At 46.7% G+C, this 288,358-nt stretch overlaps 3 protein-coding genes and 1 long non-coding RNA gene across 7 annotated transcripts; 1 reads left to right on the top strand and 3 right to left on the bottom strand.

Moving 5' to 3' along the window:
• Nucleotides 1–28,712: 28,712 nt before the first annotated feature.
• LOC135369308 (uncharacterized) lies at nucleotides 28,713–29,982 on the bottom strand. Of its 2 annotated transcripts, none has more exons than XR_010415065.1 (3): nucleotides 29,908–29,982; nucleotides 29,517–29,616; nucleotides 28,713–29,006 (listed from the first exon to the last, which is right to left on the bottom strand). It is a non-coding gene; the product is annotated as an uncharacterized LOC135369308 (long non-coding RNA). The 2 variants fall into 2 exon arrangements; XR_010415066.1 differs by lacking the exon at nucleotides 29,908–29,982 and adding an exon at nucleotides 29,711–29,740.
• Nucleotides 29,983–48,616: 18,634 nt separating this feature from the next.
• LOC135369307 (uncharacterized) lies at nucleotides 48,617–209,725 on the bottom strand. Its single transcript, XM_064602904.1, has 13 exons — nucleotides 209,426–209,725; nucleotides 202,768–202,934; nucleotides 191,540–191,608; nucleotides 191,301–191,446; nucleotides 159,118–159,158; nucleotides 151,844–151,955; nucleotides 151,367–151,429; nucleotides 129,666–129,810; nucleotides 120,494–120,622; nucleotides 105,648–105,752; nucleotides 82,461–82,598; nucleotides 56,316–56,351; nucleotides 48,617–48,855 (listed from the first exon to the last, which is right to left on the bottom strand). Exons 1-13 carry the CDS (start codon nucleotides 209,508–209,510, stop codon nucleotides 48,730–48,732), a joined length of 1,362 nt encoding a protein of 453 aa, XP_064458974.1. The 5' UTR covers nucleotides 209,511–209,725; the 3' UTR covers nucleotides 48,617–48,729.
• On the top strand, nucleotides 147,928–150,406 carry LOC135369090 (BEN domain-containing protein 5-like). Its single transcript, XM_064602752.1, has 8 exons — nucleotides 147,928–148,120; nucleotides 148,187–148,302; nucleotides 148,374–148,484; nucleotides 148,544–148,751; nucleotides 149,542–149,640; nucleotides 149,722–149,759; nucleotides 149,983–150,202; nucleotides 150,285–150,406. The coding sequence occupies exons 1-8, from the start codon at nucleotides 147,928–147,930 to the stop codon at nucleotides 150,404–150,406; spliced, it is 1,107 nt and encodes a 368-aa protein (XP_064458822.1).
• A 15,092-nt stretch (nucleotides 209,726–224,817) lies between the features above and the next one.
• LOC135368103 (nuclear factor NF-kappa-B p110 subunit-like) lies at nucleotides 224,818–276,200 on the bottom strand. 3 transcript variants are annotated; one of them, XM_064601181.1, is made up of 19 exons: nucleotides 276,068–276,200; nucleotides 260,424–260,613; nucleotides 258,719–258,843; nucleotides 254,798–254,949; nucleotides 253,828–253,925; nucleotides 252,520–252,672; nucleotides 252,293–252,388; nucleotides 247,924–248,006; nucleotides 247,703–247,844; nucleotides 243,628–243,795; nucleotides 235,753–235,872; nucleotides 233,727–233,925; nucleotides 231,924–232,047; nucleotides 231,623–231,830; nucleotides 230,706–230,875; nucleotides 229,821–230,000; nucleotides 229,669–229,738; nucleotides 225,017–225,189; nucleotides 224,818–224,934 (listed from the first exon to the last, which is right to left on the bottom strand). In XM_064601181.1, the coding sequence occupies exons 1-19, from the start codon at nucleotides 276,101–276,103 to the stop codon at nucleotides 224,881–224,883; spliced, it is 2,541 nt and encodes an 846-aa protein (XP_064457251.1). In that variant the 5' UTR covers nucleotides 276,104–276,200; the 3' UTR covers nucleotides 224,818–224,880. The 3 variants fall into 3 exon arrangements, with proteins under 3 accessions (XP_064457251.1, XP_064457249.1, XP_064457252.1); XM_064601179.1 differs by lacking the exon at nucleotides 276,068–276,200 and adding an exon at nucleotides 275,897–276,030; XM_064601182.1 differs by lacking the exon at nucleotides 276,068–276,200 and adding an exon at nucleotides 260,829–261,108.
• Nucleotides 276,201–288,358: the final 12,158 nt, after the last annotated feature.

The following is a 288,358-nucleotide window of genomic DNA, read 5'->3' as shown; positions in this document are numbered from 1 at the left end:
CCAGTACTCCGACGGAGAGAGCGCAAATGAGCCGCGCGGTTGAGGAGCCACTCTCCTGTAGTTTCTTTTCCACTAGATGAAGCTTCAACTTGCTTCAGCATGCAGAAGAAGCGAGCTGCGATATAAAGCGGATGGCTCCCATGGTGGGGCAGTCTAGATGAAGTAGCTTTCACAACGCTTCGAAAGTATTTTATTCCGTACTTTTTATCGCGGGCATTCTTGGAGTCTCTTCATTTTACCTGCATATTCTGCTGTTTCCCAGGAAGTACATGTGACAAGCCCGCGCATGCCTTGAATTTGTGTGTCATTGTCATCCTTACCTTTGTTTTAAGCTCGGTACTTTTTTCTAGATAGATATGTCCAAAACGCGACAAGTATAGTGCATGTTGAATCAATATTTCTGTGTGTGTGTTCCTCAGAAGCGTGAGTATATTGTTTACAGGGAAGCTATTGGAAAAAAATCGCCCTTATGCTTCAGTGCATAGCAAGTTTTCTCGATCATAGGTATTGAAATCATTTTTCCCATTCTGGTGTAGAGAAAAACGCTTCTAAGCTACACTGCGTAGCATCGCATCCTCGCATAGTAAAATCTCCAGAGATGGACTTCATCTAATGCTTATGCGCGATGGGGTGAAGACAACTTTACTCATGTTCTGTGGATAGTGTGAGTGTGTGTACATCGTCCTCATTAGCACTGCAAGCAGGAAGGAGCTATAGTATGCGCCCTAGGCTGACGCCCAGGGACCATGTTGATGTAAGATGTCCAGCAGCGGATTGTCTCAGGCAAAAATACGTGTGGATCACGTGAAATGAATGCACTCGGTAGACATGTTTTGTGGCGTAGTGGTGTCTAGCTAGAGTTCGCCTTTTCCAAAAACGTCTGCGCACCACGCGGCAGAAATGTCGAAACGATCTCGTAGGCATGGAGCAGCTGTTTTGCCGGTGTGCCGAGGCCGGCAGGCACGTGAAGCAGAAGCTAGCATTCGAAGTAAGGCCAGTAGGGCGCTGCAGCGGACAGCACTGGCCCGCAAAATAAGAGTCATGCACTGTTTCCTTTTTTTAAAGTCTCGGAACGTGCCCCATTTTTGATCCGCAGTCTGGTACACAAGTTGTACGAGTGATGCAGCTTTATCAAAAGATCTTGTTGAAGTTCTGCGGTACCTTACACACCTGCGTTAATTCAGCAACACAAAGGCGGTACATATTTTTTCATCTTATTTCCTGACGGTACACGCACATTATGATACCTCGGACAATATCATATTAAAATAGATCAAATAACATTTTCTCGCCTGCTGACATGGAATATACGCACCTTTGCTTACCTGCTGCTCCGTCCCTTTTTTTTCCCGCGATTGAAAACTGCCGGGCACGACTACATTAATACAAAACTGCAGAAGGTGAAGAAACATTTCTTGTCCCCCTGTAGCTGATAAACCATGTAGTTAGCTATGTACCCTAGCAGCACCGTAAAAGTCGTTTTTCACCGTCTACACTCTAAATCGTTTTACACCTTAAAGGGTGTAAATCAAAATGTTCATGGCGCACACCTTTTAAGGTGTATTTTAACACCCTCAAGGCAATTGGGGTGTAAAGGGTGTAACGCCGAATGAAACTGCTCGGTTCGTGGCAATATGCTGGTAACTGTGTATTCACAATTACCAGCATATTGCATATAATCACATTGAGGTCCATATATGTATGTACATCAAGGTGATTAAATATGTGTGTAAACATGCACAGCTGAAATACAGAAAATGAGGTATGGCGTGGCAGCTGTGCATGGCAATGAAGCATTGGCAGCTGTATATAGCTTTTCGTGAAATTGTATTCCTTCTCATGAGCAGGCATCTCCCTCATATGCATCTTCATTACTTAGAACGTTGCATTTATTCGTTTCTTCAAGGCCTTGCAGTGTTGTACCCACAAATATCTAACCCCTGTAAAATGCATTACATTGTTCGTTATGCGCGTCTCATCAGGATGTTTCGTCCTCTCCTACCGGTATGGTGTACGCGTTTCGAAGGGAAACACCAGCATTTTAAAGATGTTGCTATAAAAACTCGGCATTTTAAGAACATAACCCTTTCATTAGCAAGAAGACATCAATTTTAGCAAATGTGTGTGTGGTCGCAGCCCTTCATCAGAAATGCCACATCTACTGATGGTTCAAAGGAGATACTGCTTCAGCATGCCCCAGAAGCAATTCAGAGAGACATTCATGACGCGATATTCACGCAGAATCTATAGTCTATGTGAAAAGTGCAGTTGATAATGATAACACATTTGCTCTTGGCTGTGTTGTTGGCAAAGAATCTTCCGAGGAGGACTTACCCGTGTTCGTTTACATTACAGGCATATATGTTATTAACTCTGACACCATTTTTCTCATACAAACATTAACTACAGTTGAGTATGATGAGCACTGTCATGTATTTGTTCTGTCTTGCAATGAGGAGCAACGTGGTTTAAGAAATTTAAGCACTATCTCAACATATCTTCTAAATCTGCATACATTACTAGATGGTAGACGTGTTTTAAATCCACGCCATGCACTTTTGTTCACGTGAAGGAAAATAAACATACTCCCGTCCTACACCCAGGCGACACACTTATCACCATATTTCACCTGAGGGTGTAGTACACCATTGTTACACCCCCAGGAACTTCGAAAACAAAGTTGTAGGGTGTGAAAGGGGTGTGATCTTTGTTAATACACCTATTTTACACCTTTAAAGGTGTGAAACGATTTAGAGTGTACGTCGTTGCTTCATGTCTGAATGAAACGTACGGTTTACGCAGTTTCTCATCAGTAGCAGGCATAAAAAGTGGCGTGGTTTAAAATGTCGCACAAAACTGTTATTTGGCACCTCGCTGACATTAATGTCGCAACTGTATTCCTCCCTTCGGAAGTGGAAACTGCTGCTGCTTCGCTTCAGGTGAACGTAGCTGATTCGGCGCATGCAAGAAGTCCTGTATTTGCTCGATGCTGCGGCACAGAGAACTGCTTCCTCGAGCATGTCATGAAAGAATGAGTGACCTAAGTAAACGACGTCGCTTCCTGGGGCTCCGCGGTCTTCATATTAGAACCAAAATAGCGTTCCATTTCTATTGCGGATAGAAAGAGAACATGCTCACGTGCTATGCCAATGCCTCCTAGATCTGTAATGCCTGGCCAGACTTGTGCCCGTTACCGAAAAAAAGGAACTAAATACCGTTACCCGTTACTTCAGGTAAAAGTAACTAAATACGTTACTCGTTACCAACATACAAAAGTAACGAGTTCTCGTTACTCACAGGTAACGAGTTACTTTTACGTTACCGCAGCATAGTTAAGGGAGCCAACGAGCATGCCGTCACCTGCCTTCAACTCTTTATTACTGAGGAATTGCACTTCAGAAGAAGCTGATACTCGAAATTTGTCGCCCGTCCTTCGTGTTCCGTGTCTCTCGGCCCATTACCATGAGTCTATATCAGTTTGCCTGGACCTTCTCCCTTGTTTCCGAAGTGGGGGTGATCGGAGATTACGAAAACACAAGAAAAAACACTGGTTTTCGTGCCACCGATCGCCAACGGTTCCCAAAAACAGACGAGGGGCTGCGTCATAATTTAGAGCGCTCAGAAGCTTAGCAGACAAGAAAAGGCTAGAAGTCGAAACGCGTTTTTTGTAGCCATTGCACAATTGGTGGCCATTCTTGGGAAGGAGTGATGGTCGGAGATTACGGAAACAAGAGAAATGACGACAACACATCCAGCGAGGGACTGTAATAATACTTTGAGTCACACGTCACGCATTTCAAATCTGCATGCATTGCGCCACACGGAGTGCCGAAATGTGTTCCCCCGCGCTGAAGAAAAGGAACGAGTAACGTCAGTAACGAGTTACCAGTTTTTGTAACTGATTCCGTTACTATTACATTTTTTTAAAAAGTAACTGAATCGTTACTTCGTTACCAAAAAAAAGTAACCGTTACCAAGTAACGAGTTACTTGTAACGAGTTAGGCACAACTCTGTGCCTGGCAAGACGGTCGCTCCGTACTCCAGCGCCCGTTTCCTGTTCCTCCTCTCCCGCGACCCCCTTTATGCAGCGGTGGCGCTAGTTCCCGAGGGTCGCGAGAACTGTCGTTTCGAATGTTTTCGAAATTCTTCCAATTGAAGGGCTTCTTCTCGCAACGCGAGGATAAATTCTGCTTGCGGACGGCTGCTGCAGCTACCGCTGCTGCGTTTTTATCACTCGGTGCGTATGCGTATCCTAGGGATTTGGCGCCACCAGACGGAGGCCCCGCATACTAAGGCGGACATACGCAGAGAACGGGGAGCCCGCTGACTTGGCAGGCATAGAGATACAGGAGGCATCGGCTATGCTCATGCCTACCACTTTATTTTGAGGGTTAGCCGCGCCAGCTTTTTTTTTTTTTTGAAGGGTAGATCATCAACCAACAAGCAGGTGGTGGTGAAAGGGTTCGCCGTTGTCGGCCTCACAGAGGTGGGTTACGACTAACGCTCTGGGGGGAATGTGCGTCCTGGGCCGACTTCTAAGGGGAACTGCGCCGACATATATCTGAAAGCGTCTGAGGAAAACACAGGAAAAACCCCAGGCAGCAACAGCCGGCACCGGGATTCGAACTCGGGTGCCTCTCAGTCTCGACGTGACATGGCCAGCACGCTAACAACTGATCCACGGGAGCTATACAAGTGGATGGGCAGAGATGCGTGGAAGTGGCCAGTGACTGACTCTCAGTTTGATGAACCAATAACAGTTGAGTGACCAAAAAGTGGTTTGCAGTTAGATCAATAGCGGTTGGGGTCTACGAGCCTATGAGGGTCTTAGAAATCTGGATGGCGAGGCTAAAAAAACTCACCGTGGTTGGCCACAGTAGTATGGGATCAGCTCAAGAAGCCGGCAAGTCACATCTTCGTCTGGACGCCATTAATTAGCAATTAGAGCTAATTGGGACCCCCCACATTAATCAGGACCCACCAGGGAGTCATTACACTAATTGGGGACCATCTAAGACACGTCCAGACGAAGATGTGAGTTGCCGGCTACTTGAGCTGATAAAAAATAAAAAAATAGGTAGAAAATAAAATAAAAAGATAGAGATAGAGTGGAGAGAAGGAGTTTAGTTGAAGATCAACGACATCGTCTTGAAGAAAGCGGCCCGGAAAGGCCGCTGGGCGACGGAGCACAGAGGCAGGTTGCAAAGCATCGCAGCACCAGTTCCGCACATCCTGTGACGTCAGCTGCGACGTCATCATGGCATGTCTGGGCAAGTTAGGACAGCTCTGGACATGCAAGGAGAAAAACACTCGTAATACAGAGGCTGGGAAAGCAAGAGTATGCAAACCATCAATAGCTAACAAGAAAATAGAACTAGTTACACAACAAATGATCCCACCACAACAGGAGCGCAGAACCATGCGACTGCTCCATCCGAGAGGCAGGCAGAAACTGACTCGTAATGCTTTTTTGTCCTGTATAAAGCCCCGCAGCTGCATCCCCTAGCGGTTACCTTCTCAACTAATCTCACAACAAAATTATTAAGAATCACGCCAGCGCTACTCCCATTCCCAAGGCAGAAGATGATAGAAAATGCCGGGGATGCCCGGACAACAGCAACCAGCACTGGCACGAAAATCGCAAACAAAGCGGGAACAAAGTTGACGAAAGCATTAGTTACACAACAAATCACCTCACCACAGCAGGAGCGCAGACCGATGCGACTGCTCTCCGTGACAACCAGCCAGAAACTGAGCGAGCGCGGGGAGCACACGTCTGCTTTCTTCGGCAGCCGGAGAGAAACTGACTGGGGCGCCGCTCCGCGGCCGCTACGCATACGCGCTCCTAGCGCCCTCTGGGGCGACCACCTCCGAGAGGCTAAGAGTGAAGAGCATTCCTGCGCCCCCTGCTGGCCGTTCTCATTGGTCGTGACGTCATCCTATTGTCTCAGGGCTACCCTGTTTTTTTTCCACTAATGCTCCTTTGGTCAATCTACAATGAAGCCACAGTATGACGTCATCATGCACCTGCGTGGCTCAAGGACGCGTATGCTCTAGACAGGGGACCTATTATTTATTGAATCACTATCCCATGATTATTTCCTTTATTCTTCTATAACGATTGCATAGGAAACTATTGCAGAAGAGCACCATGCATGAAAGCTGATCGTAGGAATTCCAAAGTCTTACTAAATGAGACTTGCAAAAGAACAAAATATCCTAACACGTAACTCCATCAACGACAAATAAGAGGACTAGGCACTCAACAAATCAGCACAGAGTACGGGTAACCAGGAGCGCAGAACTCAGGGCAGCACTATCGTCAAGACAACAATGCTCCTTGTCAAAAGAAAAAAAAATACTAAGCGTCAACAAAGGAAAGCATGCATATCGGGGCATGTCAGGACACGTCAGGACAAATCGTACGACTGCTGGGCAACAGAGGAAAACAAACACTTGAACAGAGTGAAAAAGGCACTCACCATCATTTTTCCTGTTCACAGCATTCCCTCATTGTAAATCCGCTCGTCACAAAATCCACCTGCATCGTCCAACACCATTCACCAGTGACGAACCACACATCCGCACCCCATCAGAGGCAGACAGAACCCCACCGAAGCTACGCTCTTCCACTGACGGCCAACGCCAGGAGCAGAATTTGCGTGTCGAGACCCGTCAGTGTCCAAGAGAGAAGTGAATCCTTGCGCCCCCTGCTGGCCGTTCTCATTGGTCGTGACGTCATCCTATTGTCTCAGGGCTACCCTGTTTTTTTCCACTAATGCTCCTTTGGTCAATCTGCAGTGAAGCCACGGTATGACGTCATCATGCACCTGCGTGGCTCAAGGACGCGTGCGCTCTAGACAGGGGTCCTATTATTTATTGAATCACTATCCCAAGATTATTTCCTTTATTCTTCTATAACGATTGCATAGGAAACTATTGCAGAAGAGCACCATAGACAAGAGGAGATTGTAGCATTTCATTCCCAAAGTCTTACTGTACAGGAAAAAAAAAATGGTTCAGCAAGACATAAAGTCACACACCTGTCCCCCTCGCGGTTACTCTCTGAACTAAATGAATCGCAAAATTATTAAGAATAGCTCTACTCCCATTCAAGGCAGCACTATCGTCAATAATATGCCTTGTACAAAAAGAAAAAAACTACATGTAGAAGGAAAGCATGTCAGAACAAGCCCAGGCATGTCAGCACATGTTTCTCAGACAAGGGGGGAAAAAGCGAAAAGAAACAAAGAAGAAAACCAATATCAAACTATTTCTAAGCACACACACTCCTCTTATTCAAAAACAGTGCTGATCATAAATCTGCCCAGGACAATACACACTATTTTTCTATTGCCACACTTTTTTCCAGTAACGGTCAATGCATTGCTACAGACTGCGTGACGTCATCACATCCTGTCTGAAGAAGAAGACAGCGGCAAAGACTCCTATTACTTATTGAATCGCAAGATTATTTCCTTTGTCCTACTCTTAATGACATTGATTCTCTCATTAAAATTCAACAAAAAAGCACCCCGCATATTAACGATTTTCACCCCAAAGGCTCATCATGATCATTAGAATTACACTAAACTGCCACTGCTCTTTTAAAATAATAAGTGAGACCACTCAACATCACCTCCAGGCTTATGTAATACATGACCCTTTCTATGCTCATACATTCGTTGTCTGAGGCTACACCTGCGAGTAAAAAAGGCGCGGAAGCCGGGTGGGCAAAGTTCCATTCGCGCATTGCGAGCATAAAGGCGGGGAAGCCTGGGAGCAAAGTTCTATTCGCGCATTCCAAAGCACAAGACAGAACGCCTTTACGGGAACACGATGGCATTCGTATACTATATTAATGATTATTGCATTGCAGTTTAGAAATACTACTACAAAACTATAATTTTAGGAGTCCATTAAAATTCTACTTTCTATGGAAACTATAATTGCCCTATTACTTGGATCGCTATTAATGAAGCGCTCCAATTTTTTTCTCTCTTCCCATTTCAGCCTTGTCATGCAGGGAAGCAGACTCACATCCAAAATAATTAATTTACACTGAGGATGCCGTGCTTCAGGAATTCCTATCCTGCGCTCAGATGCAAGCATTTCTTTACGGAAACCTTTAACAGCTGACTTCCTCAACATGTCGAACACCCAACAAAATCAAACAAACAATCAGAGAAACCCTCTTCTCAGCTGTACCATGCGACTGTCTTCTTCGTAAAATCGGTGATCTGAGGAAGAGAGCAGCGAAAAATTGCGCGCACTTGTGCTTGACTTAAAAAACCTGAAGCATATGCCAATAAACCAAGAAAAAGACACTCATGTCTGGTATCTGATAGTGCCACATACACAGACGCATTGTCGCAAAGAAAGCACAGGACAGGGATACACAAATTTCCTTAGGTGAGCAGGGAAAAGGCTTAAGACATCAGGAATAATAGCAGAGTCACTGGACATCGCTACGCGGCTAACACAAGATAACAACAACAAGATAATAGCGGCGGGTAAAATTGCAACACTGCTAAACAAGCCCCAACATGCCATCATGACGTCGCAAACCAGGAAAAAGAAGCACGCGCGCGCACACAGCAGCTCAGGAATGCACAAGGAGAGGTGCTTTATAGGAATTTCTACTCCACACACTCAGATACCAGCATTTCTGCACAAATACCTATAACGGCTGACTTCCTCAACATATCGAGGAAAGCGAATACTGACACTCAACATATAACAAAAAACAAACAAATTCCATTCTCATGAACTCTCCTCTGCCGAGCGGCTTTCTCCTGCTCTACCTGGATGCTGACTGTTTCCCCTCATCTACATTCTGAGTAAAAGCCGTGAAAGGAGAAAAGAACCGCGAAAAATTACACGCATTTGTGCTCCAATAGCTGCAACTGCAAGAAACCGTAGCGCACGCCAATACACTGAGAAAAAGACACCCATTTCTGCCACCAGATAACTCTTGCATAATGCCACATACACAGTCGCATTACCCTTGCGTAAAGAAAGCACAGGACAGGGATACACAAATATCCTTAGGTGAGCAGGGAAAAGGCGTAAGACCTCAGGTCACCACACATCGCCACGCGGCTAGCACAACATGACACCAACAACATACTAGCGGCGGGAAGAACTGCAACACTGCTAAACAAGTCCAGACATGCCACGATGACGTCACAAATCAGGGGAAAAAGCACACGCATGCACGCACAGAGGACAACGCATTAAACACACGGAGCGCTCAGGAATAATCGTAGCGTTACCGCACATCGCTACGAAGCTCAACGTCTAACCCAAGACGACAGCAACAAGATATTAGCGAAGAGTAAAAATTGCAACACTACTGAACAAGTCTAGACATGCGACATCGCATACAAAACACTGGTGATCGGGGAAAAGGCCTAAGCCTGCGGCGGATCATCATAGAGCATACACAACTTCATTTTTCTATTTTGCGTAAACTAAACGCGGTCTGCTTGGAAAACGACGTACAAATTTTCTTAGGGAGCAGTGAAATATAGAAATTTGTACTCCGTGCTCAGATACCAGCATTTCTGCTCAAAAACCTGCAAAATTAAGCACTGCTTACTTCGTCAAGATATCGAACACCCAACAAAATCAAACAAACAACCCCACTTCCACTGGTAGAACACTATTCAGCTTTTACGCAGGAGGCTTTCTTCTACATAAAAAGTAGAGAAAATAAGAAAAGAGCAGCGAAATATTACACGCACTTTTGCTCACATAGCTATAAGAGAAAAAAATAAATAAAATAACGACGCACACGCTAATAAACTGTGACAAAAACACCCATTTCTGCTATCAGATAATTATTGCATAATGCTAAATACTCATTTGCATTGGCCCTGCGTGAAGAAAGCACAGGACAGGGATACACAATCTATCTTAAGCGAGCACGGAAAGTCACTTCTACTCGAACAGCTTAATACCATAAAGTCTGAATTTTTGCAAAGAAAATAAAGCTTGAACAACGCTACGAAGGTGACAGACACATACTAACAAACAAACAAACACTTCTTCGAGTCTGTATTATGTTTTAAAAAATAACGAAAGCACACACAAAAAATCAAATCGGCTAGGTAGCCTACCAGACGTTGTGCCTTGTTGTGCGTTGGCTGCACGCAATGCGCGGAAGCATGCTGTGAAGCCAACTTGCGGTTTTGCTGGATGCACATGAAGTCCGATTCCAATTGGAAATCGCGCTAAGGACGTGCCAAACGTGGAATTTTCGCAAAATTAATCCCAATACCTGGAATTCTGTTCATTTTAGCGGGAATGCTGGCGCTTGTGCTCCATTATTCGAAATTTTCGAATATTCGAATTTCTCGATTATTAAATTTTCGAATACGAATAGGGTTCGAATATCAACAATATTCGAAGAATATTCGAAATTTCGAATATTCGCACACCTCTAGTGAATACTGACACTCAACGATATATAACAAAAAACAAACAAATTCCATTCTCATGAACTCTCCTCTGCCGAGCGGCTTTCTCCTGCTCTACCTGGATGCTGACTTTTTCCCCCCTCACCTACATTCTGGGTAAAAGCAGTGACAGAAGAAAAGAACCGCGAAAAATTACACGCATTTGTGTCACAGGACAGGGATACACAAATTTCCTTAAGTGAGCAGGGAAAAGGCTTAAGTCGTACCGCTCAGGAATAATCGGAGAATCACCGCTTATCGCTACGCGGCTAGCACTTGAACAGCGCTACGAACGTGACAGATACATACTAACAAACAAACAAACAACAGCAGGACCGGCGTCGGACACTCATAAAATACCCTGCCCAAAACAAAGACTTCGCCAGGTTCGCGAGGCAATTCCATCAAAAACGCTCGTCCTATCCTACAGATAGCAATGCAAACGCGACTGCCCTTATTTTTTAAACCACTATTTCACGCAATAGTACATAAATGTATCACTCGTGTCACACGAAAAGGCAAACACTTACTTGTCAAGTGGGGTCCCAGCGCGTGCGGGCGCGCACACACACACACTAACATTTTCACACTCACAAACACAAAGTCTATTTTCACAACCACATAAATCCATATTATTCCTCAGGTCAATAATTATCCTACCATCGCCAAAAGACGGTACAGACATGTATGCTTACGCAAGACAATCGGTCCTCGTTCCGGATGTAATAGGATATCGCCACTCGGCCGGCGCGAACCAATAAAGAAAGAAAGGAATGCATGTTCGCTACGAAGAAAACGGTGCCGTGCTTCTACGCAGCGATCATTATACAGACGCGTAAATGTGAACATCATTCGCTACACACTGTAGCTCTCATCATTTTTAAACCAAACCGTGTTCATAGGTCTTCACTAAATAGGTGAGCCGATAATGACTCCAAATAAAATCAAATAAAATAATCATTCCAGCATCGCTGGCTGCAAGCTTAGGTACCCAACAGAGCAGCGCGCTCCCATCAACACGCCTTGGGCTGACCTTACACACCCGAAGCCTTTTCTGAATACATTCTGCCGGCGCTGGAATAAAAGATTTATCGCGAGGGTACTACGATGTCAGCTCTGTTGCTGTTTAAGTGATAAAACAGTGCGCCCGAACCGCGAAGCGCGCGTCCAAACCGCGAGAACGGGTCCGCGTTGCGCTCGCGCCGCGGGGAATCGCGCGCGTCGCGAGTCCAAACCGCGAGACCGGGCCCGGGCGCGCTTCGCGGTTCGGGCGCACTGTTTTATCACTTAAACAGCAACAGAGCTGACATCGTAGTACCCTCGCGATAAATCTTTTATTCCAGCGCCGGCAGAATGTATTCAGAAAAGGCTTCGGGTGTGTAAGGTCAGCCCAAGGCGTGTTGATGGGAGCGCGCTGCTCTGTTGGGTACCTAAGCTTGCAGCCAGCGATGCTGGAATGATTATTTTATTTGATTTTATTTGGAGTCATTATCGGCTCACCTATTTAGTGAAGACCTATGAACACGGTTTGGTTTAAAAATGATGAGAGCTACAGTGTGTAGCGAATGATGTTCACATTTACGCGTCTGTATAATGATCGCTGCGTAGAAGCACGGCACCGTTTTCTTCGTAGCGAACATGCATTCCTTTCTTTCTTTATTGGTTCGCGCCGGCCGAGTGGCGATATCCTATTACATCCGGAACGAGGACCGATTGTCTTGCGTAAGCATACATGTCTGTACCGTCTTTTGGCGATGGTAGGATAATTATTGACCTGAGGAATAATATGGATTTATGTGGTTGTGAAAATAGACTTTGTGTTTGTGAGTGTGAAAATGTTAGTGTGTGTGTGTGCGCGCCCGCACGCGCTGGGACCCCACTTGACAAGTAAGTGTTTGCCTTTTCGTGTGACACGAGTGATACATTTATGTACTATTGCGTGAAATAGTGGTTTAAAAAATAAGGGCAGTCGCGTTTGCATTGCTATCTGTAGGATAGGACGAGCGTTTTTGATGGAATTGCCTCGCGAACCTGGCGAAGTCTTTGTTTTGGGCAGGGTATTTTATGAGTGTCCGACGCCGGTCCTGCTGTTGTTTGTTTGTTTGTTAGTATGTATCTGTCACGTTCGTAGCGCTGTTCAAGTGCTAGCCGCGTAGCGATAAGCGGTGATTCTCCGATTATTCCTGAGCGGTACGACTTAAGCCTTTTCCCTGCTCACTTAAGGAAATTTGTGTATCCCTGTCCTGTGACACAAATGCGTGTAATTTTTCGCGGTTCTTTTCTTCTGTCACTGCTTTTACCCAGAATGTAGGTGAGGGGGGAAAAAGTCAGCATCCAGGTAGAGCAGGAGAAAGCCGCTCGGCAGAGGAGAGTTCATGAGAATGGAATTTGTTTGTTTTTTGTTATATATCGTTGAGTGTCAGTATTCACTAGAGGTGTGCGAATATTCGAAATTTCGAATATTCTTCGAATATTGTTGATATTCGAACCCTATTCGTATTCGAAAATTTAATAATCGAGAAATTCGAATATTCGAAAATTTCGAATAATGGAGCACAAGCGCCAGCATTCCCGCTAAAATGAACAGAATTCCAGGTATTGGGATTAATTTTGCGAAAATTCCACGTTTGGCACGTCCTTAGCGCGATTTCCAATTGGAATCGGACTTCATGTGCATCCAGCAAAACCGCAAGTTGGCTTCACAGCATGCTTCCGCGCATTGCGTGCAGCCAACGCACAACAAGGCACAACGTCTGGTAGGCTACCTAGCCGATTTGATTTTTTGTGTGTGCTTTCGTTATTTTTTAAAACATAATACAGACTCGAAGAAGTGTTTGTTTGTTTGTTAGTATGTGTCTGTCACCTTCGTAGCGTTGTTCAAGCTTTATTTTCTTTGCAAAAATTCAGACTTTATGGTATTAAGCTGTTCGAGTAGAAGTGACTTTCCGTGCTCGCTTAAGATAGATTGTGTATCCCTGTCCTGTGCTTTCTTCACGCAGGGCCAATGCAAATGAGTATTTAGCATTATGCAATAATTATCTGATAGCAGAAATGGGTGTTTTTGTCACAGTTTATTAGCGTGTGCGTCGTTATTTTATTTATTTTTTTCTCTTATAGCTATGTGAGCAAAAGTGCGTGTAATATTTCGCTGCTCTTTTCTTATTTTCTCTACTTTTTATGTAGAAGAAAGCCTCCTGCGTAAAAGCTGAATAGTGTTCTACCAGTGGAAGTGGGGTTGTTTGTTTGATTTTGTTGGGTGTTCGATATCTTGACGAAGTAAGCAGTGCTTAATTTTGCAGGTTTTTGAGCAGAAATGCTGGTATCTGAGCACGGAGTACAAATTTCTATATTTCACTGCTCCCTAAGAAAATTTGTACGTCGTTTTCCAAGCAGACCGCGTTTAGTTTACGCAAAATAGAAAAATGAAGTTGTGTATGCTCTATGATGATCCGCCGCAGGCTTAGGCCTTTTCCCCGATCACCAGTGTTTTGTATGCGATGTCGCATGTCTAGACTTGTTCAGTAGTGTTGCAATTTTTACTCTTCGCTAATATCTTGTTGCTGTCGTCTTGGGTTAGACGTTGAGCTTCGTAGCGATGTGCGGTAACGCTACGATTATTCCTGAGCGCTCCGTGTGTTTAATGCGTTGTCCTCTGTGCGTGCATGCGTGTGCTTTTTCCCCTGATTTGTGACGTCATCGTGGCATGTCTGGACTTGTTTAGCAGTGTTGCAGTTCTTCCCGCCGCTAGTATGTTGTTGGTGTCATGTTGTGCTAGCCGCGTGGCGATGTGTGGTGACCTGAGGTCTTACGCCTTTTCCCTGCTCACCTAAGGATATTTGTGTATCCCTGTCCTGTGCTTTCTTTACGCAAGGGTAATGCGACTGTGTATGTGGCATTATGCAAGAGTTATCTGGTGGCAGAAATGGGTGTCTTTTTCTCAGTGTATTGGCGTGCGCTACGGTTTCTTGCAGTTGCAGCTATTGGAGCACAAATGCGTGTAATTTTTCGCGGTTCTTTTCTCCTTTCACGGCTTTTACTCAGAATGTAGATGAGGGGAAACAGCCAGCATCCAGGTAGAGCAGGAGAAAGCCGCTCGGCAGAGGAGAGTTCATGAGAATGGAATTTGTTTGTTTTTTGTTACATGTTGAGTGTCAGTATTCGCTTTCCTCGATATGTTGAGGAAGTCAGCCGTTATAGGTATTTGTGCAGAAATGCTGGTATCTGAGTGTGTGGAGTAGAAATTCCTATAAAGCACCTCTCCTTGTGCATTCCTGAGCTGCTGTGTGCGCGCGCGTGCTTCTTTTTCCTGGTTTGCGACGTCATGATGGCATGTTGGGGCTTGTTTAGCAGTGTTGCAATTTTACCCGCCGCTATTATCTTGTTGTTGTTATCTTGTGTTAGCCGCGTAGCGATGTCCAGTGACTCTGCTATTATTCCTGATGTCTTAAGCCTTTTCCCTGCTCACCTAAGGAAATTTGTGTATCCCTGTCCTGTGCTTTCTTTGCGACAATGCGTCTGTGTATGTGGCACTATCAGATACCAGACATGAGTGTCTTTTTCTTGGTTTATTGGCATATGCTTCAGGTTTTTTAAGTCAAGCACAAGTGCGCGCAATTTTTCGCTGCTCTCTTCCTCAGATCACCGATTTTACGAAGAAGACAGTCGCATGGTACAGCTGAGAAGAGGGTTTCTCTGATTGTTTGTTTGATTTTGTTGGGTGTTCGACATGTTGAGGAAGTCAGCTGTTAAAGGTTTCCGTAAAGAAATGCTTGCATCTGAGCGCAGGATAGGAATTCCTGAAGCACGGCATCCTCAGTGTAAATTAATTATTTTGGATGTGAGTCTGCTTCCCTGCATGACAAGGCTGAAATGGGAAGAGAGAAAAAAATTGGAGCGCTTCATTAATAGCGATCCAAGTAATAGGGCAATTATAGTTTCCATAGAAAGTAGAATTTTAATGGACTCCTAAAATTATAGTTTTGTAGTAGTATTTCTAAACTGCAATGCAATAATCATTAATATAGTATACGAATGCCATCGTGTTCCCGTAAAGGCGTTCTGTCTTGTGCTTTGGAATGCGCGAATAGAACTTTGCTCCCAGGCTTCCCCGCCTTTATGCTCGCAATGCGCGAATGGAACTTTGCCCACCCGGCTTCCGCGCCTTTTTTACTCGCAGGTGTAGCCTCAGACAACGAATGTATGAGCATAGAAAGGGTCATGTATTACATAAGCCTGGAGGTGATGTTGAGTGGTCTCACTTATTATTTTAAAAGAGCAGTGGCAGTTTAGTGTAATTCTAATGATCATGATGAGCCTTTGGGGTGAAAATCGTTAATATGCGGGGTGCTTTTTTGTTGAATTTTAATGAGAGAATCAATGTCATTAAGAGTAGGACAAAGGAAATAATCTTGCGATTCAATAAGTAATAGGAGTCTTTGCCGCTGTCTTCTTCTTCAGACAGGATGTGATGACGTCACGCAGTCTGTAGCAATGCATTGACCGTTACTGGAAAAAAGTGTGGCAATAGAAAAATAGTGTGTATTGTCCTGGGCAGATTTATGATCAGCACTGTTTTTGAATAAGAGGAGTGTGTGTGCTTAGAAATAGTTTGATATTGGTTTTCTTCTTTGTTTCTTTTCGCTTTTTCCCCCCTTGTCTGAGAAACATGTGCTGACATGCCTGGGCTTGTTCTGACATGCTTTCCTTCTACATGTAGTTTTTTTCTTTTTGTACAAGGCATATTATTGACGATAGTGCTGCCTTGAATGGGAGTAGAGCTATTCTTAATAATTTTGCGATTCATTTAGTTCAGAGAGTAACCGCGAGGGCGACAGGTGTGTGACTTTATGTCTTGCTGAACCATTTTTTTTTTCCTGTACAGTAAGACTTTGGGAATGAAATGCTACAATCTCCTCTTGTCTATGGTGCTCTTCTGCAATAGTTTCCTATGCAATCGTTATAGAAGAATAAAGGAAATAATCTTGGGATAGTGATTCAATAAATAATAGGTCCCCTGTCTAGAGCGCACGCGTCCTTGAGCCACGCAGGTGCATGATGACGTCATACCGTGGCTTCACTGCAGATTGACCAAAGGAGCATTAGTGGAAAAAAACAGGGTAGCCCTGAGACAATAGGATGACGTCACGACCAATGAGAACGGCCAGCAGGGGGCGCAAGGATTCACTTCTCTCTTGGACACTGACGGGTCTCGACACGCAAATTCTGCTCCTGGCGTTGGCCGTCAGTGGAAGAGCGTAGCTTCGGTGGGGTTCTGTGTGCCTCTGATGGGGTGCGGATGTGTGGTTCGTCACTGGTGAATGGTGTTGGACGATGCAGGTGGATTTTGTGACGAGCGGATTTACAATGAGGGAATGCTGTGAATAGGAAAAATGATGGTGAGTGCCTTTTTCACTCTGTTCAAGTGTTTGTTTTCCTCTGTTGCCCAGCAGTCGTACGATTTGTCCTGACGTGTCCTGACATGCCCCGATATGCATGCTTTCCTTTGTTGACGCTTAGTATTTTTTTTTCTTTTGACAAGGAGCATTGTTGTCTTGACGATAGTGCTGCCCTGAGTTCTGCGCTCCTGGTTACCCGTACTCTGTGCTGATTTGTTGAGTGCCTAGTCCTCTTATTTGTCGTTGATGGAGTTACGTGTTAGGATATTTTGTTCTTTTGCAAGTCTCATTTAGTAAGACTTTGGAATTCCTACGATCAGCTTTCATGCATGGTGCTCTTCTGCAATAGTTTCCTATGCAATCGTTATAGAAGAATAAAGGAAATAATCATGGGATAGTGATTCAATAAATAATAGGTCCCCTGTCTAGAGCGTACGCGTCCTTGAGCCACGCAGGTGCATGATGACGTCATACTGTGGCTTCATTGTAGATTGACCAAAGGAGCATTAGTGGAAAAAAAACAGGGTAGCCCTGAGACAATAGGATGACGTCACGACCAATGAGAACGGCCAGCAGGGGGCGCAGGAATGCTCTTCTCTCTTAGCCTCACGACCAATGAGAACGGCCAGCAGGGGGGCGCAGGAATGCTCTTCACTCTTAGCCTCTCGGAGGTGGTCGCCCCAGAGGGCGCTAGGAGCGCGTATGCGTAGCGGCCGCGGAGCGGCGCCCCAGTCAGTTTCTCTCCGGCTGCCGAAGAAAGCAGACGTGTGCTCCCCGCGCTCGCTCAGTTTCTGGCTGGTTGTCACGGAGAGCAGTCGCATCGGTCTGCGCTCCTGCTGTGGTGAGGTGATTTGTTGTGTAACTAATGCTTTCGTCAACTTTGTTCCCGCTTTGTTTGCGATTTTCGTCCCAGTGCTGGTTGCTGTTGTCCGGGCATCCCCGGCATTTTCTATCATCTTCTGCCTTGGGAATGGGAGTAGCGCTGGCGTGATTCTTAATAATTTTGTTGTGAGATTAGTTGAGAAGGTAACCGCTAGGGGATGCAGCTGCGGGGCTTTATACAGGACAAAAAAGCATTACGAGTCAGTTTCTGCCTGCCTCTCGGATGGAGCAGTCGCATGGTTCTGCGCTCCTGTTGTGGTGGGATCATTTGTTGTGTAACTACTTCTATTTTCTTGTTAGCTATTGATGGTTTGCATACTCTTGCTTTCCCAGCCTCTGTATTACGAGTGTTTTTCTCCTTGCATGTCCAGAGCTGTCCTAACTTGCCCAGACATGCCATGATGACGTCACAGCTGACGTCACAGGATGTGCGGAACTGGTGCTGCGATGCTTTGCAACCTGCCTCTGTGCTCCGTCGCCCAGCGGCCTTTCCGGGCCGCTTTCTTCAAGACGATGTCGTTGATCTTCAACTAAACTCCTTCTCTCCACTCTATCTCTATCTTTTTATTTTATTTTCTACCTATTTTTTTATTTTTTATCAGCTAAAGTAGCCGGCAACTCACATCTTCGTCTGGACGTGTCTTAGATGGTCCCCAATTAGTGTAATGACTCCCTGGTGGGTCCTGATTAATGTGGGGGGTCCCAATTAGCTCTAATTGCTAATTAATGGCGTCCAGACGAAGATGTGACTTGCCGGCTTCTTGAGCTGATCCCATACTACTGGCCACGCCAGGTTAGAAGTACGAACCAATGAGCAGTTGGGTAGATGTGAGTGTCTCGCAGTTAGATGGACCAATGAGTGGTTGGGAGTGACCAATGAGTGGCTTGCAGTTAGGTAGACAGCAGTTGGAGTCCACCAACCTATATGAGGTAGCGGAGTAACCGACAAATTAAGTTTGAAATAAATTTTGTTGTGTCTTTTGTCTTACGAGGTAAGTTTGGACATCTAAGATAGAGCCGCAGCCGGGCCGCTGTCCAGCGCCATCTGGCTGTGTCGGAATGTGGCGACGTGAAGGAACCAGCCAATCGAGGTGAAATTGGCGGAGTCAAGTGATCGGAGTGGCTTAGCACGGGGCTAACCAACGTGAAGGTGGTGAGGAGTTATGGTCGCCCAATCATACATATTAGAACTCTAGTTAAGTGGGACACACCAATAAATGATCAGTAGGCTTGGAGTGGACAAAAACTGGGCGGAGCCAAGCTAGCTAATTGGCATAATGGTGTAGAGCCACAAACAGTGGGCTTAGCAAGGACGAACAGAGGTGTAGAGCCAGCTAATTATCATGAAGGGATGGAACCCCTCAGTAATGAGTTGGCTTAGCATGGACCAATCAGCATGAAGTGGGTGGAGCCAAGTCAGCTGATTAGCATGAACGGGTGGAGCCAAGCTAGTAAATTATTGATCAGTAGGTCTGGAATAGGCCAGTCATCGTTAGGGGGCGAAGCCATGTTAGCTGATTAGCATGAAGGGCCAGAGCAACGACCGAGCAACCACATGGTTTAGAACTGGATTTTGGCTTAGAAGTGGCTTTTGTTGGGCTGGAATGGGATTATAATTGGCTTCTGTTGGATTAGAAAAAGTCTTGATTGCCTGCCACTATTCCCTACTGCCGATATGCCTTTTATGCTCTCTGTGCTTCTGTCCTTCTGTGCTATGCTCTCTGTTTCATTTATGTGCATGGTAAGTGCTATTTCTCTTCCCCACATGATTTTTAGATTTATTGCATTGAATATCTACCATTTTGGACTGCTCAGCAGGGATTCCACACGGAACAAGTGCAGAAAGTTGGACTAGTTGGTGGGATAGCACAGTGCAATATTTGGGTTAGTTGGTGCGACAACAATCTGTTTAACTGTCTGATAAAGAAGTGGCCTTCCTGAAGAACTAATTACACACCTTGCTGTCTACTGAGGGTGATGTGTCGCTCCGCATGTGTGAAGTCTTGTGTGTCGTCACGTGTCTCCTGATACCGGCTTGTGCATTTATGTCTCCCTTATTTTTTTCGCAATACACTACAGTTGTGAGCGACGCTTGTGTTTTACCTTTTGTCCTCGTCTGTCACGTCCCTAAATATCACGTCCCTAATTACACACCTTGCTGTCTACTGAGGGTGATGTGTCGCTCCACATGTGTGAAGTCTTGTGTGTCGTCACGTGTCCCCTGATACCGGCTTGTGCATTTATGTCTCCCTTTTTTTTCGCAATACACTACAGTTGTGAGCGACGCTTGTGTTTTACCTTTTGTCCTCGTCTGTCACGTCCCTAAATATCACGTCCCTAATTACACACCTTGCTGTCTACTGAGGGTGATGTGTCGCTCCGCATGTGTGAAGTCTTGTGTGTCGTCACGTGTCTCCTGATACCGGCTTGTGCATTTATGTCTCCCTTTTTTTTTCGCAATACACTACAGTTGTGAGCGACGCTTGTGTTTTACCTTTTGTCCTCGTCTGTCACGTCCCTAAATATCACGTCCCTAATTACACACCTTGCTGTCTACTGAGGGTGATGTGTCGCTCCACATGTGTGAAGTCTTGTGTGTCGTCACGTGTCCCCTGATACCGGCTTGTGCATTTATGTCTCCCTTTTTTTTCGCAATACACTACAGTTGTGAGCGACGCTTGTGTTTTACCTTTTGTCCTCGTCTGTCACGTCCCTAAATATCACGTCCCTAATTACACACCTTGCTGTCTACTGAGGGTGATGTGTCGCTCCACATGTGTGAAGTCTTGTGTGTCGTCACGTGTCCCCTGATACCGGCTTGTGCATTTATGTCTCCCTTTTTTTTCGCAATACACTACAGTTGTGAGCGACGCTTGTGTTTTACCTTTTGTCCTCGTCTGTCACGTCCCTAAATATCACGTCCCTAATTACACACCTTGTTGTCTACTGAGGGTGATGTGTCGCTCCGCATGTGTGAAGTCTTGTGTGTCGTCACGTGTCTCCTGATACCGGCTTGTGCATTTATGTCTCCCTTTTTTTTTCGCAATACACTACAGTTGTGAGCGACGCTTGTGTTTTACCTTTTGTCCTCGTCTGTCACGTCCCTAAATATCACGTCCCTAATTACACACCTTGCTGTCTACTGAGGGTGATGTGTCGCTCCACATGTGTGAAGTCTTGTGTGTCGTCACGTGTCCCCTGATACCGGCTTGTGCATTTATGTCTCCCTTTTTTTTCGCAATACACTACAGTTGTGAGCGACGCTTGTGTTTTACCTTTTGTCCTCGTCTGTCACGTCCCTAAATATCACGTCCCTAATTACACACCTTGCTGTTTACTGAGGGTGATGTGTCGCTCCACATGTGTGAAGTCTTGTGTGTCGTCACGTGTCCCCTGATACCGGCTTGTGCATTTATGTCTCCCTTTTTTTTCGCAATACACTACAGTTGTGAGCGACGCTTGTGTTTTACCTTTTGTCCTCGTCTGTCACGTCCCTAAATATCACGTCCCTAATTACACACCTTGCTGTCTACTGAGGGTGATGTGTCGCTCCGCATGTGTGAAGTCTTGTGTGTCGTCACGTGTCTCCTGATACCGGCTTGTGCATTTATGTCTCCCTTTTTTTTCGCAATACACTACAGTTGTGAGCGACGCTTGTGTTTTACCTTTTGTCCTCGTCTGTCACGTCCCTAAATATCACGTCCCTAATTACACACCTTGCTGTCTACTGAGGGTGATGTGTCGCTCCACATGTGTGAAGTCTTGTGTGTCGTCACGTGTCCCCTGATACCGGCTTGTGCATTTATGTCTCCCTTTTTTTCGCAATACACTACAGTTGTGAGCGATGCTTGTGTTTTACCTTTTGTCCTCGTCTGTCACGTCCCTAAATATCACGTCCCTAATTACACACCTTGCTGTCTACTGAGGGTGATGTGTCGCTCCGCATGTGTGAAGTCTTGTGTGTCGTCACGTGTCTCCTGATACCGGCTTGTGCATTTATGTCTCCCTTTTTTTTTCGCAATACACTACAGTTGTGAGCGACGCTTGTGTTTTACCTTTTGTCCTCGTCTGTCACGTCCCTAAATATCACGTCCCTAATTACGCACCTTGCTGTCTACTGAGGGTGATGTGTCGCTCCACATGTGTGAAGTCTTGTGTGTCGTCACGTGTCCCCTGATACCGGCTTGTGCATTTATGTCTCCCTTTTTTTTCGCAATACACTACAGTTGTGAGCGACGCTTGTGTTTTACCTTTTGTCCTCGTCTGTCACGTCCCTAAATATCACGTCCCTAATTACACACCTTGCTGTCTACTGAGGGTGATGTGTCGCTCCACATGTGTGAAGTCTTGTGTGTCGTCACGTGTCCCCTGATACCGGCTTGTGCATTTATGTCTCCCTTTTTTTCGCAATACACTACAGTTGTGAGCGACGCTTGTGTTTTACCTTTTGTCCTCGTCTGTCACGTCCCTAAATATCACGTCCCTAATTACACACCTTGCTGTCTACTGAGGGTGATGTGTCGCTCCACATGTGTGAAGTCTTGTGTGTCGTCACGTGTCCCCTGATACCGGCTTGTGCATTTATGTCTCCCTTTTTTTTCGCAATACACTACAGTTGTGAGCGACGCTTGTGTTTTACCTTTTGTCCTCGTCTGTCACGTCCCTAAATATTGCAGCACGCCATTCCTCACAGGCCTGTTATTAATGTGGCCTTGAAATATCATGGAGAGCAAAAACTCTAGCACTTAAAAGTGCAGAATAATGCAATTGGCACTTTCACGACATGTTCAAGGCTATCCTCATGGCTGCGCCGGTAGAACTGAGAAGGGGGTGCTCCAGGCGCGTGTCCATCCTCGTCGTTGTCCACCGGCCGCCATATCATTCCCCCCTCAGGCGATAAAGCAGATGATGTCCATGACTTCACTAGAGGAGGCCAGCGAGGGCGACTGTGGTTGACATGAGCGGTTGAACAGGTTGACGGCACGGCACACGTAGGCGAAGCATCACAGCTGATGAGTCATCATGACCCGGTAGTCCGAGAAGCAGTGGTTTATCCAGAATCCCAAGCATGGCCGTAGGAAAAAATTGTGGGGTCATAATTATGGTTACATCATTATAGCTTACCATGTCCTCACCGACATGTGTCTAAGACTGAAATCGCAAGGGCACCCCCTGTAGGGGTTACAGAGGCGAAAAAGTTAGGGGGTGCCACTGAACATTTGGGGGTGTTAGGGGGTGTAGGGGGGCCTGGATAAATCACTGCCAAGAAGAGTAGGGAAGAGAGAGGCGCTGCCATTAAAAATAACCTTTCACAAATAAACGCGTAAGCAGCCCCACTGTTAGAAATAAATCTCGCACAATATACGCTTAAAAATCAACCCACAAAAATAATCGCTGAAATATCCCAGTGTAAATAAAAATGCTAAGGTTAAGAATATATCGTTACAAATAAATCGTTTCAGAATCCACCCACGGGGTGCATCCCGTTTGAAACCATTAACAATAATCTTTCAAAAATAAACGCGTAAGTACCCACTGTTAAAAATATATCTCCCAGAATATACGCTGAAAAATCAACGCAGAAAAATAATCGCCGAAATATCCCTGTTTAAATATAAACGCTAAGGAATCCGTTAAGAATATATCGTTAAAAATAAGTCGTTTCAGAATCCCCCCAAATCCACCCAACAGTTGCTAGAGTCATATGGTATGGCCCAAATCAAGGTGAACTGCAAGCAAAGGGGTTAACCTAACCTCACAGGACCAAACTAGCCTAAACTATCCCAAACTAACCGAAACCAAACTAACCTAACCTAACATAACATGATAAAACCCGGCGTAAATTGCAATCAGTCCGCCTCCGTGCTAGGTCGTGGGGGAATTTTGAAACAGTTCATTTTTAAATGTGGATTATTAAACGGTGATCTCTAAACTGGGATAGTAAGCGGTGTATTTTAGGAGATATATTTTTAACCGTGTATTTTTTTAGCTTATTATTCTTGAATGTTTTATTCTTAAACGTTTATTCTTAATGGTGGATTTCGGGGACCCCCCCCCCCTCACGTCTGCCCTACGGTTACTACAATCACGTGATATGGCCGCGTGTGAAATGGACAACCCGCCTAGAGAAATAGTCCCGCTTAGTATTTAGTCTTAAAGATTTATTAGCGTAACCCCCTTTATGCCTGCCCTGCCCAAAGCAAGGTGAACTGCAACAAATGAACTTAACTAACCTCACACGGCCAAGCTAGCCTAAGCTGTCCCAAACTAACCCCAACTTAAAAACTTACCTAACATAACCTGATCTAACCCGAAGCAGAATGCAATCAATCCGCCTCGGTGCTGGATGATTAGGGGATTTTGAAACAGTTTATTTTTAATGGTGGATTCTTAAGCGGTGATCCCTAAACGGAGACATTCTGTTTATTTTAGGAGATTTATTTTCGACCATATATTTTTTAAGTGGTTTATTCTTGAATGTTTTATTCTTAAGCGGTTTATTCTTAATGGGGGATTTCGGGTACCCCCGGCGCGAAGCTTGAGTGTCGCAGACAGCGGTGAAGGAGGGGTGTATCCCGTTTGAAACCATTAAAAATAATCTTTCAAAAATAAACGCGTAAGTATCCACTGTTAAAATATATCTCCCAGAATATACGCTAAAAAATCAACGCACAAAAATAATCGCCGAAATATTCCCGTTTAAGTAAAAACGCTAAGGAATCCACGGTTAAGAATATATCGTTAAAAATAAATCGTTTCAGAATCCCCCAAATCCACCCTACAGTTGCTAGATTCATGTGGTATGGCCCCAATCAAGGCGAACTGCAAGCAAGGGGCTTAAACTAACCTCACAGTACCAAACTAGCCTAAACTATCCCAAACTAACCGAAACCAAACTAAACTAACCTAACATAACCTGATCTAACCCGCCGCAAATTTCAATCAATCCGTCTCCGTGCTAGATGGTGAGGGGATTTTGAAATAGTTTATATTTAATGGTGGATTATTAAACGATAATCTCTAAGCGGGGATAGTAAGCGGTTAATTTTAAGAGATATATTTTTAACCCTGTATTTTTTAAGCGGTTTATTCTTGAATTTTTTATTCTTAAGCGGTTTATTCTTAGTGGTGGATTTCGGGAACCCCCCATTACGCCGAACATGATGTTCTCTGTTCGGGTCACCGAATGTAGAGGAGATTGTGTCCTTCTAGATGAGTCCCGACCGGCGATGATGGGATGCCACGTTGAGGCGATGTTGGCGGCCTATCCCCATGGTCGCGCCGTTGCAACTGAGGAGCGTGTGCTTCAGGCGTGTGTCCATCCTCCATATCGTCCATCCATGCATATCGTCACATATTTTGCACCGACAATCTCATGTCAGACATGATTGGCAAGCGTTGTTTGACTAGAAAAAAATATGTGGGATAGTTGGACATGACATGTTGGTGTTCCATTTCAGAGAATTTGTTCTACTATTAAAGGTCTAAAAGCATTGCACAGGGGAAACACAATTCTACAAACGTGAACATATATGTGACACCCTATCAGGAAGAATGTTATAAGTATTTTAATGAGGTAGAAGTTGTTAGCAATCTGTTTAATGCTTGCTTCAACAGTTAAGTACTCTAGCAAAATATATTTTTCTAGTACGCTGCAACAAGCGACCGCAGTAAAGTGCAGAAGCAGCCACCCCTTCATGACCCCTAAATGAAATACAATGGCCTAGTACATTACTGTTCTGCCTCCATCTTTTTAGAGTGTCATTATTTTGATGAGTGAGAGCATTAAGATGAGCCCATCTTACCTTTCACATTAGTTCGTTTACCAAAGTGCATGCGAAGACAAGGTAGCTGTGTCCGTACTGTGTTGAGGTTCATGAGCCACAGGAAGCCGTCGTATGCATACATTCTGCCTAACATGGGCACGGGCAGCAATACGGCGGGTAAGGGCAAAACAATTACTTGAATGACGTCATCAAGGTCGTGTGACGTCACTCAACGTCGTAGCCGCTCCGCCCTCATGTCAGTGAGGTCACCATGAGGTCACTGGATAAGAAACTTAATCTGCGATACGATATCATAGATAATCACTGATATCATATCATAGCTAATCCAGTGATATCATATTGTAATTGGTATCAGTAGGAGTCTTTTAATCAATCAACCGACCGAGTCCGTCTTCAATCTCGACCTCCCGTGCTCGTGCTCTACGTCACGAGATGTGCCCTAACGGTCTCTTCGTCGTCTGCTACACTATACCCCCTTTTGACAAAAGGAATAGTTCTTTGACAAAAATCATCCAGGTAACGCGCAGGTTTGCGAAGCAACGATCGGGGCCGGAGGTTATAGCGTCAAGGTACATCCGGAGAAGGTGGAGGCGAAGGGGGTGACGGGACGCTGGAGGGTGTGTTAGTTGGAGAGTCATCAGTTGAACTTGTTGTGTTGGACGGGGAGTCATCGGTGTCACCAGTGTTAGTTGGAGAGTCATCAGTTGAACTTGTTGTGTTGGACGGGGAGTCATCGACGTCACCACTCGGGGAATCACTACTAGCAGTTTCACCGGTGCTAGTGCATTTCCCATCCTCTCCAGACGTCGTAGTCGGCGAAACATCAACGCCCTCCAAAGGCTGCACAGAGTGACCTAGTACGTCCGCTACTTGGACGCTACGTTCGGGGGACGAGCTACGTTCAGGGAACGAGCTTCCGCGGGTGACACTGTCGTCCTCTGTCTCCAAGTGCTCGGGTAAACTTATGACGTGTTCGTACGTGTCGTCCGACGCGGAAGGTGGTGTCCTGTAGTCGCTGTGATGTCCGTGGTTCGCGCTGTGTCCCTCCCACCTGCGGCCGGTGTTTAACGGCTTTAAGCAGTTGTGATGGACAACGATCCACTTCCGCTTGTTTCGCTCGTCTTGGACAAGGAACAGTGCATTGGGTAGCTTCTCGATGATCTTGTACGGCCCCTGTCACGGCAGGTGGAATTTACGGCACGTACCCCGCTTAACAGCCGGCGAGTGAAGGAGCACCAGGTCACCGACGTCGTATAGGTACTCCGAAGCACTGCGGTCGTAGTAGGATTTCTGGGTTTGCTTCGCTCGCTCGTCGTTGGCTAGCACGGTGCGGTGTCTCGAATGACCGCCCTTGTTCGGAATGTAGGGCGGACGGTAAACCATACCGACTGAACACATTTGTGATTAGACAGTCCGCCACTTCACGGGCTTCCTTCGTACGTAGCGGAAATGCTTCGGGCCACCGTGTAAAGTAATCGCGCACGACGAGTATATATTTGCATCCTAGCGAAGTCTCTGGGAGAGGGCCGACGATATCGACAGCGAGTCTCTCAAACGGCTTTGTGGCCGATTCGATGACAAGAGGAGCTCGGGGTGTCGATGGAGGTCCTTTCCTTGCAGCGCACAGGATGCAATTGGAGCACCATCGTTGTATATCACGTTTTATGCCGACCCAGAACCACATCTGGCGGGCCCTCTCCAACGTTTTCCTAACGCCAAAATGCCCGCCGTCGGGGGCGTCGTGAGCCTTACGCAGTGCGTCAGCGACCATTGAAGCGGGCAATACTGGAACTGGCCTTTGGGCTCCACCGCCAAGCGAGGCAACCATGTTTGAGGAGCAGGTTCCTTCGGTGTCTAAGCAGAGAGTGTACTGGTGGTTCAAGTGGGGGTGTCGTGGCAATTTCGTGAGAACAGATTTCCAAGCACGGGATCGCTGCGCTGCTCCGCGCGAAGTTGTTCGTGGGTGAGCTCGTGGGCCAAAGTTGTGTGATTGACTGTGGATGCGTTGCATTTGACCCATGTTGGATACCTCGACAACGCATCAGCGTTCGAGTGCTGCCTGCCCGGACGGTGGACGACCTTGAAGTCGAACTCCTCCAACGATTCTATCCACCGGGCTAACTGGCCTTCCGGTTCGTTGAAGCTGCGAAGCCACTGGAGGGCACTATATGTTCAGTTCTACAAATGAATTCGTGGCCGAGAAGGTAGTGGCGGAAGTACCGTGTAAAATGAACGAGAGCAAGCATTTCCTTTCTAGTCACGCTGTACTTGGGTTCTGCTTTTGTCAACGCTCGGCTGCCGTATGAGATCACTCTCTCAACAACATCCTGAGCTTGAGCAAGAACTGCACCGATGCCGGCGTCACTGGCGTCGGTGTCCAGGATAAAGGGTAGAGTGAAGTCTGGATACGCCAACACAGGAAGCGAGGTCAGGAGGCGCTTGAGCTCACTAAAGGCGTTGTCGCAGCTTTCGTTCCAAGCGAAGGCGGTTCCCTTGGTGAGTAGCCTGTTGAGAGGAGCGGTTATAGCAGCGAATCCCGGAACGAACTTCCCCAAGAACACACTGTCATCCCAGGGCTATCCTACGGTTGTCAGATGGGGACAGGTATGGCATCCCTAGGATGTCATAATCTGATCCTCAAAGTGTCATAATACTGCCACTTTGGCATATGAGATGACATCCCCGAGGCTGTCCCTCGCCCATCCTCAGGGGCCAATTTAGGACAGTTTAAGTACACATGGAGGAAATGCTTTCCCTCAATTCCCTGTTTTGATTTGTGGTCCCATGCAACGCGTTTGCGCTAGTATACGTCTAAAAGATGTCTAAATGTAGACTTTGGGAATGTCTATTAGACGTCTAACAAAGTAGCTCTATTGCTTCGTATCCGTCCCCTAGTCCAGCTAACGTTACGCTAAAATACAGCTAATAGCCGGATAATTGTTGGATCGATTTAGACCATTTTAGACCAAATGTCTAAAATGGGACGGTACTTATCTATCCACTGAGCCGTCATATAGACATGTATTAGCCATGACATCTAAAATTATACATATTTTATACCTAAATTTTGGCACTAGTGGCCCATGTATTGGTTCGTCCAGGTATATGTCACTGACATGCACATGCACTTATATGTGGTTCATGCACAGTATGTCTTACAAAGGCAACATGGATGTTGGTACAAGATTTATTTCTATGAACATACCGGGCAAACACTGACTTCCAAACATGTCGACAAGTCAGCAGACATTGTGAGCACTTCCCCTTATTGCACAGTCACATACCAGCAAATCTTGGTACTCTTCCAAAGCAGATAGTAATGTACATGTACACAAATCGCAGCACTTATATCACTGGTAGCTGCAAGGATTGCCTCTGTCTCTGGGTCCGTGCTTGAGTGCTCCAAATGCAACCAGTACTTTACACACGTGTGGGGTGGTAGACGGCTGTGGGTAGCAGGAAGGAACGTTTCCGAGGTACACTGAAAATAGAAAAGACAATGTGTGATATCACTATAAATGCCTGTATGTAAAAATGTTGCATACAGCTTGTTTACTGCAGAACTGCAATTTATGCATATTTTTTATTCAGGCACTATGCAAGTGTCAAGTATTTCCGTATCCATACATGTCGGATCATAGCTGCTCGTGGAGAACCCATTTGATTCCCGACTGACAATTCGAAGACGAAAGATGAGGTTACTAAAGGGACCGTGAAGTGACACATCCTACTCGGCAAATCACAATGTGCACACGTTAAAAATGAAATTGTGTGACTGAATCTGAAAAATAATCATTCTGACAGGCTGCACTTACATGGCATCAATGACATGAATCAGACGCAGTTCAGACAATCCAACTGTAATGAAGCTCTTTGGCAACAAAGTATTTACAAGAGACTCACACGAGCATCAGATTAGCGAACTCTTAGAAAACCAGCGATATTGAACAACAGCACAGTCAGATTAGAAAAGGTAATAGTTTTTGTTTACCTGAAATAGGATCGTAGCTGCAGCTAAGCCGAAGTGCCAACAAATGACCCACAGGACAGGCGTTGTATTCGTCACCTCCATTCCATGAGCCTGGAAGCACCTATAAAATACATGAAACCATGAGGTACCCGCGCCAGCATAATGTGTGCGGCTTTTGACAGCCGGATATCAAACGAAAGAACTTCTCAACGTACGCACTGTTTTAAAAGATGCAACTATCATAAACATACTGCCCGTGGCAAAATGGTCACTGCACCCATATTTCACTGCAACACAGTCAGCACAGATTAGTGACAACAGCACAGAGTAGTGAGAGCAGACAGCGTCAGATCAGCGAGTACATAGAACACAAGGGGACAACAGATCTGAAAAGGTAACTGTTTTCGTTTACCTAAAATGTGATCGTAGCTCCAGCCCAGCTGAAGTGCCAACAAATGGCTTACAGGCCAGGCGTAGTAATCGTGACCTTCATTCTATTGCTCTGCCAGCACCTATAAAGATAATAAAGACGTAAATCCAAGAGGTACCCGAGCCAAGAACGTATCCAAACGATTGAATCTGTACACACACATACGTCAGTCCCATACCTCCATATTGTTCGTCGCCAGTACACTGAACAGACAGCATCGAACGTAACCAAACGACAATGTTGTTAATACATTTAGGTCAGTCCCACATCTCCATTGTGCTCGTCACTCATTCGCAACATCATTCTGCAGAGAAAGAAAACCATATTCAGCTGCCGTGCTCCAGAGCTCTATCGCATGCATGCGATTGTGAACACAAGCAGGCACAAATCTGAAAGCAGAGGACAAGAAAGAAAGCAAACTCACCCCTGAAACCTGAAGTACAGAGGACAAATAAGGGACGTTGCCTCCCCGCTACAGCAGCGCTTGTTGTTACGCTTAACGATATCGCTCATTGCGTATTGGACAGGATGCCGGAACTGTCCAGTTGACCGACAGATTGCAAGAAAACATGCGCACGACGCTGGACAACAAATAAACTTACTAAACTTCCAAACGCTACACAAGCGAGCGTCATCTCCAGCAACTGAGCGAACAAGTTTGAACGCTGACCGTTGCACTGCGCCGCTGGCGGCGCCAGGCTCCAACAGCTCCCCATAGAGTCCATAGTTTGAGATAATTCACACAACACTGGGCACACGACCAATGAGAGTGCAACGTTGTAGAAATTATGCAATGCCAGTCGGCCAATCAGGAGTCTTAACTTTGGCTGAGCTTTCGCCCGGTTCTGGCTACCATCGACTTCTACCGGATTTCACGCCTACCGCCGTTACCCGATATTCAAAATAACTGAAGCTTCTTTTGGCTAAAAGAAATATTTATTTGACACAAAGCACTGATTCAAAGATCTGATACATGGGTGGACTGTGAATACAAAGTCCACTGCGTTGTTGACGCACTGTAACTAAGTTCGAACTTGAAGCAAAACGAACACAGCCCTCGAAATCCGACACGGCCCGAGCGTGTTCTTCACTCTCCAACCGCTCCAACTCACGAAGCATTCCAGTTCCGGAGTTGATAGACTGTTCGTGGGATAGTAGTCGTGTCCAAGAACAGCACAACACACGTTGAATCACATCGACGCATGAATAAAGCAGCGAACACTTCTACAAACTGTTCTGCCGATTGACATCACTGAAACACGGAACAGAAGAGGACGCCGTGCCGGCCGATTTTATGATGAGCATCTTCTTTCGTTGCTTGCAGAGCGGAAGGCACTTGTGTGGCACGTAATGGTAATCCTGTCTTTGTTGTCAGTCCTCAAGATCCAACGGCGCCCGAACGCGTTCTTCACTCTCCAACCGCTCCAACCCACGAAGCATTCCAGTTCCGTAGTTGATAGACTGTATGTGGGATAATGTCAACCACAGTCGCCCTCGCTGGCCTCCTCTAGTGAAGCCGTGGGCATCATCTGCTTTATCGCCTGAGGGGGGAGTGAGATGGCTGCCGGTGGGCGACGAGGATAGACACGCGCCTGGAGCACCCCCTTCTCAGTTCTACCGGCGCGGCCATGAGGATAGGCTTGAACATGTCGTGAAAGTGCCAATTGTATTATTCTACACTTTTAAGTGCTAGAGTTTTTGGTTTCCATGATATCTCAAGGCCACATTAATAACAGGCCTGAGGAATGGCGTGCTGCAATATTTAGGGACGTGACAGACGAGGACAAAAGGTAAAACACAAGCGTTGCTCACAACTGTAGTGTATTGCGAAAAAAAAAACGGGAGGCGTAAATGCACAAGCCGGTATCAGGCGACACGTGACGACACACAAGACTTCACACATGCGGAGCGACACATCACCCTCAGTAGACAGCAAGGTGTGTAATTAGTTCTTCAAGAAGGCAACTTCTTTATCAGACAGTTAAACAGATTGTTGTCGCACCAACTAACCCAAATATTGCACTGTGCTATCCCACCAACTAGTCCAACTTTCTGCACTTGTTCTGTGTGCAACGCCCTGCTGAGCAGTCCAAAATGGTACATATTCAATACAATAAATCTAGAAAGCATGTGGGGAGGAGAAATAGCACTTACCATGCACATGCATATCAGCACTAGCAAAAGCAGCAACGAGGATAACCGTCGTTGTGAAGTGGAACAACCTTTAGCCTTTAGGCTTTTTCAGAGCCGTTGAAAAAGAAATCGAACCATCACGGACCTCCCGCCGTAATCTGGACGGGAGGTCCAACGTCTCTATGACACTTACCACAGGTCAACAGGTCCCCGTCAGCCCTGCCAAACGCCAACGGGTAGGGAGCCCTTCCTCTGGTGATCCCAACATTCCACAGATCGTGAATGTTCCCGATAACACCATGGACACTTCGGCACCGCCAGCTCCTCAGCAGACAGATGCGATGAACGATAGCAACCTTGCCACTTCACTTCATGACCCGTTCACCACTGTCACCTACAAGAAGAACCGAGCCGGCGGTATTCCCATACTGTTTCGACCAGCAACTACTGACTACTCCTTCTGGAAGGTGAATCCTAATGCGGTCGCTAGTGAGATACGTCTGCTAACCCAACAACAGGTTATGCACCACCGTTTCCACCGAGATGGTTCTCTCTTCGTCTCCGTACGGTCCGAAGCAGCCGCCCGCAACCTTTTGTCTGCCAAGTGCTTAGCTGGCATTCCGGTGATACCATCCATACCCCAATCGTACGTCAGAAATATGGGCAAGATATATGAAGTTCCAAGAGAGTATTCGAGCGACGACCTCGTGCTCTATCTTAAAGACGCAGGGGTTTTATCAGCACGGCGACAGGTTCGGCATTCCCTAGCAGAAGATGGCAGTGATGTGTTCACCACCGTTACGGAGCGTTATCCTGACTTTTGAACCTACAATCCGTCTTCCTCCCCGAATTGCCCTTGGGTTTCAGACCTTCACAGTCCAAGAGTACATAGAAGGCCCCATACAGTGTTATAACTGCCAACGATTTGGCCATATTGCACGAAATTGCCGAGGTTCTACACGGTGTGGCATCTGCGCCGGACCTCACCGGAGATCAGACTGCAACAATAAAAGAGAGCCAAAGTGTGCTAACTGCAAATCCAGTCATCCCGCATCATTTTTCTTTATGTCCTGTCAAGACCGCCGCCACCAAGAGGCACCAAGACCGAACCCTACGACTTCCGTCTGACGCTCCTAGGGATGCTAGTGCCACACTCCCGTCTCGTACAAATGCACAAGAATTTCCTGCACTACCCCCTCGATCTGCACCAGGTAAACGAGGGTCGCTGAACACAGTCGCGGCTACGCCTATCACAAGCGCACCGCCTCCTCGTCCATCAAGACAGATTACAAACACTTACGCCAGTGTGACGGAACCAGCCCCCTCATCAGCCCCCCAATATATGCCTCCTCTGGGACTCTTCTCAGCGGTACTCGCTGCCCTTAAGGCCATTGTCTCTGCTTTTCCTGGTGCGTCGCAACTGCCCGAGGTTCAAGCGCTTCTGGCACTGGAGGCATTATCTTCGCATCAGCATGACGGAATTGTATAAAAAAGCCCTGGCCATGCAGTGGAATCCTCGAAGCCTGCGTAACAAGCTCCCAGATTTTAAATTACATCTCCAACAGTACAAGTTCCCTTTCATAGCTATATGCGAACACGGCATGGATTGTACACATCGTGTTAGTGGATACACAATCTATCGCTCTCATCATTCCCCTGAGAGTAGAGCAGCGCTATACGTTCGCAATGACCTCGTTGCTGCACCCATCGGCTCAGTTTGTCATCGCTCTTATGATTACGTCACATGCAGGATCCGCCTTGGCCCCATGCTGTTAACGGTCGTCAGTATCTATATCCGTCCCGCGGTACAGGTCCCGTGGAGTGACCTCCAACGCATACTTGGTTCTCTGGAAGCCCCGGCGCTTGTGCTAGGGGACTTCAATGCACATCACTCGGCCTGGGGAAGCCGAAGGACGGACAGTAGGGGACGGAGGTTGTTAGAGGCAATGGAGAATAATAACATGTGCCTGCTGAACAACCGCGAGCCCACTTACATGCGATCCCCAATGTCACTTGATGTATTGGACCTCTCGTGGTCCTCAACCGACATAATTCGCCACTTGTCGTGCGCTACGGACGTCGACACTAGAGGTAGCGATTAGAGCACTGCACGGGCCGACTTTTCCGGGCCCGACCCGGCCCGGGCGCATCGAAAAATGGCCCGGCCCGACCCGGGCCTTCATATTTTTATGCGGCCCGGCCCGGCCCGGCCCGGTGACCCAGTGACTAGAGCCCGGCCCGGCCCGGTGACCCGGCGAATAGATCCCGGCCTAGTATTTCCAGCCGCGACGTACGCGTTTCTGGCGATTATCAAACAAATTTATAAGTAAATTTATAAGGAGAGAAGACAAACATACAAGTGATGGTGGTTTAACACCGTAACCGCACGAGACCAAATTAAATCCAGAACGCACGGGGCGTTATCGTTACACTGTCAAGATTTTGCGGAGATAGAGCATGTTGTCGACAAACTGCTTCTCCCAGTCCCTATCCCTCTCACCAAGCTTTGCCAAAGTGATTGTGAAATATGTGAGGAGTGAGGAGCAATGTAAAGTGGCTTGGAGAATGTTCTAGAGGGTCGAATCATATGCATAATGCAGTACCCTTTGCTTGTCTTTGCAAAATATGCACAGGAATGACGCAAGCGCATGATGATATGAACTAATGCATCTCCAATGTGTGGAATTAGCTGCGTGGCCCGGCCGGGCCTGACTCTCGGGAACATATTTGTCGGCCCGGGCCCGGCCCGGCCCGCGGTGCTGGCGTATTTTGTCGGCCCGGGCTCGGCCCGGCCCGGAGCACACAGCCAATAACAAGCCCAGCCCGGCCCGCGGGCCGGGTCGGGCCCGGGCCGGGTCGGAGGCCCGGGCCCGTGCAGTGCTCTAGTAGCGATCATTTTCCTCTATATATTTCGCACGACAGACTGCCCCTCTCAGCCACTGCTGGACTGATTTCTTTCACAAACTGGAGACGTTTTCGTGCGGGCCTCAGAACATCTGTGCACACCGGTATGTCCCCAGAGGCTCTCTCTCAAGCAATTACCCGCGGTATTCAGGACGCGGTGGTCATGTCTAAAAGGGTAACAGGCCATATCGGCCATTCCCCCGCTATTAATCACCTTACAGCATTACGTCGCCGAGCAGAAAGAACGGCTCGTCGGACAGAGCAACTTACGGACATTGTGGAATACCGCCGGATGAAAGCTAAAGTAACACGAGAACTTAAAAACGAGGACAGGAAGCGTTGGCGTAAGTTTTGCCACTACCTTTCACCGTTCGATCCGGCCACGAAGATCTGGCGGACAATCCGATCTCTGAAGGAGGCGTCCCCTCAAAAGAATCCTCTCGCGGCCTTGGCTATCGTTCAGCGTGTATACGAGAACACGCTTGCGACGAACTTCTGTGTGGTACTAACGACTCCGGCGGCTGCCTCGACCACGCCCCTACACCGCAGTTTTGTCCACAGTTTGACGGCTGAACTTCACCACGACTGGCCCCGTCCCCCGGAAGTTATGGACCGCGACTTCACACTAATCGAGCTAAAGGCAGCGTTGAAGCTTGTGAACGCCAGCTCGTCCCCTGGGCCCGATAAAATCACCTATGCCGCCCTACGAAACCTTGACGGGCGGTCACTCCAAGCTCTCCTTCATGTCTATAATACGTCTTGGCAACAAGGATCTTTACCACATACATGCAAGGAGGCCTTGGTTGTTCCCATCCTGAAACCAGGCAAGCCCCCAAATGCCCTATCCTCCTTTCGCCCGGTGAGCCTGACAAGCTGTGTGGGGAAATTGATGGAGAGAATGGTTTTGCATCGCCTCGACTGGTGGCTCGAAAAACGACGTGCGTTCCCTCACGAAATGGCTGGATTTCGTCGCCACCGAAGCTCCATGGATCCAGTTCTCGACCTAGTCTCTACAGTTCAACATGCTCGAGCCCATCGACGGATCGTCCGATCAGTCTTCCTCGACATCAAGCGCGCCTACGATACCGTCTCGCACATTTGTGTGCTGCATGCCTTGCGCTCGTTTGGAGTATCCGGTCGGCTCTTCATCTGGCTCCAAGACTTCCTTACGGACCGAACTGTCGCTGTCCGTACGTCCCACGGCCAAAGCCCTCAGCATCCTGTTCCCCAAGGAGTCCCCCAAGGAAGCATTCTCAGCCCGACACTCTTTAACGTGGTGATGGCCGGCCTACAATCAGTAATTCCTCGCAAAGTGTCGTTCTCCGTCTCTCCGTCTCGAGAGTGTCTCTCTCGTATGCAGATGACGTCGCCCTTTGGACAGTAGGAAAATCACGCCCGGCTCTCCAGCGCCGCCTGCCAGCTCGCTTTAAACAATATCCATACGTACCTGACGCACCTCGGGATGGACCTTTCACCCGAAAAGTGTGTCGAGCTCCCTTTCACGCGTAAAGCTATGGCCAATTTCCCACTTTGGCTTGGTCTAAAGAAGCTAGAACCAGTACGCTTTCATCGCTTCCTTGGCGTGGTAATCGACTCGGACTTGCGCTGGGCTCGGCACATTAAACACCTTGAAACTAAAGTGCAGCGATGGCTCCCCGCAATCCAACATCTTTCTGGCCCAGGATGGGGCTGTGATCAGCGTTCCCTGCTCGCGGTTCACGCGGCATTGGTGAGGGCAACTGTGCTTTACAGCCTTCCTATTCTGCACAGGATATCAACAACTTCATTAAATACGCTTCGGTCCCTGTTTGCTCGAAGCCTTCGTCGATGCCTCGGAGTTCCAAGAATGGCTGAAACACGGCAAGTACTGGCTGAAGCTGGTGAGCACCCGATTGAGATTTTCCGTGAACGTGAAACGTCTCGGCACTTCCTCCGTTTGCGTGCTCACATTCCCCATCACCCACCCGTCAGGAAAATTCGATACCGCCCTGAAAGCGACTTCTATCGAGTAGCGCAGAGGACACGCCAGACTCTCACTGGCTTCATAGCTAAGGACATTATACCGCCGGAAGCCCCCTGGTCTCTGCCGGTACCGCCGACTTTCGTACGCCTCCCAAACCTTCTGGAAAGAAGAGATCAGTTCCACCCTCAAGTCCTCCGAGCCCATTTTCAGGCTCTGGTAGACGAGAAGTTTTCTACTTTTACGGCAGCATATACCGATGGCGCATCCCAAAACAACAAATCCGCCTCAGCATTCGTCATACCATCCGAAGGCGTCGTGCACGGAAGACGCCTTTCACATCCAACCTCCTCCACAGCTGCGGAACTCTATGCCATCCTTTTCTTTCTACAACACATCGCTGATTTTACACCGCGGGCAGTCTTCACAGACAACAAATCTGCACTTCAAGCAATTGAAAATTCCGGCATACGAGGCCCCTTCGCACCCCTAGTCACAGATGTGATAATGGCTTACCACACTATCTACGCAGCAGGCCACAGGCTAGTTCTCCAGTGGGTTCCAGCCTATTGTGGTGTCGTGGGGAACGAGCAGGCCGACAGCGCCGCAGAAGCAGCACTCTCGTATCGGAAACGGACCAGTATTGTTATGCTGAGAGGAGACCGCCGTTGCATTCTGCGACGCCTCGTGACACCCCTGGCTTCCCGCCAATGGACAACCGACATTCTCCCCCCTCTATGTTAAGCAGATTTGATCCAATGCTCGCTTTCCGCATGCCACGAAACACCTCTCGTCAAGATGCTGCATTAACCCACCGAATGCGCCTCGATGTGGCCTTTACAGCTCAGTGGCGTTACCGTTTGAGACAAGTTGACTCTCCCACCTGCTGCCACTGTGGTGCTCTTGAGGATCTGGAGCACATTCTTCTTCATTGCCCTCACTACGAACCTTCCCGAACCACACTCTCCGAGTCTCTTCGTCAGCTGGACTCTCGCCCTTTCTCCCTACCGAAATTGCTTGGTCCCTGGCCCAATCCAGCCCAGCAACGCTCTGCGCTCAAAGCTCTTCTGACATTTCTGGACACCATCGGACTTCGATCGTTATTGTAAAGGGGCTCGTTATTTTATTCCCCCCATTCCACCAAGCACTGGGGTAGAGTATCGCCTGTTGCGATGAAACTCCCCACTCTCCAAGGCCGAAAATAAAGTTGTTGTTGTTATCAGCACTAGGGAATAGTGGCAGACAATGAAGACTTTATCTAATCCAATAGAAGCCAATTCTAATCCCATTCCAGCCCAACAAAATCCACTTCTAAGCCAAAATCCAGTTCTACACCATGTGGTTGGTCCATCGTTGCTCTGGCCCTTCATGCTAATCAGCTAACTTGGCTTCGCCCCTTAACAATGACTGGCAAACTTCAAACCTACTGATCGATAATTGATTAGCTCGGCTCAGCCCCTTAACGCTGATTGGCCTATTCCAAACCTACTGATCAGTGATTGGCTAGCTTGGCTCCACCCCTTCATGCTAATCAGCTGACTTGGCTCCACCCACTTTATGCTGATTGGTCCATGCTAAGCTAACCGATTGCTGATGGGTTCCATCCCTTCATGATAATTAGCTGGCTCTACAGCTCTGTTCGTCTTTGCTAAGCCCACAGTTTGTGGCTGTACACCATTATGCCAATTAGCTAGCTTGGCTCCGCCCAGTTTTTGCCCACTCCAAGCCTACTGATCATCTATTGGTGTGTCCCACTTTCTCGACTTCTAAGATGTACGACTGGGCGACCCTAACTCCTCACCACCTTCACGTTGGTTGGCCCCGTGCTGAGCCACTCCGATCACTTGACTCCGCCAATTTCACCTCGATTGGCTGGTTCCTTCACGTCGCCACATTCCGACACAGCCTGATGGCGCTGGACAGCGGCCCGGCTGCGGCTTTGTATCTTAGATGTCCAAGCTTACCTCGTAAGAGAAAAGGCACAACAAAATGTATTTCAAACTTAATTTGGTACAACTGTGACAATTGATTCGGTCTCCTGCTGTTGGTCCAGCTACATCCTAGAGATCATTGGCCCATATCAAGCCACTCACGCAACTGCTTATTGCTAGTCGGTCACTCCGCTACCTCATCTAGGTTGGTAGACTCCAGCTGCTGTCCACCTAACTGCAAGCCACTCATTGGTCACTTCCAACCACTCATTGGTCCATCTAACTGCGAGACACTCACATCTACCCAGCTGCTCATTGGTTCGTACTTCTAACCTGGCGCGTGGCCAACCACGGTGAGTTTTTTAGCCTCGCCATCCAGATTTCTAAGACCCTCTTAGGCTCGTAGTCCCCAGCTGCTATTGATCTAACTGCAAACCACTTTTTGGTCACTCAACTGCTATTGGTTCATCAAACTGAGAGCCACTCACTGGCCACTTCCACGCATCTCTACCCATCCACTTGTAGCTCCCGTGGCTCAGTGGTTAGCGTGCTGGCCATGTCACGTCGAGATTGAGAGGCACCCGGGTTCGAATCCCGGTGCCGGCTGTTGCTGCCTGGGGTTTTTCCTGTGTTTTCCTCAGACGCTTTCAGCTATATGTCGGCGCAGTTCCCCTTAGAAGTCGGCCCAGGACGCACACTCCCCCAGGGCGTCAGTCGTGACGTTTCCCACCTCTGTGAGGTCGACAACGGCGAGCCCTTTTAACAGCACCCACTTGTTGGTTTATAATTTACCTTTCCAAAAAAAAAAAAAAAGAAAGAGCTGGCGCGACTGCGCGGCTAACCCTCAAAATAAAGTGGTAGGCATGAGCATAGCACGTGAGCATGTTCTCTTTCTATCCACAATAGACATGGAACGCTATTTTGGTTCTAATATCAAGACCGCGGAGCCCCAGGAAGCGACGTCGTTTACTTAGGTCACTCATTCTTTCATGACATGCTCGAGGAAGCAGTTCTCTGTGCCGCAGCATCGAGCAAATACAGGACTTCTTGCATGCGCCGGATCTGCTACGTTCACGGGAAGCGAAGCAGCAGCAGTTTCCACTTCCGAAGGGAGGAATACAGTTGCGACATTAATGTCAGCGAGGTGCCAAATATTTTAAAACATTTTCAAACATTCAAAACAAACATTTTAAACCACGCCACTTTTTAGTGTATTGGCATCAAATGGAAGGCCGGCCACAATGGACGGCTTCCTGTAGCATCTCAAACAGACTCGAACAACATTCTGAATACCAAATCTCGCCCAGCGACTAAGGCTGTTCAGAGATTGCTACAGGAATTGCCTGCTACTGATGAGGAACTGCATAAACCGTACGTTTCATTCAGACATGAAGCGTAGACGGTGAAAAACGACTTTTACGGTGCTGCTAGGGCACATAGCTAACTACATAGTTTATCAGCTACAGGGGGACAAGAAATGTTTCTTCACCTTCTGCAGTTTTGTATTAATGTAGTCGTGCCCGGCAGTTTTCAATCGCGGGAAAAAAAAGGGACGGAGCAGCAGGTAAGCAAAGGTGCGTATATTCCATGTCAGCAGGCGAGAAAATGTTATTTGATCTATTTTAATGTGATATTGTCCGAGGTATCATAATGTGCGTGTACCGTCAGGAAATAAGATGAAAAAATATGTACCGCCTTTGTGTTGCTGAATTAACGCAGGTGTGTAAGGTACCGCAGAACTTCAACAATATCTTTTGATAAAGCTGCATCACTCGTAAAACTTGTGTACCAGACTGCGGATCAAATATGGGGCACGTTCCCAGACTTTAAAAAACGAAAACAGTGCATGACCCTTATTTTGCGGGCCAGTGCTGTCCGCTGCAGCGCCCTACTGGCCTTACTTCGAATGCTAGCTTCTGCTTCACGTGCCTGCCGGCATCGGCACACCCGCAAAACAGCTGCTCCATTCCTACGAGATCGTTTCGACATTTCTGCCGCGTGGTGCGCAGACATTTTTGGAAAAGGCGAACTCTAGCTAGACACCACTCGCGGTGGAGGGAGGCGAAAGGGAGCCGGTCCTTCATATTTCGAGAAGGGCCCCTTGATAACGCGGTCCGCCCCCGGGTGGGCCGTGTCTTGGAATGCGCGGCCTGTAAAACGGTCGTCGGGGCAACATCGCTTGCGGTGTTGTTTCCGGGAAGATTTTTTCTAAAGACCACTGCGCCACAAAACATTTCAACCGTGTGCATTCTATTCACGTGATCCACACGAATTTTTACCTGAGAGAATCGGCTGCTGGACATCTTACATCAACATGGTCCCTGGGCGTCAGCCTAGGGCGCATACTATAGCTCCTTCCTGCTTGCAGTGCTAATGAGGACGATGTACACACACTCGCACTATCCATAGAACATGAGTAAAGTTGTCTTCACCCCGCCGCGCGTAAGCATTAGATGAAGCCCATTTCTGGAGATTTTACTATGCGAGGATGCGATGCTACGCAGTGTAGCTTAGAAGCGTTTTTCTCTACACCAGAATGGGAAAAATGATTTCAATATCTATGATCGAGAAGAGTTGCTATGCACTGAAGGATAAGAGCAATTTTTTTTCCAATAGCTTCCCTCTAAACAATATGCTCACGCGTCTGAGGAACACACACACACAGATACTGATTCAAAATGCACTAAAGTTGTCGCGTTATGGACACATCCATCTTTTAAAAAAAGTACCGAGCTTAAAAGAAAGGTAAGGATGACAATGACACACAAATTCAAGGCATGCGCGAGCTTGTCACATGTACTTCCTCGGAAACAGCAGAATATGCAGGAAAAAAGAAGAGACTCTAAGAATGCCCGCGATAAAAAGTACGGAATAAAATACTTTCGAAGCGTTGTGAAAGCTACTTCATCTAGACTGCCCCACCATGGGAGCCATACGGTTTATATCGCAGCTCGCTTCTTGCATGCTGATGCAAGTTGAAGCTTCATCTAGTGGAAAAGAAACTACAGGAGAGTGGCTCCTCAACCGCGCGGCTCATTTGCGCTCTCTCCGTCGGAACACTAGTATTCTACTTGAATTCCCACAACACACCGCTCTGGGCAGCACACCCTATAGAACTTGACAGCCGAATTACAAAAGGTATTCCGAATTTATCCTCGTCGGGCATGTCTTAACAAAAGCACTATTTTCAGATCGGCGAACGGTCCTCGATATTCTAACCAGGGATCGGAACCGGTATTTTTTTCGGTCCGGTTCGGGTTCGGGTTCAGGCATATTGGTTCGGTTCGGGTTTAGCTCCGCTGAACCGAAATTATCAGCTTGAACCGGTTCAGGTATATCGGTTCGGTTCGGGTTCGGCTCAGGGGGAACCCCCACCCCCGCACATACACAGACAAAAAAAATCTGTCAGCGGTCGGGGCATTTACAGGGATTGGAACAGTTACTTTTTTCGGCCTCGGTTTAACCGGTCCACGGGCAGTAATTTTGCTACATGCAAGCAAGCTTACGCTCACCGTACACGATTGTAAGAGAAAAGTGTGAGATAACCGTTTCAGGTGAGCAAAAAAAAAGGTCGGTCAGTAGCACAATTAATTCACCTCTGAACCGATTTCCGAACCGGTAACCGTATCAATTTTTTTCGGTTCAGTTCCGGTTCGGCTCAGGACAAGCAAAAAAATTGTTCGGGTTCGGTTCGGGTTCGTCAGAAAATAACGGTTTTTTCCGGTTTTCGGTTCGGGTTCAGTTCCGGTTCCGATCCCTGATTCTAACGGCATTTTTCGGTTGGATCCCGGAAGATGCAGTACCGCAGGGCGCTCTGTGAGGATTTCATCGGGGTTAGATTCACCACCATCGATAGGGTATACGATGCTGTGGACGGGGACCTACGAGTATATCACGAAATCGAGCTAGAACAAGGAGATGCGAATCTATTCAGGATATCACGTAATCTCGACGAAGTCCTCTGAAGGTACGGCTACAAAGACATCGTGGGAATAGACATTCTTCAGGCTCTCGGTCTGCTGCACTCTAAAAAATATAACTCCTCTTTGTGTGTTATTTGACGATACCCTAACTGACTCCCTTTTTGGTGTACATATACACCCTCTGGCAAAACTACACCCCTCAGAAAGGGTGTTGTCTGAACACCTCTTTTGGTGTAATCTAGCTGTACCCTAACTGACTCCTTTTTTGGTGTTATGTCTACACCCCCAGGCAAGACAACACCCTTCAGTAAGGGTGTTATGCCGAGGGCAACAGAAACACAACGGTTAAAATAACAGGCATACTATTTATTTGGATTACCTATGATACACTGCATGCACTGCAATAAGAATTACATAGTCACCGCACGATACGAAACATAAAAGTATCCACCAACGTGTCGACCAAGATGAAGGTATTACGGTGAGGCCAAGAGATGTCCTGCCTCCGTAGTGAAAGAAAAAATGAACTGTGAAATTCCTTAATCAAATTAAGGGCGAACCACAAATTACATGACAGTTACGCAGATGGCTGAGGCTAGAGAATTAAGAGTATACACAAACACAGCCCTCGTCAACATGCAAGCAGCTCAAGACAGAAAGTAAAGCAATCGATAAATGATGATTGAATTTTATTGGCGCAAAAGCAACTCAAGCTATAATACGCCAAATCCATGGTAATATTGTGACTAGTTAAAAATCAGACGATTATACTAGAATAACGTAGAAATTAAGAAGCACGCAATCATAGTGTAGTTAAAAGACCAATGTCCCTACAAAGCTGCAATCGGTAAAGGGTCAGCGAAGTGTCGGTAGCGAGACCCGCACCCATACCTCTCTGATTTCTGGTCAAGTGTATTACCGATTACACCATGCTGACATCGCCAAAACACAAACTTGCCAGGGCCTTGTTCAGAAGACGCGCACAGCCATTGACCCAGCACATCTGACCGGAAAGCAGAGGGTTGTGGCCTTGTGGTTTCATTGCCCGCTACCTCTTGCCTCTTGAGTTGTTGACTCTTACCCTAGCTGCTTTACTTGCTACCACAAGTTGCACCAACTTCGTTTGTTACGTATACACCTTGACTTTGCCCAACGGCCACATGTGACCGTTACAACGAGACGCACACTGTTCTCTGATCTAATCTGTGCATTCCACTTAAGGTTCACACACAATCTCAAAATACCCGCTTCAAAGGCACCTTAATCAACCAAACAAGCAGAGAAGACAAAATACACCGACAACACTTACCAAATAGCACGCTGCAGCGAGACGCTCGGACAAGCTACTCGATCCGATGGGCACGGCGCATCTGTTGCTTGCATCCGTTTGAGACGCGGAACCATAATCCTTGCAGTGCATACTAAACTCAGATGGTCAAATGACCTGTAGTTCACCAAACGACCTCCCCAAAGAACACGAAAACTACCACAATCCACAACTCCAACCGCCATAGCAGAAGACAGAGTAAACAGCACATTGTTGCCAGACCTGTCGTAGCGAAGCATTAGAAATTTGATGGCCACTACACCTTTTTCACACCAATTCTCGAAATTACACCGTGCAGAGTGGACATACACGTATTACATCCATTTCAGACCAAAAATAGGGTGTATTCTTTTTCTTAAAGGGACTATGAAACGATTTTTTTCTTCGTTTCGTTCGAAAGAAGACATTTTTCTGAGTCTAGAACCGAAATTTTACTTTCGTCGCGCGAGCGGACTTCTCGGGAGCGAATTTAAACGGAGCGGCGAAGGGAGGACAGCTGGCGCCGCGCCGTGGGGAGCTGCCGAGCGGAGACACAACGGGTAACTTGACGCGACCACGGCCGGCTCAGCAACACGTCATCGTGACGTGTTGCCGAGCTGGCCGAGCCGAGGAATCCCGCCAGGAGCATGCGCCGTAGGATCCCGCGTATGCGTTCATCGGGAGTGGAAATCTCCATGACAGCAGCTTTCGCGCGATCGGCAGATTTCGGCAGTGGCGGCAGCCACAGCGCGAGCTCGCGGCATTACTTGCCATTGTGCAACACCGGTGACGTAACGGGGAGCCGAAGTGCGGTCCGTACAGTTACACCATCGGCAGGGAAATATGCGCGAGAGAGGAGGAACGCGGAAGAGACATTTCCAGCGCGCGCTCCTCGCAGAATGGAGCGATTTCGTCCGGAAAAATTTGTGGCATATTAGTTTCTCTGCGGGAAGAACAGTTTCCATCGAAAAAAAGTATGGGGGTTCGGGAAATTTCATAGTCCCTTTAAGGGTGTAACAAGGGAGTACAGCAATTGATACACCCCAAATATACCCCAATTACACCTAAAAAGGAGTTTTATTTTTTAGAGTGTGCACGTCTTAGTTTACCACTCGAATAAATGCAGTGGTATGCATGAGCAGAGAGCTTCCAACGATCACCTCAATGTGCGCGTGCTTACAACAAGGAATAGTGAAGATTTCGCATACTCTGCATAGGCAAGAGCGCTTACCTTCTGAGCTATCCAAAGCGAGCACCGTGCTTACTGCACGCTCTAATATAGCCACCCCCTCACCACCACGAAAGCGCATGCGCCTGGCTAGCCATCTGTTTTATATCATATAGCCTAAAAAATATAGTCATGGGGTTGCCCTGTCCCATATACATCACTCCCCCGTGGGCCCCTCCAACAGGTCATTCACCCCACATCTCCGGGATCATTGTGTGCTCGGCATAAATGAATGGCAATGTACGCAGCTCTTCGAAAATTTCACCAGTCATCTGCTGACCCGGTCACTTCATCTGAAAAGTTCTACGTTGAAATCCACGAAAAAAAATCAGGTGTTGATCCAAAGCGGGGGTCACGTTTGTTCAGCCTACCTCATTCGATTCATCTTTTCTTTTTTTTCATTTTTGATGCATATTGCCAACCTCAGGCATCTCGTCCTGCAGATGATGTTCTGGTCCTTGTGGTGAAGCTCTCATAGTAGGCTGGAATTTCGTGAAACACACTTGCTCCAATTAGCATTTCTTCTTGCGGAAGTTGGAGGTTGCGTCTTCGAAACGACAGCTCTGGCCTCCTTTACACTGTTCACAGCGAATGGAGGTGTTCCCTGTCCTGTTCGGAAATTGTTATCTGGACATCTCTTGCTTACTTGCTTTAGTTTTCGGATGATTCGAAGTGTAGCTGACACCTCTCACAGATTCTTTGATATCACAGAAACGTTTTTGTTAGCCGCCTTTGCAGCTAGGGCTAACTCCAAAGCAGACTTGAGTGTCAAACGAGGATCCGCGAATAATCGGTACTGGATTGCTTGATTCCTCATGCCGTACACCAGACGACCTCGAAGTATATTATCCAAATCGATGAAATTACAGAATTCACTGAGTCTTCGGATTTCAGAGATGTATTTCGTTATGCTCTCCTCTTCGCGCTGATCTCTCTTGCGAAAATCAAATCGTCGAAGAATATCCGAGGGTTGCCGGGCGAAATGTTCTGTAGGTTACTTATGCACCTCGCTATATGAACATTCGGATAACTTCCGTGCAAGCAGCAGAGATCGACCCAGGGCCAGGCCAACACAAGGCTAAAAAGACTGACGTCCTACGACTTTCCTCACCCGGGTCAGCGGTGTCTTTTGTTGGCAGGAAAGTGCGTTCGCCGTCTTATCCGTGAATTATGGTGTCTTTGGTCGTGTTGTACTGTTTCTGGACGCAAGCATCAGTCTACGAACAGCCATTGGGTTTCAAATTGAAGTGTTGTCGTGAATTCTGGCTGATGAATAGGTCCTGGATTTGTAGACACTAACAGGTGGGCCCTCTTGACCGCATAGCACGCAGTATGTCAATCATCATCGCTGATGATCTCGCTCTGTCTCACGATAAGCTGAGGAATGGGGAGCGCCCCGTTTTCTGTATCATCATTCGTTCCAATTGAGAGATAAAACGATACGATTCTGAAGGTTGGTTGGCCTAGAATTATTTATCCGACGAAGAGCGCTACCTGTTAGCGCCTAAAAATCCGGGCCCTACTGATGAACACGTTCGAGCGCCGTCGGTTGCATAGCGGTGAGAAGAAAACACGAGGAGTGTTCAAGTCATACCAGGACTTTCCTGCTCCTGAGTGTACAAATGGCTCGCGCTACTTCTTTTTCGTCATTTTCACACGCGACAGGCCTCCGCGTTCACCACGTGATAGTCCAATGTTTGTGCACACACAGAAACAGAAGACACGTGTTGGACTAGACGATCGACAACGAGGTGAACGTGCACATCAAACAGGGAATCGTCATGAAGTGTCTCGTGAATTAAGGCGTAAAGTCACCTGAAATTCACGGAAGACTTCAGGCTCAGTATGGCCACGATATACACTTAGCCGCAGCAAGGCATTTGAGTGGTGCAAACGGTTCCGAGATGGCCGTACATCAGTGCAGGACGATCCCGGCCGGGCGGCTCAGATCCCAGTGTCAGAGTTCCTCAGAACATCCAACTTGTGGAGCGCCTGATTCTCAAGGACCGACGGATAACACGTCTCGAACTGGCTCGAAAGACGGACCTTTCTGCGGGAACGTTGAACACTATCATTCATGAACACCTCCGGTTTCGGAAAGTTAGTACCCATTGGGGTGCAGGCAGCCCTCCGTGTTTCACTGGCACAGAAAGCTGGAAATCTCCCCAGAGCTAAGGTAGCGGTTCGACACTGAAGGACAGCCGTACCACGTGCGATGAAATGTGGGTGCACCATTTCACTCCTGAGTCTAAACGCGCATTAAAACAGTGGATGCATCCGGGCTCGCCAGTTCCTAAGAAGCGGTACCCAGTACCCCTTCTGCGGGTAAGGTCATGGCCACGGTTTCCTGTGACAGGGCTGGCGTTGTTCATGTTGATTTTCTGCCCAGTGGTACCACCATCAATATGCATATTACTGCCAGGTTCTCAGGGACGTGCATAAGGCGCTGAAGCAAAAGCGGCCAGGCCCCACCACCAAAGGAGTCCTCCTCCTACAGCACAATGTACGCCCGCATACCGAGCATCTCATGACACGCACCTTATATGAACTTGGCTGGGAATTGCTGCCACATCCCCCTTACAATCCAGACCTCGCCCCCAGGGATATCCATCTCTTTGTTGCCCGTTAATTTTTACCGGTTGCATTTTGTAGCTCACTTTGCGACATCCACGCAGCCTGCAGATATACCATAGAGAAAACCGAAAAAAAGTACCGGTTCAACTGTTTGGTTACTGGCGACCGCAAATATTAAAGCGCTGAATCCCGTAACCGTAACCGAAACTATTTTCAGAATTCTGTCGCTGAACCGTAGCCGTACCCGAACCGATGTTTGTTTTAGTTTCAGTCTCTGCATAGAGCCGTTAGTAAGACAAGGTTCACGAGTAACACCAAATTTAGGGAAGTCTAATGCCACTTCAAGTGTTAATTGTCATTGGTGAAACCGCGTATTAACCTCCAAGTCCGACGAATACAGACGGGCGTATACACAGACGAAACATAGGCAAACGAGCCAAGGCGAACAACGTCTAGAGTCAAATACAACACCTGGAGCCCCCGCGCGTTTAAGGGGCATAGTCAACATGTAACTCACGGAAAACCCAATGAGTGCTCAGCCCCTGGCGCTGGCACTCATTGGCCTTTCCGTATGTCGCGTGTTGACTCTGTTCCGTAGACGTAGCAAAGTGCGCGTCTAGTGGCGCTGCGACAAGGGGCGTTTTGTGGGTTCAGCCCTCGTAGGTTTGGATGTGCATTTTAGAAAGGGCGTATGATCCCCCAGAACCCCTCCCAAAATACTTCTCTCTGCGCGATTGTGCGATTCCTTTTTTCTTTCTTTTATTGAAACATACATCATGCTTCAACAATTTCCGTTATGAACGCACTGTGCAAACCTTTATTCTGACTCCTGAAAACAGTGTTCCCTATTGCATGCAGAATGTCACATCTGTTTCTGGAACTTCGTAGTCGTCCAATTCCCACGCATTGATGATTGCCTTTTTGAAATGCTTGTATGTACGATGATGATGAAACCCATCTGGGTTGCAGATCTGTGGGAAACGTAAGAGCAATATCAATGAGAATGCATCAAAGTGAAATGAGTATGAGAGCACGTAAAACCCTACTCTGGCATATGACAGAAAATCGAAAGAGCGGGCACAACGAACGCTACAGTTCTGGCACCTTTGCTGTTTATACCTCGATGTGCCTTTTCTTTTCCTACAGGGTGTGAGCAGACAAAGTAGTCCCACATTAACGCCGGTAACACATTGCTTGGTTACTGTACGAGCTGGCGTACGGATTTATGCGTTTTTCGTGCTGACTGATCACAATCCTCTGACCTTCGCACTTGCAAGTAACAGCGCCGGGGACATACCTCGCGGACTCCGTCAACTCGCAATCAGGTCAAGATTTCACAACGATCATCCGCCACATCCGCGGCAAAGACAATGTCGTCACGGACACACTGTCGTGAGTTCACATCAGGGTGTTACACGTCCCTGGCCTTCTTATGATCCGATTCGCCGCCATGGCGGAACATCAACAAAACAATGAGCCAGCGGAATCGCGGTCGCCATCTTTCTTGTGCTTGAAAGACCATTCCGTACCCTATACAGAAGTGAAGCTTCTCTGCGATGTCTCCATAGGTTCTGATCGACCGTGCACTCTCATAAAAAAATCGGATAATAAGCAGGGTGTCGAACCGAAACGTTTTTCGTTCCAGTTTTCGTTCCGGTTCTATCGTAAACGGTCCGGTACCGGATCTGCTCCGGAGCAAAAACATACCGGCTCATACCAGTTTTAACCGGTTCCGCTCCTAGTGGGCATATTCATTACCAGAAAAAAAATCAATGTTGCAAAATGTAAACCCGTTTATTCCGCATACATGCTATTTCATATTAATAGGCAGCTGTGAAATTGGTAACTCCTGATACCTGTAGGTGACTGTCTGTTCAAATAGGCTTTCTCCTTTCTTGAAGCGCATGATACAGACAGACTTGGTTGTCGTGATGTGATAAGTGAAGTACTTTCTTGCTGGATTAGTGTGATCGCGTCCCGTCCGAATGTCTGTTGCTGCTTCCTAGCCAGCAAGCACCACCGCACAAGTACGACGCAAATCGAGGAACACCTTCACTTACAAACGCGCTCGACGGCTCCGTTTTCTTTCTTCTTGCCCTGTCCACAAAAGAGGCGCCACTTCGCATGCGCTTGCCCTCATGGTAATGTAAATGTATTCAACTTCGCAATTCTCAAACGAGAGACGCGATGCGCGACATTACCGATAGAGGAGCCGTTACGCAGCACCCTTGGGTCGCTGTTTAGTTGAGAAGAGTTTGGCCTGATGAAATTAAAACGAACACTACGGCACAATGGTCACATGTAGCCCATGTTGTCTATGTGCGCGAACGATAAAACGTTACAAAGCGAGCCTAAGGGTCATAGTATATCGACATACGTTCCACCATAGCCGTAAACCTCGTAAAGTATCCATGACATGACTTCAGAACACACGACGCCAGTTTCATTCGTCTATTCGCAGTTCAAACCGGCTAAGTTTTTTTCTTGCACCGAAAATCGTTCAATAATTTTTCGGTGTCCCTCCTGAGCGAAAAATACATATACGGTATCGATTCCGTCCCGGTTCGCACCAAAACAGCGTTTTCTTTCGGTTTTTATTGGTTCTGGTGTTCGGTTCGCTCCGACACCCTGATAATAACAGTAAAGAAAGATGCATTTTTTTACCCTTAATATAATACGTCAGCACTGTACGGATAGATGCCGTGACGGATATTAAAGGTAAAAAATCGAAAAATTTTTGCACTCTCATTTTAAGAGCTAATGGTTGAGTGTTTTTCCATCCGTCGTAACCTTACCCTTATACTAACGCTTTTTCTACCCTCCATAGGCCTCACAGTAAGAGTAGCGTCTTTTGGATAAGGGACTGCCGGGAATGCTGACATGAGAAGGGGGTGGCAATGGCACAAAACAGTTTTACTTCTGTAGCATAAAACTGTTAAGTCATGGCTTGTTGCTGATCTGAAAGTTGTGGCAGTTGACAGTCAAGTACGCCACAATAGCTAGGAATACTGCACTGCAAAATCGTATGACACAGACAAACACGTCCATAACGTGAATAACAGATGTAAAAGGCAGTCCTTACGCAAAGCAAGTAATGTACAAGAGTTCTTGCGACGGTGAACAGAAAAATAAGAAGCACGAGTGCGTCACTTGAACCGTGTTCACCCTCTCACCATAGCCTGCGTACGCCGCTATCTCATTTAAACCAGAACATCTGGATATATGGAAGTTTTTCTAGCAGCGTTAGTAGCACATATCTAAACCGCAATACAACAAATATTCATGAAATAATCCACCTTACTAGAGGAAAGAGCCCACAATAATAGATACATTTGGTTGTAGGATACTGCGCCTATGGCATGCGAGAATTGAAGCATAGGGTGCAGGAGAAAAAAAAACAAAAAAAAAACAAAGCATACTAGCCATAAACCAACAAATCACAATACCTACAAAACTTTAGACTAATATGAAATTACATTTGTGTATCTTCAGAAAAATTCACACGCAACGAAATATAAATTGTGGACCACCTATATGAGCTAGTAATTGAATTAGTTCACATTCATAGTGTAAAAACATTTAATGAGCGTTGTATCACAGGATCATCAAGGCATCTATAGGGACGCAGAATAGGAGACATATCCACAAAATAAAATCTATACCGGACAGGTAATAAGCTAATTATTTATAACAGCTGAAGTGTTCAGTGTATTCAGACGTAGAATTTATCGAGCAGCGCATCATTATTCATATGTAGTATGTCACAACTTAACAAAACACTTTTACAGGTGAGTTGTGCTGGCTGTACAGTATGCGTGACAGAGTAGTCTTTTGAACTTCTTTCAGCAGGGTGTCGCATAGTAGAAACTTCAGGAGCACGACTTAATGCAGCTGAGCGTGCATGCGGGGTACTGTGCAGTGCAGCATGACTACGAAGAGCTAGTCCTGTTTCTGGGGATGCTGGAAACAGAAGTTTCTTATGAAAGGCGCAAAATAATGTGCTTGCTGGTATTGTCAAATGGCTACGCATGTGTGTTCAACAGTAGATTCCAAAGATACGATACTGCTTGAAGTATTTCAATGAGAAAGCTAATCTCGGAAATATGCTAGGACCGTAAGGGATGCCGATAAGGTGTTCTTCGCCAGTCCTGAGTCATCTCCAGGAAATTTCTACATGAAGTAGTCACAAACGTAACATGGACTGTAAAACCACATACCATTCTGGAATCTTTCTCGTATTGTAGCACTGGATATTGTTAGATGCGTAAATCATTTCATCATGTCATTCATGTGCTCCGTGGTATTGCCAGATGGCTGCAGGTGTCTCTGCAACAGTAAACACCGCGAAACTGCTAGTGTTTCTAGTGCTTAAATGGGAAAGCAGATCTCGAAAATACGGAAACGCCGAAATAAATCATGCTGATAAGGTGCTCTTTGCCAGACCTGAGTCCATCTCCGCAGAGGCCCCTTACACGAAATAGTCATAAGCATAACGCGGACTTAAAAAAACACTTTCTGTACTGGAAACACAATTATCCTTTAACATAACGTTTAGTTGAATATTGTCAAATGCATAAATCATTTAGCTCTCTAAGTGGCATTCCACACGTGTTTTGCATCACAACCACCACCACCTTATACAACATCAGGGCCGCTTTTTACAAGTCAGAAAAGCCATTTGCTTCCTGTCAACACACCGTGCTGCGCTATTATCAGCAATAATCCTACGAACTGCTATTACAAGAACGGATTGCGGAATCATTAACACACATGACTTAACGGCGAGAAACGCACATCGGAGAAACGAAAATGAAAACGAAACCGAAAAGAGTCTCACCTATAACAAACGTATCTAATCATAGATGACCATCACACATAAGGCACCAGCACGGGGGGCGATGGACGTATGCATATGAATTAGCAGCATGGAGATAGCTGGGAGAGTCACAACTGTTTAGGCAGCGTCCTCGTGCTCGGTCAACTACATCGTGCGACGTTGTCTCATTCGCTCCCATTTGTTCCTGCTATACGTTCGACACAAATGAAGTCTGAAATTCAAGGAAACTCAAGACACACAGTCCAAAATATGAAGACTTACATTGCTGGACGGTGCATGATGTGAGACCATGAGACGCCAGAAGCCAGAGCCACCGTTAACCAAGCGGAATAAAAGACGCCTTGCACACGGAACTATATGCATGTGTTCTCAGGAGGCAGGGCCCGTATAACAAGTGAAAAACAACGCGCGTCGAATAGACGTAACGAACTGGTACTCCGACGCAGAGCCTCAGTTTATCACTCAAGACGAAATCTTACGCGGCGGAATGTAAGGCTAAATCATGTTTCCCTTACCATTTGCGTATAAAACTCCACCCTTTACGTTTACAGCGGCAGCGTTTACGTGTAATGGGAATAAAACACAGCTTGACGGATACGGCGTCAGCTATTTTTGTCGAAATTTACGCTTAGTAAGGGTAAGACTGGACGTAAACGTAAATTTGTCCGTTTCTTTCGCGAGAGTGTACGTCCTTTTGAGCTTCCCTCGTCAACTTTGAGACTCTCTCCACGGACTCTCCCACCTTGACGTTCGGGCTAGTCAGCAACTCATCACCACAAGATTTGTCTGGCCCAAGATTAACACCGACATTCGTACCTGGGCTTGGTCGTGCGTACACTGCGAGAGAAGCAAACTTCAGCGCCATACCATCACCCCTGTGTCCGACATTCCGCTTCCGTCCCGTCGTTTTGACCACGTTCACATTGACCTCGTTGGTCTGTTACTGCCATGCAACGAGTCCACCTACCTCCTCACGTGTGTGGACAGGTTTTATACGCAGTCCAGAGGTTTTTTTTCTTCTTTTTACTGCATGTTAGCGCCGCGAAGCAGCTGTGGCTATAAGCGGCGTAGGGTCGTGGACAGATGAAGACAGGACAGCAGGAAGGAAGGGGGACCAATCCAGAAGTGATCCGTATAGCAGACATCATTGCGTTCACCGTTGCCCAAGCTCTCGTCGTCGGATGGATTGCACGTTTCGGCATACCGTTTACCATTACAACGGATCGCGGACGTGAGTTCGAACCTTGACTCTTTTCCGACTTGATGAATCTGCTTGGCACGACACGGATCCGCACGACAGCTGACTATCCTTCACCCATCGCGTTAGTTGAACGGTTGCATCGCAAGCTGAAGACTTCTCTCCGTACGCACGACACCCCTCGTTGGACAAAGGGGCCCTCCTTTGGTCCTCCTTTGCCTCGAATTGCCTGTGGTCCTCGAATGCACCGCCAAGACTTATGTTGTCCTCATCAGCGGTCGTCGTGAAGTCATTTCCATTGACAGGCTGAATCCTGTCTACAATATGCTGACAATCCTGCTTCTGCAGTGCAACCATCAATATCCCCATTGCCCTATGCGCTTCCTGCCCGAACTTCAACTCTCCCCGACCCTGGAAAGCGAACACGCCACACGCGATGTCCTGTGCACTGGCCTCGAACCTATTCTCCTCTGCTCCCGCCTGACTCCCTGACTCATGCTTCGTCTGTCTAGGGGAGGGAGCCATCTGTAGCGATGACGATGACAACTGTCATGCGCTTCACGCGCATTAGCATATCGCGCAATCCATCAGCATTACTGCCAGAATAATCCTAGAGAGTGACTTTTTCGGCTTAAACCAGATTCCGCCCGGTTATTCCCTCCGAACTGACCTCCAACCAATTCGTCTTAAACCCGATTTCTCCCCGAATTCCAGTCACAATAAAATCCTCAAGTGCGTTTCCACTGAAGACGAACATAGGTCGCCACGTGTAACACATGCAAGAATGGGTCACTTGCTTACCAGCAACACACCCATGTGTGTCAACACTGTCTATTCCTTCGGGGATTACCGCTGGAAGGTCACGATCCCCCCCCCCCCAAAAAAAAAGAGAGATTGGGAAAGGACTTAATCGACAAGAGGAGAAACAAAAACACCGGATAACACCTGAAGGCACGATTATAGCCCGATTTCTTCCCGAATTACAGATTTAAAAATAGCCCCCGATTTTTACCCCCGAATATGAGAAAGGCATTTATCCCGAAAAAGGTCACTCCCTAAATAAACCTTATCAACCTACGGACTGGATGTATCTCGATAATGCAATATATAATGAGCGCTTGCACTACCTTCCGTTTACGGGAAATATGGCCGCTGAAACAAAGACTCGTCTTCTTTCATGTATTAGCACATCAATGGATTAGCTTAGCATAATCCATTGATGTAAGGTAATCATAGGGTTACCTTGCAGTCCCTCTAATATTATTACTGCATATATATATATACAGGGTGTCCAACCGAAAGTGAACCAGGGGCTAAAGAAAAAACGGAGTGCTCTACACAAATGGAACCAACTGTACGTGCTTGATAGTTGTGTGGTCTATCCAAAAATATTTTTTCGTCGCCCCTTGTCAATTAATTAGCGGTAATTAATTTTCTAACTTTTTGATTATAAAAGCTACGAAATTGTTCCAGTTGAGAACGTCTGATCTCTTCGGTCACCTGATACCAAAGCCGTTTTCAGAACAAAAATCCGTTCGATAGATTGTTCACACAAAAATCGAACACCTTTCTTCCTTTATTTTTTAATTGCGCATCTTCGGAGGCGCGTATTTCCTTCATCCCTAATCTGAGAGGGGGAAAGAGCACACTATCGCCTCTTGCGTCCTGAAAAAAGATTCAAAGAAAACAGAAAATGCAACCCAAGATAAGGACAGTTGCGATAGAGTCACCCGATACATTTGTTTTCTTTCCGCAGATTAAAGATCATCTACGACGCACGAGGCGGCAATTGCGATCGTTCACTCTCTCAAACTGGGGTGCAGGAAAGTCACGTCTTGGAAGATGCATAATGAACAAAATAAAGAAAAAAATGGTGTTCCTTCACGATTTTTTTCGAGAACGATCTACCGAACGGATTTTTGTTCTGACAACGGCTTTGATATGAGGTGACCGAAGAGATCAGATGTTCTCAAGTGGAACAACTTCGTAGCTTTTACAATTAAAAAGTTAATTAAGACATTGCCTTAGGGGTCTGCTAATGTCCTCCTAGCCAGTGCCCTTCAGCATATGCTATATTGCAATTCATTTCATCTCAGAGAAAGTGATAGATATATTTTTAAAAAATATGATCACGTTTGGCTGTGACGCCCCGTATATACTTACTGTATACTATTACTGTAACGCATACTATACTATACTGTATAAGATTTATATTGTAATATATTTACTTCTTTTGTGCTGAATAAAAAGTTTCAGAAGGGGAAGATCAGTTGGAACTTGGGCGGATAGATTACTACGACTATGGTGGGACTAACATTGGATGTGACACGCGCGTTGTGGCATCTGTTTTATTCTGCCGTCATTAGATAAAAACAGAAATGCATGCACGTTCTTACCTCATCGTCGTCTGAAGGGCAAAGTAGAGATCGGGTCTGCGTGGAAAAGTACGTTCATAAGACTCAAAATGGCGGCTAACTGGTGAAACAAGCATGAAAGCAACCTGGAGACAGAGATGCACACGGAAAAGCACAAAGAATTCCGATCACTTTGTTGTGGATCCCTCTTCTAACTGCCTGTGGTTACCTCAAGGAAAGCACGTTCAGTGTCCACGCCGAACGACTATTTAATGCGAGTGCGCACGGTATTCACTTCAATCTAAATGCGCTTTGATATCACATGCTACCTGTACGCCAGAAAGTTATCTACTCAGCACTAAGAGCAAGCAGCCTAGCGGTCCCTGTCTTTGAAGAATAAGTTACGTATTTTGCATTAATCGCTTAATACACTTACCTGAACAAGTATTAGTCTCGTTGACTAGTAGAGAATATCCATATATATATCGGTAACACATTTGCGGTTCATAATCGTTATTTGCTCCTAAATTTTGCACTCAGTGTATAGTGGGGTCATTCCACGCCAAACATCCTAGATGCAACGCGCTACCCTCGTCGATTTTGTTATAAGGACTCTGAAGAACTTAGTAATTGTAGAAAACCACCGGAACAAAGGTTTTTGCTGCCATCGCAGAATAGTTGTCCGTATAGGTGTCCGTTTAAAGCTATGGTGTTAGCCTCTGACCACCCCTGCAGTCTACGTATGGCGAAGTCAAAATCATAGAGATACCACAACTGTTTTCGTCTCACGGTAATGAAGAAGTGTTCGTCTACCTATCTGAGGGTCACAAAATATTCTAGCTAGTCGCCAGGTGCATCCTACACTCATAAAAACGAACTTTACCGCATAGCACACTCTAAAAACTGAACTTCACCGCATAGCACGCTCCGCGCCAACCATTGCCACGAATAATAGGGTTATCGCTTCTGATTCGAGGGGAGAGGGAGGTGCACGCCTTTTTGTGTCAATTATCATCTATCCAAATTGACACAAAAAGGCGTACGCCCCCCTCTCTCTTCGAATCAGAGGCGATAACCCTGTCATTCCTAGCAACGGTTGGCGCACAGCGTGCTATGCGATGAAGTTCAGTTTTTAGAGTGCACGCTCCAAGTCAGCCATCATCGCGAATGATATCGTTATCTGCCCTGATTTGTTGAAAACGCCTTTTTTGTGGCAATTATGAACCGCATACGTGTCACAAAAAAGGCGTACGCCTCCCGTTTTCAACAAATCAGGGCAGATAACGATATCATTCGAGATGATTGTTGGCTAGGAGCGTGCTATGCGGTGAAGTTCATTTTTAAGAGTGTAAGGGCCATCCGGAAAAAAATCTTCGAGAAGCAAGGTTTCGGATTTTCTCTGCGCTATACACCATTCGAAGTGAAGGGATACAGCTATGTTTAATGTTGAGACGTCAAACAAAATCATAGGAGAAAAAATGAGACTCTGACTAAAATACAGCTACTTTAACCGTAAATAACAAAATGGTGGAGCGCAGAAGACTCAATATTTCTTTTATTTGCGTCAGTGTTTAATAATATGTCTTTTGTTTTCAATAATTGGCCATTGCTAAGAACCTCTTCCATAATGGAGCTTAAATGTAATCCATATCATATATAACCATATCCATATACATCTCATGTACATCTCATATGTATATATAACCATATATTCGCTGTTCCAGACCAGTAAAAGATGGCATTCGCCAAGCAAAACGTCCTACACTCTAAAAACTGAGCTTCACCGCATAGCACGCTCTGCGCCAACCATTGCCAGGAATGATAAGGTTATCGCTTCTCGTGGAAGAAGAGAGGGAGGCGTACGCCTTTTTGTGTTGACTTTGATGTGTTATAATTGACGCGGAAAGGCGTGCGCCTCCCTCTCTTCTCGAATCAGAAGCGATAACCCAATCATTCGTGGCAATAGTTGGGGCAGATCGTGATATGCGGTGAAGTTCAGTCTTTAGAGTGTAGCCATTGAGCCAAGATGTTGGGTCCTCCCCTCGTTTTCCTAAAAAGGTTGAAGCCTCAGGTCACGTCGAGAATAACATCGAAGGAAGAGGACAGGAGTAGTCGCAGTGGATGTCGGACCATTGGGGACGGAATTTGGGACAGCGTGTACATGGTCGACGTCACCAGCCATTCGAGGCTATGGTTCAAGTCCACGCAACTGCCGGCTGAAGTGCAGGGGAGCCATGTACCAACTTGAAAGTGCGCAATGGTGGGAATCAATGTGGCACCTACACCATTTGAAAGGTGTAGGAAACTGGGGGAACCGTCAGTGCCAAAAAGTGCGATCACGCACACGACGCGGCAGTCATCGTTGCCGTTCGCACATGTTACAATATTTCATTTTTGAAAACCCTTTGAAAAATGTTTGAATGAGCAAGTGACAAATCTCTCGTTCACATCAAGTACAAAAGAAAGAGAAAAAAATACATTGAACAAGTCAAATGAAGATATGTACAATCATTAACACTCCTTCAGTGTTAAATATTTGATATAAAAAAACAAGAATAGAAAAGGCAACAGCTATCCTGATGATGCTGTCCATCATCTACAATCGTGATACTCCAATCCTTGACTACAAATGTTCAATTCCGATACATTAAGTGTGAAAATCAAAATGAAACGTTTCATCTGCACAATTGTTTCACTTTGTTTCCAAAGGACTGAGAGCAACCTTTGTTCACATTGTTCTTTGTGTACAATCAGGTTCTGATTTTACCGTGTGTATTCTGTCATACTAAAGACTATTGGTGTGCATGGAATAAGGAAGCTTCTGTGCTTTAGAATGTTTCGTATCTTTTGCATTGTTGTACTTCTTTGCTACTCAGTTCAAGGGCGTACAGTCTTTGTTTTAGACAACAGAATCCGGGGATGTGATCGCGCGGCAGTTCGATTGTAAACTTTTCTAGTAACATCTTATTTTTCGTAGGATATAGTGGACTGTTAGTGTCATAGCTAGAGTTATCCATCAGCTTGTTCAAGAATGAGGAGCACAGATTGCGAGAAGTGGGAGCTCAGAGGTGGGAACACTTTTTTTGGGTTGTGCTTGCGTACGACTTTGAGCATGTGAACGAGAGGATAGAAATGTAGCAAGCGTGCTGGTGGTATAGATTCATAACTTAAAAACCCGAGACTAGGGGACAAGAAAACAACACAGACAAGGTCACAAAAAGGTCTCTCACGTCTTTTGTCCCCTAGTCTCGGGTTTTTAAGTTATGGATTGGAGCATGTGTTTGTCTGTAAGTATGTGGTGATATACAGGTACGTCCGTAAACGCTATTAATTCCAAGTTTTGCTCAGGAGGTTTCGAAGGCATTTGCTGCTTGTTTTCAAAGATGGTGATTGAAAACCGCATCATATCGGAGAAAGGGCTTTTGGTTGAACTTCAGAACCCTGTAAACTTTGATGCGTGATAAGCCCACGTGCAAATACAACTGCAAATTGCGATAGTGCAGAAAACATCTCTGCTTGTGGGATAATGTCAACAGTAATTTTGGGCTGGTACCCATCTGAGGAAGATGAAACTATTCAGTTTCTTTTGGCTGTGTGACAGCAAGAGTGACATCACCAAATGAGGCAATTTGACTTTCAGAAGCTGCCACTGCGGTGGTGTAGGAGGAGTGCCGATGCGGTCCGCGTGGGCCTCGAGCCAGAAATTAAAAAGTATATTAGACCTAAGCTTCATGAACGACCGTGGCGGTATCTGGACTCGTGGCTATGCACTCATAACAATTATCTTGTGTTAATTAGTGATAGACAATAGAGCCCTGCACAGGCCCGGGCCCGACCCGGGCCGGGCTTGTTATTGGCTGTGTGCTGCGGGCCGGCCCTGGGCCAACAAAGTACGGCAAAGCTGCAGGCAAGGCCAACACCGAGCCACCAAAAGACGGCAGCACGGCGGGCCAGGCCGGGCCGACAAACATGTTTCCGGGAGTCCGACTCGAGCAGGTCACGCAGCTAATTCTACGCAATGGAGGGCTATTAGTTCATATCATCACGTGCTTGCGTCATTCCGGTGCATAATATTAGCAAAAAGCAAGGGACACTACATTGTGCCCCTCTGTAACATTCCCAAAGCCACTTTACATTGCTTCTGACTCCTCACGTATTTCACAAACACGTTTGCAAAGGTTGGTGAGAGGGGTAAGGGTTGGTAGGAGTTTGTCGATGGCATCCTTTACATCCAGAAAAGCTTGGTACTGTAATGGTAGTGCGCTTCCCCGCGTGTGTCCTGAATTTAATTTGGTCTCGTGCTGTTGTGGTGTCAAACCGACAGTTCCTGTATGTTTGTGGCCGTGTCTTGTCTTCTTAAAAATCAGCATAGAAATTTGTGTGATAAGTGCTAGAAAAGCGTACGACACGTCTGGAAATACTAGGCCGGGCTCTACGCGCTGAATCGCAGGTCTGGCAGGGCCACTTAAAAACATAAAGGGTCGGGTCGGGCCATTTTTCGTTGCGCCCTGGCCAGGTGGGGCTCGGAAGAGTTGGCCCGTGCAGGTCTCTATTAGAGAACTGTTACGGCTGTCCTGTAATAGCCATTGAATATATACGTAATGGCAAATTTGGGTGATCATTTCATGGCCACAGGCCTGGCATTCGGAAATTGCTAAGGAAATTGCCCTCGCTGGATCATGTGTGGTTGCCACGCGAAAATGAGTGACAGCAATCTAGCGATAATAGCCGTTTGGGTCACGGTAGCGGGCATGCAGTCAGTCCTCTTTGGGTTTGTCTGCTGCTACCACGTGAACTTCGAAGTCCCAGCCAATACCGGCCCTCGCCACCCTTGAAGCACAGATGTGACGACATTGAATATTGTTGGGCAACCTTCTGCTCGATCGTTTCGAGACTGGTCGGAAAATGTGCAGCTGGCAAATTCCGTGCGCTCGGAAAGCACCATGTGAACATGCGAGATTGCTTCGTTTTGACCAAGCGAACATCTGCTCAAGGTCTGGCAAGAAATCTTCCACGAAATAACCCCCCGAATTCGCAAAAGGACACTAGAGAAGCCTGTTGGCACATGACAATGGCGAATACGACAAAAGTAACACAAAGGCGACCAGGGAATGTCGAACTTGCAACCTCTAATCATAAGAAAGGTTTAGTTATATGATTTCGACGTTTGACATCCCGTGTCTGTCTCTGTGCTGCTTTCATCGTCTTCGTTGTTGTGTCTCTAAACATGTGACAACTTCGATTTTTTCCCTTGATTAATGTTACTGATGCACTCCTACCAAAATTTCTGGGCAAACCATACATGGTCGATTTGTAATATTGGTAGAAACGGTAGAAACGGACCGGTTCAGTATAGTGTAGAGGAGGTGGTGTTCCTCTACATGAGTCCTGACCGGCGATGATGGAATGTCCCAGCGGGCAGATGGTCGCGGCCTCACGCTAGGACGGTGCCGATAGAACTGCTGTGCCAGCGCCGTAGCGCGTGGCAGCAGAGGCACGTCGTCATCGGGCCGCCACATCACTCCCCCCCTCAGACGCGGAGCGGTGCATGTGGTTGAGATTCGCGTCGATACCACGAAGAGGAGAATGAATGACGGCTCGTAGATGGTGGACGGCTGGGCATACGGCTTGTGCTTGTGGCTGTTGATGCAGCAGCAGTGGGATGGCGGGAACAAGAGCGCTGCGATCCGGGCGGGTTCCAGTGATGAGATGTGAATGTTGAGTGCTGAGTGATTGCTGATTGCGGGCAGAAGCTGCTGATTCCGTTGAGTGCGTTGAGTTGCTGAGCGGTGATTGCTGCTGAGTGAATGCGTTGAGTTGCGTTGCTGAGAGCTGATTGTTGCTGGGTGAGTGGGTTGCTGAGTGGGCGACAGTACCGCGACCGGTACGACAGCGTGAATGCCGGTTGCCGCCAGAGAAGTGCCGGGGAGGACCATCGTGAAGCAGGTGGAGGCCGGAAAGGCAGCCTACTGTGGTCTCCCTGCGGGTCCCCGGTGGAACAGTGGTCCCGGTGCGCCTTGCCTGCTAGAGGGTCGTTCGCTGCTGGTTTGCCGCCGAAAAATTTAGGATGTTGAATGGCCGAATTACGCCGAACATGATGTTCGTTGTTCGGGTCACCAAATGTAGAGGAGGTGGTGTTCCTCTACATGAGTCCTGACCGGCGATGATGGAATGTCCCAGCGGGCAGATGGTCGCGGCCTCACGCTAGGACGGTGGCGATAGAACTGCTGTGCCAGCGCCGTAGCGCGTGGCAGCAGAGGCACGTCGTCATCGTCGTCACCGGGTCGCCACAATAGCAAGTTCGGTGATCTCCCAAGTGAATTCGACTGATAAAAAGAAGGAAGATCCTTCGTGTGCAGGAGATTTGAAACAGAGCTTTTTGGATTGCAGTTTTCTGTAGTCGTGTCAAGCTTCTCAAGGTCAACAGGTCCCCGTCAGCCCTGCCAAGCAACAACGGGTAGGGAGCCCCTCCTCTGGTGATCCCGACAATCCACGACAATCCACAGACCGTGAATGTTCCCGATAACACCCATGGACACTTCGGTACCGCCAGCTCTTCAGCAGACAGATGAGAGGAACGATGGCAACCTTGCCACTTCCCCCCCCCCTTCATGACCCGTTCACCACTGTCACCTACAGGAAGAACCGAGCCGGCGGTATTCCCATACTGTTTCGAGCAGCAACTAGTGACTACTCCTTCTGGAAGGTGAATCCTAATGCGGTCGCTAGTGAGATGCGCCTGCTAGCCCAACAACAGGTTATGCACCACCGTTTCCACCGAGATGGTTCTCTCTTCGTCTCCGTACGGTCCGAAGCAGCTGCCCGCTACCTTTTGTCAGCTAAGTGCTTAGCTGGGATTCCGGTGATACCATCAATACCCCAATCGCATGCCAGAGATATGGACAAGATATATGATGTTCCAAGAGAGTATTCGAACCACGACCTCGTGCTCTACCTCAAAGACGCCGGGGTTTTATCTGCACGGCGACAAGTTCGGCATTCCATGGCAGAAGACGGCAGTGATGTGTTTACCCCGTTACGGAGCGTTATCCTGACTTTTGAACCTCCAATCCGTCTTCCCCACCGAATTGCCCTTGGGTTTCAGACCTTCATAGTCAAAGAGTACATAGAAGGCCCCATACAGTGTTATAACTGCCAACGATTTGGCCATATTGCGCGAAATTGCCGAGGTTCTACACAGTGCGGTATCTGCGCCGGGCCTCACCAGAGATCAGACTGCAACAATAAAAGAGAGCCAAAGTGTGCTAACTGCAAATCCAGCCATCCCGCATCATTTTCTTTATGTCCTGTCAAGACCGCCGCCACCAACAGGCACCAAGACCGGACACTACGACTTCCGTCTGACGCTCCTAGGGGTGGTAGCGCCACACTCCCATCTCGTACAAATGCACAAGAATTTTCCTGCACTACCCCTCGATCTGCACCAGGTGAAAGAGGGTCGCTGAACACAATCGCGGTCAAGCCTATGACAAGCAGCCACCCACCGCCTCCTCGTCCATCAAGGAACATTGCAAACACGTACGCCAGTGTGACGGAACCAGCAGGCACGAGGAGACAGTTACCCTCATCAGCCTCTGAAGATATGCCTTGTCTGGGACTCTTCTCAGCGGTACTCGCTGCCCCTAAGGCAATTGTCTCTACCTTTCCTGGTGCGTCGCAACTGCCCGAGGTCCAAGCGCTTCTGGCACCGGAGGCATTATCTTCGCATCACCATGACGGCATTGTATAGAAAGGCCATGGCAATGCAGTGGAATCCTCGAAGCCTGCGTAACAAGCTCCCTGATTTTAAATTACATCTACAACAGTACAAGTTCCCTTTCATAGCTGTATGCGAACACGGCTAGGACTCTACACATCGCGTTAATGGATACACAATCTATCGGTCTCATCAATCCCCTGAGAGCAGAACAGCGCTATACGACATTTCTCACATTTCTGGACACCATCGAAATTAGATCATTATTGTGAAGGGGCTCGTTGTTTTATTAGCCACATTCCCACCAGCAATGGGGTAGAGTATCGCCTCTGGCGATGAACCTCCCCACTCTCCAAATTCAAAAATAAAGTTGTTGTTGATGATTAAAAGATGGACCTGCAGTGCGATCCACTGATGAGAATAAGTTCGCCAAAGTTGGTGCGGCTTCGTTTTATTCTGACATTGAACGAAAGTATCTGAAGATACGTCTCTGTGTGAAGGTACGATGTCGCGGACAAACCTGTCCATGTTCGGTATGGTATACGTCTAGTAATGATAATAATAATTTATTGCATTACGTCACGAGACAACTGTGGCAACAGACGTCTGCAAGGCGACGTTTTCTGTGGTGAACCTGAATAAGTCAGTTACGCTCACAACTGAGAAACGGACAGCTCCACGCGGTCCTTAAAGGGGAACTAAACAACTCCACTAATATCCTCCAGTTATTCTGCTCTATGAAAGAACGTGGCTCACGGTATCCAATTATGAAATTCCTTTACTTCTAGCGAGCGCGTTTACCACGAAACACTGCCATTCAAAGGGCATACGCGGGTAACCATGGAGAGGTTTTTCGCAGTAGCTTCCCGAAGGGGACCCCTCTGCGCATGCTCGCTCGGCGCCAAGCAACGGAGACGCATTCTGGCTTCTCTTTGTTGTTTTTGGTCGAAACTTCGCACTCGCTCTCAGCAGCTTGTCGGGGACAAATCAACTTCAACTTTCAATGTTTTGTCGAGGTAAATACCTACCTTGTTTTGTCTGCGATTGCGTAATCGCGGCTGTGCATCTCTCAATGGAGATCACTCGCTCGACGCCCTCTGAAGAAGACGTTGTCAGAAAGTACCTGCGTGGCTTAAAGAAAGACGGCCACAAGTGGACAGGCTACACTGAGTCTAAAGAGGAGTTCGAGGAGTTTCAGCGGGACCTTGCCGCAATCAACGTCTCCTTCCAAACCGAACACTCGATCAAGCTAAAAGGTGCGTTGACGTCAACGTTTAGGCTGATATTTCTCGCGTTGTTTTTCGGCATTTTGTTTCCAAAGCGGGATGTCATCACCGTTGTTAATAACATTCCATTCATGCAGGGAGATTGTTGCTCAGTAGCAGCCATGGTCATGTCGTCGTAAACGAGGATGTGCCACGCAAAGTTGTCCAAAGTGTAGAGAAGGGATGCCTTTTTGGATGGGACATAAAGAAGGTGCAGGATTCAAGGAACAACGAGGTAAGCAAAAATAGCAGAGTGCTCCACATATGACGCAATAGAACGGACATAATTCACGCCTGTGGGCCCCTTAGCTACAATATGGCTTAATAAAGTTTGTGGGACAGTTACAGTTAACTCTATCTCAACATGTCTGTACAGGAGAGAAAAGCAGACTGATCAGCAATCACCTTCCAACGAAGAAAGTTAAAACTCAAAGGGACGAAGGGCTGCGCTGCAATGATGCACATTAAACAACTTGAGATGTACCCAGAATTCAAGGTAAGCAGACCTTTAAAAACACAGCACAAGAAGATGTGTCATTTGAGTTAGTACTATGACAAATCCTGTACTCACCAATGAACACAAAATTGAGTGTCCAATTACTATTTTACATCACCAAAAAACTTGTTGATGAGAAAGACGGATTGTCCCAATTCCAGCAGTATGCAATATTCCAGCAGCAATGTTTGACAGACTACAAATACTGCATTTGGGAATGATGATTCGGATTGATCATAGGTGTGGCATAACTGCCATCATACCAGGCATCATACCAGGCATCATACCAGTGGCATAACTGCCAGGGGGATATCTGGGGGCTCAGATCCCCCCCACCACTGAAACCCTATCTATAGTAATGAACCTGGGACAGAAAGAAGAGGAGGGCAATCCTCCTCGCGCATGCAGATATACGATATCACCCTCCCAAAGATCCTGCGACTAAGGTCCGGGCTAATTTTCACATGACATTTCTTTTCTTTTTCTTTTTTATTCAGGTGAACATTCCACATCACAGTACTAAGCGGGAGCGGGAAATGGCTACAAAGGAGGTGATGACCCGACTCAAGCTGGCACTCCAAGACGAGGCAAGTGGTAATGCTGTGCTTCGCCAACGATTCTATATCAGCATGTCTGACCGGGAGAGCCACTGCAATCACGATTTCAACGCTCAATGTGCAGGCTATATAGAGCCCATGAACCCACAGGTCTCCAAAAAAGATCGTTGAGCTGGTGCAGCAAGGTGTGACATCTGTACGCACAATGGAGAGCTGCCTGAAATTCTACGTTCAGGACATTCTTTTCCCAAACAAGCAGAGCCCTCCTGCAACATGCAGGGATTTCTACCCAACGAAAACAGACATAAAAAACCACATCCAAATAGCACTACGCAAAGACAGGTTTAGTTCTGTCGACCAGGAGCATGCATGTCGCAATGTATGTCCAGAGCTGAAGAAGAAGGCTCCTACAACTAGCGTTTTTTTGTTTTTTTTTTCGTGCTTGTCCAATAAAGACTCGGGAAGATGCCATGCCAGGGAATGAAGAGCGACAAGCTGGGCCACCTGATCGTGGTGTTCGCGAGTGTGTTGCGGAGGAGTGTGAACATACATTACTCTTATGCATCTAGACTCAGTTTACGCAGGACTTGTGCTGAAGTACAGTGACACTGTGGTATCTCTCGACGCCACATATAAAACTACAGATTATGCCCTTCTCCTCTTCCTGATTGTTGTGAAAACTGCGTCCTGCTTGCCGTGGTCGGTGCTTTCAGGGTTCAGTTTGAAACTGTCCAATGTATTCAAGAAGCACTTTGGAACCCAGGTCTGAGCCCCATGTTTTGAATGCTGGATTATAGCCAGCCAGAAATAAATGCACTGTGTTTCTCTTTTCGCTGCACCCGTACAGTCTTGTGCAGCTTCCACAGAGAGAAGGCATGGCACAAGTGGCTCTCGAAGAAAGAACCGGAGCAAATGAAGTTGATATTGTGAAGGTGATGCTGAGACAAGTAGCATGCAGTGCTGGTGAACTGGATTCAGCAAATGCTCTTGACACCTTGATACAGTCTTCCCATTGGCAAACAAACGAGAAGCTGCAGGCCTACGTAACACACAAGTGGCTATCGATCAAGGAGATGCGGGTGAAAATGTACAGAGCAGACCTACCTATTGACACGAACAATTGGACTGAATCGAAAAACAAAGAGCTTAAATCATATTTGGTGGGAACAGTGGTCGTTGTAGTCGTTTCGGGAACTTCTGAGAATCCTAGTTGACAATTTCTTTCCGCAAAAGGAAGCGCAGTTTTTCCACGCAAACTTGAGCTTTTCTCCTAGCTACCGCCTTTACCATAGCAATGTGCGTGACTTCCTGCATGGAAGGCTATCTACCGTGGCGAAATACATCATTATGGAGCGCCTAGCAAGAGCTTCCGATTAGAAGCTACATGACGTTGTCAGCGCCAGCGCAACAGACATCAAAAAGCGACTCGGCCAGCCGCAGTGTCAGAGACAGAGAAGAACTTCCGGCTCTATAAAAAACAATGGGTGTACGCGCTCCGGCAATGAATCTGTTTTGTCATCGTTTGTAATCTCAGTTAAATAAAACCGTCTGTAAAAATGTAACGCTACCAGGGAAACCGCTAACAACGTGAAGGCTGCAAACAAAGGGGCACTTTCACCGCTGTGCAGGCGCGAGCAACGAGCGGGCATGCGCAGAGGTGTCGCCTTCTGGAAGCCACTGCGGAGAAACTTTCCCGCGTAACCAGGGCCGGGTTGTTCACGTTTCTCCCGTGTGGTCTTTAGTAGTCGTTCGTTCTCGCCTCTCCCGTCAGACGAAAGACGAGGGATGACCAACAACGAGTTTTTAAGACATGGTGGTTTTCCTTCTCTCCGCGCCGTGACTCAGAGACGATACTCTCAGCACCGGACGCTTGGTGCACGCGCATATTCTTTATAATGGTGCGATAAAACGTCTTTCATTTGGTGTATTAATTTGTTTCGGAAGTTACATAATGGGAAATAGTGAATAGTATCAATTACAGAGAATGTTGTGAGTTTCATAATTGTTGTTCAAATCGCCTCCCCACTTGTTGTCTGCTCGTCTGTGGAATTTCGCGCGCTTTTCAGTGCCTGGGGGGCTCGGGTGACAGCGGTTTCCTTGTCATTGAGTCGAAAGCAATAGCTTTAGGAACCCGCGTGTTTTCTCGCCGTCCACTACAAACGCAGGTGAATTGAAAACACATGTTTCTCAAATGCGAAGTTGGCCTTTTATTCCACAGCGCCCAGTGTATGCTCGCCCAATTTACTTGTTGGAACTTGTTGTTGACGCACACATGTGTTGTTTACATTTCTGCATTTGCTTCTTCATGCATGCAGAAGCGAACGAAGCATTCACATATAGCACGCACGACAGCGCAAAACATTCTGATGTACCTGTTCACTAAAAAAATTTAACACATTGTAGAAATAAAGCACTGAGAGCTACATCAACATTACAGCGTGGCAAGGACTCAGGGCTACAACTTCCCGTATTTAACTAAGATTTAATGACGCGTTTACAATGCGTCTTACACTCGCATGTGTTCTCACTGATGAGAACACATGAGTCTTGGCACATATGTGGTAACCCCTCGGTTTGTAATAAAAACCATGGCCCCCTTCCCGAACAATACTCCCATCTCCTTAAATAGCGACCGGTCGTGGAATCTCTCATTCAGTTTGGCACTGATGATGTCTGTCGCGTGACGGACGAAACGTCTGAGTAAACCTTGTTATTTTGTTACGTTAAGTCGGAGTTCTCTACTTTTTTGTCCAGTTATGCCGTCTCGCGGCTTCTGGAGTATTTTTGGCAAAAATTATACTACTTCTTCTGAATCAGTTGCAATTATGCTGCACCTACATAGGCAGTAATTAAAATGCCTACAATCGCCCATCACTGGTTACTTAAACTTTATGTTAACACCCAGTTCTTTTTAGAAACTTGGGTTGGTGATTTGATTAATGTTTCAGTGACTTCAGTAAGCCCAGTTACATCAACTCTGGTTAATTGAACCACGGTCAGTCATTGCTAATTCTTGAACTTAACACAAACTTTGTTTTTTACAGCTATTGGTCAGCGATGTGATGAATGTTTCAGTAACAATAACTTCTTTTAGTGAAGCACAGTTCAGCGTTAAATTCAGGTTTAGTGACCGCTCATCTCAGTTCAGGTGTTAACAGGTTGGTGAAGCTGGGTCATAATAGCCGTTGTGCAATGGTTTTTCAAGGGAATCAAAATGCAAAAAAGGTGTATAATACAAAACCCTTGGCATAACTGTTTATAGGTACCAGTGTCCTGGACAGCACGTAGAAAACTCAACACAATATAAAGGTCACTAACGTGACATTTGCACTCAATTGCTGCAGCAGAATACAAAGCCTGTAGATAGTTATGTGCAGTTCTGTCCGTTTTCTGAAGGCCTAAATGCTTCCTGTACTGCTTCTGCGGCCGTCCTGCGGGACTCTCAACCCACAGTTTGGGGAACAGTATCTTATTTCGTGCCCATTCACCATACCCAAACCTGCCTCTTTCTTCAGCCTTCTACAAAATTATTTATACATACTGCAGCCATTATCATGTATATGGCAGGAGCGAGCATACAGTCTCCGAAAATGTGTTTGAACTGTATATATGTAAATATGCACATAATAATTAGTCACCTTGAAGACATTATGATTTCTTTTCAACTCGTTTCATTTTTTTCTCTTTCTTAACATGTGTCTTTTGTTCGCTGTCGTTCTGTCGCAAACAAAGGTCACCTCTCTGCAAACGATGAAAGGCGCACAGCTGGTTCCCTTTCTTCCACAGGAAAGCATATTTCGGAAAGTGGTTCTCGCCCTCCTTTTGAAACCAAGTGTGATTACGTTACCGGAGAGGTTGCTGACAGTGATTAACGAGCGTGATTCTGCAACGATGCAACACGAGCACGTATGCATTAACTGATCGCATGGAACGAAGTGCGTCTGCAAATGATGTACTACGAAGTCATATTCTTTAGGTGATCACACGGAACGTAGAGTCATTACGCTATCCATGAGCTTGAGGATTCGCAACTCAACATTTCAAGAGCAAGGCTTCCGAACTCTGCTTCACGAAGCAGCACTTCCCTCTCACTTGCTGAAAGGTGTCTGAAAAGGTGCACCCTTGATTCCGTTGTGCTTTCTCCTTCGACGTCCATGTTGAAAAAAGCACCCAGCAATACGGAAATTACGGAAACCACCCGAACTTCCGGTGTGAACTTTCCTCCGATGAACGTCGCGGGCGTTTTACGTCATACACTAGGGAGAACCGATGCAAAACCGTATGCAAACCCTAGTGTCGTCTCGTAGCACTCCCGGGAACCTACCGACATTCCGCCAGGCTCCCCCTCTTCACGGCTCTAACAAATGTTTGTACGTCACAAACTAGTGGTACTACTCCGTCAGGCATCATAGTTGATAGCCATTGGCCGAAGGAGATTGCGCGCTCCGCGATTGGTTGGCAAAGTTTCAAAAGAGCATTCTTTCGTGGGCCAGTCTAGCCAAGGGGATGAAACTCGCGAGTTCCTTTGCGGACTAAAGTGAGGCGCTGCGAGCCTTTCGCGTCATCAAACGTCATGAAACGTCAAAATTTTTACGTCGAAGCGCGAGTTCTCTACCGAGAGCATCCCATTGGCTCCTGCGGCCGCTCCCCTGGTATGCGAGCGCTCATTGGTCGGTTTGAAATTTTAACCTTTTCGTGGCGCGCGTAAGCCGGCACCGCCGTGTCTGGGGTGCCGGAGAAGCTCGCCTTAAAGTTTCGAAATATGGTGCAGCGGGGACGCACGCAAAGCATCTTTGCCGGTACCGCTTTGGATGGTTTTTAGTGCCCGTCGATACCGACTCTGCAAAACTCGAATCCTCTTGGGTACTTCTGCAAGTAAATTCAGTGCTAGATAAGTGGAAGGCAGGTCTGCTTCGCTTGCTTGGCGCGACAACGATTCAAGAAGGATCAATACTGTGTTTTTCCACTCGATGGCAGGTAAGTCAGTTCCTATTCCATTCTGCCGCTTAGCGTAGCATAGCATAGCATAGCACCGCACCTGTGGCATATACGCAACATTTCGGCCGATAGAATTTTTGATTGATTGATTGATTGATTTTAAAAGAAAAAATGGAGATGGTAGTCTCGAGCCACTCGGGACTGGCTACTCCAGGACGCGTTATTAATAAAAGAAAGGGAAACTACACTAACCTCGACGCTTTGAAACGCTTTGAAAGAATAAATGAGAACATCATCACCGAGCTTGTCACCAAAAGCGAAGATCAAGGCACTAAAAACAAAGAGTGTCACAATGTGATAGAATTTTTAGTTTTCACGTTTTCTGATACTTGTTCTGGTCTTTCTTGCTCAGGTATCAACTAGATACTGCTCAACTCATATCTTCTTCAGAAAAGCATCTGCATGGACGCAATAGAATGGATATGCCACTCTGAGTGGTTGGAACATCATCTTTCGGCTTAGCAGCTGGACAGGTTCCTTTGTGACGGGTCAGCCTTGACATGTGACACTACACAAGCAGCAAATGGATATGGACATGTTTTCTGTCGTGCTGGATTTGTGAATGCGTGTGCCTGTGCAGTGAATTTACTGATCTACTGTGAAATCTTCCACGTGAGACATATCAGCTAACAGTGAATGTGAAGTTGCTTTGGCATATTACTCGAACTTCAGAAACTATGTTCATGTAAAGTTTGTGTTTGGCACAGATACAGAGGACTGCATATGTGTGATTTGGAAATACCAATCCCCAAAACTAAAGCACCTTGTGCAACAGAAAGAGCCAACGCTTCCGCGTTTTATTTATTTCACTCAATGCGAACGAAAATCCAGAACCGCCAAAGCTGGGGAGAGAACAGAGGGGAAAGGAAAAAAAGAACACCTCGGCAGCGTCGCTTTACGTCGCCCGTCACCCAGGGAGACAAAATAAAACAAAGCAAAAAACTACTCTACCGAGGCGCAACGATTGGCCAGACGTCAGAGGTCACGTGAGTTTTTCCCAACAATAGAAATATACTACACGTTCATTCCCCTGGTCTGGTCATGGGTCTGACGGGCAGTTATGAGCAGAGAAGATAGAGAAGTGGCAGCGGCGTCTTGACGATGTCAGTTGACGGCACCGTATAACCGCATTGTTCAAAGAGAAGTCGCAGATTTGTTCGTGTGTCAAAGTGACTCAGCGCGTGTTGTGATGTTTCCCGACACAAGTATCCTACGTACGAACAGTCTCCCGAGTTCAGAACTGGAATGCGGTAGTGACCTGACGCCTGAGGAACACTTGTGTGCGTGGGGGGGGGGGGGGGGCATGCCCAGTGTTGCCTGAATTATCTCAAACTGTGGGAGCCTGAGTCCGCCATGAGGCGTCCCACCCACCCGGCCCGAACAATGCAAACGACTGTCATACAACACTTCTGTCGCCTGTCATGCTTCTCACATGTGCTGTTTCAATGTCCTATCTATGAGACGCGGGTTTCAAAGGGGAATGTAAACCACGTAAGAAAGCCTCAAATGTCTATATTCCTTATTGCATCGAAAGCTTTGAGCGCGGTGACATAGGTTAGACAATAAAATTACCTTATAGCCTAGTGGAACGACGCTGTTATCTCATCCTAGGAGAAATGTATGCAGTTTAGTACAGCATAATCTGAGAACTTGTTAGTGCACTTTATACAGCAGAAACATTTGGTACGAAATAAAGGCTTAGTGCGATTGCAGTTGTTGCTACGAAACCCGCTGTGATACTCACCGTTACGCACTGGTATAAACTGTGATCTTTCTCAGCTCGGTGAGTCGGTGTTTTCGTTATTCGACCAGCTCCGACATAACTGTCACGTTTGGTTGCACTGTATTTCATGTGACTATCTACCAGACCAGGTCTCTGACTGTTTCAATCATTTACTGCGAGGACACTTCATGCTTGCCTTACAGTCACCTTCAACAGCTTCCCTGAGACAGAAATGACTGCTGGCCATGAAGAGAAAGATGCAGTTCAATGCTGACATAGCAAAGGTTTGTTCACGGCACTTCAAAGAGACTGATTTTGTCACAAACGTACCAAATGGAAAACGGGGTGTCTATGAATTTGTTGTGCCATCAGTCTTCACGTTCAAGAAGAAGCCAGATAGAAAGCTACCAAGGTAACGCGTAGTAGTGATACAAAACTATCGGTAACTATAAGTCATCGATAGTGTCCAGAGCCATAGATAGTTCTAGGATAATTGACCATCCATACTTGCCGCAATCGTACTAAGCTTTTATTTTGTACCAAAAGTTTACGGTGCACTAGATCGTTCTTAAATGGATTGTATTGTACTGTCTAAACATGTCATAGGATGGCATTAAACAGCAGCATTCCACTATGTTAACGTAGTTCTCTCTCCTAAAATCGAAATCATCACGATCCAATGCACCAAGGCATTAAGAAGCACTCTCGCCTTGCTTGCATTCCCTTTTGATCCCTTCGTCTCACCATGTGAATAACATAGTGAAACAGCACAGCTGTGAGGCAAGCCACGCAATAGAACAGCTGGACGTGAGTCGTGTGTATGGGTCCGGTAGGGGAAGGAGCCTCAGACATGTCGGGGGAATTCCGGAGGTTTCCGTGCGCGCTACGAGAGGGCGCTGCGTTTTGCATATCGTCTATAGCTAGACTTTCGCGCTTATCGGACGAGTTGAGGGTTGAAAGTGAAACCGCTTTTCGGCTCCTTGTTTAGAATAGTTCGGAGCTCTGCAGAGACGAAACATTTCAATTGTAACTTGGAGGCACCATGTAGCTTCGATATCCTTACAAACAAAAATATTAACCACGTCCTGGTCAGAAACCCTTTAAAATCTATGAAAGCCCCAGATATGCCGTTTGGACGACTAACAGACGTGGCCCGGCGAACTTACTTCCTAGCCGGTGGCATCAGTGTTCGATGAGAAATTAACTAAAATTCGATAATTAACTTTTTACTTATCAAAAAAAAAAAAAAGATCGAAACAGCTATGGCGCGAGAAAATGGCCCGGAAGTAACGGCAATGCGGTGGTCATTCTTGTTTCGTGGCTTTAGGCGCTCTTTTGCCCTTTTCCCTAAATGTGAGAGAGAAAGCACGCTGTGAACTTTTTCTTCTTCGCATTTAGAGGAAAGAGCAAGATGCGGTTGAAGCTTGGAAACAACAATGACCACAATATTGCCGTTATTTCCGTGCCATATTCCCGTGCTGTAGCTGTTTCGTTTTGTCCTGAAAATGGTAATATTACCAGTGACTCCACAGGATTCGATGCTGTCATTGTGTCAATCTCTTACCTTCGAAAATTAGTAAAGCTAATGAAGTTCGTATACGACTTTAGTTAGCCATTCGACACTGATGCGACCGGCTAGGAAAGATGTCCTAGAGGCCAGCTATGTTAGGCGCCCAAACGGCGCGTCCAGGGCTCTCATAGTTTTTTAATCAAATTTGTGGCACCTAACAAATAACAACCTGTGTACCCTCATGTGTTTCCATACTGACTTCCGGAAGAATTCGAGGCTCGTTCGAGTAGGCTGAATGTACAATCATAGTTATGAAATAGCGCACAAAACAAGGGACACGCTTGCAAAATTAGAGACATACACCAATAAAAGATTCGACTAAAATTGGCGGGCTAAAGTGTGCCTAACGAACTAGCAACCTAGCAACCTTCAGTTTGCTTGTGGAAACAAGGTACTTTGAGGCACAATAGATCTATACGCTGAGTGAATGTTGGCGTGAATATGTCGCGGTGTCGTAGATGGTGTCGTCTAGAGGACAAAAACAAATCTGAAGGCTGAAGGCTCGGCAGTGCAGAGAACCTCCGGATACGCGTGTAAAAGGAGGGAAGTAGTACAACCATGTACGCACGCGCATGGAACTGAACGATAAAACCGACCTAGATATTCTGAAACTCCGAGTTGCTGTTCATTTGTGCCTAGTAGTCTTTTCCAAACACTTTCTATAGACTGCGGTTTCGTTTTTGTTTCTTCTTTTTTGCTCTCTTCTCTTTTGCCTTTTTTGACGGGGAGGGGGGGGCATAATAATACCTGAAGACAATTTATGATGCAGCTATAGGATGTCACATTCCTCTTTAAATCATTCATGTTGGCGTCGGATTGCAAGATGACGTTACGCGAGTTCACCGTTAAGATTCATGTTAAGATTAATTGTCCTGGAGTGATATACTTATATAGTCGATATAGGGCAAGATATAAGTGTTATAGGACAGCTATGGCAGAAACCTTTGTCATCTGACGAGTTACTCAGAATTTTCTTCAACTCATCCTTCCGCTTATCATATTGCATACTTAGAATTCTTGAGTTTTCGTCTGCTCCTTCGAGCTCTGTGAACAACACACTTTACGCAGATACCAAACATTATCAACGACAATTTATCAGTATTCTCTATGACCGACACATTGGTGTCTATAATTATGAACCTATCCTCGATAAAAGTGGTTTATTTGACAACCCTAGCACATCGTAGAACCTCATATCACATTTTCCTGTGCAAAGTAGTACATGCCATTCATTTTAGTTCTTTCTTGTATTTGCATCCTTCCTTCATCTTCACATAATGTTCCACGTGCAGTGGGGTAGGGTACCGCACCACCGCAGTGAAACACCCCATCTCATCGTCATTATTTATTGTTGTTGTGCCGTTCACTCTGATAACACCTTTATGTTATGTTTTGTTTGATTGCTCACAGTTTAGAAGATACCAAAAGACTTCGTCACAGCCATGATGTACACACGTTTGCTCCTTATAACAGCCTCGACGACGTTAGTTCTACAAACAGCTGTCAAGCTTTTAGTTTTTTATATCCTATACCCCTACCACGTGATGTCACACTCAAATCTTTGCTCCCCGTATTGTTAGTTATTGTTTTTCTTTCTTATCTGCCGTAGTCTCTTCTGCGCTGGACCATTTCCCAAACCTCTGGTTGCTCGTGACCTTGAATGTTGGCTTCGCCGCAACGCATTCGGGCGGTGATGGAAGACAGCCTTACAGGTTGAAAATTTGCAACCCAAATGGAACCTTGAATATACCACTATTCATGCCCCAAAAAATGGCTCAAAAGTTTTGTCCTGTCAGAGGCAAGATGCCATTAGAGAACGAGTGCAAAGCGCTGCCAGCAGAATATGTAGCAGGCGCTCTTCGCCCCGGAATACATGGGCCCTATGGGAGCCTCTTTAGGTAAAGCCTGCTTTACGTTTTGTCCCTAATTCTTGGGCATGAAACTATGCATTGCCTCACCGTCGACCTCACAGGGTATTTGGACCGACTTAATTTAAATGTCTATGCGATTCGATATTGTGCTAGGTTGACTGTGTCATGTAACATCGATAGAAGAATATACAGCCATACACCAAGACGTGCGTGTGAAATCTAAATGTCACCGATTGCTGTTCAGTAGAAGCTCAGCTGCTTTTAACTAGAGCAGCACTATGCTTTTCTTACTCTTTGAAGGGGCTATATACTTGAAATACATCTGTGATCGATTGGAAATGTGAAAAAATTGTCATGGAAAAACGATTACATTTGTCCGCTTTTTTAAATACTCGGTCTTTGAAATGCTTCGTTTACAGCTGACGGAAAGGTAAAATAATGCTTACTCCTGCAAGTCGCTCTGTCGTGGTTACGGCATCGAAGAGGCTAGACTGGTCAGAGGCTAACCCTATAACTTTGTAGCAGCACTAGCTGCACCACCATCGCCATTGGCCACATGACCCTTTTCTGGCCTGCCACCTCGCGCTTGCGAGATGCGAGCTAGTTTAGTTCTTATTGCACTCGAGCGACCGGCCAGAGCGGTCATTAATAGTCTGGTCCGACTTGCCGACTCTTGTCTCCTGGCCTCACTCAACTCGCGACAACAGGTGACCCGGACGTGATGGCCACTGGACCCGCTTCCGCTACTGGCCCTCTCCCACGACAAGCAGGCCACTTTCCGCCAGTCAGGACCTCAGCAACAGAACGTTGCGATGCCCCCTATTGCGGCGCCCCTTTTGCCCCCCCCCCCCCTCAAGTTTCCGCCGTCGCTCTCAAGCTGCCGACGTTTTGGGCCGCCAATCCCGTCGTATGGTTCAGGCAAGCTGAGGCGCAATTCGCCCCTCGTCGCATCAGTGACCAACTGACGAAGTTCTACCACGTCGTTGCCGCACTTTCCCCTACTGATGCTTCCGATGTGCGCGACTTGGTTGCCTCCTCACCGACGCAGTCACCTTATGACGTGCTCAAGACTGAATTAGTTCGCCGGACGTCTATGTCGGAGCAAAAGCGATTCCAGCGCCTGCTGACCCAAGAGGAACTCTGAGATCGCGCGCCTTCTCAGCTCTTGCGGCGTATGCGCCAACTGCTCGGCGACCGTCCCGACAGCGCCGTAATCGATTCCTCCAGCGGTTGCCGGCCAATGTCTGCATGGTTTTAGCCGCTGCTGGCACCATGAGCCTGAACGACCTGGCCAACCTTGCCGACAAGGTCATGGAAATGGCACCACCGCAGATCGCAGCTGTTGCCCCGCACCCCCCTTTTCCGCCTACGGCTACTTGTTCCAGCTCGTCGCAAGCAGTGGACCTTTCTCAGCTCGCGGAACAGATATCCAACCTGCAGCTGGAGGTCGCAGCCCTCCGCCGCTGCAGTCCTTCTCCGTCTCCACGCCGATCCCGCTTCGCGCAGAGACGTTCCCCATCTCCAGCTGGGATTTGCTGGTATCATCGCCGTTTCCGCACCAAGGCTCGCAACTGTATACCACCATGCACTTTCCAGGGAAACCCCCGAGCCAGTCACTAGAGATGGCGGCTGGTGACTCTGGCACTCGTCCTTCCCGCCTCTTCTTTGTTCTTGACAACAATTCCGGACTAAAGTTTCTTGTTGATACCGGCGCTGACGTCAGTATGCTTCCGTCCTCTCTTTTTCGTTCACCACGCAAGCCAACGTCCCGCACCCAGCAAGCTGTTAATTCCACACCGATTGCGACGTACGGAGAGCATTCTCTCACTCTCAACTTGAGCCTCCGTCGCTCCTTCGCGTGGGTTTTCCTTGTGGCTGACTTGCAGTACCCTATTCTGGGAGCAGACTTTCTGAGCCAATTCGGTCTCATGGTGAACATGAAAAAACGCTTGCCCTGGGATGCAGAAACCCGGTTTCGCGTCAACGGCATTCCCTGTAGCCATTCAGTGTGCAGCCGCATCGCCCGCTTCAAGGCTGGAAACTGTCCATACTCCGCCATTCTGCAGGAGTTCCCACCCTTCTTGAAGCTATGTAACACCGAGCGGCCTGTCATGCACACATTGACTCACCACGTTGTCACTACAGGTCCACCCGTGCATGCACGTCCTCGTCGCCTGGCCCCCGAGCGTCTCACCATGCGAAAAAGGAATTCGAACACATGCTCCAGCTTGGAATCGTACAGCCTTCTTCCAGCAGTTGGTCATCAGCCTTGCACATGGTGCCGAAGAAGAGCGGAGAATGGAGGCCGTGCGGCGACTACAGAGCCCTTAATAAGGTTACTGTGCCAGATCGCTACCCCATCCCGCATGTTCACGATTTCGCCTCCAATCTCCACGGCATGACCATGTTCTCCAAGGTTGATTTGGTAAAAGCTTACCATCAGATTCCAGTAGAACCCTCCGACGTTTCCAAGACTGCCATCGTCACACCGTTCGGCATGTTCGAATATCTCAGGATGCCCTTTGGTCTGCGAAATGCCGCCCAGACCTTCCAACGTTCTATGGATCAGGTGCTGCGCGGCCTCCCCTTTGCGTTTACCTACATAGATGACATCCTCGTTGCCAGCGGGTCCCCCGAGGAGCACGAAGACCACCTTCGCGCGCTTTTCCAGCAGCTCCAAGAGTTTGGCATTGTTGTGAACGCCGCAAAATGCGAGTTCGGCAAGCCATCGCTGGAGTTCCTCGGGCACCTAATCAGCAGTGACGGCATCCGCCCTCTCGACCACAAAGTTCTTGCCATGCGCAACTTCCCAACGCCAACATCACTGCGTAAGCTGCGAGAGTTTTTGGGAGTGGTGAACTTTTATCGACGATTTATTCCCAGCTGTGCGCGCATTTTGCGACCTCTGACCGACATGCTGCGCGGCACGCCATCCTGAACGCCGTTTTCGTGGACGGAAGAAGCGAACACCGCCTCCTTGCTGCCAGGCAAGCCCTGGCAGACGCTACTGTCCTCGTCTGCCCGAAACACGGCGCGCCAACTAACATCATGGTTGACGCCTCTGACCATGCTGTTGGCGGTGTCTCGCAGCAGTTTATCGACTGGCAGTGGAGACCTTTGTCCTTCTTCTCACAGAAGCTCTCTCCAGCGCAGTCCCGCTACAGCGCGTTTGGCCGTGAGCTGCTCGCTGCCTATTTAGCCATCCGCCACTTCCGGTATTTCGTCGAAGGAAGAACGTTCTACATCCTGTCAGACCACAAGCCTTTGACTTACGCGTTCCTCTCCAAAGCTGCCGACAGTTACACTCCCCGTGAAGCCCGGCAGCTGGCCTTCATAAGTGAGTTCACCGTCGACATTCGCCACGTGAACGGAACCGACAACCCTGTAGCGGATGCTCTGTCCAGGATGCACGTCGATGCTGTCACCTTTCCGAAGTTGACGATGGACTATTCCAAGATCGTCGAGGTGCAGCAGTCAGACGAAGAACTTTGGAAAGTGCGAGATTCTGCCACCACTCTTTCTCTTGAAGAGGTGCCTGTGCCCGGATCGCTCCTCAAGTTAACTTGCGACATCTCCACGGGCAGACCCAGGCCGTTCATTCCGCAGGTTTTCCGTCGCCTTGTCTTTGATAGCGTGCATGCTCTAGCCCACCCTGGTATTCGCGCTGCGCAGAAGCTGCTCACCACCCGCTATCTATGGCCATCGATGAACGCCGACGTTCGGGCATGCACCCGCGCTTGCCTCGTCTGCCAACGTGTGAAAGTCAACCGGCACAACAAGGCACCTTTAGCAGCCTTACCGCTCCCTGACGCCCGCTTTTCGCACGTGCACATCGATCTGATGGGCCCGCTTCCTCCGTCGCATGGTCATTCATACCTGTTAACATGCATTGACAGATTTACGAGGTGGCCAGAAGCAATTCCCATCGCCGATTCCACCGTCGAGACCGTTGCCGAAGCCTTTTTGCACGGCTGGATAGCCAGTTTTGGTGTGCCTGCTACCCTTACCACAGATCGCGGCCGCCAGTTTGAAGCCAGGCTGTTCACCCAGCTCTTCGGGACCCTCGGCACACATCGGATACGAACCACCTCATACCACCCCCAAGCAAACGGGCTCGTTGAGCGTTTTCACCAACACCTTAAGGCCTCCCTCTCCTGCGCGCGTGAGCGTACCCAGTGGTTCGCCGCTCTTCCTACAGTGCTGCTCGGTATTCGGACGGCCCTCAAGCAAGACATCGGCGCCTCCAGCGCAGAACTCGTCTACGGGACGTCACAGCATTTGCCGTCAGAATTCTTCCATCCTGTCCGCCCCGAAGCAGCCGAGCCATCGTCATTCCTTCGCCAACTTCGTTTGACAATGTCCCAGCTCTGCCCTTCCCCAACCCGACGACGCCTTCGTAGCCATCCCTTCATCAGCCCCGAGCTTGAAAGCTGTACACATGTTTTTGTTCGCCAGGATGCCGTTCGTAAGCCTCTTCAGCCTCATTTCGACGGCCCCTTTCAAGTTCTCCACCGATACGCCAAGTTCTACCGTGTACAGCTTAATGGTCGCGAGGACAACATTTCCATCGATAGGCTGCAGCCCGCTCACCTAGACCCCTCATCTCTGGCGCATTTCACCCAGCTGGAAGTTTCTTCCGACTCTTCGAACGAGCCTTCCGCACAGCATGATGATCGAGCCGCCCTCTCAGCCGCATCTCGACCTTTTCCAGTGCGCTCAGCTTCCAGCAAGCACATATCGTGGGATCTGCACCCCACTGTCCAGCCTACAGCTTCAGCATCATCTTTCTCCAGGGGAGGGAGGATGATGTAGCAGCACTAGCTGCACCACCATCGCCATTGGCCACATGACCCTTTTCTGGCCTGCCACCTCGCGCTTGCGAGATGCGAGCTAGTTTAGTTCTTCTTCCACTCGAGCGACCGGCCAGAGCGGTCATTAAAATATAGCGAATTCCACTGGTCGTTCTAGTGCAGAAAAACCTGCACTGGCCAGCGCGCGCGTGTTCCACTGGTCGTTTCAATGCAAAGCGCATCGCATTCCGCTGGTCGTTACGGGGCGACTACACCGGGCGAGTGCAGCACCAGTGCAACTCTGCCTGCACGGAGAAAATCGGCGGTGGAGACCGGAACACGGGAGTGCGCCCGCTTCCGGACGGTCCCTCCTCCTCTTTCGAATGAACATGGCGGACGAAATGGAAGTGGTTTTCGGTCTCGTTGAGGATTCCGAAAGCAGTGACAGCAGCAGAGATAGCTGTAGTAGTAGCGAAGGAGGATCGGCGTATTTGAACAACATATACAACGAACTCTATGTATGACGTATCGTCGTGTTCCTAGTGCTCGAATGAGACAGGACGCAAAACTAGCTACATAACGCTACAGATATCGCTACATAACATACGCTACATAACGCTACAGATATCGAAAAGTAGAGAATGCAGCTATTTCAACTTACCATTTGTGCTGCACATTGAAAAAAGCAAACGCTGCGCTTCGTCATTATCCAAGCACAGTTGATACACACCGTCCATGCTGTTCTCGGTTTCGGTTTTCGCGGTTGACCAATGTTGCCTGCCTGGTCAACGGCACAGCTGCCAACATAGGTGGCGTTGAAGATTGTTTGGGGCAGCGCCGCTGCACTGAAACCACCCTCTCGGATGTTCCGCTGGGCGGATTAGTGTAGTTGCACTGGCGGAGAGCGCCCCTCATTGTGGCGAGGGTGTTGCACTGCTCTACGGTGCACCAGAACGACCAGTGGAATTCGCTAATAGTCTGGTCCGACTTGCCGACTCTTGTCTCCTGGCCTCACTCAACTCGCGACAACTTTAAACACACGCTTCGGGTTAACTAATTCGCGATGGCGGCGAAAAAGTTCGTATTAGTATATTTTCTCCAAGTACTAAATTCGTATAAATTATTGTAACAAAATCGACGAGGGTCGAGCGTCACCGATGGGGCGTTTGGCATAGAATGACCCTGTGTGGAGACGCTTACCCAATACTCGGACGTCGCACTCTTCACCGTTCCCACGGGTGCCGGAGATGGATGCACTAATTTTCCTACTGGGTGCATGCAACTGGTGTGACATCTGTAACTTGCATCCACGTCGGACAGTTCCGTATCTGTGTTAGCCTGTAAAAATACATGCACAAAAGATTTATCATTCAAAAGTGGCTGCCACACATTATCGGTATATCCTTCTACCAGAAAACGAGCAATACTAAACTTCATATTGACTTATTGTTAATACTTTATTACACTACCGCATTTCTGATGATTTGTGACAATGTAATTTCTTCCTGTCGTTCATTCGTTTCTCTGGTGAATCACAACGAAGGTTCCTGCACCAGTTTGCAGGCTGTAGCGTCGAAATGATTTTAAATTCTAAATAAAGTTGCTAAAATGTTTGTCAGCACAAGACTGCAGGCCACAGCCGGAAGGAAGGATCAGAAGTAGACATGTAGTGCAAGACTCGCTAGATAAAGATATAAAGCATATTCTGCATATTCTATCTTCTTGTATGTCCAAAATTTGTAGTCTGAATACATATCTAGACGGGCTATAGCTCCGACTCGTATAGCGCATTGCGTACCAGTGGAGAAGGATTACCAACCAAGGAAGAGTGCAACATGTTACGGCTGATTACCTCGATACTGATATGACGTTAATGGCTTGGGCAAACCCCATGATGCTTTCTAGGCGAAGGCAAAGTGCATGGAGAGGAGGGACAGAGCAGAGCATTCGAGCAATGAACACTTGGCAATCAAATGAAGACAGTCGAAACATGACATTTCTGTTTTACAAGTGTGTATGTGTCCTCATGTTTGTGGGCTAAACTAGAACCACCTGGTCAGCAAAGTAGGTAAAAAAGAATCACTTGGTCACCAAAATGGACTAAAATGAGACCACTTGGTCAGCAACGTGGTTTGAAATTATCCTTGAAAGTGTACCCACTACCAAAATGGACCAAAATGAGACAACTTGGTCAGCAACGTGGTTTGAAATTATCCTTGAAAGTGTATCCACTTGGAAGTCAGAGTAGGTTTGGCCAGAGCCGTTGTGGGCTAAACTGGAACCACTTGGTCACCAAAGTAGGTAAAAAAGAAAAACTTGGTCACTAAAGTTCACCAAATGGGACTACTTGGTCAGCAAAGTGGTTTGACATTATCCTTGAAGGTGTACCTACCACCAAAATGGACCAAAATGAGACCACTTGGTCAGCAAAGTGGTTTGAAATTATCCTTGAAAGCGTACCCACTACCAAAATGGACCAAAATGAGACCACTTGGTCAGCAACGTGGTTTGAAATTATCCTTGAAAGTGTATCCACTTGGAAGTCAGAGTAGGTTTGACCAGAGCCGTTGTGGGCTAAACTGGAACCACTTGGTCACCAAAGTAGGTAAAAAAGAAAAACTTGGTCACTAAAGTTCACCAAATGGGACTACTTGGTCAGCAAAGTGGTTTGACATTATCCTTGAAGGTGTACCTACCACCAAAATGGACCAAAATGAGACCACTTGGTCAGCAAAGTGGTTTGAAATTATCCTTGAAAGCGTACCCACTACCAAAATGGACCAAAATGAGACCACTTGGTCAGCAACGTGGTTTGAAATTATCCTTGAAAGTGTATCCACTTGGAAGTCAGAGTAGGTTTGACCAGAGCCGTTGTGGGCTAAACTGGAACCACCTTGTCACCAAAATGGACCAAAATGAGACAACTTGGTCAGCAAAGTGGTTTGAAATTATCCTTGTAAGTGTACTCACTTGGAAGTCAGAGTAGGTTTGGCCAGAGTCGTTGTGGGCTAAACTGGAACCACTTGGTCACCAAAGTAGGTCAAAAAGAACCACTTGGTCACCAAAGTTCACCAAATGGGACTACTTGGTCAGCAAAGTGGTTCGAAATTATCCTTGAAAGCGTACCCACTACCAAAATGGACCAAAATGAGACCACTTGGTCAGCAACGTGGCTTGAAATTATCCTTGAAAGTGTACCCACTTGGAAGTCAGAGTAGGTTTGACCAAAGCCGTTGTGGGCTAAACTGGAACCACCTTGTCACCAAAATGGACCAAAATGAGACCACTTGGTCAGCAACGTGGTTTGAAATTATCCTTGAAAGTGTACCCACTTGGAAGTCAGAATATGTTTGACCAGAGCCGTTGTGGGCTAAACTGGAACCACCTTGTCACCAAAAATGGACCAAAGTGAGACCACTTGGTCAGCAACGTGGTTTGAAATTATCCTTGAAAGTGTACCCACTTGGAAGTCAGAATATGTTTGACCAGAGCCGTTGTGGGCTAAACTGGAACCACCTTGTCACCAAAAATGGACCAAAGGGAGACCACTTGGTCAGCAACGTGGTTTGAAATTATCCTTGAAAGTGTACCCACTTGGAAGTCAGAATATGTTTGACCAGAGCCGTTGTGGGCTAAACTGGAACCACCTTGTCACCAAAAATGGACCAAAGTGAGACCACTTGGTCAGCAACGTGGTTTGAAATTATCCTTGAAAGTGTACCCACTTGGAAGTCAGAATATGTTTGACCAGAGCCGTTGTGGGCTAAACTGGAACCACCTTGTCACCAAAAATGGACCAAAGTGAGACCACTTGGTCAGCAACGTGGTTTGAAATTATCCTTGAAAGTGTACCCACTTGGAAGTCAGAATATGTTTGACCAGAGCCGTTGTGGGCTAAACTGGAACCACCTTGTCACCAAAAATGGACCAAAGTGAGACCACTTGGTCAGCAACGTGGTTTGAAATTATCCTTGAAAGTGTACCCACTTGGAAGTCAGAATATGTTTGACCAGAGCCGTTGTGGGCTAAACTGGAACCACCTTGTCACCAAAAATGGACCAAAGGGAGACCACTTGGTCAGCAACGTGGTTTGAAATTATCCTTGAAAGTGTACCCACTTGGAAGTCAGAGTATGTTTGACCAGAGCCGTTGTGGGCTAAACTGGAACCACCTTGTCACCAAAAATGGACCAAAGTGAGACCACTTGGTCAGCAACGTGGTTTGAAATTATCCTTGAAAGTGTACCCACTTGGAAGTCAGAATATGTTTGACCAGAGCCGTTGTGGGCTAAACTGGAACCACCTTGTCACCAAAAATGGACCAAAGTGAGACCACTTGGTCAGCAACGTGGTTTGAAATTATCCTTGAAAGTGTACCCACTTGGAAGTCAGAGTATGTTTGACCAGAGCCGTTGTGGGCTAAACTGGAACCACCTTGTCACCAAAAATGGACCAAAGTGAGACCACTTGGTCAGCAACGTGGTTTGAAATTATCCTTGAAAGTGTACCCACTTGGAAGTCAGAATATGTTTGACCAGAGCCGTTGTGGGCTAAACTGGAACCACCTTGTCACCAAAAATGGACCAAAGTGAGACCACTTGGTCAGCAACGTGGTTTGAAATTATCCTTGAAAGTGTACCCACTTGGAAGTCAGAGTATGTTTGACCAGAGCCGTTGTGGGCTAAACTGGAACCACCTTGTCACCAAAAATGGACCAAAGTGAGACCACTTGGTCAGCAACGTGGTTTGAAATTATCCTTGAAAGTGTACCCACTTGGAAGTCAGAGTATGTTTGACCAGAGCCGTTGTGGGCTAAACTGGGACCACCTTGTCACCAAAAATGGACCAAAGTGAGACCACTTGGTCAGCAACGTGGTTTGAAATTATCCTTGAAAGTGTACCCACTTGGAAGTCAGAATATGTTTGACCAGAGCCGTTGTGGGCTAAACTGGAACCACCTTGTCACCAAAAATGGACCAAAGTGAGACCACTTGGTCAGCAACGTGGTTTGAAATTATCCTTGAAAGTGTACCCACTTGGAAGTCAGAATATGTTTGACCAGAGCCGTTGTGGGCTAAACTGGAACCACCTTGTCACCAAAAATGGACCAAAGTGAGACCACTTGGTCAGCAACGTGGTTTGAAATTATCCTTGAAAGTGTACCCACTTGGAAGTCAGAGTATGTTTGACCAGAGCCGTTGTGGGCTAAACTGGAACCACCTTGTCACTAAAAATGGACCAAAGTGAGACCACTTGGTCAGCAACGTGGTTTGAAATTATCCTTGAAAGTGTACCCACTTGGAAGTCAGAATATGTTTGACCAGAGCCGTTGTGGGCTAAACTGGAACCACCTTGTCACCAAAAATGGACCAAAATGAGACCACTTGGTCAGCAACGTGGTTTGAAATTATCCTTGAAAGTGTACCCACTTGGAAGTCAGAGTATGTTTGACCAGAGCCGTTGTGGGCTAAACTGGAACCACCTTGTCACCAAAAATGGACCAAAGTGAGACCACTTGGTCAGCAACGTGGTTTGAAATTATCCTTGAAAGTGTACCCACTTGGAAGTCAGAATATGTTTGACCAGAGCCGTTGTGGGCTAAACTGGAACCACCTTGTCACCAAAAATGGACCAAAATGAGACAACTTGGTCAGCAACGTGGTTTGAAATTATCCTTGAAAGTGTACCCACTTGGAAGTCAGAGTATGTTTGACCAGAGCCGTTGTGGGCTAAACTGGAACCACCTTGTCACCAAAAATGGACCAAAGTGAGACCACTTGGTCAGCAACGTGGTTTGAAATTATCCTTGAAAGTGTACCCACTTGGAAGTCAGAATATGTTTGACCAGAGCCGTTGTGGGCTAAACTGGAACCACCTTGTCACCAAAAATGGACCAAAATGAGACAACTTGGTCAGCAACGTGGTTTGAAATTATCCTTGAAAGTGTACTCACTTGGAACTCAGAGTAGGTTTGGCCAGAGCCGTTGTGGGCTAAACTGGGACCACTTGGTCACCAAAGTAGGTAAAAAAGAACCACTTGGTCACCAAAGTTCACCAAATGGGACTACTTGGTCAGCAAAGTGGTTTGAAATTATCCTTGAAAGTGTACCCACTACCAAAATGGACCAAAATGAGACAACTTGGTCAGCAACGTGGTTTGAAATTATCCTTGAAAGTGTACCCACTACCAAAATGGACCAAAATGAGACCACTTGGTCAGCAACGTGGTTTGAAATTATCCTTGAAAGTGTACCCACTTGGAAGTCAGAGTATGTTTGACCAGAGCCGTTGTGGGCTAAACTGGAACCACCTTGTCACCAAAAATGGACCAAAGTGAGACCACTTGGTCAGCAACGTGGTTTGAAATTATCCTTGAAAGTGTACCCACTTGGAAGTCAGAGTATGTTTGACCAGAGTCGTTGTGGGCTAAACTGGAACCACCTTGTCACCAAAAATGGACCAAAGTGAGACCACTTGGTCAGCAACGTGGTTTGAAATTATGCTTGAAAGTGTACCCACTTGGAAGTCAGAGTATGTTTGACCAGAGCCGTTGTGGGCTAAACTGGAACCACCTTGTCACCAAAAATGGACCAAAATGAGACCACTTGGTCAGCAACGTGGTTTGAAATTATCCTTGAAAGTGTACTCACTTGGAACTCAGAGTAGGTTTGGCCAGAGCCGTTGTGGGCTAAACTGGAACCACTTGGTCACCAAAGTAGGTAAAAAAGAATCACTTGGTCACCAAAATGGACTAAAATGAGACCACTTGGTCAGCAAAGTGGTTTGACATTATCCTTGAAGGTGTACCTACCACCAAAATGGACCAAAATGAGACCACTTGGTCAGCAAAGTGGTTTGAAATTATCCTTGAAAGCGTACCCACTACCAAAATGGACCAAAATGAGACCACTTGGTCAGCAACGTGGTTTGAAATTATCCTTGAAAGTGTACCCACTTGGAAGTCAGAGTAGGTTTGACCAAAGCCGTTGTGGGCTAAACTGGAACCACCTTGTCACCAAAATGGACCAAAATGAGACCACTTGGTCAGCAACGTGGTTTGAAATTATCCTTGAAAGTGTACCCACTTGGAAGTCAGAATATGTTTGACCAGAGCCGTTGTGGGCTAAACTGGAACCACCTTGTCACCAAAAATGGACCAAAGTGAGACCACTTGGTCAGCAACGTGGTTTGAAATTATCCTTGAAAGTGTACTCACTTGGAACTCAGAGTAGGTTTGGCCAGAGCCGTTGTGCGCTAAACTGGGACCACTTGGTCACCAAAGTAGGTAAAAAAGAACCACTTGGTCACCAAAGTTCACCAAATGGGACTACTTGGTCAGCAAAGTGGTTTGAAATTATCCTTGAAAGTGTACCCACTACCAAAATGGACCAAAATGAGACAACTTGGTCAGCAACGTGGTTTGAAATTATCCTTGAAAGTGTACCCACTACCAAAATGGACCAAAATGAGACCACTTGGTCAGCAACGTGGTTTGAAATTATCCTTGAAAGTGTACCCACTTGGAAGTCAGAGTATGTTTGACCAGAGCCGTTGTGGGCTAAACTGGAACCACCTTGTCACCAAAAATGGACCAAAGTGAGACCACTTGGTCAGCAACGTGGTTTGAAATTATCCTTGAAAGTGTACCCACTTGGAAGTCAGAGTATGTTTGACCAGAGTCGTTGTGGGCTAAACTGGAACCACCTTGTCACCAAAAATGGACCAAAGTGAGACCACTTGGTCAGCAACGTGGTTTGAAATTATGCTTGAAAGTGTACCCACTTGGAAGTCAGAGTATGTTTGACCAGAGCCGTTGTGGGCTAAACTGGAACCACCTTGTCACCAAAAATGGACCAAAATGAGACCACTTGGTCAGCAACGTGGTTTGAAATTATCCTTGAAAGTGTACTCACTTGGAACTCAGAGTAGGTTTGGCCAGAGCCGTTGTGGGCTAAACTGGAACCACTTGGTCACCAAAGTAGGTAAAAAAGAATCACTTGGTCACCAAAATGGACTAAAATGAGACCACTTGGTCAGCAAAGTGGTTTGACATTATCCTTGAAGGTGTACCTACCACCAAAATGGACCAAAATGAGACCACTTGGTCAGCAAAGTGGTTTGAAATTATCCTTGAAAGCGTACCCACTACCAAAATGGACCAAAATGAGACCACTTGGTCAGCAACGTGGTTTGAAATTATCCTTGAAAGTGTATCCACTTGGAAGTCAGAGTAGGTTTGACCAGAGCCGTTGTGGGCTAAACTGCAACCACCTTGTCACCAAAATGGGCCAAAATGAGACAACTTGGTCAGCAAAGTGGTTTGAAATTATCCTTGTAAGTGTACTCACTTGGAAGTCAGAGTAGGTTTGACCAGAGTCGTTGTGGGCTAAACTGGAACCACTTGGTCACCAAAGTAGGTCAAAAAGAACCACTTGGTCACCAAAGTAGGTCAAAAAGAACCACTTGGTCACCAAAGTTCACCAAATGGGACTACCTGGTCAGCAAAGTGGTTCGAAATTATCCTTGAAAGCGTACCCACTACCAAAATGGACCAAAATGAGACCACTTGGTCAGCAACGTGGTTTGAAATTATCCTTGAAAGTGTACCCACTTGGAAGTCAGAGTAGGTTTGACCAAAGCCGTTGTGGGCTAAACTGGAACCACCTTGTCACCAAAATGGACCAAAATGAGACCACTTGGTCAGCAACGTGGTTTGAAATTATCCTTGAAAGTGTACCCACTTGGAAGTCAGAATATGTTTGACCAGAGCCGTTGTGGGCTAAACTGGAACCACCTTGTCACCAAAAATGGACCAAAGTGAGACCACTTGGTCAGCAACGTGGTTTGAAATTATCCTTGAAAGTGTACCCACTTGGAAGTCAGAATATGTTTGACCAGAGCCGTTGTGGGCTAAACTGGAACCACCTTGTCACCAAAATGGACCAAAATGAGACCACTTGGTCAGCAACGTGGTTTGAAATTATCCTTGAAAGTGTACCCACTTGGAAGTCAGAATATGTTTGACCAGAGCCGTTGTGGGCTAAACTGGGACCACCTTGTCACCAAAAATGGACCAAAGTGAGACCACTTGGTCAGCAACGTGGTTTGAAATTATCCTTGAAAGTGTACTCACTTGGAACTCAGAGTAGGTTTGGCCAGAGCCGTTGTGGGCTAAACTGGAACCACTTGGTCACCAAAGTAGGTAAAAAAGAACCACTTGGTCACCAAAGTTCACCAAATGGGACTACTTGGTCAGCAAAGTGGTTTGAAATTATCCTTGAAAGCGTACCCACTACCAAAATGGACCAAAGTGAGACCACTTGGTCAGCAACGTGGTTTGAAATTATCCTTGAAAGTGTACCCACTTGGAAGTCAGAGTATGTTTGACCAGAGCCGTTGTGGGCTAAACTGGAACCACCTTGTCACCAAAAATGGACCAAAGTGAGACCACTTGGTCAGCAACGTGGTTTGAAATTATCCTTGAAAGTGTACCCACTTGGAAGTCAGAGTATGTTTGACCAGAGCCGTTGTGGGCTAAACTGGAACCACCTTGTCACCAAAAATGGACCAAAGTGAGACCACTTGGTCAGCAACGTGGTTTGAAATTATCCTTGAAAGTGTACCCACTTGGAAGTCAGAATATGTTTGACCAGAGCCGTTGTGGGCTAAACTGGAACCACCTTGTCACCAAAAATGGACCAAAGTGAGACCACTTGGTCAGCAACGTGGTTTGAAATTATCCTTGAAAGTGTACCCACTTGGAAGTCAGAATATGTTTGACCAGAGCCGTTGTGGGCTAAACTGGAACCACCTTGTCACCAAAAATGGACCAAAGTGAGACCACTTGGTCAGCAACGTGGTTTGAAATTATCCTTGAAAGTGTACCCACTTGGAAGTCAGAGTATGTTTGACCAGAGCCGTTGTGGGCTAAACTGGAACCACCTTGTCACCAAAAATGGACCAAAATGAGACCACTTGGTCAGCAACGTGGTTTGAAATTATCCTTGAAAGTGTACCCACTTGGAAGTCAGAATATGTTTGACCAGAGCCGTTGTGGGCTAAACTGGAACCACCTTGTCACCAAAAATGGACCAAAGTGAGACCACTTGGTCAGCAACGTGGTTTGAAATTATCCTTGAAAGTGTACCCACTTGGAAGTCAGAGTATGTTTGACCAGAGCCGTTGTGGGCTAAACTGGAACCACCTTGTCACCAAAAATGGACCAAAGTGAGACCACTTGGTCAGCAACGTGGTTTGAAATTATCCTTGAAAGTGTACCCACTTGGAAGTCAGAGTATGTTTGACCAGAGCCGTTGTGGGCTAAACTGGAACCACCTTGTCACCAAAAATGGACCAAAATGAGACCACTTGGTCAGCAACGTGGTTTGAAATTATCCTTGAAAGTGTACTCACTTGGAACTCAGAGTAGGTTTGGCCAGAGCCGTTGTGGGCTAAACTGGAAGCACTTGGTCACCAAAGTAGGTAAAAAAGAACCACTTGGTCACCAAAGTTCACCAAATGGGACTACTTGGTCAGCAAAGTGGTTTGAAATTATCCTTGAAAGTGTACCCACTACCAAAATGGACCGAAATGAGACAACTTGGTCAGCAACGTGGTTTGAAATTATCCTTGAAAGTGTACCCACTTGGAAGTCAGAGTATGTTTGACCAGAGCCGTTGTGGGCTAAACTGGAACCACTTGGTCACCAAAGTAGGTAAAAAAGAACCACTTGGTCACCAAAGTTCACCAAATGGGACTACTTGGTCAGCAAAGTGGTTTGAAATTTGTGGGCTGCCGCTTCCGGTTCAGACACGTGTACACCTAGAGATAAGGTTTTTGCGATAGGGGGAGACGCCCCTGTCTCCGAGATGTTACTTAAGCGACGGTGGAAGGCAGCGGGAGGGAGTTTTTGCCTCGACTGGGTCTTGAGGCGACACGACGCTACTCTGCACTAGAACATGTAGGACAATAAACCTTGTTTCTCTTGTTCAATTGCTGTGTTCGTGTTCTTCGGGGTTGCGGCGGGTCGATTACGGAACCACCCCGGGTTTGTGGGCCGCGGTTCCCACAAAATTGGCGCCCAACAGTGGTGTTTTCGACTCGCCGTACCGTTTTCCCCGGAGGGCACAGCATAGTTGCAGGTAGTGCGCATTTTTGTTTTGTTTGTTTTTTCGTTCTGCCGCCGTCTGCGTTGCAGCGCAGGTTCTTCGACCGGAGATGCCTCCCAGGAAGAAGCACGACCCAGACAGTGACGAGGACGAGCCTGCGCCAGTGGCTGAGGACTTGCTTCGACAGATGGCATCCCTCTGTACGTTACTGACGCAGCAGCTTGGTAGCAGTACGCCCGCCACCCAGCCGTCCCCGGACACGCCGCTACGCCTGAACCTGACGGTACCGACATTTTCGGGCTACAGCGACTCCAAGTCGGCTGAAGATTTCCTCGCCGACTTGAGTGCTTACCAAACTGCCGTTGGAGCCACCGACGACGTCATTCTGCGTCGAGTACTTCCCGCAGCGCTTGTAAGCTCAGCTGCTTTGTGGCGTAGGTCCCAGCCCCCATTTCTCTCGATGAGCGTATTCAAGCAGCAGTTTCGGGACGAGTTCCTCCCCCCAGACTATGTGATGCGTATGCGCGAAGAGCTTGCAGCCCGAACGCAGCATAGTGATGAGAGCCTTTTGGAATACATTCGGGCGATTCAGGAACTGTATCGGAGAGCGGACCCTCTCGTGGACGAAAAAGAGAAGGTGGCACGCGTTATCCGACAGTGCCACCCTCGGTTCAAGCCATATTTACGGGGTCGAGGTTTTACTTCCCTGTCGGAGTTAGCTACAGAAGCGCGCAGCATTCAGGCCGACTTGCTAGCTGAACTGCGTTACCGCCCACCCCCTAGACCGGAGGAGACTCTTGAGCCTAGTTGTGCATGGGGCGGACCGGTACAGGCAACGGAGCTGCATTCCCGTTGGCCTGCAGGACCGAATAGCGGAGCGTCGGCAGGTCCTTCACACCGCTCACTCGATCCTTTTGCGCACGAGCAAAGGAACCGAGCGAGGCTTGTTGAGGCGACTTCGAGGAGCGCAGGACAGATCGGTAGCGAACGTCGCCGAACGTCAGAATACCGGCGCAACGACAGGACTGAGGGATCAACCCCACCGCGCTCTAATGGACTAAACGTTGGGAGACCGCGTTGTTACGGTTGCGGGCAACACGGACACATCCGTCGGGACTGCCCACATCGTACTTCGGCCACCCCCGAAATAACCCCCCAGGGAAACTCGGAACGCCGACGGCGGTAACCGCAGATTACGAGTTCCCGTCGTCGGCCGGAGCGAACATTGACAAGAGGCAAGTTACTTCTAACCGTGCTATCTTTTCTGATAATACAGTGGCCTCGGTCCCGCTTGCGTGCCGATTGCAAGATGACATCTGCAACATTGGACCGTTCATCCTGGTGCGCGTTTTGGTCAAAGACGTTGCAGGTTTGGTGGACACCGGAGCAGCTGTTTCCCTGATCGGTGACACCATCCACGACTGGTGCCGGGAGCGGAACATCTCGGTACGGACGACCAGGACTCGCCTAAGGCTCGCCTCTGATGCGGTTGTACCTGCCGGTGGCGCGGTGCGCCTTACCTTGACTGTCGATGGACATCGGGTCAGACAACGCTTTGTTTACCTTCCTGGGATGGCAGGAGCAATGATCCTGGGACGCGACTTCACTATCCGGATGGGACTTGTCCTGGACTTGCGTCGCGGAGGCTACCAGCATGCATGCAGCAGTACCTTCTACCCATTCCTGGAGTGGACAACCCCTGGAGCGGACCAACGCCGGACTGGTGAGGGAACTCAGGACGACTGTTCAAAGTGAAACCGGGAACCGACTGGCAACAGCGATGAACCTAAGCAGCAAGCCGCTCGAGTACTTCGCGGCGCTGGACAATCACTGCCCGTTGGAGAGCATCACGGAACGGGATACCAAACGCCTGTAGTTGCAACTGCTGTCTTGCATGGGGGTCTGCAAGGGTTTTCTGGAACCTCAGAGCAACGAGAAATGCTGGAGCAAGCATTGCTACCCTTTTCCCGGATGTTTACGGAAAAACCAGGTTTGACCGAAGTCTTGGAACACGGCATAGACACCGGCGACGCAAGGCCTTGGAGATGCAACCCGCGGCCGCTTAGCGTCCACAAGCGCAAGTTGCTCGATGCTGCGCTGAACGAAATGATCGAGACGGGTGCTGTGAGACCCTCGCGCAGCCCGTGGGCCTTTCCGGTGGTACTCGCTCCGAAGAAAGATGGAACTGCAAGGTTGTGCGTGGACTACCGCCGGTTGAACGAGGTGACGGTGAGAGATTCGTATCCATTTCCCTCTATAGACTCGATCACGTACACGTTGGGATCAGCCCGTGTGTTTACAATCTTGGACTGCAGTCGAGGATTCCTGCAGATACCGATAGCACCTAATGATGTCGAAAAGACAGCCTTTACCTGTCATAGGGGACTGTTTGAGTTCGTCCGGCTTCCCTTCGGACTGTCCAATTCCCCGGCTAGTTTACAGCGTATGATGGACGAGGTGCTCGGCGATGCGAAGTACAACTTCGCCATGGCTTATATGGATGACGTAGTAATTTTTTCACGTTCATTCCAGGAACACCTTTCACACCTGAAAGTGGTGTTGGGACGTATGCAAGCTGCTGGGTTGACGGTCAATCCTCGAAAGATGCAGTTGGCGACTAACCGCATCGACCTGCTCGGGTTTACAGTGGAGTCCGGCACGGTCAGGCCGAACGAGGACAAGCTGAAGGCTATCCTAGACTACCCTCGCCCGCAGGAGGTAAAGAGCTTGCAGCGCTTCCTTGGTATGATTGGATTTTATAGACAATTCATACCGCGGTGTTCGGACATGACGCAGTCACTAACCTGGCTATTGCGGAAATGTGCGCGCTGGTCATGGGGAGAAGCACAGGAGAATGCATTCTCCGCCCTGACCGAAGCGATAGCGCAGATCACCTGTCTGTATCTCCCAGATCTTAATCGCCCATTTGTAATGCAGACAGACGCGAGCGATTATGGACTGGGCGCAGTGTTGTTACAACAGCACGAAGGTGAACTTCGGCCGGTGGCATTTGCAAGCCGCACGCTGACATCACCTGAACGAAATTACACCGTGACAGAGAAAGAGTGCCTAGCTATCATGTTCGCACTGAATAAGTTCGACATGTATCTGGATGGTGCGAAATTTGCAATCCAGACTGACCATCAGGCACTCACCTGGCTGAGTAGATTGAAAAATCCCGCCGGAAGACTTGCACGTTGGAGTCTGACGTTGCAACGGTACGACTTCTCGATCGAATATCGGAGGGGGATCTCTAACAAAGTGGCAGATGCGCTGTCTCGGGCACCTCTGCCCCTGGAGGACGTCGTTACCACGCCGGAGCTCGTAGCCGCGGTTGGACAAGCCGGAACGGACAGAGCAGGCGTGGGGACACATCGTGAGCCGGAAGGACATCGTGGAAGCCCAGAGGACGGACGGACTCTGTCAGTGTGTAGTAAGGTGGCTGGAGACAACGGGCCCAGCGGACGCCGGAGACGCTGAAGAGAGGTTCGACTCCTATCAGCTGAGCGAGGATGGTCTACTGGTGAGGTACATCCCCCAGGCGGACGACGAGGAGGTCGGCGGCAACCCTTTCAGGATCGTAGTACCACGAAAGCTACGTAAGTTATTCCTCAGATATTTCCATGACTCTGCTTTGGCAGGTCACGGTAGCGGCAGCAAGACTTATTCTAAGTTATGTCGTATCGCGACGTGGCCAGGCATGAGACAGGATGTTTTGCGGTTTACTCGCAGCTGTCCAGTGTGTCAGAAGTCGAAACCTAGGGGCGGACAGCCGCCAGGATTGCTGCAACCGATTGTCAGTCAGGAGCCTTGGCAGATAGTCGCATGTGACGTAATGGGGCCATACCCCAGAAGTCCCCGTGGTAACCAATACCTGTTAGTCATTACAGATCACTTCACGAAGTGGGTTGAGCTCTATCCCTTGCGGAAATTGGTGTCAGCTCGGATCTGGGATCGACTGCTGGATGTCTTTTCGCGGTTTGGATTCCCGGACCAGCTGATCACGGATAACGCCTCGTACTTTACAAGTAAGGTGTTCGTCGACACATGCTCGGCATTGAGTATTCGACATAAGAAGACGTCCACCTATCACCCTCAGGCAAACATAACTGAGCGGGTCAATAGGAATATCAAAATGATGATGGTAACGCTTACCAGCAGGCATAAGGATTGGGACCTGCGTCTAACGGAGATTGGCTTCGCCACTCGTACGACGGAAAATAGGTCTACTGGGTTCACCCCTGCCTATTTGAATTTTGGACGGGAAATGGTATTTCCACTCGAAAACACGCTACGAACACTGAGGGAACAACCCCGTCGCCCGTATGCACGATATGCGGAAGACATTCGCAACAGTCTCTCAACTGCAGTTCGTTGTGCACGTGAGAATCTTGAGGTCGCACGACTGGAGCAAGCATCCCAGTACAACAAGGGTCGACGCCAGGTAACATACCGCGTAGGAGACTTAGTCCTGAGGCGGACGCATCCACTTAGCGACGCGGCGAAGGGCTTCGCAGCTTCTCTCGCGGACCGATGGGACGGGCCTTACCGGGTGAGTGCACAACTTACACACGTTACTTACAGACTTGAACATTGCAGTACAAGCGAAGAGACTGGCCCGGTTCACATCACAGACCTCAAGGGATTCATCGATCGCATCTTGGAGCAAGATGAAGGGCAAGAGGACTCCGGCACAAGTTCGTCGCAATCCCAACCCTTCCACGGCCCCATCGACACGGAGGCACACCCCGCTGATGATGGGACAGTTCAGGGCGGGTTACCGGGGTCCCCTCGTTATAACCTTCGCCCTCGTAAACCTCCAAGGTGATGGTTTTCCTTTATTTTTCGCAGATGCCTGGGGGCCGTTCTGCCCGGAGTCGTCCGCCACCCTCCCGGGGACCCCCCACCTCTCGCCGCCGTGGCGGTGAACGTCGTTGGCTTGCTCAGCGCAACGCCCCCACGCCTACCGACCGGGATTCGTCTGCGACTCCTCGCTCCACTAGCGTTGCGACGTGGACTGTGCTACTGGGAGACGCCAGCGTGGGCTACTGCTCTCGAACCCGTTGGAGGATCCAGGCCCGCCCACTGAAGGGTGACCCACCATCCGCCATCCCTGAACCGTTTCGAGGACTATGCCTGGACGACAGGCATCCTACCGAGCCAGCGCCCACCTACACCAACGAGGAACGCTCCCGTCTATGCCCTACCTGCGGGACACTACTGATCCACCCCGAGACTCATCTGGCCGGCGCTCTTCATGTGTCACGCTCCCCCCAAGTGAACCCTCAGCGCGACACCCTCTTCCCTGTGACCCCTCAGCTTCAGACCACCCCTTCACCCCAGGATATGACCATGGCGATACACCTCGTCACTCGCTTCGCTCCACAGTTGTTGGCTCGGCCTCTGACTTCTCGCAACACGGAAGATATCATTCTGGACTTACCGGACATTTAAAGGGAGGGGAAGTGTGGGCTGCCGCTTCCGGTTCAGACACGTGTACACCTAGAGATAAGGTTTGTGCGATAGGGGGAGACGCCCCTGTCTCCGAGATGTTACTTAAGCGACGGTGGAAGGCAGCGGGAGGGAGTTTTTGCCTCGACTGCGTCTTGAGGCGACACGACGCTACTCTGCACTAGAACATGTAGGACAATAAACCTTGTTTCTCTTGTTCAATTGCTGTGTTCGTGTTCTTCGGGGTTGCGGCGGGTCGATTACGGAACCACCCCGGGTTTGTGGGCCGCGGTTCCCACAAATTATCCTTGAAAGTGTACCCACTACCAAAATGGACCAAAATGAGACCACTTGGTCAGCAACGTGGTTTGAAATTATCCTTGAAAGTGTACCCACTTGGAAGTCAGAGTATGTTTGACCAGAGCCGTTGTGGGCTAAACTGGAACCACCTTGTCACCAAAATGGACCAAAATGAGACCACTTGGTCAGCAACGTGGTTTGAAATTATCCTTGAAAGTGTACTCACTTGGAAGTCAGAGTAGGTTTTGCCAGAGCCGTTGTGGGCTAAACTGGAACCACTTGGTCACCAAAGTAGGTAAAAAAGAACCACTTGGTCACCAAAGTTCACCAAATGGGACTACTTGGGCAGCAAAGTGGTTTGAAATTATCCGTGAAAGTGTACCCACTACCAAAATGGACCAAAATTAGACCACTTGGTCAGCAAAGTGGTTTGAAATTATCCTTGTAAGTGTACCCACTTGGAAGTCAGAGTAGGTTTGGCCAGAGCCGTTGTGGGCTAAACTGGAACCACTTGGTCACCAAAGTAGGTCGCTTTAATCTTCTGACTACTAAAGAGCCCTTCAACGAGGAAGGTTCCAAACTAGTGTAAAGTCACAGACGTGTTGTAGGTGAAATCAAGTCAATATAACGTCAGGTCAGAAGGTGTGTCCCTGGTGCACCTTGGATATGGTGTCGTGGAGAGCGTGAGAGCATTTAATAACGGTTGGCCGCGCCGTCTGCGCAAGACCCCCGAACTTCAAAAATGATTTTATCCAGTATAAAAAATAAACTTTTTTAAAACTTGCTTCGTGTATGTCTTGAGCATAATGCTTTCTTACAGCTTCCCCTATACTTCTTTGTGCGCTCCATCATTTTTGTTGTTTACGGTTAAAGGAACTGTAAAGTGAATTTTAACCCGGGTTATCTTATGATTTTATGAAAGCCCAGGAAGAGTAAATCTCAGTTACGAAATATGTCTTTTTGAATCCCTTTTTTCTTTGAGTAATCGAATTTCAAAGATGGCGTTCGAGCGCAAAGCTCAGTACTCTCTTAGCAACAACACTGGGTTGGCTCGTGTCGGCTATGGCTAGTGTCGCCTTTCTAATCCGCCTCCCGGTCTGTGGCGAAGCCGTAATGTTGTTTTGAGGTCCACGTCGTGTGATGTCGATTATTCCAAACGTGAATGCTCACGAGTTTGCGGTAGTCCAGCAGTCACGCCCGCGAAACTTTTCTTCTGACGAGTGTACGCGGGAGACTCAGCATGACACGACATCATCCGCAGAATCGTCCACGGAGGATGCATTACCGTCATTGCCGTCAACTGGCCGCCGTGGGAAACACTCTTCATGTTAAATGAAAATGTTAAGAACCTCGCAGCGGAAATATGGCATTGGTCTTTCTGTTCAGGTGTCCTTGCGGCAAATGCGTGCCGATGCCGACACAGAGGAATACCTGGAAAAACTTTAGGATCGATACCACGGATTCTAGAGAGAAAAAAATAGCAACAAAACCACAAAAACACTATGCGTGGAGCCTGATGGTAAAATCCTTTTAATTTCAAATGGTAATTTTTCAAGGCAAAATTGCTTTTAAAAAAGTGATGTAAATGTCCGAGCAGCACGAGGCGAGCCGAAAGACGAAGCTCGCACCCTCATTCTTTCGCTGGACGAACCGAAGTACGGATGTCTGCTCTCTGCTCTTAAAGCCCCACGCACCGAAGTAAGAGCCCTACAGAGCTTTGATATGCTCGACATGGCGTCGATGAACCTTTCCATCGCTGGTGCTAACCGCAAAGAGCACCGACCCGTGCGTTGTTGAATGACGGCCGACGTCCACCGACAATCCCCGTCGAATGTACAGATGTATACGGCTTGTCCAACCTTGTAACGAGATTCGGGCGAGGTACTGTGCTGTGAGGTGGCGTACTCCTCTTCTGGATGAAGGAGATCCAGTGGAGTCGTGAGACGACGGCCAAACAGGAGCTCCACCGGTGTCTTGTGTGCCGTCGCCGACACAGGCGTGTGCTGTTTAAAAAGGAAGCGGGCAAGACGGCAGTCTAGGCTGTCTGTCAGCTTCTTCAAAGCTCGTTTTGTTTCGCCAACCATCCGTTCGGCTTGACCGTTGGTAGCTGGATGAAAAGGTGCACTTGTTCGATGCTTGACTCCGTTTCGATGGTAGAACTGGGCCATCTCGGCAGATAAAAAGTTCGGTGCGTTGTCGGAAACAACAACCCGAGGTACGCCAAACGTTGCAAACAATTTGCGCAACTCGCCCACGATGCTGGCGGAAGTCGTGCTTTACATTCTTCTCACCTCCAGCCACTTCGTGAACGCATGTACTACTACCAGGTAGTAGTACCCGTCCAGTAGACCCGCGAAATCTATGTGCAGTGTGTGCCAAGGTAACTGGGCGTGCTTGAATTGGGAATCTATCATAGCAGAAGCAGACCTCGCGTACGTTTAGCATTTGTGACACGTCTTCGCTGTCAGCTCAATGTCGCGATCCAGTCCGGGCCACCAGAAATGGCTTCTAGCCGTACTTTTCATTGCTGAGACTCTCGGATGGTTCGCGTGCAGCATTTTGAGAGCCAACTTGTGGGCCTACATTGGTGTGAGGATCCGAGCGCAACCCCGGCAAATTGACAATTCACTGCTGTGTCGCTTGTATGGCTGGAAAGCGTCGTCTTTCCACTGCGAAAAATCTCCAGTTTGGACTCCCCGCAGTACCAATGATAGCACAGCGTCCTGTTGAGTAAGTCTAGCAATGTGCTCGGCATTGAGAGGGTCACAGTCAATAGCTTCGAGCATCAACACGTCACCTGTGGACGTCTCCTGGTCGTGGACACTGGGAAGCGGAAGACGACTCAGAGCATCCGCATTTTGATGCTGACCACCTGGCCGATATAGTAGTCTATAATCATACGTACTCAATAACAGGCACCAACGTAGCATGTGTGGTGATAGCGTTGCTGGAATCTGTTTGTCTGGGCTCATGATTCCAAGTAGCGGTTTGTGGTCCGTGATAATTGTCATTTGACGGCCAGCGATGAAGTAATGAAAATGCTTCACTCCATATACGATCGCTAAACCCTCTTTATCAAGTTGGGCGTAATTCCTTTCGGCCCCTGTTAGCGTGCGTGAAGCAAACGCTACTAGAACTTCGCTTCAGTCTTTCGTCCTGTGAGCCAATACTGCCCCGGCTCCGTAGGGTGAGGCGTCGCATGACAGGTAAAGCGGTAAAGAAGGATCGAAGTGTGCCAGGGTTGGGGCAGCTACAAGCAGTCGCTTGAGCTCGTCCAAAAACTCTTGTTGCTGATGTTCCCATTTCCACGGCACATCTTTGTCTGGAAGGAGATAGAGTGGTTCAGCCACCGATGCTCGGTCCTTGATGAAACGATCGTAGAAGCTGAGTAATCCCAAGAAAGACTGTAGTTCCTTTTTGTTACGTGGTACGGGGGCATCGGTGATGGCCTTAACCTTCTCTTTGGTTGGGGTAACCCCAGCAGCACTTATGCGGTACCCTAAATACTGCAGTTCAGTAACGCGGAAGATACATTTCTCGAGACGAGCCTTGAGTCCAGCTTTGCTGAGCCGTTGGAGTACTTCGCGAAGACGGCCGTCGTGCTCTTCCGGAGTTGTTGTTGTTGAAGGTCCGATGTCGTCCAAGTAAGCCCCCACCCCGGTCAGCCCAGACAGCAAAGTGTCCATGTATCTCTGAAATATTAGTGGCGCTACGGACACACCAAATGGTAAACGGGTCACTCTGAACAGTCCCTTAGGTGTATTGACCGTGAGCAGTTCCGATGTGGCGCGATCATCCCTTAACTGTTGGTATGCTTGTTGCAGGTCAATCTTTGAGAATATTTTTCCACCTTGGACGAGAGCGAGCATGTCATCGACGGTTGGAAGAGGGTAGGCTGCCCTAGCGACTACAGCGTTTACAGTGCTGCGGTAGTCGCCGCAGAGACGAAGCTTACCATCCCGTTTTCTTACTGTCACCAGTGGTGTAGCCCAAGCTCATGATGACACGGGTTTCAATATTCCTTGCTGCTGGAGTCTATCCAGCTCTTCTTCTACTGATGCTCTCAATGCCAACGTCACTGTGCGACTCTTCAAAAACTTGGGAGTCACTGCTGACTGTACGTCGATGTGTACCGCCTCTCCTACGTGTCCGCTCAGTTCGCCGTCGAAGACTGTGAAAAACTGGTCAAGAAGAGGTTGGCATACGTTTCCTGTGAGAGCGTGAATGCCGTTGAGTGAGATTCCGAGGGGTCCAAACCAGTCTCTCCCGAGGAGGCTCGTTCCTCGACCTGCAATGACGTACAGGTCCAACAGGGCCCGTTTAATTTCTAATTGGACATGGACCTTCACTTTGCCACGAATTTCTAGTGATCCATTCCAAGTTCTGAGACTCAAGGTTGAGTCTTGGCTGGTCACACTTCCAAAGTTTGTTGAACGTGCCCTCGCTCATTATGGAATATGAGGCACCAGAGTCGACTTCAAAGAGACAAGGACGTCCGTCTACTGTTACTTCAATGGTGTAGCTGGAATTCTCCTGCTTCAGCGAATTTACCGAAAAAAGATCCCCCCACGAGTCCATTTCGTCTGCGGCAATGCAGTTGGCCTGTTGTGTTCTCGAGGATGGAGCCCTTGTGGTGCGGGGCCCCTTTCTTGCTGTAGCAGCCTGTTTCTTCTTCGTGATGCAGGCCTTTTTAATGTGACCGACCTTCTTGCAGAAAGAACAAATCGAATTGCGGTGTTCACAGACTTGTGCCGTGTGTTCTCCGTCGCAGCGGTAGCACTTTCTTGCGTGTTGTGGAGCTTGCCATTTACTCTTCCTTTGAGTAGCACCCGTATGGCAAATCTCTTGGCTACTTCGCATCGTTGATTGCTGTACCATAGTGGACTCCATAGCTTTTGCTAAGTCGAAAGCCCTCTGAAACGTGATGTTCCTTTCTGACAGCAGCCTTTGCTGGAGGTGAACGTCCCGCAGTCCACATATGAACCTGTCTCGAAGCATAACTTGTAGAGGAAATGTCGTTAGCTGAGACGATGCAACGAGGGGAACTTGTGCAGTCGTGGCTTCTTCTTGAGCTGCGTCTGGTTGTGTTGACGTGTCTGGCGTCGATCGGGCAGACGTCGCCGTTGTTGCCGGCGATGCCACAGGAATGTTACCGAAGTTGCAGTCCTTTGCAAGCGCTCTTAGCGCGTCAGCGTACTCCGTAATAGTTTCTTGAGCAAGCTGATCTCTTTTATGAAATCGCCAGCGTCCGAGTAGGCCTGAGGTAGGTCCAGTTTCAAAATGGCGGCTGAGATGTTCCATTATCTCGTGGAACGGCACTTGTGATGGCGTCAAAGGATGAAGAAGATCCCTGACCTTATGGTATGTATATGAGGTCTGTTGAGGTGACTTTAATATTAATCAGCTCGAGTAACCATGGTCAACAGCAAATACTACAAGGTGTCATTTGAATCTGCGAAAACATAAGGAGGCGCTATGAATTCAGACCTTGGCTGCACTGGCGCCATTGAAAAGGATTGTGTCAGACAGCAAGATGTTCCCCGCAGCCATCTTGTCCACTTCTGGTTGACGTTTCCAAGGAAAATTGTGTTCACTTGGGCACTCGGCTTTTGTGGTGAGAAGCGTGACGCGAACATCTGTGCCCACTTTGTGAGATGCACCGGAACGTCTGAATTTGATGCACATTTGATGTACTTCTCCTTGTCTTTGTGGAGCAGATGGCACAACACTGCAAAGTAGAAGAGCGCTTAGTATCTGCAAACTTTCAAACTTTAGAACAGGCCATTTGAAACGGTTGTCTTTAGATTTCCAGAATGACTCAACAGCTGGTTCCATCAGTGGTGCAGATATTGTCATATCATGCACCTGCACGGAATGGGGGAGTTAAAATGTTAAACAAAACAGGAGCTTGACCCACCTGTGAGCATGAGGGTGTATGGACAATAGGTTTTGAATTCATCACTGGATACAGGTTGAGAGGTGTTGACGGTAAATCATGCGTTTGAACGCTTTTGCTTCCGAGTTCCACATTCTTGATTCACATTCACGATGGAAGCTTGTGTCGCTGATATAAATGAAGAATACGGTCAGTATCTATAGCGCATAATTTTTTTGGCACTCATATTCTCCAGCGAGAGCTCAGGACTCCCTAGGGGAAGGGGGGTATTGCGTTTGGTACACGCAGCGTAAGCATCACAAAAATCGATTTGAATTTGAAGTGAACCACACATATGTATTATTCCTGTGTATCGGTAAACACATACCTCGTGTGCACTGGTGTTCACATCGTCAGATGTCACAAGGAGAAATACTGGTGTCGGCACTGCAGTCCGTTTGAGAAGGTTTCGACTGTCCGCTGCTGCCATTTCCTACGACTCGTCAGAGAAATTGGTTGAGCAAATACGGCGTGGCTCACGAATGTCTTGACCAAGCGCTTACAACAACTTTCGGTCCGTGCATTTTCCGTTTGAATCTTGTGGTACACAACGTCCCTTGTCGAAAGAGCACACTTGGTGTATCCCCGAACATTACAATAGATACCTGGCATCGCTGTCAGGTGAAGCTCTGTTCAGTTTCGGCAGGAAATGAACTTTTCTGCGTACACAAACCTCGCAAGGCCGTACGATATGGTTGGGAGGAGAGCAAACAGAGAGCGCTGACCGCACTGACAGTATTTTGGGATACTGTTTCTTCGATATTTTGAAGAATTGTCCCAGTAATTCGTGTGATTCTAAAAGTAGTGTTTATTAGTTGCCGGTCATAAGTTCATTGTGTATTACTTAGGTATCACGTGACGGGGGTACTCCCATCATGACTTTTTTAGCTGTTGCGGGGCGCAACCTACCGTCCGATTTAATTTTTCTAATTTATGCTGTGTAATAATTAACGCGCTTTGAGTGCTTAGGCTCTATGTGACACATCACACAGGCAAACACTACCAGGTCGCACATAGAAACAGGGGGGTCAAATTTCACTTTACAGTTCCTTTAAGGTTCCCGTATCTTCGGCAAAGTCGCACCTTTGTGAATTTTTTTCTCCTATCATTTTGTTTAACCTCTCAACGACACTTCTGTGACCTGTGGTACCCATTCGTATCTCAACGCTAAATATAGTTTTGTGTCTTTACTTACAGCGATGTAGTCCAGAAAAAGCGCGAAATTTTCATTCTCGAATAATTTTTCACACTGCGTCCAGAATGCATATTGCGAGTAGCCGGGATATTTGCGACTTTCAGATAGGTAGTCGAACACTTCTTCGATGCCGCGGCACGAACACGATTGCGCCGCTTTCATAATTTCGGCGGCGCCATGCGTAGACAGCAGGGTACGTTGGCCAGAGGAACCTTGTAAATGTAAACTGCACTTAGGAACAACTGTTTTTCGATGGCAGCAAAAAACTTCGTATTGGTGGTTTTCTCCAAGTATAAACTGTTGTAACAAAATCTACGAGGGTCGAGCGTCACCTCCGTTTGGCATCGAATGACCCTCTGTTGAGACACTTGCCGAATACTCGGACGCCACACTACTCACCTGTCCTACGCGTGCTGAACGTCCCGCTCTAGACCGTTGATTTGCGCACATGAACCGGCATATGTACCCTACATCCACATCGGGTACCCCTGCATATGTGTTACCCTGTAAAAATACGTGAACAAAAGATTTATCATCCAAAAGTGGCTGCCACACATTATTGGCGAGTCCTTCAATGGTACACGAAAACGAGCAATTACTAATTTTATTTTATACTAATACTATTTTATTGCTCTACTGCATTTCTGACGTCTAGTGACAATGTAATTTCTTCCTGTCGTCCATTCGTTTCTCTCGTGAATCACAATGAAGGTTCCTGCACCAGTTTGCGGGCTGTAGCCTCGAAATGATTTTACATTCTAAATAAAGCTGTTAAAATATTTGCTATCAACAAGACTGCAGGTCACAGCCGGAAGGAAGGCTCATACGTAGACATGTGCGTAGTGCACGACTCTAGTGCAAGAAGCTAGATAAAGATATAAAGATTCTTCTCCATATTCTATCTTCTTGTATGTCCAAAATTTGTAGTTCTGAATAATCAGAACTACAAATTTTAATAAAAAATTCTATAAACGATCGCCCGTCCAGATAGGTATATATATACCTATCTGGACGGGCGATCGTTCCAACACGTATAGTGTCTTGGGTACCAGTGGAGAAGAATTACCAAGCAAGGAATAACGCAACATGTTACGGCTGATTACCTTCATACTCATATGCCGTTAATGGCTTGGGGAAACCCCATGATGCTTTCTAGGCAGCAAAGTGCATGGAGAGGGGGGACAGGGCAAAGCATTCGAGCAATGAACAATTGGCAATAAAATGCAGACAGTCGAAACATGACATTTGTATTTTACAAATATGTATATACCCTCATGTTTGTGGGCTAAACTGGAACCATCTGGGCACTAAAGTAGGTCAAAAGAACCACTTGGTCACCAAAGTGGACCAAAATGAGACCACTTGATTAGCAATGTGGTATGAAATTACCTTTGAAAGTGTGCACGCTTGGAAGTCAGAGTCAGAGTGCGTTTGGCCAGAGCCATTATGGGCTAAACTGGAACCATATGGTCACCAAAGTAGGTAAAAAAGAACCACTTGATCATCAAAGTGGACCAAATGGGACTACTTGGTCAGCAAAGCGGTTTGAAATTATCTTTGAAAGTGTACCCACTTGTGGGTCAGAGTAGGATTGGCCAGGCCATTGTGGGCTAAACTGTAACCACTTGGTCACCAAAGTGAACCATAATGAGACCACTTGGTCAGCAAAGTGGTTTGAAACGCGACCGTAAGCCATGGGTAACAGCCGCGCATATAACTATCATACGTAAGCGTAATAAGCTCTATGGCCAGTTTCTGACAACTCGCAGCCGTGAGTAGTAATGACTGGACACAGACTGCCTCCAAGGCACATCTTGGTCTAAACACAATTTAATTAGCAATTAGAGTTAATTGGAACCCCCCACATTACTCAGCACCCTCCAGGGTGTCACCACACTAATTGAGGAGCATCTAACTCGTGTCCAGACCAAGCTGTGCGTTTGCGGCAACCTGTGTCCATAAAATAGAAAAAATATATAGAGATAGAGTGGAGAAAAACAATTTATTCGAAAATCAGCAATGCCGTGGCGAAGAAAACTCTCCGGAACGCCCGAGTGAGCAGCGCTTGCTGGCGTCGGGTTGTTGCAGAGACCGACGACAGGTGGCCAACTAGTTGGAGATGGTACCACCATCATAGCTCTATGCAAGAAAGAGAACAACAAGATACTAGTGGCAGGTAAAATTGCAACACTCAACAAGTCTAGGCATGCAAGAGGGCATGGAAAAGGTCTAACCGCTACTGCTAAACAGCACGGAGCAAACAGTACACATCGAGGAAAAGGCTTAGGGGCGACCGGTTAGACCTAACCACAGCGTCACCGCACAACACTACACAGCTAACACAAGGCGGGAACCACGAAACGCTAGGCACACAACGCGAAACATGTGACAACACGAACAAAAGGCCGCTACGGGTCACTGCTAAACAAGTCTAAACATGCACGTTCAGGGAATATCCACTATGGTAAACATGCGAGAAAGGCCTCAACACGAGTACGGTCAAACAACGCGCAAGCATCGAGCACGGCAAATCACTCACCTTTTCCCCCGCGGCGACGGTGCGACCGATCCCCATGACAGCCAGGCACAAATTGACCCGGCACGGGGACTGCGAAGGACCGAGCGCACGTCTGCACTCGAGGAAAGCCAGCAAGGAAGTGACTAAGGGCGCCTCGCTGCGGCCTCTGCACCTGCCACCGGTATCCAGCGGTCATCTCCTCGCGGGCGCTTCCCGTTTCGGTTTCGCTCTCTGCTTCCCCCTCTGCGCGCGCTCCTAGCGGCAATGGGTGGCTTCTCTGTTTCGGTTTCGCTCTCGTTTCTTTTCGCGTGTCTATTTGTATAAAGGCAGCACACACTGCGCTCGCATCATCAATATGTGAAATTGTTCAGCTACCACTCGTTACAAAATTGTTCCCGCACCCACGCTTCTTGGGAAGAAGTGGAGAATGAATGTTTCAACAGCGAAAGTCCCCACAATGAGCTCGTCATCACTGCTTTTCACTACGTGACAGACATGGTAGGCTTTGGTAATATAGGAGAGATTTCGCCGGGGCCGCTGCAGGAGATGGTGCGGCGGATCTACGCCCATTACAAGAACGTCTGTATAACGGTTCCTGACAGACTCCTGGGACTGATGAGGAATTTGCGAGCTTGGCCAATGCAGAATTCAACTACATCGCTGCAGGCAACGTGGACCTTCTTGCTCACGCCATTGCTCATATTAAGTACGCCCTTGCGGAAGCAGCGACATTTGCAAGCAGTCTACATCGCAAACTTTGTCACTGATTTATTGAAATACCGTTTGGTTATCGAAATGCAACGCATTAAACAGTCCCAATAACTTTGTCGAGACTCTGTGTCTTTTCACGAACACATCTTTATTGAATACATACAAAGGACTTTGTCGGTAGATGCCTGCACCTTCCCTGACTTGCCTGAACAGAAATGGCGTGGGAAATCTTCATCGCAGCGTCGTCATTGCGCGGGTCACGGCACCAGCATGAATGTTCATTCTTTTCATACAAACATTCCGCTATCACACTGCCACGATGACCCGTGCTTCTCCAGTCCGAGAGGGGGAGAGAGAGAGCATGTCTTGACTAGAACTTTTATTCTCGATTATATGCGCGTGCAGGAAGGACTTGCTCTTTGTTCCACGGTCACTCGATCCCTGACGACGATGCCTCTCGGGCTCTCTCCTGGGTTTTCCGATGCTGCACAAAGAGGGAGTACTATAGTAATTTCGATATGCGTCAAAACACCACCGAAGCTTACCATATTCGCAGCTTCCATAAGTGAAGGAGTGTATGGCATCCACGAGATAGTGTTTGTCATCATAGGGGACCAAGCTCTTCTTGAGTCTCGAAGTGGTGTACATTGTTTGCTTTATACTTTGGGTGGTGCACTGCTTCTGAGTTACTGTCTTTTCATTGAACAGACTTCGTACACTTTGACTTTGACACTTCAGACTTTGTACAGTTTGTACAAAAAATGTTTCCTCACCACGTCTTTCTTAACTCCTTTCGCTCTCGTGATCTGTTTGTGTGTCCCAGCCAAGAGAATGCTGTACATTTTGGCTCGGATGGCTACGTCTTGGGCTCGGCTACGTCTTGGGCTCGGCTACGTCGGATGGCTTCCCGTCTTGTCTTTGAAGTACACCATCTGATTTGCGTGCTCGTTGTTGAAAAGTGGATCTTCCACTGGACAGGAGGACTGATCTAAGTCGTCATCAATTTTCATCAGCTACTCTTCCAGGCTTTCACACATGAGAGAAAAAATTATGCTGTCCGTATCGCTGTAGATCAGTTGCACTGGACACATCAAGCGAGAAAAGAGCGACTTGTAGATGAAGCTGTACATTCGGACTTTGGATATCTCTAGAATGGCAAAGCCCACGTAAAGGGGGTGCGTGCATTTGATGCGGCGTTGTTTCATCTCGTACAAGATGCACTTGTCACTCAGAATGTGAAAATCCTGGCTGTCAACGGAGCTAGCTTTTTGGAGCGCGCTTTCTTTGTCGTAGGCTATAGCGTACCTTTTCATGTGTCTCACATTTTGTATCGACTTACTGAACGTACTGTTCAATATGGTTTGCACATTAGCCGCTCGAATTCCGTGGTCGCGGCATTCCTCAACACGACGTTTCTCTGCACGAAGGTTAGCAAAAAATTGTCTTGGCAGAACGAGAGGATGCTGTTAACACATTTTATTTTCATCCACAACCTCACTTACAGAGTGAGCAATGCATAATGAACGACCTAGTGTTCCTTGTCGCAGCACGTCAGCAAGAGCTTCTTTGTGAGAGGGGCGTTTAGCGCCAACACGTGTTTCAAGTGCTGTTCGTAGGGGGACAGTTCGTTCTCGTCCACGCACCTGTGTTCGGGTGCTAGGGGAAAGCCCCTGGTGAGTGCGTGCAGTTCTTTGGGGTATGACATGTAGACGTACCACGTAGACGTAACGCACTTCCAAATCGTGAGGAATGTTGAGAAAATTGATCTCGCTCCACCTCGAAGGATCGACTCACTCAAAACCACCGGGAGATGGAAAGTCATTGCGTACGGGTACGAACTATTCACGTCGAGGTACTGGATAAAAGTCTTTTCTTGCTGGGGATCGTAATCATTACACCTCTCGTGATTAGCCCGACAGTATCTGTGGAAGCTGTGACAAATGCCTCCCCTGATTCCCTTTTCGATCATTTCGTACATCTTGCGATCAGTCATGAGGTCGAGTTTGACTTTGGTGAGCTTCAGAGAGCTGCTCCACGCATAACTGGCGAGGGACATGGCACGTAGCATATCCATCCCATCCGTCTCAAGCGCAATATTACTGAAATACAGTACGACGTCGCAGAGCTGACAGGCGTCGAGCGTGACATAGAGACGCGTGAACCGCCGAGGTTCTTACATTCGAACAATTTGAAAATCTCAAGGACGTATCATTCGTGATCTCTTGGTAATTCAGGTCACTTTTGAAAGCTTCCTTTGGCGGTAGTGCGGGCAAATTATATGCTTCGAAACTATCGACATAGGTGTACAGGTAAATGCCCTTCCTGAGGAGACACCGAAAATGTCACCATACATTTGACAGGTACAATGAAACGCGCTCTCACCACCGCTGGCGAGAAGGGAGGTACAACAAGGAAAAACTGTGTGGTATCGCGGAAATGGAGATCGCCAATGTTGAACCCTCTTATCGTTTCCGACCTCAAAGCTAAGATCCACGGTTCACCCAGATTTAGAACATGCATGTGGCGGAGAAGGGAGCTCAAAATCGTACCGAAGGTTGTGCACGCAAAATGACGAGTTCTTTGGTGTTCTGACACGTAAGGTTACATGTATCACGCAGAGTCGCGACAAAATTTGAAGAACCGGGCTCTACGAAGCGGGTGTGGTCGTGATGCGACACCTTCCGCGTATGTCGGTTAAATTCGATTCCACAAAATTCGGAGTGCATTGTGCTCGCGTATCGAAAGTGATCTTCCATCGTCATGACCAACGGCGAGGGACAGTGGTTCAACCTATCGATTTGATCGCTAAATCCCTTGAGCGAGAGCAAGCATTTCTGTGCCATGTTGGGTCCCAAATAGCCATCTAGGCCTAATATTTTTTCGTCCCAACTTCTCACTACAACGATGCAGTACGAGCTCGTCCTGTGCACACTCACGGCGTCCTTAACGAGTGCGTCCTTTTCCAAGACGCTCTCCGTGTCTAATACTGCGAAATAGTGGTAGGGATGCATGTACTGTATCTTGTTAAAGAAGACGCTCTCCCCCGCTTTCGGCATTTCAAGAATCACTCCGTTTACGTCTCGACACAGACGTTCGTGCTGCTGCAATGCCTCTCTCGTCCCGCAACCGGACGTGCATCTCTCGCAATAAAAATAGTCACTTCGTCCCATGAAAGTGCTAAATTTTTCAATGCCATAGAAATGCTGCCTAACCTGGAGCAGATGGACTTTATGGAGCGTCTACGGAACCTGTCTGGTAGATATCGAACTCGTCTGCTTGTCGAACACGTAGATGTACACGGAGATTTTGTTTTTTCTCTCGCACAGGGTAATGTCCTCGTAAGTGACTGGGAAGCAGGGTGGCCAGTAGGTTACGCGCGTCTCCGGATTCGAAGGATTCATGTATTTGCGGTATCTGGCATAATCGTTTGTTTGTTCCTCAATGGATGCAAGAGTGCCAGCACACTATACTTGAAACACTCGTTTTCGTGATTCGGTGGGGGTTTGTGTTTGTGAGAGTTTGTTTTTCTTTTCAACATTTCGGGAAGCTCGATCGTGCACCCAATCCGCTTCAGTTTTAAGCGCGTTAGTTTTAAGTCGACACGTTGGACGTCGTTCGAGGTGAAACCAGACCCTTCTCTCAAATAGTTTTCTACACGTTGCGAGGATTCTGCGATGGCTGCATTTATTGCGCCTTCGATTTCTTGGTGATCATGAACCACTCTCATGTGAAGGTTCACGTGAAGGAGACGAGAAGTCAACCCGTCGGCTCCGTCCTTAACCATGAGCGCCTTCGATAACAGACAAAATTGGAAAGTCATAGGATAAGCTTCGAGGACGCGCGTGATTACTGGAGCTATGATCAGTAGATAGAGTCGCAAATCGTCAACGTTGTCGTCGTGTGGGAAACAGAGAAGCGTGTACCTAGTAGCCATTTCGTCAAATGCCTCACCTGTGACAAAAAAAGGAAGGCATCGCCTCTCCGTGACGGAGGGATGATTCTCTGCGATGTGTTCTCGGAATTCAACGATTCTACGACCCTCGACGGGGTCCTCATTCCTTCGAAATTCTGGGCTTGCATCTGTGATTCAACTGTAGCCCTACCAGACAGAAGAATGAAATCTGCATACGATTGATCCCCTTCCCACATGAGCAGCTCGTCTGCATTGTCGTGTCCATCTAGGGGTTCGTCGTCGTCTGTTTCAGGTATTACAAAAGGTGAACTACTGGCTCTATTGTCGTCGTCGTCTGAAAGGACGACTGGGCTGTTACCAACGTTCTCTATTCTAGCTTCGTGCTGTCTTTCTAGTGTCACGAGCATGGCATCGATGGGGTCGTACTAAAATACGAGACAGCGTGGCACTGTAGTCAGACAAAATCAGTACGAGATTCCCCCTCACGAAACAATGCTCACTTTTCCCTTCAGTTGAGGAACGCTTGAGATTGACGATGAGAGAGGATGGGATAAGTCCCTGTGTGTTTAGTGACATGTGGTGACAGCGGCTATTGGTTCCTGGAAAACAATACCGTATATAGAATACACTCACACAGCAGAGCCGGCCAACTTACATTTTTCTCCACAAAATGGCTCGCGTTGTGGATGGATGCCCCTCGTGGTCCCTCGATCAATCGTCGCAGAACCAGTGCACCTTTTATAGTCGCTACGCCGCTCTCCTCCTCCTCGCATTGCGACGGTGTCATCTGTACTTTGCCCACCCCGCCTTCCGTCTTTCGCGCCCTTTTTCGTTGCGATGTCGCATGTGACAATGATACCATCGACGCTGAATAAAACATTACACAATTATGTCTAGCTAACACTCTGATGCGTTCTGGCCCAACTTCTATATGACGACAAGAAGACCTATAGTAGGATTCGAACCCAGGAACCTCCTACACTGGACGCAGTACACTAACCACTAGTCTAATTCGCACTGCGTGACGCTCTTCTTATCACGAGGCTCGTGTCTAAACACGTCAAAACGTGTTCAAACACGTCCAAACATGTCCAAACACAGATTACTGTATTTTCACGCGTATTAGCCGCACCGCAGATAAGCTGCAGGACTCGTTTCTAGATACATTTTGAAAATGTTTTTGCAGATAAGCCGCGGGTAATACGACGCGACTGCTTTGTGCGCTAAACCAGTGATGCACATACAAAATCAACAGAGACGCTCAACGCTCGTCAGCGCCGTACTCCCTGCCAGCTGCCTGTTCACGTACTTGTCCGCGAAGTCGACGACTTTTAGTTTGAAGCCGCTGTCGTGGCTGTGCCTCAGCGTTGGAGGCATGCCTCACCTCTAACTGCCGTGCCCGTGTCCACGAATGCTGCTGCTCTCGTCAAATGAGAACTGACGCTTAGCTGACCACGTTTTATCTCAATGTCAGTTGTATTGAACCCTTCCTGTGGGTCTGCCGACAAAGGAGACCGTAGGGAAGGCCATAAACCCTGTCCACATTCCGGTGTCGGCATGATGTGTAGCAAAGGAGGTCAGTTCTAGTGTTCTACTAAGATCGGATTGTGCCCTTGTTGCGTGTTTTTCGTGGATTCACAGGTTAGTCCACTCGAATGTGGAGTGGACCCGCCCCTGTTCGGTATTGTTCGTGCACTGGCAGGGCGGTCCTGTTCCGAAAAACATTAGGCACTGTCGGCCCTTTCGTTTAATCCGGGGTATGGGGAAAGTACCAGGGGAAAATAGTCACCGTGTAGACGATTATGTTGTGAAACGGGGGACGATTCGAAGCCCAAAAGCACGGCGAGGTACTCGGAAAGTCTTAAGGAGGTGGTGGCCTCGGAAAGCCGAATTTTACATTTCTATTTGGTTCCGTCGAAGCTGAAGCGCGCACGTTTGCCTAGGTGCTGGTTAATCGCATCCAGAAGTGCTTGCGGCGTTGCATAATAGTCGGGAGGTAGATGTACTTGCAAAGATCGAGGGATTTTTGTCTTGATCGTGAAAGAAAATTGGCGCGCTACGGGAAAAGAGACGCAAAGCTTTTCTCGGTGTCCCTCGACGGGTGTGAGCTGTAGCAGCTTTACAAAGGGTTCCGTTACATGCAACCCTTTTGGCGTTGTCAGAGAGGAGACGTTATCCGCGAGTTCAAGCGAGGTGTCCAGCTTGTGCGTCTGGAAATACTTGTTCAGTGTGTTACATAAGGACGTGGTTTCAGAATTCGAAGTGGCGTCGCCGAAAGCGATGGGTGTGGTGTGCTCCAATAAGATGGAGGTAGCTTCGCGTACGCTCAATTTGGGAGGCTTTACCGCACGACCTGCTACCTGTGATGCTAGCGTGGCGTCGAGCAGCTGTGCGAGCCGAGGGTCCAATTCCACGGCCTTCACATCCACGGGGTAAGACGAAGTCGCATCGCGATTTATTGTACGCGAAAGAAACGTTATTCCGAAAGGGCTTTTCCCAAATCCCTCTTGAGATCCGAGGTGACACGAAAAGTTATCCCGGTTTCGACCGTGTCCTCGAAAGAAACCTTGATTCTCGAATCTTGCCTTTCGTATCCGATATTTCAAAAATCGTTGCTTATGCTGAGATCCATCACACCGACTTCATAGCGATTTGAGAGCTGAAGCGGACTATCGAAAGCTACTGTAAAGGCGTTGAGTTTATTCGAGGGAAACTTATCCATGCTGGCATTTGAGAGGAGATGGACGTAGATGTCAGACGTCATTTCCCAATCTTGACCACGTCGCTACTCGGAACTCAACTGTCGTGTTCTTTGTCGTAACCGAACCAGCGAACCAAGGAGAAGCTCTGACTGTTCACTTTCTTCTTTCTCAGCTCTTTCGTTACTGGCCAAGGCTGATTCGCGTCTCGGGTTACGACGTGTACCTCCTCAGGGTAGCAAGATCCGTCCACTTCCTTACTTCCAATAATCTTCCGGGTGCACGACAGGAGGGGAGGTGCCTCTCAGGCGGGAGACGGTGAAAATCTGAAGCGACCAACTCCCTTCCGAGCTCTCATTAAACCTTTTCTGTGTAGTAGGACCCTCACTTTATCCCCCATTTTGAGCTTCTTTTTCACGGGGGGTACGATGGGCTTCCTATTTATCTTATTGAGCAGCTCCAATTCGTTCTCGGGCGTGACTTCGGACGGGCTGATGCCCCAAGTCCTGTGTTTCGTGTTGTTGTAGTCACGCACGATCTTGGGAAGTGCGGAAACAAAGTGGTATTTTCTGGTTACTCTAAAATAACGAAATATTCTGTCGCGTAAAGTGTGTATGACCCGTTCTGCCTGTGATGCCTTGATTATGGGAGGGAAGGTGGACTACATATGGACCTTCTTTCGTAACAGGTAGAATTCCCCTCCTCTGTCGAAACAGATGCGTGTAGGCGCGTTACCTCCCCGAAAAAGTCTTATCACTGCCTTTTTCATTTTGGCAGGGCATTTCGGCTCTCCCGGGAGGGTGCGCAGAAAACGGGAGAGGGAATCGATCGCCACGAGAATGTAGCAGCAGCCACCATTGAACCTCTTGTATTTTGAAAAGTGGGCGAGATCCATTTGCCACACGTCGTTGATCTTGAGCTCGATGATGTGTCTCCTATTAAATTTTCTTCTCACCGGACGGTGTAGCGTGTAGGCATCCAGCTTTCTGAGAATGGTGAGAGCCTTTTTTGCTCATGTGACGCGCTTTTCTATAGCGGTCCACTCCCCCAAACCATCCTTTAGTTTCTCATATCCCTCCATAAGTCGTTCACACAATGGAGGCTTGCTGCTGCTGCTGTTGAGGCTTGTGAGATTTGGGTAGAGAAATCAGGCACAATAGTTTCGAGACTTGAAACTAGTGTGAGACTGAGGAATGAGACTGAGGAATCACCGACGAAAGAACGCTCTGCCCTCGCTGCTGGGACAGATAGAGCTTCAAACGTTGGAGATTCTTGTGAATCTTTTTGTAGGAGAGCAGACGTAAGAAGCGTTTGCGCTTCTTCAAATGCGCGAACGTGTCTGGAGCTAGAGCCACCTTCCCATTCACTACATTGAGACAAATTTTGGAGAGGTGTTTCATATCGGACGAAGAAGAACGTCTCAAGACGTCGCGATGATGCGGTGGAGGTAGAGTGGAAAGTACTTTGAGTAAAGTGAGGTGAGGGCGGAGATTCATTTCAGAGCCTAGATATATTGACGTTCTCCAGGAAAGATATTGCTATGCAACCTGTGATCCCCGTGCATATAGCTGTGAAGATTCATGAGTAAATATGCGTGGGGTGACGACATTGCATGTTTATATGCGTCCAGAAAATACTCCAATCTTTTTCTGCCAAATAGCTGTTGCCCGAAATGTTCCATCTGGTGGACGCTGCGCACGGTGAGCCACAGGGTGACGTAACTGGCGTTGTAGGATATGGTACTAAAATGGCTACTGTCGAAAAAGAACAAGTAAGAACAAGTTGAATGTCGACGCATTGGCGTGGTGAGAACCCCGAATGAAAAGATCAGTCACCTCCCTCAAGGAACCGGCGTCAGTCATGTGATCGTCGACGACGATGAGCGTAGCGCGCGATGTGTCCCACTCTCGTGGTAGCTCCCTGGTAAATTTTACGGAGTCCCCAAATTCGTCCTGCATGCTCGGCGAATCATATTTCTGTACGTAGAATATTTGTGACGGAGGCTTGTCCACCACGTCGTTCAGTTCCTCAGCACATTCGCAATGAAAGTAGTTTTGCCGCACATGGAGGGGCAACTTAAAATACAACTAAAAGAATGGCGGAAACTAAAAGGTTGGGGGACGACATGTTCCATGTGTACACGTTGCATGAAGAATAAGAAGAGACTGAAACGCGTAGAGAAATGCCTCGCTGTTATTTACACGTCGTCGTCGCCCTCTAGATCGGAACTGCGTTCCCAATACAGATTATCCAGGCTAAAGTTGGACTTCTTTTTCGTCAGTCTGTCTGCCGCTAAGATGCGGTCGAGCATCTTCGTCTTGTCCTGACAGATTTCTTGACGTGCTTTCAACCATTCCAGGTGTCAAATCTTACGGTGGTAAATTTAAAATTTTGTGGAAGTAGCGCCATCTGATGAAGATGACACGAAAATCTACGGCGGGCAATTTAAAATTCGGCGGAAAGTAGCGTGATCTGTTGAACAGGAACTATACCGAGGGAAAAGTTCGGCTGCAAATTAAAAATTTAGCGGAAGTGGCGCCATCACTTCCAGACGTTATTAAACTATGGCAACTCTATGACGCTATCTGTCCTGAACAAATCCAACTATCTCATCCCACCCCCAAACTCTATTTCAGGACTCAAGCTGCCATCCCTTGACAGGCCGAAGCAGGGAGGTACAATATAATAAGAGAAAAATAACAGCACCAGTTATAAGAGCAGAGGGAAAAAAGCTATCAAATTTAATACTCCGATCTAATCACTGCACGAACTACAGCACCCCTGCCGGTACAACCACCCTTCGGAGAAGCACTGACGATAATTCGTTCGTACAAATATACTGGTTACAACAAAATAAGCTATGGGGTAAACAACAACAAACACCAAACTAGGTCACTTCTTCAGTAGAAATCGCGCAGACAGTAGCCCTTCTGTATAATACTCATTGTACAAAAGGTCCCGACAAAAGTTTACGGAACACTGGAATGGTGATATAGTCATCTGCACGGTTGCTGCAAACTAGAGCAGCTAGACTCACAAACAGGTGACCGGATACTCCACCCACCTCTCACTAAATGTGTCCACTCCCGTTCGCCGCTAGGGTGTCGCTGAGATCAAGAAATACATTGCTCTCGTGCTCCGTAAGCTTTTGTTGGGATCTGTACCAGGTGGTCAATCAGAGCCCAAACAAATCATCCTAATAAACTAGAATTGATTGCATGTTCCAGAAGCACATTCCAATCAATTACATACCTCTAGGCAAAAAGGAAAAGTCTGAAAGATGTGTACTTGGAAAAAGACTGGCATTATGTACTCAGAGTGGCTTGCTCGTTGAGGACCCGAGGAAGACCGCATAATAGCTTGAGTAAGGCTCAAGGGTAAATTTGCATTGAAATTGAAAAAAAGCGCTTCAAATAGTTGACAGTAATGTGCTTTTCAAGAGACAGTATGTTTTATTCACCCTCTATGCTGAAAAGGGCCGAATATAACTATAACAATTATAAGCGAACTTGAGAGCCCTATTTTGTATCAGCTCTAGAATTTTAGTATTTTGTTTTGTAAATGGAGCTCAAACGGGGTATGTATAATACAGGATAGGACACACCAGATCTTATAGGCCATCATCGGGGGGTGGTTGCCTTAGGGTTCCTTGGAACTTCCCCAACGGAGGTGAAGCCTTGTTGCAGGTTGTTTCAATGTGCTTGTTCCACAGTTGAGTTCCACAGTAAAGTTGAATTACTGTATACTGCCAGGAACTTATACTCATGAACTGCTTGCAAAGAATAGCAGTTTACATGGTATACACATGGAAGCATCACGTCCTTTTGTCCTTTGTACACAGTGTTGCACGTATTTATTTCCATTTCCCAATCTTCACACCACCTAAACACACTTTCTTCAAATGATTGGTTAATAAGATTTGGTCTTATGTACTATTTATTTCTGAGTAGATCACCGCTTCATCGGCAAAATGTTTTATCTTAACTGGGCTGTCCAAGATACCGTAGATATTGATATCGTCACTCATATTGTTGATAAAAAGAACTAACAACACGGGACGGATAACCTTGCCCTACGGCACCCATGATGAGACGGAAAGTTATTCAGAGCTAACGTAGTCAATCTGCACAAACTTATGTCTGTCGACCGAGTAGGCCTCGATCCACTTTGCTATATTTTGATTTGGTCGAATAGTGCTCAATTTTCGTACGAATTTTCTATACGGAACCCGATGCTCGAGCAAAATATGTGGGCTGAGCGGCTGCCGCCTTAAGGGACTTCATACGGCCTTCATGGCGTTATTTCCATTGTGTGAGCAGAAGCTTAATCTTCTCATTACTACAGGGCCGTACACAGAGGAAAGTTGCAAACTAGTGTAAAGTCACAGAAGCGTTGTAAGTGAAATCACGTCAATAAGGTCAGGTCAGGTCAGAAGGTGCATCTCTGGTGCACCTTGGATATGCTGTCGTGGAGAGCATGAGAGGATTTAATAAGGGTTGGGCACGCTCTTTGCGCAGGAACCCGAACTTCCAAAATTGTCTGCCCTATGAAAAATAAACATTTCTAAAACTTGCTCCATGTGTTCCCTGAACATAATGCTTCCTTCCAGCTTTCACTATACTTCTTTTTGCGCTCCACCATGTTTGTTATTAGGGAGTTTTAGTTCTCACTACGATAACACGCTGATCGATACGATCCCGGAAAAACAGATACTACTCACGAGTCAATGGGAATAATTCGTAAAGCGCTTGTCCACAGTTTTAGTTTGCAGACGAACAGTCACCGAGAACGACCCACCGATGTGCACTTTGTGGAAAGCTGAGTCGGAAAGTTATCGGATGAGCAGAAGTGGCCAACTAAAACTCCCTATTTACGGTTAAAGTTGCCGTATTTTCGGCAGAGTCGCATCTTTGTGTATTTGTTTTCTCCTCTTATTTTGTTCAACCTCTCAATGAGACTTCTGTGACTTCTAGTACTCATCCGTATCTCAACGCTAAAAATAGTTTTGTGTCTTTACTTACAGTGATGTAGTCCAGAAAAAGTGTGAAATTTTCTTTCTCGAATAATTTTTCACACTGCCTTCAGGATGCATATGGCGAATAGACGGAATATTTGTGACCCTTACATAGGTAGTCGACCACTTCTTCGATACCGCGGGACGAACACATTTGCGGCGCTTTCATAATTTCGGCGGCAGCATGCGTAGACTGCAGGGTTGGCCAGAGGCTATCCCTGTAGCTTTAAACACACACTCAGGGACAACTGTTTTGCGATGGCAGCAAAAGACTTTGTATTAGTGGTCTTCTCCATGTAATGAATTTGTATAAATTGTAACAAAATCGACGAGGGTCGAGCGTCACGTCTGGGGTGTTTGGCATCGAATGACCTGTGTTGAGACGCTTACCCAATGCTCGGGCATCGCACTCTTCACCTTTCCTTCGTGTGCTGGAGCTGGCACTATATGTCCTTGTTCATCTTGGCATGTGGTCCAGCACACGGGCTCATCGTCGATCCTATACGTATCTCTGTTAGCCTGTAAAAATACGTGCACAAGAGTGTTATCATTCAAAAGTGGCTGTGGCACATTATTGGTGTGTCGTTCACTGGTACCCGAAGACGAGCAATACCTCTGTTGAGTGCGGCCAACGACCGCAAGCTACTTCGACCCCCCTCCGAGCAACATCAAACTTCATATTGATGTATTGTTATTATTGATGTATGCTATTCTGATGATTGTTGTCACTATTATAAGGCACTAACTGCATTTCTGACGATTTAGTGACAATGTGTTTCTCGCGTCAACCACAATGAATGTTTCTGCATTGGTTTGTGGGCTGTAGCCTGAGATGACTTTAAATTCTAAATAATGTAGCTAAAATATTTGTCAGCACAAGACTGCTGGCCACAGCCGGAAGGAAGGATCATACGTGAACATGTAGTGCAAGACTCGCTAGATAAAGACATAAAGGCTCTTCTCCATATTCTATCTTCCTGTATGTCCAAAATTTGTAGTTCTGAATATATATCTGGACGGGCTATCGCTCCAACTCGTATAGTGCCTTGGGACCAGTGGAGAAGAATTACAAACCAAGGAAGAGTGCAACATGTTACGGCTGATTACCTCGATACTGATATGATGTTAATGGCTTGGGCAAACCCATGATGCTTTCTAGGCGAAGGCAAAGTGCATGGAGACGAGGGAAATCAGAGCATTCGAGCAGTGAACACTTGGCAATAAAATTAGGACAGTCGAAACATGATATATATATATTACAAGTGTGTATCTGTCCTTAATATACAGGGTGTTACCCTATAAAAGTCTACCCGTGCCGCCACGCCGTATTCGCCAATTACTCAATGCAGGTGGCACATTGTGCGATCGTTATACAAAGCTCATCAGGACATTTAATCGTGGTAAATTTCAAAGTGATTGAGTGCCGCAGCACGAAGTTATAACTCAAAACGTGCAATTCCCATAGTCAAAACAAACAAGATGGCGGCGTTGAGAAGAGCACTTGACATGCTGCTCCCCACACGACAACGTGTCGCATATCCTGCCAGCCGGATGGAACTGCAGGTTTCATTTCATTTTCGTGTAACTGTCGTATTTTGCTCAGAAATAAGCAACGTGAGGAACGAAAAATGCTGACGCATACTAAGCAGACGACACCCAAAAGGGATGTCGTCTGCTAACTGAGAGGCGCCATCTTGGCTGTTTTTACTACTGGAACCTCACGTTTTGAGCTGTAACTTTGCGTTACGGTGCTCAATCACTTCAATATTTACCATGATGGAATGTCCTTATGAGTTTTATACGTAGGCAACACATTGTACCGCCTGAATTGAGTAATTGGCGAGCACGGCATGCCGGCGCGGGTAGACTTTTATAGGGTAACACCCTGTATAACAGAGAGAAAGGAAATGTCCCTGGTTCAAAAGGTGGCAATCCCAGTATGAATCGTAAGGCTTTTTTTGTAGTACATATAGACGATATGTAGAGGGGGTTATGTACCTCTACACGAATCTCGACCGGCATGACGGTATGCCACGGGGAGGCGATGACGGTGGACTGTCTCCATGGCCTCACCTGTGGAACTGAGGCCGGTGCTCCACGCAGGTGGCCATCTTCGTCGTTGTCCACGACCGGCTACAGTGCTCCCCCCACAAACGCGAAGCGGTGAGAAAGAAGAAGGAAGGACCACATCTACACTGGAGGGAGAGTGCAAGAGCGACCGTGGATGGCGCGCTCTGCTAGACATGTCCATGACCCGACACAATACATGTTGCGTGAAACATGTGCCGATGAGAGCCAAGAAGCTCGAAACGGCCGTCTCCCTTCAGATCGGCGTTCTAATGATCGCCCTGGAGGGAGACAATGTAGTGCATGTCTTCTCTTCGTTTTTAGGGCGAGGGCAGTACTACTTTCGAACCGTGATGTGGGCAAGCTTACGCTTGTCCCATCCTACAGTTGGCAATACGAAACGGTCGATGAGCGGTGAGGAAGCTGCAGAGATGAGACCTGCCGCAGATGATCGGTGAAGTCGTCGGGCTTTAGAGTCGTGCGTCGTAGTCGTGTGTCCGAGTGTGAGTGTGGTGAAGGCCGCAGTTCGGTCTGTGGTGACTGCCGACGACGAAGTCGGTCAGCTGGCGCCGGCCACGCATCGCGCCTCAGCGCGAGGCCGTGCAGAATAAATCATTCCTTCGTTCTTGGGCTCGCTGCCTCCCCCCCCCCCTAAGGACATGTCTCTTGGATAGTTTCCCACACTGGTGACCCGAACATTGGAACACGCTGCGCCTCCGACCGGGGCCCACAACGATACGGGAGACCGCAACGACCCTGCCTCTCGCCCCAGCGTTGGACACATAGCAGTACGGCTCCTGCCCTTCTAGAACGCCAACCCAAACGTTTGGTTTTCACAAGTAGAGTGCCAATTTCATCTGGCTGGTATCACTTCACAAGCTGCGAGGTACTCTCATGTCGTCTCGGTACTACCCCCAGAAATTGCTACAGAAATCGCTGACATCCTCTGTGGGACAACCCCTCATATGCCGTACGATGTGCTGAAGGCGGCCATCATCGAACGAACTACCGCCTCAGAACGCAAGCGCCTTCAGCAACTCTTGTCCGCAGAGGACCTTGGGGATAAGCGCCCATCCCAATTATTGCATCACACGCAGCGCCTTCTCGGCGAGCGTGCCGCCGGCTTCGATGAACCCTTGCTCAAGGAGCTCCTTTTGCAGCGACTCCCACCAGCTGTCCAGATGCTACTCGCAACAGCCAACACCCTTCCGATCTCCCAACTTGCGGAATATGCCGATAAGATCATGGAGGTGGCAATTCCGGCTATCTCAACGGTCAAGCTTTCCGGAGCTCACACGCCGTCCGCCGGACCTGCCCCATGCCCACTCTTCTCTGCACCAGCGGACGATCACAACAGCGGCCGTCATACCGCCCTTCAAGAGCTGCAGGACGACGTGCGAAACATAACGTCCCTGCTGGCATCCGTTTTGCCACATGTGCAGCCCAACACAGATGGCCGCAGCGTCGCGCGTCGCCGTCGTCAGGCAAGATCCCCCCACGGAGCCCGTCGTTCCTCGCTGGCCGCTGAAGAGAACCCGACGCAGTTCTGTTGGTTCCACTGGCAATTCGGCGCCAGAGCTCGAAAGTGCCAATCACCTTGCGACTGGCCGGGAAACCGCCCTGGGGGTCGCTAACGGCGGCGTGCGCATCCCCATTAACCTGCAGCAGCAGTAGCCGCCTTCTTTACGTCCCCGACAGAACGTCCCGACGCCGTTTCCTGGTCGACACTGGAGCAGAAGTCTAATCCCTGCTACTCGAACGGAACGGTTACGAAAACCAATCTATCATCTCGCAGCTCTGCAAACAGCACCGGCATCTCTGTTTACGGTGAACGTTCGGTAACGTTGTCTCTTGACCTACGGCGCACTTTTCCCTGGGTATTCAAAACTGCTGCAATTGAGCACAACATACTCTGTGCCGATTTTCTCCACCACTTTGGTTTGGTCGTCGATCTCTATCGCAAAGCCATCGTGGACCCAAAGACAACCTTGCGTGCTCCCGGGCATCCCTCTATTGTCTGTCAGCCTCCTCCAGTCGTCACGATCTCCTCGCTCCAGTCGCCTTTTGCCGCTGTTCTCAGCGAATTCCCGTCTTTGACGAGGCCTCCGGATTGAAACCAGCCAGTATGTCACGATGTGGTTCACCACATTCAAACAATCAGTCACCCCCATACACTTTCGACCACGTCGACTTGCGCCTGAAAAATTCAACATCGCCTAAGCTGAGTTCCAACACATGCTTGCTATTGGTATTGCGAGACCTCCTCAAAGTGACTGGGCCTCCCCTTTGCACATAGTCCCTAAGAAAACGGGTGATTGGACACCTTGTGGGGACTACAGGGCACTCAATGTGGTCACCAAGCCGGATCGATATCCCTTACCCAATATTCAGGATTTCACCATGAATTTGGCTGGTGCCCGTCTCTTCAGTAAAATCGACTTGGTAAAAGCGTACCACCAAATTCCGATGGCTGCCGAAGACGTCCCCAAGACTGCCATAACGACGCCTTTCGTGCTGTTCGAATTTCTCAGGATGCCTTTCGGCTTGAAGAATGCTGCGCAGACGTTCCAAAGATTCGTCGACTCCATCTTGCGAGGTTTGCCGTTTGCTTTTGCCTACCTGGACGATATCCTCGTGGCCAGTGAAACCGAGCAGCAGCACGCCCAACACCTCCGCCAGGTTTTCGCACGATTACAACAGCACGGCATCGTCATCAACGCCCAGAAGTGCGAATTCGGCAAGCTTTCGCTGGAGTTCCTCGGGTATCAGATCTTCGCCGACGGAATATTCCCCCTTCCCCAAAACGTGCGAGCGATCAAGGAGTTTCCTCTACCGACCTCTGTCCGTCAGCTACGTCGTTTCCTTGGGCTGGTCAACTTTCACAGACGTTTCGTCCCGTCCTGCGCGGTACTCCTTCGACCCCTCGAAGAATTGCTGAAGACCAAACAAGATTCCTCTCCCGCGGCACCTCTGCCCTGGAACGAAGACCTGCGAGCTGCCTTGAACTCCAACAAAGGCTTCGGCTACAATGCTTAGTCATCCACGGCACGATGCTCCCACGGCCCTCGTTGCTGACGCCTCGGATAACGCCATTGGCGCGGCTCTACAGCAAGAGGTCGACGGTGCCCATGTACCACTCGCGTTCTTCTCACGCAAACTCAGTCCCACGGAGTCAAAATATAGTGCCTTCGGGAAGGAACTCCTCGCGACGTACTCTGCAGTGCATCACTTCCTGCATTTCTTGGAGGGTAGAAGCCATTTTCACCGACCACAAGCCACTCGTCGGCGCTTTCTCATCCGCTAGCACGAAGTATAGCCCTCGCGAGATTAGGAACCTCGTTTATATTTCTGAATTCTCCACTGACATCCGCCATATCCAAGGAGCCCAGCAATGCTGTCCAGTAATTCCCCAGCCCCGTCCAGTAATTCCCGCTGCCTTGCAGAAGGTTGCTTTTGACTCCCGCCATGGCCTCGCGCACCCTGCGGTCCGCGCCTCCACGGCGTTGATTCTTCAACGGTTTGTTTGGCACGGAGCGCGCAAGGACATCTGTCATTGGGTGCGCACTTGCATTCCTTGCCAGCTCAGCAAATGCTATAGGCACACCATGTCTCCTCTCGCCACCTTTGTGCCTCCCAGCGCCAGGTTCAGCACGGTCCATCTTGACATTGTCGTGCCTCTACCCTAATCATAGGGCCACCGTTACCTATTGACCTGCGTCGACAGATACACGCGTTGGCCCGAAGCCTCTCCCATGAAGGACTCGACTGCTGAGACCGCTGCGCACACGTTTCTGTCCACCTGGATTTCGGGCTTCGGCGTCCCAGAGGAAGTCGTCACAGCCAGGGGACCCCAGTTTGAGAGCCACCTCTTCGCAGCCTTCCTGCGCCTCCTCAGGGCCGAGCGCATTCGCACTTCCGCCTACCACCCGGCGTGCGACGGCCTGTGGAGCGTTTCCATCGTCACCTCAAGCAAGCCATTATGGCCCATAGTGACCGTGCGCTCGCATCACCTCCCGTCCATCCTATTGGGCATCCGCGCGGCAGTCGATCTTGGTTGTTCGTCGGCGGAGCTGGTATATGGAACCCCGCTCCGCCTGCCCGCCGACGTCTTTGTACCTTCATCCGTCCCCTGCACGGATCAGCCTGCTTACCTCGCACGCCTCAGACAAGATTTTGCTAGGCTTCAGTTTACTCCGACCTGAGCGGTAGCATCATCACCTCCCTTCATCCCGTCGAAATTGGGCACAACGTCCCACCTTTTCCTCTGGACGGATCGCCTTCGTCGCGCACTCGAGCGCGTATTCGGCGCCTTACAAGGTTCTGCGCCGTTCCCCCAGACTTTTGTCATCAATGTCCACAGCCAGCCTCAATCCGTCTCCATCGACAGGCTAAAGCCTGCCTTCATTGACTACGCTCCTCCCTCTCCGGACAAGCCTTGCCAGCGCCTCCTACACCCGTACAGGTGAAGCACGTCACCTGGAACGACTACGTACCCCATGCGCCCTCTCCTCTGAAACGATGCTAACCTTCCCATACCGTCAGCACACTGGAGGGGGGCAGCTATGGTGACTGCCGACGACGAAGCCGGTCAGCTGGCGCCGCCCACGCATCGCGCCTCAGCGCGAGGCCGTACAGAATAAATCATTCCTTTGTTTTTGGGCTCGCTGGCCGGACGTGTCTCTTTTATCTCTAGCTGGGATAGTTTCCCACAGGTCTCTGGAAGCCGTGAAGCAGTGGGCGGATGCGATGATCAGTGAGTGGTCGGTCGGATCGTTAGTGTGGACGGAAGTGGTGGGTTTGTCTTGCGAGAGACGAGGGGCGGTATGATGCGGTCGGTATGGGCCCGTTTGCACGAAACTTCTACTAGGATCCTAATATTGAGGCATTTCGTTTGGCGTCAGTGCATTTCGCTGATAAAAAGTGTACGTCAGTAGCACGTGACACAAGCACTAGCAAGGGTGCGCTAAAGAACATTCCTTAAGGTTACGATCCTAGCAGAAGTTTCGTGCAAGCGGGCCATGGGTTGACTAATGGCGCTGGCTGCCAGGGATAGCTTGCCTCGGTAGTGCGGGTAAATGGTGTCAGAAATTCGGAACGGTGAACGGCCGAATTGCGCCGAACTTGATGTTTATCGTCCGGGTCATTAAATGTAGAGGAGGCCATGTACCTCTACACGAGACCCGACCGGCGATGATGGTACGCCATGGAGAGGCGATGGCGGTGGCCAGTCTCCATGGCCGCGCCGGTGGAACTGGGGCCGGTGCTCCAGGTGCGTTGCCACCTTCGTCGTTGTCAGCGGCCGACTACAGATGAATATTTGACCTATAAGTAATGTCATATTGTAATCAGCCGTAATCGACGGCTTTACGAACCTCTTCTCACGAGGTCGCTCCCGCAAGTGCGGCTTATTGCTTGTGGTCCCTCAAACCGAGTTCAGCCTTGGCATGCCCTCAAATGAGCATTCCACCAACCTTAACACATGCTGAAGCCCATCACTTTGAAAAATATAGTTCAGGTCCCCCCCCCCCCTCTAGAGAGTTGCCCAAACTGCACGACTGTGTCTGCATTGGATTAACACGAAAGATCACCCTCGTCAGTGGTTTTACCTAATTTGCATTTTGTATCTCAATAACAACGTGAAATCGCGTGTCAATGATCTAGAGCTAAGCTCAAGCGCATTCTCTCGGAGGTGACATTTTAGCAGATTATGTCTTTCCTGTGCTTGTCTTTGTGTGTCTGTCTCATGGATCGTCGTCTAGTGACAGCATATATTGCATCCAGACGTGTATGCGGTCCAGAACAGAAAGCAGCAGTGGTGCCAACTGCAGCTTAATAACAAATAAATGGATGTACACACAGTAATATTGCAACAGAAGTATTTACTGCACGGCAAGAACATAACAAGGTGAAACCTACCAGAATTACCTGCGCTTGTGCACCAATAATTTTCCACAGGGAAGAGGAACGAGACTACATTTTTAGAAAAGGCCTTCGAAAAGTACGTAATGCAGAACACATAACAGTTGAAATTACATTTTTTGTCACATAGTTGGATTAGTGACATCAGTGACATGGTTGGATACTCCGAAGTTGCCTTCACGACATTTTTAGTGGCGCACTGATGTGTGACATTATTTCGTGGTGCTTGAGGCAGCATACATTCTGTTGCATAATGTAAAAACCTCGAGACTAGGAAACACGAAGGTGAAAAAATAAAGTGGAGTTCCAACCTGGATATAGTGGAACCACTTGAACAGCAAAGTGGAATCGAATGGTCAACAAAGCGGCTTGGAATGGAACTATTATTTTTCAAAAGTGTGTCCCACTGAAAGTTTGGGTGGGTTTGGCAAGAGCCGTTGCGGGCAAAACGGAACCACTTGGCCACGAAAGTGGATCAAAACGGGACCATTTGGAAATTATACTTGAAAGTGTGCCCACTTGGAAGTCAGAGTGGGTTTAGCCCCGATCCGTTGTGGGCCAAACTGGAACCACTTGGTCACTAAAAATACTTACTCTAGAGTCAGAAAAATGTTTTCTTTCTGATGAAAACGAGAAAAAACAATTTCATAGTCCCTTTAATGGAAAGAATTTAAGAGGAGAAATTAACTTGCTCTCTCAACTACTATCACTTTTCGTTCCTCTGTTTTGGGATAACGCATACGTTACTTCAGTTGAGGGGGGGGGGGGGTAAGAGGAGACGAGAAACCCGAGGAGAGAAGTGAAATGAGATTAAGAAAGTTCTACGCATGCGCATTTCGCTCACGTTGCTATTGATCGCAATGAGTGGCTTCTGGAGATGATGCAGATGACCATTTTCCCTGAACAATTTCGTCTGTCGGAGATTCCAGCGGCTGCCCGCTCTAGCAGCCATCAGCGAGGGAGATAGGGGAAGTCATCGTCCAAGCTCAGAAAATGAACAAAGAAGCTCTGACTTACGTATTCTCCTTCAGTGGTCTAGTTTTCTGTTCCGGTATTCAAAATGCACTTCCGTATTCTGATACGATGTCGAAAAAATGAGGCTGCACTATACAATACGTTGTCTCCAGTGTGGATCGCTTGCATCTACTTGCGACACGCGTGTTAAATAAAACATTTTTGTTGGAAAATAGCTCTTACGGCTTGCTTCTATAGAAAGTTATTGAATTGGTTTGCACTCAGATTTCACATAAAAATTGTAAGTAAGCAAATAATTGCAAATAAGTTAGAAGGTAGCCGCCAGTACAGTCATGGTCTACTAATTCAAAATGTTGCACCGATACCCGCCAGCAGAGAAGGCGAGTATCACTGTAGATGCAGTAGCCTACCGGACTCCTGGTAGCGTTATACTTAACATCTCACATAGCAACTGCCTGACTGAAAACGACAAATATCATGTGCAAAAGTCCCCGCACAGTCAATCTGTGGAAAGAAATCAGTGTCTCTCACTTTTCTTCTTCACTTTTACTGTTTCGCCTGCTACGATTGATGCATTAATAATATGGGATTGCATACTCACTGTCTCCCAGGAGTTGTAACGCTTGCAAAGAGGTTCTCTGCGTAGGTTGTATATTCCGTAGAAATCGGGAAGACAGCATGTGTTTATTGTGTTGTAACAGAGGACGGGCTCTCCATTTGAAACCGCATTCCCGGTAAGAGATTGTCTGTGGAAATATTGCATTGATATTTGCTGTGTGATTTTTTTCCCTTTGATTGTTTGATAAAACCTATTATGTAGGAGCACGTACACTTCATGTTCAACCTAACAACGACATCTCAGGTGCTGAAGGAGAACTTTAGAATATATCATTATATTTAACACTGAAAATAGCGTTCATTAAACATAAGCATAGCCTGAAATTATACACGGTGTTTCCATGTCAAAGAAAAATTTATTAAACTCAAGCACGGAATAAGAACTGCTACTGCACACCTTAGTTGACCGTACACCTTACATACCTTACCTTATATACTTTAGTTTTCTTATTCGACACTGATCTTTTACACGGCCAGCAGGACATCCTGCAGTACAGTGCATGCATACTACTGGCAACTAATAAATAATTATAGGTTAAGTTATTAATTAGATGTCTTCCAGGAAATATGAGGTAGCGGAATCGGAGTCAGCCCTGTCCATCGTTCCTACTACGTTCTTACTAAACACCTTCATGAGCGAACGCAATTTAGATGTAAATTCCCGAAGTTAGCCGCGCAAATGAGCCAGAGCCAGAACTAGGCACCTCTCTGGAGCAGAAATGACATGACATTGGTGGTGGTGGTGAAATGGCTCGTCTGTGTCGGCCTCACACGGGTGACGAAGGTCACGACTGACGCCCTGGGGGAATATGCGTCCTAGGCTGACTTGTAACGGAAATGTGGCGGCATATGCCCGCCTTTATCTGACCTTTCCCTCCTCTGGCCCGAAAAGAGGACGACAGAATAGCGCCTACTCCAATCAGTGCCATCGCTCCAAAGCACGTGGCCGTCTGACTTGGAATGTCGCTGGAGTTGTGTGTAGTCCTGGTTCCAGCACCTTTGCATATAACAACACGTGGCTACCCTATTCCTTCTTTTTTTTTCTTCTGCACCAGCTGATTTTGGCCAGTGTTTATTGACTCCATATGCACACTGAGCTCTCAAGAACAGACCCATACGAGGCACCTTAAGTGACATATCTGCCAATGTGTCACCAGGATGCGTATAAAGTATGACACATGTTGGATCTCCAGAGAGTTCCAACCCGTTCTGGTGTCGCAGGGAATGCACAGGCGGACAGCACTGCAGGAGCAGACTCTCATCTAGGAGACGGGCGAGTATTGCATCGTTGAGATGAGACCGTTGTTCTATTCTTCGGCAACTCATGGCACCCCTGTGCCATTGACATGTATGCATGTAACAGTTCATCACACGCTTGCTTTTCGGATGCCACGAAACATCCCCTGTCGATACGCTGCATTAATTCAAAAGTCGAGTGCGACTCAGTATCACTCAGTATCCGGCACTAAGTATCACTGCGCAAGCACTTACGCATTTCCCATAGTCCCAAATGTCACAAACCAAGTATATGTGGTCTGATGAGCTGTCGCACTACCGTAATACACGCACGTATCGCTGCATACGTGAATTTTCACCACATGCTTCCACTGCTGGTGCTTGTCCATCTCCTGTGACGCTTGAATGGGTTGAATTATCAATGGTGATGATGATGCCTTGATTTTTCTCGGATGCTGTACAGTGCTGCCCAGAGATCTCTCTTCCTCTGGATGATTGACAGCAGCGATATGAAGCTGTGTGCACACAGGCGAGAGAGGGTGGGGTAGTCGCGGCTATCCCGACTCACGTCAGGCTGGACCAGACATTTGGGCGTCGAGTGATGACCCCTTCGTTCCAGAGCCCTTTACCCAGAGTGCGTCGTATTGTTTCAAATCTGTGAGAAGTATGGTACGGTATCTTCTGTTCTAGTGAAGGCTTTGATATTCCATTTCTGCTGCCCCCATCTTTGAAACATCCTCTTCATCCAACACCTTTCGACAAAACGTTTATGGTAGCACCAGAATATTTCTGCTGGGCTGTACCCGGTGTTCCCAGGCATGTTCCTGGACGCTAAGAATGCCAGGTACAGGTTTTCCTGTTTTACCAGCAGTCGCTTCACCGTTTGCCCAACCGTTTGGCTCAGCCCCTTCATTCACTTCGGGGTAAGACAGACTCCTTGTCACATAGTGGAAACCTTAGGGATTGGCAGTGGCTTTGAACACCCTCGAAGGGAACTGGGGACCGTAATCAAACATGATGATGCTATGTGTTCTGTGTGTTCCAAACATGCACTTGATGTGCTCCATGGTTCACGGCATAGTCGTTGATGAGAAAAGAGCAATTTCTGGGCATTTTGACTTGTAGTCAACCAGTAGAAGGCAACGTCAACAACAATTCGGCACATGCAAAAGTCCTGTACTTGCTCGCTGCTTATGATCTTCCTCAAGCTTGTGATTCAAGGCTGCGTGTCCTAAGTGAATGATGTTGCTTTGTGGAGCTCCATGGTCTTGATATCACAATCAAAATAGCTTTCCATGTCCATGCCCCTAGGCGACAGTCGTGACGATGCCCACATCTGTGAGGCCAACAACAGCGGGCCCTCTCACCATCGCCACCACAAACCATTCATGGCACTACCATTTCCAGGCACAGCCTCTCCTAATTTTTTAGTTTGTCCTCCTATGTTGTTTAGTCTAGTAGAGTACGGGTGAAACTTATTTGTTTGCGGCCTTGCTCTTGCACGTAATGCCCTCCAGAGGACAAGATAACATTATTATAGTACGCGTGGTGCGATAATATATACATGCCTGAGTAGTAGGACGTCATACTGTATAAGAACACATTTTTTTCTAATCCAATAGAAGCCTATTCTAATCCAATTCTAATCTAACACGCTCCAGTTCTAATTCAACACAATCCAATTTTAATCCAACACAAGTCAGTACCAAGCCATCTGATTGGTTACTTTTAGCTCCGCCCACTTAATGTTGATTGGCCCATGTAAGCCTACTGATCGCTGCTTGTACGATCGTAGCTCCGCTCCTTGACGCTAAAGAGCTGGCTTGGCTCCTCCCCTTCATGTTGATTGGTACACGCCAAGCCCCCGGCCGATGATTGGTCGACCGTAGCTCTGCCCCTTTATGCTAATGAGCTGGCTTGGCTCCACTGGTCGTGCCTCTTTATGCTAACGAGTGGGCCCTTCACGCTGATTGACCTATTCGAAACCCACTGATCGATGATTGACTGGCTTAGCTCAGTGCCTTTGTGCCTGGCGTGGCTCCACCCTTGCTGGAGAGCTGGTGGAGAGCTGGCACGGCTCCACCCTCCTCACGATGATTGGTGCATGTTAAGCCTGCGGCACTGCCACCTGATTGGTCAATTCTAAGCCTACTGACCATATATTGGCTCTGCACTTATAAGCCATCTGATTGGTTGAGACCCATCAGATGGTGCTCTCGGCAGCAGCTCCACTACGGCCCTATCTCAGATGTCCAAACTTACCTCGTTAGAGTGCCACCAGATTGCACAACTCAGATGCATCAACTCTACATGGTTCCACTTTGCCACACCACACGAGCAAGAGAACTTCGTCGAGATGTGCTGCCACATATCGCGCTCCTGTTTCACCACAAACAAGTTGCGAGGCATCATACGTGAGAACTTGGACAAGTACGTATCGGCTTAGTGGAAGCAATCACTGCACGAGCTTAAGGAACTCTGTCAGGAAGAAATAAGAGTCCTGGAGAGGATCACCAATCGTGCTAGGGGTTATGGATGAAAATAACGATGCATTACACCTCGCCACACTGTCTCCTGATGTTATTCTATGATGCGCAGGCAGTTCCAGCACCCCGCTCGAATTTTCATCTCTGGCGCGTCCATGTGTGGCAAGACAGTAAGTATGTATGTGGCAAGCATGCAGCTGGATGAGAAAAAGATTTCGACAGCGTGAAGTTTATGGACAGGATACCCACCGACTGGGATGAGCATTATCCCACTCTCATAATTATGGACGATCAAATTATGAAAAAGGAGGTTTTACCGGAGGCAGAGTCGCTGTTTGTGCGTGGTAGCCACCATAAGAATGCGTCCGGGATCCTAATCACACAAGCCTTGTTCTATCACAATGTCTGATCTCGAATGATATCCTTGAACGCCAATTGTATTGTATTGTTCCGGAACGCTCGGTCAGTACAACAGATCGAAACCTTTGGATGTCAAGTATTCGGAAAACAGGGGCTCTCCTATTTCCTCGACGCATACAACCAGGCAACGAAGAAAGCGCACGGTTATTAGTTGTAGATCTTCTCCCGGAAACACCTTCGGCCTGTAGCCTGCGAACGGGTATTTTACAGCACGAGCGGCAGTCCCTGTCTGCGCCCGCGAAATGACCGATCTTAGAAGACGTTTCACGCTCCTGAAAGTATTGGCCACCAGCAAGCCAGCACACCATGCAGAGTTACTTAAAGAGCTCAGCTGCGAAGGCATTCGAATCCTTTCAGAAATCTGTCTGAACATTCTACGCGGGAATATCCCACTTTCGACAAAGCTTCATGAAATACCTGAAAAAACACAAAAAAATCATCTGCTTCCTCGCTTACGAATCATTTCATAAGTGCCCTGAGCAAGAAATATATTAGGGGACAACAAGGTGGTCTCATTCCCATACTTATACTGCTTCTGTCAGTCTCGTGGCGGGAGTCGCCGGCCGAGCGATATTGGTCATGGCTCATAGAATAGAAATAGGTGAAGAAATCCAACGATTTGGACAATATAAAAGTGGGGAAAATACTGGAAGCCCTCAATTACTTGCTCAAGAGCGCTCACTATCATCCTCCTCCTCTGGAACTTGTCTATTCGGAACCCAAACCGAAACCTGAATCCAACCAATTCGATCTTAAAGGGTCTCTGACCTGAACCTGGTCAGTGTCTTTGTTTGTATGGATAACGAACCTACATGATGCCTCCAAGTTACAACTTAAACGTTTCGCCTCCGCGGAGCCGCGAACTATTCCAAACAAGGAGCCGAAAAGCGGTGTCGATTTCTGCCCTCAACTCGTGCGATCAGCGCAAAACTCTAGCTATTACGCAGTCCTTTTCCCATGTGTATGACGTCAAACGCCCGCGACGTTTGTTCCTGGAAGGTCCACACCGGAAGTTCGGGTGGTTTCCGCAACGTCCGTATTGCTGGGCGCTTTCTCAATATGGACGTGGAAGCACAGCAGGGTAGCCAAGTCAGCTTTTCAGCTACCTTTCAGCAGCTGAGAGGAACCTGCTACATGCAGCAGAGTTTGAAGGCCTTTCTTTTGAAATGTTGAGCCGCGAATCGACTTCAGCATGCAAAGTTCCAATGACAGAGAGTTAGATGAGCTTTCAGCATCCATCATGATGAAGCCCACTAACAGTTTGTGTAAATTTCGTGTGTGACGGCGCCGTGTAAAGGGACCAGAGTGGTTCATGCATAATAATGCCGAGAGAAGTCGAGTGCTTATGTTGCAAGGAGCTGCTCTTAGAGTAGCATATTTAGAACTTCAAGGGCAGCACGAGCCTAGCGCTCATGTTCACAAGTAAGAAGCGTGTCTCATGCACAATCATGCTGGTTGATTTCAACACAAAATAGTTATTCTGAACTTTTCGTTATTGTTCGTCACTTATTCAGAAAGAGTGCAGCTGAATTAATACTCGGCATCCTACTAGCTTTAGCTTTGCTCAAAGCTTGTGTGTCATACAGGAAATAGATACACTACATACCAACAGTTCATGAGATGGGTGTTGCACAAACTGGGAAAAAAACAAGAGAATCGTTATACCAGTCTTCGCAGTGAACAGGATACGCAAAGCCTTTCCCATACTAACTACTGCATGCTTTAAGTACCCAAGATACTAGTCGGAAGTACCCCCTACAGGGGGTGCCCTTGAAGTTTCAGCTGTAGACACATGTCGGTAATGATGTAACTATAATAATGACTCCCCTCTCCCCCAACTTTTTTCAACATCCATCCATGCTTGGGATTCTGGATAAACCATTGTGCTCATCACCATCTCATGGTCACCATGATCACCATCTCACCAGCCTGCTCTGCCTGATAAGAATTACATTGGGCTCTCAATTCCACCACAGACACAAATCCAATCCTGTTCTGACGCATCCCTTTGTCCGCCCATTCAGTCAGTATGTCGTAAGTGTTGTTCGAACTCTTACTGTCTGATAGCACCCAAATAGTATTGTTTAAGCACCTCAAGTATTTTGATGGTCGTTATGTGGAAGTAAATCAGACTGTTATGCAGGTTACCCAGTGTGTGACATCCGGTTCCTGCTCTCAGTCCTCCAGAAGTGCTGATTACGTAAGTTACCTATAGAAAACCTCAATCTTCCTTTTGTGTGCAAAGTGCGCACCCAGTTCGAGTAGGATGTAGACCTTGAGGAACCAAGCTTTGTGTCTTAGGCTGCTCAAATAGACATGTTATAGTCAAAGATGATGTAACATGAAATGTGGTTCATATAGTTTATTGTGGCACTCTGATAAGATCTTCATAATATGTCTGCAGAGGTTGTTCCAAAATAGCATATGTGATGCAGCATCATATATTATTGGGCTTCTAGGAAAAATCATGATTCATCTGATACAGATGGCAACCTTTGTAACAGTGTCTGACACATTTTTTGCAGTCACTGTTTTAAAATATGCATAAAAAAGCTCCAACTACGACATTTCATTTGTTTACTTTAAAGACCCTTGTGAAGGGATTTACATAAAGGGTTGGGCCAACTGGTACCAGTTGAGACTGGGACCAGCCAGAAACCAGTAGACCAAACCACGACCAACCAAAGACCACGAAGAAATCGGCTGGAAGACGCAGAGCACAGCCATACACAAGGTTGTTTTGCGACGACAACAACGACACTACAATCCGCCCACGCCACGCGCTCTTGCCTCACGCAGGAATTAAACATTCTTCTTTCGCCCACCGACAACGGCTTTTGTAGTCTTGCCTCACGCAGGAATTAAACATTCTTCTTTCGCCCACCGACAACGGCTGTTGTAGTCTGTCCTCATTCTTCGGCGAGAACCCCACAAGGTCAGCCGCACTGCACCCGATGTCGGTCTTGACGGCCAGAGGAGGAGCGCGGAGCGTCGGAGGAGCGCCAAAGGCAGGTGGCGTACCCAATGTGCCCGATCTTCATGGGCGACGAGAGCGGCCTTCAAGTGGCGATGAAGCCGCTCTACGAGGCCGTTGGATGCAGGGTGATAGGATGTCGTGTGGACGCGAGTTTTCCCGAGGATGTCGGTGAGGCCCTGGAATAACGGCTCTCGAACTGTGGGCCCCGGTCCGTAGTGACCTGGGACGGCACGCCAAACCGAGAGACCCATGAAGCGACGACGGTTTTGGCGACTGTCTCAGCGGTGGCGTCTGCCATCGGCGTGGCCTCGGGCCAACGCGTGAAGCGGTCGACAGCCATCAGATGGTGGGAGAGGGCCGACTATATCAAGATGGACGTTGTCGAAACGCGCGTCAGGAGGCTGGAACTTCCCGAGGGGGGTGGAGGTGTGGCGGTGAACCTTCGCACGCTGGCAGCGGTGACAGGAGCGAACCCAGGCGCGGACGTCTCGGTTGATCGAAGGCCACACGAAGCGGTCCGCAACAAGCTTCTGAGTTGCCCGAATGCCAGGTGCGCCAAGTTGTGGAGAGAAGAGAGGACGGCCCGGCGACACGTGACAGGGACGAAAGGCCTAGGTTGGGGAGACTACTTGTCGCAACATATGGTAACAGAAGTGCTAGGAATGGGGAGGTTTTTCAGCTTGAGGGAGGTGGTGTTAGCGCTGTGCAAGCGCTTCAGCTCTTCATCGTGGAGTTGGGCAGAAGCGAGAGCTTCGTGCGAAAAGCGCTCCGTGGTGGTAGATAGGGCGGCGACTCGACTTACGGCGTTGGCTGGAGCGTTTCCTTCTCCCGGTACGTGCATGATATCTGTGCACATTTCAGCTAGATAGGCGAGCTGTCGAATCTCCCTTGGGGAATACCGGCTGTTGGCAGAGTGGAAAGCGTAGGTCAAGGGCTTGTGGTCAGTTAGGATGGAGAAAGCGCGACCTTCCAGAAAGAAACAGAAATGCCTGACCGCGAGGGATGCGGCCAGCAACTCTCGGCCAAAAGTGCTGTAGCGCTGTTCGGTAGGTTTCAGGGCTTTGGAGAAGCAGGCAATGGGGCACCATGCTGTGCCAATCTGCTGCTGCAGCACCGCGCCGACGGCTATACCAGAGGCGTCAACCATGAGTGTGGCCGGCACGCCATGCCGGGGATGGCAAAGCAGAGAGCAAGCAGCGAGATCGGCCTTGATCTTGAGGAAACTCGATTCGACGTCAGAATTCCACAGCAACTTCTTTGCAGCTCGGCTCGACTGAGTGAGAAGAGCTTCAAGGGGGCGCAGGGTTTCTGCGCAGTGCGGAAGGAAGTGCCGGTAGAAATTGATGAGGCCGAGGAAGCGCCGAAGTTGCCAGATAGATTGGGGCTGGGGAAAGTTGGAGATAGCCACGACCTTGGAGGGAAGCAGTGTTATGCCCTCCGGGGAGACTTTGTGCCCAAGGAACTCTGTGGATGACATGCCGAATTCGCATTTTTGTACATTGACAACAATGCCGTGAGCGGCCAGGCATGAGAAGATCAGGCGGAGATGATGTTCGTGCTCTTCTGGAGACGAGCTGGTCACAAGCAAGTCGTCAATGTATGCGAAGACGAAGGGGAGGCCCCTGATGACGCCGTCTATAAAACGTTGAAACGTTTTTGCCGCATTGCGGAGACCAAATGGCATCCGCGGAAACTCGTACAGCCCAAACGGAGTCGTACTTGCTGTTTTCTTGATGTCTTCAGGGGCGACAGAGATCTAGTGGTATACTTTCATCAGGTCGATTTTACTGTAGAGCGTAGTGCCGTGGAGGATGACTATGAAGTCTTGCAACCGCGGGAGCGGGTAACGGTCAGGCACAGTAACAAGGTTCAGTGCACGGTAACCACCGCAGGTGCGCCAGTCGCCGGTCTTTTTGGGCACCATGTGCAAAGCAGAGGACCAATTGCTGGAGGAAGGTCTGGCTACACCGATGAACAGCATGTGCTCAAATTCCGCTTTTGCAATATTGAGCCTCTCCGGAGCTAGCTGACGTGCCCGGGCGAAAACAGGTGCTCCAGTGGTCTGTATGTGGTGCACGACATCGTGTGCGACTGGGCGCGACCAATCTTGTGGTTGTGTGAGACTTGGGAAGTCCTTGAGGACGGCAGCGTATGGCGAGTGGAGGGCAGAGATGGAGATGCCGCTGAGAGGGCTCGCAGAATGAACGGAGCGAGCCTGAACTGACAGATGGGTGGAGGTATCTACCAGGCGCTTGCGAGCGACGTCCACAGATAAGCCGAAATGGTGTAAGAAGTCGGCGCCCAGGATGGCTTGGCGGACACCGGCCACAAGAAAAAGCCGTGGGAACGGTCTGCGAAGGCCCAGATCGAGGGTGGCCGATAGCTGTCGGAAGACGGGAATGCCGGTGTTGTTGACAGCTGTAAGATGGAACATGGCTGAACGACGCTTGTCACTTCCTGAAGCGGGAAGCACGCTCACTTCGGCGCCGGTGTCAACGAGGAAGCGCGTCTTTGAGGGCCGGTCAACAACGTAGAACAGTCGGCTGCTAGGCGTGGTGGAGACAGTCGCAGCCGCTAACGGTCCCCGGGCAAGTTTTCCGTCCAAGTACAGGGTCGCGTGCACCGACGGGCCTCGGAGCCGTACCGCTGGTGGTACCAGCAAGGGGCGGTGGGCTCGCCTTGCAGAGGCCGACGTGGTGAACGGCGTCGACTGGGGGAGCGAGACGCGGAGCGCGGACGATCGCGTCGGCGACGACTGGGCAACACGGGGTCTGTGTTGGAAGGTGCACACGATGACAGGGCAGACGCTATCGTGGCGGATAGGCGTCCAAAATCTTCGCGCAACTGGGCGATGGAGTCGCCAGGCGGAGAAGTTAGCCGGAATGGGCGGATGGTGAAGACGCCGCGAGGGAAACAGCTGAAGGCAAGGGCGGCGGGGCGAGCATGGCTGAGGTGGATGGATGGGAAACCTCCATGATCTTGTCTGCAAGATCCGCAAGCACTTGCAATGGCAGAGTCGACGCAGACGCTAGGATCATCTGCACGGTTGTTGGTAAGCGCTGCAGGAAGAGTTGTTTGAGGAGACTGGCATCGAAGGACAGGGCTCGCTTGTCAAGCAGCCCCTGCATGTGTCGCAATAGTTCAGATGGACGGCGGTCCTCGGAGGAAAAAGAATACAATGGGTTACACTTTTACGAGGACAGATTCTTGGTTTTTGGTGTCAGTAATTTATCCAGACCCTCCTACATCCCTGTGATACCCCCCACCCCAAAGAAAAAAGTTTGGCGACACCCCCTGCAAAAAAGTGGGCTTGCTGTTTCAGCTGTAATGACATGTCGGTAATCATACGTGCAAAGCTGTTATCACGTAGCTGCAATAATGACTACGCCCCCTGCTTGGGATCCCGGATAGACCACTGGAGTTGTGTATTGCATGAAAGAATTAGAGTAAAAACATATGTCCAGCGAAGATGGTCACACTGAATTCGTTCATGACGGCTATTTCCAGGATCAGTAAGCATCATGTCACAAGAACTCATGTAATAGTGAGTGGCAGGCCACAATGTATTCCAATGCCGAAGCTAATACCCCCGCGCCACGAGTGAAAAAGAAGCCACATGAACGTGCAATGTACGGGCAGACACGGCGGCCGTACGAAGTCAAATGAACGTTCAGTGTGCGGGCAGGCAAGGATGTTGTACGAAGCCGCATGAACCTGCAATGTGTTATGCACTCACTTACCTGTCAACAACGGGCGCAACATTGTGCAACAACCCTACCGCGTAAGCAACATACCTCCCGTCGCTGTTCACATGCGACAGCGGAAGTCAAACGCTGCATCCCTCCCTTTCCTCCTTTCTTGGTGCACCCTGCTTCCAAGCCCAACCCAGAGTACGGCGACCGCACCCTCCAAACAGCATACCCCTCCTCCGCTTACGCTTTCGCCGTCACCACCAGAAAATCCACGCTAACAGGGGCGAGGAAGGCGCCAACTTCGTAATCCTCCAGCAGCAGGCAGCCTGGCACACCAACGTAGGCGTTCGTTGGTATTCAACTTCAAAACCCCGTCAACGGTCACCCGAAGCCATATGAACGCGCAATGTTCTATGTGCTCACTTACCTGTCAACAACGGGCGCAACACTGTGCAACAACCCTACCGCGCAAGCAACACACCTTCCGCCATTCACATGCGACAGCGGAGGTCAAACATGGCATCCCTCCCTTTCCTTTGTCATTGGTAAAACCTGCTTCCAAGTCCAACCGAGTGCAGGCTGACCGCATCCTCCAAACAGCATACCCCTCCATCGCTTACGCTTTTGCCGCCACTACCAGGAAACCCACGCAAACACAGGCGAGCAGGACGCTAGCGTCATAATCCTGCAGCCGCGCACACCCCACGTAGGCCTTTGTTGGAGTTCAACTTCAAAACCCATCACCGACTTCAGCACCCATCATAGGAATTCAACTTCAAAATCCATCACCGACTACAGAACCCATCATAGGAATTCAACTTCAAAACCCCATCAGAAACTTCAACTTCAAAATCCATCACCGACTTCAGAAGCCATCCTAGAATTCAACTTCAAAACCGCGATGAGATCTGAGGTTTAATTCTGAGGATGGGCTCTGAAGTTGGTGCTGGTTTCTTAAGTTGAAGTCGATGATGGGTTCTGAAGTTTAATGATGGATTATGATGTGATGCATTCTGAAGTTGAAGTTGAATGATGTGAGGTGATGGGTTCTGAAGTTGAAGTTGAACGATGGGTTATGATGTGATGAATTCTGAAGTTGAAGTTGAATGATGGGTTATGAAGTGATGAACTCTGAAGTTGAAGTTGAGTTACGGGCTTGTAATGTGATGGTTTATGACGGTGATGTGATGTGAATGTAATTCTTGCAGAAAACTGACCATGATGTGATGTTGAATGAGTTCTTAAAAAAATGCCGACCTATGGCCCAGCATCACAGGAATCTCTCCAAGACCGCCATGCTTTTTCTCAAACATGTACTCAATACACGTCGAAATGTATTTTTTCCTGTCTGTCTGAGATAAAGTCGCAGTAGAGCTGCTACTGAGCGCGTCACCTGGTTGGTCTCGACCAATCAGATAGCTTATAAATGTAGAACATGTGCGGAGCCAATCTGCAATCAGTAGGCTTAGAGATGACCAATCAGGTGGCAGAGCCGCGGGCTTGGCATGCACCAATCATCCTGAGGAGGGTGAAGCCATGCCAGCTTATTCGCATAAAGGCGCACACAGAGCTAAGCCAGCCAATCATCGATCAATGGTTTTGGAATGGGCCAATCAGTATGCAGAAGCCCACTCATTAGCATAAAGAGGCTCGACCCATGGAGCCAAGCCAGCTCATTAGCATAAATGGGTGGAGCTACGGTCGACCAATCATTGATCGACCGTACCGTAGGAGTGGTTTGGCGTGGACCAATCAACGTGAAAGGACAGAGCCAATCCAGCTCATTAGCATAAAGGGGCGAAGCTACGATCGACCAATCAGCGATCAGTAAGCTTAGCATGGGCTAATCAACGTGAAGTGGCCGGAGCTAAAGGCAACCGATCAGATAGCTTTTGATTGGCTTGTAGTGGATTGAAATTGGATTCTATTGGGTTCGAACTGCATTTTATTGGATTAAAACTGGATTTTGGCTTAGAATTGGATTAGAAAAAGAGGCGGGGCTACGGTCGACCAATCAGCGATCAATGGCTTAGCATGGGCCAATTAACGTGAAGTAGCCGGAGCTAAAGGTGACCAATCAAATGGCTTGAAATAAACCTCTACCCGACAAACGTCATCATGACATTGGTAGAAAGACCGAAACCAAGATTTCGGAAGGGGTAAGCTGGGTTCCACGAATGAGCAACTGTTCGCTGAACGAAAGTGGGACTGAAGGTCGCGTCCCTTACAGAGACCATCGCCATCCCCTCAAGATGGTGGCTTTCAGGCGCAACCTTGTTCGCCACTAGCTTTGAACGTAGTTCAACTCTATTAAACTCGTGGCGCTGTCAAACATTATGACGTCATTTGTTTACAAACAGGTACAGGTCTATTGGCTTGTGTTGAATTAGAATTGGATTGTGTTGGATTAGAACGGGATTGTATTGGATTAGAACTGGATTTTGGCTTGGAATTAGATTAGAATAGGCTTCTATTGGATTAGAAAAAGGATGTTCTTGTACAGTCTGACGTTCTACTACTTGCGTGGTCTCTGCACCGTTGCACCTTGCCTTTCAGGAATGTATTATGGCACAGTATTTCGTTATCTTGTTAGAAGTTTTGATTAGTATCACAAGATATGATCGTTGTTGCTTAACTTCAGTATATCTTGTATCTGGGCTTGATGTGTTCGATTGATCGTTTTCATGACGACAGTATTTACTAGCTACTACTGGCATTCATATACCCAGGCAAAAATGCCCTTAATGGAACCAGCAAGATACCAAATGGCTTGTACTGGATCCATTTAGTGCCCAACTGGTTCCCTTTGGGATAGCAAATCCAGTTAGAATGGTTCCAGCTGATAGTAAATCCAGTTAGAATGGTTCCAGCTGGAACCAGCTGATAGTAAATCCAGTTAAAAAGGTACAAGCTGGAACCAACTGATAGCAAACCATTTAAGGCAGGAACCAGCTGGTACCAGCTGGGAGGAGGACCATTTGGGAAGGAATGTACTGGAACCAGCAGAGGGCAAACCATTTGTGAGAGGTCTAAGCTGTACCTAATTAAAAGTTGGGCATACCTGCGGGAGCAAAATCATGCTGAATAATAATATTTTATTTGTTCCCAAGAACAGCACAAGGGCGCATTTGAGTAGATGCTTACATACTATATAGAAATCAGTGATGGGCAGTACTTGAACTACCAAGTACTCAAGTATAGTACTTTAAGCACATTTCTGTATACTTGAACTTCACTTTAAGTATATTTCAAATCGTGTACCTTGTACCGTATTTCAAGTAGTGTTTTCCGAGTACTTTTCCATCAAGTACTCACCCAAACTTGGACTCCAGACAAAAAAAAATCACAAAAGAGTATAAAAAATGCACCCTACTAAGCGCGCTAAAATGAGAACAAGAAAACGAAAACACACAGATAGCGCTATTTGTGTGTTTTCGTCGTCTTGCCGTCATTTGAGCGCTTTTAGTGGGATGCAGTACCAAGAGTCCCAGTCTGACATTTTACCAAAAAGGATTTTTGTGCTGTTAAGGAGCATATTTATTGAAGCAAATTTATTGTTGAGAGACTTGAACTGTTAAAAAGTATCAACGCTTCTACGATTATGTAAAATGAATGGAATGCAAAGACACGCACACATTATGACACCGCAGCCGGCAGCACAATGACTTGGTCAGTTGTCATTTCAGTTCTCCCAAGGCAGGGTTCTATGCTTTTTATATTGTTTCCTTCATTAGCAATTAATAATTAATTTAACGCACTATGTGTGATTGCATGACATGATGAACACTCTGAAAGACACACAAGCTTTCATTTTTACATTTTGCATTTTTTTAATTGGTCACATGGATTACATTGCTGCAGATCACAGTCGTATACAAATGATGGTTACATTGTGCTTCATCCTTATTTACTTTCTTCATAGTCTTTTTTTAAACGTGTTGTATTTCAAAAAGCAGCATGGAATGCCCAGAAATATGTAATCTCCGTTGGCTTGTATTTTTTCCCTTGAAATTTCTTAGCCTGTTATAGCAGAAGATTAGTAGCGGAACACCTCACTAGGCTGGTGATCTTGGATCAGTCACGGTATAATACATAATCACAGCACAGCTGACTGATTACCTCTCTACATGAAACTGCAAATTATGTCAACTGATCAAGTTCATATTCACGGGTTAGCACTTCACCTACACTTTATGGCATTAGAGCATTTGTCAAGAATGCTCGATAAAGTTTTGCTAAAAAAGCAAAACACAGGTACTAAACAGTGAAATGCAAAGTGATACAAATTAAATTTGCAATGTACTTGATGAATACTTGAAGTACTTTGCCTAGTACTTTGTACTTTACTTGAAGTACATTTGGAATTGGGTACTTTGTGCTGTACTTGAAGTACTAATGATGCCACATACCTCATACTTTACTTTAAGTACAATTTTGAGGTACTTTGCCCATCACTGATAGTAATGGATGTTATACACCTGTGACAGAGTGGTCATGATCTCTACAATGAATCAAATTTATTTACAACACTAGCAACATAAAACATGTTCCTCTGTTGGAGCCAGACACACGGTTCCTCATGCCCAGTGACCTGGAGAACCCTTTTTGGAGGCATACCATGAGCTTTCTTTATGTGCTTGGCAACGTACGGCACAGATAACTGAAAGTTCAAGGAAACTATGTACACTTTTCTTTGTCCATTTATAGTTTGAAAAGACACTATGTGCTGGATCTTAGCATAGTCTGTACCCTGCAGCTTTATAAAGGTACCGTCAGATCTTGTCGGTCGCGTGTATTGCTCACTGTGATACATCAGCCCCTTAACTTTCATTCTCCCATATTCAAAGACTGGACCGGTACTGGTCTCCCCACTTTCGTGAAGCACAAATGCAGAAAGTTCTTCGTTTGCCAGCTTTTTAGCCCCGATAAGTGCAACCTCACCTCTAGCACCTACACCATCATCCAGAAAACTAAGCACATAGGCACTTGCCATACTTTTCATGCTGTTAAGGTTGCTGCGCAAGATTATTCTTGAAATAATCTGCAATGGCACCCCGTTCCCACTTGTAACCAGGTCTTTGAGGGTGCCCATGTTGGATTCGAAGGGAAAACAGGAGTGGGCCCAGAGAGGACCCTGGAATGCAGACTTTGGCAAGTGCAGAAGCTGGTGGACATTATTTGTCACATGTTTCTCATGGTACAGCTGTTTGACACCTTTGACAAATTGTGTCAAGCATTCTTCGCTTCTTTTGATGCATGCATCTGTGATGCGTCTTTGGAGGAGGAGAAAAATGCCTTCAACTAGCAGGCCGAGGTGCTCATGATATTCTTCGGACAAGATCCCTTGCAGGCACGGGAGACTTAGGTACAGAAGCCACGTTTCCCACTCTACAGCCTTCCAGTGTTTCCTCAACGTAATAGACCTAGGTAGCCGGGTGAACATTGAAGGTAGTTTAAAATTCAAGATCCTTTTGTCAATGTCACTGACCTGCATGGGAAGGCCGATATAATATGGCTCCCCAACATCCTCCAACCACATATCCACTACAGCACGTGACACACCGAGCAAAACGCAATGCATGAAGTCGGGTGTGAAGCTCCACACAATGTGAAATCCCGGAAGATTAATCAGCGGCGAAGGCCCTTTCACGCCATTCACTGCTTGTCCACTTTGTGCGGCCTCCACCATGTCCTGTATCATGCCGTCTTCTGTCCGTTCTAGAACTGGAACAGGCAGCGGAGGGAACTTCACTATTCCTGATTAATAGAAGCGAAATTCACAATTTCCCTGCGACACTCCCTGCACTGCTCATACCTTCAATATTTACACCAGGATGAAGGCACCATCCACAGCCATAGTATCCATTATACTGCTTAGTGTTGAGCATTGCGGACCGGGCAGGTGCATCTGCAGTTCCTGCCACGCAGTAAATCTGCATTTCGGAAGAAACAGTGATTTTAGAAAAAGTGAACTTTCAGCTTTAAGAAATATTTTAATTCTACCTTTGATCGCATTGTTCTCCCTGAAGTCGACCATTCAACAGTAGTCTCGGAAAGCTTCTTCATTTCAGTTGTGAAGCTCTGGAGCAGTATGACCATGTCTGGCTTGGACTTTCCATACCAAAGCATGGAGACTATTACGCTCTTCCATCGCAAGCATGGTGGAAGCTCATTGATAATTACTTGTACAGGCCATATGGAATAGCTAGAGGACTGAAAAACTGGACTGCCGTCTGAATTTAGGGTCAGCGTGATGTCATGTTTTGAACATTTCAGCTTTGCCCGCTGCTGTCGGTATAGTTGCCCATCAGTGAGATCTGCCAGGTGGCTGGGCTCCGCCTCGATCGAGAGGCTTTCCAAAGCCGATAGCAGTGACGTGGCAACAGCTTCCGATGACAGAAGTGCTCTGAACTGTTGCTCAAATGGCAAGGTGACAAAGAAGTTCCCGTCAGCGGTCAGCTGGTCGCCGGTGTAGAACGTACCACAGATCGAGCATCTAGCTTTTACTCCTTTTCTGGCGCTTAGTGCCCCATCACTCTGAGTCAAAACTGTGCTGCATTCACTACAGTAGAATGTGAAGGTAGCGTCACTTTCTGCAACACCACAATGTTTCCGGAAGAGGTACTGTGTGTCAGGAAGGTCATCTCTCTGCAGTAGGTAGCTCTGTAGCTTCATCAATGCTTCAATTGCAGCCCAAGACAATCCAAACTTAACAGCAAAGTCCAAAACAAGTGTGACTACATCGTCCACGGAAAATACCCTGTGGCCGTTGGTCATGTCACCCAAATTACTTTCATCGTTAACAGTTGGGTCACTCTCTCGCTCTTGATCATTAGATCCGTCGGTTCTCGTGGCTTCGGTAACAACCTCCTGGCTAGTATCGAGAGGGGGAGGTATCACTGAGGTGTCCGGAAGGAGACAGAAAAAATCGCCACTGGACGATGACCCAGCACGTCGTGTTTCAAGCGCGTCGTATCGGAGCCTTGTCCTCCTCGGCATTTCACATGCATGCCCAGGGACTTGTGGGTCTAAATACACCTTGCGGCGCTTCATCGTGAGCTAACGGCACTCAGCACCAAAGGATGTGCGCGCACACAATCCAAACGCTGCGCATACCCGCCATTAAGTGCCGGCCTGTGCGTCTCGCAGACATTATTTGTTCCGAAAATATTCATCTCCGCACTGGATTAATTGCAGACGCTTTAGTGTGCTGTAGAATATATACTATATAATAATTGGTATGCTCACAAGCATGTTGTTATTAATTTATTTGGTAATTTTCTAGCTGCGGGATCTGCTCACGTGATTGCACCGCGAAGTGAAGAGCGCGGAGGAGCACGCGCGCGTTCTCCCTTTGAGGCCGTTGGCGGGAGTTCTAGTTGCGGTTTTGTATCGTAGGTGCTTTGATCGAGCTGTCATTGCGTGTACATCAAAATGTATGCTTTAGTTCGCTTTGTTGAGGATCAGGACAATAAACTGCACATTATTCGGGCTTCTACAATCGCGGACTTCGAGCCAGTGGACGAGAAAGACTTTGACAGCCGAAGGTTGTACCGGGCGTATTGGTGCGATGACAAGAATACCGAAAATAGTGGGTACTATCCTGTCCAGATTTTGATGTTGGCAGGTAAGTGCTGATCATGTGCTGTGTTCCCTTTCGCCATGATATGTGATATTCAACGCTGGTTTGTAGAAACAGAGGAAAAACTCGAGGATGTGCGAGCGACCAAAAGGGTACCCCGTCCAAAATTGTGGACCGATGAAAGTCGCAACGACGAAAGTACAAATGCAAAGAAGAACACAAAGCAAGTATGTTATGTTATGTTATGTTATGCTGGAAGTTGAGAGCGACACTTTCACGTGTTTATCGGAAACGAAAGGCGCAGAAACGAAAGCACGAGGGCAAGGCAAAGAAGGAAGACTACGACGCTATATTAGAAGAGCGTCTGGGGACCAAGGGAGCCTCGACCAGCAAAGAATCTTCTAAAAAGGTTAGAAGTTGTTAGACACGTTTAGTGTTAGCGGTAAACATTTCGAGCTTTCGTATCAGTGGCAGAAAAAGAAGACACGGTCAAGGAAGTCGTCGACTGAGTCTGATGTGAGTGATGACTACCTAGTTTCATCAACCGAAGTTCTCGCATTGAAAGAGAAGAACAAAAGGCTCACGCGACAGCAACGTGACATGAGAGAGGAAATACTTTTCCTGAGGGAAGAAGTCAGGTCACTGCAGCGGTGCCTAGAATCACGTATGCTGTCAGGTATGATCCGGTTTGAATCTCATTTGCATATGGGCTATCAGTGGTGTACACTACGATAAAAGATTTACATTGCAGTTGATGCGCCTGGGTCTGCATCCAGAGATACGCTGGAAACACCAGCAGGTACCAGGTCTCTCTATTTCGCTAGTCCACATATAACCTAAATTTTTTTTATTAATGCTTCCAATCAGTTAATCCGTATTTTTTTGCTTTTACCACATCTCGTGGTCTCGTCAATTTTCTTCTTGTTATGTACGAGTATACATATAGTCTTACCAGGGATCTACATCAATGGAAAAGCTTCTGTTGCAGTTGATGCTCTGAGTACAGAACCTCCAGATATGCCATCAACCCGAACAGGTGTCCATCTTCAACATTTCGTTTGTCTGCATGCGTATAGCTCAGGTGCAGTGTCCCTAAGTACCGGAATTCTATTGCAGCTGATGCTGAGAGATTCCCACCCCCAGGTATGGCTGCAGTGTGGTGATGTTCAGTTTTTCCTTTTTTGCATGACCATACATAAAAATAGCGGCACCTTGTGAATATGATGCTGTGGAGCTGCTATGAGCACGTGGACAACACTCCTGCACAGGCTGCAAATAATGATATTGAATTTGCATATCATGACTATTTAAAACTAGCTACCCCCTGTCAAGATGACAGAGCAGACTCTTTGCTGGCACAAGGGCAACGTTCCCCCACACTTATCTACTCGGGTAAGAGATTTCTTCGGGCCTTCTCTTTTACCTGTTTGCACTCCGAGGTGTGGACAACCATTTTTTGTTCTAAGGCGACAGAGGGCAAGCACAGAAGCAAGATGTCTGCGCTTCCGCAGGAGCTAGTGGGAGCCAGGTGTTGGCAGAAACCCCTCTGGCATGTGTACCTCAAGGTATGTTCCAGAATTCCACATTCCTTGCATCCACTTGGCTGCTGCTTATTTACTTCACTTTTTCTTTCTGACTGTTCACAGGTACATACAAGGATTTCAGCTACACTGAAGATGGATCTGTAAGTGTGACACTTTTTGAGTCCTTGACCTTGTTTGTTGTTCCGACACAATAGTTAGCCTTTCTTTACAGATAATACGAAGGGAACCCTGAGACAGGGGAAAGAAAACACGAAACACACGTGTGTGTTTCGTGTTTTCTTTCCCCTGTCTCTGGGTTCCCTTCGTATTATCATGTACCAGCTCGCCTGCGCCCTTGCACTTCTTCCGTTACTTTCTTTACAGTTTCATCTGTCCAGGGGCATTGTCATCAACAGAGTTGCTGCTGGAAAAATTTTTGCAGACAAAAAGCCCACAGTTGCTGCCAAAGACATCGCACAAGCAGTGTGGGGACGAGAGGTCCTCATGACACGGTCCGTGAGTGGACAGCTGCCTCCAAAGCAGCGGCATTCGGGGATGGAGCCGAAGCAGCCCTTAACACCAGAGAAAGTAGATATCGTTACAGGTAATCTATGCCATGTCTTGCCATTGCAGGTAATCTCAGCCGTCAAACGAACATCGCTCTGGACTTTTTGCTTTCTTTGTAGAGGCCCTGCGCCACTGGGGTGACAAGAAGGGGATACCAACAGACAGTGTGGTCAAGAATCTCACGAGGGTCCTGTCAGAAAAAATTCAGGATCTCGTCCGGCAGGAAAAAAAATCAAAATAAATGTTGCTCTGGATAAGTTCTGTGCTTTGCAGTCCATGGGCAGGGTTCTGAATGGGGTCTCAGCTGTAACTGGTACATCACTGCTGTAAAGACTGAGCTGTAGAACTACGGCACAGTCAAGGTAGCAGTGAGCTACCAGTTCCACCTGGAACCATCTGTAGGAAGCGTCAGCTGGTTCCATCTGGAACCATTTGCTGGAAGCTTCAGCTGGTTCCAGCTGGAACCATTTGCAACTGGATAAATGGCCATAACCCATTTGAGCTGGAACCGTTTGGATTCCATTTGGATATTTCTGACTGGGTAGCTTATTTGTATTTACGCCGCCTCAATGTGACCGAGTGAATGGCTGTACGAAGTTACGCTACTACTACAAATCATTGTCATCTTGCTGCTTTTAATAACTTTCAAATTAAAAGCAAACAGAAAAAGAGATAACCAGTGGACTGCATGATTTGTTGATCGTATCTTGTGTGTAACTCATGGTGTGCAAGTATACGGATCCAAGCTGAGGGCTTACGTCACAGACGGCAAATCGCGATTTGTGTATTAATCAATATCACATCGCACATGATCACCACAGCAAGGGGACAAGCGCAGTAGTGCTTACCACACTAAGTCTCACACAATTACAGCTTGCTCCACGTGTAGTAGTACACAAATGCTGAAAAAACCCCCGGCCACCGATGGCTATGAATAATAAATCTGAACGCCACACCACCGACATCCTGTCATGCAACTGGAACAACTAATCGAATATGGCGATCCATGACAATCCACATCGAAAAAGAATTGCGGTTGATGTGCATTAGTTGCTTCGTGCAGACGTTCTTACAGCTTCATATTACAGCTTGACAACCACCGATTCCCTCTGGGCATGTCCTTGTTTTTGTTCAGTACGTGTTGTGTGAAAGGTTAGTCGAGACAGGGCTGGCTGTATCCTAACCTGCCGGCATGGCTCACCTGTATGCGTTCCGAAATCGGAGGCAAACATTCCCGGAAGTATAGAGGTCTGCAACTCCCATCCTGAAGTGCAAAGCATCAAGTGAACTGCCCCTTCAGCAAATAAACACGTTAGGGTTTATACTTGTTTACCCTTTTCTCCCAAAATGTACAAGTGCGACACTTTCGAGTTCCGACAAATCTGGTATTCAACAGGAAGACCATTATGTGGTTTACTGCAAAATCTGTTTCTAGGAAGGCAATATAAACTAAAATGGCAAATGAAATCGCGCTTTTGGATGCAGCATTACGCAGAAAATTGCTCAATACATGTGCACATTCGAAAAACATCTCCATACTCCAATGCCACGAGCCTCAATGCTAATAGCTGAATGTTAAGTGGCCATGACTGTGTGGAAAAATGTACTGGTTCTCTGTTCACTTTTCATATATACAAGGTCGAAATAATATGTTCGCGAGATTGGTTTCAGTACTCACTTCCTTCTCAGCATCTCTGTAAGGTCATCCCATGCGGAGTAACTAAAGGCCTGATCAGTGAGCACAATGTATTTGTCCCGAGTGCAAATTCTGGACTCGTCTGGGGAGTACACTGCAACGATGCATGAAAAACCAGTTAATACAATGTTCATCCCAACACGTGCACACATACAGGGTTAGTCTCGCAAAAGTTATACATTTTGATGGCATCATAAAAATAGAAGACAGGGTTTATCCAACACTAAACTTTGCAGACTGGTAGCCATTTGTCCGAAGTTTTGTTGGAATTTTTTGTGAGCATTATGGTCCTGGAGAAGAAAAATTAAAAATCGAGCAATCTTTCACTCTATGCATTTCTATGGCCTATCTCACTCAAAAGCCGCCACGTTCTGCTGTGTGCACTTTAGTTTCATTTCACCACACACAGGTGACACCAGCATACAGAACAAGACTGGAACAGGAGGGTTGGTGCATAACGTCAGAATCGGCATGTCACATCATTGTAGACAGCGCTACCTGTGTGAAGTGATGCGAATGTGAAGCAGACACCAGAAAAAGTGGCGGTGTTTGTGTGAGATAGGCCATTGAAATTGCACGGGGCGAGATTTTGGTTTATTTTTAATTTTCTTTCTACGTGAACCATAGTGCTTACAAAAATTTCGAATGAAACTTCAGATAAATGGCTATAAATCTGCAGTGTTAGGGATGGGTCAAACCTAGTCTTCTATGTTCACAGTGCGATCGAAATGTGTAACGTTTGCTAGAATAACCCTGTAGATAAGGTGACCACGTGATATGACCATTCACCGCCTCAGTTTGCTATTGTTTATTATTTTCAACAGTTTGCTATTGTCGCAGAGGATAGCCTTGCTTTTCAGAAAACGTGATCGTAACTCAACATGTATTGTTAGTGTACCATCGCTACCATTGTCAGAGCACTTTACTATACAGTATTAACATATGGATCAGCAGCCCTACCAACTTCATAATTCATCGTGAGAATATGCAGCAGTCACTATCGCTATCCCTTGTTTTAATTCATTGTGAATGATAGGAGCCCCCAAAAGATAGCGAAAATACGAAGGGGACAAACATAAGTTCAACCTATGAACATTCATGTAAAGCAACCAACTAATGAAACAAAAGTATAGAAGAACACAGCCTTATGTGAAACAAGTAAGGCTGTTTTTACACATCCAGGATTTTTATTTTCCCTCACCAGCACTTTTTTCATCTTTTTATTATATACTTTAATTTTTTACTTTACTGTGCTATATGTAGTTTAAGATACATCGGTAAAAAATAGATGACGTCAAGTTGCCGGTGGTCAGTAAACTAAAGAGTTACACTAAACGGTAGGAGCCCTGTCGTGACGAAGACAGTACCACTGTCGAAACGTGGACACTTTTTCATTTCCCTTTTAATTTCTGCATATGAAATAAACTAGTGTTCCTACCTTCCCTATAATATTTTGTCCGCGTTTTTTTCCTTACACTAATATATATATATATAATGAGGAAAAAAAGCCATTAAAGAAACAAGTAAATGACACTAGACGTGTTTGAAATTCAAAATTACAGTTAAGATGGCTTCTATGGCTGCACGCAGAGAAACAGGTAGTCATCGAACGATTCGACAGCACCAGAGGACACGTGTTTCGCCGTGTTTATGCGGCTCGTCAGCTCTGGGTGGCTGCGCATCGTTCGGAGTTGGCAAACCAGGGGACTTAATCGCTTCATCATCGTTACGGTCGTTACAAGGGAAGTTACAAACAGTAGTTCATTACATAGGGAGACGTTAAAAAGTAAAATGGGCAAGGGGTCGACGGTTCGGCAGTGGTTTTGTCCTGACGAAGACAGTGCCACTGTCGAAAAGTCGACCCCTTGCCCATTTTACTTTTTAACGTCTCCCTATGGAATAAACTGGTGTTTGTAAGTTCCCTAAAATCTGTTTCCGCGTCTTTTTTTTTTTTTTGAACTTTTGTAAAATTTCGTGGCCGTTTCTACCTGTTGAGCATATGTTTACAATTTGTTCGTGCACTCCCAGCCGAGTACAGCTGTTTCGTCCTACTCCGGACTCGTCAGCCTGGCGTAGGAAAGTGCCACGATCTTGGGTCGGCACTAACGGTGCGTCTCGGCGAGACATGAATGTTACACGGTGACGGCGCCTCCTCTGGAGACTGCAGTGCAAGCCAGCCAAGTGCATATATAAAGGAAAAATTGCTAAAGCTCTCAGGCTGCACGTTCAGCATATGTTTACAATTTGATCGTGCACTCCCACTCCTAGCCGAGTACAGCTGTTTCGTCCTACTTGGGACTCGTCAGCCTGGCGTAGGAAAGTGCCACGATCTTGGGTCGGCACTAACGGTGCGTCTCGGCGAGACATGAATGTTACACGGTGACGGCGCCTCCTCTGGAGACTGCAGTGCAAGCCAGCCAAGTGCATATATAAAGGAAAAATTGCTAAAGCTCTCAGGCTGCACGTTCAGCATATGTTTACAATTTGATCGTGCACTCCCACTCCTAGCCGAGTACAGCTGTTTCGTCCTACTTGGGACTCGTCAGCCTGGCGTAGGAAAGTGCCACGATCTTGGGTCGGCACTAACGGTGCGTCTCGGCGAGACATGAATGTTACACGGTGACGGCGCCTCCTCTGGAGACTGCAGTGCAAGCCAGCCAAGTGCATATATAAAGGAAAAATTGCTAAAGCTCTCAGGCTGCACGTTCAGCATATGTTTACAATTTGATCGTGCACTCCCACTCCTAGCCGAGTACAGCTGTTTCGTCCTACTTGGGACTCGTCAGCCTGGCGTAGGAAAGTGCCACGATCTTGGGTCGGCACTAACGGTGCGTCTCGGCGAGACATGAATGTTACACGGTGACGGCGCCTCCTCTGGAGACTGCAGTGCAAGCCAGCCAAGTGCATATATAAAGGAAAAATTGCTAAAGCTCTCAGGCTGCACGTTCAGCATATGTTTACAATTTGATCGTGCACTCCCACTCCTAGCCGAGTACAGCTGTTTCGTCCTACTTGGGACTCGTCAGCCTGGCGTAGGAAAGTGCCACGATCTTGGGTCGGCACTAACGGTGCGTCTCGGCGAGACATGAATGTTACACGGTGACGGCGCCTCCTCTGGAGACTGCAGTGCAAGCCAGCCAAGTGCATATATAAAGGAAAAATTGCTAAAGCTCTCAGGCTGCACGTTCAGCATATGTTTACAATTTGATCGTGCACTCCCACTCCTAGCCGAGTACAGCTGTTTCGTCCTACTTGGGACTCGTCAGCCTGGCGTAGGAAAGTGCCACGATCTTGGGTCGGCACTAACGGTGTGTCTCCTTCTATGGAATGCAACAACTCAGGGAAAAGAGGCAGTGACGCCAGGAATCGAACCTGGCTTGTAACGACCGTAACGATGATGAAGCGATTAAGTCCCCTGGTTTGCCAACTCCGAACGATGCGCAGCCACCCAGAGCTGACGAGCCGCAAACAGCCCAGCAACGCTCTGCGCTCAAAGGTCTTCTGACATTTCTGGACACCATCGGACTTCGATCGTTATTGTAAAGGGGCTCGTTATTTTATTCCCCCCATTCCACCAAGCACTGGGGTAGAGTATCGCCTGTTGCGATGAAACTCCCCACTCTCCAAGGCCGAAAATAAAGTTGTTGTTGTTGTTTCGAACCTGGTTCTTCTGATTTCCGGTCAGATATGCTACCACTACACCACACCAGCACGCAGTTTTCCCATGAGCCATTGTGTGCCTCAAGTACGGGGGGGGGGGGGGGGGACAACCAACCACGCTATTCCCATTCACTCTTACATCTTTCTCACTCACTCACTCTCTCTCTCATTCATACACGGCCAGGGCGATTTGTAAACGACGTAAACAACGAGATTTGGCCGAGGCAGACCACACTTAGGGACGAAACAAACACGTAAGCCTCAACGCCCAGAAATCAACAAATGCAGCAACTCAGGGAAAAGAGGCGCTGACGCCAGGAATCGAACCTGGGTCTTCTGATTGCCGATTTCTTCTGAAAACGGCGTGCTGGTGTGGTGTCTCGGCGAGACATGAATGTTACACGGTGACGGAGCCTCCTGTGGAGACTGCAGTGCAAGCCAGCTAGTGCATATACAAAGGAAAAATTGCTAAAGCTCTATGGCTGCACGTTGAGCATATGTTTACAATTTGATCGTGCACTCACAGCGGAGTACAACAGTTTCGTCCTACTTGGGACTCGTCAGCCCTGCGTAGGGAAGTGACACGATTGGGTCGGCACTAACTGTGCGTCTCGGGGAGACGTCAATGTTCCATGGTGACGGTGCTGTGTAAGGATGATGCTCATCGCACAGATGTGAAGCCCTGGCGCCCGGTGACGCTGCTAAATTCAGACTACAAGATATTGGCGAAAGCGTTGCAGCTAAGGCTAACGAAAGTCATGCGGTGTCTGGTTTCGCCCGTTCAAGCATGTTCTGTCCCAGAGAGACATGTTCATAGTCACCTGAGTGCGTTGAGGGATGTGTGTCTTTATGCTCACACAAAGAAGCTGCCATGTCTAATGGTCAGTTTCGACCAGGAGAAAGCTTTTGACCGTGTTAATAATAGATTTTTGTTTTTGTCCTGGCGAAAATGGGTTTCCCAGAGCTATTTAGCTAAGGAGGCTGACTTTATCATTTATGCTGATGACACTAGTCTTCTCTTCTCCGGCTGCCACCCTGACATACTAATTGCAGTCGCTAACCATGTACTTCAAAAAATCAAGTCATGGGCCGATGTAAATCGCTTGAGAATTAATGCCAATAAGACCAAAGCCATCTTCTTTCCTGCTAAAAATAAACCTGTGACATCCACAATTAATCTATTGCTCAGTAACTCAGTCATCAGCATTGTTGATAGTGTCAGAATTCTTGGAGTGACCTTTACCTCGAACCTTTCTTGGTCGTTGCACATAGGTAATGTACACACCAATGCATCTCGTGCCTTTTGCTTTTTATTCAAATATCGCAGTTATACGTCAAGGGCAACTGTCATGATGCTTTGCTATGCACTCGTATATGCACACTTCAATTATTGCTTTTTGGTATGGGATACCACAACAAGTACGAATCTGGATAGGTTATTTAGCCTGCAAAAAAAGATTCATACGAATTCTGGACCGCCTCCCTTATTGCCACACAACAACTGGTCGTTTCGAAAGGAACGGTTTGGTTCCCATACACAATCTGAATAAGTACAGACTTCTCTGTTATTATAAATTGGCTGTAAAGAAATCACTGGTTGGTGTCTTGTCAATGTTCGATCTCACAGCGCTTTCACGTCACTACGCTTCCCGCGCTCATCAGCAGTGGAACATTCCCAGTTGTAGGACGAATTACGGGGAACATCGGGTCAGTCATCGCTTGCCGCAGTTATTAAATGAATGCCCTTTCAATCCTTTAAATGTGTCCCGTACATGCATTTGTGATTTCTGTAGTAATTTGTTTTGACCAGTAGTTATCAATGATCAATAGCAGGGGTAAAGGTGTCAAGAATACGGTTTTTTGTTCTTTCATGTGTACTTTTGTGTGGTGTAGAACTGACTTTATTTTGGTTTCTGTAGCTATGGTGATGTTTTATACTGACTTACATTTGTCTTTTCTTTTTTTTTGACCGGCTAATATGTTATGCAGTGTATCACCATTGCCAATTGTATGTCGCTGGGAGCTGTGAGTCCCTCACGTCACTATAGTGACTTTTTTTTTTCACAGTTTCCACCACAATTTTTCTTTGTGGAAATAAATTCACATTACATTACATTTCTACGCTTTGTGCAGCTGCTGTATGCTGGAGCTAAGAGGACTATAGAAGTTAATGGCATTCTTAGTGAGTTATTTGACGTGCGCTCCGGAGTAAGACAAGGATGTCCACTGTCGCCGCTTTTCTATGTGCTTGCTTTCGAGCCGTTTTTGAGACAGCTGGCATATAGTGTCGAGAGACCACCAATACCAGGTAGTCAATTTTTCCCGACTTGTTTCGCGTACGCGGATGACCTTACGCTTTGTACCATTAAATCGGCGTGCGTGGAAGAAGCGCTTCGCCTCGTGTCAGATTTTGGCCTAGCGTCGGGAGCAAAAGTGAATAGATTAAAATCTTCAGTGCTTGCCATTGGCGGATCTCTAGCGCAACGAGAAGTAGCGGGGGTTCCCGTCGTGAAGAGTGCCAAATTTTTGGGAATTGACTTCACCGCTGAAGGAGCATCTAATGAAACATGGAAGAGAATATCCAAAGAACTGTAGGTCATGCGACTAGAGCATGAAGATGAAGAGCTAACGTATCTGGATTTAAAAAAAAAAAATCATTTCCAGTAAGATGCATCTAAAATGTAAATGGTTAAAAATTGGGCTGTTCGGTGCAGCATACTTTAAAAGCGATAAAGCCCGTGTTTAAAAAATTGTTCGTCAGTCTGTGCCTGTGTGCTGTGTCGTCTTTTGACTTGTTCCCCGGCACGGGGGTTTTATAGCTTTTAAAGTATCTAAAATGTGGTATTGTTGAACGTGTGTTCCCCCACCAAAGAAAATAGTGAAGGTCCTGACGCGCACAATGATGTCCGTATTCTGCGAAGGAAGGCCGGAACGAGTGAAAAGAGAGGTTGTCCAGGCGCCAGTCGGAGTGTGGTGGGTTTGAAATTGCGAATTTCACAGTAAAATGTGTATCACTAGGAATTTCACATATCCTCAGAGTGTTGGAGGAGGAGAACCAGATTGGTAGACCTTTGGCTCAGTACTGGTTGGGCACACGGGCAAGAGTTTTCGGAGTATCTTTAGATCATACAAAGCCACGATCGGAGCTCATGTCGGCATATTACGGGAATGTCGTCAGGCTCATTGAAATGCTTCCAGATTCCGATCCGGATGTCAAGTTTAAGTCTGTACGGGAGTTGTACAAGGTTCTGTTTTACCAGCGCAAGCGTTCTGTTGTCAACTCGCATGTGTCGGAACACCGAGGTTTCGTTGTATCGGATACACTGAGGGGTGATAGGAAGGATGTAGGATGGGAGCTGTCACAATGAATCCTGCCGGTTAACACCAGACTGCACAGACATTTTGGCTCCTCGATACATTGTACGGCATGTGGAGTCCTAGCAAACCACAAGCATGTGTTGTTGGGAGATTCACATGCATAAAAAGAAACCTTGTATCAAATAAAGTTTGGTACGTTGAGGGTCACTATCGTTTTTGACAGTTTTTGACATTCAGCAATACATCAGGATAGCATGCATGGTATGTGGCTTTCTTACCTGTTAAAGCATAGTCATAGTTGCGAGATAGTAAAGTGTGCCTGGAAGTACAAAGTATGCCAAATGATTTTTATGATGATGAAATGAGCAAACTCTGAACAGAGTCATCAACTTGTGCCACTAAAAAACACAGCTTGAAACAGCAAGAAAACATGACGATCGCATCACTTCAAAGTAATTGCAGTATCTCTGTGGGAAACCAATATGACAAAGCAGTATGAAAATTAATTCAAAGAGGAGCGGAATTGAATAAAAGAATTAAACCTTGTCTGATCATGGCGGAGGAAAAAGGAAACCGATACTGGGCGGAAGGAAAATTAAGAAAAGCAGCAGATAACGGGAGGCCAACAATAGCTTTGAGGACGGAGAACCGCTGTTCTGGCTTTGCTAATGCAGTGTCAGGGCGACTGCATAGCTTCTCTAAGCGAACGCCCTTGCAGTGGCGTAGCCAGACCTCCAAGGTAGGGGGGGGGGGGGCGGATACGAAAACTCGCCCGCTCCCCACTGATCCTGTGTGCGACAACACACATACTTGTGCACACTGCAAGCTTCGGATGAAAAAAAAAGTTGATTTGGACGTTCACAATACGATTACATGTATAGGCTGTCATGACCAACGAGGTGGCGTCACGAGATTGGAAGTATTTTGAAAAGCTCATACTTTGAAAACCATTCAAGAGTGCCGCTTAGATAGACGCCATGAACTGCAAGAACTTTCGCGATCGTCACACTGATCCCCCCATATGTTCTCTTCGGATTTGCACGATTTGTGTGGGTCGGTCCGTTGCAGGTAGTGGGGGCTCGAGCCCCCCCGTGGCTACGCCACTGCGCCCTTGTTATCTTGTCTTGTTATGTCAAAAGGAGAGCTCTCGAAGTGAATCGCAAGTTTGACAGACATTAGAATTATCTCCGATGATAGACTTCTCCGGCCTCTCGTTTAATATTTGTGAATCCTTGTTCAATGCGTACACACAAAAGAACAACGGCTTACGCTACAGTATTTATACAGGGTGTCCCAGAAAACGTGTCATTGAATTATAATAAAAAAACTACGCCACCTAGAATCATGCGGTCAAGAGCATTTGTTCTTATTAGGTTTTTGCCACCTCCTAATGTGAATGTTATGTACTCTAAGTTTAATTATGTAAATATTTGCGAGCTGAACTCTGAAATTTGCCAAGTAAAGGTCACTTTTTTACCCCACCAATATGAAGAGCGTGCCGAATTCACTCAAATTCATGATAATTCACAGTGATATTCACAAGCTATCCCATCGGAAAAAATAGCCGAATATCATGCTTTTCGGAGCACCGGACGATAGCGCGCGATGACTTTTTGAGCGCAAGCGCTCTCAGTCCGACGAAAGGAGATCCCGAAGCCAGCCCACAGACTGATAGTAGAAAAAGTAACAGTTCCTAAAATTGGGAGAGGGAAAGCATCATCCCAGCGAAAGTCGGACGTGATAAGCCGTGCCTGTTTTATCTCCTTCTGCGATATCGGGGAGGGCTGGGTTTCCAACCTCCTTTCGTCGGACTGACAAAGATTGCGCTGAAAAATTCATCGTGCGCTATTCTGTGCGACCTCGGTAGAGCATGATGTTCGGCTATTTTTTCCGATGGGATAGCTCCTGAATATCCCTGTCAATTATCATTAATTTGACTAAATTAGACACGCTCTTCACATTGGCGGGGTAAAAAAGTGACCTTTACTAGGCAAATTTCCGACTTAAGCTCGCAAAAATTTACATAATTAAACTTACGTTACATGATATTCACATGAGGAGGTGGCAAAAACCCAGTAAGAACAAATGCCATTGACCGCATGACTCTAGGTGGTGTAGTTTTTTTATTATAATTCAATGACACGTTTTCTGGGACACCCTGTAGAACGAATGGCCGAATTTCATGATTCTTCTGACCTGCTGAAAATGAGATCTAGAATTGTGTTATTCAGCTGAAACAAATATTTGACTTGTTTGAACACTTATCTCTGACCTGTCTCTCCACCTGTTCAGAAAAAAAATGCACCTGTGACAAAATGAATACATGCAAGAGATGAGTGCCCCAAAGGCATTTCGCGTGAGCCAATTAACGTCGTGTTGGCTTCGAAAGGCTCAAATTTGCAGATTCTGTATTCCAAGTACAGTCTACTCGCAATCTGTGTTGGGTATTGGGCACAACCACAGCCCCTCAATACTGTTTCTGGTCAGGGTACTCCAGCGAGAAGTTCTCGTAGGGCTCACAGGTGACGTGTGGAGGCGCATCGGCCGTTTGAGGGGAGACTTTGGTAAACACCCGTGTAAAAGAATTTAAGAATTATGTCCCGCATCTCATGGGCTCGTGGTGTAGGCATTCTGCCGCCATTGTTCTTTCCTTGTCATTAAACACTAGGCACTCCACCCTTACGGACGTCTCCTCCTTCTTATTTAATAACCCGCTTCCTGAGCATTTGGCCTGCATAGTGTTTCTACCTGCGTTTGGTCCCATACACTTTTTTTAATGCTTGTTAGAGTACGTGTGTAAACAGAGGTTCCTTCTGAAATATCTTCGAAGATTATATGCGGTTATGTGAAGCTGTGTGCGAATGTTAGGATGATCGACACGCATCAGGCAGACTGCTTGTTCCGAGATTTGAGCATTTCATAATGACTATTTCTGGGAGTCTTACTGCGATAAAGAAAAATGATAGCGCTTTCTTTCGACAAGACAATTTGGATCGCGATGGGTTTGTCTACGAGAAATAGGAAGGGTTCGCCAACGATCACTGTTGTGACATGTGTAATATATACCCAAACACTAAGAATCATAGAATGCTTAAAGAACAGATCTTTCAGCACAGCAAGACGTCATTGCAATAGCCGATCTTAGAGCAGAACTCGCGAATAAACATGTAACGCCAAAGCTGTAAACTCACACCCATGATCATTTTTCTCTTTATTTATTATTTCGTGCTTGTTCAACCGGACTGGACAACAGAGTTCTTTTTACTTTGTAGCCTACATGATGTGAAGGAACTATTGCTCGGTAAGATAGCTGAGCTGAAATTCTTGGTTCCTGGGCTGTTTCTCTTGCAAGTCATATAGCGTAGAGCCAACCCTTTGGCTGCATTTTGGAAACACTACTTCGACAAGTACAAAGTGCCTTTGTATAAGTACCTGAGGGGTTATGCAAAACTGTCAAGAACGATGATCCGGTGTTGGTCCGTGACCATCTTTTAGTGCTCCAACCTGCAGGCTGTACATGACGCGGCAGACTAGAGACTGCAGTTGATAGCCTTGGTATTGGCTTCTTTTTCAGACATTGTGTTTCTAATAATAAAACAATGGCACCAAGACACAGGTCTGGAGTCTTTCCGGAGAAATTGTGTAAATCATGTCAACATTAAGTTGGCCACATGGAACAAGACAATTTTGATCCGTCAATGTCCGCATGGGACATCCCTGGGCGCTACAATGGTGCTGTTTTTCTGTCTTATTCAGCCCTTCTCTCACGCATAAAACGGACCTAAAACGGATGTACATGGGACGTCCAAATGTCCTTTCTCGGATACTCCACGGGCATCCATAGGAGTGAAATGTGTTGTTGGGGAACTGTAAGTAACTAATTTACTTTAAAGTAGTAACTATAGCTGAAGACTGTCCACAAGTATCCGAGATCACAAAGGGGGTCTGGACTCCATTAAATTAGCAATCAGAGCTACATAGGGCCCACACACACAGAAATTGCGACCATCAAGGGAGTTGCCACACTAACCTAACTCGTGCTCAGATCACGCTGCACGACTTCGGATGCGCGTGTTACTAAGAAAGAAAAAATAGAATGTCGCGCCAAAGAAATCGCTCCGGAACGGACGAGTGCCCAGCGACCGCCATGTTGCTTGTTGGTGGCCACCTAGTTACAAGGCATCACCCCAGATGACGCCACTGTCATGGCTCTAAGCGTGAAAGACCGAGAACACGAAAAGACTAGCGGCAGTAAAAATTGCAACAAGAAAAACACAGCTACAAGTCGACATGCCACAGCATGGAGAACACACACACACATCGGAGGAAAAGACTTAAGGAGAGTGATGAAGCCTAACTGCACAACAGCTAGCGCAAGATGATAACCGCAAAACGCTAGACGCAGTGTGAACACTGCTACACATGCGGCAACATGGAGAAAAGGCTTAAGAAGCACAATGCTATAAAACTCAACAGCATGGAATCACCACCAAACAAAGCTGTCATGCGGGGGAAAGCCTAACCACTAGGGCAAATGTTAAATATGATACGCATGTTTAGTATTTGCCCTAGTGGGTAGCCCTTTTCCCCGCATGACTGGACTTGTTTTGCAGTGATTCCATGCCGTTGAGTTTCGTAGCATTGTGCCTCTTAAGACCTTTTCTTTGTGTTGCCACATATTTAGTGGTGCTCACACTGTGCCTAGCATGGTTTGGCTGTCATGTTGTGCTAACTGTTGTGCAGTGACAATGTAATTGGGCCTAATAACTCGCCTTAAGCTTTTTCCCAGATGTGTGTGTGCTCTCCATGCTGTAGCATGTCTAGACTTGTTTTGCAATGCCTTCTTGGTATTTTGTTGCTCCCAGTAAACCACCGATGTCCCAAGGACGTCCACATAATGGTACACTCAGGACGATGAAAACATCCGGAGGACATCCTGAAACATATTTTTGACATACTTGGGATGTACTCCGAAGTGCCAAAACAACATCCGCTCGCGTCCTAAAGAAGTCTGTTGTACGTCAGCGACGACCTTTGACAGACTTTTAGTGGACCTTTTCCCCATGCCTTAGCCAATCTTACTGGCGTTCCCTGAACATTAGATCAACACCGCACAACAGTGCATATGAGTGGCACAAACAAGGAACATGAGATCAAACACTTTGTTTCATATGAAACTGAGGGTCATAACATCGTATCACCTCATCGGGTATTATATCACAGTGTAACATGACAGGCATTTTTCCGCAACTGCTTATTGAGCACTTACACGGCTTTGAAAACATGATGTCCATGAAAACACACAGCATCGGTCACCAAGGGGTAAACTCAAAGGCATATACGTGTACTTGCAATGTCCGAACATTGAGATAATCGACGACCATGCTGCACTGTGTTTCGTACACCTCGAGATTTGTGATTTCCCATACAGCTTGCCTTTCGTGCGCAAAGATTAACGCCATCCAACTTCGGCGAGATTCAGTTTTCACCATCTTATCACAAATACGGACTCCCCAAAAAGTGGGAAGCGTTTCAGGGTGGCTCTAGCCAGCCAGGTCAGTTCGTCATACTCCTAAGCCGGTATCGGGAGAACTGAACGTCGCGCTACTGCGGGACAAACGCCGTTAGAAAGACCACATCGAGACCTTCATAACGAAGGCAAACACGACATGTGGAAGTAACGAAAACTTTTTTTTCCAAGGGAAAATCTGCCAGTCCCACGTATTGGCAATCCTGTAACACGCAATCCTGTAACTCGAGAACCGCATAAGTTAGAGAGATGCGGTAAACTTTACCACGTGCTCCGCGTCGAGAACAGTTGGATCTCTAAATACGAACCCTGTCCGACGCGAGCTTCTTTCCAAAAAGGGCCCTGAACTTCGGAAAAACGAATTTTACTAAAGCGTCTCCACCTACAACCTTCAAACCACTACAGATCAGCTCCTGCGTGATTTCTGCGATCATACAGCTATTCCAGAACCGTTTGGAACTGAATTTTGATCTCGATCCGACAATCGGGGTGGGAGTTCCATGGCTTTGAAGGTGTCAGAAGCACGAACGGTGGCCCGGAATTTTCAAATCTCGACAACCGTCAGGATTTCTGACAAGCCGCAAGGTGCGCGCAAAGGGGGAGGAAAGGGGAATTTTTAACAAGAAAGCGCATCCAGCTATGACCATTGCAGGCCAATGTATTAGACACGGGAATCCATCGAGCAACGCCGCGATAAACCATCACTGGATGGCTAAAGGACTCCGGTATCAACGGCCAAGTGTCTTGTGCAGCGCTCAGTTGGAATCTCTATGGATATCTGATGTATTTTGATCGATGCTGTCACTACGGTGCCGTAGGGGACCTGGAGCACATTCTTCTTAATTGTCCATTCTACCAACCTTCCCGCACCGCTGTCTCTGAGATGCTTAGTCAGTTGGAATTTCACCCCTTTTCTGTGTCAAAATTGCTTTGCCCCTGGCCAAATCCAGCCCATCAACACACTGCGATGAGAGCGTTTTGTCTTTTTGGACACAACAGAACGCCGATCCTTATGGTGAAGGGGCACATTATTTCATCCTCCCTTATGTCTGCAATGGGGTAGAGCATCACCCCTAGCTACGAAACGCCCCATTATTAACCTTAGAAATAAAGTTTTTGTTGTTTTATTGATGCTGTAGGCCAATTGCTTCAATTGGTTTCGCATTCTTTGAACTGCTGCAGTCTGTATAATACACGTTCGATCACATTAAATCAACTGGAAATCAGCGTTTAGCATCTAGTATATCCATTAAGCCAATTCATCGAATCCCTTCTAGCCACACAGCGTACTGGAGCATGATGTCGCGAAGGTTGCTTCCCTGCAAAACCCCTGATTCCGTCAGTGAGGAACTTGTACCTGACGGGTAAGCAATGAACAAATTGGCTGTCTGATTTGTCTTTCAATCTCGTTGGAATTGTGGCGATAATTCTTTGATGTTATGCCTTCTCGTTCTGGCAGGGAAGCACATCTAGGCATGTGGTTCTGTGTGTTCTGTTATACATGGAGACAGTGACGTCACTGGGGGTGCGGCCCGCACCGCGTGATGCTACAGAAGGGGGTGACGTGTTGCAACACGTACCTCCTCCTCCTCTCTTTTTCTGTAGCGAGGTGACTACAAAAACAAGAAGCCCTCGGCGAGCATGTGATTTTTTTATGTGTATGATATGATGCTGTTATTTATCGTGTATCGCCTCAGATGAAAAGGGACACATTATTGCGGGGGAGGGGGGGGTATGAAGAGCTCCCGCACCGAGTGACGCATACCCTCGTAACGCCATTGCATGGAGATATTGCAGGAGATATCTGAGACCTTGTTGGCCTTCCCAACTACCTTTATTGGTACTACAGCAAAAGGAAACAGAAGTTAGGGACTTTGGTGCATCTGCCAAGTTCAGACCATGTTGGGAGTTTCTTTGTAAATTCAGATCAGGGCCGGTGCTATGGGTGTGAGGGGCCTGACGCAAAGGCACATCGCGGGGCCTGTTTCACATGCTTAAGTCATACTTGATATTTTAAAAAAATGTTTAGGGCTTCATGCGTGGGGTCTATCCATGCACGGGGTGTAAGGCAGTCAACTCCCCCCCCATCGCTGGCCTTGATTCAGATTAATAATTTTTGGGTGTTGGCCACAGTTAAAAATTAGCATCACTGTTTTACTTTCTTGCTCCACGCTGTTGAACGTCATCATAAGGCTGCGAACCTATAATTAGCATCGAAAATATGTTTGTATGCTAAATCAACATCTGATCGGGACACAATTTCGAAGCCCCAGTGATATCATGAAAATACATCCTGGTTAGACAACGCTAGAACGTTTTGAATGACGTCTTTATTTGCATCAACGGGACATTTCTTATGAATCAGGGCTTCGGGATCATTTCCGGACGTCCATGGGACATCAGTGTTTTACTGGGCTGTTTTCATCTTGTGTTAGCCCTCGTGTTTCATAGTGATGTGTAATTAAGCAGATGTAAGTGCTGCGTCTTAAGCCTTTGCCCTGTGCAATAACATGTTTAGCAGCTGCCGTAGCAGTTGGACCTTTTCCTGATGTTTTGTAGCCGCTCTTGTATGCTTAGACATGTTTAGCTGTGAAAGTAACGATGAAAGATGCAAGTCACTGAAAAAGGGTAGCCAGCTCTTGCTGCAATTTTTACCTGTCACTAGTGTTTTGTTGTTTGTTCTCTATCTTTCACGTATAGAGCCATGACAATAGTGTCATCCAGTGTGATGCCTTACAACTTGGTGGCCACCAGTCGTCGTTCTCTGCATCTACCAGCCGTCAACAAGCAACATGGCTGTCGCTGGTCACTCGTCCATTCACGAGCAATTTCTTTGATATGGCATCATTGACTTTCTGTCTTTCTTTGTTATAACCACGAGTATATGGAACATGCTGGGTGGTCTGGACACGAGATAGATGCTCCCCTATTAGTGTGGTGACTCAACAGATGGCCCCAATTACTGCAGTGGGTCCTAATATATTTATTTAATTAGCCCTATTAATTAGGCCCCATTAATTAGCCCTAATTGCTAATTTAATGGTACCTATACCCCCTGTGTATTTACGGATACTTGTGGTCAGTGTTTACTACTTGCATTTCAAAACGGCACTGTCACTTTTATCCAATAATACTTTTTGCTGGATAACTGTGACTGTAACTTAATCCCTCTTCGAGTAACTTACCCACGACTGACTAAAAATTTCTGCGGAAGCAAGTAGCATATATTATTCACCAACAAAATAAGACGTTAGCAAAAACTAGTGCCTCTAGAGCTCATTCATGCGAAAATACTCCAAAAGCCGAGGATGACATAACGAAAGAAAGAGAGGACTCCGACTTAACGTAACAAATAACAACTTTAAGCAGACGTTTCGCCTGTCATACGACGGGCATCATCAGTGCAAGACTGAGCGGGAGAGCCAACAACCAGTCGCTACTTAAGGAGATGACAGTATTGTTCGGGAAGGGGGCCACGGTTTTGTTACAATGCAAGGGCTCATTCATGATCATGTACAGTTTCTGAAAACAATGTCGTTTTTTTTGTTCTATTTATTCCGATTTTCAAGCGAAAGGCCAGGATGACTCAATAGATTTTCTACCTTTTCCTCTGCATCCTTCTTTCTAGCTCTTATTTATTTGTCACCAGCTAGCACCGCGGTGTTGTCTTAAATGTTTTTTTTTTTTTTTTGCAATCGTAATTTTTTTTTCTGAGGTATGAGAACACTTGATGGTTTTAAAAGCCTAGAGCCATTCTATAATTTCGCATCGACTGTTTAGTGGAATATCCTGGAACTGATTTGGCTCATATGCCATGAGTATTACAACGGAATGATTGCTTCGCCTCTGAATCTGGCATACAAATCTTGTGAGTCAATTTTTTGTTGGAAAGTGCTGTCAGGACATACTTATTCTATTTTGAGTATTTCCCCCGTTTAAAACGTGTCACAGTTCCATTTTAACAAATACGACAACGAAAGTTGCAATCTATACTTAGTCAATAGGCTACAATTTAGGTCCATTCGAGAGTTTTATTTATTGAGACTGTCTCGGACTGCTTAGAGAGTTTATTTCTTTCCCCTACGGGCCTCAACAGAAAGAATCTCCTAAAATAATGAGCACCTTGCATAGAAGACAAGAAAAATGTCGGCTTCAAGCTTGGCTAAAAGCAAACAGCGCTATATGAAAACTTCGTCTGCACCGCAAGGGTGCACGGCTCCCCGCTGAACGACGCTATCCCCTAGAGGAGGCTATGGTCCCTTAGCGACCTTATCAGGAGCGGAGTATCATCTGTGCATAGTCAACACAGTTAAGTAGTTACATTCAAAGCTCAGGCTTTTCTCTTGTTCGGTGTTCTAAAGTAGATGTAAGTACTGGTGCAGCAAACGTCAATAGTGGTCATCGGCTTAAAGGAGCAGTCTAAAGGCACACAACTTTGTATCTATTTTTGGTCGTCATGGAATCTTACGTGCCCCAAAACCGTTTTTCCACAATTAGTACAAGCTACCAAACTTGCGATGCCTACAACAGCCCCTCGAGTCCCCCACACGCAAAAGACCTGACGTGACCTGAAAAGACGTGAGCCGAGCCGAAACGCGCATCACTGTGTGATGTGTGGGGCAGGAACTTTCCATTCTGGATCCTAGTTGATCCAGGTTTTCGGGTGGTGTCCACCACCATCCGTGAGGAATACGCAGAGGCCAGAGCGTCTGCTGCTGTCTGCTACCACTTTCGCGACACTTGAGAGTGTTTGGTTACCTGATGCCCGAAATGAAGGATTCGAAGCCTGTCAAGACCTCGCCATTTTCTGACCGCCGTCACCATGGGAAGGACGAGTATTGCAACACAAATCCCACAGTGCGTTCTCCTCAACAGTATGGAACTGCAGTTCTTACTTGAGAACTTTGGTGAAGCCACTGGGGATGTGACAACTGATCTGTACATCGGCATTTGAGCCGGACTGTTAGACACTGGTTATACATTATACACCAACATCCCGTCATACATGTATGACGAACATGTATAACAAACATCCTTTAAACATATGTATATCATACAGTGCTGGTCACACTGCTTAAACACCGGCAAAACATGTTTTAAAACATGTGTGTATAACCAGTGTGACCGTGCCGTCATACAAGCAAGCGCTCTGACTATGTCTGACAACATGTTGTCAAACACACGACGATGTATTTGGGCACTGCCGAAAAACGGTGAACGACAAGTTGTATAAACGGGCGTATTCGCCACGACAGTTTTCGTTCACACGAGCCGGTGTCAACGACATCACGACATCATTTTGCACGAGTAAGTTGTAAGTCAGTGTTCGCGACATTGTGTTGCACGTATGTTCAAAATGGCGACCTATTTGCCTGCGCGCATGGAGCATGAAACAATCGAAAATCAGCAAGTGCAGCCCCGTCTTCGTCGTCTTCGTACATTTTGAATTGCGATGTCCGCGATTAGAAGCTATATAAACTCCTCGGTTGGTTACTGTGACACTGACGTGTGCCATACATCACGGTTTAAGCCGCTCCCACTGTTCCTCCAGTTAAGTTGTATAACCAGTGTGACCGATGTTTGAACAATGTATGTTCGAGACTATGTATAATCATACAAGCGTTTGGACCAAACGATGTTGTCAAACAAGAATTGTATAACCAGTGTGACCGAGCATTATACATGCGCCATACATATTTGGAGCACGTGTATAACCAATGTGACTCTGGCCTAAGTGGGTACGTTTGCTAAATGAACATATACGGCTGCTGCATCGCCATACCGGCCGAGCGAGAGAATATCTGCTGTTGTGTCATTGTAGCCGTACGACAAAAATGCTTGTCGGTGACTGACAATCGCTCTCGTTGAAGTTATGGTGCTGCATATTCGAACATTTCTATCAGGCTTGGTATCCTTACGTTGACTTTTAGCGAGTGTCTGCTTTATTGTGCTGCTTTATGAGTGTTGCTTATTCCTGACAGAATATCGTGCAAGCGACGTTGCCTTTCTCATTCACGCACCCCTGAACTACGTGCTGGTAATGGCCAGGCTACATGACAAATCCAACAGGCTTTGCCGCGACTGGGAATTACCAAATGCCTCCACAGAAACGCCCTACAGCAATTATTTTCGGAAATATTTTACTTTTGAATGGCGCACTGACACGTACGGCGCTCCCCGGATGTAGACGTTGTCCAGTTGCAACGAACGATTCTCTGTTCTTTGCAACTTCTCTGTTCTTTGTCTCTGTTCGAAGTATCGAAGCTTTCGTCCTGAGGCGCTCCCTTACTTCCTTACTGGCGTGCTGGATTCCTCACCGTCTATGCATATATACTGTGCTTTTCAGAAAGCATATATAAGTCATTATGAATAGCAGTCAACAAGAAACAGCCCACAATGTTCGTAACAGAAGGTCTTTTCTACCAACAAATGAGGACACTCTCTCTCGGAAACGTCACACAACAGAGGGTCTGGTCTGCAGTTGGAGCGCTCCGACCTGTCACCGTGGCAGCAATTATGCAAATGAATTACGTCCTAGTCTCCAATAAAAAGCTAGAGACAGAATCCTGCATGCCTGCTCCCCTCCGATAATGATTTTCAAGGGAAACTGTATTTTCTTCCTCCTCGTTTCTCGTCAGTCTTAACCTCATCCTCATCTACATTACTCCCCTCTTCCAAATCTATGCCTCCATGGAGGATGTGTAACAATATGTTTCCTCTCGACGCGCTCTATTCCCTCCCAATGGTTTCTGTGTGAGCCTTCAAAATGTCCTAGTACTGCACCCAAATAAATTGAGTTAAATAGTATATACAATTTAAAATAAAATTGTTATTGTTGTTTGTTGGTTCTGTAGGGTTTGCTCAACAGAGTTCCACATCCAGCGACTGCGTCGCACATGTACGAGGTCTCCTACAGACTGAAATTGAGTATCTTGATGATACGTCTGTAGTGTTCACCATTCGGCATTCATAGTCAGTTTATACTTGCCCCCTTGCCTAGGCATATGCGCTATGGCAGCATCGCGTGCAGGTTATTTTTGGGGATGAATAAATGTGACTTTTGTTCGGGTTGGCATTCGGCTCGAACCTCTCCCTTGGCCTCTGCGCTGAACATGGTGTCATGACGCCCGCCATGACAACCGCCATGTGGGCATTCCATGACGTCCACCATGACTACTGAAGATGTCAAGTCTGTCCCGATGTTTGCGGAATCTGGTCTCCAGCCACCTCCGAAGTTTGACTTCGCCAACCCGGGATCTCGGACGGAGTGGTTCTACCAGTTTGATGATTATCATTACGCTTCAGGCCTTTATCAGGCACCGTGTGATGTTCAGGTGCAGACGTTGCCCCATGCCATGGGCTCGCAGGGTGCTCGAAGGGTCCTCAAGACGCTAACCTTGTCTGCCAAAGACTGTCTGGAATTGGTCAAAGAGAAGCTCACCGGGCACTTCATTCACCCCGTCAACGAGGTTTATGAGACCGTCCGATTCCATCGACGTGTTCAGGAAGAAGGCGAGTCGGTAGACGACTTCTACACAGCACTGTGTCAAGAAGTGCAACTACGCCTCTGCCGATGTCGACGAACGTCTAATGCGGGACAGGTTCGTCGTTGGACTTCAGGATCCCGGTCTCATAGACAGGCTGTGCCGTGCGCAGAAGCTCACTTTGAGGGAAGCTATGCTTCAGGCCCGTATCCACGAAGACGCTGCTAAGGTCCGTGACGGTCTTCTGCAAAAGGGATGCACTCCCGTCCAAATCGTCGCCGAAGCCAAAGCGAACAAGCACGTAGGGACACGCGGTCACATGCACACTTTGCCAAGGGGAAGCAGCTGACTTGTTCGGACGAAGCTAGTAGACGCTGCAGATACTGCGGGTGATCAGCTCATCTCCATTCGAAATGCCCGGCGAGGAACGCAAAGTGCAACTCTTGCGGAAGGACTGGGTACTTTGAGAAGGTGTGCGAGAAAAAAGCCGTCAGCTCCATTGAACTCCATGCAGTTGGTTCCGGGACACGAGCGAAGTTAGCATGCGTCAACGTTAATGGCTACGATGTGGACTTCAGAATTGATTCTGGGGCTGAGATCACCATAGTAACGGGTACATTCCCAGGAATTCCGAAGAATCTCCAGAAGCAGAAGGCAGAACTTACAGGCCCAGGAAACATTTTGTTGCAGGTTCTCAGCACGTTCTGAGCCACGCTGACATGGAAGTCTAAGAGTACCGTCCAGACAGGGTACATCATTACGTCACAGCACCCACCTCTTCTAGGATTTCTAGCTACCCATGCACTAGGTGTAGTGAAGTTTGGGGACACTGTGGCGGAGTCAAACGACAGGCTTTTTGAGTGCCTGGGAATAACGGAAAATGAGTACGTCATCCGCCTTCAGCAAGGAGCAAAACCCGTCTCGCTGATCGTTTCTAGGAGAGTTCCCATTCCGCTGCATGACGTTGTTCGAGAAGAACTGACCAGGTTGGAGTCAGAGGGCGTCATCCGCAAGGTGGATACTCCTACCGAATGGTGTGTGGGCATGGTGGTCGTCCCTAAGGCTGGCGGAGGTCATAGTATATGTGTCGACCTTACCCGCCTAAATCAAGTGGCCAAGAAGGAATGCCACATCCTACCTTCACTCGAAAACTTTCTGGGTCAGATCGGACAAGTGCGAGTCTTCCCCAATCTTGATGCAACCGCGGGCTTCCATCAGGTGAAACTCTCATTTTTTTTACCTTCGTTAGCCGCTTCACGATCCACCTTATGGCCGCGACCCACTGTTTGAGAACCGGCGGGGTAACCAATTCTCTGCTGGGCGGAACGCAGTATAGTACTTCACAAAGCGATCCACTCCTGTAGCACGGAAGGTCTGCATTTCTGACTTCAGAAAGACGATCCATTCCATAGAGCCAGGCCAAGTCATAGGCATGATCACCTTTGCACAGTGAAGTGCACTACTTGAAGCCACGAAGTACTAAAGTAGTACTGCCAGTACGTTTCTGGGTGCTTGCACTTTACATTAAAGGATCTCTGGCCAGAAGTTGTGGGAGCCCTTTCCTACATGCAGCCCATAAGCAACCCAAAAAGAACTCTCCGTGCAAAAATTCATGGATTAAAACCCCACGGGTTCTCTAAATTCGAATTTTAAACCCTTGACCTCATGCTAGTGCAGCACGCTTAGCCACAAATGAGAAACCATACATTTATATAGAATATCCATGACTGGCCCACATACAAGATGACGTCAACATCACGGCCACTCACAATTGGCTCAAACGCATCACGTGGCCACGCAATACCAATGTAATGGTGACGGTGATTGTAATAATGAGCAGAATGGGAATGTGAGTTACGACGCAGTCGAACGACCCATACGGACCCTAAACAGATGTGAGAGCAATACCATGTGAATTCACTTCATGAAATGGCATTAATGTGTTCGTATGTTCTTGTTACAGAGTTTTAAAATAAAAATATACCCTGCGTTTAGCAGCTCCAGTAGCTTTCACGACTGACTGCCTTTCAGACCTTTCAACCTGTGCGCGTTCCGTGTCCAGTCAACTGTCATGGATCCCATATGACGATCTTACCTTCTGTATTCGTACCAATAAAATAAAACACACATAAACGCTTTGCACTGAGCTCACTAGCCTGGCTCCCACCTCACACTCGCTGTACGGGGGGGCCTTGGATGTAGTTCCCAATTCAACCTAGGAAGGGAGTTGCCTCAGGACAGAAGCCGCCGATATTTCGAACAGAGACTGTTCTTCTTCTGGGCACCGTCCTCATCATTGGCATGGTATCTAAAGGGTTAGGTGTGACGTGTTTAAAGGTTCATGCGAATTGTGGGCCAACAGCCCGGAGGGAAGAAAGGTTCCGTACGGGCTTCTACGGCCGGAGTGAATGGCTGCTTTGTTAGAGTGTGGAGGGGATTATGTGAACGTAGTGATCTAGGCTACAGATCGGTTACAGAAGAATGGAAGGTTCACGAACACGTGGACGAAACGGGACAACAGGCAAGAATTGGCAAGCATAGCGGAAGATAAGGAGGTTAGTGGTTACGTGGGGAATACCATGCCAATGATGAGGACGGTGCCCAGAAGAAGAACAGTCTCTGTTCGAAATATCGGCGGCTTCTGTCCTGAGGCAACTCCCTTCCTACATTCTACCGGTTCGCTGGATTTCTACCCATCCCCAATTCAACCTAGTGTTACAATTCCCAATTCAAGCTGGTGTTTTCCTGCTATTGGTCAGACAGGTTTTACAGTTGTTCTGTCATACTTTCTATGTCGATGAACCGTAGCTTCAGCAGAAGCGGAGTTGAAAAGCCAATGAATCACCGAATGAGAGGGCAACAGCTTTTATTGTACAGCTATCAATTATCTATCAGCTATCTTTTACCAGCTATCAGCTATCTTTTACCAGCTATCAATTGAGGCGCGGCGTCACCGAAGCAAGGTGAATATTGAAAGCGTACGAATAGCCCTCGAGAACCAAGCGGACTCACACAAAAAGTTCTTATGGCTGCCGCCCGTGGCGCGGCGGACGCTTTGCACGAAGCGTATAGGCCATTTGGCGAAGTTCCAGGATGCAACGCGCGCCCAGGGGCGCGAAGCTGTAGTAGAAATCTATTGTAGCTGAAAACTCACGTGACCTCCGGAGCTCGACCAATGACTGAGGACTAGCCACCCTATTTTTTTATTTTTTTTATTATGTCGAGAATGACGTAAATGACGTGTTATCCGTTTCTCTCTCACTACTTTCCTCCTCTCTGCTCTGCTTCCCATCTTCTTTTGTTGTTCCTTTTTTTTCTTCCATGCACTGTTTTTTTTGGTTCGCGTTTGTCGGAATGCAGTGGGAGTTACAGGAATACGACGGAGATTTGGTTGTTTTTGTCACATGAAGTATTTTATTGTGCGACATACGGTTATGCAAGCAAGACGTACACGGGATGACATTAATATTGCTCCAGAATTTGCTTGAAGAAGCCTGATAATGTCGGGCTGCCTCTGGCAAGGACTGCTACTGGGAACTGGAGCTCAGTGGCTGCAAGATGAAAAAAATTGGTATCAGATATACGGTTATGCATGTGAAGGTAATAGAAACAATAAAGGTGCTATTGAACGCGAAAAATAAGAACGGTGGTAGGGTTGTGAGAAGCTCGCAGCCATGGGGTGTGATGAGCGACCTTAGTACAAAAAATACCTTTTATTGCGCTACTTCACAATGATATATTCAGACCGATTAGCCTGACAATCTTGGCTTTGGCGCTACGTACAGAACAGCTACTAAGTCAACGCGTCGGACAAAACTTGTCGAGCGAAATCACCAAGAATCAGACTTACAGTAGCGTCATACCTTTATAGAGTACGACGTGAACGGGTATTTAATCATAACATTTAGATGATATTGTTTCACGAAAAGAAATATAGTCTACCATCGTATCTGCAAAGCTACGCTGTCTGTCTCGGTCACCGCGTATTCCGGTACCTGTTTAGCAACTTATTCACAATACACGAAGTGAATGCGGTGTTGTAAGGCAACAAGCAAAGACAAATGACTTACCTCTCGGCAGTCGTTGACCAGGTATCGGGTACGAGGCGTTCGGACACTTGAATAGTTTCTACACCAAGAAGCAGAGCACAAATGTTGCGCAGGCATATTCCCTGGCAGCTGTGACTGTTCGAGGACACTCACATGATACAGCTTGCGTTTTTAGACAGGAAAAATCAGAACTCATGGTCCCACACAACCGCTACACAACACGAGCCGTCCGAAACGGGACGCCTGCGACTCCGTGGACGCCGGTTCCAACCGGCACAGCCGCTGCAGCCGCCGCGCTGTCGCCTGTTCGAGCGCTCGCGAACAAATTTGAAAACGGCCAATCATCGCTCAGAAAACGAATTCATCCTCATGGGAACCAATCAGTAATCACTAGCCACCGGATGTCTCCATGACGTTCAATTTATGACGTTTTCTGGCGTCCGATGACGTGAAACGCATGAAGCGCCTCACTTTATATCCCGCAACGGAACTGGCGAGTTTCGGGCCCTTGGCGCGCCGTTGTGGAGCATGCCGGGTAATGCTGTGCAAAACGCCAGTTGCTTCGCCGATGCTCTGAGCTCGTTTGTGTCTACGTGCACCTCTTTTTGCTTCCACGGATTACAAAGCCGGACCACAAGCGCGTTTCACATGCCCAAGTAAGTTGCCAGCCTATTCTCGTTTCTCGAGTACGTTCAGGAAACACAGCATGTACACGGCGTTCGTGTTGCAATGGTGATGCAGAAGATATCTGCGCATAAAACGATGTCTTCCGGACATGCTGTGCTAGCGATTGTAGCTTTGTAGCAGGAATAACCCCCTAAAGTGTAGACTATATTCACTGATTAATGTACAGGAAGAAGTCAACGACGCCAACACCTCGGGGAGGCACACGCTGTTGTGTACCCGGCTGTTCACATCACAATTTGTTGAACGCCGAGCTGTCGTGGCCTATTCATTCATTCATTCCCTAAAGATCGCAGGCTGCGGAAAATTTGAATGAAGCGTGTGAACAGACAAGGTTTGTTCGATTAATAGCAGCCTTCAGAAATCTGTACATTAAGTTGCAGTGTTTACAAGCTATCTTGAAGTAGCATGGACATTCAAAAGGGCAACTTATAAACGGCAGTCGTCGAGACGCGACGCACATAAAAAACACGCGTCCTTTTGTTTGCATCAGGCATATGAAGCAGAGTACAATGACCTACTGATGAATAGACAATCTTCTGCATAATATTGTCACCATATGTGCTCACCCTTTGTAACAGTGTAACACAATTTACCAGTGTCATTACAGGAGGGAAAGGTCGTTTCTTGGAGTGGAAGCCATCGGAGAGCAGTAGCATATGTGGCGTACACTTCAAGAGCTCTGGCAGGCGTAGATATGAAGATAAACTGCCAAGATTCTTCCCAACTAGGACGTATCCCATCCGTAAGTAATAGCTCCACCTGTGGTACTCATCAGGCGGTGTATTTCAGCGTTTTGCACGTGTGTTCTGGTTTTATTGTTCTCATATTTTGGTACCATTTTTTTTTTTTTAGAATTCATCCCAGCAGAGCACCCAAAGATAAGAGAATAGGTCTACAGGCCAGTTCCCACATATAGCGCTTTGCTACATAGCGCTAGAAAATTACGCTATATTTTCCTCCTCGCATTGCTACGAACCGCTATAATACCGCTCTTGTCGAAGTAGAGCCCCGGTCAACTTTTTTAGCGCTATATTGAGCGATGAGTCTGCGTTAACCAATCGTGAGCTTCTTTCAACCGTGACGTCGCGGAAGCTGGGGTTTGTTTTGCTTTCGATCACTCAAAGCAGCAAGACGGGAATGCGACGACGACGACGACGACGTGAAAATGGCCACGAGTTTCATCCAGTGGTTTCATCTGCCAATGCATGGGTGTTTGGTTACTATAGTCTGGTATCGCGATCACATGGTCGCGGCTGGTCTTCCGCTCCGATGCCAATACATACAGCATCGAAAGTGTCATCCCCCTTGATGCTGCGGATACCCGACGCCGACAGTAAGCAATCACGGCAGCACCGGTGCATCACGTCGCAAAGAGATATCCCGTGACCCCAGCAGGATAGCGCTACGTGCTCGGTTGTATGTGAGAACGGCAAACGGAAAAACAGCGCTAGGTTTCGAGCGCTATTTTCTAGCCCTATAGAGCGAAGTGCTATATGTGGGAACTCGCCTTACCACAGGAGCAACCCACTTGGCTGCAGCTTGCTGAGAATGTGCCTCCTGCTTGTGCATTTACAACTGTGCCAGACACTAAGCATACAGCTGCAGAACACTGTCCACACGGCGTTGCTGTCATCCAACGTCTGGAATGTCCTGACTTGTGTATGAAATGTAGTTTGATATCCTGAATATTTCTCGTGGTATAGTAAAATGTGGCAGGTCCTTAGGTGACTTGGTTTTCTTTTTGCACTGTAAGATAGCCATTTTTCTGTCCCTCACTTTCCAGATCATCCATATGCTGCTGCAGGGGACACGACCTTGCAAGCTTTACAAATAAAAACAGAAAAGATAGAGGAACTTCCGGCACTTGTTGAAGAAGTTAAGAACGAGCTACAAAAAGACAGGGAAGAGAAGGAAAAACTCAAAGCTGAACTAGGGAAAGTGTGCAGAGCAACAAAACCTCAAACTGCAGGAAAGAACTACTAAATTTGCATTCAGAACGGTCACTGAAGTTAAGAAGCAACTACTTTTCTACACAGGCTATGGCCACGCCATTCTTGTTTTGGTGTATGAAGCGCCGTCAGAGGGCACATCACACGGCACTTCCGGTGTAAGATAACCGAGGGGTGGGGCACTTATCAGAGATATAAGCGAGCTGCTTGGGAAGTGCGGGGTCTCTTTTCTTCGAGTTGGTTTTGCTGGACGCAAGCCGAAGGTTCTGTCAAAGGTGAATAAACCCGGAATGTTCGTTTGAATTTCTTTGTGTGCTGCTTGTTTCTTCGCGCGCGGAACGGACGGGCTGACGCCCCGAGGTTGTGGAAACGCAGGTTTCCACAAGGCTTTAGCTCAGCAGATAGGTTAACAACTTTCCGCAGTTTTGTCAAGTCTGGCATGAGAAGCTGGCAGCTGCCAGAAAGAAGACAGGCCGCCCGCGCAGCCTTGCGTTCGACGAGCAGCTGTTGTTCGTTCATTCTAGACTCTGTGTAGGACTGCTGGAAGAAGACTTGGCCTTCAGATTTGCTGTTGACGTGAGCACGGTCAGTCGTATATGGGTGTGGTGGATGAAATTTTTGGAGATGTATCTTGGGTAAGTCCCATGCTGGCCAAGTCGATCACTTGTGAACGAAAGTGTGCCAGAGGGCTTTACCCATCAACAAGGGTTATCCTCGAATGTACTGAAACCTTCATCGAGACACCTTCAGAACTGAGAGTGCAAAGCAGTACATATCTGATTACAAGTCGCATAACACAGCGAAAGGCCTGCTTGCAATCACTCCTAACGGATTTGTGTCTTTTGTAAGTGATCTAGTGCCTGGAAGGACGCCTGACAAAGCTTTAACCAAAAGAAGTGGCTTCTATAAGTTGTTGGAAGCAGGTGATTCTCTCATGACGGACAGGGGCTTTTTGATAAAAGAAGGCCCCGCAGAACTTAACGCGACATTGAATATCCCACCATTCCTGAAAGGGAAACCCCAGTTGTCACTTGAGGAGGAAGAAGAGACCAGAAAAATAGCTAGACTACGAATACATGTTGAACGTGTTATTGCACAAGTCAAAACTTTTAGAATTTTGAAGTATGTCTTTCCAAACAGCCTGCAGAGAACTCTCAACCAGACGTGGAAGGTGTGTGCATACCTATGCAATTTCAATAACGACCCTCTCCTTGAGCTAGTGTAAGTACGGGTCCGAGCCGTTATTATTTATTTTTTTCATGTTTCTGGGGAACTATACACTGTCACAAATGAGCCATGGTCGCAAATTAGTCTGTACTTCGTACTAAATTAATGTTTTGATTGATGAACTACCTATCAGGGCAAAATCCGCATGCAAGGTTGCAACGTTCACTTTAGTGATAGAAAAAGTTTGATTTGGTTCAGCTCTGGTTTAAAAGAACAGTTACAATAAAGAGTAGCAATTTCAGCTCAGCTCCGGTACTGATCTGTGGGTGTGAGACAGGTGAACTTACTGTACAGCGTCAAAGATAAAAATAAAATGAATGGATGGTTGTGAAGACACATATACTCTCAGTTATTAACACATCATGCTGTCATTTGCATCATTTATTTGCATACTTTATAGTATACTAATTCTACTAACAATATACTAACTATCGAAAATAGACTAAAAGCCATGATGTATTTCACGTACTTCGACATACGCTGGCTTGACATCATGAAGGAAGGAAATTGATTGGCATTTTGATGCTGCCATATAGGCATTGAAATGCCATCCTTTTTCCTGTTCTTTTTTCGTAATGCTAAGGCAGTGTATATTCAAGTATGCTGACTAGACTACATGGCTATAGATTGTGGCTCATACGATGGCATTGTCTTTGCCTGACAGATAAGTATCGTAAAAGCACAGAAATGCAGGTAGCATTACCGAGACACAAAATTTGCGATCAAAGTTTACCCTCTCTACATATTGATCATCTGTGCCGTAGTCAACAACAAAGTCGCACCACTGTAGCCCTAATGGCCAGTTGACCTTAAACTTGGTAATAATAACTGTGGCTTTTCTTCAGCCCCTGTTCGTTAAGGTAAGGAATCATCTCTTGCTTCGTGGCTTCAGTGAGAGTGACACCAGCTTCCATTGCCCTTGACGCTGTCTTGACTTCAACAAGTCCATGTTCTTGTGTGTCCCTGTCAAAGATAAGTCCATCTGGTGAGGCACCTAACATTGGCACACCTGGGTTCACAACAAGTCCAACCTTGTGCACATCAACGTTTCTGCTAAGTTTGTACTTCGCAAGTGCATTTCCCTCGTTTTCACTGCCCATCTTCATGTACATGGTACAAATGCCTCCCTTACTCTTGAATATACTGTCATAATATTTTTGGGTGGGCGGTTTCTTTCGCTTAATCACACTCCCGAAATGTGATGCAGTTATTCGAGATAGCCTCTCAGCGTGCCATAGCGGTTCATGTGCTTGACCCCTAGTCTTTTGCTCCAATTCGTGTGCCTCAGCAAGAGAGATTGCACACACAGAACCTTCTATTTCTGTTTGCCAAAGCACGGTTGTTGGCAGCTGTATAGTAGGTGGTGCCACTGTCACATCCTGCGGCACATTGTGGACTGTCAAAGTTACTGGTTGAAAATTTGCCTGCTCAATTATTTTTGCAAAAAATGGCAACTCACTCCTTTCTGTCAACTCAGTACACAAAGTATTCAGGTCACTTTGTGAGAGCGCAAGATAGAGACTGGAATTTTTTCGGTTTCTTTTTGTCTGTTTTCCAGGACTTCTGACTTCTTTTCTGACTTCTGAAACTGCAGCTCAGAAAAGCTAGATTCAGTATTTCTAGCTGCCAATTTTGAGGCACTGCCTGCACTGGCGCACTGCCGCTGCTGCTCGGTGCCTGAAACTGCTCGTGGGATGACTCTGTGTCCTTCACGAATCACATCAAGGATATGCCACAACAGCCCTAAAACGTGTTTGCACACTCCACCCAAGCCAGCTTTACAGTTGCAGTGTCCAGATATCACATTGCCATGCTGGTTCAAAGCCACGCGTACAACGTACTGTACTTTAAGAGGGGATACGACCTCAAACGGCCCCATGTATTCTCTATGGGCGAAACAATGCGATCTTTTGCAGCTAATACTGAACCGATTTGGACCAAAATGGCCTTGTTCGATAGATTTTAGAATTTAAAAAAATTCGCATTGGAGACATTTGCAATTTTTTTTGCAGAAGTTTTTAGAAACCTTACGAAAGCTGCAAAAAATTTATAAGTTCGGTCTCTCGCTTTTGGAAGTTCGTAGCTCGTTTACTGTAGCACATATGTGAAATGTAATCAGTAGCATTTACGCAGAATTGTTTCTTGAATATTTACGTGTCCATGTCATGTCTGTCCATGCCTCCAGTTGTTCACGATATTGAAAAAACTTAAGGTATGTACGGCTCCGTGAACTGCCCCGTCTTGCCATCGTACGGTAGCGCCACATTGCTGGTCAGAAGAGAACTTCATATCGTTCCGCTGAATGCAGTCACTGTTCTGGCACCCTATCCCAGAAGGGGTTTCCCCGGCAGCGGAAGCGCGAAATTGAGGTCGTGAAACCTGTCTGAAGAGATCCACGTTGAGTAGGTCGTCGCAAAATAATGGGAAGGCCTTGAGTGAGAATAGGGAGAATAGGCGGCATAGACCAGGAAAGCTTCGCTACACAGCCACACAATATTCGTCTCGCATCGCATGCACGTACAAAGAACGGTAGGGTTAGGGGAGGTGAGGCACAGTGAGACCGAGTGGTGTTATCATTTGCTCTCCCGATGTGTTGAAATTGGAAGACAGTTTTCTTTCTTCTTTTAATGAGGTAATATCAAACAGTCAAAGACTGGATTATGGAAAGGCCGAAAAATAAGGAATTCCAAGAGGATGTCTGCGAAATAAATAATTTATGAATAAAACGTTGAAAAAGACTCCACGTAGAAATTCACTTTTTAACAGAACTTTTTCAAAAGAAGCTCTTTCTCTATCCACAGCTGTAAGATCCACCCCAGTACACGAGGGATGCTGCCAAAAAGTGGCATGCGCTGGACAAGGTCAAACAAAGTTATTTTAAATGCATAAAAAGCATTTAGCACATTAATTCCCAATACCTGTCCTGAGCACAGCGTTGTGGATCTACCTGATGTAGCAACTTTTCGAATATATATTTTTCCTTTCTTGGTGGCCTCTGGCTTTCGATAGTTCAGTCTACCGAGTTCTCGGGCTCGGGGTCCAATGATGGGTGTAACAGGGGTGTCACATATTACACCCAAAAGAAGGGTGCTTATTGGGGATATTGACTCAAAAAATGGCAAGTTCTGAAAAAAAAAAAAGGCTTGCTCTCAAAATTCACGGAACACTATTTGCACTGATGTACTGCAACCTGCATTTGCAAGTCTGAGGAAGCCTATCAAAAGACCGAAAATTAGAGGAGATGGTGTCGGTCTATATATTTGGCAACCCGAACGTGATTGTCGTCGTGTACAATAAACACTTGCAATAACACAGTCATCTCTACTTTTACTTTTTGTTTTCTGCCTAAGTGATCGAAAGTACGTTATCTAAAGGGAAGTTTGGTGAAACGATTTATTCCCTGTATTAATTCTCAACGATTCTATCCTACTTACTTTGTAGAGCTCATTTTTTATCGCAGTTGGAATAACAATTTCCGTAACTTGGTTTCCTTACTTTTCGACCTTACGGTAATTCGGTTTTCTGGCTTTCCGGCCTGCTGATAGTTCGGTTTTCTGAATTTTCAGCCTTCTGATCGTTCGATGTTTTAATTTTTCGGCCTTTTAAGTTCCGACCTTCTGATATCTTGTCTAGGTTTCGAAGGATACATGTATGTTGTAAGGATCAAATTTAGGTTCACCTGCACATAGGCGCAAAGTAAATAAACTAAAACTGGGTGTCCGCCCATTTCATCGAAAATCGTTTGGTCGAATGCCGTTTGATCGACGCCGTTTGTTGGAAAGGCGTTTGTTTTGAAAGGAGTTCAAAGCTCCGTGGAGGGGGTCGTACGCACCTGTTTTTCCGTAAGTTTTGATTCGAGCATACGGTGCAGGCAATCAGTGTCCTCCGCTTTTTTATTTATTTCTTTGCTTTGTTCAGCCGCCGAAGAGGGGAGGCCACTGGTTATTTTAGGACCTTTATTCATTTACGAACAACACAGCTGAACAGAAAAGTGGGTACTATCCGACGAATACACATATTGAAGAATATGGCCTGTATGGTTTGTTTGCTGTACTAATTGTCCTATTCACACTTGTATGCATTACCACGTTATATTAAATTTTCCTCCAACACAATAGGGCCTGACGTTGGGAGCAGCAGACAGTATGTGCTTCTTCAGGGCACCCTTCTCAAGTTCTCATTGCTGGTGGCAAATTTAAAGGGGAAGTTCTGAAATCGAATATCCATATGTGTGCGAAAGCCGCTCGTCTGTGGAAACTATAAGAAGGAAATTTCGCCATGGTACAACAAAACATATTAAATTAACAGCATATAAAGCATTAGTTCCGAATGGCTCGGGACTAACATCTCCATTTTTTTCTTTTACAAATCAATCAATCAAAACACTACGAAGGGAGTTGCCTCAGGACAGAAGCTGCCGATATTTCGAACAGAACCTGTTCTTCTTCTGTTCTTCTGAGACTGTTCTTCTGAGACTGTTCTTCAGAGACTGTTCTTCTTCAACAGTCTCTGTTCGAAATATCGGCGGCTTCTGTCCTGAGGCAACTCCCTTCCTACATCTCTACCGGTTCGCTGGATTTCTACCCATCTACAACCAAAACATTAGTTCCCCTCATTTAGAGCATGCATCTGCAGTCTTGAATCTCTGCACATCCACGCTGTCCGAGAAAAAAAAAAAAGAAAGAAGACAAAATGCAAAGGTCTGCTGCACGGCTTATCTTGTCTAGGTTTCGGAGGACTTATTCGGTTAATGTTTGTAGCGACAAATAAATTTAGATTCACTTGCACACAGACGCAAGGTAAATACACTAAATCAGAATAGTCAGTTAAATACAAAATGCGTCCGCAAAATGTTCTAGTGTGAGAACTCGGCGCCAAAGCAAAATCAGCAGGTGAATATAAATAAGCGAGGGCCAAGGAAATAGAACATTTGGACTCCGCGCTGCGTCCAGAAAGTCAGACAAGCTAAGATAGCAAAACGTCAAGAAGTCACCCGATGCAGTCCACAAAGGGACAAAAGGGAAGAATTGGCTTTCGTCGGGACCTCCTCCTTTCTTTGTGCAAGATGGAAACAATAGTAGTGAGTTGACCTTGGCAACCCAAACATGACGTGAGATCCCTGCATCTCAATAGTCAAGAAGGTCACACGTGTTTTTGGGACTACACAATCCTGCGGAGGAGTGAGTTATTTGTACTAAGGGTAATGGTTACAGCTTCCTCCAGGCTGAGACCCGTATGTTCGTGTGGCGCCATCTACGAGCGAAAAAATCGTGAATCGGAGATGCCGCCTCACTCGTATCCCCTCTTAAGTGAAAACGAAGCTTGCACTTTTGCCTTGATAGTCACATGGCTCCCATAGTGAAGGAAAATATTTTGCACTTGTTGAGTTGTTTCGTCCATGGTCCTTTCGGGAGATTTCCCACAGACTGCACTTGTGCTCTGTCAGAAAGATGTCTGGTAAAAGATATGTCCCATTGGATCGGTAATTCTCCTGGGAAAAGGTGACAGACTCTGTGGCGACGAGAACGACTCCCGGAACGACAGCTTCCGGGTCCGGAGACCTGTATCAACGATCGAGTAAACATAACGTGAGCATGATCAAACAAGCATTTGCAAATACGCTGCCATAATAATGTAAGAAGTATATGAGGTGATAACAAAATATAACGCGAAACGTCGAATCCACCACTTTGTCTTCGCAGCATGCAATGCATGCACTATTATCGAAAGTTCGGATACTCACCCTTCTGGTTATGATACGGCGAAACCATCCGCAAGAAGCTCCCGTTTACGCAATGGTCCAGGGAAAATGGCGGGCGCCCAAACCACGTGATCTCCAGTAGCCACTCACTGCGTCCCCGAGCTCCAGCGCAGGAAAAAATGCTGGGGCGCATGCGCAGACCGACCTGCCTTCTCAACCTCCTATTCCTTCTCTCCTCTGGTTTTTCGTCTCTCCTCTCGTCCCCCCTACCCCCCAGCCTCGTTAGTTTGTCTTCGGCGCTTGCTGTAGAGCAACGATCACGCTGTCCCAAAGCAGACAATCAAAAAGCGATGGTGTATGACAAATCAAGTTTATTTGTTCTCGGGAACTGCCTCGAAAAAGCTACAGTACATATCGCTTTACTTCTTGCAACAGGCTTCACTGGAGCTTTAGGTGCTTCGACATCGAAGGGCAGTTCAGAAGCCAATGCTGAGCTATGTGCGTCGTTGTTGCCCATGGCTGCGGGAGAACTAAAACAAAAAAAATCTATTGGTGATCCGTAACTCTGCACGAAAATCACTGCTATAATAGGCAATCGATCTTGATTTCGTATTTGAACACCAAAGCGCACTTGTCACAAATGTTCGTACATCACAGTGAATGAACAGCTGCGACGTGCATGAGGGGCAACTAGCATAACCACACATAATTTGATTAGCGGCATATCAGAAACATACAAGTTACGGCAATGCACTGCACAATGGAACGCCGCTAACGTACCGGTCACAAAAAGTAATCGTACTTGTCTTACCATTCACCTGCGGTACGTCGGAAAGAGTGCAGACTTCCTCTCTGACGATTTCTGCGTCCTTTGGAGGTGCAGGGATTCCCTGTCATGTTCGTCTTCCCGCTGTTGTGATGATCAGGTGGATGTGCCATTCCGTTCTCACATTAGCAGTTCGCCACAATCTAAATGTAACGCATTCAAAACCCTCAAACTACCCGCTAGCGTCTGCGTGCACAACGGTTGCAGTCCGAGAGAACACGCGTGGCCGGACAGACGTGATGTCTCCTCCGTTCGACCGACCGTTGGGATACTCGCGCCTCAATCAAATGATTCGCCCAGTCAGCGCGAAGGAAACTGACGACAGTTCTTGGAGACCAATGAGCATCCAAATATATACACATATAGTGTGCAGCCAATCAGAGATCCCCCGAGCGGGCGCGCCGGTGGCGACAGTATTTTGGAAGTGGTGCCAGGCTCCAACAGCTCCCCATAGAGCCCATAGTTTGAGATAATTCACACAACACTGGGCACACGACCAATAAAAGCGCAACGTTGTAGAAATTATGCAATGCCGGTCGGCCAATCAGGAGCCTTAACTTTGGCTGAGGTTTCGGCCGGTTCTGGCTACCATCGACTTCTATTTCACGCCTACCGCCGTTACCCGATATTCAAAATAACTGAAGCTTCTCTTGGCTAAAAGAAATATTTATTTGACATAACGCACTGATTCAAAGATCTGATACATGTGTTGCACTGCGAATATAAAGTCCACTGCATTGTTTACGCACTGTAACTAAGTTCGAATTTGAAGCAAAACGAACACAGCCGTCGATATCCGACACGGCCCGAGCGTGTTCTTCACTCTCCAACCGCTGCAACTCACGAAGCATTCCAGTTCCGGAGTTGATAGACTGTTCGTGGGATAATAGTCGTGTCCAGGAACAGCACAACACACGTTGAATCCCCTTGACGCATGAATAAACCAGCGAACACTTCTACAAACTGTTCTGCCGATTGACATGACTGAAACTCGGAACGCAACAGGACTCCGTGCCGGCCGATTTTATGATGAGCATCTTCTTTCGTTGTTGCAGAGCGGAAGGCACTTGTGTGGCACGTAATCGTAATCCTGTCTTTGTTTTCGGCCCTCAAAATCCAACGGTGCCCGAACGCGTTCTTCACTCTCGAACCGCTCCAACCCACGAAGCATTCCAGCTCCGTAGTTGATAGACTGCACGTGGGGTAATAGTCGTGTCCAGGAACAGCACAACACACGTAGAATCACAAACTATTCTGCCGACTGACATCACCGAAACACGCAACACAAGACGATGGACGTCGTGCCAGCCTATTTGCTAGCTATTTCGAAAGTATGCTGAAACTGTTGAAACGGCCGCCGGGACGCTGCACGCACATGCACGCGTAGAAAGTGCGATTTCGAAACATTGTCGACCAATCGCAGCGCGCGCACAGTCTAGGCCAATCAGCTTGCAACGTTGTAGATTGGCGTAGTGGTACATACTCTACAGCAGCATCCTCGGTTACCTGAGGACATGTCCCCCAAGGTCGCCATTTTCCCATGTATTTGTTCCTATCCCGATGCGTGCAATGCCGGAGGCCGCCCTTAGATACCCCATTGTTACCAGACGTTGGCTTGCGTGGATTGTAGCGCGCTAAAGATCCAGTTGAAGCACAATCCAAGCCAGGCCAAGTCACCGAGAGAAATGGACTACTGCAGCGCCTGCGGCGCCTGGTACGACAGGTACGCTATGTGATGCACGCAGCCGCGCACTAGATCCTTCCGGTCGCTCAACACGTTTAAAAACGGGACCAAAAAGTGAAACACGACAGAGAAAGTTGTTATACGCGTTTTATTTGGACATATAAAGACTAGATTCATTCGCAGAAACAACAAAAACATTTTGCCGCTAAACTTAGCGCGCTGAAGTGATCCGGAACGGCAACAGTGGGGTATCTAGTGGCAGTGGCGGCCTTCTTCGTTGCACGCTTTTCCGAGTTGAGTTTGGGGGACCTGCCTGAGGTGGACTGGCGGCGCGTTTCGATTTAGAGCCGGCGGCTGGCGAAACGGAAATGAGTTAGGCAAGTGAAACGCGATTGTGGGTTAGCTCTGGAAGACGAAACTGCACTAGACAGATGTGGCATACCGTCGGAGCGTCCGCGAAACTGGCGAAACGAGACACATTTCCCACAGCATTTCCCAGCGTGCTCAACAACGGCACACGTTGCATCCTGGAACTTCGCCAAATGACCTGTTCGGAACGTTTCGCCTATCATTGCGGCGTACTATTCCTGATCTGCTGCGAATCAACGAACCGCGATGGCAGTCAGTTGCCCCAACGAAATCGTGTCTGCTGTATCTTGAAGGGCCTGATGATGTACTGCAAATGCTACAGATTCTCTGCATTTTTATCTAAAGAAACCAAGTTTGTTGGCATGCGGTCCTGACGGAAAGGTAGTCTCAACGATGTTAGTACGTTTATTTTTCACTTCCAAGTCAGCACACTGAAAACTGAACTGAATCTGCTCATTCTCGCGCACTCAAGTTATGAGTGCATATACGTAGTGCCCCAGTGAGATTCGTTGCTGTTGTGCAGCAGTTATGCTTCCTTATGCATCCCACAGAACCCTCCGCTTTATAAACCCAGGCTTACTTTATGTAACACCTCTGGCTTCTTACTAGGCTATGCTGCTCTGAAGCTGTGAGATGACCTCACGGTAGATGCACCTCTGCATTCGAAAGATGAGACAGTCATTCCACACTTTTCTTACACTAGCTTCGTATGGAGTTTGACAAATCCGACTGACCTAGACTGCCCCTTTCACGAATGTTGGAAAAGTATGTTATACTGGTTTCACATGTCTGCACAACATATTGAGTGCATTGTATATTATCGTAGTTTTGACCCTAGGATATGTAGCATATACTAGTATGCACCACCTAGTCTGGCAAACTCCGACACCAGCCACACAATGCAAACAATTGCTTCTGCCTTTTCTTCACATCTCATTATTGAATCCAAGTGCCAGGTTTCAGTTGGATACTATGATATATGGAACGACGTCAAGCGTAGGAAGCTATGCCAAGGGGAAGAAACTCGCGAGTTCACTTGCGGACTAAAGTGAGGCGCCGCGAGCTTTTCACGTCATCAAACGTCATGAAACTTCAGAATTTTTACGTCGAAACGCCAGTTCTCAACCGTCACGAGCCCATTGGCTCCTGAGGCCGCTCCCCCCGTATGCGAGCGCTCATTGGTTGGTTTGAAATTATGAACTTTCCTTGGCGCGCTCAAGCCGGCGACACCGTGTCGGCGGTGTCGGAGCACCTCACAGCAAAGTTTCGAAATGTGTTGGGTGCAGCAGGGACGCAAGCAAAGCATCTATGCCGGTACCGCTTTGGATGGTTTTTAGTGTTTTCGATACCGACTCTGAAAAGCTCGGTGCCTCATGGATACTTCTGCAAATAAATTCAGTGATAGATAAGTGGAAGGCAGGTCTGCTTCGCTTGCTTGGTGCGACAACGATTCAAGAAGGACGAATACTGCGTTTTTCCGCTACCCACTCGATGACAGGTAAGTGGGTTCCTATTTTGCCGCTTAGCATAGCATAGCGCCACACCTGTGGCATATACACAGCATTTTGACAGGTAGAATTTTTGGTTAGCACGTTTCTGATCTCCATCTTTCTTGTTCAGGTATAAGCACTCAACCCATATCTGCTTCAGAACAGCATCTGCATGGATACAGTAGAATGGATAAGCCACTCAGAGTGGTTAGAGGATCATCTTTCGGCACAGCAGCTGCACAAGTTCCAAAGGGATTCCCAAGCAAAGGGATATGGACATGTTCTCTGTCATGCCGGATCTCTGAATGTGTGTTCCTGTGCGGCCAATATACTGTTGTTCTACTGTGAAATCTTCCACGTGAGACATCAGCTGTCAGTGAATGCAAAGTTGCTTCGGCATATCTATCGAACTTCAGAAACAATGTTCATATCATGTTCGTGTTTTGCACAGCTACAGCAGACTGCACTTTGTGATTTGGAAATCTCGAAAAATAAAGCAGTTTGCGTAACAGAAACAGCCAACGCCTCCGCATTTTGTTATTTATTTCACTCGACGCGAACGAAAATCCACAACCACCCAGATCCGCCACAAAGCGGGGGAGAGGTTAGAGAACAGATGAGAGAGGGAAAGAGAAAAGCACCGCCAGCGTCACAGGTCACCCAAGGAGACAGAAAAAAGCAAAACAAAAAAGCTACTCAACGTTCGTCCAACGATTGGCCCAACGCTAGAGGTCACGCGAGTTTTTCCCCGACAATAGAAATATCCTACACTGGCTATGCAAGCTCTGTAATTGCGTTGAGTGTTTTCGGGATACGTGCACAATTGAGTTGTGTTATAGTGCATATCAAACGTGAATCATATCTTATCTATGAGATCACCTGCGACACCGCCAACCCTTTGCTTTCCACCAAGACAGATGAAGATGCTTAGAGCCTACGACGTGTTGAAGTGGCGTTTGCGTGCTTTGCGAGCGAAATCAATAAATCGTTACCCATCGTAACGAATGTACGCATGTATTTCCGAAGACAACAGCAATCTAAAGATGAATACATACAGTAAACCGTCATCTTCACGCTGCTCTGCGAACCAACGGGAACCGGAAATGGCAAAAGCGAAACCACCCGCCATTCCATGCTCTCGGCTGGTTGGGCTGTCGAATTTCGTGATAATAAAGTGACGAACGAAGGGCAGCACACAAGCAAGTGATGTAGTGGGAAAATATTCACTGCTTATCAATGTCACTGTTTAACAAATACCTACGCGCATAGTACGCCGAACTAAGATCGCAAGTCATGAATTTGGAAAAACAAGCACGTCAAGTTTGGCGGAATGAAACAGCCAACGGAAGGCAACGCCTTCCATGACCAACGGATGGCAGCTCCTTTTTGGACACGCTTTTTTGAGCGAGTCCGAACCACCTGGTTTCTTTGTAGACCCAAATAGAATACTTCATGGCACGCTTACCCAGTGATAAAAACCACTATATCTGCAGACTCGACTTCGGGATTCAGTGCGAAAAATTCCTCGAATGTTAGATTTCGCAGATCAACATATATCTGTCCGTCTTTCACAACTTTGGGCAGGTATAATTCTTCTTCCTGAACGGTGAACTGAAACATGAGATTATCATTAGTGTATGGTGTAGGAACGCTGCAATGGTCTTATATATATATGAACGCTGCACATTGCAGAAGAACACTTACAACACGTGTTCCTATGACCTTGATTTTGACTTCACAGCCATGGAACATTTCTCTGAAGTTGTACGAAACCTGTAACGGCGTAATTAAAAATAAATTCTATTTACTTGTAACGATTAATTCCTAATCCTCGACTTAATTAATTACTTAACCGAAGAGACGCATTACAAGAGTACAGAAGGACAGTAGTCATAACAACTCTGATCACATTTCTCGTATGGGTAGGTGAGCATGCAGGTTTAGTCAAGCAATCATTGCACATTTGCATCGCACTGTAAAAATAGAAGACTGGGTTTCTACGGCCCTAATCATTGCACACTGATAGCCATTTGTCTAAAGATTCACGACAATTTTCTGTCTGCGTTATGGCCCGGTAGAAGATAACTGGAAATAAAACAAGGTTTAACCTAATAAAATGTGTATGGAACGTCACGCTCGAACATTTCCATCGTTGCGTTGAAGAAACAGGGACAAGAAAAACAACATCATTCTGAGATTGAGAGTGGGAACGTTCATCGCAAGAGGCGATACTCTACCCCATTGCTGGGAGGGGATATGGGGAATAAAATAAGGAGCCCCTTCACAATAACGATCGAAGTCTGATGGTGTCCAGAAATGTCAAAAGCGCATTGAGCGCAGATCGTTGCTGGGCTGGATTGGGCCAGGGACCAAGCAATTTCGATAGGGAGAAGGGACGAGAATCCAGCTGTCTAAGAGACTCGGAGGGTGCCATTCGGGGAAGGTTGGTAGTGGGGCAATGAAGAAGGATGTGCTCCAGGTCCTCAAGAGCACCACAGTGGCAGCAGGTATAGGACAGTCAACCTGTCTCAAGCGTTAACGCGACTGAGCTCTAAAGGCCACATCGAGTCGCATTCAGTGGATTAATGCAGCATTTTGACGAGAGGTGTTTCGTGGCATGCGGAAAGCGAGCATTGGATCAACTCTGCTCAACATAGATGGAGGGAGAATGTCGGCTGTCCATTAGCGGGAAGCCAGGGGTGTCACGAGGCGTCGCAGAATGGGACGGCTGCCCCCTCTCAGTAGAACAATACCGGTCCGTTTCCGAGACGAGAGTGCTGCTTCTGCGGCGCTGTCGGCCTGCTCGTTCCCCACGACACCACAATGGGGTGGAACCCACTGGAGAACGAGCCTGTGGCCTAGACAGTGTGGTAAGCCATTAACACATCTGCGACTACGGGTGCGGATGGGCCTCGTATGCCGGAATTTTCAATAGCTTGAAGTGCACATTTGGAGTCTGTGAAGACTGCCCATTCCCGCAGGGTAAAATCAGCGATGTGTTGTAGAAAGAAAAGGTTGGCATAGAGTTCCGCAGCTGTTGAGGATGTTGGATGTGAAAGGCGTCGTCCTTGCACTACGCCTTCGGATGGTATGACGAATGCTGAGGCTGACTTGTTGTTGCGGGATGCGCCATCTGTATATATGCTGCCGTAAACGTAGAGAACTTCTCCTCTACCAGAGCATGAAAAAGGGCTCAGAGGACCTGGGGGGGGGGGGGGGGTACCTGATCTCTTCTTTCCAGAAGGTCCGCAAGGCTTACGAAAGTCGGCGGTACCGGCCTTTGTCCGTCCGTGTTTCTTCGCGTTTGCTACCGTGTTTCTCAACCAACACGATCCTACATGTTCTCGGCATTTTTTTTTCTTTCTTGTTATTGTTAGATACCTGCCTATATGTGCTTCGTGAACGAAACCCACTACAAAAACCTACAAAAACGTAGAACGCCGCAATCCTGTTCTTTCCGATGTTGTGCCACCTGTGTGTAGCTATACAAACACACTACACTGTGAGAAATCGAGAAAAGGGACGCCATCAGGCTGTCCTTCCATGTGCTTTTCTTATTTTTTCTACAGAACCATGGAAAGTACAAAGCTCTGCAGCCATGGTATACCTCCCGAAACAGTTTCATGCTCAATACACTTCGATGGCGAGAGAACACAGGGACGAAAAGTGACATGAGAGCAAGGCAAGTATTTGGATTCCACTCTGACGCACACATGTTTTATACAGGATCCTAAAGAAATCGCGTTCCCAATCATGTGTAAGCGATTTTAAACGAAAAATCGCAAATTCAAAATGAACGCGGGGTGGGGATTGAGAAACTAGGAAGGTAGAGGGGGTAAGAGGTAGGGTGTATGAAATTACTCGTTAAGTCCTATTATTTGCTTTGCTTCGCTTCATGAAAACAGGCAGAAACTGTAGTGATGATTAGTAGGGGAGGGCTTTATTTTCGGTAGACAGCTTTATATCACTAACAGCAACGTACGCATTTGACAGTCACAATAAATCAAAATATCGAATACTAATAACGAGGCGATATTTCTACGACAAAATCCCGTAGAAGAGTCTCCGTGTCAACCGTAGCAGAGGCTGTTCGGCACAGCAGTGCGAAAGGACGGACCTACTCGTCCGAAACTTCCTACACTGAGACCACCACGGCAATCATTTCACAGTCCACTTGTGAGCTACAGATTCATAATATATCTCACACAATTTAACCTTTCACCTAGAATTGCACTCCTATACTTGGGCTATAAAGGGCTTAGCTACTGCGCACGCCTTCGGAACGCTTGAAACGTAAAGAATGCCGTTGTTGCCAACACGTTGTGGACCTCCTACGCCGCTGCTGCCGCTAATTCAAAACGAAGCTATGGGACGCTCAACAGAGCCGCAGCATCAACAAAGTGCTCTGCTGTCATGTTGCCGTGTTGCTGCTGCTGCTGCCAGCATGAAGCTATGGGACGCCGCCCTAAATCTAAAAAGGTAACGAAGGCGAGAAAATATACGAAATCTGACACGGCAACCCTGGTACTTTGATGCGGGAGCGAACTTGAGTGTTGCGGGGACAAATACGAATGTAAACAACTTTTTTTTATATTCATATATCGATGAAATAAGTTAGGCGTGTACTAATCACTTGCTCGGTTATTCAATATAGTAAAAAGTACCTCTTTGCCTGCTCGATGCGTGCGTCAGAGTCGTACAGAGTAAGCGAGTTTCCTCATCCTGCTGCTCTCCGGGAGCTGCGCACCGCCGCCGGCTCTAAAGCGAAACGCACAGCTTCCAATAATGTCGTCGCTAGTGGCGCAGCTGATCTAGGTGTCCCTAATCGGCTGCGTGATGTATGTGTAAATATTTGGATGCGTATTTGTCGGTGAGAACTGGCGTCAGTCTTCCCTCGCGCTGATGGGACGAGAGTCATTTGAATGAGGCGCGAGGATCCGAACGGTCAGTCGAACGGAAGGGAAAGAAACACGCCGCGTGAAACATCACGTCTGTCCGGCCACGCGTGTTCTCTCGGACTACAACTGCTAGCAGGCGCTAGCGGGTAGTCTTGAGGGTTTTGAGTAGTTCAAATTTACACTGTGGCGAACAGCTATGTGTGTGTTGGAATTAGTGAACGGTGTATGCATACCATTCGGCAAACGATGATGTACTGGATGGAATTTATAGATATGTGCATGCCAATAAAATATAGTGTTTCATAGTTCGATGTCCTCGGAACATGTTATTCCTTTTATTTTATTTTTTTTTTATTTATTTATTTTTTTTGCGAAGCCTGGAGGTAGGGAACTCGAGAGGCACAACGAGTCTCGTGTATTACGGAATATGAGCAACCCTTCAATACGTCCGGTACACTGTGGCTCCTGGCGTCAGCAGGGATGTCGTACCAGTTGTTTCAGAGGGCACAGAGCACGTGCAGCTTTCGCAGGCACGGCGGGCCCCCTTAAGTCATCTGGCACACCTCTTCAAAAATGTGCCGGTTGATCAGACGGCACCTATGCGTCACTGGGTCTAGAGTGCACAGATGGCATCTACAATTCAGCATCGCACCTTAGGTGTCCACTGAACATTTCACACCCATATGCTCGTGTGTTAGGTCAGTGGTCAGCCTGTGTCGGATCCTGACACGACTATCGCTGAATGGGGCCTGATCGTGGCAGAGAGAGAATATCGGCAGCAGACCCCTGATGGGTATAACTCAGCTCCAATGTTTGTATATAAACAGGTATTTTCTCTCTCTCTCTCTCTCTCTCTCTCGGCAGCAGTCGCTATTACTTGTCATGTGGAAACACCGTTACTGGAAAGAAGAGGACGTGGACGCGAGAATAAACAGGAAATTTCACTCATTTAGTCCACACAGTGCACAGATGAAGACAAAATGGTCTTGGCTATGGGCCTTCTGCCATGTATCGGTAAACAGGGGAAAGCTGTGAAGCAGGAGATCACCCCCTCATACATACAACACTCAGGTCATACTGGGACAACTTATACCAAGACAGCTCATACCAATATATGTCATATTGGGGCAACTCATACCAAGCGAACTCATAGCATCCCATACCAAGTGAAGTTGCGTCGGCGAAGATGCCCCCCCCCCCCCCAATATGAGGAAAAAAATATCACAGAATATGACTTGCGGTGAAGGAGATGTACGAATTCCAAAAAGAACAATTATACGGAAGCACAATTAAGGGTTATCAGGTGGTGGTTTGAGTAGGTGCACGGCATCAACTCATATTCCGGCTCATCACAATGTTATCTGCAAGTGGGTCCGCAAGCGGATGCCTTTTTTTTTTTTTGATTGGTTTAGCTATTCTATTTCAGGCAAAGCTGATGCCGCGCTTGCCTCATACTTGAGTCTGAACTCATCCCATTCGAAGTGACACTGAGAAATGCTCACAATACCCAATTTATGGAAGCACATTAGAGCATCATTGAAAGGTAGTACAAAAATTATTGGAACTGCACAATCGGAGGACTGATTAATGGTCCTTCCTTTCTCCATTTGGTTTCTTTTCAAAATGCCTTATTTTAAATGTAGTGTGCTGTAACGACCCTTCAGTGCGTCCATTACAAATCAACTAGCTGCCTGCCAGTGGCAGAGCTGCCATTGTCAGGTTGATAACACATTTGAGCGTGTTACATACCAGACACAAAACCTGAGAATGCTCCACGAGAACGTGCTCAGGGCCGATCTCAACTTCCCTCTCAAATTTCTTTAAACAACCGGCTCAGACACTGAGTACGAGCTTAGGATCCAATTCAGGTGTAGGATCGATCTCAAACCGCTTTATGCAAACGGCCCGTGATCTAAGGGTTATCGCTATTCCTTTACCAATGACAGAGTGAGTAGGAAAATATTGGGGATGCAAAAAAAAGAAAAGAAAAGAAAACTCATTTCCTCGGTTGCGGAACGCCAGGTGTACCTGGACCAGGTTTACCAAGTGATAAGTGTTCCGGGCGATGGTTTTTCCCATAAAATAGAGGTTAGTGGTCCCGCAGGGCGGAGGGAGTTCATTCAGAATTTTTCGGTATATGCCGAACTAAAAAAAAGAATTCGTCGGATATTTATAGCCATTATCGGCAAACGCCGAAAACGCCGTGCCCTTGGTATGAGTCGGGGTAGGGTCGTTCAGCAGTGCGTCTAGTAAGCTACTTCTGGTAAGTTCACCCCGCCGCAGCCACAAACACAGACAAAAGGCACACACAAGACAGGACGAACTGCAACTCATGACTGCTTTACTGTTCAATACATACACACTCTTAAATACCAGAGCGGGTACACGTTGCCCAACCCATCCGACCTACTTTTTGAGATAATACGATTCCTCCTGGATGAGGGCGATAGAGGGAGCGCTGACACATTTTCCCCTTTTTTCGGGAACCAGAAAGGCTTCATATATCTCTGGATCCCGCTGCGATCGGAGACTGATTTCTATTAATGTTTTATCAAAGGAAGGTGAGCATCCACATCTATCACAATGGAATGCCAAGTGACCCGACGGGGCCATCCTTTTCAACAACGTGGCATGTTCACGTAACCTAGTGTTGATAAACCTGCCCGTCTGGCCGATGTACACCCTTCCACGGGACAATGGAATACTATAAACCACACCCTGGCGGCAATCAACGATCCTGTTTTTCTGTTTGGTGTTACACACATGTCTTTTTTGTCGCTTGTTCACCTTAGGACAAAGACTATACAACTTGCAAGGGGCTGAGGTAACTACACAACACTATGTCTTCTATTCTGTGCCTCAGACCCCTATGCTTCAAGCGGTACAGAACTTGGTTGAGAGTTCTGGGACGGTGGCTTTTCAGAATGGTACAGGAGTCAGTCTTTCTATCTTTTTGGAGTTGTTAAGAGTAATATTCACTGCAACTGTGGTGGAAGTGGAAGGTGAATTGTTTTTACAAAAGAGTGGCACCCCCATAGGTTCTTGTTCATCTCCTGTACTAGTTGACATATACTTAGGTCAATGTGATGTCTTCATACAGAACATGATGAATGCCAAACATCGAGTGAAAGTTTTTCACTACGTTGATGATTTTCTCATTTTTCTTGATTCAAGTTTAGGGTCACCTGTTACTGGGCAATCATGTTCAGGCCTGGTTAGATTTGTTTAGTGCCTGTGCACCAGGCCTGAGGTTCACATTTGAGTTACCGGTGGAGGGTACCCTCCATTTTTTTTTACTTGAAATTAGGTGTGGGACACGACCATATTTGTTGGGCTTTCCACCATAGGTCAAAAAGATGGTACTGCCGTATTATTCGGCGCATTTCAAAATTGTTAAGATAACTGTTGACACTTCAGCCTCTTGGGCTTCGTTGGAAGAGTCCTGGAAACACGTAATTCAGGGGAGTTTCGAATCTCAGCTGGAAAAAAATGCGGGTTGCGGGTTACCCTAGGATCTACTCATCTCTGTGACGGAGGGCCTTGTTCGCAAATGTAAGGGCTTACCGAAAGTTGGTGGGAAGCGTGTGGAGGGCAGACCGGTCTCTATTCCCTATTTTCAAGGACGCACACATAACATGAAGGAAGTAGGCGTTAGACGTAATGTCTGTGTAGTTATCTCAGCCCCTCGCAAGTTGTATAGTCTTTGCCCTAAGGTGAACAAGTGGCTAAAAAGACAGGTGTGTAACACCAAACACAAAAGCAGGTGGGTTGATTACCGCCAGGGTGTGGTTTATAGTATTCCATTGTCCCGTGGAAGGTTGTACATCGGCCAGACGGGCAGGTGTAACAACACTAGGTTACGTGAACATGCGACGTTGTTGAAAAGGATGACCCCGTCGGGTCACTTGGCATTCCATTGTGATAGATGTGGATGCTGGCCTTCCTTTGATAAAACTTCCATAGAAATCAATCTCCGATCTCAGCGGGATCCAGAGATATATGAAGCCTTTCTGATTCCCGAAAAAAGTGAAAAATGTGTCAGCGCTCCTTCTATAACCCTCATCCAGGAGGAATTGTATTATCTCAAAAAGTAGGTCGAATGGGTTGGGGAACCTACATACACACCCTACTACACCCTATAAGGGAGATTACGAATATCGTACATATTTTGCTTTTAAAAATTGTGTGCATCAGACATTTGCTGTTCGTAGAGTGCATAGAGAACACTGCAACATCGCCGTTGATATGTGACGATGATACCGGACACAAAATACGAACAATGAAAGGGTTGCCAGCAAAGCAACCATATGGCAACATCTTTCGCCCATTATAGAACACTTGTCTATGTCATCAATGCATTACGTGCTAAATTTGAAGTGACGACAAATAAATACATTACCACATTGCAAACTGTCTTCGGGTGATGATGCCTCCGCTTTCAAATGAGTGGTTCTTATGGCAGACGTTACATTGTGTTGGTCTTCGAACTGGTAACGCCATACGACTAAAGTGTTCTAGAAATGCACAGTTTCTCGACTTCTTTTCCACGCTAGGCAGGCTTGAAGGCACTTCATAGATTTGAGAACAGCGCTCCAATGGGGTTTAACAACGGGATCCAGAGAGATATGAAGCCTTTCTCATTCCCGAAAAAAGGGAAAAATGTGTCAGCGCTCCCTCTATGACCCTCATCCAGGAGGAATTGTATTATCTCAAAAAGTAGGTCGAATGGGTTGGGGAACGTGTACCTGCTCTGGTTTTTAAGAGTGTGTATGTATTGAACAGTAAAGCAGTCATGAGTTGCAGTTCGTCCTGCCTTGTGTGTGCCTTTTGTCTGTGTTTGTGGCTGCGGCGGAGTGAACTTGTCATGTACCGACTTCGCCAACTTCGGTCCCTCAGTGACTATACTTCTGATATACACGCATTTTGATTGCAAACATAGCTAGCGACAGCTCTTACGGTTTTTATTTGGGGGCCCAGCAAACCAGATACATACAGCAAATGTCCGTAAGATATCCTGCCCGGGACATTTGGATATCCAGTGGAGTGTGCCACAGATCCCTTTACATCCATGCGATATCCCAGCGACTAGCATTTCTGCCATGTTTGTAGATCCACTGAAAGTCCCTGCAACGTCTGTCACGGATATTTGGATATATAAGGAAGATTACGAATATCGTACATATTTTGCTTTTAAAAATTTTGTGCTTCAGATATTTGGTGTGCGTAGAGTGCGTAGAGAACACTGCAACTGTGTACCAGCAAATAATATTTGTGTGTTTTAACCTATTTGATACTATTGTTCCCATTTGGGGAACAAAACATTACCTTAGCCTAACAGGATTGATCACTGTACAGCAACACTGTGGGACCTGCCAGCACAAGTGCCGAACCCTGCCCGCCTTACTTGGACCACTTGGGAAAACCCGCAGTAACCTCTATTTGTGAGCTTGATGGAACATATACTGAAATAGAAATCGTTACGCACACGTTCGTTAGGAGTAGCGTGGCGTAAACCATTTGTAACGGTGATGAGGATGTATCTTCGCAATTCCTGTGTTTCTGCATCAACTCACAGTATGCCCAACATTTCCGACATCCCTTCCTATCAACTACTCTGTTTTTAATTCAGGTTACCGTCTCTATAAGGACGAACAAATCTTTCCTGGATCCCCATAGATATCCCTAGGATCTGCAGGCTGCCTGTCATGGGGCATTCAAACATCCAGAGCGCGAAATCCTTCCAACGTACCAGGGACACCTGTCGTTTACTGGAGTAAGCCCAACACGCATTGAAATTGTGCGATATCCCATAGATATCCTACGGATGTCGAGATATTCAGGACGTTCGCGACCTTGTAGGGATGTTCCAGGGATATTAAAGGTACTATAAAGCAGTCGAGGTCGAACTTATGCAATCAGCATGACGTGAGAGTGCTAGACTCAAAGGTTCAGCACAACAAGTAATATGCGTAGGAGTTTACTCTATGTATTTCTAATTGGTAAATAAAAACGCAGTCAAGAATATCGTGGCGACGCCTGGTGGGAAGAAGTCCTCAATTTGTCAAGCAACCCTGTAAACAAGGAGACCGATAAACAGATGGCTTTCCTGTTGGGATTTGCAAATACTACCTTTTGAGAAAATGTAATTTGTGCGAAAGAAAATAAACAAAAGCCGAATCTTGCACTCAGTAGCTAAACGGCTATACCTGGGCCTTGTTTCAGCACCGTGGCGCTGCTATCGTACGTCGCTCTGTTTGGCCCAGAGTCGTGCGCATGAGACATTTTCGCCGCCGTACTTGGCGGAGTTGGCGTTTCGTCGGTCCGCTTCGCCACAGTGTTGCCAGTAGATTTAAATTTGCATTTTTTCGGGAGCTATAACGTCTATGTGAGAAAATTTTGCGGCATTTTACTCCTGGAGACGTACACAATTCAGGGCACACAAAACATGATGTTGCACTTCGACTGCTTTATAGTACCTTTAATCGTTTGCTGGGGTGAGATAGCAAGTCTCTTGTACGACTAACCTTTCCCCAGGCATTAAACATATGCCTCTTCCCCTCCGTTGCGCGTTTTTCTTTGATTGGTGGACTAATACCGAAAACGCACTGATGCAGGATCGACATCCCGCGCGATCGTGATTGGGCAGCGATTGTGATCGTCCTCCGGTGCGGACAAAGCGAGTCTCGACGACGGAGATCAACAACGCAGACACTTGTCCCCCGTTCGTGAACGTGATTACAGACATCACGGAGGGTCGGCGCAGGCGCAGTGGCCGCCTTTCACCCTCGCCTTCTCGCTACTCGCTCTGCTTGTTCCGTGCGGGCAAGATGGCGGCCATGATAGCGGCCCGCACGAAGAATGGAACATCGACAAATGCCCAAATAGATGAAATGGCATTTGTATTAATTTTCTTTCAGGAAGACATCCTAGGCCAATGTGTTCTTCTAATGTGAAACTTCAGAGGGTATTGTGTAAAACTTCCGCCACACGGCTGTGAATGAAAACCTGTATGACGAACGTGAAGTGCGGACGACGCAGGGTGCCCAGCGGGATTTGCGGTAACAAGGATTGCGGAACCGATCCAGATTGTGTGCGACAGTGCGTTTTGGGGTATAAGAGATGAAGAGAAAGACGAGGACAGCTTCGTGGTGTTTTCCGTGCGCTGGGATTGGATTGGAAAAAGAAAGAAAAATATGGAGAGGTTAGTCCCGACGCAGTCAAAACTGGCTACTCCAGAACGCGTTTGTGGGTGAAAAAAAAAAGAAAGAAAAAGGTTAGCTACGAAAAATAGAAGAACAAACAAACAAACAACCAAAAACAGGAAACAAGAAAGGGGTAGAGTGGGTGTAGCAGGATAAAGCATAAAGGAAAAAGGGGGAAAGGAAAGTGGGAGACGTTCGACGCCAAGAAACACTCACTGCAGAATAATCAGATATAGTGCGAACACAATGTCACCGAAGTTTTCACAGAGTGTCAAGCAAGTCCGAAGCGGCAAGGAAGCCCGTGCGCTTCCTTACTTACTATGTGCATTCTTTTCACTTGTACTAGGTTGCGCTACCTTGGACTCCACGCAAGATGGGTTTGCGGGAGCTGCACTTTCCAGCTGAAAGGAATTTTAGTAGTAATGCCTTTCTTTTCAGCAGGAAAGTGCAGCACGCAAATAACCCAGTTCAGATCTGGTGCAGGATGTGCAAGCGAAAAGAATGCACCTATTGTTCGAATTTGTCTTCTTTATTTTCACTCTCTCTCTCTTTCTTTTTTCGGGGTTCGACGGAGTCCATTAAAGCTGGTCTTCAGAGCAGTGCTTCCAGTCATTCTTTTTCTTTTTTTAGTGGAAGCTTAGGTTTTCACAATACCCTCAGTGAAACTGTCCTTCTACCCGCGAATCCAAAAACTGCTGCGGTGCTCTCACATTTACTCACCATTACACTGACCTTGGACGCAGTATGAAATTTGCTCTGACAGACCTTTCCCTCTAAGAAATGTATATTGCCAACCCCCAACCTCCCAGTATGAAATAAAAGATGAACGTACCATATTTAGATATGACTGTGCATATAGGTCAAACTGCGTAATATTTCCGGATCTGGGTACAACTCGTTGGAGGGGGTCGAAGTGCCTGTCGCCAACAAAGTACACTGTGTACGGGCGCCATATATGCATGGTGCTATTAGGATGGCTCTCCCGGACAGGTACCAATTCTGAAATGGTGAAGAAGAGAAGTAATCAGCTTTTCATAACCTATATGACGTCATGATGCACACAGAACCCGAATTGCTGTAAAAAAGGCAGCGCACCATCCGTAGTACTATTGACCCTATGAAATTGTCAATCTTGGTATAATAGGGAAGCGGTTGAAATGTAGGAATATCGTATCGGAGGTGGATATTTCCAGGAATACTGCACGGCATGCTGGATACTCCTATACACTATTCATAGAAACATTGTGTGACGGTAAAACCTGAGTGTTAGAACATCCTGCCCCCCCCCTCCCCCGATAATTGTTAAAATGTGAGACTAGCTTACTATAGTATTTGAAGGATTCATTAGTATTTGTCGATTTATGCTTTTCGGGGGTCTCACAAAGCTGCACAACACTCGCCGGGGCTTTCCACACAGTTGGTGTGACCAGCCCTGTAGAATGTCGCAAGACCCACCACAGTTGCTCATGCGACCACTGTTAGTAGCCTTCACTTGCACGTTAACACCCGCAATATGCGCTTTTTGGATAACATATTTGAGCGAAAAACTGAACTTGTCGAGAAAAACGCCCCATTATTTCTCTTATAAATATTCTTATATCGCCCACAACGTGTGAGATAAGCGTTGCTAACGAGAAAATGCGCTTGACAGTGCCAGATTTACAGCGGTGGGGGCCCCGGGGCACTGTGCTGTGCGGGCTCCCTCGTGTATTCTATGTCTATCCAATGTGTTATATACGGGGTCGATATGCGCGAACGGAGGACAGATTTTTACCAAGTTTCCGTTTCAGCCATGCAAAACAGATTTCCCTAGGACAAGACCTTTTCTGGTGGGGGCCAGGGGGCAAGCGCCCCGTCTGCCCCCCCCCCCTTCGGCACTGGCACTTGACGGCCGATAGCCCTTCCTGCGAGTGACGTTCGGACCGGATAGTGTTGATACCCTCCATAGATACAGTGTTGATACATCCATCGTATGAATCTAACCTTAGGGTTATCGTCATCAAACATATCCTCTGCCCCCCGCTAGGAAACCCATTTAGACTTTGTGCTTTGTTCACGGCAGCCAGTCGCACCCAGCTGTTTCTTGGTATAACGAAATTTCCTTTCGCTAACATCAACGTCAACGGATGAAAATACAGTACAATTAACCTAATGTGAGCGGAAGTTGTAGCCCACCAGATAGAGGAAAAACAAATGTACTGAGAAGAAAGACACACACATTTCTCTCTGCAATCGCCGCAACACACGTGTTCGTTTATAAATAACTTTATTGAGCTGCATTGACTCGGCATGTTCGTTTTGAAGCGTAAGTTTAAAGTAACTAAGTTACTTTGACGTTGCGACTGTAGGTGTAACTCAGTTACTGTTTCTACGCACTACCTTTTTGCGAAATAAAAGCGTCTTGTACTCCAGGGCGAGAGGATGAGATCGGGTGCCTCGATGACAGGCGTCGCCCGCATGGTGGAGACCCTGCCCTAGCAGACGCCATATAGGGCGAGGTTCCGATTCCGAGAAGAAGACCAAGGTGTGACCGTGGACCATTGTAGAAAACAAGTGTATACCTATTGGCAACATGTTTGAATTTTACTGCGCAACAAACAGCGAGCACATTCAAATGTTCGACCCAACACGCCGCTTTCGCACCCGAGGGTACGTCTACGCTGGGAGCGGCGCTGTCCATCTAGCACCCTAGGGTGACAGTACCGTCAGCGCCGGTCTGCATCCGAGGAGGAGAGTGGCGTGGCGGCCTGCGAAAGACGACCGCACGCCACGATTACAGCGGGCCAAAGCGCCAGTCAGTTGTATCGGCAGAGTCCCGCCGTGATGTCACGCGTTGACAAGTTCCGTACCACATCAGAAGATTTATGCACTGCAGGAGATTCCATCACCGTCAGTGCCATGTAGCGCCATGCCTCAGCAAATACAACAAGTGGCGAAGAGAACGGTGTTCCCCATCTTTCTGCTTCCTTCTCACTCGATGTGGCTTTTACAGCTCAGTGACGTTGCCGCTCGAGACAAGTTAACTCTCCCAGATGCTGTCACTGCAGTGCTCTAGAGGCTCTGGAACACATGCTTCTTCGTTGCCCACATTATAACAACCTTCTCGAACCGCACTCTCCGGGTCTCCGCCTCGCCATTCTCCCTATCAAAATTGCATGGTCCCTAGCCAACTCCAGCCCACCAATGCTCTGCGCTCCCTTTGATATTTCTGGACAAAATCGGACTTCGATCCTTATGGTGAAGGGGTTCATTATTTCATTCCTCACATCACTACCAGGAACAGGGTAGAGTGTCGCCCTCGTTGTTGTTGTTGTTCACTGTTGCTTCAGAGCCTGTTTGCTTCAGCGAAATCAGGTAAAGGAAAACTGAAGAGGCATGTTCATGGGAGCCACGTGCTTTCTAGGGAAGGACACCATTTGGGTAGGCGATTATCTTCTGGCCAGGTCAACCGCTTTCTGGTCAAGATAAGCCACAGAAGAGGACGCGCTCGCGTGGATCAGTGGTTAGCCTGCTCGCCATGTCACGTCTGGACTGGGAGGTACCCGGGTTCTAATCCCGGTGCCGGCTGTGCTTCTGAACTGCGAGCGCTGAACACTTATGGAGACACTCAAGCCTTCAAGGAGCAGTCTAGAGGCCCACAACTTTTTTTCTGTTTTTGGTCAGTATGGAATGTTAGGCGGCCGAAAACAGTTTTCCCACAATTAGTGCAACCGTAGCTAAATTGGGACGCCTGCAATAGCTCCCCGAACCTCCCGCGCGCGAAACACCCTCCTTCGCCTTCACGATAGGCACGTGATGAGCGCCACCACACACGTCACTATGTGATGCAAGTGGTGAAGACGCTCCTCATTGGACTTGGGATCACATGATCGAGGTGAGCAACATCGCCCAGGACGGAGCGTCTGCTACCGCTTGGGAGACGCCATGCGTTCTCCGGCTTCGTGATGTCCGAAACGGAGGGTTTGAAGGCTGTCAACGACACAACCACGATTTTTTGGGACCGCAGGCACCGCGGGAAGAACGAGTGGTGCAGCCCGAAATTAACTGCGTTTGTACAGCAAAAAACCCGTGCTTCTCGACAGTGTGCAGCCTGTCCGACAGTTTTGCAGTTGGTTCAGTGGCTAACAGGTGGCGCCACAATACCGCTTCCACAATACAGCTTCGCAATAGCTTTCTGCTGCTGTGAATTCTGAGATTGCACAGAAGCCACGGATATATTACTCTTGTGATCGTAATCTTATTTTCTCAGGCTGCGTATATGCTTCTTCTTTAAAAGAAAACGTGATATAAATCATATAAATAATAGAAATCAACAAGAAGCGGCTAGCAATGTTCGTAGCAGACGGTTTTTCCTACGAACGAATGAGGGGCTCTCTACCACGAACGTCACACTAGAGTGGGTGTGGTCTGCAGTTGGAGCGCTCCGGCCTGTCACCGCGGCAGCGACTTTCCAAATTAATTGCACCGTGGTGATACAACTTTGGACAGAAATATTTTGTGGGAATGCTTTTCACATACTGCTTTACAAGATGACAGCAGTTTTGGGCCATGTTAGATACCACTTTAATGCTCCTTTCAAGCAAACGCTGAGCCCCTTTCATGGCTGCTTCCGCACATTGTAAAATAAATGCGTGTCGCTTTGCACCAATCAAAGCTGTAGGCGAAAAATAGAGAGATCGTTCCTTGATACACGACAATCGCGTTTACTTATCAAAATATTTTTTCATTCTCGCACTGGACACACTAGTACACTCACTAGTACACCTCAAACAGCCCATTACGAGAACCTCGTTTTAGAGGAGCAAGTACCTGACGGAGCGCGAGCGCCACGCCGCGGCCACACACTCCAGGAATCGGGACCATGCTGTCTCAACGGTGTGCGGCAGAGTTCGGTCTCCTTAGGGCCAGTTCTCACTTAGCGACGCACGACGCGACGTCGTGGACGGGCGGCGGAAGTAGAGGTGCATTTCCGCCGCCCCGTCAGCGTGCACGATTTTCATGTTCCCACCACATGTGGCATTCCATCGTCCAAAGCAGACGAAAATTCAGGAGGCGTGGCCGTTCTGTGTCACCTTATTGGTCGCCAGTATATCGTTCTCGGCAGCTCTCGTCTGCTTCGTGACAGAAATCGGCATGCCATATACAGGGTGTCCCAGAAAACGTGTCATTGAATTATAATAAAAAACTACACCACCTAGAATAATGCGGTCAACGGTATTTGTTGTTACTGGGTTTTTGCCACCTCCTCATGTGAATGTCGTGTGACCTAAGTTTAATTATGTAAATTTTTGCGAGCTTAAGTCGGAAATTTGCCTAGTAAAGGTCACTTTTTTACCCGACCAATGTGAAGAGCGTGTCTAATTTACTCAAATTAATGATAATTGACAGGGATATTCAGGAGCTATCCCACCGAAAAAAAAAAGCCGAACATCATGCACTACGGAGGTCGCACAGAATAGCGCACGATGAATTTCTCAGCGCAATCTGTGTCAGTCCGACGAAAGGAGGTTGGAAACCCAGCCCACCCCGGCATCGCAGAAAGAGATAACGCAGGCATGGCTTATCACGTCCGACTTTCGCTGGGATAATGCTTTCCCTCTCCCAATTTTAGGAACTGTTACTTTTTCTACTATCACTCTGTGGGCTGGCTTCGGAACCTCCTTTCGTCGCACGGAGAGCGATTGCGCTCAAAAAGACATCGCGCGTTATGGTCCGGTGCTCCGAAAAGCGTGATATTCGGCTATTTTTTTCCTATGGGATAGCTCGTGAATATCACTGCCAATTATCATGAATTTGAGTGAATTCGGCACGCTCTTCATATTGGTGGGGTAAAAAAGTGACCTTCCCTTGGCAAATTTCCGAGTTCAGTTCGCAAATATTTGCATAATTAAACTTTGGGTACATGACATTAACTTTACAAGGTGGCAAAAACCTAATAAGAACAAAGGCCGTTGAACGCATGATTCTAGGTGGCGTAGTTTTTTTATTATAATTCAATGACACGTTTTCTGGGACACCCTGTATATATATATATATATATTTTTTTTTTTTTTTTGTTCGACGTATCGCCTCTCCCAACGCCGGAAATGTGCGTCTATTTCCCCCGCCAGCTCACGACGTCGCCAAAGCGAGAACTGACCCTTACTTCTCCTCCGTGGTGCCGTTGACAACGGCGAGTCCTTTCACCGGCACCAACACGGATGGAAGGGTCCTCTGGTTACGTCCTTGGGGCCTTTCCATACCAAAATTACGTAATGGATGTCTAACCAGTAAACCTCTACCCCAGAAACGTCATCATGACGTTGGTAGACTGACTGACACCGAAACAGATCGGAAGAGGAGAGCTGGGTTCCACGAATGGGCAATTGTTCGCTGCCTCCTATTAAAAGAAAAATAGGACCGAAGGTCGCGTCCCTTTCAAGGATCATTGTAATCCTCTCAAGACCGTGTCTTTCGGGCGCAACCATGTTCGCCCCCCATAGCTGCGAGCATAGTTCAACTCTACCAAACCGGTGGTGCTGTCGAACACTATGACGTCACTTGTTTACAAACAGGGAGAGGCCTATTCTGGCCGTTGTGGAGATTTAAAAAAAAGAGGAGAATAAGAAAGAAACAGGGTCGCTTTGATTTGTAACTGGCTCAAATTTTGCAATTTCACGTTACCCCCTGAATGTGTGCACAGTTCCTTCTGAAATGGGACCACGACATATACTCACACCCCTCTCCCCGGCTCCTTCTTGCTGTCCTACTAGAATGTGTCCACGACTCTACGGCGCGTAGCTATGGTTGCTTCACGGTGCTAACACGGACTTAAAAGAATAACATAAATAATGAATTCTAAGGAAACGGTGACTTATTGAATTTCAGTGAATTACACTACAGGCACGGACAGGTACGAGGCCCTGTAATGTCCACCGAGCTCAAGAAGCCATCGTGCGTGTAGTGGTGCGCCATACTTTTTTTTTTTTCTAAAATTATCTTTCGATTGAAAGAGGTCACCTCGTATATACGCATACAGAATTCAAATGCCTACACAAACGGTGCGGTTCACCACGATTCTGAAATATCGAGTAAAACATTACGAGCTTTGAAGTTGAAAAGTTCTGCAAATAAAACTTTGGATATTAGAGTTGCATTTTTTCCCTTCCTTGTAACTTCCACCGTCGGCTCACTTATAAATTGCTGTAAACATAGACACATAGCGTATACATATAAGGATAACGAGACCTGGGCGCAAAACATAAAGGGAATTGGAAGCTACTGATGACAAGTTCGGGTCTGCTAGTTTGTGCCGTTTTTTTTTTCGTACATTAACCAGGCTGGACTGAACGTACATGTAAACGTGTATCAGCTTACAGCGATGACGTCGCCATCCCAGCATTAGACAGCTGTTTCGGCCTTACTGGGTATTCGTCACCAGCACGCAGGTAAGCAACGTGTAGCTATGTGGTTCCAGAAGGCATTTTTATATTGGAATCAACGAGACTTACCCGTGGCGGTGGAGGGATGTCTTGAGACTGTGGTGCATAGCGCCAGGATAAAGGCAAGGTAAACGGCGGAAAAGGTATGGAGCATTTTTTTGCTTCCGAAGAGTGTGATCGACAGAGGGGTTGAAGTCTCGAAGGGACTGGCTATCAAAAGCTACTTCAGGAGCGATGTTCGCTTCGTGGTGGAGATATCACTTTAGGACGATAGAAAACGGAGTATCTGTGGGCTCAAGATTAAAGGTCGACAGCAAGGTGACGAATTGAGCAACCTAAGTGTGCTGACTAGCATTCATTAAGACACAACCGAGCTCGGTGATACCTGTAAGACCGTGCAGTAAAATTTTAATTATGTCACGTTTTCTTGCAGCTTCTTTTCACGTGCTTTCGCCTCCGCCTCGAAAGTGTGAACTTAACAAAGGATTAAGCTTTCGCTAATTGGCGGGCTCACGGCACGCGCGGGAGGCACTCGAACCGAATGGGCTTCAGCAGTTTACATTGGAAGAAAGTGCTTGCGAAAATGAACGAGCGTACGCACATTTATTAACATCGTGACTCTTACGAAATGCCGTGTTACAGGTCACTCTAAGGAAAGATGTTCGAGTCTGCCGCTAATAAAACTGTTCTCCTCTTACCAGCTGTGCAGAACGATGAGCTATTAGTGCAAAATATTCGACTCTCGTCAGCGCCATCTGTGAGAGCGGACTGGGGAACAGGAAACTGAGACATCGACGGTACACTCTAAGAAAAGAAGGAGTAATCTTACTCCTTATGGGGGCTAAATGCATTTCCACAAGAAATAATCCCTTTCGGGAGTAAATAAATGCCACAAAGTGTAGACTGCATATCACAGTCCGTCGTAAGAGTCCCAGGTACATAATTCGTGTGCATGCATGAAAATACTTTGAAGCAAATCGTCAACCGTGATATATCGAGTGATATAAAATCTTGCGCCATACATAGGGCACAATTTGGGAAGAAAGAAGCGCTAACGGTGTCTTATTCTGTGGGGTGTAAAATTACCAGGTTGGCTAAGTTATACGGCATTACGCCATCATATTGACAAATAGCACATATTTACGTAGACTGTTGCATTCAGGATGCCATTCGCGATGTTCAGTGGCAATTCGCAGTCCTGGGAAGCAAATGTCCAGGTCAGGGGACTAAAATGGGGAGTAATTGCAGTCTAGGGTGAGTAGGTACTGTAAGTACCCCCTTTCACTCCTTTTTTTCCTTAGAGTGTGGAAGGACGATGAAGGACTGATGCTATCAGCAAGAAGAACAAAAAAACAGAAAAAAGAACTATAGCTTCCACCAAACTGTCCAAGGAAAAGTACGGGACACCGATTAGAAACAAGTACTGGGCGTTTAATGACGATGAGGAGTATTTACGAAAATGGTGTTTAATCGAGGATGGTAAAAGGACGAATTGATCGTCGTCGAACGGGTATCCTAGGAGATAACGCGAGGCGCACACTTACAACGTGACGCACAGCCGTTGAATACAACGTTGGCACTACTTACACACATTGACCAGGGGTACGTGACAGCTGCGGATGACAAAGAAGTGACACAGCCCCTTCTAATAAAATGAAATGCACCCGTTTCATGATCACTGTTGAAGGAGTGAACACTTTTGAAGTTTCAGTTTATTTTTCTTTATAGAAAGTTGCACTTTGCACTTGTCGTCTTATGGACAGGTCCCGGAGTTAAAAATTAGTGCTGGTATCAAAAGTTATTTAGCAGGGATAATATACACGCCCAGCCACTAATTATCAGACCATTAACAAATAAGAAATGGGGAATAATTATGCATAGTTTTACTGTATTTATTTAAGTTATCATATTACCGATTAGCTGAAACAGAAAGCATCGAAGGATCACAATGAACAAAGGACTGACATGCGAAGTGGATTACATCATGGTATCACTGTGAATACACAGGGCGATTTTGAAATAAGTGATGACGTGTTTCCGATATGAAGCGGCGATGAGTTCCAGCTTCTGCTTGAAAAAATGGGAGAACTGAAATACACAATAATGGTTCGACCCCATGGAGTATTTGAAAGTGAGTGCAGTGCACACCTTCTATGTGAGTGAAATTCAATGTCTACTCCGCTGCTGTTAAAGTGATAAAACTCGGGGAAAACTCTCGCTCGCTCGGGGAATAGGGTCGCGACCGCGCGCGTCATTGCGTTCAAACTGCGAGAACGGGCCTGCTTGCGGCTCTCGCGTGGACGCGGTTCCAGCGCACTGTTTTATCACTTTAACAGCAGCAGAGCAGACATTCTAATTTACGATGACCCGCACAAAATAATGAACTCTCGGTAATGACAAAATAAATAAAAAAAATCACCATGCCGCTCTTGTTATGATTCCCTATATAGTGTTCAACACGACGAGGGGGAGACTTTTTTGACGTCTCTCATAAAAATACGACGCGCAGCAGATGATTATCCTTGCGATATATCTTTTCTTCCAGTTCCAGCAGGATATATTCAGAAAGGGTTCGAGTGTGTGAGGTGAGCCCGAGGCTTGTAGAGGGGGCTCAAAGCGCACTTCTGTGTTGGGTACTGAAGCTTGCAGTCAATCATGTTGGAATTTACTCCCTTGGGCCACTCTGAACCGGCTACGGCAAGCACGAAACGACCATCACCCCCAAGCATCACCACTTCCAGTATCAGCAACTGTATGTCTTCATTTGCATTCGACGGGTGATGTGCACTGCATCACCTTATCGGAGGGACTCTTAGCTGTAGCGGAAGAAGTGTCGAGCACCCTCGAGGACAGAGATTGTAGAAGAAGAAGGAAAAGCGCGTAGTAAAACCGACTCTTGCATTCTCTTCTAGGCCATCAAGTTGAACGATAGAACGTACAAGGGCCATGTGCTCACAATGGGTTTGCTTTCTGATGGGTCGCCACTGTCATGCTAAGTATAAACTATATATCCTAAAGTTTGGAATTAATTTGCACGGCAGTCTCTCGTGCAGATATTCTGCGTATCAGTTTGCAGTACTCGTGATATGCGTGTCAAGGAAAGGGAAAAAGGGGGGCTCGCATCATTCATCTATCGTATACAGTCGTTGTAGCCATTCTGTCCGTTCAAGCCTCTTCCGTTCGCATCTCTGGCCCTTCCTCAACAGTGCATATTGTTGAGACAGCATCACTCCTAGCGGACTTGTCATGAACTCTTCGAACAGAAATTGCTCTAATAAAAACAACACCTATAGCACCGCCTATTTCAAGAAATTTCGAGGTCAGGACCGTTCTTAGCTAGGAACAAGGACAGAGGCAATACACAGCACCAACAAGTCCCTCGCGTTACTTTTATCGCTGCATGGAATTTACTCGTCAACAGCGGCACCCTACAGCTGTGGGCGCAAGTACCGTTTTATCAAACACGACGAGAATCACATACACGGTTACCATACAGATTACCGCGGCATTGGCATCTGCAAGTGTACCATCTCGGCAGAATTTTTGAAGGCGTGTAGACCCGTGGTGCGTTTGGCCCAGAAGAAGAACAGCCTCTGTTCGAAATATCGGCGGCTTCTGTCCTGAGGCAACTCCCTTGCTACATCTCTGCCGGTTCGCTGAATTTCTACCCATCTACGCTGTTTTGGCCGTTCTGCCTTGCGATATATATATATATATATGCCAATAGATATATAGCTGGTTAGTCGACGTCCCCTTCAGCCGTATATCAAGACGTTTCTTCTTTGACTCCGCTCGGTCAGTGTTACATATAAGTCTCTGGATATTCCAACATGGACACTGTACAGGTGATGCATGGAACACAGCGTATCGCAAAGACCACGCTGTTTATTATATACATGTCCGGTGTGGCGGTATTTCTCCTTCTGGAACGATTTCTACTGTCCTCTATCTTTACCGCATTGGTAGGCGGATCTTGCTTCTTTCTGCGCAAAAATATCCCGCGCATGCTCGACAGAGTATACAAGACCCGCGACGCTGAAGCATTCAGCACCGAGTTGGACTGCATCAGGACGATCCTCGTGGTTTACTTGACCATGCCAGTTGTGGCATTCCTTGCAGGATTTGGAATGATGATTGCAGCGGGATACTTGTTTCCTGCTCTCCTCTTTACGCTGATTTCTACGGGCACAGTTGCTGCACTTTATGCCATTTGTCGCAGCGCTTAGCGTACACGAATATGTACTACCTGTGTCGAGGACCTCGCCCCGCGCTTTGATGGCCACGTCTACGTATCGCCAAGCCTTGTCTATATTTCGTCCGCCTAACAGAGCATTTCGTGAGCGTCGCGCACCAATCCTCTGGCCTCGTCTACTATTTCGTCGAAACAGTCTACGCGAGCTTGCGCACAAATATCGTCTACTATGCCGCCTTTCCCGTCTGCCTATTCCGCCTTTCTCGTCTGCTTTTCCGCCTTCCTCGCCCTGTTATTCTGATGCCCTCGTCTGAGCTACCGATAGCATCACCTCGCTTATCGGCGGCAGTTTGGTACGGAAAAATGCCACGGCGGATACCGTGCTCGTGCCCAGGAGAATACAAGATCGCACAGAGGCTGCGCTATGTGAAAAACCTACAGAAATACTGATTGGAGAGTATATACAGGGTGCCTGTTAGGCATCTAGCCGAGCAAACACATAATTTTGCTGTTAATTAACTTCCAATGTGCATCTGTTGGCTGCCTACGTGAAGGACACGTTAGAAGAACGACAAACGCTTTTGGATCCCTCAATGGGGATTACGGTATATACTTTCTAGGTCGTCCGGAGCCATGTTTAAGCCTAAGCTATGTTTGAAAGTGAAAGTTTTCCATATCAGCTCATGGTCACGTGTAAACCTTGACGTCAGTTTGTAATTCTCTGATTGGTGAAGGAGGTGTGGCCTTTCCGTTAAAAGGCGACGCTTCTTGATTATTGAGGTTGATTGTCGGTTGTCGACGTGCCATCATATGTTGTAAATAAATGTAAATAGTTGTTTGTCTGTTGACGTCGCCTGCGAGTCCGTTCTTCAAGCAAGGTGTCGGTACAATCCGGGATTTGGGCCGCCGAATGTCTCATCATCGCTAGGCCCACCCCGAGGAGGAACATAACTGTGCACTGTTAGAAAAAAAGGTATTAATAAGGTATAATAATGTGCTCTTATACCTCTTTTATACCTTGTGCTTCAGATATATACCTTTGGAGGGTATAGAAGAGGTACAAATTTCCTATTTATACCTCCAACCCTACTCAAGGGTATGAAAGAGGTATAAAGGAGGACTAACGTACCATATTTATACCTCATCACCGTGCGTTCATATCCAGTATACGAGCAATAGATCACCAGGCTATGCCTTTCACGGATACGATGAGGCTGCTTATACCTTCTGTTTCTTTATACCTTTATGGTTTTTTATACCTTTACTTCCGCAACGTGCTGTATCACATCATCAATATTTTTTTCTTGAGACGGTATCAGCAAAGTTGAACGGATATTTAACTAAGAAACACACACATCAGTACAGTACTATCTAAATCCACATGGTTAGTTTATGGCTGAATAAAATCTTCATTGCTGGAATGTTGAATCTAGATGTCCTCACCCTTAGGGTTGCGTACCAGACGAAAGCTGCTCCACAGTTTGTCAAGTCGCCACCAGTATATCAGTATATGTTGCTCTGTAAATGTCTCGCGATACATCGTGATACAAACTTGATGACTGCGCAGAGCGATCTTGCTCTTGAAAATTTTCTTTAGATTTCAACTCCACATTTTTTTAGATGCGGCGTAATGTGCACGAGGTTTTCGTCCTGCTTCACAACCATATGCGTTTGCGTGTGTTTGTAGTACGTGTGTGTGTATATGTCAAAAACTTTTCTTCCCTCCAAAGGTGATTTTTCTAGTTCCTTCCTCTAAAAATACCTATGCCTAGGTGGGATGTAACACCATCATGGTACTCGTGCAGGCCTTCACAGGGGTATAGAACTATACCCCTAAAGGTATGGCATATAGCCCTTTGTTGAGGACTATTTTTTTTATACCTGTAACCGAGGTATAAAATAATACCTAAGAAGGGCTAAGTTATTGAGCAGGCAATCTATACCTCTAAAGGTATAGATTTTTCTCTGAGTGTGCCCCAGCTAAATGTGACCATATTTTTAAGAAGTATATCCGAGATGAAATCAATTGCAATATAGCATATGCTGAACGGCACCCCCAAGGAATGGAATTAGCGGACTTCTAAGCCAATGTCTTAAATAACTTTCAATTTTCAATTATAAAAGCTGTACGAAGTTGTTCCAAGGAGAACAGCAGATCTTTTCGCTCATCAGATTCCAAACCCGTTTTCAGAACAAAAATCCGTTCGATAGATTGTCCGCAAAAAAATTCGTTTGTACATTAATTGCGCATCTTCGAAGAAGTGTCTTTCCTTCACCCCCAGTGCGAAAGAGTAAAAGAGCGCAGTCCCGCCGCATGAATACAAGATTAGCGTTAACTTGTGGAAAGAAAATAAAAACAAATGCCTCGCGTAGCTCTATCGCAACAGCCTTAACTTGGGCTGCATTTTCGGTTTTCAGTTAATCTTTTTCCAGGTCGCAAGAGGAGATAGTGTGCTCTTTCATCCTCTCGTATTGGGGACGATGGAAAGACGCATCTCTAGAGAGGTGTGTAAAAACCTGCCACATTGCCCATTCCGAAGACGACGATTGGATCCATCTCGTGATTTCATTCTTCTCTTACTATTCTACCATTGAACGGGTTTATACCTAAGGCGCTCTGTCATGTCTTCCACAGTGGTGCCGTGAACGAGAAGGCGACAGGGCCGTCATCGATCCACATTCACACAGGTATGGACCGCTCACACTTCATCAAACGGCGCAAAGTCCTCCGAACGCAAGCAACGACGGTCGTCAACGAGCTCCCCTCATAACATCCTCGTCCTAATGAAGCCACTCAGACCGTTAACTTGAAGGCTACATTAGTCCCGTCCAACCACCGAGTGCTTCTTCAGACCGCAACTGCACGCTGCCGAGGATCTACCACTGCCCTGTACGCGCGACTAGTCCTCCATGGCGGCAGCCAGCGAACGTTCATCTCGACCAGACTGTCTCATGTACCGCGCTGCAAGCATCTTCATACCGAAACTATCTCGATCGGATCCTTCGGGCACACTGCGAGTCGTCCACAGCCAATCAACGTTGTCGAGCTTCACATACTCGGCAATTCATCCCGAGAAGAACAAACCATCACTGCGCTGGTAGTCGAGCGAATCTGTTCGGAGGTTCTTGACTCTCCGTCAACGGAAATAACGGAGAAAATGAAGACGTATGGACTCGTGCTCGCTGATACTACCGCTCCAGACGATCCTGCCCCAATCAGCCTGTTGATCGCCACTATTGGGATTTCGCCACCGTTCGAACGCACCACCTAAAGCAAGGAGTAGAAGCCGTTGAGACCACTCTCGGCTGACGCTACAGGAACCCTATTCGCCAGCACATTCCGTCAAGACGACTAGTTGTCACCAAATCGCCGTGCTCAACACTGCATCCCAATGCTCAGGAGAGCTCCACACACTACTGGATCGTATATGGACCTTGGACAGTATCGGTATATCGGTGACCGAAACACAGAAAGACAGTCACGTACTGGAAGAATTTGAAGATTCCATTAAGCTGGACAATGGACGATATGTGGTGTCGCTACCATGGCGCGCAAACGTCTCCATGGAACCCAACCGACAGACAGCAGAGCGACGTTTGGAGCAAGTCACCAGGAAACTTGAAATCTCCCGATCTCGCCGCCACGTACGAAACCACCATACGCGAATACCTACTCTCTGGTGTGGCAGAACGAGTATCACCTGATGCCCACAACAACGACCAAGCTCATATTTAGCCTCATCATGCCGTAATTCGGGAGGGCAGAATAACAACCAAGGTCCGGATCGTGTTTGACGCCTCTTCGCATGACGACTTCACACGATCGCTGAACGACAACCTCGAACCCGGACCGAACCTCAACCCGAGCATACTCGGCCTGCTCCTGAACTTCCGCCTACATCCTATTGCGTTAGTTGCCGACGTTCAAAAGTCTCTGCTTCAAATCGCCATTCGCAAGGAAGACCGAGACGCGCTCCGCTTCCTATGGTACTCTACACCGCCAACATCGGATCAGCCATTGCCTGAAGTCGAGACATGGCGCATGACAAGGGTGACATTCGGGACGGCTCCCAGCTCGTTTCTCCTAGCAGCAACATTACGTCACCATCTCCGTTGTGTTGCGGAAGAACACCCCGCAGCCGTCGAGCAACTAACAGACGCCATCTATGTAGACGACGCCATAACGGGTTTATACCTAAGGCGCTCTGTCATGTCTTCCACAATGTGCAATGAATAAAATAAAGAAAAATGTTGTTCCTTCAAGAATTTTTTGCGAACGATCAGTCGAACGGATTTTAGTTCTGAAAACGGCTTTGGTATTTTGTGACCGAAGAGATCAGATGCTCTCACTGAAATAACTTCGTAGCTTTTATAATTAGAAAGTTAACAATTGAAAGTTAATTAAGACATTGTCTTAGGAGTCTGCTAATGCCCTCCTAGGGAGTGCCCTTCAGCATATGCTATATTGCAATTGACTTCATCTCGAAAAAAATGAGATACTTCAGAAAATATATGGTCACATTTAGCGGGGACACACTGCATACTAAAGGTACCTATGATAAGCATGAGGCTCTAAATTGAACTATGAAGTAGTTCCAGCACAATGGACCATACTATAAATGCGCTTGAAACGAACAACAGATTACTAGGAAAATAGCTTCTTTCAAGCTTTAAGCGTTAAAGGAGTTGAAATACCCGTATTACGCAAAGACGCAATGGGGTGACAGCCTTTTTATCCAGAGTACCGGTAGATGCAGCGCGGGTAACCCACAACACACTGCATCATTGAATTTCTACTCACAAGCTACTCGTCCCCCCCCCCCTTATCGTAGTTCCTGACTTATCGTTCTTCACAGATTCATCTGAATCGAGCATCCCAAGCAGCACAATGTACTGAAAGTCGAGTGCAATAGGGGTAGGTGGTATGTGTCTTATCACTGTTCTTTAGCTTCACGAATCCGTTCAAGGCCTTCCACCTACCCATCCACCCCTAATGCACTCGACTTTTAGTACATTGTGCTGCTTGGGATACTCAGTTGACCTCATTGTGAGAACTTTCCAGTTTGATACCACTTGCTTCCTCATGCTCTTACTACTTTCGTTACAATCGCTTTTTTTTTCGGTCAACCACTTCACAAACTACATTGGCATCTACTTCTTGCTCCCCATACTTGCTTACTTAAGTCCTTGTTTACAGCGGTTCGTTGGCGGGTAGTCAGAAAAGCCACGAGGCGTCGAAGTACAGAGCACAGACCGACGATCTCCTCTCAGCAGTGCCATACGCGTCCGTCTCCGAAACGAGAGCGCTGCTTCGGCGGCGCTGTCCGCCTCTTCATTGACTTCGACACTCCAACGGACTGGAACCCACTGCAGAACGAGCATATGTGCCTGCTTCGTAGGCAAGTTTGTAAGCCCTTAACACCTCCATAACCGGAGGAGCCACGCAGAATTTACGATTACTTGAAGCGCACATGTGGAATCGGTGAAGACCACCAAATTCGGTGGGGTAAAGTGGACGATGTGCTGCAGAAAGAAAAGTATGGCATAGAGTTCCACAGCTGTGGATGAGGTATGATGCCGAAGGCGACGTCCTTCAACTACACCTTCGGATGGGATGACGAGTGCCGACGCGGACTTGCCATTTCGAGATGCCCCATGGGTGAGGTCGGCAGAGGTGGAAAACTTCACGTCTACGAGAGCATAAAAATGGGCTCGAAGGACTTGAGGAGGAACCTGATCTCTGGGCTCCTGGAGGTCAGGAAGACCTGCGAAGGTGGGTGGCACAGGCAGAGACCAGGGGGCGTTCGGCGGTGTGACGTCCTTAGATGTGAAGCCAGTGATGGCTGGCGCGTCCGCTGGCTGAGCAGAGTTGACCGAGCGTTCGCTTTCCGCAAGCCTGCACATATCGCTCGTCCAGATGCCGCATTAGTTCATCGAAGAGAACGACAGCTGGCCACCAATTAGGTGACACAGAAAGGCCACGCCCCCTGATTTTTCGTCTGCTTTGAACGACGGAATGGCATTGTGGTGGGAACATGAAAATCGTGCGCGCTGACGGGGCGGCGGAAATAGACGTGCATTTTCGGCGTTTAGAGAGGAGAGGCGTCGAGCCAAAAAAATTTCCATGCCGGTCTCTTTCACGACGTCGGCGAGAGGTGGCGAGAACGATACACTGACGATCAATAAGGTGACAGAGAAAGGCCACGCCTCTTCAGTTTTCGTCTGCTTTGGGGGACGGAATGTCACTGTGGTGGGAACATGGAAATCATGCGCCTTGGCGGGGCGGCGGAAATGCGCCTGTACTTCCGCCGCACGTTCGCGACGTCGCGTCGGGCGTCGTGAGCGGGCGGCGGAAGTAGAGGCGCATTTCCGCCGCCCCGTCAGCGCGCACAATTTTCATGTTCCCACCACAGTGGCCTTCCGTCGTCCAAAGCAGACGAAAAATGAGTGGGCGTGGCCTTTCTGTGTCACCTAATTGGTCGCCAGCTGTCGTTCTCGGCAGCTCTCGCCGACGTCGTGAAAGAAGTTCGACATGGCAGTTTTTTTGGCTCGACGTCTCTCCTCTCCCGACTCCGGAAATGCGCGTCTATTTCCGCTGCCCGCTCACGACGCCGCGTCGGGCGTCGCCAAGTGAGAACTGGCCCTTATGTATCCTATCACGGACTTTCCCGCAGGGCGACGTGGCTGTTCTTATTGTTGCCAACACAGATCGCGGCAAGCTCTGCAATCTTTATCAATTTAATTCGGTTATTTAATAACCGAATTAAATGGAAGCTCTGGAAGCTTATCTGGAAGCTCGCCGGACAACCTATGTACAGTATCCGTTCTTGCTAACGAAAGAAATGCTTACGCTTGCCCGGTCCTAGAGTTGGCAATACGAGAAATGTAATTGCTTTTCTTTGTGATCTGTCTGATTCTGCTGGTCACAGGTACATCGCAGGCTTTTATAATTCTCCCTCTATTTTTTTACACTTTGAAATGCTGTTTAATTGTGTGAAATTTCTGTGCTTTCAGACGGCATGCTCATTGTCCCCTGTGAGAAATACGAGCAACAAACAAAGGATGATAAATCGTCACTCTACGCTGCAAGACAATTGAGTATGAATAACGTCCATCCAACGTCGAACCTACTGCTCTATGACTGTGGGGCCCATGGTCGGCCCATCAGTAAAAATAGATTGCTGCCTAGGGTGAAGCCAGGGAAACTGCAGGCTGCGACCAATCTCGGTTTTATGCTGGCACTACCTTGGCCCTATGTCGTTTAGGTCGGCCATACACGTCGGCCCAAGCTCCAGCAGATTAAGTCAGGCCACGTTAGGCCACTGTCAATCCCCGACCTTGGCCCGGTCACTTTTACGTAGGTCGGGCCTTCAACTTTTAGTCTGGCACTGTACATTGGGCCGACTTTGTGCCGACATTGTTTTCCCCTTTGGGTCAGTAGTGTTCCCGGGGAAATTCTACAATGCTGAATGAAAACACTGTCGCGCGACGTAAAAGGATTCGTACGGAACAGGCGAATAATGAATTATTGCCCGCTGACGAGCACTTCGTGAACTTCGAGCTTCGTGCATCGAGCACTAAGTATTCGTGAGCACTTTCTCACGAATACTGAGACGAGCGCAGAGCTGGGAAGAATTCTGGCAGACGACGGAAGGCGTGTAAACGACGTCGCAGAGGAGCTTCCAGGTAGGACAACAAGGTCGTCAACACAGCCGAAGCTTCACAAGAAGTTGTGTAATGTTGCTGCAACATAGGACATCACATCATCAAAGGTGATGCTGGAGAAATCTACGTCCACCAATGACCTGGCGTAGGAGACTGATGCCAGGAACCCCCTTCTGTCAGGATGCACAAGTAACCATGCAATGTTCGGGCGCTGTTGTTTCTTTGCTGATGATGACGTCTGCATAGACGTCGAAACGTCCAGACAAATTGTTACTTTGTTTGTTATGTAAGCCAGTGCTATCCTTCTTTTTATTAACCATGCAATGTCATCAAATGGCCAAAGAAACATCGCCAGTAACACTGAGTATTGGCTCAATATGATTCTGTTCCAGATAGCCCTACCCAGACGCTAGATGGACCAAGGGACGGTTTCAATGTCTTCCGAAGCCAGAGGAGCGGATATTTGTACCCTCACTTCTGCGGTTCTGGATATGCATGACTTGGGCCTGCTTATTACAAGCCACAAAAAATCTGTCTCTATACTCACTTGCCCAGAAAAGTAATACCAACAGACATTCCTCGTGTCCTACGGAACCCATGCAACAAGAACCCTATCCTGTGGTGGTAGGTGCAGGGAGCTCCCAAGTACCAGAGCATGAAGCCAGTTGTGGATGTAATTACATTGTACCAGCAGTGCACTTTGAGCTGGACGTTTACACGCCTTTCTCGATCTTGGATGTGTGTTCGATCTGATCAACTGACAGAATGTCTAACATCTTTCGGCTGTATGTACAGGGAAAGAAAGTGAGTTGCAAGCCATACTCGAGACCGATAAGTTCGTAGAGCTCTTGATAGAAAGTGATCAGGGATAAAAGTGCTGAAGAAATTGGTCAAGAACGAGTGGTCCATGCTTCTCTGTTTTCGTATGCCTGGGGTTTACAAACAACCAAGGATCCTCAGATTTACAACTCCCAAGTGCCCTGCGGATCCGTGCACTTAAAGCAACACATGACAAATTCTAGGGTTCTTGTTTTTATCCCAACTTTCTACTGCCAGTTGTGCCACGTTTTCTTTTTTTTTGTGTGTGTGTGTGTGTGTGCATGCACTTTTTAGTGGACTCTTACAGAAATGTTGCAATATCAAGTATAACGTCTGTCCCACCCAAAGAACACACGCTGTCCTCAGGACGTCCCCACAGTGTCATCGTGTCCTCGTCCTGAGGATAACACTCTCAGACTGTCCGTGAAGAGTCATTCAGGTACGTCCTGTGCCCGTACCTGTGGGTAGCTAGCGGGACGAGAAATATTACTTTGTTTAGTTTACCTGTTCAGACTTTCTAAACACGTTTTCTTTTTGGGCCGATCCTGGGACCTGATTGACATTTTTCTGAAATAAAGGGTGGTCCAGGGTAAAATTCTCTGCATCTAAAAAGGATGACTGTCTATGATAAATGGAGCGCATGAACTCGTGGGATGGAGAGAAACGCGCGATTCTGTCGCACTGCTTTTGACTTTCAAAGCTCCTACCTGAACATCTCAAACCAAAAGGAGTAAGAAACGTAGACTTTGCATTGATGTGGACCTAATACTTCAATCAGTTCCTCACTGTGAGTATTCTTTCTTTGCGTAATCGAAAGAAACGGAGGATCGCGTTATGAGCAATAAACAGTATCTGTTTTGGCTTCGGAAGAGAATTCTAGTACCTTTCGGAGTGGGTTTCTCGGACTTCGTGCCCCTGAGAAATATTTTTTTTTAGTCTCTTATATTTCTCTCTGCTTTCTCTTTAAACCGCTGCGCTCGTTGTCCGTTATGAATTTTTACTAGAAACAAACAGCGAGATTGTATTGCGGAAGGTAATCAAGATGCATGGAAAAAGAGAAGTTATCAGGACTGCGTCTGGTTTCGTATAAATTATACGCAGAAAAATGAGGTACAGGTAGGTGCAGGTGATGTGTTCTCACAAGATCCTGAGAGTGTTCCAGGCTGACACCCTGAGGATGTGCAGGTGATATGACCGGGAGTCCCACTTTAACACGGAGGTAACACCGGGAGGACCAGTTGATAACTTCGTGAGGATGTCATCTCTGTCCGGGGTTAACATCCTGGAGACGATCGCAGGACGTTTCTGTGTTGTTGGGGCAGTGAAAAGGTGACTGGCGCGCTCGCGAGCGTGCTTGTGGCTCTATCTCTTGTCGAGCACATGGATTACGTAGTGCAGTCCCACAGCTATGGCTGAAGCGAATCTCGGATGGTTGGTACTTTTTAACCGCCGGATATGAATTTGAATTGCGTTGGCAGAACAGTCCCTTTGTGGATTTTTCAACAATGGAGCAGCGTGCCAATGTGAAATTTTGTTTCCACTTGGGAAAGTCTGCAACAGAAACATTTGAGATGATCCAAACTGCGTATGGAACTGAGGCAATGAGTCGTAAAAGGGTCTTCAGGTGGATTTCGAGGTTTCGTGACGGCAGGGATGCCCTGGAAGATGATCCAAGGCCAGTATAGCCTCGAAGACATCCTGAAATGAAGGAAACGTGCAAAAAGTTGCGGAAGTGCTTGCTTCAGACCGATGCATCTGTGTACGACTCATCGAGGAGCTCACCGGCATTCCCAAAACAAGCGTGCATCGCATTTTGACGGAAGACCTGCAAAAACGAAAGCTTTGCGCGCGATTTGTGTCTCATGTCCTGACAAGCGACCAGAAGCCCGCCGGACAGGAGCACTGCAGAGACATGTAGGTATCCACAGCAGAGGATCCTGAATTCCTCCCAAGCATCGTAACGGGCGATGAAACGTGGTCGAACCGTCGACCAAACGGCACAGTGCCGAGTGGAGATCGGCAGATGACGAGAAGCTCAGAAAGCCAAGAATGCAGAAGAGTCCAGTCAAAACACTCATGACCGTTTTCTTTGATTCAAAGGGAATAATTCATATTGAATACCTTACACAGGGGGTCAGACAGTAAACGCGAAATACCTCGTCGGTGTTTTATCCCGCTTGTGGGGCAAAATTCTTCGCAAAAGGCCGGAGTACCGCAAGCAAGGATCATGGTCGTTGTTGCACGACAATGCCCCTGCCAAATGCGAAGGCTGTGTGCGATTTCTTGGCGAAGAAAGGCGCTGTTGTCCTCGATCATTCGCCCTACTCCCCAGACCTGGCTCCAGCGGACTTCTTGCTGTTCCCAAAATTGAAGTTGGCCATGAAGGGGACGCGGCATGACTCCATAGAGAACATTCAAGACGTTGCGACGAGGTTCCTCAGAGCCATACCGAAGGAGGACTTCAGGCACTGCTTCGAGCAGTTTCACAGGAAGTTCCAGCGGTGCTCTGAGCCAGCGGAGGCTACTTTGAATGACCCATAATAAAAATTAAACATTATTGATGCCTTCCATTTTATTTGACAGCGGTCACCTTTTCACTGGGACACACCCTGTTATGTATCAAAATGTCAATATCAAATGTAACAAAATCGATGTTACTTTACAGAAAGGTTGACGTGCACATATTGTTTGTTTCGAGTATATTCCTGCTGTACAGCTGCGCAACTACAAGGGCAGTGGGAAGCTATTGCCTAATGTCATAGAGTAATAAAAGTAGGAATGCAAATGCTGTTTCACATTAGAGGTTTTATCTGTGACTGGTCAAACAAAGATACTGTGTCTGGAGGTTTCATGCAATGTCGGTCAACTGGAGCAAACTCTGAATCTCATCATCAGATCTTCCCTGAAAAAAAAAACAAACAAAAATTTACGAGAATGTTCAAAAGGGAAAAATACAAACGTTTACGGGGACTCGGATTACACACCTTTAGGTACTTCTCAAACAAAGCCGCCCCAAGGCACGGAGACTGGAAGATCCGGAGTATTCCATCGATCTCACTGGGGTCCAGGAAGAGAGTCAGCATTTTTCTAGCATTCTCTGTGCAGTTCAACATGTCTACAACACGGCTTTGTAGTTCTGGAGATGTCTCATCTGACTCTGGTTTACATAAAAGGGAATAAGGGAAAATGTCAGCAGAAATGTTTTTAACTTCACGGTCATGTAAACGGTGTTACGCAGCCAAGGTAACAAATTCAGAGTATTTGTCATTGTGTACTGTGTATTCCTGGCAAAATGCTTTTTTTCTTGGTTCTCAGCCACTGTTGTTTTAAAATTTTGCTACCTGTCCAAGTTATTTCAAATAAACATAAGCGGGCACAGTGGTTTTGTGTGAACTGTACATTGTAGTTGCTTACAGTGTTGAACTTGTACAAGAAAAAGACACCCTGCCAGGTCCGTAACATGTAGATCTGAACCCAGTTTCCAGTAGGCATAGTTTAATGCTGTGTAAGTAAGTTGTGTAAGGTTGTTGCTTTTTAGCAGGTTTCACCAACGTATTGCAATGACCAGCCGCTACATTTAATGCTGGGCGGCACGTTCCATTGTTCTGGGTGTTGTTTTTGCTGATTTTGGCATTGTCCAAGAAGTCTGCTATGCATTTAGTGCATTGATATGTAACCTGTAATATGGGGTGGGTGGTATACTCTTGGGCTAGTTGTTCCCGTAGAGGAGGGGCTGATTTTTACAAAGGATGCCCTTGATGTTGGGACGCTAGTTGAAATAGCTAGTGATCAAGTTTGTTTGACCCATGTCAGGATCTTCTCAGAGTTGTAGAATCTCGTTTTGGTCCAGTGTGAGGGCCTTGCAACAAAATTTGGTTCAAAGGGAGTCTGGGTGGCCCCGTCAGGCAAGCGTGCTGCACAGTTCGTCAAGCTGTTGGTGTTGTCGGTCAGTTCGCTTCTTGTCAAGGGTTGTGACAGGGTTGCCACTGTCTGGCGATGTCTAGCGTGCTGAGGAAGTCGATGGAGCGAGTTGTGTGCAGTGTGGTGACCTTCATAGCGTCATGGGCAATATTTGGTAGGTCCACAAAATTTTGAAATTTTGTGTTCCCAAATTATAAGTATAGCAAGGATGTATTGAAGGTACACAGTGGGTTCTAACGTAAGGACGGTAAGTACCTGATTTTCATCACCATGAACCAAAGTCGTGGTTGTTGTTTTGCATATGTGTGATTTTCCTTGAATTTTTAAAATTTTCTGTGTGATGCTTGTGTGTGCTTTTGGGAGTGAGGCTATGACTAGTCGTATTCTTCAATGTCATCAGTCTGTGTGTGCATGTTGGCACTCTTCTATGTCTCAGCTGCTGACCAGTGATACACATGAACCTTTCACACATCATCACTGACCCTTTAAATACTATGCCATGAATGAGGACGGTGCCCCCCAAAAAAGTGCTGTCATGACCTGCTTCACTTCACATTTCCTTATGCCTCTGTCAGACGGGCACACATACGCCCTTTAAGACAACAGCATTAAGAAAAGGCCGCAGATGAAATATGGCCTTTAATCCAGGGAGGCTGTCAGACGGAATCCGTCAATTTGTTTTGATATTTGTTTTGAGGCTATTTCGATGCTTTGCTGTTTGCACACACCTTTGACATGGAGCGCAGTGGTTCGAGGGTATCACTACAAACTGACGAGATATAATGAGAAGCAAAGTGTAAATATTTACCAGAAAAACTCAAGGCATTGAGCTAAACAAAAGTTCACAGAACATTGCGTCTCATAATAACATTTTATTTAGAAATGAAGAAAATCTGTGGCATCTTGTTCATGGCGTTTGGTAACTATAGACTTTGACGGTTTTTCGGAGGAAAGCGGTAATCTATCTTGCAGGACCTCCGTTACCCTTACACCTCCGTTGGGTTGCAAAGGCCACATGACTGGCCGTCTGGCAAGAATGTAATGACCGTATGCACTTACGACCGTAACTGTTAAAGCCGTAAGTGTGCCCGTCTGACAGGGGCATTAATGGACTTGCTGGATTTTCTTCCCTTCTGTACTTGCGTTAAGTAGTCACCAAATAGGGTACCCTACAAAGTCAAGGTGCCTCTAGGCAAAGATGGAGTTCACTGCATTACACCGATGCTTTATGCATTGTTAAGTAAACTGCTGCTGTACGGTGAATTTAGATCAAGAGGGCCCCCATCGTTGTAATCTTTGTAACGGGCTGGAAACCCGTGACGCAAGATTTATCTCGAGGTAACAGGAACAGGTAACAGGCTCATATCCCTGTCACACGGGCAGTTCTCAACTATCGTTGAAACTACTGGCCGTTGAACATAAACGTAGCACCTCATAGCGTGTAACACGTCAACCTCTCATAGAGAAATGGATGTAATGTTCTTTGGGAAGTCGACATATTATACGCCTGGTAACGTTATGACCATGTTCAATGGTCATTAGTTTCAATGATCATTGGGGACTGCCCTTGTGGCAGGGGTGGCAGTCAACCAGGCATCAAGGATGTCCTTTCTTGCTGAGCTCTTCTTGGCTGTTGGAGTTCAAAAAGACGTAGCGTGTGTCATACTAGCGGCCCTACCCAACATGCATGGTGTACTCTGTCCCCTGTTCTCCTGTGCCTCTACTAAACAGTTTTCGTAGCTACGAGCACAATATGTGCCCCAGCAAAGTTTCCAAGGCGACTCATTGGTTTTATGGCTGCTTCTTTATTCCTCCGTACGTCACGGAGCAAGGGCAGCACTGACGCGCTCCGACCTGCAAGCTGGAGCGTGGGAGTCCATCGGGAGCGCCATTACGTACGTTCGCTTGTTCGTTCCCTTGTCTTTTCCCCATGCTCAGGGACATGTTGCTTGTGCCAAAATTTACGCTAGCTCACTCACACAATCATTTTATGAACGGCATGCCTAATGGCTGCACTGACTTAGTAGTGCTCATACAGGGTGTTCAAAATTAAGCTTTCACTAGCACTTTATGAACAGGCGAACAAAAGAAAAATCGTGCTATTTTTTCTGTTCCTTGAGTAAGAAACAGGTTCTACATAATTAGCAGCACCTGTTTCTTACTCAAGTAGCGTAAAGTTATCATCCGGTTTCCTGTCATCGCTGTATTTGCGTAGTGCTTGTGAAAGCTTAATTTTGTACACCCTGTATAGTGCTCTCCAGTACCTGTACTGCCTAACTTTGCACTTCGGCACATTCACTTGCATGGATTACCCAGGTTTTACCTTGACTTCACTTTTTACTACAATGATGCATATTGGGGGATAACAATGGGTTTTACTGGGTCTAATTGCAAAACGTAAGGCGCTATCAGTACAGCATTAATAGGGCCCGACTTTTTTGGGTTATATTTCTTGAAGGAATCGGGGAGTAAATTATCGCGTTATACTTTGCTTCAAGAATTCGGGAGTAATTGGGATAGACTGAACCTTATTCAGCCCAACTATCGTTGAATCGGATTGGACGGGGCGTAAATCTTTGGTTTACCCGGCATAATACACACCAGTGGACACAGAGTATCAATATTTAGTCCGTGCATCTAAGAGGCGAGATGGTACCTTTTTTTTGACAGTTTGTATCAGCTTACTTATGCATTTACAACACAGTTTCCAAAGTTCTCTGTTACTTGTGATCACTAGGGCCCGGAAATTTAGGCACTAAAAACGACAGAAATAGGCAGGCATTTGGCCCAAAAAAATAACAGAATTGGCAATAAAAAGCAAAAAAAATAGGCATGCCGTTCTGGTACGCTCATTGGATTTCTTGGTCTTTTAGAATGCTCCATCAAGGAAAACTTGAGTGTACCATACAAGCCTCGACGTCTGGTACATGTACGCTGAGGCAGCCGCAAAACACGCTCTATTGGATAATGTTTTTAGTTTAGGGCCCTCGAAGATCTTGAAAGGCCCAGAGAGGCCAGACCTTTGGATCAAATGTACGCAAAAAAGGAACGAAAGGCGTAAACACGCATTAACGAAAAGCAAAATGCAGCACTCAGCACGAGTCTGAAAGCCGCACTGGAACTTACACCTTTAATAAAAAGACTCTCATGCCGTCTAAAAATGTTAGAAAAGGCTACAATTAAAATAGTCAATAATAATAATAATAATAATAATAATAATAATATAGGCATTTCTAGAGGCAAATGCCTAAAAATCCGGGCCCTAGTGCTCACTATGAATCCCCCTGGTCCAGCAGTTCTCAGGGCGATACCGGGATAAGCCCCATCTTTTCAGGTTGGAATTGGGAGCTAAATACCTATCGGACATAATCGGGTATAACTAGGGCCTGACTTTTTCGGGTTTTATTTTTGGCCAAATTCGGGGGGTAAATATCGGGTGATATTTTTCATTTGAAAATTCGGGTGTATTCGGGTTAAATCCTGTTACGGCATATTCTGTCGTCAGGAATTCGGGTGTATTCGGGTGATTTTTTTTGTTTAATAAAAATTTGTCTTAACATGGAACTAATGTTTAGCAATGTTATCAAACTTTATTTTAATACACGCTTATGAGTGTGCCACACGACCCGGATGTGGGTTTAACCCTAAAAAGTCAGGCCCTAGGTATAACCCTAAGACGTCGGGCACCAAGCGTTACATAATAAGCAGTGCTCACTGCGGGTGTTGTCCTCCTCTCTCACGGCTCCAACAGACGTGTCCTGACGTTCCTCTGTCCCTCTTGATTCCTGTTGATGACACACGAGAGGGGTACTCATGCACCGCATTCTATAACTAGAAACACGCTTAAAAAGGTGAGCGACGTCTCACGCTGGGTTTGTGAGAGGACGAGTCGGGTTTCCCGGGGACGTCCCCGGGTTCCACATCTGCCACCCTCGAACAGTTCCGACCCTTGGAAAGCAGTTCCACCAGGTCAGTAAGGGCGAAGTCGCGGGCTATACTCATCGCCGTGTCTCCATCGTTGTTGACCTTGTCGGCGTCTAGGGACTCCTAGGACAAGCAGAGGGCGTACCGTATTTTCTAGATTCCAAGAAGTCCGCCCCCCCCCCCCCCTCCTCTTCCAGGGTTCAGGGTACACGAATTCGGGGACAAAAAGTAAACAGGGATTGGGAGGCAGTATAGCGGTTGGAATCAACACACAATACCGTTTGTTCGTCGTCACTTTCTACGCAACCGTGTTCTTTGTTGCTAACTGCACACAGTTCATTGTCCTCCGTTCCGTCCAGAAAGTTAAGACAGACGACGACGACGTTAGGCACATATCACCGAGTGTCTGAAATTCGCTGCACTGGCGCAGTTCTTAATCTCTCCCCGTTTCTTTAGCCACCTTGTAACACTTATTACTCAAAACCGCCTTGCCACCGCTGAGTTGTTGCTGTATTTACGAAAGCGCTAACTCTTCGTCCAAACACCGAAGACCGATGCCGTGACAGTGAATGAAGAACGAAAGCCGTACCCATTGCATTCATATCGACATTTTGCATCTCTCTGACACTGCAACACGTGATATTGGTCGCACCGTGCCATTGGCTGACGCAATCGCATGCTTCCTCCTCTCCCCTGACCTCTTTGGGGCATGCACGTTCGAATCTAAGACAACCCCTTACTTTGGAACACCGGATCTTGGAGAAGAAAAGGTCTTATAATCGAAAGAATGCGATATGAGACATCCCAGGATAGTTATACCGTATATACCTGATGCAGAAGTATTGCCATTGCTTTTGCAGAATTCTGTCTGGCAGCGAGATGCAGTGGAGTGTCACCGTTGGCCCACACAGCAACGTTCACATCTGTGCCATGTTTGCAGAGTTCTTGGACTGCTGGAACGTTGTCATTAACGATGGCCACGTGCAGAGCTGTCATTCCTAAAAATGTGTGCGTATCAACAGGCTGAACTTTCGTGACATGCACATTGACGGAAAGAATATAAGTGCATGACCATATTGTCATTTGTCTTTTTCGGAGCACCGATCACAGAGGATGCCATACTGCAGGATGATATACTGCAATAGGAGTTGCACAGTTGCACACAAGCTAGAGCCAGAAGTTTTTTGGGAAATAATTTTTCTAAATTCGGGGCGTGAAAGTCGCGACGAGTAAGCATGTGCTCCAAATTCACGCAAATTTGGGTGGGAAAAGCTTCAAGTACCCTAAATTTGGGGGGAACTGGGCTCAGTTACTCAAAACTAACTGCACTGGTTCGCTACAAACGGTGGAGTAACCCCGTATTTGCTGCCAAAACAATTTAGTGCGCATTCCTACACGCGTCTCGGTGAGGGCAATTTGCCGGGTAAAGGTCGGGTTTTATCCCATGGAGGCAACCTTAAATTCGGGACCCAAATTCGGGAAAGAATCGAGTTAAAAGCTGCAGGCTAAAACTAAAACTAAAACTAAAGCTAAGCTAAGCTAAAAACTTCAAGCTAAAGCTAAAACTTGAGGCTCTAGTTGCAAATGCGAAGAATGCATTTGCGAGGAAGGTATAAGTGAAGCACACAAACAAATAAACAGCTCCTGGAAGGAAAGGACTGGTATTTGAATAAGCCCTTCGGGCATATCTGTTGTAGATGGCTGAACCTCCCTTCTTTTTGCAAGCTGTAGTTCGAAATCGTTACCATCGTTATTGAAGCGGTTGGTGTTCGAATTTCTAGTGTTCAAGTGGTTCACCAGGCACACAAGGCTCTTCATCCTATCTGGACTTTTACATGCAATGTGAAGTGTGGTGTCTCCCATCTTATCTGTTGCCGTTATATCTGCTCCAGAGTTGATGAGCAGTGAAAGCATGTCCACATTGTCGTGTAAGACGGCCAAGTGCAATGGAGCCTGGACAAGGAACGCAAGTTCCACTTAAAATCAACAGTAAATCACTAACACGTCCAAATACAACTTCCAATGTGCAACCAGAAGGATACTGACATTTCCATCCGCGTCTTTCGTCGAGACGTATCTCCTGAGATCGAACTGGTGATCGACGGCACTGAGAGCATTCTTCACCGGTTCGGCAATGTGCTTGTGGTGCTCAGCAAGAATGTGGAACATACTGCCAAATACATAGGAGAAGTAATTAAGTTCTATGTAGGGTGAAAGCACTGATTGATCGAGGTTCCCAGGCACCCCCTACAATGCCCCATCAATGCTTGGTAAGATGCCCTTTCTCTTCTGTGCAACCCCTACAGGGAGGGCTTTGTTATTGCCGCTAGAGACGCTGTTGACAACAATGTGCAGAGCCGCTACAGTGTAGTCGTATAACTACGACCTACTAGATTAGAACGGCCGCGTCGCAATCGGCAACCCCTATAAGGAGCGTTGCCCGTCGGCCCGCAGGATATACGTCACGATTCGACAATGGAAATTAGTACTTTGAACACGCAGAAGCAAACGTACAATTATCGTAGCAGACGACAGCAACAGCTCTATGAAAACGCGTAGAATGACGATGATCATCAACTTTAAAAAGAGGCATCTCCCATGGGACATTCGTACGTGTGGACGTGTACAAAAATACTAAAGTGAGCTGAAGTACAAGGTATTGCAGAAATTGAGCAAGCAATAACAGGGCCGATGAGTGGCGCCACCTCTGGCTTCCGAATGCGGCGCTGGGAAGGGGTGCGTGCGACATGGTCATGATAATCTAGTAGGTCATGATTGTAATAATGGCACCCCTGCCTTTTTGCAACTCCCATGCTTGCAATCACTTGTAATTACTTGCAATTACAGTCTGTGGTTCAGACTTAGGTTTTTTTGGGTTTTAATGATGAAGGTGATGTACATGGTACTTATGTAGTACCTACGCTATGCAAGTAGGTCGGACGAGTGAGCATCCTTCCTCCTTGCCCCTCTTGTGAAGGCTGTGCCCTCACTGGTTGGCACTTGTGCTCACCTTTGTACGCCACACCCTCTCGTCGGCATTTTACCGTGCGTCAAATTTGTCGTAAAAAATTTTTAAAAAGGGAAAAGAAAACAAAAGACGAGAAGTTAAAAAAGCTTGAGGGCCTTTTCTAGATTTAAGCAAGCTTTAAAGCAGAGTGTTCAGACAAAACCGTTACAAAACAGGCCTATATTTTTTAATAACCACGAGATACACGGCGCTCGAACCGTGAGAAAGAACAGGTAAGCTCTGCATGCCGAGCATTTCGATTTTCACTTCCCGGCTAACGTTCAAATATCTTTGAGATAATCGTTTCTTTCAAAGGATCGATGGTTTCAAAAGACATTGGCTGATCTCGCTTAACCCCTACATAGAAGAAGAAGAAGAAGAAGAAGGGAGATCAGTAGGGAGATCAGTTTTAACATCACCATCTCCGCCAGAGGAGTTTCAAATCGACTAGGGTAGAACGTCTTCATAGTGAACCTGCATACAGTGTGACGATATGAATATTGTGAAGTAAACCTGTGGTCTGAACATGTTAAAGCCATGAACTGAACTACTGATATAGGGAGTTATATAGGGACATACGAAGAAAAAGAAGAGAAGAAGACAGTGCCACTGTCGAAGAGTCGACCTCTTGCCCATTTTGCTTTTTAACGCCTCCTTACGTGATACGCTAGCACTTGTAGCTTCCCTAAAATCCGTTTCCGCATCTTTTTCTGCAACCAGGGATATAGGAGTATATATGTGTTTTATTGGTCCAACTGACTTCACAATAAAATGAGAGAGACTACTGGTGTCCACAGTATACAGGCGTCCCAAAGAGAAGTGCATCATAAGAACACACTTACTTTTGTTGGTTCTTGTTGCCAAATAGCATTAGGAAATCAAGCAGTTCTACAAGGCCAGATGCTGTTGTCATCTGCACCATACAGGTTAGCAGCCATTTTAGGAGGCAGTAGAGGGCCTCCTTATTTGCTCTACATTCATCATTTAGGCTGAGGTTTCTCATGGACGATTCAAGCGCAGCTGAATCTGCTTCATAGCAACCTGTAAGTGCACATAACAGATGGAGTTGAGAAATCACTTAGAGTCCTGTGGCAGAGCCGTACATTAAAAGGGAGTCTGGCCATTGGGAGGAGTCACAAAAAGAGGCTCGACCTGTCAATCACAGTTTCGCTCCTCTGATTGGTTTGCTTTTACCAAGGGGGTTGCCATGACACCATACTGCCACCCAAAATGGCGACGAAAACAAACACAGCGAAGCAGGGATTTTGTGCCAAAAAAATTTCACAGACTAGCCTAATTTTATGCTGCAAATGTACATTCTAATATAAGTTTCTCAGAAATCAGTTTCAACTTATGCTCATCCATCGATATCTAACTGAAAATAATACGTTTTGTCCCCGGTGTTAGGCCTAGTGAACATGGCGATCACAACGAAACCATAACAAAAATGGCGCTGTGCTGTACAACATTATATTTAATTGCTGGATTTCATGGATATAAACATTCTTGCTTATATTCCAACTATTCATGCAGATTTGTTTAAAAATCATGCCGACAACAGAATGTGTCCCAGCAGGTGGTTCTGCCGGCAGCAGTACGACGACGGAAGCAGACGACAATTCCCGACGTGCCTTACACTCCCTAGGTGGTGCTCATCAAATTTGCACCAACAATCCACTGCTTTTGCAGATCGCGAGAGGTATCCATTCCAATCCCATCCAATCCACTTGCCACCCAAAATGGCGCTGCACATGTTGGATACAGGGGCAAATAGTGGAGATAGGATGATTGATAGTGCCCCATATTTCAAGACTTCACTGGTCGGAAAGCTGAAAAGTTGGGTGGAGCTTCAGGTATATGCATGCATTAGAATGGGCAATACTCGTTTTGAGACCTTGTGTGGACACCTTTTCGCGAAAATGTGCTGTCGAAGCAGGTCATTAGTTGCGGTAATTAACTGGCTTTGATTTACATATTTTTGTCGTGGCTGGGCACAGTGAAGTGCAAAAGGATGCTCTTCCACTCCCTTATCCACCGAGGAATTACGCGTTCCTGAGCTTACTTTGCTTGCGATCTTCAAAAAATACATTTATCGAATTTCAATTTCCATAAATTGAAATTTCTGAATTGAACTCTGAAATTTGCCCAATCAACATAGCACTTTTTTCGTTTTGTTTTTTACAGAATCAGGAAGCCCGTGGCGAACTTAGTCGAATACGCCGGAAGCCAAAATCTCTAATGCTACAGCAAGTGCGAAAAAAAATTGTGAAAATCGGTTTTTTCTGACGCGCATATTTCAAAGGTGCACGAAATCAGCCACAAAGATGAGATGAGAGGAGGACATGCCCCTGCCCAGACAATAGAACAATGCAAATAACAAGAGGAAACGGAAATGAAGGGACATCGTGATCATAATTTGAGGCTATATGGATACTCATTCGTACAGGGTAGGGGCATGTCCTCCTCTCATAGCATCTTTGCGGCTGATTTCGTGCGCCATTGAAATATGCGTGTCAGGAAAAGACGATTTTCAATATTTTTATTTTTTTGCACTCGCTGTAGCATTACAGATTTCGGCTTCCCGTGTATTCGACTAAGTTTGCCACAGGCTTCCTGATTCTGTAACAAAGAAACTTCATGTTGACTAGGCAAATTCAGCGTTCAATTGAGAAATTTCAATTTATTGCAACTGAAATTCAACAAATGTATTTTTTGAAGACGGGCAAACTTAATTGTCGCGCGGGAGTCGTTGACCGCACATGTCCCGTTCTACCGTTTTCTTATGAACGGCAAATAGCATGGTTCGTAAACCATCCTGGATATACTTGCAAAGTTCAAAGTTCTACAAACTACAGAAAACGAGCACACCTTGTGGCAACATGGGATTGCTCCATTTGTCCTTCATCGCCCTAGTCATCAGAGGTTCCCCGCAGCCCCACTCCAACCATTTTTCGCAGAAGTTATCTTCTGAATGCAATATCTCCTCCTCTGAAAGATTGACAAAAGGTACCCTGTTAGATACTATATCACCCCAAGAGATGTTTTGCATCAGTTACAATCACAGCAAGAACGTTGTTGTCCTTGTTTATGGTTCATTGCAAAGGCCTAGATTCAACTCAAGTCAACTTCAATTCACATCAACGTACTCTCTAAGCGTTCGTGAAAACCGTGTCGAATTCTTGGATTTGTGTAATCTTCAGAAACTGTCCCGTTCCTATCAACTCAGAGCCGTGCAGTTTGATGTATCAATATGTAGAACTAGCTACGAGAACCAGTCACTACAGTACATGCCGGCATCTTTGTTTAGTCAGTTTCTAGGTGCTTCAGTAGAATTGTGTCATTTTTTTATATCCAGGGGTTGAGTGGAATTTCTATAGTTTATGCGCTCCTTATGTATAATTTTTCTCTAATGCTGCTGTATGATGTATTCTTGGGATCGGAGTCTTCGTCAAGCCCTTCTGGCTTTTTACTCTCTCCCATCCGGAAGGAAAATGAAATTGAGATTTCAATCTCAACTGAATTGAATTTTAAATTGGAGTCCATTCTATGACACTGCCAAGCAACTTTCATCGTTTCACTGTTTCATCGAAACACCAGATTTTCAGTTCTTGAATCTACACAAATCCCTGGCAAATCCAATAATGCGAATGATCTCCAGATTTTAGTGTGGTTTGGGTGTACCTTCCTGTTCCCAGCACAGAGTATTGCAGAAAGTGCTGGTGCAATACAAACTCATATATGCCACTTGGTACTGGGTGTACCTCCTGACACTGAGCTTAATGCTGCAAGGCAGTGGAGTCTGAGAAGATGCCTCTTCTGCTTGATATAATAGCAATTCCAAAGCACCTCAGTATTGATTTCTGATATTAATTTCAACATGTGCAGGCACATAATTAATTTTTGCATGCTGGCAAATCAAGATTACACATACACAGCAAATATTCACTAGTGCTTATGGGCAGTCGTTGAAACTTATTGTTGATTATGTTCCAATGAGGTTGAGGACGGCAACAAGCAGCGGAATCTCCAGTAAGTGCAATTGTTGTGTTAGTCTGTTATTGATGACATCAGCCAGCAGAGAAATACTAGCATAGAAATTACACATCCTCTGTTGCTCTCCCTTGCTATGTTCTGTGTAATTCTCACTTTTAGAGCAAGCATTGCTTTGTGGAGACAATACTGCCTGCAGCACAGGTGTGTGGGTTGCACGTCAGCATAAAACTAGTTTTCCTTCCCCTAAATGGTAGCTATTTTAAAGCAGGACACACTGGTCACTTTATATCTGACTATACTTGCGGTGTTTGCTGAGCACTGTGCGTCTGACACCCGTTTAGTTGCTGCACTGGTACAAATAGATCAGCTAATGTTGAGGCTATACGTACATACGTGGAATGTTGTTAAGACACAAAACAGGCACATGTCAGCAATTATTTGCCAACGTGAGAGCTTTTCTGCATTTGTTGCTTGCGTAAAGCAGCTCAGACTTTAGCAACATTACACAACGTTTCTACTACGTTGTTACGGCTAAAACTAGACAGTTCTGTCCATTTGTCTTTTCCTCGAGCTCAGTGATGTCAGTGCCAAATATGCACCAGCTAGTTTGCATATTACTGTTATGGATACACTTGTTTGGCACTCAAGTGTGATAAAGTGTAAGTAATAAAACGATGCTTCCTCACATTATCACGCGAGTGGTCCACCACTGGGAATATATCCAGGCCCTACATCTTCGTAGCCCTTCTTTATGTTGCATAAAATACCTTTCTAAATGTAAGAATGTTACTATAGGGCAGCCACCTGCAAGACCATGCTTCTGTAGGTACTAGTCCTTTACAGCATACGTATGCCAATGTGAATGAAGAAAATTACAACGCAAAAACGTCAAAAATTTTTTATTCGAGTTATATCACAACAGAAAGTAACATTCAATGAAATTGATCTGTACATGACAAAAATAATAAATATCTGTGAGGCCTCAGAATACACAAACAATTCTTCATAATGTAACGGAACTGTTTCAATTATGCATTTCTGTGAAAACTGTTGAACACATTGTGGGGTGCGCTTAGAACCAGTGTGCGCAATGTTTGCATGGCTGAGAGTCAGACCAACAGGAAAGTGTGCATTCCAAATGGTTTATGCACAAAAATCACAAGATTTATATAAAATATGAAACAAGAGACTTATGCCCATACCCCTGGACACCCCACTGCTGCTACAATTATTTTTTAACATGCGTGTGGGCACGATATAACTTACATTGTGTTCACACACGCGAAATCCTCACGAAAGGTTCTAGTGGAAGAAAAAGCAAAAGCTGCTCATGGAGCCCAAGTTCCACCCTGTGTTATGATGAGCATTCACACGATGCAGGAATAGAGGGAGTGGAGCTTCGCAGACGACACTTAGCAGATGGCACCGCCAGCGTCTTTTTCTGTAGTCTGCTATGGAATATCTTGTGGCTATGTCGGAGGACATTCCCCACGGTTAGCAGCGCACGTGATGACTCGAGGTTGGGTGCTCGCGCTCCCGTGACAGCAGAAAGCTATCACATTTTTTCGCGTCTTCCGCTGGAGTATTTTGTGGAATGTCGCTTGTTCGCATACACGGTTACAGGAATGTTCCCCTCATAAGTTGACCAAGCCTTCCTAAAAGCACATTATTGAGCCGTTGCAGATACTAGGTTAGCGCTCTCCAATGGGAATATCTTGGTCTCAAGAAAAAAACAGGTGGGAATTCTCTCGGTGTTCGAACCTGTTTTTGGTGCTATAGGCATCAGTAACATCCAACTTTGATGAGGATACAGATGGTCATACATAGTTCAATGCTTCTCAATGTAAAATCCGAGTGGAACACTGACCTGACGCTATAGCAATCGTTGGCTTCAAACCACTCTTGGGTAAAAGCTGAGTTACTTGTTCCTGTAATACATAACAGCAAACCTGAGCGGGGCAAAAACACATGGACAACACAACACAGAAGCTCGAAATTTCTGTGTTGTGTTGTCCATGTGTTTTTGCCCCGCTCAGGTTTGCCGTTACGGAGTTCATCCAGCACTTTGCCTGTGTCTTCGCAATTTTACTTTGCTCCCTGTTCCTGTACTTTACGAACCAGTCACAGCATCGAGTTTCATTCCTGGACAAGTAACTTGTTACTATAAATATCTAGCACTTTTTGTAAAGGTAGTTGTAAGATCCACAAATAAGTTACGAGCTTAACTGGATTTCCCATGTTGGGTTGCCTGGATAACCTCACCTTGTCGACACTTTGAAATACTACATGTATTTAAAAAGAAGATGCTGAGATCATAAAATGTTCATGTGTGGAAAACCGACACCCATTCTTTGTTATGGTGGACCATGCAGTAGTACTGCCACTGGTGCTAAAACCAGGGAGCATGGAATAGAGAGTAGAAAGTAAACCAGTAGTTGGTCAGCCAAACAGAGGGTGTGTCAATGATGTGAGTAAATACAGTAATAGAAGAAGAAGAAGCAAAAAGGCCAAACACATCAGCAAGCAGAGGTTAAATTTGGTGCCTCTTTTATGCCCAGCACTGAGGGTTTTATTTCTTTCAATAATGAATTTGGTGTTTTGAGATGTAGTAGCAGCATTGACTTACCAGTCTATGCTACAACATTTGTTCAGGGCTGTGTTCATGGTACATATTTGTAGCATATCAAGACAAGCGTTTTCTTGGCGCACAAAACTTCGGCACAGCATTTACGTTTGCTATGGCAGGAATACACAACTATTATGAAGCTTCAGACTGCTCACAAACTGCCCGTTCACAAAACATGCACAGGGTGCACAAGATTACTTGAGAACCAAATTATCATTTGGGGAAAATCAACGATATTTAATTTAAAAAAAACAAAGACAGCATATTTTCACAAAATTTAATACAGACATTCTCCCACACCAGTTCTATAAAGTCACGTGACAAAGACACAATCGACACCATAGAAAGGAGGGACGTGGCTTTAAAAAATGTGGCTTCATGCCTTTGTCAGGTTGTCCACATTGATGTTGCCCATGGTGTCCACGACGCCTGCCTTCAATGAGTCGTTGGTATTATGAGGTTGCTGGAGAGGATTAACAAATCCAGGCGATTCAAATATGGAGAGCAAGAAGGAACCCTCATCATGAAAACTTTGGAGAGGCAACGAGGGCTAGGAAGACGGCTGTGCCTTCTACCTGTCAGACTGTGGGCTCATCTGCTAGAATGGTTCTTGATGGTCTTTTCCAGGATGAGGCCCCTAGCCAGCTGTACAGAGTCGGCAGTCCTGACAAAAAGTGACCCATTGGGACCGTCTCTATGTCTTCCTAATGGTATGTCCCTGCCAGAGGTCAGCACATTCCTTCCGACCTCAGGCACGAAGGACGTAGCCATGAGACGACCTCCAAGTTGCTTAGGTCGAAAAAACGACAGTGTGCCTTTTCACATCCTCTGTCGTGGTGGACGATGCGCTGTTCAGACGGAAATACTAGGCAGATGACGTACAATGCAGACGAGCCTACACCTAAAGACCTAGGCGGAAAGAGTTTTGTCCTATTTATGGCTAGAGCCTGAAGTTTTTGGGACATTTTTTTTTTCTAAATTTGAGGGGGGGGTAAAAGTCAGGGTAAATAAGCATGTGCTATAAATTTGTGCGAATTCGGGTGGGCAAAACTTCCAGTGTGCTAAATTCGGGGACAAATCGGGCTCAGTTACTCAAATTAACTGGTTTGGTACAAATTATGGTGCAACTGCATTTGCTGCCAAACAAGTTAAGTTTTCATTCCTATAGAAGTCTCAGGGGGGGAGAGGCAGTTCGCCGGGTAAAAATCAGGTTTCCCCCTAAAGAGGCAACCTTCAATTTGGGGTGCAAATTCGGGGAGGAATCGGGTTATGCCCTAAAACTTCTGGCTCTATTTATGGTGCACTGATGTTCCCCAATAGATGATGGTGCACCCTGTACACATTCCTGGATTGTTCATGACGATTTCATGCGAAGGTTGGCATCCAAACAGCAGGGAAGTCCATGCAGCACGTGAATATACTGTTCATGTTACCAAATGTTCCTCAATAAAAGATATCCAAATAATGTGCTTCATTGATGATGACACGCAAAGTTCTTCCGTACAGCATAAGCTATTTAAAATAGGGCATCTGAGTATAAATAAGGTGAAGTGCAGTACGGTCACAAACGAAGCTTCTCACGTATGCACCGTTCTCTCTGTGTTCTCAAAACGGAGTCGTCGTCCCTCTTCGTGTGATCAAATGTGCCGTGATGTGTGAAAAAGTAATAATTACATAATGAAACTGCTCAAAATTAATGTGCCTATTACATAGATTACTGTACAAAAGTATAAATACCTTAGATACATTCGCACGAATAAAGGCGTAAGTCTGATGCGTGGTTCCATTTTCAGCCAGTAGTTAATACAAAATTTTGGTACTGTCATACCGGTAACCTCCATACACACCGGTATGCAATGCAGAGAAATTAAGCCATGCAGTTGTACATATACAGACCTGAAGACAATTCAGTCCTTGTCAATTTCAAAGTGACTGAGCACCTCAGAGCCACACGTCAATGTGAAATTAGCTCACCACTATCTCGGCCATTTCTATATTGAGTACCGGGTCGCCCCCTGGGGAGCAGCACCTCAAATGCGCTCTGTGACACCAGGTATTTGCAATGTTTTTGATTGGTACAGGTTCGACATGAGGCACAACCAGAAAGTAAGTTCCACCTACAAATATAGTGCCATTTGCGGGATGCGGTCAACACTGTGGGGACGCGTGCCGGTTCCGTTGTCCACTGACGGGTCACAGGTGCCACTTTGAGACGATAAGATAAGAGTGTTCTGACGCATTTTTCTTTGTAGTTAAAATGTGTGTTGCAATAGAGCATCTCATCACCTGCAAAATACACCTTGCTTCAATGGGACGAGAGCAAAATGGGAGACACCTCGTTATTTTTCTTACTGAACAACGTATTACTCAATGATCGTCCATTGAAGCTCGATGATCATTTGGAGCTTTAACGAGGAATATGAAAGTCTCGACAAAGAGCGCAACGTTTGGCCCGCTTTGGAGCCTGCGGTCGAAAACCTAAGCTTTTTATCCAGAATACATCGCAAAACCACTGATGGGATGGCTGGCATTTTGTCCAGGAGAACAACGATAAAGACGCTGTGAAGGATGCAGTGAGTATGTCGGTTCGATCGTGAGCAGCAGCATCTTGCGAGGAAAGGACGTAAGGACCGATGCCCCAATGTGACAGGTGCCTCAATAACGAAAGAAACTGTGCAGAGGCGTAGGTTTCGTAATACGGTAAAACCTCGTTAGTCCGGCTCCCGATAATACTGAAATTGGGACGATCCGGCAACACGGACACAAAAGTGTCGGAATGGACGCTCGCTAAGTCGGGAGCGTTTGGAGCGGCGATCGCTGATAGCTTGCGTGGCCACGGAGCGCAGTTGCGCAAACCTGACAAGGACGTTCGAGTGGAGGCGCCAGTAAACGGCAGCAAAGTGAGCCGACTAAGCACCCATCGCCATCACCACGATCACCGGCGCCACGTGGTGTCCGTCCCTCAGCATCCGTACAGCAGCTAGCGTCGCCATTCAACATAGAAGACAATCAACACACGTTTGTGTGTCTTTGTGTGTTTGATCTCTGTGGTCTCATGAAACTACTTTCGGCACTGCGGTTTCGTGTACCGAAAGTTTGGCGTGGACGAGGACGACGATCGTCGTTTTGATACAGCATCCTGCCCGCTGCAGTGCAGCTTTCGGATTACTTTGCAATTGACGAGGGTGTCGCCGTAGCCGGACTGCTGACGGAGGACAAAATCGTCGTCGACGCCCTTGGCAACGATGTGCCAGACTCTGCATAGGACGATGAATGGGAGCGGGAGAAACGGAACATTCCATCTGATTGCACCGTCAAAGAAGCTGCAGATGTTCTTGCTGTCCTTAAGGACTTTTGCAACGGCACACCTGGCAGCATTCAGGCGACAGGTGTTTTCAACGTGCAGATTTTGTCCTGGAGGGGAACCACGATTACGAAGTTTTTCTCTAAATAAACATTTTTCATTTCATCATTTCCACGTTCTGATGATTCAGACATTGGTCCTGCTATGGGTCCCGTTATGGGTCCCGAATTAACGAGGTTTTACAGTAAAACATTTGGGAGAGAAGCCAGCTTTCATAGTCAGTTGAAACCTACCTTCTGGGTAGTGCATCTACAATTCGCTTTACAACTCCATAGTATGACACTCAATCACTTTGAAATTAACAGACTCAACTGCCTTGAGAGCTCTATATATGTACAAAACACAAGGTTTTACCTACACTGAATATTTGGTGAGCCCGGATGCCCGCACGGGCGGTCTTTTACAGCCCACTGCCCCGCAGATTTATATGAGCGCGGATGATTATGAGATCCTTCGTACTGTTCAACAATAATATCCATCAACCTAATTGAAAGGGCAGTTCATAGGAAGACCACTTCTGTAACACACATGCGTAAAGATCCCATACAATATTTTCAGGTCGTTCACCAAGTTCATCCACTGAAAGTACTTCACAACGGTGGGGAGAAAAGATCCCTTCTAAGATTTTCACCATAACTTCATTCCAAGTTCCTGCAGAATCCTATGAGGTTTCTTTGCCGTCAACTGTTTTTATCGAGCATCAGCAATGCTTTGGCATAGAAGAAATCGTTCTGGGAATGCGACCCCAGATGAAACTTGCCGGAAAGTTCTGGTGGATCAGACGTCTGATCGTATGGCTGCTCCATGTAGGGCTCGCCCTGACCGCTCGGAACAAAGCTGGAGGATCCTGGTGTGCTGGGGTCCATTGCAGACGACTGGGAGTTCTGGCTACAAAGCTTTCGCCTTTTGTGCATTAGTGTTTCTTGCTCTGTAAGGAGCACAAAAAAAAAGTATTCAGCTGCAAAAGGAGGAAAATTCATGCAAGTGTAGACAACATCCGGATTTGGATTTGGATCGGACAAAAACACCCAGCCACACAACCTGGCAGTATCTGTGCAGATCGACGGATGGCACAGAAACATCCCCGATCCAACGACATCTATTGGACGATGGCCACGACCTCTATTCCAGTAGAGGTCGCGGGAGCGTGGATGTTTCTGTATGAGAGCTGTGCGAATAGCAGAGTTTCCATTCCGAATCGAATCCGAACAATTTTTTTTGAAGACGAATCGAATTCGAATAATCAGAATAGTCCTAATTCCAGTCATTTGAAACACCTCATGGTGAAATATTTTGTGGCATTGTTCTCATTCGATGATGTTCAGCCCCAACCTTGTCAGCCATTTTATGCAGCATAACATATCATGAGAGAAGGGTCCTTCTGCGTTGTGTATGGTAGACTGCATTAGTGGGATGAACTGCACGGAGAGTTAGTCAACATGATCCATGCAGCCTGCTTTCTGTGCATCTCCTCATTTCTACGTGTACATCGTGAATTTACTGTAACTTCCTATTTTTTTTTTTTTAGGAACTGCACATATTTCCATCTGGTATTGAACATAACTCTCAAAGTTGGGAGTACATTTACTGGAACATGCAGTGCCCAGAGTACGGTGTTTGACCATGGGGTTACAGAAGTTGTAGACTTTAGTGACAGAATACCGTAAGCAGCGTAGAGCGGGCTTCATCGAACACTCGAGTGCAATGGTGCGAAGCCAACTTGCAGACAGGAGTAAAAAAAAAAAACAATGGCAGTAACGTGAAGTGGGCTTCACCTAAGCCTTGGATGCAATGAGGCGAAACCTACTTGCAGAATGGCGACAGCGATACCTCGCTTCAGTACTAGTATTTGAAAAATATTAGTAAGTTTCGAATACTGAAAATAGATTGCAAACAGCATTAGAATAGCATCAGATATTAGATTTGTACTTGAAATTTCGAATATTCGCACAGCGCTATTCCGTATATAGCACATGTCTTCGTCAAATATAATTTGTTTGTCAGTCAACGCTTTTCGTGATTGTCTCTTCTTTGTGTACCCTGCACTGGGGTATTTCATTGCTTTTAAAAATTACTTGAAAAAAACAAAACAAAAAACACGAGTTAGTCACTACAACACGAAAGTAACCAAGGTACAGGTACGGTTATTCTTTACAAATAGCAACTGGTTAAAGGGTTGCGATAGGTCATATGGGGTCATCCCAGAAAAACGTATGTGACAGTTCTTTGCACCGATGTGAACACTGAAAGTCTGACAGCAAGGAGTGTGTAGCAGACGACGCGCTGCTCCGTGACACAGGTGTTTGCTTCGTCTGCGTCACGGAGTGGCGCGTCGTCTGCTACAAGTGCAATACAAGCAGAGAAAATGGGCACCGTGGGTATAGGAACTCATGCAGCTCTGACATCACGGCCCTCGCCGCCAGCAGTGAGGCAGCGCATGGGAAGCCATGTGGTTACGGCTGACAATAGGAATGGACGCAGCTCCGTGACGCCTCTCTCAGGAGTGTGTTTGAGGCTGCGTATCTCGCCAAGTATGACAAGTAGACGAATAATTCTTTTGCGTCCACGACGTCCATTCTAGTGTATCAGTGATGTAATGAACCACATCAATAGTGTCCCAACCTCTATAAGTTACGGTACAAGTAACTCAGTTATTTCACTGTTACTTTCCAAAATGGCAAAAACAAGGACACCAGTTCAAACCTTCGTTGAAGTTCTGTGGTAATGCAATGTGAACTACTTGTGCATGGAGCATGAGCAACAGCTGCTGGTCGGTCGAAGTTTGATTCTATATTGATTCTATATTGACTCTATATTATGTTTAGGGCCTGACCTTTTAGGGTTAAACCCGTATCCGCCCGATATTTACCCCCCGAATAAAATCTGTAAAATTCAGGTTTAACCCGAATCTACCCGAAAACATCCGGGTCGCGTGGCACACTCATAAGCGTGCATTAAAATAAAGCTTGATAACATTGCTGAACATTAGTTCCATGTTAAGACAAATTTTTATTAAACAAAAAAATCACCCGAATACACCCGAATTCCTGACGACAGAATATGCCGTAACGGGATTTAACCCGAACACACCCGAATTTTCAAATGAAAAATATCACCCGATATTTACCCCCCGAATTTGGCCAAAATAAAACCCGAAAAAGTCAGGCCCTAATTATGTTTAACTTGAAGTCTGCCTCACTTTATTCACTCATCTCAAAATAAAGTTGTTGTTGTTTATTCCAAAGCATCCCTACAACTAAACTGCCACTAAACTGGGGCACTAGATGGCACTAGCGCTTCCTCGGTATTGTCCTTGGGAGCGCTGACCACAGAACAGGTTTCTTGTCATCGGTCACCATCTTGTCAATTTTAACATTTTACGCTGTAAAATGTTTAACCAAAATAGAACCAAAATTAATTTTCTTCTGAGCCCTTTCCTTTTCTGCATACAGCAGACTTTTGGTGACGTGCACATTTACCGGATTCCAGCGAAACTGCCGAGTCACTCAGTTGGATTGTTCCCTTAAAAACCTGGTAACATTGCCATGCTGAAACGTCATCATGCTAACATCACTACGCTATCCTAGCATAGTACATAGTCACCACCAGGGGTAGCCTCAAGTCGAAGGCCACCTCCAAATGCAGTGCATGAGTCATGGGCTTGCTTCTGAGTATGGTGATACTCAGCACCATTTTTAAATCTCAATTTGTTTCGAGTCATGAGCGCTTGTGTGAGCCGTGAATAACATGCGGCGACGTGTAGAGAAAGTACTACTATTGAAATTTTTTAATTTACTTATTGAAAAAAAAAATTACAATTCTGAAAGCAACTAGTACAGTAGTTCCTGGAAGCATAATTAGCTACAGTTACTAGTTACTTTTCCAGCAGATAGTTACTGTAACTAGCTACTCCTAACCAGGTTACTTCCCAAGACTGGGCTAGACCTTGATTAGTCGTGACTGCAAGGATGCGAGCGACACTAACACGGCTGAACGTGCCACTAAGGAAGAAAACTTAATGCGAAGAACTCACAGAGAACAAATCATCAGAGTTGGGACTAGTTTTCTCTGCTCAACTGACAAGTTGTGGAAGGCCGTAAAAGTTATTGGACGAGTTGGTAAACAAACTCAGATGAATGCCGCAACATTTCTTTGTTTGTTCTCTTTTGCCCACAGAACGGCTTTGTAAATCTCAAAATAAAATATTAATGTTAATTTTCTGGCGCAGAAAGTTAGGGGCGTCTAGCCATGTAGCACAGGATCCAAAAACTTGGTCAATATGTACACATATTTTGTCTCCGAGCTATTCCTAGGACACTGCCTTGGGTTATACAACAGGCTGTACCAAAAAGTTCATCACACCTCGTGTGAACACTTTGCTGATCACCAAAAAGGCCGAAACAACAGTGAAAATGGTACAGTTGCCAAAACAATTCAGTGTGTCCACTGCTCCATAGTTAGAGCCTGAAGTTTTAGGGCTTAACGCGATTCTTCCCCAGATTTTCACCCCGAACTGAAGGCCGCCTTTAGGGTGAAACCCGATTTTTACCCAATAAATTGCCCTCACTCAGACGGCTGTAGGAATGCACACTAATTTGTTCGGCGGCAAACGCAATTACATCACCGTTTATACCAAGCCAGTACAGTTTGTTTGCGTAATACGGCCCGATTTCTCCTCAAATTTAGAAGAAGAATTGAAGTTTTTCCACCGGAATTCTCACAAATTTAGAACACATGTTGATTTCCCCGATTTTTACCCCCTGAATTTGGAAAAAAAATACGTCCCGAAAGCTTCGGGCTCTATCCATAATGAACGGGGTGAATCGTATAATTACCAGTAAGCGAGCGAGGCTTGTAGGTGAAGTCGATGGCGTCGCTGGTCTCCCCATCAGATATCCTTCTCAACTGAAATTTTACTCTGACGTCTTCTTGAATGTTTGTGTCTCTATAACAGGGTGTTCTGAAGACGATTGCAACCTGGGACCAGAAGGAAGTTGTTACATATTGCAACATTTACATGCTGCACACTGTAAAATTGCAAAATAGGACTCCTTACCTGATAATGCACGTCCGACTCCGAAAATGTTGCATTGGCTTGCCACGATTCGTCCATGTCGAAAAACCTTATCTGGATGTCTTCTGGAAGAACCAATGGAAGTTAGACAACAATGAGATCACAATACCAGCTACAACTGTTAACGGATCACCACTCGGGGTGGCATAACGTTTAAAACTATGGACACAAACATATGTTTAAAAAAAAAAAAATCAGTATTTCTGAAATATTGGTTGCTGCCCACGGTCCACATAATGAATTAAAGGAGTACAGAGGGCCAGATTAAGACGTTTCATGAAAGTGTGCGTGTCACTTTACCGAATAGCGCGAAAGGTTCTGATGAGCGCAATTTGTTGTACCATAGTCACGTAGAAAAAAAATTAAAAATCAAGCAAAAACTCGCCCCATGCATTTTCAATGGCCTATCTCACGCAAACACCGCCATTTTCCCTTGTCTCTGCTTCACATTGATATCACCTCACACAGGTGGCGCCGCCTACAACGATGTGACACGCTTACTCTGACTACGATTCTGGCGTTATGCGCTAATCCTCCTGTTCTGAACAGTGGTACCATCCGTGCGTGCGGAGAAATGAAAATGAGGCGCACACGGGAGAAAATGGCGGCTTTTGAGCAAGATAGGCCATAGAAAATGCACAGAGTGACATTTTGCCCGATTTTTAATCTTTCTTCTAGAGAACCACGGCGCTCACAAAAAATTGCGACAAAACTTGAGACAAACAAACAGCTACCAGTCTGCGAAGTTTGGGGTTGGCTATACCCCATCTTCTATGTTTACGATGCGATCGAAATGTGTAACGTTTGCTAGACCAACCCTGTAGAAAAAAGGCTAGCAGACGACAGCTGAGTAGCAGACAACATTTCTCTGGAGCAATCAGTGTCCCCTGTAGCGACAGCACGAGGTCCCAGACATACAACGAGGGTACAGCGAGGAGGAGAATGCATGATACACCACGTCACCGATGACGTCACGCGGGGGCAACTGCAACTGTGAGCAGTTTACAGACATGGACAGGTGTAAAGAGGACACCGGGAAGGAGTAGGGGACAATATGGTTAGTATGCATCCTGGGCCGACTTCAGCGGGAACTGTGCCGACATCCATATGGAAAGTATGCCCGAGAACACTGGGAAAGCTTCAGACGATGTAGCCAGTGGTAAGATTCAATCCCACTTGTTCCCAGTCTTCGGCCATATTCTTCGTCTTCGGCCAGCCGACTGATATTTTTGCACACTGGTTGTGATGGATGAACTGACAAATGGTAAGTTCGGCTTTCAGGTGTATTTCCGTTGCACAACGTGCCTCGAATGCGTGGATTATATTTGTATTAAGGCTTGGAGAAAAAAAATAGGGGAGACGGCAGGCACGATCCCAGCGGAAGCCAAATGCGATTAGCCATGCCTGTCTTATCTTTTTCCACTACAGTCGAGCCCACTAACTTCACTGTCGTTCACTAACAGCTTCACTAACAGCACTGTCGTCTGTATTTGTTCGTTATAACCGAACGTTTGTATTAGGTGAACCTTCCACAGTGAAGCCAGGAAGCGTCAAACTTTACAACTTTGCGAGTTTATTTTGAGAGAGAGTCAGTTGTACGGGACTGTGCGCCGAAAGCCAAGCCTATCACGGTGCTCTAGAGCTTATTTACTGCGGCCAAATGATTGTCGCAAAGAGCTTTGCTGCACACAAGCCGCTTCAGGGAAGCAATATACTCAATCGCTGCCGACTAACTTACTGACGCTGGGGGAGGCTCCGCGTTTTCGTCACCATCATCAGAATCCTGTAGGTCGCATTCTGCCCCGACCTCGCTCACAATGCCTTCCTCCATCAACGGCCCTGCGATGTCAGCGCCGTCGTCTGCGCAAACAAAGTCGTCCCAACCAGATGCTGGGATCAGCAGGATCCGCATCTATGACGCACTTCCACAACTCTTCGTAGAGCCCATCTTGTTGAGAAGCCTCCACAACTGCATCATCTTCGTCTACAGCATCCACGAGTCCCACCTTGCGAAAGCAATGGATAATGCACGGGCTGCTGATTTCCATCCAAGACGCCTCGATCATTTCCAGGGCACCAAACAAGGAGATGCGGAGCGGGACGTCAACAGTTGGACGATCGATCGCAATGAGGAGCCGCTGTACCACCCACCGCCGATAGCACACTTTAGATGCACGGATCGTGCCCAAGGCCAGGGGCTGAATCTGGGACATGGTGTTTGGCTGTAAAAACAACACAGTGACAGCCGTCGGAGAAGGCTTCACGTGGTGCGCGGCACAGTTGCCCGGCACAAGCAGGCCCTTTCTCTTTTGTCGTGTCGAACTCCGCAAGCCACTCGGCAAACAAGTCACGGGCAGAGGTGGGGAAATTACTTTTATTTTGTAATGCATTACCATTACTCATTACGTGCATAAAAAACTAATGCATTACATTACTCATTACTTTTTGGATATTAGTAATGCATTAGTAATGTCATTACTTTAACGAAGTAATGGCATTACTCTGGCATTATATTTACATTTTAGGGCATAAGCCTCAAAGATGCTATGCATAAGTTTTTCCCTTGCTTTTTTTTTTTTTTTTTTTTTGCTGTAGGCAATAGCCACCCGAGTATCCCCAAATTGGTGCCACTAAATCCCCGCAGAAGCGAGTCTGATAGGCAAAAACTATCGATAAGATTTATTGCAAATACCTTTTCTAGCATTATGGAGCCGGCGGATGAAGTTCAGCCTACGGAAAAACTGGCAGAAGAACTACCTCTGACAGCACAAGAGAAACTAACACGGGACCGTACCAAAACAGTGAATCACTACAGCAATAATTACATGTTACCTTCATAGAGGCTATGTTTCTATTTCACTGATTATCCTTTACTCCAAATGTACACAGGAGAAAATCGGTGATATCATCATGTAGACACTTGTGACGCACACCGCCGGCTATTGAACTCTTGCAGAATTCCCCAGGCCGCGCCTTTCTCTTTCCATGTTGCCCTGTGCTCATTGTTAAAGGCGGGTTGAAGAGAACCTGGATGTTCCAAATCTTCGCGTGGCGCAATGAACATTCGACAAAAGTAATGAGTAATGCCACCCTGCATTACTTAGTCGGAATGTAATGCATTACCATTACTCATTACTTGCTGGCAAAATGTAATTCATTACCATTACTCATTACTCAAAAGTAGTGCATTACCAGTAATGCATTACTCCCCACCTCTGGTCACGGGTCATCCGGGCTTCCTTTATTGTGGCGACAGCGCACTGGCACGTAGTGGCCAAAGCATCGCGGCTTCTGGTACTTCTCGATTACGAACGGCAGGCGCCGGTCGCTGCCGTCCATGTTCGTACACAAGAGCACAGTTATGCGAAGAAAGTTGTTCTTGCCACCACTGCACTTGTCCCCCGTTCAGTGCATGTGTTTTTGCGGGAAGCACTCGATAAAATAATGCACTTTCGTCAGCATTACACATACCTCGCGCATTGCAGCTTGCGATTGTGGGAATGTTTTCGTCGAGTCACGTGTTGACGTCCTCGATGATGACAGAAGCGGCTTCTCCGGCGACACCCTTAAAGACGACCCCATGGCGAACCTTAAACCGATGGAACCATCCGTTCCCGGTACTAAGATCAGGGAAGTCCAAAATAAGTGCAAAGTCCTTCGCCTTTGAAAGCATCAGTGGCCCGTTGATCGGTATGTTTCGAGACCGGGCGTCCACAAACCATTTCAAGAGGGCATCTTCGACGTCTGCGTAAGGTCGCCTTGCGGACCCACTTCCGTGTCGTCAGGTCGCCGTTGATGGTGGCGTACAAAAACTTCTCTTTATCTTTTGCGATTGTCGAGATCACGGACCTGGACAAGCCGTACCTCCTAGCCAAGTCCGAGTTCTTCTCGCCCTCTGCCAAGTCAGTAACGATTGCAAATTTTGTTGCGATGTCCACGGCTTTGAGTTTGTCCACTATATCCCTGTGTGGGCTGGGATTAGCGACCTCCTTTCGACAAATTGAGAGCTAGGGCGCGCAAAATGTGGTAGTGCGCCGGACCCTGGGCCCTTGGAAGTGCGTCATGTTCGGCTATTTTTTCTGATGGGACAGCTCCTAAATATCCGTGTCAATTATCATAAACTCGAGTACATTTGGCACACGCTTCGCATTGGTGGGGTAAAAAAAAGTGACCTTTCCTTGGCAATAATTTCAGAGTTGAGTTCATAAAAACTGACACAATAAAACTTAAGTTGGATGGCATTCACAACAGGTGGCGGCAAAAACCTAGTAAGAACAAATGCTATTGGCCGCAACTTCCCACGCAAGTTGCGCGTAAAGGTGGCAAATGAAAACGTCACAAACCAACGTACTTTTGTTCACTTTCTCACAGAGTATCCACACTTCATCGTTGCCGACGCAAGATCCAGAAGTCCGGTTCACTTTGGTGATTTTCAGTTTCCCTGCTTCTGTAAACAGGTGATAATTTCGTGAAATTTTCTGTCGCCCCCCTCTCGACAACTTGTCGCATCACGACACACAAGAATCAAGGTGCCAACAGCTACAGTGATAACTAACGATAAACCAGGCATTTACGTACTAGAGTTAGCAATGGGATTTGAAAGTACGTGACAAACAGGATGCCAGATCCCTTCGTCGCAGCGCTCTGCAGTGAAGCATATCCTGACGAGATTCAGATTCATCTCTGACGCTTCTTTCTTGGCATCATTTTGTAGCTGCTTTCTCTTTGCGTCTGCAAGAAAGAGAGAGGAAGCATCCATGAACATGGTTAGATAAGAGAAACTGACACATCACATAGAAATGTGCTTGTTCACAAATCACACATCGCAAATGAACAAACCATGGCAGCATTCAGACAAAGAATTGTAGGCTAGCAAACCTTAGGTAATAATGTTAGATAGCAACTAATGGGTTAGATGGTTAGATAGTAATGACACCAGATGGTGACAAAAAACATACATGAAAAGCACAGCGAAAGTTTCACCAACACAGGTCCAGCAATGGAAAGACATCACACGTGCCTTTTGCAGAACTCAAGCCCAAACACCTCTGATCATTGATAAGGAGTGTGTATAATTATGCACTACTGCACCCATGTCAGTATAGTCGCAGACAGATTTTTCTCATGCTGATTATTGATACTAGTTTGATACTTTGGATGCCCACGGAGAACTGTGACATTTTTACTATCATTTCCCCCTCAAATTGAAGTCCAAAAGCACGATTTTTTGGCCTAAAACACTTGCAGACAAGCACCAATAAATACGACTATTTCTGGGTACCGTGGTTGCGGCGACAACTTCGAAATTGCAATTGGGGCACAATTACAGACATCTTTAGTGGAGATGAGGTCAATTCAAGTTTATTCAGCGATTGACAGATTGTTTTAGATAGCTGTATTATTGTGACCTTTTTCTGGTCATCACCAAGACCACAAGATCGGTCAGCTACTGTACGCCAGAGCCTCATCATTTCATGCAGAATTTGCGGTATGTAAGAGACACATTTCAATACATAAGTAGGGCCTGACTTTTTCGGGTTTTATTTTTGGCCAAATTCGGGGGGTAAATATCGGGTGATATTTTTCATTCGAAAATTCGGGTGTATTCGGGTTAAATCCCGTTACGGCATATTCTGTCGTCAGGAATTCGGGTGATTTTTTTTTGTTTAATAAAAATTTGTCTTAACACGGAACTAATGTTTAGCAATGTTATCAAACTTTATTTTAATGCACGCTTACGAGTGTGCCACGCGACCCGGACGTTTTCGGGTAGATTCGGGTTAAACCCGAATTTTACAGATTTCGTTCGGGGGGGTAAATATCGGGCGGATACGGGTTTAACCCTAAAAAGTCAGGCCCTATACATAAGGTGCGTCGTAAATTTACCTGACACTTCAGTACCGCCAAACTCCTGCATTTTCCTTCTGTACAACGTTTCAGCGACAGTTTTCTTTTGCTGAAACACTATTGACATGCTTGGGAACCTATTTTTAACGAGAAATATGAGCAAATAAGTGTCTTACGCTCTTGCACATGACCCTCACTTTCGGCTGCTATAGCCAGAGAAGCCTATGTGCCGGCACAGAACAAATTATTCAGGAAACATATATTTGAGAAAACGCAAATACTCGGATGAATTATTAAAACTATTGAGAGAACTTTGGGAGTTATTAGAAGAAGTCAATATCGCACAATATGCTTGGTTGTGAAACTGACCACCAGAACGATTTGGCATTTCGATTCTGAAATATTTGACAACAACACGAGGTTTACTCCAAACCATCCAATTTTGCTACTTATGAATTTACTACAAATGATACTTGACTGGCAAGAGAAGAATTTACAATGAGTGAAGGTCTTTCACTGTGGAGTGAAGTCACTAAATATATAAAGGGTCCCCGACATTAAAATGGCTGGGATTTAATATCTGATGTGTGTTTTCCTTCTTTCTTCCAGGAGGTATCGAAAAAATGATTGATAAATACATTTTTACTTGCTTCGCTCAACAATTCTTCCATATATTCAGAGACCGAGAACACTTCAGGAATTTATTTGTTGCACATTAATACTCTTACAAGGGGTTCCTTATTTGAGGAGAGTTTTGTATGAAATAAAATCCTAAATAACGCATTCCAGCAAGAGTAGCTTTTCCTAGGGGTGCCTGAATAACACGAACATGACCAGCATGCCAGATAGGCAATCATAGGTGCAATTTCCAAAAACCTGGTCCGCCTTGCAAAATCTGACATGCCGAGAATGCACAGTAAATGATGTATTGCATGCGCGTCAGCTGCAATATAGTTGCGACATACTACAAAGAGCCAAGGAGCACATTGGCTATACTGGTTAAACTTACACGGCTTTTCCTTCCCTGACGGTTACACAACAACAGTCTTCCTCATCGTGGCCTTTCATTGTGATTTTATGTACATGTGGTTGAGGATTACTGTCATGTGTAAACAGACTTGCTTTCACTCTGTACGGCAGCTTGGGGTCATAATTATCCAACTGAAAAGAGAACAAACGAGAGCGTAAATTACGAGCAGGGTTGTCAGAAGGCCCATGCACACATGAGGGTGACCTGAAGTATGGAGCATTCTGTGTATTTAGAACTTTCTACATGCAAAAATACAAAAAGTGAGTAATAGAACAACAGCTCAAAATATGTCAACTCTCCCACTGCACATAAAAGTGTAAAATAAAATTTATGTCACTTACAGTAAGCACAGGTCATGCAAGTGAACATGCACATATTGCGTACTTCATAATGACACAGGCTGCTGCTTTTGGGCAAAGCATATATGCATAAAGGCATAATATATGATAATTGACAGTGATATTCCGGATCTATCCCATCGGGAAAAATAGCCAAATATCATGCTTCTCGCAGTACTTGAGTATAACGCGCGAGGACATTTTGAGCGCAATCGCTGTCAGTCCGACGAAAGGAGGTTGGAAATCCAGCCCACAGAGTGATAGTAGAAAAAGTGGAGAGGGAAGGTATCGTCACAGCTGAAGCCGGACACGATAAGCTATGTCTGTGCTATCACTTCCTACCATGCCAGTGTGGGCTGGGTTTCTGACCTCCTTTCATCGGACTGACAATGATTTCACTGAAACATTCGTCGTGCGCTATCCTCCATGAGCTTCGTAGAGCATGATTTTTGGCTATTATTTCTGATACGATAGCGCCTCAATATTCCTGTCAATTATCATTAATCTGAGTAAATTCGGCACGCTCTTCACATTGGTGGGGGTAAAAAAGTGACATCTACTTGGCAACTTTCAGAGTTCAGTACGCAAAAAATTACATAATTAAATTACATGCATGTCATGAGGTGGCAAAAACCGAGTAAGAACAAATGCCGTCGACTGCATGATTCTAGGTAGTGTAGTTTTCTAATTAGAATTCAATTACACGTTTTCTGGGACACCCCGTATATCACCATGGGCGCCTTTCTGGGGGGCTGCACCCCGTAACGGCCGGTTACTAATTGCCAACGGAGAAAACAATGCGAAAGTGCACTAGAATCATGAACCATATTCATTTGCGTATCAGACTAACAGCTTCTACCAAAAACATTCTACCAAAACAAAACACAACGCCACAGAGGGGGTGCGTTCCATATTAACACGACCCAATGAACGGACAGTTGCGAGTTGGAAATACCTCGCACACTTGGGTTGCAGTTGGGTACTTTTCTCGCTAAGTTACGGTTTTGAATTTGTCTGGCAACGCGGCTCAATCCAACGCGGCAACTGCTTAAATTTATTTCGGTTCAGTTCCTGTTCGGTCCAACGCGAGAGAAAAAAATATTACGGTTCGGTTCAGCAAAAAAATACGGGTTTTTAGCAGTTTCTGGTTCAGGTTCAGTTTCGATTTCGATTCGGAGGCCCGGTCATAAAGTGTGTCTCTCTCTGTGCACCCCATCTTCTAACTGTATGTCTAGGACAACATGAAAGACCCCCATTTATCCCGATCTTGTGATTCCCAACAAAAATGTCTGGATAGCGAAATATACGGAGAGATGGGACTCGAGAGAGGTTGAGTAATCAGTTGTCTACGAAGCCTATGTTTGTATTTCGGAGGGCATAAGGAAGGGTCCATCGTCAGTCGCTTAAAAGTACTACAGACATTCAACGCGTGTAAACTATACTACATGTGTCGCTAACTTGAGAAACATTACTCTTCTGCTCAAAGAATGCCAACGTCATCCTCTGTGCACCGTGTGCATCCTCAAGTGCCACATCACTCGACTCCCCACTTCCGTAATGTTCATGCGTTTGCTGCGTTTCTTCTCGAACACTGCAGTTTTGCTTGTCGTGGTAAGTGCTAATTTTCAACACTTCCGCGGACAAGGGGTAGGCACGGCCAAAGGCGTCGTTGAAAACGTTAAAATCGTTGTTCTTAGCGGCGTCGAATGACTGAACTGGGCAACGTGGAGGTGTACACACGTATGATGGGAAAAAAGGGGGAAAATCTTTCAAGGTTGATGCTTCGTGTTCACAAAGTCTAGATTGCACGCTGTCTCCAACTCAACACCGGACACGAGTGCACCACACGTGGTGCTGGGTCCTTGTTGCAAAAAGCCCATCCATTCAATCAATCGGATAAGTGAAGGTAGTTTTTAACCCTTTTCAATTTGAGAGCATATTGCCCAGACATGCTGTACAAAAAGTACAGCAAAGTAGGATAGCAGAATACTGTGGAAACTCCTTGGATGGACAGCACACAGCTAAGGCAATATGGCATGTGGTTTGTTTGTTTGTTTGTTTTTTCCACATTCCTCATGCTGGACTCTGTAACCTGAACACCTCCAAGAGTAGGACAAGATTTTGTTGCGCCACGAGTGTTCGTCATATAGGGAGCTTGAAGTTGTACAGGGTTTGCAAAGATAAACTTCGGGGTTTGTAACGAAGATAAAACAAATAAGAACAGTGTTGGAGAGCTAAAGTTGACGTTAGAGGACGTATTATGCCCCCAAATTTTATGTCCATAATGCCACCTAGTCTATTACTCTGCAGATAAATCGTGAAAATTAAAAAAACGCTGCTGCTTAATCGGCTATACTTGTGTTCCAGCTACTTTCCTCAGATAGAGACACGGTCGAATGCGGTGCCACGGAGAGCTATTCTGCATTCAGTTCCACACGTTCGATGTCATCTGCAACGTCGCGCTGGACCGCTTCGCCATCCGACGGAAAGGAGCTGAACCCCAGTTTGCGTTTCAGCTTCAGCGATTTCTCCCCGAATCCTCGCGTGTAAATAGCACCTGATCCCCCCCATCCCCCGAATTTGAAAAATCATTACACCCAAAAACAAAAAATCCTAGAGACCAGCAACAACAAAAAAAAGCCACAAAATCAAGGATCTTCAATGACAGTAGAAAATCCAAGCTTCTCTAGAACCTGAGCATAGTTTCGAATTTCACCATTTTCACAGTTTCAGGGTATATTCAAGAATTTCAAGGACCCGTGGGAATGATGTCTTGCACAGTGCGTTTCTCTTGTGCACTCAGCATTTGGAGTGGGCAGATGTAACAAGATCAAGCAAGCTGTGGAGTTTTTTTTTTTCTTTTTTTTTTCTAGATGTCTTTCATTTTCTGTCCTTGAGCGTAGCAAAGGGAGTCCAAACAAATGCTTATGAAGCTGAGCCCAGACTTGGGCCAATGGCCAGAGGCCAATAAGAGCTGTGAGAGGCCATATTTATTTATTATTTATTTATTTATTTCATGATACTGCGGGCACTGCCCAAGCAGGAGGGGAATAACAAGAATATACAAAACTATCATTGTTAATCACACAACACGGAAACAGCGTCCTCAAATTGGTTAATTGTACAGTTGGCAACATCAAAAGACAACGAGTTCCATTCAGGTATCGTTTTCACAAAAAACGAGTTTTTAAAAATATTCGTACGCGCAAATAACGGCTTAAAGGAGTAAGGATGATGATGACGTGAGGAACGCGCTTGGAAGGGAAGAAGAAACGATCCTGAGTCTAATCTGATATTGCCTTTAAATATCTGAAACAAAAATTTTAAACGAGCAATTTTTCTCCTTTTCAGTAAGGTTGGAATATTTGCGTTCGACATAAGGATGGAAGGAGAGTCGTATCCATGTCAATACCCAGCATCCCCCTTCGCCTTTCTGGCACCCCTAGCGGACGAGGATGGCATCCGTAATATAGAGACAACAGAGAGCATCAGAAGCAACAGAAACAAAAAAAAAAAAAGGAAAGAAAGAGATAGATAAAATATAGATGAGGGTTGCCCTTACTTTTACAGCAGGATATGTCTTTCTTTGCGGTGTACTGCTCTCACCAATCAAAGGTCCATGAGACCCGCTCTCACTCTTGTAACGGTATCTCGTCTCTCTTGCCGGTTGTTCGGTAATCGTGAGCACTGTGAGGGATATCAAAGTTTAGTTAATTACAAATTGCTTACAAAGATTATTAATTACTGCGCAGCTTTTTCAACACGGACCGCCTGCACCAGGATATCTGAAAAATTGTACGGTCGAGTCCTCTTCACAACAATGGAGAGCGAAACGCAAAATAACTTGTCGTATCTAGCTGTAGTGCCATCTAGAAACTTTCTGAACAGTGCCACCTATACATCTTGAAAAACACAAAAGCACAAATGAAATGCCATAGAACAGGCATGTTCGTTTAAAGAAATATGCTATCGGCATGTACAAGCATCAACGAGGATTTCATTTCGATCCTTTGTCCTTATTCAATTGAACCTTTCTCGAAACTTAGGGAGATAGGTGCCAGCTGTATAGGAACTTAGGGGCATGAGCCTCCTTCCAACCCCCCCCCCCTTCCACAGAAATTTCCCAGAGGGGGGGGGGGGTCAAGCCCCTACAGAAATTTATCCTGCTGACACTAAAGAGATGAATGTTACGAGGAATATCCAAAAAAGTTGGATGCTACACGTCAACAAATACAACAGTCTTCTAAAAGTTTGCCACATGACACAGAATTCCTAACACCACACCCTATGTTACGAATAAAGCCTTGGGCCGGAGCATGTAACCACAATACCCATGGCAAGCAGTGTGATTACGCCCTTGTCAAAGCATTTAATGGAGCACCATTGCCATAATATTGACTCAAAATACAATTCACACTTGTTCATACTTTTGCACTTACAAAGAGGGGAAAAAAATTATACTGAGCACAATGCACGCCACTTGCAAGCGCAACACACATGACGAAAGATGTGTAAAACTACGTAATAATGTAAGATGCAGTTATGCAGATGTTAGTATATGTTGCACAAAGTTTCACAATATGTTGCATGGGAAACACAAGTGCCAGTAGGTTGTCTAATGTCGACTGATGCAATTTGCAGTGATGGCCAGTAGTTAACTACATGTAGTTAAACTACTAGTTAAACTACCTGATTGCAGTTAAAAAGTAGTGACCAACTACTTGCAGAAATGTAGTGTGCCAACTACTAGTTAACCTACTATTTCGAGTAGTTAACTACAGTAGTTAGGTTACTGCACGCGCCAACTACTTCCGATTTTGCCACAAGCTTTACGGCACGATTGTGCTTCCGACTTTTACCTTGAGCTACTTGTTTGATGAGAAAGGAGGTGCAGTGCAATTGTGCCGTGCATGGTTACCAAATCTTCACTTTTATCACTGCTCGTGATTCATATTTAGGTGTCCAAGAACTCTATAGAATGGGATTGGTGTTGATGGACAACGTTGAGTAGTTAGAGATGTAGTTAAAATACATTACAGTAGTTAACTACCTCCCCTCAAAAGTAGTTCAACTACTAGTTAAACAACTATATCGCGAAGTAGTTAGTAGTTATAGGTAAACTACTGTAGAAGTAGTTAGTGGCCATCACTGGCAACTTGCACGGTTCTCTAGATGCAGAAACCATTTTGACGCCACCGAACGTGTTCCAGTTGTTAAACGATAAAACGTGGAAGCTTGAGTATCAGTAACAAGTTCGTATTACGCACCAGGTTGACAAACTGTTGCATGACTAGTTGTAGTTTCGAGGTAGGGTGTAGAGATAGGCATGTTTAAATCCGGCTGCGGATCAAACGTCCTCAGGATGAGATCTTCAAGTGGGTGGAGCTGTTGGTCATCTGGTGGGGCTGCCTCTTCGCTCACAGGATAAGGCACATTACCTAGGGGGGCGTACGGGTCCTGAAAATAATGGCAAAGCGAAATAAACGGAGTGCAGACTTTTAAAATGACTGCTGGCTCCGACTTTTACTCGATGCCTATCGTAAAACGTACACTAGCATCATCGAAGCCGGCTAATCGAAATGCATCAATGCGGCAAAATATAGCCGAAGTCTAACGGAAGAGTGACCCACCGAAATGCAACGTGCAACAAACCAAAAGAACGAAAACCATACCTTGTCGCCAATAAAAGTTCGCTTGCGGGAAACGGTAAAGCGTCGATTTTCGGAAAGAAAATGACAATAACACCCACTGTGTGCACTTCCAAAATACCTCCGCAACTGCTAGACGACCAACAACGACATAATCCTCACAAAACTTTGCCACAGGTCTACGGATGTACACAAACAGACGCCAACAACGAACATTCCGAAACTATGGAAATCTCTTGCTCTTGCAAGGTTGCCAGAGCACAGAGCAGCACCAATCCAGAAGCGCGCTACGGGTCGCGCGGGTCGCTCTTTGTTCCTTGATAGCAGTTAACTGAACGAAATAAGATAAATGATCCCAGGCAGCACAGTTGGCACAGTAGTGCATTAGTTTGTAAGTGCTACGACGATTTCTGGGTTGTTGCCAGACACAAAAGACTTTGTAAAAGGCTGCTTGTATCGCTTGTATAGTTGTCCTCTTTCATCAGAAATAGGAATTATTAATTAGAATTATTCACCGCATTAATCAGAAATAGAACTAGTCATTAGAATTATTCAGCTCATTCATCAGGAATATAATTATTCATTAGAATTATTCACAGCATTCATTAGAACTATAGCTCTAGAATTGCAAGTTTATCAGTTTATGTACCTCTACCCGAGAAACGTCATCATGACGCTTGTAGACAGATTGAACCCGAAACAAATTGGAAGGGGAGGGTTGGGTTTCACGAAGGTCGCGTCCCTTACAGGGACCGTCGTTAATCCCCTCAAAAGCATGGCTTTCGGGCGCGACCTTGTTCGCCCCTAGCGGTGTTCGCCCCAGCATTAAAATGGGTACTGCCCCTTTTTGGGACCTTCAATTGACGAAAAATATGCCACCGAAGCGGGTCATTTGTTGCAGTAATTAATTGGTTTCGGTTTAGATATTTTTGTCGCGGCTGGAACGTCGCAGTGAAGCACATAAGTAAGCTTTCCACTCCCTTATCCACCAATGAATTATGTCCTTACACACCAAGGAATTACGTCCTTTTGCGCTTCACCGCGACTATAGCCTCGACAAAATATGTAAAACGAAACCAATTAATTACAGCCACAAATGACCGCTTCTGTGGCAGATTTTTCTCAAAAACGTGTTTACTGAAGGTCCCAAAAGGGATAGTATCCATTTTAATGCCGACAGCGCCCTGCATTAGAAGTTACGTTTTTTTACGAAACTCATTTGAATTTTTATTTAAATACTGAGCCCCTAGCTCCCACTCATTCATATGGTGCGCAGCTTGTAGGTGGCATCGGGCAGATACTTCTAAGAAAAGAAAATCGATCCGTCGATTGGTGCACCCGTTCGCGAATTATTTAGCCCGGGGATTTAACTGAAACACCCGGTATAGAGACACCACGTGCACTTTGAGGCCTTGATGTTTCTGAAGATAGAAGAGCCGAAGAGCCCGGTAGCCATCCCTATAGAAAGGGCAACCAAAAAAGGTAGGGTTACCGGTAGAACGGAGCAGAACAAGGCCGTACAACTAGTAATATGTAAGGAATTACGTAAGTGTTTTACAATATGAAAAGCTATATTTAAAAGCTTTCTTGTGGCTTATTGATATTTTGCAATAGCAGTTTTAGTCTACCAAGTTGGCGGCGCTGTTGTATACCATATGACGTCATTTGTTTGTAAACATGGAGAGGTCTGTAGAGGAGGCTGATCTTATAGGCAGTGTATGCAGCAAGTATGCTGTCAAGACAAGACCATATAACAGGAGTATCATTTCCTTCAGGATTGACGCTAGGAGAACAGCATACAACCACTGAGACGATTCGCCCCCACACCGCAGATAAATCCTGTATCCGCCTCTGGTTCGAAGTTTGTCAACAGGAGAGTACGACGACATTGATCAGCGCCAAACAGTGTCTGCGCTTCAGCTCATCCAGCCTGTTTGGCGCACGCCTCCAGTTTCAACAAATCAGGGAGTGTTGTGCGTTGAAGGTCTGTTTTGAGAACGTTCGCACAAATGGCCAAACCTTCCTTCTGTCATCGAAAAGAGAACTTGAGCGCACAACACGGCGTGCGCCATATCACGGCACCGAATCCGAAACATACAGTTATACGCGCCATACATACATACACAAACATACAGTTATGGCTTCTGCTTGTGTAAGACAGCGGTTTCTACGCTTTTTTCTGACAATTAACACGACTCAAAAAATACCCTATATACAATTGATACCAGAGATATCGTATTAGAGCGAGAAGGACATCATTGTGGTGGCTGTTGCTTACGACTAGTCTCGTGCAGAGAGGCTCTGCGTTTAGAGTGTGGGCAAATACGTGTATAGGTTGCTGTTTGATTCCGAATACTTAAATACACGGCAGCCGACTTAACGTATTTATCGTGATCATGTACGCAAAGGAGATACAGTACGGTATCGGCTACGTCATCGCACGTCCCAAGTATGGGTTCGTTCGGCTGCCCAGGGGGCGCCTTCGCTCACTGCCATCCTCTGCTGCCATCAGTTCCAGATAAGTTATTTCCAGTATTTATTTCAGTTATTTCGCAGTTTCCTGCAGTTATTTCATCAGGGATGATACACTAAAGTAGGTCGAATACAAGGAATTCACGCGATGACGTGTGAAATCGCCAACATCGTCATTTACGTTTGTAGAATATATACTGGAAAACTTTTCCTCCGCCCGCTACCAGGGAAGGAAGCCGGCGCAAGTATCACCAGTGGCGTAGCCACGGGGGGCTAGGGGGGGGCTCGAGCCCCCTCTACCTGCCACGGACCGACCCACACAAATCGTGCAAATCCGAGAACATAATATATGGGGGGGGGGGGGACCAGTGTGACGATCGCGAAAGTTCTTGCAGGTCATGGCGTCTATCTAAGAAGCGCTCGTGAATGGTTTTCAAAGTATGAGCTTTTCAAAATACTTCCAACCTCGTGACACCACCTCATTGGTCATGGCAGTCTATACATGTAATCGTAATGTGAACGTCTAAATCAACTATTTTCGTTCCTTTTTTTTTAATCCTCAGCTTGCAGTGTGCACAAGTATCTGTGTGTTGTCGACACAGGATCAGCGGGGGGGGGGGGGGGGGCGAGTTTTCGTATCGGGCCCCCCCTACCTTGGAGGTCTGGCTACGCCACTGAGTGTCACCGTGCCAAACTCTACCCGAACGTCCCTATCTGTCTTACGTAAGCTAACTGCATATAAGGGAGGTGGGATGGCTGATCGCGCAATATTGCGACATAATCGGCCGGGAAGACTTTGGAGGGAAAATACCCAAACAGCAAACCGTGATTGCCACCCGGGTCACCTTCCCAGCGTCAGCGTGGTGGGTGGGGCATCTTATATCCAGTATATAACTCCACAACGTAGAGATATTATAGATCGATTTCATATTTATTGTTATTCGCAGGGTCACGTCATATACTGTTTGCGATTTAGGGTTAATCAGAAACGGTATTAAGGTGCTACTTACAGTGTAGTGTCTGTTAACTTCTGCAGTTGATGGGTACTTTATAAGTAGGGTTCCGCGTTTTCGTCTTTTATTTTTGGGCGGATTCGGCGTATGTTTTTCGATGTCTATTGATTTTTACGAAATCGGCGTTTTTTAATGTTCTTCCTGGTTTACACGACAGTTATCGGCGAATAGAAATCACGATGTAATTTCCGCTCGACGCTCATTCAACATGGCGTTGTTCTCTGCGGTGGCGTTTTACGGCTAACGAAGAAGTAAACGGACATTTTCCACAACAACCGTATTTCTGTATTGTTTTCTGATCTGCATCAACAAGTCGCCGGGCATGCGCGGCCATTTCTCTCTGTCATGTTCCAGAATGTCCCTCTCTATTCGATGTTTTTCGATTAAAAACCGAACGAGGAAAAATTTACCCGGCATATGTTTTCCGGTGTATTTCGATTAAAACCGAAAACGCGGACAGGGTTGCCTAAATTAAAGTACGGGGTATGTAATCAAAATGAACTGCATAGAAATATTGTTTATTTGAGCGCTATGTTATATAGAAATTGCTACTTGGTCTATACTACTTTGTGGATAAATCGTGAAATTTGAAAAGTAACTGCTGCCCTCATAACATTTTCAATGTGATCTATACCGGCTACCTGCAACATCTCACAAACGTGCCGTTTCCAGTGTCTTGCTCGAAATACGAGAACTCAAGCAAACTTCGTCATTTTTCTCGTCGCCGACCGATCTGACTAAAATAAGTGGAACGTGCTATATTATCCCTCGCGAGGAAGATTCACGTTTCTAAATGAATATACCTGATGCCATGAACATACACTATCGCTGAAAGATGAAGATGGAAGTCACTGAAAAGGTTAGCCAGCTGTAGGACTCGAACCCACATCTTCTGGACGTGTGCGTTAGCTTAGCTCAATTGGTAGAACCCTGGACCGGTAATCCAGAAGATGTAGGTTCGAGTCCTACAGCTGGCTAACCTATTCAGTGACTTCCATCTTTCATCATTAATTTCTGAGGCACTTGAGGCGTTGTACGTATTTGTCCTTCTATGTGTTCCAGCCTCAGACCATCACTTCTCTCATACACTATCGCGTTCGGAAGTTATGATTGGATATATCTGTGATTGATTGGCCAGTGTAAATACATGGAGCGACCACCTCGCGTGGCTGGGACTGGTTAGCGTCATGCCACGTCGAGACTGGAAGGTACCCGGATTGGAATCCCGCTGCCGTCTGTGCTGTCTGGGGCTTTTCCTGGGTTTTCCTCGGACGCTTTCAGACATATGTCGGCGCAGTTGCCTTAGAAGTCGGCCCAGGACGCACATTCCTCCAGGGCGCCAGCCGTGACATTACCCACCTCTGTCAGGCCAACAGCGGCGAACCCTTTCACCAGCATCACCACCCTGTAAGGATGTCGCGCTCGTCGTTGACACTATACTGTTTTGCGCCCCCTCACTCCCAAAACAGAGCTTCATTACATAAAACGCTCAGGGCCGAGCCCTGTACAGAATGATACCGTTTATGTAGTACAGCAGCATTGTAAATACTAGCATAGTATACAACATAGTACAGCAGTTAGTGGGCCATATACGGCGTATTATGACAATTGTGTCAGGAACAGGCGTACGTCTCTCATTTTCAGCAAATAGCGGAGGATGATTTCGATGGACCCTTTTCACATATCGTGGCGTATCCGTATCACGTGTTGTATCCTAGCGGCTCTCCAGCGAACCACGCTAGGAGCGACAAATCAAAACAAATCCACGTGGGTATAGCACAAAGGACCAAAACTTGTCCGCAGTGGGACCGACGAGCTCGCGCCGTTCGTGCGGTCTCCCCATTGTTTCCCACTTCTGTCGTCCGCCATCTAATGCAGACGGAGGGAACCCTCTCTGGCGCCTCAGGGTCACGCGCATGCGCATAAACCTTTGTGAAAAAGGTTCATAATGGTTGGCTCAGAGTGTGCTATGCCGTGAAGTTTTGCGCTTAGACGAGGTGACGCGCGTTCGAATCCTCGCAATGGCTCTGCTGTCTGGGGTTTTCCCTGGGTTTTCCTGCAGGCTTTCCGGACGAATGTGCGGAACTTTTGCCCGTGAAGCTTGCGCAGGACGCATACTAACCTTCCTGTTATCATCACCCCATCTGTTCACGTGTGCACGCCGCCCATAGCCTCGGCACTAACATGGAATTTAAAAGATGTAAGTGTCATCCCGGTCAAAAATTGCAGGGCGAGTGGCGGCTTGCGTCCGAGCCTGGAGAGACTACGAAGCTTGCAAGCTCACTTCTAAATTAAATTATCATATTAATGCTTCAGTAATTGCGACTCCCCCCCCCCCCCCACTCACACAGGGTTCACTTTGCAATTAGAATAAGAACTCAATAGTCGCACTGAGCGCAGATAATCGCGCCACAGTGACGCAATGGAGCAACCTATGCGCGGCGTACACTGTAAACTGAAAAACACCCTTATGGGTGTAAATGGCTTGTCCTATAACTGACACCTCTTTTTACACCATATGGTCTCAGACCATCCTTTTCAGAGGGTGTATTCTGTGTAAGACACCCTTTGAAAGGGTGCTTTTCCTTGAAAATGCCTTCATTTGCACCTTTTAAACACCCTTTTAGGAGGGTGTTTAACAACTTTACACCCTCCTAGAAGGGTGTTTAAAGGGTGCAAAAGAAAGCATTTTCAAGGAAAAGCACCCTTTCAAAGGGTGTCTTACACAGCATACACCCTCTGAAAAGGATGGTCTGAGACCATATGGTGTAAAAAGAGGTGTCAGTTATAGGACAAGCCATTTACACCCATAAGGGTGTTTTTCAGTTTACAGTGTAGCAGGGCGCGAACTCACTGGCGGGTTCGCTGCTCGGCGCTAGTATCACATCACGTGGTTTTGGGTTGAGGAATGGCTGGTGGAGCATAATGCCCCTGCCACACGTGCAATTCTCAACGGTCATTGACACCAATGGCCACTGAACAGCCGTGTGGCGCCAGCAGGCGTGTGATGTGCTATTTTTTTTTTTTTTTTCAAAGGACACAAGATGCAACGCTCTCTGACAGGTTGACACGTTAGACGCTTGGTGAATGTTCAGTGACCATTTCCTTGAATGGTCATTGAAGGCTGCTCGTGTACAAGGTGCATAACCAACACCACCTGGACAGAAGCCCAGCGCAGCTCCGCCTAACGTCATCATACTCGGATGGAAAATTCATTTCGAACGCCGTTTTCGGTGTGTAATCGTTTGTGGCCCGTTGATGATGTTGAGAAAGTGCGAGTTGAGGGAGCGTCCGTGATGAAGTGAAACGGTTTCCAGAATTTCAAATTATCTATCCGCGTATTGCGCTATGATAGTGTTTGTCTCTACGCAGGGGACAGTGTAAGGTTTGGAGACACTTCGTCACAAACCATGTGACGAAGTGTCTTTCAATTCATAAGGCAGCGTGAATCTACAGAAGAAACAAAGTGCGCTTACAATCTAAAAATAGAGCTTCACCAGACAGAGCACGCTCCGAGCCTACCATCACCCCGAGTGATATCGTTCTTTCTCCTGATTTGCTGAAAACGGGGTGCATACGTCATTTTTGTGGCACTATGCAGTTCGTAACTTCCACAGAAATGGCGTACGCCTCCCGTTTTCATCAAATCAAGGGAGCGAATCGTTGATAATTCTCACAGAGGTGGGCAACGTCACGACTGACGCCCTGTCATAACATCATATACGTTAACCAATAAAGAATGTCTGTAATTTAGTCATGTCTATATAATCAGCCTACCCCGTATCTTAGACGAATGTAATGATTATAACGTTGAAGGCGATCACAGCTCAATCTGTTGACGCCGCCGCGCGCTGCGTTCGCCGAACGCAGGTATACGGACTGTCCGTGGGTGGCAAAGTCAGCCCCTTTCTATAAGCCGGGAAAGAATACAAGAGCTTTTCGGCGAGTTATGTATGACAGAAACTGACCCAAATAAGAAAGGACCGTCGGAGTCAACGGACATCGTCTGCGGGAAAGCCCAGTGGCCCACGGTAATCTGCAATCTCTTCCAGGACAACAACCGGAGGGCTACAAATGTATCCGCACTGTAAGCTCTGGCGCTATTGTTGCTCTGTATACGTGTGCTTCTAGTATCCGCAATCACATCCGCGGCCGCGCTTCTTGAAATATGCGCATCCTCATCGAGGATCGTATTCCAAACATGGGATGAGCACAAGAACAGTAGACGATTCGGATGAGCTTGTCTGTGTCGACTGCTATTTTTTGTGCTCTTCCCCTCTTCTGATGTTGGACCCATGCCAACACGCAGGTCTCAGTACGTAGCGGGAGCATCGCAATCGTTGTCATAATATGTACTAACACGTACGTTTGTGTGGTCGTCTTATTGTCTTCACCCTAAACTCACGGACACCTTTGCCCCGTGTACACAAGGGCCTTTTGCACCGAGACTGTTTGAGGGTACTACTCAATAGTCTTTCACTCAATGCACACCGGGTGCTTGATTAAAAACTCGGTGAGTATTTCCCGTAAACAGTTTCGTGGAAGCGGGCACAGATCGATTGCATAATCCAACCCTAGTGCAGTAGCTAGAGTGAGAGTTCTGGGGTTCAAACCCCCGGAAACAGTGTTTTTGTAGTGCATTTGGGAGAAGGAAAACGAGAGCGAATTCCTCTCTCCCGTGGAACACATTCTAGAATATTCTTCTATTGATAATAATTTTTAATGACCAACGAAAAAGTTACGTGACAGAGGATGAAAAGATGAAAAGATTTACTTTTGAGGTTACAAAGTGTTTGGAAATAGTGTTCATTATTTAGAAACATTTGGTTCATACACAAGGGAGAAAAAAAAATAGCCGGAGCTCTTTTTTACAGTTGTCCCATAGCACCAGTTAATTGCACAGCAACATAACAGATGACACACCATTTTCTATTCACTACCGACTCTCAATTCCTGTTGCTCCTGGTGGACGTCAACAAAGAAACACCAAGCGGTATTAGAACAGGGTAGCATTGGAGTCCGATAGAAGTAAAGCGAATGCAAGAACCCAATCATTGTTTTGCGTAATGCGCAATGACCATTCCTTATTGCTTTGAGGCCTTAAGACGCTTGGCTATCGTTTATGAAACTCTTTAGTAATTCCTTGCGAAGAGTGACGCATACTTATATCCGCGCAGGGTTATATCCGCACTTTACCGCGCCCGTCTGAAGCGTTGAATTTCCATCCGCAAATCAAGATGATCAGATCAAGATCCACAATCGCGCGGATGAAAGCGCTCGCAGTTGTCTACTGACGTAAAGAAACCAATTATCATGATAATACCTACACGTGTGCGGCGTTTTGCAACAAGTGGGGTACGGACGTGGTACGTACCAAGCGTCATAGTTGAACATATAGCCATGCACGTAAGAGCGCTACCGTATTGACGACGTTGCTCGATATATTAAACGAACAATGCTGATCATATACAAGGGAAGCTATAAACACGTAAAAGTAATTTCCTTGCCCTTGAACTTTACTGTCAAAAGTTGTCCTTACCCGACCCAAGTAATAAGGAAGGCTGACGTTCCATACCCCATACCAAGCAAGCAAGCAAGCAAGCAAGCAAGCAAGCAAGCAAGCAAGCAAGCAAGCAAAATTTAACGGTTGTCATCGTTACACTGGAGAGTTCTCTTATTTCATTATCTGAGAAATAACCATAACCAATGAGGTCATAACCATTTGTTGAAGGATACTGCAAACAGACGTGCGCGATGAATTCGCGTCTCGCGTAATTCATCTATTAGACAGACTGAAACTCAATACTCTTACGTCACAATATTCGTCACTCGGGTGTCTCAATGCTAGCTCCCTCTGCTCTGCATAGGGTGAAGACAACCGCGTCGTCTGCTACGAATTTCCGCCATTTTTACGCTCCACGCACAGCTCGCGATGCGCTCACGAAAGTGTACCTATATGCTTAGTGACAAATTACATTTTGGAGTTGAGTAAATACATTACAATACATTAAATTTTGGAGTTGAGTATACATAGCAGAAGAGGTTTGAAAAAGTGGATGAAATCGGTACACAGTACTCATGCATGGTAAGCGTAAGCGTAAACATGGCTTTGCGGCATTCGCTTCCACAAAGGGTGACTCCACGCTTCATTCGTCACAATTGCGCTCATAATTGTTTAGAAAATGAAGACTGAAAATTGCGGGCAACACTGTGTCCAAGTTGCCACCAACTGTGCAATGCTGCCCAAGTACGGCGGGAAACCACATTTCGTGCGAACAGCACTGGGTCTAAAACGAACGGAAGAAGTTGGCTACGTGTCGGCTACGCATCAGGTGCAGCAAGTCATACTCGTGAACCTGGATCATTGTTGCTTGACGAATTGCTGATTATTTCCCATCTGACATTGCCCCGGATGAGCCGCTTCACCTCAATATTCCATGGCGGATTCAAAATAGTAAGGGCGCTCTGTCACATGTCCATCCTTTTACGCTGGGTTGAAAAGCAACGATCTGTTGAAGTACGCAGTCAACATGTAGACTGCCAGCTGTCAGCTGGTTTCCGGCGCTTTTCGGATAACCGAGGTATATATGTAAACTGGAAGTACGATTGCGAGAGCCTATATTTGTACGGTGATTAGTGATTAGGTAGTATCCCTAGATATATGCCAAGGAAAAACAAAGAAACATCATCACGCGGAGCTGTCGCAAGTCTGCACTACCCTGATTCTACGGACCGCGGGATACTAAATTCACATTCAAACAATGCTGATCGTTGTATGGACATTCAGCTGACGAACATTAGCTCACGAACTACGAGCGAAGCTGCAACAGTTTAATGTTTTTTTTTTCGTATTTCAAGTATTTTTCAAGTATTTTTCGTACGTGCAGGATTGATCTTAACCTTCTTTGTCGCAAGGGAAATCTACCAACTACGTAGTCCACATCCGCATCGTTATTGCAGCCGACGATGTAAGATTTGAGGGCACAAGATCCCGGATGAGTCAGGCCAAAATATGAATAAGGCTGCGAAGTATGGGCGTGTCGTTCGCCGTAAGGATCCTCTCTTCGGTCCTGTTGCGACATGTTTTGACACATCCCAAGATAATACTGGTAGAGAACGACAACAATTTGATGGCATGGTATGGATCACTTAAACACATCGTCCCTCGCTCGCGAGAAATCGGCATGTTTGTAAGTGCTCAGACGTCGCCATGCCAATACTGGACAGCTGTTGCGGCCTTATTGGGCCATCATCAGCATTCAGCAGTACGCAGGCAGGCAACGTTTGAGCGGATGGCGTCAGAAGGTCACGTAACACGTGATTCCTCCCGTCAGGGTGAGCTAACTCACCACTGAAAGCCCAGTGCAAAGCCAGTGGAGTATATTAAGGTAAAAAATAGCATGAGCTCTTTGGCTGCACGCATAGCATATGTTTGAGCACTTACAAACATATGCTTATGCAATGCAATATGCTTACACGCAATGAGCACTTACAAGCATATGCTATGCGTGCAGTCAAAGAGCTCAGGCTATTTTTTTTTACCTTGCTATACATGGACTGTGCGCTTAAGATTTCAGAGCACGCCAAAGAAACTTTCCGATTCAAGGGTTGATCTTGGAGGAATCAGGATGTCCTGAACACTCAGAATTTCTGAGTGGTTCAATAGATCTTAGACCGGACCTGCCCCTTCCGACGTCAGAAAAATCCGTGATCCATATCATCGTTGTCTTGCGACGTAAAGCCGCGAGTTACCACGTGCTGAACTTTTATCGAGAAGCTTCCTTCTGGATACACCGAATTTCAAAATGACGTTTCGAAACTACAAAAGGGATAGAACTACCAAAATCGACCAATCACTCTTTGCTACTTATAACAGTTGGCTCTCTGTTATATAACTTTCCTATACAAGCGACGACGACATTACATAATGACTTTTACGCACTGCGAATAATTGTTTTGAAACCAAAACAAATTCGAAGCGATTAGTCGTCTAACCGGATCTCATACACGTGCAACACACGTACCGTATTTTCCGGTGTATAACGCGCGTTATACAGTAAAAAAAAGTGTTCTGAAGAGGTCCTGCGCGTTATCTAACGGTGCGCGTTGTACACGGAATTTTTTTTTTCCTGCAGAGTTCCTTTTCAGGTCGGCGACGTACAAATTCTAGCCTTCTTTAGAGTCTGCGGTGGCTTTCTCTCATACCTCATAGGGTCAGTTGACAAAACCGGCGAAAGGGCACTGGAGTTTATAAACGGTTATAATAATGCCGCTTCAGGATGCTGTTCAGCAGTCAATAATCGTGAATTCATTTCAGAAGAACGGTGTGATTGAGAAGGGACGCGAAAGGGAAAGCAGAGAGGAGGCTGAAGTATACTGTGACAGCGACGCCGTTGCACCGGAGTTTAACGGATTAGTCTAAATGTGCTTCAAATATAGCGTATGCATATATAATACACCGCTTTGGTTTATTGTGTATACCGGTGGCAGTACAGAAGCTTTTAGCACCATTGCGGTGCGCGTTATACTCCGGAAAATACGGTATATGAATATAAACATGTGTATAGCATGTACACCCCATATATTCATGCGGATCAGAATGTATGAATTTCTGCTCAGTTTGTTTTTATGTCCTTTTTTTTTTTGCCGTTTTCGGCCAAGCGTATGCATTTTCCTAATTATTGCTTCCGAATTATGTGCTTGTACATTTACTGCTGTCAGCTACATGCCCGAGGCACTTTCTGTAGGGAAGCTTTCTGGATCTTCCTCACTGCACGGGCTGGGATGACCAGCATCTTTTTGTTTTCCCCAAGTCTGCGCTAAACCCGAATGTATTCGGTTTCGAGGAAACATCAACTTGATTCGAATTTCGAATATAACTCTGTATTCGATTCGTAAATCTACTCGAATGTACAATTATTCGTTTCGGCATTTACAAAAAATGGAATCTTCGCACGTGCCTAAAGCTTTAATATTGAGGTCCTTACACGATGCCCTTCAGCTTCCTCCTTTTGTTTACCAACAAACGCGTTTTGGAGTAGCCAGTTCTGACTGGGTCGGGACTAACCTCTCCATATTTTTCTTTCCTTTCCAATCCAATCCAATCCTTCTTCAGAAGTCTTCGTGGCACCGGAAGTTGTGTCGGGGACTTGTTTATGTTTACCCGATAATGTCGTGTATACCCAATACTATGTCGTCTACTTCCCCTGCGATTTTCCAGCCGTGCTTCTCCGACGAGATTCGCGACACTTTCGGTTCCAAGCTAGGAGCAAGGTGCAACAAGCGCTGTCGCAGAAAGAAGGGCGGAGGGTGCAGTACCGGGGCCTTTCCTAAGCAATACACCATATTGGCATAATGTTGGCCAGTATTACCGATATTCATTCAATATTGGGCAAATATATTGCAAGGACAATTGGGAAGCAAGCGAGCTGGTGATACTGATGCATGTTTAAAAAAGAATAAATAATGATTCTATAGGAACAGGAAGAAAGGCGATACAATGCGACACAAGGTTTTGTGTGTAGTGTGCTCATTTTCCGTGTCCATACAATCTCGCAGTTTTGAATATGGATCAAGATATTGTGTTTCTTAGGCTGTGGCGCAAAACCCACGCTATAGCCGAGATATACGCGAGGGTTTCATTGCACGCCGCATGACAGTAATCAATACTTTGATAGAAACCAATATGAACGGTTTGCCCTCAGTCGACCATATATCGTGACAAGCCAACTCCTACATGTCCACAAATCTAAAGACGTCTGTGGATTGGCTTAGACGAGCGCATGACGACTCCGAGTCACAACGTAGTGCACCAGCATGCTTTGTACGTTGCTTGTGCACCGATCACGTTGCGAGCGGTCTACCTTCTGCACATTCACATTAAATAGCGCACTCGAAATATTGCGCTCTACACTCTTAAAAATGAACTTCACCGCATAGCACGCTCCTAGCCAATCATAATCTCGAATGATATCGTTATCTGCCCTGATTTGTTGAAAATGGGGGCGTACGCCTTTTCTGTGCCAATTCTGAACAGCATAAGTGTCACAAAAAAGGCGTACGCCTCCAGTTTTCAACAAATCAGGACAGATAACGATATCATTCGAGATCGTGGATGGCTAGGAGCGTGCTATGCGGCGAAGTTCATTTTTAAGAGTGTAGTAAAACATGTGAGTCGGGTTCCCCGTTCGCATTCTAAAAGCAAAACTTCACCGCATAACACTCTGTGCGCTAACCATTGCCACGAATGATAGGGTTATATGTATCGCTTCTGATTCGAAGAGAGAGGTGGGCGTACGCCTTTTTGTGACAACTTGGATATATGAAAATTGCCACAAAAAGGCGTACGCCCCCGTCTCGCACGCCTTCCTCTACCTATCTGGATATATGATACACTCTTAAAAAGGAACTTCACCACATAGCACGCTCCTAGCCAACCATAATCTCAAATGATATCGTTATCTGCCTTGATTTGTTGAAAACCGGGGGCGTACAGCTTTTTTGTGACACTTATGCTGTTCATAATTGTCACAAAAAAGGCGTACGCCCCCCGTTTTTAACAAATCAGGGCAGATAACGATATCATTTGATGTGATGGTTGGCTAGGAGCGTGCTATGTGGTGAAGTTCATTTTTAAGAGTGTACTTGACGCAAAAAGTGCCGTTTATAGCGTGTGTCCGGGGCGTATAAGCTGCCTGACGCTCGATGTGCGGACTACATTCTCTGTCGGCGGAGATACACCTCTGTTAATGCGGCTGTTACGTTGTCTCAGAGTGTATAGTTTGTCAGGGTCGTCAGTTTACGAAAGCGTTAAGTTTTGCCCTCTTCTATGGGCGTTCCGTGTGGCACACACACACACACACAAATCCTATAGAAACGAGTCTGTAAAGCTGCCTTCCCCACAATAACTGCGTTGGCGCGGTGAAGTTCCATCGGGCGCAAATTTTCACGACGCGGTGACTCGCTTCCGTCATCCATTTACGCGGGCAAACGATCATGGAATGTAAAAATAGGTCCCCTACTTAAAAGGTAAGAGGGGACTAAAATATATTTAACAAATAAGACGTTCGTGATATGTGGAAAACACGAGCTTTAACTCGGAGACGGCAATATTTCTCGGTAGCTGAAAGGGCAAGGGAGATGCGAGACGGAACAAAAACTACACGTACGGGACGAGGCTCGGGACAATTAAACAGCCCCATGCTCGGATAAATTTTAGTAAGCTGATACGTAAGTGTAAAATAAATAAATAAGTAAAGTAAGTAAATAAACCGACGAACGAAAATTCGATTCCTTTGCCGGACAGGTAACGGATGTGATCTATAATAATTCTGTTGTACTTGTTTTGTAAATATTTTATCTTCTCACGTCACTTTCAGTGTTTTTTTTTGTTTTTTTTTTTGCAGCCGTCACATAGCACTCTCGTCAACCAGTAACCTCATGAGGTGGATGCCCCGATCCTTCTTGTCCACGACACATCAACGTCGTCGGATCGTGGCACACGGAAAAAAGAGAAAACGCCGTTCCAAAAGTCAGAAGAAGCCACGCTACCGGGCGCAGGCGAAGTTCCTCGCGCAGAGAGTATATATTCCAACAATGCTTACATACCTCGCCATAATAGGGCCAGTCATCCATAATATCCACCTGCGATGAGAACCACACTTTCCTATCCAAACCGCGCGGGTCTCCCAATATGCCATCGAACGCCAGCATCCGCAATATTGTACGTCAGCAACCACTTTACAGGTCTGACCGACACCACCATCTCACGGCACGCACCTTGGCACCAGGTGAGTACGGTTGCCAGCCCTCCATGGCGGAAGAGGATGAGGAGGTACTTCGGACTGTCCAGGCCCGCAGGTCATGACGTCGGCCTAGAATGCCGACACAGTCGTCGCCGGAATACCCGCGAATGAAAGGACTTGAGTCACGCGCCTCTGGAAGACCAGGGCGCCGCACGTGACTCCCTGCGATGACGTCACAAACCGGTCAGTTGGTGCACTCTCTCTCTCCCGCCTCGTCTCTGCTGCAGGGGTTTTTACGCTATACACCCCTGAGGAGCTGGCGTCAAGAAGACACGCGAGGCTAATAGCGGGTCGTTTCAGTGCCGCTTTGCAACGGTGAGCCGTCGACATGCGAGGTGTTGCAGGTGCGACTTTGATTGTGAAATTATTGCGCACTTTAAGGATTGTCCCGCGGTTCCTGTTGCGCCGCCTGTCTTTTTGGGAACTTTTTTCCGGATGTTGTGAGTCAGTAGTGGACAGGTACGGGAACGTTGAAGTTTCCGTCCCCGCGACCGGTGCTATTAATGCGGTTTTGCGCAATGTTCCTGTTTTGCGTCTGAATGAAATGGTTTTACGCTAGAGTGAGTAATTTGATTACGCTGGGTGTTGGGGGGTAATTCGACATAGCTCGGGAAAGAGAAGCCGGAGGGAAATTGAGTATACGGCTAACTTGGAATGGTGGGGGATCCCCCGTGTTGTTGTGTTCGAGCAGAAATGAACAGTTTGGCGAGGAAAAGAATTGGCGTCGCGGACTTTATTTCACGATTTCGTAAAGCGCGATATCTTGCCCGGATCTACATCGCGTGCAGCATACATTAAAAATGTTCCTTCCATACCTCTGATTTGCATTATTTTACCTTGGCTGAAATTAAACACCAGGTTCTAGACAGGACATTCCCCCCTCCCCAGATCCACCCCTCCCGTCTCGAAAGTCTGACAAAAAGAAAAGAAAGAGGGAAAGTCTTTGCCAATAAACTTTTTTTTCTTTCACGTTTACAGCAAAAACAATTTCCTGGACATCTTTCCAGATGACCTTCCTAGTAAATCATTTACAAATCAAATGTAAATTCTTACTGCGCTTGCGTGATCAAATGTTAAAGATCATATCACTCTTTTTAACACGATGGACCACCCTGGACCAGCAATCCAGGAGGTGTGGATTCGAATCCTACCAGCTGCTTAACCTTTTCAGCGACTTCCTTCTTTCACACTTTTTGTTTACCAGCGGAATAGGTCAAGAAGCGTCCGCTCGTTGTGCCAACGTCGTAACCAAGGTCGTGCTAAAGACCGGGAAGTGGTGGATTCAAATCCTACCACACGCTGCACAGTTTGAGGTTTCCCCCGGGTTTTCTGGGAGGCTTTCCAGACGAATATCGGCACAGTTCCCCCTGAAGTCGGTCCAGGATGCATACTAAACCCCCTGTCCCCCACTCCTTCCTGCTGTCCTCTCTCCATCTGTCCATGTCTATACGCCGCTCACACTCTCAGATAAAAGGGTGCGAAGAGGTGGTAACTTCCATAGTTACCACCTACACTCTTAAAACAGGACTTCACCGCATAGCACGCTCCTAGCCAACCATCATCTCGAATGATATCGTTATCTGCCCTGATTTGTTGAAAACGGGAGGTGTATGCCTTTTTTGTGACACTTATGCTGTTCATAATTGTCACAAAAAAGGCGTACGCCTGCCGTTTTCAACAAATCAGGGGAAAGAACGATATCGTTCGAGATGATGGTTGGCTAGGAGCGTGCTATGCGGTGAAGTTCACTTTTAACAGTGTAGTTCACCATAGCGTCTGATAAAGGATGTAACAGGGTAGCAAAAGCAATTACAATATACCCAAATTGCTACAGAAAGGCGTACGCCCCCCTCGCTCACCGAATCAGCAGCGCTAACCCTATCATTCGTGACAGAGAGCGAGAAAGAAGTTAGAACTTTGCAACCTTTTAGGCACAACATAGGCGATAACTATTACCTCCTAAAAGGTGTAACTGCTCCACCCTTTTTTTCTGAGAGTGCATAGCCACACACTCTTAGAAAAAAAGGGGGAGTAGTTACACCTTTTAGGAGAAAATAGTTGTCGCATATGTTGTGTCTAAAAGGTTGCAAAGTTCTACCTCCTACCTTACTCTCAAAACAGAACCTCAGCGAACCTAGCACGTTGCCCGCCAACCATTGCCACGAATGACAGGATTACCGCTTTTGATTCGGTGAAACGAGGGGGGCGTACACCTCTTTGGAGCAATTTGAATATATGATAATTGCTTTTACCACCCTTTTACACCCTTTATCAGACGCCATGTTGACCTAGGTGGTAACTATGGAAGTTACCATCTTTTTACACTATTTTTTTCCGAGAATGCAGTTGCTTCGCAGAGCTAACGCGGAATATATATAAAAAAGAAACTATATTATTAAGGTTCTAAGAAAAAGGTTCCAGGTGTCTGTCTGCTGCTACACTCTTAAAAATGAACTTCACCTCACAGCACGCTCCTAGCCAACCATTATCTCGAATGATATTGTTACCTGCCCTGATTTGTTGAAAACGGGGGGTGTACGCCATTTCTGTGACACTTATGCTGTTCATAATTGTCACAGAAAAGGCGTACGCCCCGTGTTTTCAACAAATCAGGGCAGATAACGATATCATTCGAGATAATGGTTGGCTAGGAGCGTGCTATGCGGTGAAGTTCATTTTTAAGAGTGTATTTTTTGCTGCGTTTTTGTACCTCAAGGATGTTTGCTTTATATTACATTGTCATCGAATTCAACGCAACCTTTATTGTTGCCATTCACCGATGGATGGGGCCGGGGAAAGAAGCGGCACAGAGCAGCTTGGCGACTCCGCTGACCCCTACAAAAGGAGGCGACAGCAGAAACAGCCCATGGTGCACATACGCAACGTATGTGCGTAGTCCATATAATTAATGCAGCACTACACCAATACAAAATCATACATACAGCAGCCCATTGCAGAGGGGTGGGGGGGGTGGGTATATACGTTTATTTCGGAAAGGTCAGCCTGCCCATTGCAGACACAGAGCAGCCATGCATGCTCGAGCCAGTGCAACTTTTCTGCACGAAAGCAATCAGCTGATTTAGCTATAAAACCAGTTCCTTATCAGACAGCGCCAAAGACGGGGTGCTGACACACGACGTTCCATATTCCGCTATCTTTTGGCCTCAATGATTTCTCTGGTGACGGATCATAACAACAAGAACAAGAAGAAAAAAAAAAGAAAAGAAGAAGAAGAAGGAGAAAGAGGAACGTATTCGACCTGATAAGTAGAAAAGTGAACGGTGTAACAATTTTAAATTTGAGGAGCTTCTGCGGTAATTGTTAAAGGGGGATCAATACCGTGTGCAGTGAGACGGTTTCAAATATGCGGTAAAGTATTTCTGATGCTGTAGGAACAACGAGAAGTACACAAGAGGAGCGCACATAATAGTATCCAAAATGTCTACCACGATAAACTCGTAGAAGACCTGCCAAAGCACGTAATGTAGTAATATTTACTGCAGTTTCCCCTTTATAACGTGTTCAAGTAACCTTATATCGTGAAAAATAAATGTACTTGATATATAATATTTCTCGAATAACTCGGTCGAATGTATAGTGCGTTTCTCGCTACATATACGTACTACGCGGAGCATTATTATTATTATTATTATTTGTAGAGTATGATTGTATTCTTATTTCCGATAGTGGTTGTCCCCCCGTACTATGTGGACGTGGTTCAAGTGTAACAAAAAACAAAGAGTGGAATAAGAGAAGCTTAACTTTAATTGGAAGGACAGGCAGCGGTGTCGACAAGTCACCCGTAAATTGGGAAAATTTGGTAATTAGAGTTTTTACGTGATTATCCCGGCTCTACATTTGTCACACCTTCAATTATGTACTGCGTAAGTGGCACAAAAAAGGCGTACGCCTCCCGTTTTGAACAAGTCAGGGGCGACAACGATGTCATTCGAGAATGGTGCGTGCTATGCGGTGAAGTCGGCCCAGGACACACCTTCCCCAACGGCGTTAGTCGTGACGCTGCCCACATCTGTGGGGCCGACAACGGAGATCCCTTTCACCACCACCACGGCCACCACCATCTTTTTTACGAGTGTATTGCCACGAATGATAGAGTTATCGCTTGTGATTCGAAGAGGGAGGGGGCGTACGCCTTTTTGTGGCGATTTGGATACATGATACTTGCATCAGTTGCGATAAGCCTATAATTCGTGGCAATACACTCTAAAACTTCACCGTATAGCACGCTGCGCGCCAACCATTGCTGCGAATGATAGGGTTATCGCTTTTTATTCGAGGAGAGAGGCAGGCGTACGCCTTTTTGTGGCAATTTTCATATATCCAAATTGCCACAAAAAGGCGTACGAGCATCATTCTTTTCGAATCAGAAGCGATAACCATATCATTTGCGGCAATGGTTGGCGCACAGCGTGCTATGTGGTGAAGTTCTGTTTTTAGAGTGTATGGTTGGCGCACAGTTCTGTGCGGTGAAGTTCTGTTTTTTAAAGTGCAGGCGCAGTATAGTAATAAGAATAATCTCTGGTATTCGCAGATATTATTGGTGTAGTATAAGATTGTCTGGCTATCTTAAGTTTTTTTCGGTAACTTATTTCTGTATACTTTGTAGTATTTTGTAAATAATGCAGGACCTCACATGCTACACCCGTAAAAATGAACTTCACCGCATAGCATGCTCCTAGGCAACCATTATCGCGAATGATATCGTTATCTGTCCTGATTTGTTGAAAACGGGAGGCGTACGCCTTTTCTGTGACAATTATGAACAGCATAAGTGCCACAGAAAAGGCGTACGCCTCCCGTTTCCATCAAATCAGGGCAGATAACGATATCATTCGAGATGATGGTTGGCTAAGAGCGTGCTATGCGGTGAGGTTCATTTTTAAGAGTGTACTGACCGAACTGCTTCAACATTCTCGCTTCAACGCGTATGTTTCGAAGCAATTCTGTCGTAATCCATTCCTTACGGATTTTCCTTGACGGTGCATATACGTACGATGCATACGATGTGCACGGAATATGCCAAGCAGAAGTATTTTTGATTTTTGCCAATAAAAGCGTCATACACGCTGCATTTGCGTCAGTCGTGGATAACACATTTCACCAGACAATGTTAGCCGGTCTAAAGGATCCAAGGTTTCTATCGGTGATGCTTTCATAAAGGGAAATGCCAAGTTGCGGCTTTTCTGCTCCTCTTTTACTACAAACATTATCGGTACCTAATAACTAGAGATCACAATTAACAACAGAAGTCATGAACCCGATTCTCGACAAAGTTATGGTGATGAAAAACCAATAAGACACTTTGTATTCATAGAAGCTCTAGTCGAGGTTTTGATTATACATTTGGACAACCATTTGCAGAGACAATTGCTATAAAATCTGTCACCATCATGGGACTCTCAACGAGCAAATTTATTATTAAAGACTCCCCAGAATGAAGTCATGATTATGGTTGTTTATAAAACTTCAAAGGTTATCTAAAAATGAAAGAAAGTTTGGAAGACAGCCATCAGGGTGCCGTTAACAAACCGCTAGAACAGTAGCAGTTTCCACAGAACTTATTTCGTAGTCAGCGCTAATGGTGACAGTAAGTCACGGGCTATTGATTAGTTCTTTACTAAAGTACAAAGACCGTCCACCGCGGCCTGACATCCTATTCATTTTATGAAGTCATATTTTATGAGTAGCATTGATCGATCGATCGATTAATCCCCGGTGTATTAACCGGGAAACTGAATTACATCCCCATAGGAAGATTCCATGGTTCACTAATAACAACAACAGCGACGACGATTTTATTTTCAGATGATGTATTGGGAATTTGATCATCGGGGACAATACTCTATACCGCATTGCTGGTTCTCAGTGACAATAAACATCTTCTAACATATGTAATTGAGTAAACACGCTGGCGATGAACTTCTGTGTTACTAACGACACCGGCGGCTGCCTCGACGACTCCGGTACACCTAAGTTTTGTCCAGAGTTTGACGTTTGAAATTCATCAAGACTGGTCCAGTGCACCGGAGGTTACGGACCGTGACTTCACTCTAACCGAGCTAACAGCTCTGAAGCTTGTGAACATCGGCTCGTCCCCTGGACCCGATAAAATCACCTATACCGCACTGCGAAACCTTGACGTGCGGTCAGTCCAATCTCTCCTTCGTGTGTATACAACAACAACAATAAATGATGACGATGAGATGGGGTGTTTCACCGCAGTGGTGCTGTACCCTACCCCATTACACGTGGAACATTATGTGAAGATGATGAAGGAAGTATGAAAACACAAGAAAGAACTAAACCGTGTGGAGCAATCCAGGGACGACAGGAAGTCCATGAACAGGTGAAGAACCCGACGATGGAGCACAGGATCCTCGTGTGTATACAACACACGTTTTCGTCTTGGCAATAGGGATCTCTACCATCTACCTGAGAGGGGGCATTAGTTGTTCCCATCCTGAAACCATGCAAACCCTCAAATGTCTCGTCCTCTTTTCGCTCTGTGAGCCTGGCAAGCTGTGTGGGAAAACTGATGGAGAGAATGGTTTTGCATAGTCTCTGGTTGCATGGTGGCTCGAAAAGGCAAGGTGCGTTACTTCACGAAATGGAAGGCTTGCGTCGCCACCGAAGCTCCATGGGTGCAGTTCTCGACCTCGTTTCCACAGTGTTCCAACTTGCTCGTGCATATCGGCGGATCGTTGTATCAGTTTTCCTAGGCATCAAGGGCGCCTATGATACGGTCTTGCACATTGGTGTGCTGCATGCCTAGCGCATTTTTGGAGTATCTGGTCGACTCTTCAGCTGGCTCCAAGATTACCGAACTGTCGCTGTCCGCACATCCCACGGCCAAAGCCCTAAGCATCTTGTTCATCAAGCCGTACCCTAAGGAAGGATTCAGAGTTCCACACTTTTTAATGTAGTAATGGCGGGCCTACAATCGCTAATTCCTCGCAAAGTAGCACTCTCTGTGTAAGCCGATGACGTTGCCCTTTGGACAGTAGGCAAGTCACGACCAGCCATTCAGCATCGTTTGCAGCTAGCCTTAAATAATGTCCATCTGTGCGTCGAGTTCCCTTCAACCGCAAGGCTATGACAGATTTCCGTCTTGGGGATGATGCAAAGAGGCTCGGGCCTGTACGTTCCCATCGCTACCTTGGTGTGGTCATGAACTCGGACTTACGCTGGGCCCGCCACATTAAGCACCTTGAAACCAAAGTGCAGCGATGGCTTCCTGCAATTCAACATCTTTCTGGCTTAGGATGGGGCTATGATAATAAGCGCTCCCTTCTAGCCGTTCACGCGGCTTTGGTAAGGGCGACTGTGCTTTACAGCCTTCCAATCTTGCACAGGATTTGCACAACGTCATTACATAAGTACCTTTCGGACTCGGTTTGCCCGAAGCCTTCGTCGCTGCCTTGGAATTCCCATGGCTGAAACACGGCAAGTCCTGCTGAAGCTGGTGAACTCCAGGTGGAGGTTCAGCGTGGGCCTGAAACGACTCGGCGCTAACGTAGAGGAAGCGTAGCAACTCCTACATTTGCGTGCGCACATTCCTCGTTACCCACCCCACAGCAAAATTTGATACCGTCCTGAAAGTGATTTCGATCTAGTAGCGCAGAGAACACGCCAGACTCTCATTGGCTTCATAGCTAAGGACGTCACATCACCGGGCGCTCCCTGGTGTCCGCCAGTTCCACCCACCTTCGTATGTCTTCCGGATCTCCTGGAACGAAGAGGTCAGGTGCCCCCTTAAGTCCCTGGAGCCCATTTTTATGCTCTGGTAGACACAAAGTTTCCTACCTCTGTCGCAGCATACACTGATGGCGTATCTCAAAAAGGCAAATCCGTCTCGGCATTCGTCATCCCATCCGAAGGCGTAGTGGAAGGATGTAGCCTTTCGTATCAAACTTCGTACACAGCTGCGGAACCCTATGCCATACTTTTCTTTCTGCAGCACATCGTCGATTTTACCCCGCGGGAATGGGTCGTGTTCACAGACTCTACATCTGCGCTTAAAGCAATTGAAAATTCTGGCATCCGAGGCTCATCCGCACCGTTGGTGATGGATGTGTTAATGACTTACAACCTTGTCTACGAAGCAGGGCGCAGGCTGGTGCTCCAGTGGGTTCCAGCCCATTGCGGTGTCGAAGGAAATGAACAGACCGACAGCGCCGCAGAAGCAGCTCTTTCGTCTCGGAGACGGACTCGTATTGCGCCGCCGAGAGGAGATCGTCGTTCCGTACTTCGACGCCTCGTGACTCCTCTAGCTTCCCGCCAATGGACCGCTGACATTCTCCACCCAGCTGTGCTGAGCAGAGTTGATCCAACGCTCGCTTTCCGCATGCCTCGACATACACCTCGTCAAGATGCCGCATTAGTTCATCGAATGCACCTCGATGTGGCTTTTACAGCGCAGTGGCGTTACCGCTTGTGACAAGTTGACTCTCCCCAATGCTATCACTGCGGTGCTGTAAAAGATCTAGAGCACATTCTTCTCCATTGCCCACTTCGGATCCCTTAACGAGCTGGACTCTCGCCCCATCTCTCTCACACAAAATTGCTTGGTCCCTGGCGACGTCCAGCCCACCAACGCTTTGCCCTCAAAACTCTCTTGACCTTTCTGGATACCGTACTTCGATCCTTATGGTGGAGGTGCTCATTGTTTCATTCCCCGCATCATCACCAGCAATGGGGTAGAGTATTGCCCCTGGCGATGAAACTCCCCATTCATGATATCACAATAAAGTTGTTGTTCTTGCAATTCCATATGGCGCCTACATATTTTTTTTTCTCCTTAATTGTAGAGATAAAATATCGTGGATTATTGATTTGTGTTGGAACGACCCTCAATGTCGCCGATTAGCACTAATGTACATACTAATGAGTACTTGAATACTAGCCGAACATTATCGTTCGGTTTCTATTTCCGGTAATGGAGGAACGCGATATGCGTTTCCGTTATCGGCTCAGTTTCCGTAATATAGCGTTTATGTTGCCATTGCCGTGACCATTCCCAAGATTCAATGCTCAGTAGTGCCGCAGTGGCGTCACGCAAATTTCTTTTTCTTTTCTTTATTATTACGCTTAAATTAGAATCACGTTAGATATTGGAACCGCGAGGTACATGTATGAATGCGTTATGCAGCCCAGAAAATTCCGAGTTGTTTCTCTTTAAATCCCACTTTAGCGTCGCGAAGCACCTGCGGTTATAGGCGGCGTACAGAAGTGGGCAGATGGAAAGACGACAGCAGGAAGGAGTGGGGGACAGGAGGGTTAGTACCCATCTTGGGCTGACTTCAAGAGGAACTGTGCCGACATTCGCCTAGAAGGCCTGTCGGAAAGCACACGGAAAACTTGAGAGAGCACAACTGTTTGTAGGATTCGAACCTGCACCTCCCAGTCTTCAGCACGACCGTGGCTGCCACCAACGAACTGATGCTTCTACCAACTCGGCCATACCGCTGGTACTGAGTTGTGCATAATTACGTTCATCGTCAGGCCATTTATCGCTTGAACGGAATGTAACCGCTGGCACGCTCCACTCCTCGCGGTCATTAACAATGTCTCTGGACGCCAACGAGTTTGAATACGATGTATTTTTACCTCGGTATTATTTCTTCACTGCCGTACAAAAAGCGCAAGAGAAAATAACTCTTTTTGCCACGGTGCTGAACGCTCTGGCGACCTTTGAAGGTACACCTCACTCGCCCACGAGACCAAAAAAGTAAAGAGGAGCTAATTGTGGCATTGGTGACGCCAGACTGGGCTCCTATACTCTTTCCAACTTTCCTCCTTGTTCGTCGAGAAAAAAGGAAGTGCCGGGAATACCCAAGATGACGTCACTTCCGGAACTGGAGCAACACAAGCCAGCGAGAGGCTGACAACCTGCCCGGTATTTCCGCCTGGCAAGTTAGCAGATGTGGAACGCTTCCTGGAAAACGATGTGCACGCATCATAAGCGTCCATGTTTCTCTGAAGTTCGGCGCCGGTTGGTGTCGCGGGCTCGAGACTGTTGCCCATCCCAAGCGATATAGGATGGCGCGAGCTCGTCCTTCTTAATGGCCTTCCTCGGCGCGTTTCTTCAATGGGTGATTTTCCGCGGTCAAGGATTGCTCACGTACGGTGCAACGTGCTTTATATCACGTGGTGTGTGGTACATGGAAGGTTTGTAGGTGAACCGGTTGACTCGTCAGCTTTGAAGCAGGTTACTGCGCTCGCGGTTTTTGTTTGTTTTTGTCTATAGGCCCTCTCTCTCTTGACGCGCATAATGTGGTAATCGTTAAAAGAACGTGTACAATTTTTTTTTTCAAGGTTGCGCAAAGGGAGTGTTCAAGTGAACGAAGTGACGGTTAAGGTTCTCACGGCGTAACAATATTTGGATAATTCCTTTTCTTTTTGATAAATTAATTTGGTTATACTTCCGCGTCACATAGAGCTATAATTATTAGGGCAGTATATATTATAGTATATATGTATAGGGACTTTTTATTATAGGGCCCCATAATATTACTATGTAGATATATATATAATATGATATAATGAGAGAAAAAACCATTAAAGAAACAAGGGTGCGCATCGATCGGATTTGGCAAACCAGAGGTCGCTCAGCGAGCGATATACACCTGGGAGGGTGACTGAGCAATCCTCAATGCCACTGTGCAAGCCAGTAAATTATAATGAGGGGAAAAAAGCCATTAAAGAAACAAGTAAATGACACTAGACGTGTTTGAAATTCAAAACTACAGATTAAGATGGCTTCTATGGCTGCACGCAGAGAAACAGATACTCATGGAACGATGCGACAGCACCAGAGGACACGTGTTTCGCCGTGTTTGCGACTCGTCAGCTCTGGGTAGCTGCGCATCGTTCGGATTTGGCAAATATATATATATATATATATATATATAATATCTATATATTATAGGGCAGCTATAATTATCGGAATAACTATAACGCCTCGAGTAGCCAGTCCCGAGTGGCTGCGGACTAACATCTCCATTTTTTTTTCTTTTACAAATCAAATCAAATCAAGGCAGACAGTTTCTAATCAGTTATGGGCAATACTTGAAGTACCAAGTACCCATGTACTACTTTAGGACACTTCTGAGTATTTGTACTTTAGTTGAAGTACATTTTCAATTGTGTGCGTTCAAAAAGAACTACACCGCATATAGCAAGCTGAAGGCCAACCATATCACAGAATTATACCTCTATCAATTCCCGATTTCTGGAATGCGTGGGCGTGTGCCATTTTTGGAACTGCATTAGTGTTCCGAAAAGCCGTACGCCTCCCGTTTTCAACCAATCAGGGGCCAGAACGATGTCATTCGGGATGGTGATTGGCTAAGAACCAGTGTTGTACCCGTTACCGAAATATGGTATCGCGATACCGATACCCGTTACTTGAGTAAAACGTATCGAAATACCGATATCGATACTTCTTTTTTAAAGTAACGAAGTACCGCTACCGTTACTAAAAAAAAGTAACGCGATACTTGGGCGATACTTTTGTTTGAAATACGGATATGGCGCAACACGGAAATATGCTTACGTGAACAGTTTTGCAGTGAAAAGACAGCATATTTCATATGTAGCTCGGCAACGATTATGCTTGACTTTTATCAATAGCTGGTACTTGAAATTGTCTCCTGCCATCCATGCAAGCCGTGGTGTCTCCGGCAGCTGACAGAGGCCAGTGTGACAATTAAGTTAGTGTCAGGCCCACACAAACCATGGAGTCCAATGACCCAGGAATCTTTCCGAAGTTAACAATGCCACAGTATATGTGAGCGTGACTCAGTGCGACACGGCAGCTTAGCAGTGGAATCCAGAACGCACTGTCAAAATCTTGACCTCTGTTCGTTGACCTCAACTCTTTTGTTGAAGACAGCGTGGTTATTTCCTTCAGTTTCAAAGAAAAACGGTGAACACGTGTTTGGTATAATTTCATAATTCCGGTTACGGAGCACGTAGGCGTGTCCACGAGCTTCTTGTCGAGGGCAATAACAATGAATAAGAGTAAGAAATATGGTCGGTGAAGAAAGGGTGGGGCACTAAAAAGTATCGGTATCGGTAACGATGCGTTACCATAAATTTGTAACGGAAATACTTTTCCGATACCCACTTAAGAAAGTATCGCGATACGCACTCCGATACCGAAAAAGTATCGATTACTGTAACGGCGTTACTTGTAACGGCGATACGTACAACACTGCTAAGAACACGGACGTGGTCAAGTTCT

This window comes from Ornithodoros turicata, chromosome 9 (assembly GCF_037126465.1).
Source record: "Ornithodoros turicata isolate Travis chromosome 9, ASM3712646v1, whole genome shotgun sequence".
In the NCBI taxonomy this organism is placed as follows: domain Eukaryota; kingdom Metazoa; phylum Arthropoda; class Arachnida; order Ixodida; family Argasidae; genus Ornithodoros; species Ornithodoros turicata.
The sequence above is the reverse complement of the archived record's forward strand: the minus strand, read 5'-3'. Positions and strand labels throughout refer to the sequence as shown.

Excerpts from the sequence above, each read along its gene's own strand:
- LOC135369090 (XM_064602752.1), top strand. The coding sequence starts at position 147,928 with ATGTATGCTTTAGTTCGCTTTGTTGAGGATCAGGACAATAAACTGCAC. Across the intron at positions 148,303-148,373 it reads CAAAGAAGAACACAAAGCAA|GCGCAGAAACGAAAGCACGA; the intron begins GTATGTTATGTT and ends CGGAAACGAAAG. Across the intron at positions 150,203-150,284 it reads GAAAGTAGATATCGTTACAG|AGGCCCTGCGCCACTGGGGT; the intron begins GTAATCTATGCC and ends CTTTCTTTGTAG.
- LOC135369307 (XM_064602904.1), bottom strand. The coding sequence starts at position 209,510 with ATGCTCCATACCTTTTCCGCCGTTTACCTTGCCTTTATCCTGGCGCTA. Across the intron at positions 159,159-191,300 it reads ATAGTGGTTTTTATCACTGG|GCACACTTTACTATCTCGCA; the intron begins GTAAGCGTGCCA and ends TTGTACTTCCAG. Across the intron at positions 82,599-105,647 it reads GTTCAGCACGCGTAGGACAG|GCTAACACAGATACGGAACT; the intron begins GTGAGTAGTGTG and ends GTATTTTTACAG.
- LOC135368103 (XM_064601179.1), bottom strand. The coding sequence starts at position 276,001 with ATGCTGGCGTTCGATGGCATATTGGGAGACCCGCGCGGTTTGGATAGG. Across the intron at positions 247,845-247,923 it reads AGTCGGACGTGCATTATCAG|GTTGCAATCGTCTTCAGAAC; the intron begins GTAAGGAGTCCT and ends TTCTGGTCCCAG. Across the intron at positions 232,048-233,726 it reads GGCAACAAGAACCAACAAAA|TATGTTCCACATTCTTGCTG; the intron begins GTAAGTGTGTTC and ends TGTATTTGGCAG.